This window comes from Hemicordylus capensis, chromosome 13 (genome assembly GCF_027244095.1).
Source record: "Hemicordylus capensis ecotype Gifberg chromosome 13, rHemCap1.1.pri, whole genome shotgun sequence".
Taxonomy (NCBI): Eukaryota; Metazoa; Chordata; class Lepidosauria; order Squamata; family Cordylidae; genus Hemicordylus; species Hemicordylus capensis.
In genome coordinates this window covers 21,690,187-21,973,187 of record NC_069669.1, presented here as the reverse complement: position 1 = coordinate 21,973,187, position 283,001 = coordinate 21,690,187, and the positions used below count along the sequence as shown (strand labels likewise).

Sequence of the window (283,001 nt, the reverse complement as noted above, 5' to 3'; positions counted from 1 at the left end):
TAGGAAGCTGCCTTATACTGAGTCAGACCCTTGGTCCATCTAGCTCAGTATTATCTACACAGACTGGCGGCGGCTTCTCCAAGGTTGCAGGCAGGAATCTCTCTCAGCCCTATCTTGGAGATGCTGTCAAGGAGGGAACTTGGAACCTTCTGCATGCAAGCAGGCAGGTGCTCTTCCCAGAGCAGCCCCATCCCCTAAGGGGAATATTTTATAGTGCTCACACATGTAGTCTCCCATTCATATGCAACCAGGGTGGACCCTGCTTAGCAAAGGGGACCACTCATGCTTGCGACCACAGGACCTGCTCTCCTCCCATGAGAGATGCCAGGCAGTGAACCTGGGGGACCTAGATGCTCTTCCACTGAGCTATGGCCCCAATATCTCGCAGTACTCACATGTAGTCTCCCATCCAAATGCAAACCAAGGCAGATCCTGATTAGCAAAGGAGATAATACATGTCAAGACCAGCTCTCCTCCCCAAACCAGCTCTCCTGTGAAAATCACTGCCAGCTTTATACCCTGGTTCATAGTTCAGTTTTTGTGCACAATTGCTGATGTATGTGGTGGAGGATGGATCAGACTGAGCACATGAAGAAGGTACTGTATTGTGTTTAACTCGTCCCTAAATGTTGTACTGTAAGCTTCGGTCTTGAAGAGATCTGTACCTGGGTTAATTGGGGCATGTCTGATCATAACTTGTGTGAAATCTGACTAAAATGAATGAGGTTATACACCGCACGCACTATTTTTATGCTTCTATCTAGTCAAGTCAGTCCTAGGCACATCTGCCTGGAGGAAGCTCATATAGGATTTACTTCTGAGTAAATTTGCATAGAATCAGACTGCATATATGTTTGGCAGAATTATAAAATACTGCACAGCTGCTGTAAAACAATGTAGATGTGCCTTTATTTAATGAATCAGATGTATGGCATTATTGGTTGGCCAGAATCAAATAAACCATGATTCATTTCATATTGTATTGCTATACATTTTTCACATTATTTATGCTGAGGCTTGACAAATCCCAGGTGCTAGGAAGCCCTAGCACCTAGAAATTTAACTGTGCTGCCTAGACTACGATATTCAGGGGCAGTTATTAAATAAAATCTTCATCCCAGGCAGCCCTTTTCCTGTTCTTAGCATGTTACTTCTAAAGAGGATAAAGAGAATCCAGTTTATCCTCACCCTTCACGATGTCCATCACTAAGTCTAATAATTTTGCCTAGTGTCCATTTTTGGCTCTAGTTTTTTGGGTTGGCTACTAGATCCAACTTTTTTTTGGACAAATATGGGAACTTAGTATTTAAATATAGGAAAGCATGATCTTTTTGAAGAGTTAGAACAAAATAACTCTGATAGATATGTACTGTAATGATTTTTTGTTTTGTAGCAATAATTGAAATAACTGAATACTGTAAACATTTTTACTCTTCTCCCAGTTTGTTTCTAGGTCTCCATGATGCCATGTTCTACATGATCTGCCTGGTTCCTCTTTGCATTGCAGTAATACAGATTCTGACATGGATACCCTTTTCCATCCAGAACAGCCACCTGACACCTGCATACTGAGGTGTAAATAAGTGCATCAGGAACCCAAAGGTTCAATTTTACACAACAGCAGATTTCAGCTGTAGACAGGACCACTGGACTTCCTTGATTTTTTGGACTAGCAAATCAACTGCATTCTGAGCCATCTAATGCATATATCTGCGATTCCTGTCACTGAGTGCCTTATCAGAAAGTGGGTGTATGTAGTTCATTTGCCATGTCAGGTAGTTGGACATGTGTTAACCTTGTCAAGATTTGCCGAGGAGACTAAAATGCCCCACATCAACACCTGAGAAAAAAAGGCAGGTATGATATATAAAGGTATGCTGGAATTATGTGAATTTAAAAAAAACAAAACTGATATTCCTTTTAGAAGCAGGAGCCCTTTTAGAGGCCCATAACAAACTCAAGTTCGTATGAACTCCTCCTCTCAAAAACGGTGGAATACTATTAACTCCACTTTGGCAATATGTAGAAATTAAGGGGAAGTGTAACTGGAGTGGGGAGGAGACATGTAGATGTGCTCTCTGGAGAAACACTGGAACTGATTTCTGTGTTTATGTACACAGGACAGCAATGGTTACATGTCCAGATCTGGGTTTGTAAGTAACTCTGGGGAAGGGGTGGAGACGACCATAGTGGGAGTATGAAACCCAGTAAATCTAGGTGTTGGAAAATGGCGAGACTGAGTTAAAGGTGGAAAGGTTGGTTATTGTCCAGAGCAGAACTTTGTCTCTGGTGAGGCAGCTTGGCAAAGAACTGTGGGCAGGATCCAGTCTCGGTTAGTTATGACTAAGTACCACTGAAATAAATGGGACACAACTAACTAAGTTGCATTAATTTCATTGGGACTCAGTCAGCTTGGTCTGAATTCTCCCACTGTTGGGCGCTTCCAAAGTATATGATTGTAAATGTGGAAAAATCAAAATGCTTTTCTGTGATTCCATGTGGGTTTAAGGGACTGTAGCAAATACATGCCAAGTAGCAGGCTGCTTGGCGTTGGATTTTCATGCTGCTTGAAGTCATACAAGTAGGGATTAGCATGTGTAAGATTTGCTTCAGCACTCCATTCTTGCAGACTATCGACTTGTCAAGTTGCCTTGATCTTCCTGCAACTCGCTGAACACAGTATTTTGGATTTGTCCCTGCTAAAGCCTTCTCAAGATTTAGTCTTTTGAATGGACGTTATGATTAATGAAAAATGAATGCTTTTGGATATGTCACAGAGTCTAACTTATACCATAATACATCCTATCCTTTATCCAGTAAATTATATACAGTATGGGTTTATTTCTTATCAAAAGTAGCACTTTATTTTTAAAAGACAATTCATTTTTCAGTGCTGTAAAGAAGAACTGACTTAGGCCGCGGGGATTTCAAGGTGACTTCTTTTCCAGAGCCTCTCCCCCCCTTTTTTTAATATGAAGAAAAGCTAATTGTGGTATCACTTCCCCCAGTAGCCTCAAGGGCATCCTATGCAAGGCACGTGAGGCACAACTCCTTACCTCTGCCTCTCTCCTCTTGCCACAACTTTCAAACCTCCTTGAATGCACCTTCACGCTTTGGAGTGAGCCCCAATAAACAAAGTGGGATTTGCTTCGGAGTGTACATAGGATTGGGTTGTATAGAGCACAAGTGAATCTCTCTTACATTTGAACACTAGTGCAGGATAGAAAGAGTACGAGAAACACCCTCTTGTACATTCTCACCAATACAAGGTTTGCCTTTTACTTTGTAGACCAGTTTAAGAACAAAGTGGTTAAAACCTCATAAGCAGAAACATCCTTAGAACTCGTTGCATGAATGAAATGTTAAACTAGGGATTCTCAAACTTGCATCCCCACATGTTGGACTACAATGCCTATCATCCCCAGCTATGAGGCCATTGTGGATGAGGATGATGGGAGCTGTAGTCCAACAATATCTGGGAATCCTAGTTTGGGAACCCCTTAACCAATTCATATGAATTGCTGTCATTTGTCAGTGGCCTTCCTTGAAGAGTTTAAGATTCCAGTCGGAAAATGGTGCTCCCACTGTTCAAGAAAGAAGAATCCTATTATAAAAGACTATTGAACAAACTTCTGGAAATCTGAGGAAATCAGAAATCAAAGGAAGCCATAATACTGTACTCCCTTATTTTTTCTACTTGCTTGATAAACTTGGAGAACTCTCTGGAGACTTCAGATGAGAGGTACCACAAGTTACCATAGAAAACTCCCACGTTTTATTGCCCAGCACATTTAAAAAACTCTCCCCCACCCCCTGTGGTCTCCAGATGATACATCATACACCAGAGACTGGTGTCTTTCAGCATAGAATTTGTATGTCCTGAACAAATTTGAACACAAAGCAAAAATGCAGTTCATCTGAACAAGGAAATTACAAGGCTCCCGTTTTCTTTCTGAAGTGAGCTAGACCTCCTCGTCCCTAGAAGATGTGCTTAATTGTGCATCCATTTTCTCCTGTTAACATTGTTGTTTCCTTTATATGTATGTATGTTACTTAACTATATTAATGGTATGTTTATGAGAGCAGATTCTTAAATCCTTTTCCCTCCCCAGAGATATATTATGGTGTACCTGGGCTTGGAGTTCCTGCTTTTTGACGAGAATAACCACTTATTGGCACAGTCTGCCTGCAGCCTCTCCTGCTGTTGCCCCACTGTAAGGTTTGGGAATTGTACAAATGTAACTGCATGTTAGAATTTTTTAAAATGCTTAACTCCTAAATTGTAGGAATCAGGTTGAGATTATTATATGGTGTGCACAATTATTGAAACAAGTATGGGAAAAGTTTGTTCTGTGGCTTTTGTAGATGTTCTTTATGTTGTTGATTCTGGTTTGGTAATAAATGGTTTTCTTAAGTATTCTTTGCAGCCTTTGATCATGTGTTTTCTCTCATGTTTGTCCTTTTAAGAATGAAAGCAATTTGGATAAAGACCCATTCTTGCCAAAGCTCTGTTATTGTTATATTGAAATTTTTAATTGATTTATTGTAGTATGGCATAAATCACTATCAGATACTTATGTTCAGTTATGTGCAGGGAGAGGTACCTATTTCCAGGACTGAGGAGAACAGCCTTAAAATGTGCAGTCATAAGAGGATGCCTTAGAGCATATGCAGAATGCTCCCCTCCTATCACAGCTACTCCCATATTAAGTTAGCGCTCAGCCCTGAAAGCTGGTTTCTGTACCTGGGCTCAGTTTGAGAAGATGCGAACAGCCTTCTGAGCAGGTACAGATTGCATTTTCATCTCCACTAAAATGTACCCACACTTTACCCCTAGTCATTTGAAATTAGGGGGCAGTGAATGTGGAGAAAGCAGATATGACAGAATTCTTTTCCCCTCCCTTCTTTAAGACTAGGACTGGGGTCACAAAGGACTTTTTGCCTTCATGAAGCAGGAGCAAACTCAAGGCAAACAAAATTAAGTACTTCTTCACAATCTATAAGTCTATTAGTGCCTTATGGCATTCACTGCCACAAAAGATGGTGAAGGGTTTGCTTTAAAAGAGGAGTAGTGATAGTAATTTTTATTTTGGTCACTGACCAGCAAATAAGTAAAAGGGAAAAAATTTAAAAACCCATAAAATTCCTAGAAACCTTTAAACATATTGCGGGGAAAACACCAACATAATTTCTAGGAAGGCAAGAAGAGAAAGACTGACTTAGTTTATAACAGCTATCCTTGGTAGATAGTGATACTTGGTTGTTCAGCTACATAGCCTGGTCTTACGAATTCTGCTGGCAATTAGGCAGAACCTGGCAATTGCATAAGAGATCCTTGTCATCATGATCTAATAAACGGTAGCATATGTAGAAATCATTGGAGTGGCCCCTAAAATTTAATAAATATGGAGTAATGTGCATTTAAGGATGTCCCTATAACAATTACAATATAGTAGAACATGAGCTGTTGATTCTATAGCTCCTGAATCGCAGGGACAATAGTGCTCCACAGATGTGAGCACTGTAAGAGATTCCCCTGAGGGGATAGAGCCGCTTTGGGAAGAGCATCTAGGTTCCAAGTTCCCTCCCTGGCAGCATCTCCAAGACAGGGCTGAGAGAGAGACTCCTGCCTGCAACCTTGGAGAAGCCGCTGCCAGTCTGTGCAGACAATACTGAGCTAGATAGACCAGTGGTCTGACTCTGTGTACGGCAGCTTCCTATGTTCCTATGTACTTATGGGACTTTGTTAAATCTGCCTTCAAGCACTGCAGTGCACAGAACATTGAATTGTTCTTGGGTAAATGTCCTGCGATACTTAGTCAATGTAATCTGGTTAAGATATCTAGCAGGGAGTATGTTCGGGACTTGATTTCCCAGCGCTACTCCCCTTGGGATGAAACTTTGGTCTGTCTGACGTTCAGCATCTAAGATTCTTTGGGTAACCACCAACCTGGCCCGGTCATAACCCAACATTGTTAGTACTTGCAGTGATAGGCCATAAGTACGCAGCTTCTGCTCAAATAAGCATTCACATTTGGAAGTGAATTTGTCCACCAGCATCAGTAGAGTCAGCCCCTGAGGACAGAGATTTAGCTTGAGCCAAAACATAAAGATAGAAAGCTAGATCTTGAATTCTACCTGGGAAGACCAGCCTCCAGCCGAAAAATAGCGCTGGGGACACCATAAGCTGTTTGAAATGACCTAAGGAATTTGGATTCTACTGCTTATATACTGCAAAATTGGAGTATGACAGTTGAGCCAGGGCTTTGGATTCAAACAGCCTTATTGCAGCAGGAATGAAGCAGACCACTCTTAGAGGGTTTTTTGGTTTTTTTTAAAGCCAAAATGGCTGATGTAGACTTACATGTGTTTTGTAGTGCATACTTGGAGTGAGCCTTATGGCTGCCAGAATATTGAAAAACTATACCTAAATACTTACAATAACTGCCTTGCTCAATCCTGGATCTGTTGATAGACCAAGCCAGTGTCCTTGGGTGTTTTGCGAACTTCATGATTTTAGTTTTGGTATAGTTAATCTGAAGGGCATGCTCATTGCAATAGAGAGCAAAAGAATTAAGTGCCCTTCTCAGGCCAATTGGTGTTTGGGATAGTATTACAGCATCGTCAGCACAAAGTAATAGCGGAACAGGTTTAGAGGCCAGTTTGGAGGGATGAAAATCAGAATTAGTTAAAAAGGCAACAATAGAATTTATATAAAAATTAAACAAGAGCGGTGCTAAAATACAGCCTTGTTTAACACCTCTGTATGTATTCTACCAAAGACAATCCCAGGGCTCAAAACCGACTCGATGGCACACTTTACCTTTACGTTGAGATTGCCTTAGACTGAGAAGGCCTGCTGCGGTGCACCTTACTTTGAGATGAGTCTTCTGGTACAAAGTATGTATGAGAAGAAGTCGACGGCGGTCAACTGAGGAGGCTTTCCATTTATGCCGTAGCTTTTCTCTCAATATAAGGTCGAAGACAAATTTGAAATCTATAAACGCTTTTAAAAGAGCCATCAACTTTAGAAGAGGAAATAGAACTCTTTTAATGTCTTTTAAAGGGAATTGGACAAATGCATGTGGGATAGATCTATCAGCAACTACTCGCCGTGATGGCTATATGAAATCTTCATGTTCAGAAGCAGAACCTTGCGGGCAGGGGGATGTGCACAGTAGTGGAGGCATGTTGCTCTTCCTTGCTGGCCGCTGCAGGAAGCAGGATTCTGGACTAGGCTTGCCAATCCTCCAGGCATTCGCAACAATCTCCAGGTGGCTATTGAAAGCAATCTTGGAAATTTTAATGGCTTAAGAATGTGAAAAATATTGGAGTAGGGGGGACGGGACTTGGAAGCGTTTCAGTCAGAGTTGCAAACCTACACTTGGGTAGAGGGTGGCATGATAGCGGGTGGCCATCCCTCCAGTCTTGACCTGGAGTTTCCAGGAATCAGTATCAATCTCCAGGCAACTCTTGAAAGTGATTCTGGAGACTTTAATGGCTTAATATTGTGAAGGTAGGAAGCTGCCATATATTACTGAGTCAGACCTTTGGTCTACCTAGTTCAGTATTGTCTACATGGACTGGAAGTTTCAGGCAGGAGTCTTCCTCCGCTCTACCTGGAGATGCCAGTGACTAAAACTGGACCCTTAAGCAGATGCTTTATCAGTGAGTCATGGCCCATCTCCTAATATTTGGGGTGGGAATTCCAGCTTCAGTCATAGTTGGTAACTCTAATTCTTGAGGTGATCCCACAGGTTTCCTCTATATTACTACTACTACAACAAATATCTAAATACCACTTTTCAACAAAAGAGTCAAAGCGATTTCACTAGGAAAAGAAATGAGACGTTTAAATCTGAGGTACCAACTCAGAAGTATGTGGAATTGAGGCCTGTGTCTGATTTCATTTTATATTAAGAAATGAATTAATGCCTGGGCTTAGGGTGAATTGACACTCCAGATCTCAACTGGTCTGTGAGGGAAGAGGCGATCCAGCATTGTATTGTAAAATGGGTACTCAAGGAAGCACAAAAGCCAGGCCAGAACAATCCAAATGCTAAAATGTGACTCACTATCAGATAATGTCTGTGGAAGAGGCCAGAGGCTGATCTCCCCTTTCCTGTTGCAAGAAGTCCATGTTAATCCTTGTCAATGATTGCTCTGCTATACTCAGTTGCTCTCTATAGAAATTCAACATAGGTAAATGCACACAAAGAAAACACCTATAGACTTTAATTCTGACTTTACTAACACCTTTACACCTCATGGAATCAGGCTAGCAAATCTGGGACAAGAGAAGATGCCCATTTGCAGCTCAGAGATGCAGATTTGCTTTGGGCAATGTCCCCCCCTCCCCTTCTAAGATAGCCGCTAACAGAAGATGGGATTAAGATCTCCCTGGACTGCCTGAATAATTAAAAAGACATTATCCAGAAGGTAACAGCATTGCCACCCTTTTGGGGACCCAGGAAAAGATGAGGAGATTTGAATAGACTCTATGAGAGATCAAAGGAAAATACAACTATTAAAGAGTGAGGCTTACTGGACAGAGAACTAGCAGTCTTGTGCCTGCAAGCAAGATCTGCTCACGAGCAATCCCAGAGTTTGCTGCTAATCCGTGGGGCAACAAGCAGGAGCTCTGTCCATGGACAGGAGCTGTCTGTGACTTCCACTGCGCAGTGAGAAGTCTAGACTTCCCCAGCCATGGGACCTTCACTCTCTGCCTTGCTCTGAGCAAACTGTCTGCTTGACCACCAGAAGCCAGACCACCGCTCCCAGGTTGCTGTTCCCAGCTAAAGCCTCTCTCCTTCAGCTGAAAGATCCACCGTTCTCAAGCCTCTGATCCTGGTAATATGCTGCCTCCACAAGCCTTGGATCCCTCCATCCTTTCCCCTTCTTCTCCTTTCCCCTCGTCCCTCTACTAATTCCTGATCTCCCCAAACCATGCCAGCCCTCAGCCTTCCTTACCTCCCCCCCCCTCTTTTTCCATCTATATCTGAATTATATTAGGCTCTAGGAAGATTTAATACACACACATATGTTAGTTAGGAACACTGGGTGAATACTAGTGCTGGCTAGGGTTGAAATACTGTTAGTAATACTGATAGAATGTTCTGCTTTCTGCTCAGTTAGATTGATGTTGTTATTCTTTTATACTCAATAAAGCCCACTGAATCATTTAGGATTGCTTTGATCTCCTTTCTTCCTTGTGCCCAGATCCTACATGGTCACTGTATAAAAGAACTTGTTCACTTGGTGACACTGATGAGACAGGCCTAATCTTGTATGCTAAATAATGAGCATATTTAGTATATAAATCAGGCCTGGACCACAACAAGCTCATGTTAATTTTTGATTTTTTAAAAAAACATTCATTTAAGATTTTTGTAAACCACTTTGGGAGGTTTACTTGACAAACAGCATATTAATGCAAAATAAATAAAATAATATTCATACTGCTTCATGTTTTATCTGTTTTAGTATCTTGTTTAATTCTATATCTTGCTTTATAGTGTTATTGTTGCAATCTGCCCTGAGCAGTATTTAACAGAAGAGGCATGATATAAATATTCTAAATACATAAATACCCTGACCCCAAAGGGCTCACAAACTGAAAAGAAGCATAAGGCAGACACTTCGTGCCAACACCAACAGCTACTGGACGGAGGGATGCTGTGCTGGGATTACGACGAATATTTATATACTGCTTTTCAACAAAAAGTTCCCAAAGCAGTTTACATAGATATAAATAAAAAAAAGTCTCCCTGTACCCCAAAGGCTCATCATCTTCTCTCGCTGCCTACCCTACCTCACAGGGCTGTTGTGAAGAGAAACATAACCACCTTCACCCCTCTGGGCTGCAGAGGAGGAGGCAGATATGCTGGCTTTGTGGTTTAAAAACCTTTGCACCAAAGTCCTTTCCACAGCAAAAGGCATTCCGTGTCCTCAGTGCGGGCCAGGGCAGGGCGTGGCTTCCAGGCAGGAGGTGGGCTGGGGGTGAGCCTGCAAGCACCTCTCAGTCAGGCCAGCTTGCCAAGCCAGCAGCAGCAGCCAGCCCTGATTGGCTGGGCCTCTCTCTCTCCGGAGGACCCGGCCGCCTGGAAAGGGAGGAGCCCTGCGCCCCGCCCCCTTCTGCGCGCGCAGCGGCGAGCGACGTCGCGGCGGCCATTGTGCCGCTGCCAGGTTTGAAAGCAGCGCCCCAGAGGGGGCCGCCCGGGCTGCGCTGTGGTTGGTGGAGCGGGCGGGCCCGAAGCAGGGCCGGGTGCGCGAGAGGCACGGCCCCCCTCCCCGCAGGCCCGCCGCCTCTCCCTCCCGCGCGTGTGTGTCCCCGGCATTGTCGTCCGGCCCGGCCCCGCTGCCCGGGGGCCTCGGGTTCCGGGGCTGGCCCGCCGCCGTCTCCCACCACCACGTAATGCATGTAATGTCTGGGTGTGCGCCGAGGTTGTGCGGGCACTGACGGGGAGAGCTCCGCGCCGGCGGCTGCCGCCATGGAGAAAGGAGGCGGTGGCTGCGGGAGGGGGTGATCGGGCGCCCCTCTCTTGCCTTGGCCGCCCCCCCCAACCACCACCCCCCCCCCGCCCCATGAGACTCTGCCTGGCCTGGCTGGGCTGCTACACCTTGTCGCTGTGGGTGCTGAGGAAGAGGATGTGGTCTGGGCCTGCCAGGTACCTGAGGAGCCCTTTATCCAGGTCTCTCTACATGAATATGATGGGCAGCCACAGCCAGCCGGTCCCGGGCATCAAGGAGAACCACCAGGTAGGTAGGGAGGGGGCGCAGCAGCAGCAGCAGCACTGCCCCTGCCTGGGGGGGAGGGGAGGGAGGGGGCTCCAGGGCCCCCTCCCTTCCCCCCCACCCACCCCAGGCCAGGATGGCAGGGCTGGGGGCTCCTCTCCCATCCCCCCTCGAGGAGGAGGCGGTGGGGGAGGGGCTCCAAATAAAGCTCCAAAATGTAACTCCAACCCCCCCTTCTCTCTCTCTCTCTCTCACACACACACACACACACACACACACACACTCTCTCTCTCTCTCTCTCTCTCTCTCTCTCTCCCCGTCAGCTCCCTAAAGGGAGAATCATTCTCTCCATAGGAGGCTTCAGGGGAAGTGGGCCCTTCAGGCTGAGGGAGGAAGGAAGGGGTGGGGGGTGGGTGCCTGTCTGGGGTGCATCAGAGAGGAGGAGGAGGGGGGAGAGAAATCCTCCTCCAGGAGGCATTCCCTGGGAAGGCTGGAGAGCAGCAATAAGGGCTGCTGTGGTGGGTGAGAAGGCTCCCCTGCCTACCTCTCCCTCCGGAGGAAGGCTTGGGAAGGGCTCCTACTACTGGTGTGGGCGGCAGGCAGAGAGCTCAAGAGGTGCAGGACCTAGAGAGGGTGGAAAGTTACAAGGAGTAGAGGAGGAGGTTGTGCTTGGGTTAAGATGGGATGGGGGAAGTTTAAAGGCAGCACCATTTTTCTTCTTCTACTATTTCTCTCCCTGCTGCTTCTTGCTCTCCACCACAATGTTGAGAAATATTTCTTTAAGGAAAAGGTTCTGTCCTGCTTTTCCACATTTGCACTGAACAGAGAGAGTATAAACCATACTTCTGTCTGTTTTTCAAATTTATATGCTGCCTGATGTATAAATCTCTGGGTGGTTTACATGGGCCAGGGGCAGTGTTCTCTCTAAAAAAATGGTCATCTGTGTACGGAATGAGTTTTGTTCTGGGCAGCAGTATCAAGGCAGTGGTGCGCACGTGCATTCAGAGTGGGGCCTTCCTGATTCAGCTTGAGCGGGATCTAAAATTAACTGAACTGGATATAATTTTAACTCAAATTAATGTCAAAAACCTTGTGAGCGCATGCACACGCGCACACCTTAGAGGGAGCACTGGTGTGGGAGCCTGATCTGTGCCCAAAAAGAGGACTTGCCCAAATCAGTGAGACATCTTTATGGCTTTTGTTATTTGAGCGTAGGAAGTTGCTAGGGCACATAAGAGGCCTTCCTGGTTTTCTCCATGTATGTTTGTACAGCACCCACATCTCTGAATGTGTAAAGTTGCTTCATGTGGAGAGTTCATGGTCCTGGTTATTGTGCTCATGGTTGCATCTCACCCTTGTCAGTTTTTGCATAATCCTATAAAACCCTGACCGGCTTGGGCCCAGGGTATTTAAGAGAGTGCCTCCTCCTTCACCTATTAACAGGGCTCAGGAAATCCACTAGTCTACTAGTCTGTGTCGAGTGAAAAATAATGCTTGATGAATGAGAAAAAATCCTGATAAGTAATGTGTCAACATAGCTCAAGGAACCATCTGATGAGTAAAGTGTTTCTGTCTGGCAGGTGAACTGAGTCAAGATTTATTGACCCCTGCCTATTAGGATTATTGGGTAAGGTCCAGTTGCCGTTACCACTGGCCTGTTTGGTGGTGACCCCAAACTGGGCGTTCTCTAGGGTTGTCCTGGGGCTCTGGAATGCACTCACAAATGAAATCAGACTCTCCCCATCTGTGGCTGTTTTTAAGCCACTTTGAAAACACACCTATTTTATCAGGCTTTTAGTTTATAATGTTTTAAAGTTTTATGATGGTTATTTTAACTTGTGTTATATGATTTAAGGTTTTAATTGTTGTTGCGTTTTAATTTGCTAACTGTAGGGATTTTATATGAGGCGATATATAAACACAATGAATGAGTGAATAAATAAGAAAACAATTGCTTTGGAAAACTGAGCACCTATCAGTATTTGAAATGGCAAAGTTTTGTTGCGTGGTGTACCATGGCAGTTGTCAATAATTCTGATTATACCAGATCCTTCCAGCTTATTGATAAGCAAGGGGAACTCCCAACAGTGGTTACTGGTGGGGTTTTATGGCTACTGAGCCTTTCCTTAAGATTTTCAAGTTTACTCTTGGAACTGTGAGGGGTGGCTCTAAACTATCAATTTCCAATTGATAAGGGTTGAGGTCCCACTTAAGGTGGGTCACTACCAGAGAAGTGGTGGTATAAATTTTTAATGCCTTATTTTTCTGCAGAAAACTTTCCATTTCTAACATTTCTACTTGGCTGCTTGAAAAATCTTTGAGATACAATGAGTGGAAATTAATACGGTGGATGTGGGTTCTTGTTTTTTGTTTTACTTAATACATAGGTCAAATAACACACCAAAACAGACCACAGTCTATTTAGGGCATCAGGAAAATTTGTATAGTAATTTTTTTGGAGGAAAAAACTAATTCAAATGATATGCAAATGAAGATGAAATTTGCATGGGACTTTTTCTGGAAAACTTTCTAGTTCAGAATTTTCCAAAACCCGCATATCTGGGTCACTACAGTGGTGAGCCAAAGAACAGGTGATGCAAAGCTATGTATTGTAGAAGAACAAGTCCCTACGCATTTCGATATTCTCCAAGCGATATTCTTTTTTCTGCAAAGTACAAAAACTATCTTTTCCCAATAAATTGCAAGGTGAATCATTTGTTGTATTTGCTGGATTATATTTCTTTCCTATTTTTTTGGAAATAGGTATGTACATAGGTGTGTACATATACTCTCATATATGGTACTACAGATTTAATTGACTGGAGTGTCCAGTCTTCCCAGATCCCATATGACTTTATGCAACTTCTTTGCCTCCCCTGTGAATCACAGGAACCTAGGAAGCTGCCTTATACTGAGTCAGGCCATTGGTCAGTCTAGCTCAGTGTTGTCTGCTCTGACTGGCAGCAGCAGTTGTCCAAGGCTTCAGTCAGGAGTCTCTCCCAGCCCTACCCAGAGATTGCTGCTGTGGATTGGACCTGGGGCCTTCTGCATGCAAAGCAGATGCTCTACCACTGAGCTACAGCCCCAAACCATAAGAGGAATATCTTCCAGCAGACACTCATGCAAATGCAAACCAGGGCACACTCTGCTTAGCAAAGGGGACAGTTTATGCTTACTACCGCAAGACCAGTCACAATGCTAGTCCTATCTCCCATGTATCCTCCAAGAGGTGGTGCGGTTTCATTTAAATTTGTTGTATTGAAAGTAAAATATTTAGATTCCACCTTCTTGTTACTCAGTCCCCCAAGCCAGTTCACAGCTGATCAGAACCAAACACCTTCACAAAAAATCAACAAATATAAAATCTTGTCTATCAGGTGCCCTGTGTTCCTTCTCGTTCCAGGCAGGTTTAAATATCTAGAGAGCAAACATCTGAAGACGTAGGCTCAGCAGTTCCAAGTGATCCAGGGGTTTTCAGTCAGTGGTATGAGTACCACGGGTGTGTGTGTGTGTGTGTGTGTGTGTGTGTGTGTGTGTGTGTGTACCTGTCCCTGTTGATTATTTTGCATGCCTGTGAAGCACTGTCCTTGCTGTGCCTGGCCCTGCCTTTTCAAGGAGGCACAAAGTAGTGAGAACAGGAAGGAGCAACAACTGGCCAAGCCTCTTCCTCAGGGCAGGGATGATTGCAGCGCAGTGTCCTGCATGTAGCAGTCCTCTCTGCAGGCAGTGGCGTCCCCAAAAGTGGCACTTGCAAAAACCAAAAAGTGGGAAAGCCCCAAACTAATCCAATAGTCCAGTACATTTTCATTTAATAATAATAATAATAATAATAATAATAATTATTATTATTATTATTATTATTATTATTAATTCAATTTCTATACCGCCCTTCCAAAAATGGCTCAGGGTGGTTTACAAAGAGAAATAACAAACAAATAAGACGGCTCCCTGTCCCCAAAGGGGTCACATTCTAAAAAGAAACATAAGACACACACCAGCAACAGTCACTGGAAGTCCTGTGCTGGGGGTGGATAGGGCCAATTACTCTCCCCCTGCTAAATAAAGAGAATCACCATGGTAAAAGGTGCCTCTTTGCCCAGTTAGCAGGGGACAGCAGAATATCCAGTCTCTAGCATGACCTAAGAGGAGAGCTGGTCTGGTGGGAGCAAGCATGACTTGTCCCCTTAGCTAAGCAGGGTCTGCCCTGGTTGCATATGAATGGGAGACTAGAAGTGTCAGCACTGGAAGAGATTCCCCCTCAGGAGGAGATGGAGCTGCTCTGGGAAGAGCAGAAGGTTCCATGTTCCCTCCCTGGCACCGACTCCAAGATAGGGCTGAGAGAGATTCCTACCTGCCACCTTGGAGAAGCTGCTGCCAGTCTGTGAAGACTATACTGAGCTAGATGGAGAAAGGGTCTGACTCAGTATAATGCAGGTTCCTATGATCTCCCCAGAGTGCTTCAGCACCAGGTACAGACTTTTATTTCCCCAGGTTTTTGAATGATGGTATGGGGTTGTAGCTCAGAGGCAGAGCATCTGTTTTGCATGCAGAAGGCCCCATGTTCAATCCATGGCAGCATCTCCTGGAAGGGCTTCGAAAGGAGAGTGCTGCCTGGAACCTTGGAGAGCTGCTGCCAGTCAGTGTAGACAGTCCTGAGCTAGATGGAACAGGGATCTGACTCGGTATACAGCAGTTTCCGATATGAATTTCTACCAGTTTCACTGTTGCTCTCTTGTTGATGCTGCTCGACTGTGTGTGTCTTTAAATATTTCATCTATTATTTTAATGTTTTTCTCTTAAATGTCTCAGTTATTGGCCCACAGTCAGCGCATATGGTAGAAAGGAAACTACTGGGAAGCATCCAAACTAGTTAGTCATGAGTAAGCATCAAGGAAACAAGCTAGTCACAACTAACCTAAGTCCCACCAATTTCAATGGGATTAGTCTGGCTGCTGCACATTTTAAATAAATAAAACTACCTTCTTTTCCTCCCTTCCCCCCCTCGCCCGCCACCATTTTGACAAAGTCCCAGGAAAGATTACTCTGTCACAAATAGACTGATACTGTACTTGAGAATTGGAGGCATTTTTTGAATGTCAAAGTTTGAAGTTGCAGAGAAGATTTTTAAAATATTGCTTAAATTAAGGTTCCCAACAACGGATACTTGTTGAACCCTAGGGGGTTCTTAAGGGTCTCCCAGGGGGGGTACACAGAACCTCCTGCATCCCCATGCTGCAGCCACGCTATTTGTTCCCCATCCCAGGATCCCTCGCTTGAAGCCAACGTGTCTTCAGCCTTGTAGTGGTTCTGTTCCTACCTCTTGGGCTGATTCCAGATGGTGTTGCTTGGAGACTGCTGCTCTTCAAATGAGATATTTCATATGGAGTCCTACAGGCCTCCATACTGTTTCCAGTGGTTTTAAATATCTACATGAAACTGCAGGGATAGGTTATCAGGAGCTTTGGTGCAGGGTGTTATCAGTATGCAGATGACATCCAAATCTATTTCTTCATGTCAACTTAATCAGGAAAAGGCATGACCTCCCTAACTGCTTGCCTGGAGTGGGCTGGATGAAGGATAACCAACTGGGATTGAATCCAGATAAGATGGAGGTGCTTATTGTGTGGGCTCGGAATACAAGAGACCATTTTGATCTACCTGTTCTGGAAGGGGTTACACTCTCCCAGAAGGAATAGATGCACAGTCTGAGAGTACTTCTGGATTCAAACCTCTCTCTGGTGTCTCAGGTTGAGGCAGGGGCTGGGCTTGCTTTCTATCTGCTTCGGCTGATACGCCAGCTGCGTCCATTGCTGGAGATAAGCAACCTTAATACAGTTGTATTTATGCTGCAGTCACTAGACTTGACTACTGCAATGCTCTCTGTAGAGAACATTCTGTAGAGAACATACAATGCAATCTGTCTTTGTACATAGTCTGGAAACTGCAGTTGGTGCAAAATGCAGCAGCCAGGTTGGTCTCTGGGTCTTCTAGAAGAGATCATATCACACCTATATTATAAGAACTACACTGGCTACCAATATGTTTCTGGGCAAAATACAAGGTGCTGGTTATAACCTATAAAGCCCTAAACAGCTTAGGCCCTGGGCATTTAAGAGAACATCTTCTCCATTACGAACCCCGCTGCTTATTGAGATATTTTGGAGAGGTCTGCCTGCAGTTTCCACTGGCTCGTCTGGTGGCCGCTTGGGGTCAGGCCTTCTCTATTGCTGTCCCAAGGTTTGGAATGTGCTCCCTGCTGAAGTAAGAGCCTTCCCTCTCTGACAGTTTTTAAGAAAATGCTTAAAACACATCTGTTCACATACACTTTTAACTGGATTTTAACATAAATGTGTTTTAAACTGTTTTGATGTTCTAACTGTTGTTTTTATTGTGTGTTGTAAACTGCAGAGATGCAAGTTTGGGGCAGAATTCAGATATACCAAAGAAATAGTGTCCACTGCGGAAAGGAGGAGGGTGAAGACCCTCCTTCTCTGCTCCTGATCGGCTGACTATGTGCTGAAGCTCGTACAACAATACTACGGCTCCCACAATCCCCGGCTGCAATGGCTTTTCCTTGGGGATGCTGGGAGTTGTAGTCAACAGCAGCTGGGAGTCCCTGCTAGAGGGAACGCTTGTGCTCCTCCCATCAGGCTGACTGACGAGCTTCAGAAAATTAGCACTGAGCACTCCCACTGAAATTAATGGGAGAAGTAAACGTGTCCCGTTGATTTCAGTAAAGACTGCTTATGAGCAACTTAATGTGGATGTGAGCCAGTGACTGGAGTAGCTGGTCCCCCTAACTGTAAGGCTTAAATTTGTGTTCTCAAGTGTGTGTGTGTGTGTGTGTGTACACAGACACATACACAGTACCTGAACTGAAGGTTCGTGACAGAAGGGGTGCACTTGTATAACAAAGGCTGGGAGCTCCTGGATTAGATTATTAAGGGCTGCCCTTATTTGGCTTTTCCTTGTGCGGCATTACTGGAAATGTCTGTAATATTTCTAATACTCTTTTTTTATCCCGCCCCGCTCCACAGTGGTACGTGTGCAATACAGAGCAGCTGTGCGAGTCTCTTCAGCCTGTCTTTGTCCAGAGTTACCTTGACCAAGGAACACAGATCTTCTTGAACAACAGCATTGAGAAATCGGGCTGGCTGTTCATTCAGCTTTATCACTCCTTCGTGTCCTCCGTTTTCAGCCTGTTCATGTCTAGGACGTCTATCAACGGGTACGTGGGAACGGCATCCTTGGCACCTGAGCCTCAGTCACGATCACGACATTTCTCGTTTTGTAAAAGATTCAGTTCCTTATCGTAGAACGAGGAAAGGTGTAGAAAAGGGCGCCCAAAATGACCAGGGGGTTGGAGCGACCCCCACCATGAGGAAAGACTGCAACATTTGGACTAGTTCAGGGAGGAGGTGGGAAATGGGGGGGGGAGGATGGGGCATAATAGAGACGTATAAAATGAATCGAGCTAGGTGTTTCTCCCGCTTGCACAATCAAATAAATGTGTGCCCAGCTCTACATCCCCTCCTCTCGTTATAGGTACACTTCTGCTTTCCTCCCACCTCCCATCTGCTGCCTTGCTGTATAATTTCACCTGAGCTACTGTCTCGCCAAGGAGAGAGAGAGAGAGAGAGAGACTCTTGTGAGGCAGAGTCTCCTTTCTCAGATGGACGCTTCCCGTGGAGTTGTGCGGTCCATCGTCGCACTTCTCCCCTTGTGCCTTCCTGGCCATTTTCCCTCTGCTCAAAAGGCTTTTTGACGCTTTGAACGCCTCCCCTCACTGCTTTAGGAATAATCGTCCTGAGCCAATTATACGATGGACACTTCAGCCTACTGCTGGGGAAGGCGGTGAGCTGTTAAGCGGAGTGGCGTTCAATAGTTAGCCTTTCCCTGTCGCACCCATTACCAAAACGGAACGGGTAGCATCCTCTGGAACATTCTGCCCGTGTACAGAGATGCTTTCTGACTTTTCATCGCACGTTGTTCTTTTTGCTGTGGTCTTCTTGTCTGCTCTCTCTTGATCAGGATTCCCCAGCTGCAGCTGGGATGCTCTGGTGTCAATAGCTATTTTTCATTTCAATTTGGTTTCACACCTGTGGTCAACCGGATTAACACCCCTCTTGTGCCTCTTGCTAAGCAATTCCTTCCTTCTCCCCTCCATTTCTTGCTGATTCTTTCACCCACCTGAACCTCCGTCCCGACGACTGTAATCTTACAATGTAGACTTCAAAGACAGGACGGCCAGCAGAGCAGCCGTTGGCGGGAGGCAGAGAGTCCCCGACTGTCACCTGCCGCTGATTCCCTAATGAATGGCTCATTTCCTATTCCGTGCTCTTTCCTGCCGTGTGAGGAAGCTTCTGCTGCTAAATCGCCAGATTCTACAGTTTTTCAAATATTAATTTCCTCTCCCCCGCTCTAACCATGCCACCTTCAGCTCTTTCAAGCTGGCATTTCCATTCCCATTTCAAGGGTTTCATTCTTTGACACCTTCCATGTTGTTTCTCCCCTCTCCATTTTTGACACTTTGCGGGAAAGGCTTTTCTCCTGCTCCTGAACGTGGTTGAATATAAAGTTAGCACCTCGACGGCAATTGGAAGTAAGGGCTGTGCTGGGACAGTTGCTCTCCTCCTACTAAATGTTGAAAAAGTGTCTCTTTGCTCAGGTAGTAGGTTCGTGATCCTGTGTTCCTTCAGGAGAGGCTGTAACTCAGTAGTACAGCGCATGTTTTACGTGTAGAAACCCCAAGGTTCAATCCCCAGCTTCTTGTTTTGAAAGGATCTCAGACAACCGGTATCTGAGGTTGCAGAAGGCCCTTGCCAGTCTATGCAGGCTGGACAGGGTCATAGCTCACTTTTCCCAGGTTCAATCCCTGGCATCTCCAGTTAGGGCTGAGAAAAAGTCCTGCTTGAAAACCTGGGGAGTTGCTGCCAGTCAGAGTAGACAGTACTGAGTTAGAGAGACCAATGGTCTGACTCAGTAGCCAGCAACTTCCTGTATTGTATAAAGCAGCTTCATACATTCCAGACTCTGATTAAACCATCCCCACCATTATGTTTGTTCCTGCTTCCTCTATGTTGCTCCTGTCCAAATAACTATATACCACTTTAAAATTTCAGGTTGCTGGGAAGAGGTTCAATGTTTGTGTTTTCACCAGAACAATTTCAGAGACTGCTCAAAATAAATCCAGACTGGAAATCCCGCCGGCTTCTCGATTTAGGGGCCGGAGATGGAGAAGTTACGAAAGTCATGAGCCCTCACTTTGAAGAAATTTATGCTACTGAGTTGTCTGAAACCATGATATGGCAGCTTCAGAAGAAGAAATACAGGTATTGTGCTCAGTCTGCGCTACGCTGATGTTGGGGCTTTCGTGTTTTTTGCCATAGCTTAACAAAGCAAACAGGCAAGGATTCTAGCACTTATTTCGAGGGAAGATTGAACACGTAGGGGGAATATCAAAGTACTCCTTGTGCTGTGTCCACTGCCAGTCAGTGTAGACAATCCTGAACCAGTTGGATCAGTGGTTTGGTTCTGTATGAAGTAGCTTCCTTTGTTCCTAGTCTACTAGGCTGAGACCATGCATTTGATCGTTTAGATTCTAGGGAATGTACTAAAATGAGTGGAAAGCCCACTGAAATGCAAAGGTTCCTTCCAAATGGCTTTTGGAATGCATGGGACTTCCGAATGGCATCGGTTCTTTGGAAGTTCCATGCAGCCCATGGCCATTTCGAAGGGGCAGTGCATTTCAGTGGGCATTCTCTGTCATTCATTGGAGGATGTTCTGACACTAGCCCACCATGGGACTTGCATGCTGACCGTCCCGGGTCCAGTCCCTGGCTGCATAGGAACACAGGAAGCTGCCATATACTGAGTCAGACTATTTGGTCCATCTAGCTCAGTATTGTCTCTACCCAGACTGGCAGCAGCTTATCCGAGGTTGCAGGCAGGAGTCTCTCTCAGCCCTCTCTTGGAGATGCTTCTGCCAGGGAGGGGACTTCGCTAAGTCCAAGAGCGGCCCCATCTCCAAAGGGAATCTCTTCCAGTGCTCACACATCAAGTCTCCCATTCATATGCAACCAGGGCTGAGCCTGGACAAGTCGTGCCTGCGACCACAAGACCAGCTCTTCTTTCCAAGTAAGGCTGGGAGAGATCCCTGCCAGTCAGTGTGGACAATACCAGGCCATGCGGGCCAATGGTGTGGCTCTGTGTGAGGCAGCTTCCTGTCTCCCGTTCTGTATTAAATGTTTGTGCCATGTCCATCTTGCTCATCGGGGTCCTGTTGTGTCCATGACTTGAGCAGCCACTCTCTCCTTGCTGCCATCGCCCAGTATTTTGCATTAATTGCTTTGACTCCACTGGTCCATCGGCTTTCGAGCTCTTCTCAGTCACAGGAAGACTCTGAGTCCCAAAGCTCTGTCCCTCGGGACGCCGCCACCAGCAACCATAAGTTCAGGCTCCTCTCTCTGCACCACACTGTTTCCCTCGTGCAACTTTGATAATCTCTCAGGTGTTAAGTAGCATTGGGAGGTATTCTCATTAGGACTGTGTGCATCGGTAAAAGTCAGAATTCCTCCGACTGGAAGGTGCTCGAGAGGAATGACATTCTCTAGGCATCAAGGAAGAGAGCTGGTCTTGTGGTCGCAAGCATGACTTGTCCCCTTAGCTGAGCAGGGTCTACCCTGGCTGCATATGAATGGGAAACGTGATGTGCAAGCACTGGAAGATATTCCCCTGAGGTTCCAGGTTCCCTCCCTGGCAGCATCTCCCGGATAGGGCTGAGAGAGATTCCTGCCTGCGACCTTGGAGAAGCCGCTGCCAGTCTGTGCAGACAAGACTGAGCAACATGGACGAAGGGTCTGACTCCATATATGGCAGCTTCCTATCTTCCTATCACTGGGTCTCCCAGCTGCTGCCTGGGGCAAGTTCCCAGCTTGCCCTTTGGCATTGCCCACACGCCTGCCCCCCGTGTGTTTCCCAGCAGCACCACAACCGCCCAGCTCTCCCCGTACCAGTTCTGGGAGACTTTTAAAGAGGCCCCCTCCCGCCGCCGCCACCCTCCTACTTTGGGGCCGTTGCCCCCTTGAGGCACTGGCTCCTTGTGGTGGGGGCAGGGAATTCCGAAGCAGGATTCCAATTCTTACTGTCCTCGCGTTTAGAGCGATTCTCCCTGACGAGCACAGCATCGTCTCTGTCTCAACATGCTCCCCAGTTGTGACTCTCTGTCTCTTCCACCTCTCCAGAGTCCTCGGCATCAATGAATGGCAGAACACAGGATTCCAGTACGATGTCATCAGCTGTTTGAATCTGCTCGATCGCTGTGATCAGCCATTGACTGTATTAAAAGATATTAGAAGCGTTCTGGAGCCGACGAGGGGCAGAGTCATCCTGGCGCTGGTTCTGCCTTTTCATCCATATGTAGAAAATGGTAAGTGCTTAATGGGCCCTTGTTGGAAAGGGGTGTGTGTGAGTTCTCTTCCTCCCACACGGCCACCACCTCCCGCGTGAACCTGCTTTCCTCAGAGGACTTGGCTAGGGTTATCCCATGGAGGATTACCTAAGCCAAAGTTTCCTCAACATTGGCATGGAGTCTCTGGAACTCCCAGCTACCCCTTCATTGTGGTCATTCTGGTTCCAGGCAAATACCTGGAGATGCCAGGAAATGGACCTGGGCCCTTGGGTATGCAGGTGCTCTTCCACTGAGCTACAGTCCCATTATCCCCTCAGGGGAATATCTTATCACATGTAGTCTCCCATCCAAATGCAAACCAGGGCAGACCCTGCTTAGCAAAGGGGACAGTTAATGCTTGCTGCCACAAGTCCAACTCTCCTCCCTTACTTCCCCGTGTGTGGTGACTCTGGCATTCTGCAAGCAATATCCGACCTTCCTGCTCTTTCAGCTTTTTTTTCACATATGTTGGGCAGCATCTAAACTACATCAGCCATGGTGAACTCCCGTTGAAATTAACGCGCTTCAGTTAATCGTGACTGATTTGTCACACTGATCTCTGTGCTGTATAGTCATGACTAACTTAGTCTGGATGCTGCCCAGTATGTGCATGCCTGTCTGTCTCTCTCTCTCCTTTTTTGTTGAAAGCAATGCTCCCATTTATCAAACGTTGCTCATGACGATTTTTTTTTAAAGGAATCTGTGAGACAGTCTTTAATTTATACAGTATTTTGAACCACATAGATGCAAAAATGGGATTTTTCTTTTTTACTCTCCGTAAACTTCAAAAAATTCCGAGTCCACAAAGGGTCTGCCTTTTGTCCTGCTTGGATAGCACTGGCGAGCGCCCACAGAGCAGGGCTGCCCAGTTCTGGCCCTCCCTTGGCTCTTGTTGGCCTGTGATGGCCATCAACCCCAGCCTCAGTGGCCAGCCGTCAGGGATGTGCACGGAGCCGGTCCGTGCACTCCCGGGAAGGCGGGGAGGGTCCCTTGAAGGGACAGGGAAGGGGCTGCCTCCCTGTCCGTCCCTGCCCTGACGCTTCCCCCCGCCGGTGCCCTCCAAACAAGGGGGGGGTGCTGGGCTGCAGCATTCCTGCTTGCAGCCCCGATCACGGCAGGGACCTGCGCACGGGCCATGAGGAAGGCGATGCTGACCGGGGCTGCGAGTGGGAACGCTGCTGCCGCCCAGTGCGTTTTTGGAGGGCGCTGGCGGGGGGAGAGCGGCGGGGCAGGGACTGACAGGGAGGCAGCCCCTTCCCTGTCTCTTAAAGCTACCCCCCCACACCCTTCAAACTGGTTCGGATGCCGGCAGACCGAACCAGTTTGGCGCTCCAGAAAGGGAGCGCCAAACTGGTTCCATGCACATCCCTCTGAGCGGAGTTGTAGGCCAACAACAGCTGGGAGGCCAAAAATGGCTTTAAACTGAAGATAAGGGGTTTGGGGGGGTATACCTGGAGAACAAGGTACTCTGCTCTTCTACCCTTATTTCTGCCCTCTCCCTGCTTTTTTTAGTGTGTCTTTTTTTTTTTTTTTTTTGAGCACAAGGAGCTTAACCCCCCTCAAATCCCAAAGACTCACAGTTTCATTATCTGCCGAAACTGACGGGAATTGAACCCCCGTGAAGAGCCAGGGCCACTTGTCTGTGCTTCGGTTTCTCTGCTGGAGTTTATTTCCACAATGTCGTCGTCTTCTCTTCCCCCAACTTCCCACTCCTTGGAGTCCACACACACACACCCTGCCGTGTGTAACCACACAGAAGAACAGTCAATGCAACTTCCTTGTGCCGCAAGTGATGAGGAACTAGCACCGATCCTGGTGGGTTTGTCTGACTTCCTCCTGGTTCAGAACTCGGGGTGGGGGCAGGGGATCAGAGCTTGAAGTCAGGGAAGGGCTGCCCTTCAAGGAGACTGCTTTGGCCTAACAGCAACGAGAAATCTTCTGCCTGCCCTTCTGCTCTTTTCCGAGACTGTATTGTGTCCATAGCGTCTCTCTGGGCGACTTTTCCCTGAGAATGTTTCTTAAGAAGCTTGCTCTTCTGGTTCAACCTGTCTTGGTTAGCTAACGGCCCTCCATGGCCTACAGGGCTTCTGGTTGCAATGGAAAGAGACACCTGCTGGAGCTTGAGTTGTAGGCAGCCGCCAAGTGGGAGCAGAGGAAGCTGCCCTTGGTCCATCGAGCTCAGTCTTGCCTGCACAGACCGGCAGCGTCTGTCTAGGGGTTCAGCCAGGAGTTTCTCCCAGCCGTACCTGGAGACCCTGCCAGGGAGTGAGCCGGGGACCTTCTGCCCGCAAGGCATCTGCCCTACCCCTGAGCAATGGCCCCATCCTCAGAGTCCAAGCCTCCGTCCTTGACTTGAACCGGGCTCCAAGCTGAGGGGTTCCAGCCAGGAGACCGGGGGCCAAGAGCAAGCCAAGTGTTGGAATAAGCCCGAGAGGCACGGGGAGCCGGCTTCCACTGAGTCGGGCCGTTGGTCGGTCTTGGGGCCCAGCCGGGGCTTGCCTTTGATTTCCGGGGGGTTTGCATGTCAGCTGTGGTCGCTCATCTCTTTGGGTTGAATTTAGCCAGGAACCCCTGCAGGCAAAGAAACGGCACGTTGAACAAGCTGCCAGTATGCAGAGGAGACCAAGCCCTTAGCATAATGCAAAGGGGCCACATGATCGGCAGTGGAGTGCCGTGTTGCTCACTCTCACTGTTCCCTGGGAGTTGCCGGGCTTGAGCCCAGATCCCGCCGGTCCTAGTCCAGCCTTTGAACCCCTGCCCCCTGGGCCTCCATCCTAGGGCTGGGATGCTTACTTTGCTGTAGCCGTACAGCGTGGCTGCAGCCTTTATCAGGCAACTGACTGCAGAAGGCTCTTCTAGATGCCATCCATGCGGGTGGCCCTTGCCAAGAAGTGGGAGGCGGGGCCCTGTCCGAAGCGGGCACACAATCTGAAGCAGCCCCCCAGTGTTAAGGGACTCTTGTTTCCTTACAACCCACTGCTGCATACACCGCCACCTAGAGAGGAGAGGCCGAGAGGACCTGGAAGGTTCTCCAGAATCTCCTCTGGTCTCTTCCGATGGTGCTAGCATCCGTCTGCAAAAACCTGGCCCATTGGCAAGCTCCGCTCAGCTTTCCTTGAAATGTTCTCCTCTCTGGAATATGTATGTTTGCATGATTTGGTTGGGTGGGGTTTTTATTTTCTAAGTGTAATATCTGGAGCTTATTTCACATTCTCACTTCCTAGATATAAAGGCACGTTCGTGTCAGTTGCCGAGTGCAGGAAGTCGTCTCAGCTTTCACAATGGCTACCTGGCCCCTTTGCAGTGGTGAAAGTGAGCAAGGAAGGCGCAGACTCGGAAGCTGCTTGATCCGGGGCGCCTGGCCCGTCTCGCTCCGTAGTGGCCCCACGGACTAGAAGCAGCCCTCCCAGGTTCCGGGCAGGAGTCTCGGTTCCCAGCCCTCCCTGGAGAGGCGGCCAGGGACTGAACCTGGGACCTTCTGTGTGCCAAGCAGGTGCCCTGCCACTGAGCTTGGGCCCCCTCTCCTTGGGGGAAGAGCTTCCACCAGTGCTCATGGAGTCACCCATCCAAATGCAAAGGGGATAATCCATGCACAGTACCACAAGACCAGCTCTCCTCCCATAACAGGGAAAGAGTCATGGTAAAAAATATCCCATTGTTCAGTTGCTCTACATGGCTAAATGTATTTATTGATTTTTACCTTTATATCCTGCTTTTCCTCCAAGGAGCTCAGAGTGGTGTACATAGGTTTTTTTAACCTCACAACAACCCTGTGAGGTAGGTTAGGCTGCAAGACACATGACTGGCCCAGAGTCACCCAGCGCGTTTCATGGTTAAATGGGGGATTCGAACTCAGGTCTTCCTGCTCCTAGTCCAGCACTCAGAGTACTAAGCGATGCCGGCTCTCTGTACCAGGATAACATGGAAGTAGCCACCAGTGTTCCCTTTAACAGGGATTCCCAAATGTTGTTGACTACAACTCCCATCATTCCCAGCTCCAGTGGCCTTTGGCTGGGGATTATGGGAGTTGTAGTTCACAACATCCGGGAATCCCTGTTACAGGGATTCCTGGCAGCAGCACAACCTGTCACCCAGTCTTCCATTAGCGTCGTCTGTTCTCAGTCAGTCATGTTTATTTACAGTCATAGACCAAAATTTAAAGCATACATAATAATACACATATGATATAATGGTAATATATACAGAGATCCAATATTATCGTATCCTGATCAGCAGTTTCCAGTTTGCATAATCTGGTTGACCATCTGTTGTCTAGCATTCTTAGCTGCCTCACAAAACTTAGCAACTTTAATTGTCACTTCCTCCTTCTGATCTGAGAGCAGATAGTTGATGTAGAATACATCTGTATGTCCCGGAAAGTCAGCCAGTAATGAGGAAATATAACAAGATCGAAAATCCCTATAGAAGAGGCAGCGGAGCGAAGTACGAAAGAGACTCCTGTTCTCCAGAGCCGCAAGGGCATAGCCTCTGCTCTTCTGGGATCCCTCTAAATTTACCTTCCAGTTCAGCTGAAGGTAGCACATCAAGTCTGGCCAGTGTGAACATCCTGCGCTACTTAGTCATCGGAATCTTGTCCAAGTAATGTTGTCTGTTCTCTTTCCCTCCCACTCTCAGTAAGCTAGGACTGGCCAGCTAAATCCCGCGCAAGCCCGTTGGGCATTGCTGGCTACTTACCTGCCGGCGTTTTGCAGCATCTTTCTTTTTACGAAGCTCCTCTGCAATTGCTCTGGAGATCTCTCGTCCTCTTCCTTGGCTCTGGAAATGTAAGAGAAGGTTTGTTTTCTTTTAAAAAAAATCAGTGGCTCAGTAGGCTACAGGGACTGGCTGACTGCATATTTTGAAAGAAAACAGGCGCTTACGCAAGGGTTGGGCGTTCCTTTTAGGTCGCTTGTCTCTGTGTGGTTGCATTTTGGCTGTAAAGCAAAGTCGATTGAGGCTGTTAACAGACATGACTTATCGTCTCTAATGATCTAGCATAGCAATAAGTGACTGTCTTAGAAAACTGGAGTTGTGATTGCTCAAGTCAGCTTGGATGGCTCTTAAAGGCTCTTAAAGACAAATTTGTCGAGGACACGTCTCTGGCAGTTACTAGTCTGGATGGCGATAGGTCAGCTCCAGGCTAAAGGGGCAAGAAGCCTCCGAATAGTACCAGTTGCAGGGGAGCAACAGTATGAGAGAGGGCCCGCCTTCATCCCTTGCTTGTGGGGGCGTCCCAGAGGCAGCTGGTGGGCCACTGTGGGAAACAGGAGGCTGGACGAGATGGGCCTTCTTGGGCCTGATCCAGCAGGGCGGCTGTACTGTTGTGTTTCTCACTGCCAGGAGGCAGCAGTAGTTACTGCAGAGCTTGGCTGCTTGGAGAAGGGGAGCTGAACTCATGGGCAGGAGGAGGGTTTGGTGTGCGTGCATGTCTGTGCTTGCTCTGAAAATCAGAGCCGGCCTCCCCTGCTTTATACACGATTCAGTAATTTCGGGTTTTAAAAAAATAAAACGGTTTGCTGTCATTTCTAGTGGGGTCCAGCGCAGAAGTCAGAATTTGCAAAAGTTTCTAGAGTGCAATTATCATATGCCATTTCTGTTAACATTCTTTTACACAACACACAGTCTTTGAAAAGCCTGAAACTGGCCTTGGGTCCCTTCCCTTCCCTGACAATATGCAAAGAAAGCTTTTGGGAACTCATTCCAGAGTGAATCTTATGGAAATATAGGTCGTGAACATACCTTGGAGAAGAACTTGGCAGTTACCAATATGGCCACGAGGTATAAGAACAGCACTGATGAGACAGCTGCCATGATCCAGTGAGCTTCTTGGCTGTATGTCTTGGTCGCTTGATTCATCATGGCAAGTGAGGAAGAAAGAAAATTTTATTTTTTTTATTTTATATTGTTACAATTTAAATGGGTGACTTTGGTGCCCTGTTGCAGCATTTAGCTCTTCAAAATATATAATAGGCATGTCCGTGAACAGCTAGTGACCCTGGGCAGCATGCAGACGGAGTTAGTCACGATGATGTCTCATTGAAATTGATAGGAAGTTAGTCATGATCAACTTGTCTCTCTGATTTCAGTTGTGCTTGATCAGGTCAGACTAGTCTGGATGCTGCCCCATGATAGCTAGATGGAACCGCCAGGTATAGAAACGGGATTCTAAAGAATAGCAGGTTCTGGGAACAAATGGGGGAGGATCATGGTCTTCATATTTTGCTTCTGAGCTTCCTGGAAGCATTGCTGCCAGCAGCAGCCTCCAAATAAGCTTGGACCTTTGGTCTAATGCAGCAAGGCCAGTCTTATGTCCTTACAGTAGTGTATGATTTTGAAAGAGGTGACGTGTGAGAAGGGAAAGCTAGAGGGGAAAGAGTTTCTGGTCAAGGCAGGAGCTGTGAGCCAGAGGTTTTAGCACAGGTGGGGGAGAGGGGAGAGGGCAGATGTTGAGTGTGGTCAAGGAAATGCTGCCTGACTTGACTGCATCGGGGAAATCGAAGTGAGGGAGGAAACCAAGTCCTTGTACCTTGTCCACAGGTTGGAAGGTGGTGCTATCCACAGATACAAAGAGGTCCAAGAGAGGAATGTTTAGGGGAAAGGACATGCAGCTCCGTCTTGAACACTTTTGTTGTTTGGTGGTGCAGTGGTTAGAGCAGGGCTGCACAACCTTGACCCTTCTGCAGATGTTGGCTTGCAACTCCCATAATCTGTGGCTATTGGCCACTGTGGCTGGGGATTAGGGGAGTCCAACAAACACATGTTCCAAAAATGAAATGGCAACTGACCTCTTATCACTAACACTGTTCCTTCCCCTGCTTGTTTGGAGGTGGGTGGTGTCGACTCAGGAAATGCTACCCCGCAAATGTAAATTGCACTGTCCTCTACGTTGGCCTTGTTGATTTGAAGTGAATGCTTGTTTCCCGGTGCTGAGGAAGTGAAGAATTTTGAGCTCTTTGTGCATATAGGGGTACATAGATTTTCGTGAGTGTTTGAAAGATATCGGAACCATAGGACCGTAGGAGAGGAGTTAGGACATCCATCAGTAGAAAAAATGCATGGAATAGAAATATTCTTTGCAACATAATCTTCCATGAATGACGGTTGAGTTACTGTAACTTTGCAATTCCCTGTGGCAGAACCTATTGAGAATGGGGAAACATACCTTGATATAGGAGGCAGAGAACAAAATCTAAAAGCGTATTAAGGAAAGAGAGGAGGAAACGCTGATACTCTGTACATTGTAATATTGATACTTTCTTCCTTTTATATTTTTTACTAGTATTTTTAAGCCCGTTTTAATAACGGGCGCTAGCTGTCTTTTCCCCCTTTAAGCTTTCTTCATATCTTTTGCCCTTTTTTTGTGTGTGTGTCCCTGTCTCTCTTCCTTTTTTCTTTCCTTCCTTTTCTTGCTTTCCTTTTCCTTTTTAAAAAAAATATGTTTTATTCTCTACGTTATCTTTTTCTCTCTTCTTTCTATTATGGGCATGTTTGTTGGGGGTTTGTGTGTGTGTTTTCCTTTTTCTCTTTTTCTATCTTTCCCCCCCCACCTTTTTTCTTCACTTTTACCTCTCTTCTTTTTCCTTCCTCTTTGTTTATTTTGTTCTTTTCTTTCCTATCTCTCTCTTCTCTCTTTTTCCTTCTTTATCTCTTTTCTTTTCTCTATTGTTCTGTCTCCCTCCCGCATTCCTTGTTTTGTCTTTTGCTGTCTGTTTTTCTTGTTGTCTCTCTCTCTCTCTGTCTTTCTCTCTTTTTCTCTCTGTCTTTGTTTTCCTCCACCCTGTTCTAATTTTCCCTTCCCTCTGTGGTTTTTTTCCCCTCTGGGGGATGTTGTTTGGGGGGGGTGCTTGTGTGCGACACAGAATGGCTCTGGGCTCTCCAGAATGGCGACCCCCCCCCCATGATTAAGGGCCAAATCGGCCCATGTAAATGCCGCTGCGGCCACCCCCGCCGCCCGCCCGCCCGCCCTCCCAACGAACACCCGCTCGCCCTCCTCACCCCCGTGTCCTCATCCCCGGCCCGAGTCAGTCGGGCGATGAAAGTCCTTAGTTTGATAGGGAGAGAGGAGCTCGCAAACAGAGCTCCTCTCTCTGCAAAGCCTCTTCCTGAACTGGCGCTTTGGACGCAAAGGACGCAATAGGCGTCCTTTGCGCCCAAAGCGCCAGTTCGGGCAGAGCCTTTGCACAGAGAGGAGCTCTGTTTGCGAGCTCCTCTCTCCCTATCAAACTAAGGACTTTCATTGCCCGACTGACTCGGGCTGGGGTATGGAGGACTCGGCAGTTGGGAGGGCGAGCGGGTGTTCGTCGTCGTCGGCGACCGCAGCAGCAATTTCGCCCATGGGGCTGGGAGAGGAGGACTCGGGCAGCTGGGAGGGTGGGCGGGTTAAGGGCAATTTCGCCCTGGTTTTCCATCTTTCTGATGTGCCGCCTCTTCACTCTCGGCGGCTGTCCTGGAGCCGCTGCCGCCTCTGTCTCTCTGCGTCCGCTGCAGCCGCTTGGCAGCTCCGCGGCACGGTAAGGCAATGCCGCCCGCGGGTGTTTTGGTGCCGCCGCCGCCTCTGCCTTCCAGTTTCCCCCGCCGGTGCTTCTCCGGCTTCTTCAGGGCGGCCGCTTGTGGCCGTCCAAGATGTCCGTCGGGTGCTGGCGGTTGTGTCTCCCTTGCCCTGTTCTGGGCCTGCGCTTCGCGCAGGCGCAGAACAGGGCAGGGAGGCACGAACACACGCTTGGTGGCCGTCCACGGACGGACACCAAGCGTTTTATTAGAGAGGATATTTATATCTCTCCCTTCCTCCAAGGAGCCCAGAGCGGTCTACATGTTTATCCTCACAACAATCCTCTGAGGCAGGTTAGGCTGAGAGAGAAGTGACTGGGCCCAGAATCACCTCCTGAGTTTCATGGCCAAGTTGGGATTTGAACTTGGTTCTTCCTGGTTCTAGTCCAACACTCTGATGCCACTACACTATGTAGGCTTGGAGTAACTTTTTAATTACAGAGTTCCTCCTGCAAATAGTTTGAAGGCCCTGTGTGTGACTTTCGACCCAATCCTATGCATGTTTACTGAGAAGTGGGTCCCACTGAGCTTAGTGAACTTAACTCAGTGGTAACTGTGTGCAGGACTGCAGCCTTAAATTACGATTCTTCAACTCTCATTTTTGAGCAAGCACAGAAAAAGCACGGAAAGCATTACTCAGGTCAGAATCGGGCTGCTTTAAAATCTCAGCTTCCCCCTCTGCCACCCCTCACTCTCATAAGAGAGAGTGTCTGTTTCCAAAATCAGAATTTCCCAGAATAAGGGGAGAGAACTGCTTGTGATATGCATAGGTCTTGGCTATCTGGCAGCAAAAGCAGAATAAATTATGCAGAAGGAACCAATGTAAACAGAGTTGTTTAATTTGTGTAACTTATACAGTGGACAAAATCCAATGTTTCATAGGGTAGAATTTTGATAACTCCCCCCCCCCCCCATTATGGCAATGTATCTCAAGGCAAAACAGCACACAGATAAAAAATATGTGAGCACGCTCTCCTGTCCTTCCCCATCCACGTTGTTCGCAATCTGTCAGTTCCTGATCATTTTCTATCAACACTTTATATTTGACCATTTTAAAAGCTTTTTTTGGCAGGGAGATAGGAACATAGGAAGCTGCCATATACTGTCTCAGACCATTGGTCTATCTAGCTCAGTATTGTCTTCACAGACTGACAGCGGCTTCTCCAAGGTAACAGGCAGGAATCTCTCTCGGCCCTCTCTTGGAGATGCTGCCAGGGAGGGAACCTGGAACCTTCATCTCTTCCCAGAACGGCTCCATCATCCCCTGAGAGGAATATCTTGCAGTGCTCACACTTCTAGTTTCCCTTTCATATGCAACCAGGGCAGACCCTGCTTAGCTAAGGAGACAAGTCATGCTTGCTGCCACAAGATCAGCTCTCCTACTGGGGGGAGTCGAAAAGGGCATCTGAAAGGATTAAGAAGTATAGTTCCTTACCAGCATAATAGGAAAACCAGGTAAATTTCAGCATCAGAGCTAGAATCTGTTGTATGAATGTTTCCATTTTGTCTGCCGATTTGCTCCGAAGGGTTTTTTTCTGCTCGGCAATGAGAAGTTTGCAGAACTTGAGGTGGAACTGAGCTTGGAAAGGAAGCCCTTGTTGGTTAAAATTCTCAGGGTTGGGTAATATCGGAACTTCCTAACTGTGTATTTGCAGGCTGTAAATATTTTATTTATTTTATTTTATTTATTTTTGCATTTATATACCGCCTTTCGTTAAAAAGATAACCCCAAGGCGGTTAAATATAACCTGGGGTGCCCTTTTGTGCATCATAAGACAGAGAAGCACCTTTGACAAAAGCTGTCAAGTACAATTTAAAAAGGAATTAACACAACACACTATTCTGAAAATAGTTCATCATTTTGTTACAGGGGCATCGGAATATTGAGTAAAGCAGCCCCAGATTCTGTTCAAGCAAACAGAGCACACACCCCTGACCTTCTCCCCTCCTATTTTATTCTCTCCATCTTATCCTTCCTCCAAGGAGTTTAGGGCAGTATAAAAGATTCTGATATTCATTCATTCTCTCTTTCTTTCTGAACTTCTCCCCTCCTATTTTATTCCCACAGCAACTCTGTGAGATAGTGGCCTTGTTCACACAATTGTTCGAATCTAGCTTTAGTGTTGCTTACCAACATTACATAGGAAGTTGCCTTATATCGAGTCAGACCATTGGTCCATCTAGCTCAGTATTGTCTACACAGACTGGCAGCAACTTCTCCAAGATTGCAAACTTTCTCAGCAATGTCGGAGATGCTGCCAGGGAGGGAACTTGGAACCTTCTGCTCTTCCCAGAGCGGCTCCATTCCCTGAGGGGAATCTCTTATGGTGCTCACACTTTTAGTCTCCCATTCAAATGCAAACCAGGGCAGACCCTGCTTAGCTAAAGGGGCAAGTCATGCTTGCTGCCACAAGACCAGCTCTCCTCCTCTAATCATAAGCATGATTGTGTGAACCTATCCAAGGTGGGAACCTCAGATTCGTCTCAGGATACCGATCAACATTGGTAATCTTGGCCTAAGTTCACACAATCACATTAATGTTGGCAACTCCCATTAAACCTAGATTCAAACCATTGTCTGAACCAGGGCAGTGACTGACACAAGCTCACCTAGTGAGGTTTGTGGCTCATTGGGGATTTGGACTCTGTTTTCCCCCTTTCTAGTCCATCATGGTGACCACCACACTAGCTCAGATAATCTGATCTGAAGGGAAATGTCTTCCTAATCAAATGTGCCAGGGCTTGTTCCGACTCGGAGAGCTCTTAACTGCCTGTGTCTCACAAACCTGAGCGTGCACTTCTACCTTCGTGCTGCATCGTGACTGCTAGTCAGCCAAGAGTGTCCTCCTACAAACTCCATCTTGGAGTGCCTTAGAAAGAACCATTCTTCGGGACTGCCCTACAGTGGTGAAGTCTTTGCCCTGGAGGTTTGCCTGAGCTCCAGCATACTCTGCAAACATAAATATGGCCCATCTTGATGTGAGTTGGCCTCTGTTGCCTGGTCAGACTGGGGCAGGGCTGCTTGATTGCTGGCTTCTCCTCCTTGCCCTCCAACCATTGGGATCAGGCCAGCTTCAAACGGAAGAGGGGCCTGCAGATTTGGTTGGCTGGTTCATACCAATAGGTTTCAGGTGCTTCCCCTGCCTCTCTGACTTGGCTGCCTCCTTGGCTCGTTGTTTCCCACTCTTCAGAGCTCTTTCGCCTGCCCACTTCCTGCTGGCAACGTGCAGCTCTTCCTGTCTTTAAACTCTCAGGCTTACCTGGCAGCCCGTATAGTCACAACTCTTCCTGTCGCCTGGCCATGTTTGGGTGTGGGCTTTCTATTCCCAGCCAAACTGATTGTTCACTTCCCTCACAGAAGCTGCACTGTCTGCTGACGGGGCAGTTTGTAGATTTGTGATGTCAGAGCAGCTCAGGCTGAAGGCAGACTCTGGTTTTTAAGGGAGTTTCATGTAGAGAAGTGTTGCTTCCTGTGGTGTATCCACCTACTCTTTTTCTCTCTCTCCCCCCACTGTAGTCTCCTGATTATACAGGCTTTTGGAACAATAATCTTCTTTCAGATCATTATGTCTCTCCAGCAGCCTCAGTCAGTCATTGGGAAGCAGGGAACTTGCAGGAAAGTGACGGGAACATTTTGATCTACTCTTAATGTACAAGACCAGCAATGGGAGAAGTCCTGCCTTCATGTCTCACATGCGTGCTGGGATAGTTGGCAACATCTGGGGGGAACGAACGCTCACTGTGATCTTGGACAACTCCTACATCCCTAGTGATGGAATAGGGGGCATTGCAAGACTTTTGGTCTGTTCTCATGCTTTTATTGTCCTGGTTTTCATCAGGCCTTGAGTGGCCAAACTCGCAATCAGCTTTTAAAAGCCTTAAAAACACAAACTCTGCTATGAAATTTAATCGATATTGTCAGCGTAAGGGACATGAAAATTGGCAGGAATGTCCTCCAAAGATTACACCATGGAGAGAGTGCAACCATTCATTCATTGTTACTTGAACTCTGACCCTGACTCTCTCCTCCGTGCAAAAATGGCTGCAATTTTACCTTAATTGTTGGGTGGCGGACAGGGATGGAGAAGGGGTGGTGACACACAGAAATGATGTAGCTGCAACAAGGCTATCACCTGTTTTCCATCTCTGGAGGGGTAGATAACCCCTGCTAACTTGGCAAAGAGGCACCTTTTAATGTGGTGATTCTCTTTATTGAGCAGGGGGAGAGTAAATGACCCTCTCCACCTCCAGCACAGGACCTCCAGTGACTGTTGCTGGTGTCTGTCTTGTGTTTCTTTTTAGATTGTGAGACCTTTGGGGACAGGGATCTCTTGGTGTAAACCGCCCTGAGCCATTTTTGGAAGGGTGGTATAGAAATTGAATGAATAATGATGATGATGATAATAGATGTTGCCAAAAATCACTATGAGCATTTGTCCCCCAAGATGGTAGCGATGGCCAAAATGTGTGGCCCTGGCTCGTGGGCCCAATTTCCCCCCTTCCTTCTCCCCCCCCCCGCCCCCGCCCATGCAGGTTCTCTGACGTACCTGGCTGGCCATTGTGTGAATAGGATGCTGGACTCAATGGGCTTCTGGCCTGATCCATCAGGGCTGTCCTTGTGTGTCCTTCTTATGTCCTTAATTGCAATGTCCGTGTGCTCTCTCAGTAGGTGGCAAGTGGGATAAACCTTCAGAAGTTTTGGAAATCAAAGGACAGACGTGGGAGGAGCAAGTGAACAGCTTGCCAGAGGTTTTCAGGAAGGCTGGCTTTGCCATAGAGGCTTTCACTAGACTGCCGTACTTGTGTGAAGGTGACATGTATAATGACTACTACGTCCTAGATGATGCTGTCTTCGTCCTCAGACCTGTGTAAATGTGTCTCCCGATTTGAACCCAAGAAGCAGCCTGTGAATGAAGCATTTTGGTTTTTTTTTATTTTTATTTTTTCTTGATTACCGAAAGGGAGGGGGGGGACTCTTTTTGTGGTTGTCCATTCTAAATCGACATCATGTATGAATTCTAAAGGTCAAAATACTAATTTCTTTGTAGTATGTAAAAAGAAAATGACTTTTTTAAAAAACAAAAAGTGAAAACCACGGAACTCTTCTTCTGAGGATTTCTTATCCCCTCACAATGCGCCTGCAACCCAACAATGAACTGAAGATATTTTTATACCTAACTATTGCAGGGCTCGTGATCCAGCAATAGCCAGGATGTTGCGCACGCCTGAATCTGGCGCAGCTGGTTTTTAAAGGACATCTGAAGATCACACTGGCAATAATACTGGGTTGATGATCAAGTGTTGGAATGGATTTCATCCATGTTTATGAAGTTATTTTACCTGTCAGTCTTCAGCACATGTTTTTAATCATGCTAATAAAACTTTTTTTGAGATGACTCTGGCTTCTCGCGTTCATTTATGTGCATTGAGTCCGGTTTCATCCTCGGCAATTTTGTATGCCCAGGAAGCTGCATATATCCTCTGCCAGACCATTAGTTCATCTACCCCAGTTCTGTCTGCTCTGATAGCTGCCCCCTGAGCCCTTCTCCTCTCTGCTGGAGCGGCCGGGGATTGAACCCGAGGCCTTCTGCATGCAAAGCAGATGTTTGGTCACTGACCTGCGGCTCTTCCCCAAACTGATGTTGCTTTGCAAAGCTGTGCAGATGCCTGTGTGACCTTCTGCTACAAAAGCTAGTCCAGTGAAATGTATTCTAGGCTGGCTTTCACAACAAGCAAGAGGGTAGAATGCAAGTTGTGGAGCTGTGTGTGTTCTTGTTCTGCAGTCGTGTGTGAGTAAAAAGCAAGGTAGGATGTGGGAAAGCAATTGTCTGCGAGGGTCTCAGTGGGCCAGAGGCTCCGTCTTCTCCAGCAGCAGTACCCAACTGTTGAATGAGAGAGGAGGGAAAAGCTCTCTGGCCCAACAGGAGCCTCACACACGGAGCCCAATACAATTGAGTTAGTACACCTGTGTTTGGAATGTACCTCTTCAGACTTGCAGGCGGAAGCCGACAAGTTTGAATGTTCCTCCATCCAAAAGAAGTTCCTTGCATTTTAGATAGCTAGCATGTCCTGGGGAAGGCTGGAATCTAGTGTTCTGTAGTGGTGGTCTAGAGCCCTGGAAATCTCGCTCTGTATATAGTGGTTGGTTTGTATTTTAACGAAAGAGCAGTCCATCATACGAACTCCCACCTGCAGTCTGAAATGGTGCTGTCCAAACAGGTGTACAAGGCTTCCAAGAGAGCTACCCTAACTATGTGCTCGGTGCAGTGGTGGCCCTGTGCACCATCTGGACCGAACTCCACTTTGAAGAGTCACCTGTCTGCAAAGAGGTGAGGAGTCGTGAATGCTGATCTCTTTGATCTGATTCAGTAGTTGCTAATGAGTAGCCATGCACCTTAAGTGGCGCAGCAGGGAAATGCTTGGCTAACAAGTAGAAGGTTGCCGGTTCGAATCCTCAATGGTACCTATATTAGGCAGCAGTGATCATGGAAGGTGCTGAAAGGCATCATCTCATACTGAATGGGAGATGGCCATGGTCAACCCCTCCTGTCTTCTACCAAAGACAACCACAGGGCTCTGTGGGCAGCAGGAGTCAAAATCAACTTGATGGCACACTTTAATACAGTAAGTAGCTGATAGAAACAGCCCATTTTCTTTAGGTTTTTCAGAGGTCTGTGTGAAATAATCTAGGAATTATTTGGAATCTGTGCTTCCTACAACCATTTCCCCTCTATATCTGTAAATAAGCAGATTTTTTGGGTAGAGCGAGATCATTTTCCAGTGTGCCCACCTCCAGCGAAAACTGAGTGAGCCAATGAAGTTTGCCTTTCATGGGAAAAGGAAAACGAACCTCCTTGTACAGTAATCTCTATAATTAATTTGGTTTCCTTTCTCTCTCTCTAGATGGCAGTGTAGCTTAAACTTTGGATATTTTACCTTGAGGAAAGCATTCAGGGGCATTCAAAACAGGTAATCTCTCTGTGGAGGAAGAGTTTCATTGTAACCAGCATAAGTAATGGCTGGAAAGTAGTTAAAAAGTCAGTCATGGAAAGTCAGTCATGATTTTTTCCGCTTTGTGTCTTACATATTGAAAGAAAAAAAGAAAAGTGAAGGATTTAAGGCTTCCAGTATTAATCTGTATTGTTGGTAGGTGTGAAGAACGTACTGCTCTGGGGTGCCAGGATGAAGGGTAGCATACAAATATACATAAGAAGCTGCCATATACTGAGTCAGACCATTGGTCTATCTAGCTCAGTATTGTCTTCACAGACTGGCAGCAGCTTCTCCAAGGTTGCAAGCAGGAGTCTCTCAGCCCTATCTTGGAGAAGCCAGGGAGGGAACTTGTAATACAACATGTATTATGATGTATTACAGAGGGATCTGTAATACAACAGATGCTTAACATACGGGTCCAGATCTGCAGTTGGTGGGTGGGTGTTCTCCAACTTCAGGGATATTCCATGTCCCTTTGCTGAATTTTCAGCTGTTGTTGAAAATAAAAATGGAGATGGAGGAGGTGCAAGGGAAAATGTAGAAGAAGTGTATAGTATGTACTCAGTTTATATGGTAGGGAATTATTCTCTCCCCCACCCCGCCCCTTCCAATGTTCTGGCCAATGAATTTAAAGGCATTGTGATAACTTACCTGACAAACACTAAGCACTTACTTTTCAGTGTGAATAGAACTACATATTTTATAAATCTTTTAATATGAAATACATTAGACTACCTGTATTAAGGTGCATACTTTCTATTATTATTAGTTAAACTATTTATATACTGCTTTTCAACAACAATAAAAAGTTCTTAAAGCTGTTTACATAGCAAAAGGAATAAGAAAATGCTTCTCTGTCCCCAAAGGGGCTCACACTCTAAAAAGCAATACAAAGTGGAGACCTAGGCAGGGCTGAGCAGGGACAGCATCCGACATGTGAGAGCCACCTTTACAGAAGGTGCCTCTTGGCCCAGTGAGCAAGGGTTCTTCCCCTTCCCCTTTTAGGCCCTCTTACTATAAAGCTGCAAAAAAAGACAAATTTCACCCTGTCTTGGAGCAAAATGCCATTGCTTTGTGTGGCTATATTTGTCTCCAGATATAGAAAACAATGAGGAAAAAAATGCTGAGGGCTTCAAGGCTGAATACCATATTTACTTGAATCCAAGACTAGTGTGTTTTTGTTTCTGGCAAGTTCTCTGATGTTAGAAATCAGGGCATTGTCTTAAATTCAGAGTCTACTTCCTTTCAGGTAAATACAGGTATCACCTGTATGTAATCTCTGTTCTTTAAGGGGGTCATCTGAAATTCAGAGACACCTTCTATTAGGGTAAATACGATAGATCATGTCTGCCTCAGTTTACCTCTCTTCCTTCTGTTGTCTTCCCCCATTTAAGCTCCTTACAATAGAGAACTTGCTATCCTCTTTGAAATAGACTCTGTCCATCAGTGGCATAAACTGTTTCAGAGAGCCATGTCAAAAACTGAAAAAAAGTTAATAGCACCGCCTTTTCAGCACTAATAAGCCTTTATCTGGTTATCTTATTCAGGTCTAGACATGACATTGACCAAAAGGGGTCCCGTGAAAAGAAAGCTATGAAGATGACAGAGAAGATAATTTATGTGAAGGGAATTTGGTATGTTTAGCTCAGAGGAATAAATTAGCAGGCTGAGTGAGAGAGACTGAGTTTCCAAATATCCACAAAGCCTCTAGAAAGAGGAAGGAGGAAGCATTATTTGTACAAGGTGAATCTTTGTGGGGTTATCTTCACAAGTATTGCTGAAAATGGTTCTGTTTAAATATCACAACAGACTGGATTGTGCTAAATATAGTTCAGAGCAGGGGTAGGCAACTCCTCCCGCACAGTAGGAGATGATGCCTTCAGCATCTTCCTATATTGCTGCTGTCCAATATAGGTGTTTCTCATAGTCTGGGAAACATGCCAGTGGGGATTCAAACTGGTAACCTCTGGCTTGCTAATCGAGTCCTCTATCTCTGCATGGCTGTGGAACAAAATTGGAAATGGAATTATAATACAGAACTCATGACACTGTTTGCACTTTTTCAACTTACTTCATATCTTGCATGGCATTTCTTTGGTTCTTCTGTTTACACATAGATATGTTTAATTTGTTGCAGTCATATTTGGCAGCTTGCAGTTTACCTTTGTGCATTATGTTCTGCTAAATGTGCAGGCTGTGTGGAGAAAACCGAACCAAAACCACAACCCTGAGAGATAAATCTCTGTAAATGTTAGAATGTCGGTTACGATTTTGTGCACAGTGTCAGTATGGTTAAAGGGTATACTGCTGAGGGACTTAATAACAATCCAGCCTTTAGCTGGGTCTCTGGTTTAGCACTTTACTAGGCCTTGGGAATCTCTCAGCGTATCCTACTCTAGGTTGTGGGGCGGTCCTACCTACCCCCTCTGTCTGTTTCAAGTGACTGCCTTGCTGGAAAGCTACGTGATCATTAAGCTGCAGAGTGCAAAGGAACGGCAAACAACAAAGTCAGGTAAGTGTGTGTGTGTGTGTGTGTGTGTGTGTGTGTGAGAGAGAGAGAGAGTCCCTCTTTCCTTCTTCCTTCCCTTCCCTACTTCTTATTCTCTCTGATCTGCCGTTCTGCAATAATAGATGTTCTTGAGTATTCCTGAGCTTCTTTCCCCTTCCTTTTTCAACCTGCCGCTTTGTCTTCATCTGCCAAGGAGAAAAATTTATGTCTCCGTCGCAGTCTCATCTTCCGGAAAGAAAACCTCTTTGATCTACAGCAGCCCTGATTAAAATCTGCTACAGTCTCCAGAATTTGACCAGCTTCACAGATCTTGCATGGGGGGAGTCAGAATTTGAGGTCCTCTTTCCCATCCACTACCTCTCCACTTCTAACTTTCACAGAGAATGCTTGTCCATTCATCTTTGAATATTTGGAGATTGTGGTTAGTTGGCAACTCAGTTCATTGTTTTAACATGCTCTGTTGCTTTGCTTTTAGTCTGAGTTTCTGAGGAAAAATCGGGATCCCTCCCCATGCTGAAGTGTTTAAAAGGGTCAGAATCAAGTTGTCAGTTCTCCCCATTTTAATTTTTATGTTGACGTTTGGCAATTTGGCTTTCAATGTCAAAAGGATCAAATCCTATGTCAGTTGTGACCTAAATGAAAATAATTCTGCATAGTCTTCCTCTGTCAAACACAGTAAAAACAAAAGCAAGAGAAAATGATGGGAGAACAGGTATCAAGAACACCCTCCCTCTTTCAAATGTGAGCCATTTTGGGACAGGGGGCCATTTATTACTTTTTCTGTGTAAACGGATGTGAGAAAATTTTTGTTGAAAAGCAGTATATACATATGCTTTATAGCAAAAATTGTAAATAATGATAAGGTGTCTTTTGCGAATTCTCATTGCCCACAAAAATGTCAGAAGTTAACATTTCAGGCAGATATTTCAGACAGTAAAACGGTGATTGTTGATACTACATATCAAGCAAAGTTAAAGAACATAAGAACAGCCCTGCTGGATCAGGCCCAAGGAAGCCCATCTAGTCCAGCACCCCTTTTCCCACAGGGGCCCACCAGATGCCTCTGGGAAGCCCACAGGCAGGAACTGCGGGCATGTTTCTTTATGTTTACGTCCTCATTTGGAAAGCACTGGTTTTGTCCTCTTTATCACAGATTCCACTATTTCCTTCATCACAGGCTTTCACTAAATGACTGACAAACAGAAAGTTAGAGGAGACCAAATTTATGATGAATGTCTTGGCTTACACCTTCATCAGCAACTGATGGACTTTTAAATATGTATATGCAGCTCACAAGGTGGCAGTTAAGGATACTTAAATTTGGTTTCCTCTTACTCTCTCTGTTGCTAGTCATCCTTTTTATATTGTGTGTGTGTGTGTATATTTCATGACTGAGTGTATCCTTCCAGGATCCAGAGACGACTCCTGACAAGCCTGTTGTTAAGTTGCTTCTCCATTTTATCCTGATACATAATGCCCCACTCCACACACTGTCTCCCCACCGTGGTTTCCCAATAGATCGTTTCTCTTTGGTGTGAGGACTGCTTTACATTACTCTGTGCTGTGCATTATCCTTCTGTCTGGGATATAGACATGCTGTTATCACACATATATTGTAACTGTTATCACTAATGTAAGTTGTAAACTATATATTTTTAAACAGAAGCTGGGCGGCTGTCTGTCAGGGAACTGCTACTACTATTACTACTAATACACTGCAATAAATAAGATGGTTTCCTGTCGGTAGCAGAGGGCATACCGTTGCGTGTCGGAGGTCAATCCCTGGCGACTCTGGTTCATTCCGGGCAACTCCGACCAAGTTTCAGAGCCCCGGGTAGAAGTCATTTTCTACCCAATGGCCCTAAGAAATGACCTGCCCCTCTCTGCCATCCTTCTTGAGCTGCTGGGAGAAAGCTCTGCAACTTCAAGGGTGTGCAGTTGCTCAGGGCGATGCCGAAGGGTACCGGCTGTCTGGGACATGTAGCCATGTTTGGGGATAGTGCTTTGGAGCCGAGAGGATAATGCTGTCGGTTCACCACCCGGGGCAACAGCACTCAGTCCTCCAGGTTCCAGGTGCTAGTCCCAGCAGCCCCTGATAGGGATGTGTGCGAGCCGGCTCAGTGCCTCCTCTGGGAGGCGCCAGCATTCGAACCGGCGTTCGATTCCCTGTTGCAGGGAGCACTGCTCATGAGAACAGCCCTTCTGTATAAACGCGGGTGTGGAAGGAAATGTTGCAATTCCTCACCTTTCCAAAGTGCAAAAAGCAACGAATAGCTGGAGCATAGGAAGCCGCCTTATACTGAGTCCGACCCTTGGTCCACCTAGCTCAGCATTGTCTACCCAGACTGGCAGCGGCTTCTCCAAGGTCGCAGGCAGGAATCTCTCTCTCAGCCCTATCTTGGAGGTGCTGCTGCCAGGGAGGGGACTTGAAATCTTCTGCTCTTCCATGGAGCTATGGCCTCATCCCCTGAGGGGAATATCTTGCAGTGCTCACACATCAAGTCTCCCATTCAGATGCAACCAGGACAGACCCTGCTTAGCAAAGGGGACCATTCATGCTTGCTGCCACAAGACCAGCTCTCCTCCCAACTAGCATGACAAGAGACCCGTCTGGAGGTGTACTGGCCTCTGCACTGCTGTTTCCTGGCCCTGCAAAATTTTCAAGAACTCCCTCGTTTAAAGCATTTGGCATTCACAGTAGACTAGAAAGATGCCTGGGAGGGGACGGGCTCTCTCTCCATGTCCTCCATTATCGTCAATCATGCCTCCTGGGTATTGAGCACAGCCCTGCAGTGCAATGCCAACTGGAGATCAGCACAAACGCTTCTGTTTCACGCAAACAACCTGGCGATAAGGTTGGGAATTTATTACCACTGCTGCCTGGAACCTGACAGTTGAATAAAACGCTTACAAGAAGGATCACCTTCTTGGCTCAGGATCTGGTATCAAAATCATCACTGGAGAGAAACTTTATAGGACTGAATACACGGCAGATTGCAAATGGTGTGCTGTTGCTCTTCGGTTTCTGTTTTAAGATATGATTCCTTGGTGAGTAAAAAATGTCTAAAGGGTTCTCTTGGGGCCCTTTGATTCAGCACAAGAGTGGCATTTGCTGTTGGGTGCAGAGTTCGGCATCTGGATTTTGAAGGAAAAAAAGACAAAGTTTCTGGTCCTGATGAAAATGGGGGGGGGAATAGTGTGCGCTCCTTTGCTAAGCAGGGTCCCCCTTGGTTTGCATTTGGATGGTCGACTACATGTGAGTACTGTCTGCTGTAAGATATTCCCCTTCAGGGATGGGGCCATAGCTCAGTGGCAGAGCATCTGCTTTACATGCAGAAGGTCCCCGGTTCAGTCTCTGGCAGCATCTCTCAGAAGCTTTTCACACGGGGCTTTTGAAGCCCTTTAACTCGCATCTCTTCCGGAATGGAGGGGGTGCATCCACATATCGGCTAGATTTATCCTGAAGTCCCTGTGAGTTATTGGGCAGCAGTTCACACACAATTTGGGTTTTTCACTGGGCATTGGAATGTAACCTGATGTATATCCGGGGTAAAAAAAACCCACTATTAGTGTCGAGGTGTTTTTTGGACAACTTTGAGTTTGCAGTAAAGCTTCCCTGGAAACCCACGGTAAAACCTGCTGTGCGTAAAAGCACCAGGTAGGGCTGGGAATAGCCTTGCCATGTCCCTCGGGATTTAGGGTAGCCCCCGGAATTTGTCCCCTGCACCTGGCTGCTAAATTCCACCTGGATTTACCCAGATGTCAGATGTGCCACCCGGTTTGCCCGAATTTTACTCTGGATCCGAACACGTGAGAGGGGGAAAGACTCCTGCCTGCAACCCGGGAGAGGCACTGCCGTTCAGCGTGGACCATACTGAGCCAGATGGACCAAGGGCCTGTCTCAGTAGAAGGCAGCTTCCTAGGTGCCTATGAGCCGGAATTAGCACTGATTGGTCGAGGCCTCACCAGTCACAGCCCACACTCACGGTGGTGAGTTGGAGCTGGATGCTGAAGAGGCAGGTTGGACCAGCACTCAGCCCTGAATCCTGCTGCCGCAGGACTGGGGCTTGAGAGAGGAGCCCAAGGACAGGCTCCCCCAGGAAACTCCCCCGTGTAGGGCTGTTGTCATATGGAAAAGAGGACAGGCATCCTGTGCCTTCAGTCGATGGAGAGAAGAGGAAGTTGCCCGCTGAAATGGCCTCCTCTTCCTTTTTTGGTATCTCTTAAAGGAGGCCCATTCTCTCTTCCATTTGGCAGTCCTACCGAAAGTAGTATTCTAAACCCTGTTTTTTCTCTGTGGCCATGATGCAGAAGGGTTTTTAAAAGGAAAGCGACTGCTTGTAGGAGATGTGTGGTTGAATAATTAAATCAGGGACTGCAGAGAGTGGAGGAGTCAGTGGATTTGTCAAGCCACGGAAGTGTAATCGCAAACCCTCCTGTAAAATTAATAGGGCCAAGGCAGAAACAAACACAACCAGCTCCATTGTTTGGGGAACCGGATACTTATGAATGACACAGAGGTACTGTAGAACTCCCCTGGAGCTGCTGAAAGAGGAGCGCTTTTCAGTGTGCGGGGGATAGATGGGTCTCATGAACCAGGCTGTTCTCAAGATCCGATGCTTAATCATCTTCAATCACACTATTGTGAATGTTGTTTTGTGCTCTGTGTTGCTCTTTTTGAATCAACTGCAGGTCTGTGCGCAAAGTTCAGGGAAAACTGCACAGTCAGCCCAGCCTTTGAATCTCTAAAAAATTATGCTGCAACTGTGTATCATCAGTGTATTGTTTCAATTAATCATGATGCTGATCAACAAAATGAGTTGGCAGTTAAATTTTTATTATTAATGCAAGCACTTATTAAAAACTGAAGGGGCAAGCTCCATCTTGGGAGAGAAATTCCCTCCTGTGTGTGAGAGAACCTCTTCCAAGGCAAGGAAGTGAGAATGCCTCTTTCAAGATGATACCAAGAAGAAGAAAATTCCTAACCAATAATCAACAAACATAAATTTATAGAGGACCAAGTGATTTTTTTTTTACTGCAAACATTTAAAATAACTTATAGTCAATGCACGAATATATATCACCCTTTGAAACAGCTAGAGTGCTCATAGTAGAACAGCTTAGGGCCTCACATCATGAGGGGCCTCTGAACAGAAAAACATGATTACATTTCAAGTTTTACATTTAAAGGTATTTCTAATGCAAATAGGCTTTCTGCAAGGTGACTGTTTCTGTTACATTATTAGCTTTTCATTGCATCTTTACCAGATAAAAACAAAGCTTTCTTATTTCTATTTGCATTGTCCTCTTTGTTAGAATAGCAATTTTGGGGGGGAAATGCTTGGGGCCTTTTAAATTCCGTGTATGCCTCAGCATGGCATAATCTGGCCTTGCATGGTACCCACAGGCATTAAAATCAAACAGCAGAAAATAAAACTTGCCAGTGGTCTCAGTGGGCACAGAGGCCTCTCTGCCAATCCAACGGAGGCTTCCAGGCAACAGCAACATTCTAGACAGTGGGTGCCTTTTGCCCAGAGTGCCTCATACAGTGCCATGTCCGTCACCACAGGCAAGGAAGGGGGCCCACCAGAGACCAGGTTGCTGAGGGGCCCCTTCAGACCTGGAGCAGGCCCTCCCTTGGGCTCACAGACACCGAGCTTCACCGTCCAACCATGTCTGTGAGCCCAAGGGGGGAGGTCTGCTCTGGTTTTCTGATCTCAGGGGGGGCTCCTTGCTTGCCTGTGGTGCCAGATACCATACTGAATGAGGGACGTGGGCAGGTGCAGGAAAGGGCGGTTGGCAACCGCCACTTGCTAGAATATGGTGGTTGTTGCTTCTAGATCACCGAGAATGAAAGGAACTCATGTCCACTGCCATGAAAAGGATGGAGGGCACTCTATAGTTGCTGGCTAGACCCAGTCGTCCCCAAGGGACCCAAGCAGGCCTCAGCAGTTGACCAAGGTGCCTTGTACTGATGTTGGCTCTGCCCAACTTCAGATCTGTATTTAAACGGCAGCCCCCTTTCCTGAATGGCAAACTGCTTCTGAAATCTAATTGGAAAAGCCAAGTTCATTATGGCACAGAAGAAGCCAGTGATTTAAAGTCAAAAATCCCACTAGGCTCGCATAAGTCCCTTGATTGAATTCATGTGCCCAGCGATGTCAATGCTGAAAGCCTGCAGGCATGCAATAGCTTTGAGAAAGGATGCCAGAACCAGAGGCACCCATTTCTAGCTTCCATCAAATTCAAAATGACTTTGAAATAGTCAATTTAACATAACGAGGCAATTGCTATTAAAGGCAATGCGTCCAAGTTCTGTAATTAACAATATTTTAATATCAAGCCGCAAATGGACTGTGTGTCCGTGTCCAGGGACTTTAGTTTGCTACAATTTTAGCATCGCATCAGACAAATTCTGTACAGCTGCAACCAAGCAGAGAAAATTATGCAAAGATTATTTATTTAGCTCGCAAAAGCCTTTTCTTCTTCACTTCCTATTAGAATCCAAGTGTCTGGACTCCAGTAAATCATTGGAGATATGCTCCAGGACCTGCGGATATTTTTCCTGCTGATGTTAATGAATCATGCGGAGATGGAGAGTCAGCAGAACTTTAGTCAAGGTAAAAGGAAATGTTTTTTAGAGTCACAGAAATAATGCTGTTTGTGTGTTCCGTGAGCTACAGATATTGCTCTTGATTGAAAGGGAGGTTTGGTTATCCCTTAGTGCGGTGATATTCACTCTATTTTTCTTTCTTTAAAAATTTGTGGTTTGACATTTTGTGAAACATACAATTCATAAACCATAACAAAAATAAAATGATATATACAGAACCCAGGGCTATCATACTGTAAGGGCATCTTTCCAACATGTCTAATGGCCTTTTGATGATGAACATATTGGTGATTATTAGCATAATTGATCAGCGGGAACCAGAGAATAGTGCAAGTGTCAGAATGAGAAATTACAGAAGAGACTTGTGGATCTTCACAATTTTTCAAGGGAGGGCCGCTTTGGCAAAAATGTGAGAGCCATTCATTTCCCAGCATAGGCCCCCTTCCAGGGTGATCTTCAGCCCTTAAGAAACATCAGATGGGCTCTGGGAATTATTAGCCAACAATCTGCCTGACAAAAAGGCTGGTCAGTTAGCATTAATGACTCCAAATCCACTATTGTATTGATGTAAGTGCCCACTTATACTTGAAGTGCAGTACGTGCTTTCAAAATTGAACATCTCCCTGTCGGAATTGTATATGTTTGTTCACAGAGTTGATTCTTCACAAGCAGAATCTTCTCTGTTGAGTGTTTGTCTCTGAAGAGGCTTCCGCAAAATGTTCTCATCATCTTCATAGGTCACTTTTGATCCCTTCCCAAAGCCTTTTTCACATTTGCAGTATCTGTCCTTCAAGGATACATGTAACCTAAAGGGCATTCATTTAAACTACTCATGATGGTGCTTTATTTTCTGCCTTTGGAAAGCAGTTCTGTTTACTTCTTTTCCTAGATTTGCCTCCACAACTCCAGAAGACTGTGGTTAGTATATATATATATATATTTTTTTTAAATTAACAAATCTTTTCAGCAACATTCCATAATCTCTATATTTGCATTACAAGAATCGTATTCTATGTATTTATTAGGAAGAAGCCATCGCTGGAAAGTATCTCAATGGTAATTGTGTTGTCACAGTTTTGTGTTTGTTTGCAAAATCCTTCTTACGTTATTCAGGAGTGTATATTAATCTTTTGGTCTGTCTCCCTTGTTTAGCTCTCCTTGATATACTTCATTTCCAAAGGTAATGTATGATTAGCAGTCTTTAGTCTGTATTGAAGTTTGAAGCTGGTTGGAGAACTAGCCTCATGGAAACAAGACTTACTGGAAAATATTGGATGACAAATATGAATCTAGGCTAGGAATACAATCCTAGTTCCCAAGATTCATGTGACAATTTACATAGCTGAACTGCCAATCCTGAGTTCCATTTTTGTGAATTTACATTTTGAAACAGGTTTTTAAATAATTCCCATTAGATAAACGTCCATAAAGTGACAAGTTTGGGATGTCACGGGTGCTATCCAATACAGACCTGTGATACTCATGTCTCGATTGTTCTTTACATTTTTATTGTAAAGATAAGTGCTAAGAATAATACTAATAATAAATATTGCTACTATTAATAATATTATCATGATTAATAACAAATCAATTAAAATGCATCTTTTAAAAATGTTTTATCTACTGCTTATGTCTGGTGGTTTGTTTTAGTTCTCAGTTTTTAGTTTTGCATTAATATCTTTAAATAAAATTTGTAATGTTAAATGTGGTTTTAGCCAGGTCTTTTAACTTGTTTAACTTCATTTATCTTTTACTTTACACTGTATTTCTTTTGTTGATGTTGTGAGATCAGTAGTGTACTGGAGGGGCAGGGTATAAATATTTTAGATAGATAGATAGATGCTAAGCATACAAGTAATGCTAATTGCAGTAATGCTAAGCATGCTACTGAATTAGTATGAACCCATATTCTCATCATATTCTTTTTCATTACAGTGTAAATTGTTGAATACACGTTTCCTCTGTTTTCTCTTACAGCACCAGTATGTGGACAACAGATACGTTTAACAAAATCATGGCATATTTCCATGCTCAGAATATTGTCATTACTTATAGCAATTTGCAGGTTTGTATACATACATATCTATATTGGATGGATAGATTTATAGGAAAACATTTACCTATATAAACATTTAAATTCATGACCCCAGCTAAGGCCTTGCATGGTGGGCGCTGCATTCTGAGAATGCCCTCCATGGGGCAGGCAAGTGCTCTGCGACCCACGCAGGTGATCTTTTGCAACTCCATGGGAGATTATGTGGTGCAATTCTCCGATTTACATCCCCAAAGTCCTCTTCAACATGGCAAGGGAAGACGGGGAGCATCTCTTCAAGCCTGTGGTGCACTTTCTTGGGGAGGCCAAATGACCTGCCTAGTTTGGGATCCGCCAGTTATTCCAACTGATCTTGCATGGGAAATCCTGTGAATCAAGTTCTATTTATTCCTTCAAGAAATGTGGATTTCTTGCCTCTCCTGGAACAAATGTCTTCAATGGGTATGTTAGTAAAAACAGCACTAATCCTGCATCGATCACAGGATGCTGCGTTCCCTTCTCCTCTCTGTTCCATCCTGTTCTTCAGGTCTCTGTCAAAAACTACCTGGAGAGTCTCTTGTACCGACCCAAAGTACTGCTGTCAGAGTTCCAGCAGATGAACCCTCAGCACTTCCAGACTGCAATGAAATACCTCTTTGAAAGCAAGCAGGACCACTTGGTAAGCTCATTTCAATGACAGCACACGAAAGACTGGTCTGTTGGTTTGTTTTTAAATGCCTCTGGTAACTGGGGAGAATGCTGGCCACAGTTCCTAGGAAGTTTTCCACCCGGGGCTTTTGAAGCCCTTTAACTCGCATCTCCTCCAGAATGGAGTGGGTGCGTTCACATATCAGCCAGATTTACCCCAAAGTCCCTGCAAGTTTTTGGGGAACAGTTCACACACAGTTCGAGGTTTTCACTGCGTGTTAAGAGTGTAGCCCGATTTATATCCAGGATTTAAAAATCCACTATTTGTGGGCAACTTTGAGTTCACAGTAAAACCTCCCCGTAAACTCACAGTAAAGCCCACTATGTATAAAAGTTCCAGGCAAACAGGTATTTAGAGGCTTCTTGCTTCTGAGGCTGGAGGTGGCCTATAGCCATCAGACTAGTAGCCACTGATAGATCTATCTTCCATGAATTTGTCCAGTACCCTTTTAATTCCATCCAGGCTAGTGCCCATCAACACATCCAGTGGCAGAGAATTCCATAGATTATGCACCGTCTGGAAAAGTCCTTACTTTTGTTGGTCCTAAATTTCCTGGCCATCGGTTTCATGGGATGGCCTCTGGTTAGGGTTGAAAAGATGTCAGTTTTCCTTTCCCCCCTTCCGCAACTTCCCCCGGGGGCCCCAAACAGTACAACGAGGCTTCTGTTTCAGGCTGGCAGTAGTTCCAAATGGGAGTATTCCCCTTAGGGCTCGAGATACACATTTTGCTGCAGGTCACCTCTTGTTTCTGCTGTTTACTGAGTCAGGCCCTTGGTCCAACTAGCTCAGTATTGTCTACACTGACTGGCAGCAGCTTTCCAATATTTCAGGCAGGAGGTCCTTCCCAGGCCTATTCTGGTCCTTGCTAAGGAGAAAACTGTAGGGGTTCTCAACCCTGGGTCCACAGATGTTGTTGGATTACAACGACCATCATCCCCAGCACAAATGGCCTTCAGCTGGAACTGGGGATGATAGGAGTTGTTGTCCAACAGTATCTGGGGACCCAGGGTTCCGAACCTCTGTGTTAATCGGTAGTAGATCTGGAAGCAAGACAATCTCTCATTTATCAACAGCTGGAGCAATAATGTAGTGTGACCCACAGATACCATCTCTATTGTCACCCACTAGTCAGCCGGAAGTTATGTAGGCCACTTGGCCACTGGCATGGCTTTCAAGTTAATGAAAGAAGATCCTTCTTCTATAGCCTGTAGGCTTCCAGCGGCATCTGGTGGGCTACTGTGTGAAACAGGATGCTGGTCTAGATGGGTGGCCTTGGGCCTGATCCAGCAGCAAGGCTGTTCTTATGTTCTTATTCCTTCATACTTAAAATAAATTTTTAAAAAACATCTCCCATTGAATATAAGGGCGGCCCTCCATGGATCAAAACAAAAGATGCATCTATACCAGCATCCATATTTTCACAATGGCTATCTAAGAAGCCCAGCAACAGGATATGAAGACCCCTCTGTTGCCTCTTATCAGCAACTGATATTATTTGGTGATCTACTGCCTCTGAAGCAGGAGGCTCTCTTTAGTTGGCATGCAGTTAGCTATTGATCTTCTTAACTCTGTCTCTGCAGGAGTTGGGAAACATTCTTCTTGATCTGGCCAGGATAAGAGAGAGAGTTTTCCAAAGCCCAGGGGGAAATCGGACACTCTTCCTGATTACGCTGGAGCGGTGCTTTCTCCTTTTGAACTCGGTGAAATGTGTGGATATATTAAGCCAGGTCCTGCGAACATCTTCAATGACATATCTCCAGCTCCATACGATAGCAAGCCTCCCGAAAGATCTTCAGGAAGATGCTTTTCGAAACCTGTAAGATTTCTCCTTGGCTGTAAAGAATTCAAAGTGACTGTTGAGTTTGTTTTATACACTTGGAACTATAAAATATTTTTGTTTTTCTGGCTGTTTCATTTTCATTTAGTTTTGGTTTTTTTGGAAGGCCTTGGGTTCCCAGATCTTGCTGGACGACAGTTCCCATCAATTGCAGCCATTGTGGCTGATGGGAGTTGTAGTCCAACAAAATCTGGGGGCCTTTTTAGTCATGGGACCTTTGCCTATTTTGACTCCATGGATGCAAAAAAAATTTTTCTTTTTTATTTCCCTTCAAATACAAAATTTAATCCACTTGTTCCTTCAAGATCAGAGTTAAAATGAGCAAAAATAAAAATTTCCCACCCATTTCTCTCCCCTTCCTTCCTGTGCTGCGTCAGGACAGAACATGACCTTCGTTTTGCTTCTCAGTCTGGATTTACAAACCTTCATGAAGATCATGGATGTTTCAAAAGCTAAATTTTGAGAAGCAGTGACTTCTCCCGAGAGACTCCATATATTTCTTCTCCCTTCCTCTTTTACCTAGTTGAAACTGTCATATTGGGGAGAGTCTTTTCTTTCTTTTTTTGGTTGCTTATTCTTTGTCTGTCTTTTTCTGATGTTATATTTCACTATTTTTAAGAAATCCAGAGTGAGGCATTTTGAGTAGAAGTAGGTGGACGTGTTTTATCATACATTTCGTGTGTGCCGAGTCTAAATAGTGTATATAAGAACAGCCCTGCTGGATCAGGCCCAAGGCGGCCTCTCTAATCCAGCCTCCTGTTTCCCACAGTGGCCCACCAGATGCCTCTGGGGAGCCCACAGGTAAAAGGTCTGTGCACGTCCTCTCTCCTCCTGCTGTGGCTCCCCTGCAACTGGGATTCAGAGGCATCGCGCCTCTGAGGCTGGAGGTGGCCCACAGCCACCAGACTAGTAGCCATTGCTAGACCTGTCCTCCATGAATCTGTCTATGCCCCTTTGAAAGCCGTCCAAGTTGGTGGCCACCACCACATATGCCATAGATTACTTATGCGCTGCTTAGCAAAGGGGGACAGTTCATGCTCACTCCCACAAGACCAGCTCTCCTCCGTATATCAGCTCAGTATAATGGAGAACTGGAAGAATTATGGCTGGGCCTCTGCTAGGGAAAGGCTAGTAATCCATCTGTCCTTTTGCCACTTCTGTGTCTTTCAGCTCCACAGTTTTCAAAGACCTCTATGACAGAATATCGGCAAGTGCACAAAAGGCTCTGTATGACTGGATGACTCGGGTCTTGCAGAAATCCTACCATGCGAATGGTAAGTGGAAGGTTGGCAGTGGATTGCCCACTGCCCAGGTGCTGAGAGAGACATGCCCAAGTAGAAGACGCTTCCTGGGGGGATCTCTGGGAGTGATGCAGCGACTCAGTGCAACAGTGAGTCACACGGTCCAGGAGAGGGCGCCAAAGTAGGAGCCATAGACGAGCAACGGGCCGCCATTGGCTCAGCTTCAGCAAGAAGCCTGAGAATGTTTTCACGGAAATTAGTCGGAGAAGTGCTGCAAGGCGAGATCTCGTTCTTTTTTCATTAAAACAAAAAAATGAATATTAAAAAAATGAAACATAAGGACAGCCCTGCTGCCGGATCAGACCCAAGACATCTGTCTAGTCCAGCCTCCTGTCTCCCACAGTGGCCCACCAGATGCCCCTGAGAAGCCCACAGGCAAGCGCTGGGAGGGGCAGGCCCTCTCTCCTGCGGTTGCTCCCCTGGTATTCAGAGGGGTCTTGCCTCTGTGGCTGGAGGTGGCCCACAGCCACCAGACTAGTAGCCCTTGATCGACCTGCCCTCCATCAATGCGTCCACTTTGGAAAAGATGCCTCTTTGTTCTCTCAGCAGGGTTAGAGTTCTGACCATAAAACAACTAGTACATGGTTCTAGATTTTCTGTCCCCCCCCACCCCCTTAGATTTTCCTGTTACAAAAGTGGGCTCCCTTACACTGGACAGAATATGTCAACTTGTCCCTAGAGTATTAAACTTTCTGAAGCCACTGAAGCTGTTCACACAGGCACCGGAAACCGGGCTAAGGAAGCCCAGCCCATTTTTTGGTGCACATGTGTGGCTCCCAGGAGACTCCCAGCGGCACGGCTCTCAGCGGTGGTGTGGCTGCAAGCCTGCTTCGGGAGCCCGCCGCTTAGCCTGAGGTTTGGGTGCGAGGGTTTTCAAGCAGTGGCCTTTATGTATGTATGTATGTATTTTTACATTTATATCCCGCTCTTCCTCTGATGAGCTCAGAGCAGTGGACATGCTTATTTCTATCCTCACAACAACCCTGTGAGGTAGGCTAGGTAGGTTATATGCTTGTGTGTCGGTGCTGCACGGCACTGACACACAAGTAGCCAAAGTGCACCACGTACCCATGCGGCACTCCAGGTGTGTAGGCTGTGAACTACCTGCCCAGTCACTACGCCTCCAAGAGCAGGGTTGCCGACATTTCATTGCCAGAATGAGGGACACAAGTTTGTGGGGGCTGGGAGGTGTATGCAGTGTTAATCAAGAGCCTATCATTGACGTAGATGTAATTGAATTAGATTCTATTGAATGAATGAGGGACACATGCTGCTGTCCCTATAGGGACCAACATGTCATCCCTGAAATGAGCGACATCCTGCACAATGAGGGGCAGTTGGCAACCCTATCCAGGAGCCTCCTGGCCCCGCTCTGTGCTCCCTTCCTGCCCCCGGCAGAAGCTGGCAATTGTCTGGGCAGCCAACGTGGCCACCCAGCAACATGGACGGGAGCGTCTGCGGGGGAGGGAAGCTTTTCACCGTTTCCGCCCCTTGCCCCGTCCCCAGTTGTGAGAATGGGCTCGCTAGTTTTTAAGTTGCGTATTTGTTTACAACAGTCGGTTAGATTGTACGTTATTGTCTTGTGCAAGAACAGTGATGTTTCCTTGCTTGGTGATGGGTGTTTTGGTTTTGTGACTCTCCCAGACTCAGAGGATTCTACTTCATGGGTCAGTGCAGAAAACCTGTGGATTTTGGGAAGATATATGGTTCATCTCCCGCTAGAAGAAATCAGGAAAATTAACCCTAGTGAAGTAAGTAGCCATAAATGGTTTTAATCGTTTTTGAATTGTTTTTAGCATTGTGTTTGAATTGTCCTTTTAAAAAGTTGTTGTACACTGCCCAGAGCCTCTGGATGGGGCGGTTTATAAATGTCATAAATAAATTAATAAACCCTGCATCTGCATCTTGGTTATGATAGGGGTTCCCAATCTCTGGTACTCCTGATGTTGCTGAACTGCAACTCCCATCATACTCAGCCACAATAAATTATGTACTGGGGATCAGTACATAACAAAATAGACTCATCTTGACTTTTTCACAACTTTCAAATGGTTCAGAACCTGAAAGGAAGACGCTTCACTTTGGTGTAGGACTGACAATGAATATTGAGTGCCCTTTGTTAATTTCAGTTCCTAATGACACTCCCCCTCTTGTCTGAACTGCTTAGATGAGGCTGTTCATCAGTTACGACAATGCAACCAAGCAGCTGGATACCGTGTATGATATCACCCCAGAACTGGCACAAGCTTTCTTGGAAAGAATCAATGCTTCAGGATTTGATATGAGAAACACGTCGACTCTGCATAGGCAAGTCACATTTTCTAGCCTGGTTCCGGTTGTTAGGAGAGGCGAGATGTTCCAAGGATGAAAAGCTGTTCCTTTTCAGACAGCAGGCTGCCACCCGACCCTTTTCGGTGTGATAAGATCACATTCTGAGGTGGTTTAGTCTGAGGAAGGCCACACCATGTGATATTTCTGAACATGTGGTTTGGCTCCAAATAATTTGTTATGAGCTGGCTGTCCCATATTAAACGTTATTGTTATTTATTTCCTTTTTTAAAAAGAGTTCTACGAGTTGTTTACATAGGAAAATAAATAAGATCGTGTCCTGTCCCAAAATCTAAATCTAGACATTTCCTGCCTCACAATCTAAACAGAAACGTAAGGTAAACACCAGCAACGGCCACTGGAGGGATGCTGTGCTGGGGTCGGATAGGAACAGTTTCTCTCCCACTGCTAAATATAAGAGAATCACTACTTTAAAAGATGCCTCTGCTCAGTTAGCAGGAGAAAATAGCATTTATGCAGCATGCTTAAAAGGGCAAAGCAATTCACATCTCTCATTGTGTTCTGCAACCCTGCAAAGCAGCTCTGAGGCTACCCAGTGAGCTAGCTAATAATAGCTTAAAGGCTTGGGAATGAATCAAGCAGTCCCTGGCCTGAAAGTGCCAGTTCCATAACTCAGTCTCTTGGCTACTGTGATTGCCACCAGCTGCTCTACCTAATTGGTATCCACAGGTCAAAGTTGAGGCAAATCACCTTGGCATTCTCTCACCCAGATTAGGTCTGCTGGTTTGTTTTTATGACGAGCTGGACCAGATGGACACCAGTGTCGCCCGGGCCTTGCTTCATCAAATGATTAAATGTAACCAGCTGATAGGCTTCCAGGCTGACGTTCAGAAGGTGGGTATCAAGCTTATTCTTGTGGACAGCGGCCAACATGTTGCACAGTGAGATGCAGGCGGTTCTCTCAGTGGTTCACCTGCACCACTGTGAGCATCTAAAAAATGTTGTCGGGAAGGGATTTCAAGGATCCCAATTCTAACAGAGCAAGCACGTCTGAGAAGAACCAAGCCCATTAAGACTCTCTTCAGACAGACATTTAAGATCTAAATACTTGTAAAGGTTTGTTAAGGAAGTTATGTACTTGGATGGAAAGCCTGGAGCTTTATGTCTTCATAATGCTAGAGCAGACAGGGAGGGGGTGGGGAATGCCACAAGCAGGTATGAAGAAAAGGGGGAGAGATGTGAGAGTCTCAGTCCACCAATCAGAGGAAGCCAGAGCAGAGAGAGAGAGAGGGCAAGAGTCCTGATCTAATCTTGCCCTGTAGGTTTCACTGTATAACATGTCAGCCCCTGTTATGTCCTTTGATTTTGCAGAAGGACAAGGCTGTCCAGGTTTCTCCTGGAAACTTCCTGAAAGGTGAACTTCTTGAAGCACTTACTCCTGCTGCAAATCTCTTTTCAGAAAACTTTGCGTTTCAACAAAGAAGCTTTGGAGACACGACTCTGGAAAATACAGTCTTGTTTTAGCATCTCCTTGTTCTTTAGTGCCCGACTCCATCTGCTTTTTCTGTGGTTTCAGCTCAAATCCCACCTTCTTGACGTTGCCCTGCAAAACCAGACTTTGAATGATACCCTAGGGTCCCTCTCGGACGCAGTCGTGGGTCTGACAACCAGTCAGCTGGAATCTCTTTCGCCTGAGGCCGTGCACCTAGCCATCCCGACATTAAATCAAGTGTCTGGATGGGCCAAAAGCCAAATCATGATTTTATCCAGCAAATACCTAATGTATGAAAAGGTATGTTTGGGGATGGTGTTATGAAGAGAACAAGGAAACAAGTCGCTGTGTTAGCCCACTTGGACAAAAAAGCCACGCAGAATACTGCTTGGTATTGAGCTCGACTAACTGGACTGCTGGCTTTGCCCACCCCCACCAGAAATCCCTGCAGATGCCCATGCCTCACAGTGGGCAGCACCAACAGTTGGGCGCTTCTTTAGCAGTGGCCGCCATTTTAAATTGTCTGTGCCCTCACCCAGTGCAGGAGGGTGGGATATGAAGCACTTAACACGGCACCACCGCTGAGAGAGACATCATCTGCTCCTGCCCACAATCACTTGGGAAGCCAGGGCCGGATGGGGTCGTTTCCTGGGTGGCAGTGGGTGCCCTCCCTTCCTTATCACTGCCCTTGTAGTGATGCTGAAGGAGAAGCGTCTCCCCACTCCCTTCCCCCCACCAGTGGTGTCCAACCACCTGGGAAAGCTGCAAGGAGAACGCACAGTGTGTGTCCCCCTATGTCCCCTTCTGACCTTTCCCGGGCAGGTGGACACCATTGGGAGAGCAGACAGACAGATGCATTGTGTTTAACGGGCTGACCTACAGTTATCTTGCTCTTTCTCTAGGCTTTATCATTCCATAACACCAGCCACATGGGTGCGCTGGCGACTGGGATTAGCACTGCTGCGTTCCACAGCATGCCCCCCAAAGAGCTTTCTCAGGTGGTACGAGGTGCCCTAGCTCAGCATGCCGCGGATTTGTCACCTGCGCAACAACATGGGATCCTCCGGAAGGTAACCTTGCATGCTTCTCAGCAGGGATGGGCCGACGTGGAGGTCTCTGGGACCGGTGAAGGCCGGTGTTCCCTCTCACAGGGATTCCCAGACGTTGTCTGGAATCAACTCCCAGAATCCCCAGCCAAAGGCCACTACAGCTGGGATGTTGGGAATTGTAGTCTGCAACATCTAGGAATCCCTGTTAGAGGGAACAGTAGCCAAGACCCACTCTGGTTTATAATTTGTCTTGGAATAAACAGAGCTATTTCTTGCTCATTCAGATAAGAGGTTCCGATTCTCCATAAGGTGGTATTTCACTGCATTTTAATGGAAAATGTTCTATGCCATGCATTGAATGGGTATGTCTGAGCCATGTTTGTTTGTTTGTTTGTTTGTTTGTTTGTTTATTTCTCAAGAAATTGAACATATGACATGACTGTATACTCAGTCAGGTTTCATTTAGCCTTTGGGGTGGGCATCTATCTTCTCATTCTATGCCTGGCTCAGAAATCATGGTCAAATCTTGGTTCCATGTGATGTCGCTAAACCTCAAGAGTGTCATGTGCCTCCCCTGATTCTCCTCTTTAGCTGCAATTAAAAACAGCAACAACCACCAAGATCAGTCTTGACGTCCAAACCAACCCATCTTGCTTGAGATAAACTGAGATTTGAAGTGGGTTTGTATCTTGGTTTATTTCAGGGGAGCTGGTTAGAATGGTTGGAGGGGAGAGTTTGATTCCGCAAAGGATGCATGTGTGAGGAGAGAGAGCAGCTCATTAAGAGTACCTGGAGGCTGACGCTTAAGGTCCAAAAGGTTTCTCGGGAAATTGCATGCTAGAATAGAAAACCTGTGTCCTGCATCTTGCTACCTCAAGGGGTTGGGAAAAGGGAGGAAGAAGGAAGTGGCCTGAGAATATCAGTCGACCTGCCAGGTGAGCTCAGAGTCGAGACAAAAGAGCTGGATCTAGAGGGGTGCCTTTACTCCCTCCCTCTACTCTTAAAGCCTCTAGTGGTCAGTAGGATGAGTCTTATCTCCAGCTAGAATAAGTAAGGTTGGTCTCTTCTAGCATCCTGACCAGTGTTCCCTCTAGACAGGGACTCCCAGATGTTGTTGACTACAACTCCCAGAATCTCCAACTGCAATGGCTTTTGCTTGGGGATTAAGGGAGCTGTGGTCAACAACTTATGGGAATCCCTGTTAGAGGGGACCCTGATCCTGACCAAACTTGATTTGGTTCTAACCTAAATTGGAAAGGCGCCCCTTGCAGCAACTGTTAGAACCAGTGGGGACTACAACCAGCCCGATGCTTCTGGCCACCTGTGGGCAGGTTTGCAGACTCTTATGTGAACTGGCCCAAAGGTTCAATGACTTCCAAATCCAAGTGTCTCTCCACTTCTTCTTTTCCCTTTTGCATTTCTGTGTCCTTCATCTTAAGGTCCAGGGAATGAGATCTACATTTTGTTGGCAGAAATGCAAACCAAGCAACCAACAAACCCCACACCCCATGCCCTTTGTTTCATGCCGTGACTCCTAAGTAGGTTCTGTACTGAGATGTTCTTCTCAGGAAATATCCTGAGGCCTGCTGCGTGTGCTGCCTTCCGAATTCAGCCGGCTCTTTTTTACACGTGAAAGTTGGGGGAGTGGCCCAGCAACAAGGCCCTGTGTTTTTCTCTCTTGCCTCTTCTGCAGATGATGGTGTCCACAGAGCTGTCATCGGTGCTTGCTGACATACAAGGCGCCTTGTTTAAAGAAGTGTCTCTTTTTGATTTATGGAAGGAAGAAGGCTTCAATGCTTCACTAGTGAAAGAAAAGGAATTAAGGCAAAGTCAGGTAGTTAACGTTTTTCATATGGTCTAAACCAGGGCTTCAAACTTCGGCTCTGGAGCATAGCTCTCATCATCCCCAGCCATGGCCAGTAGTCAGGGATGATTTAAAAAAACACACACACATATGCCACCCACTACTGAAGTCTCTAGGTGGTTTACGGCATAAAACAAACCAAGAATTTAACAGTTAAAACATAAAACCAGATTAAAATATCCATAAAAACACACCAACTAACTAAAAAGCTTGGCTGAAGAGATGTGTCTTCAGTTGTTTCCTAAAAGTCAACAGGGATGGAGCAGCTCTGATCTCAGCAGGAAGTGCCTTCCACAGTCCCAGGGCAGCCACAGAGAAGGCCCACCTTTGAGTTGTCACCAGATGAGCTGGTGGCACCTTCAGATGAACCTCCCCTGAAGATCTTAATAGGCAGCCAGATTCATAATAAAGAGGGTGTTCTCTTTAATACTGTGGGCCCAAGCCATTAAGGTCTTTATAGGTAATAACCAGCACTTTGTATTTTGCTTGATCAGAGTAATATGGTCTCTGCGGGACGTCCCAGAGACCAATCTGGCAGCAGCATTCTGCACCAATTGCAGGAGTCGCAAACTGAAACTGATCCAATATAACCGCATAAGAGGAGTTACTGGATACCCCTAGTGGAATCCAGGTCAGCTCGAATAGAGATCTTTTGTCCACAAATAACTCATTCAAAGTTACACAGCAGCTAACTGATGGTTCCAAAGCCGGAGCAGAAGGGGCCTGTATAAGTTCCCGCACCACCCTCGACAATTCCACTGGACATGAGCCTGCGGATGCAATACACATTTTTATTTATTTATTTATTTATTGTTGAATTTATATACCGCCTTTCATTAAAAACAATCTCAAGGCGGTTTACAAAAGTTTAAAAAAACACAATAAAATGACAATAAAAATATTAAGCTAAAAATATAAAATCAACCCAAATTTAAAATCTGTAAAATACAAGCATAAAAATTATACACAGGTAAAAACACACAGAAGCAGCATATGCAGAGGAAAGAATCTCTTCTTTGCCGCACGTATTGCCAGAGCATAGGTCTTCAATTGTGCTCTGTGCTGTAATCTGTCAGATTCGATCGGAGTCCTTCTCCACTTGCACTCTCATTGTCTAGTTGTCCTGCTGAAAATCCCCCCCTCGAAGCTTCTGTGCTCTGCCACAGAAGTTCCTGTTGTTTCACTGGCAGCTTCAGCGGGGAATTTCAGTGGGTTAAAAAACACCTACTGCCACATAGTGATCCCAAGCTTCTGTTTAGGTGCTGTTTTTATTTTAAAGTAAATCCCCAACTAGACTGATGCATTGAAAACTGCCCAGAACTTTTAAGATGGGATGGTAAAAAAAAAATGTATATAAAATTTAACATGATGTTGAGTTCCATCTATGTTTTAATTACATGCCTATACTTCTCTCTCTCTTTTAATTTCAGGCCCTGTTTCTGTATGAATTGCTGTCAAAGAAAACATCTCCTTCTGACCTCTTAAGGTACTGGTGCTACATTTTAACCCTTGCTTGGCCAATTACCACTATAGAAAAATTCTTTTCCTGTTTGTGCTGGTCCACATGCTTACTGTATATATTTCTCCTTTTTTCAAACCAGCATCAGCCAGTTAATGAAAGGAGTAACATGTCGACAAATTGAGAGCATGAGCACTGTTGAGTTTTTAAACGTTTTCAATGCTTTTGAGAATAATCTCCACTTATTGTCACCATATCAGGTAAAATCTAAAAATACTAGAGTTTCTGTTTTGTACAAATAGGCAGCTTATCCCCCTGACCTCCCAACCTTTGTCCATAACGCAGGAGGAACTTAGTACTGTAAGTAGAGTTAATTATACTTGATCAACGCTACCTAAAAGTACTTGAGACCCAGCATGGGGTAGTGATTAAAGTGCTGGGCTAGGATCGGAGAGACTTGAGTGTGTAGTGGTTAGAGTACTGGACTAGGACCAGGGAGACCTGAGTTCAAATCCCCACTCAGCCATGAGACTAGCTGGGTGACTCTGGGCCAGTCACTTCTTTCTCAGCCTAACCTACTTCGCAGGGTTGTTGTGAAAGAGAAACTCAAGTATGTAGTACACCGCTCTGGGCTCCTTGGAGGGAGAGCGGGATATAAATGTAATCAATCAATCAATCAATCAAACTGCTTAAGAGCTTTAAAATAAAAAAGTCTTCTTTGCAGATCAATTGTTTGGCTTGGAAATTCTGGACCATCTCCAATACATCGATGCCTCCCTATCTCTTCTCAGTGCTTCCGTAAGCTATTCCTTTTTGTTTCTTCTTACACTCAGTTTCTTCTAGCTCTGTTTATGGCAGGGAAGTGGGAAAACAAGTATGGAACAATCTTTTTTAAAATATGTTTATTTCAGCCAAGTTTCATTTATTCCATGAATTTCATATAATACGTTAATGAAGGCACATCTTCAAATAACCCCCAAGCCTTCAATTTGAATTTTAATAATACTTCACACATATGTAGCCAGCTGTTCAAAAGGCTGCACATTCTGTGGGTGGGATTCTAATCCGTGCATGCTCAACGGCTCTGGTAGTAGTATTCTCATCCTCTCTCCTGCAAAGTCTCTTGAGTTCCCTGAAAAGTCTCAGGAGAATAGAATGAGATGTACCCCAGGGAACTGCATCAGGAGGAAAAATAAGTGCAGGTACCTTACATGAGTGGAGACCTGTAGATTCACGACGGACTCACGCAAGGTGCATGTGCCCAGTTTTGGAGACCTCCCCCCGCCCTTTCCTATTGCAACTTCTGTGCGCATCCCACACTATTTCCAGGGATCCTCTGATCTGTTGACGTGAATCTTTTAAATTGTAATCATTGTAAATCTTTCCTCTAGTGCTGAGTACCTGGAATCCATTACAGGATCTCTTTGTCTCCCTTTTGTGATCAGCATGGGAAAAATTGATCTGGATCATCTTGTTTTAAATGTACACAAGAAAAATGTGATCCTCCAAAAAGTACAGGAGTGCCTGGTAAGAACAGTCAACTTCAGGAAATGAAACTGAGCAAGAGAAGTGGCTCTAAGACTTTGGAACTCACTGCCCCATGAGATCCAGCATATTACCTCTTTAAGCCTATTTAGGTGTCACCTTAAGGTGACTTTCCTTAAACCCCTTTAATTTGATCTGTGTGTCGTCAACTTTGGCTGATGTTTGTTCTGTGACTGTGGTTCTGTTGGTTATTTTATATTTTGATTGTTTGATTGTTCTTAAGGTATTGATTGTCATTATTATTAGAAAGAAATGTGTTATACTGCTTTTCAAGCAGAAAAAGTCCTTAAACTGGTGTACATAGCAAAAGAATGAGAAAGTATATGTTCCTGTATTCCTAGGTTATGTTTCTGTATATGTTCCTGTATTCCTAGGTTGTGCAGATGTAGGGGCCTGTGATGCATTTTGTCTTGATGTCACCCAATAAGTACCTGTGGCGATACTTACAGCTAACCTCTCCACACCAAAAGAGAGACAACTGTCACTTGCTGTTACTTAGCGAAACTCCAGCTAGTGGTTCAAGTACGGTGAATGGAACCCCATTTAAGTGCTTGCCAGGGCAAGGTGGTTTGCCTTGACGTAGTTCCAGTGGTGCAGTATCTATCCACAGGCCAACCACAGATTCTGGCAAGGCCCTGGTTCCTCTAGAGCTGACCCCAGCATGCAGCTTGATTGTAATAACATCTACATTAGCTTTGGCTTGGTTTCAGAATGGCTCAGTCGTTGATGAATATGACATTGACTTGCTTGGGAATCTCATCTGTCATCTACCCCTGACATTAATTTGTGATGGGATATCAGCAGACACACTGGCAACAGCCTTGCACCAATTCAGGCTCTGCTATCAGCTCAGCTCGGAACAGAAGATGGAAATTCAGCGCAGACTTACTGAGTTACATGGGCAAGTTACTAATCTGTGTGGCTTTTGCTTTGAATCTTGGTGCGGTGGCACAAAAGTTAGCCAACTCCTTCGGGAAACGTAGGCACCTAAAAGCTGCTTCATACTGAGTCAGACCTTTGGTCCATTTAGCTCAGTATTGTCTACATTGCCTGGCAGTGGCTTGCCATGGTTCCAGGCAGGGGTCTTTCCCAGCCCTGCTTGGAGATGCTGCTGCCAGGGAGTGAACCTGGCATCTTCTGCAGGCAAAGAGGAAGGCTGGTCTGGTGGTCGCAAGCATGACTTGTCCCCCTAGCTAAGCAGGGCCCACCCTGGTTGCATATGAAGTGTGAGCACTGTAAGATATTCCCCTTCTTAGGGGATGGAGCCGCTCTGGGAAGAGCATCTTGGTTCCAATTCCCTCCCTGGCAGCATCTCCAAGAGAGGGCTGAGAGAGACTCCTGCCTGCAACCTTGGAGAAGCCGCTGCCAGTCTGTGAAGACAATACTGAGCTAGATAGACCAGTGGTCTGACTCAGTATATGGCAGCTTATGTTCCAGATGTTGTACCACTGAGCAGGCCATTGATCCATCTAGCTCAGATTGCCTAGAAACATAGGAAGCTGCCTTATCCTGAGTCAGACCATTGGCCTATCGAGCTCTGACTGGCAGCAGCTTCTCCAAGGTTTCAGGCAGGAGGCTTTCTCTGCCCTCCATGGAGATGTTGCCCAGAATTGAACAAGGAGCTTTCTGCATGCAAAGCAGATGCTCTACCTATATTGTCTCATCCCCAAAACCTGTCATTAAATGATAAATTTAAACCCACAAGTAGGTTCAAACGCTGTATTTTCAAGTACAGTGTGCCACTGCCATTGTGTGATTTGGGCCCTGACGTAGCTTAAATTACTAATTTGGGCTTTGAGGCAAGTTGTGGGTGTTGTTGGTTTTTTTAAAAAGAGTGTTATTCATATATTCCAAAATTTGTTTTCAGTTCCCCTAAAAATTGGACAGCTGAAACAACACAGGATAGTGGACCATTTGTAGCCCTTTTGCCAAAAGCGGAATTAAACCTCCTTGTTGAAAAGGTACTCCTAACATTTTACTTTACTGAAGTCCACTTCAAACGGATGTGCTGGAACATGTATGCTGGCTTACTGAAATTAGAAACCAGAAATAAACACTACATTTTTTTCACATTTTGTTGTTGTTGAAAGTGCACATTTTCTGCCTGATTGCATTCTGTATTCTAAAAGCCCTGTTTCTGTGTCTGTCCAAGAGTGTCTTTGGAGTCTTCTGGTAAAGCTTGCTCTGATCTTCCTGGTTCGTGTTCCTAAATCTATATTTTAAGTGCCTTTTGTCAAAGCAATAATGATAGCAACATCTTTGTATCTGCTTATCCCTCCACCCCATCCCAGTTTCCTGATATCATCTTACAAATAGCATCAAAGAGGGACGGGCCAGTTCCTCCCACCGAGGAGCTCCTGATGGCTCAGTTTGAATCTATATGCAACTCCAGCCTCCTGGACAGAGCATCTGATTTAACTCCTGGTTAGTAATTCATTGCTACCTTTGTACAGTGGGCCAAACGGCCTCTTTGTTGATCTAAATGTGTTTTGAGATATGCAATGTGTCACTGATCAGAACTACAAATAGGAAAATCATCGGAAGACTTTAGGTATCTTATATCTATTTTTGAAAGAGCTGGATATGTTATGATTCTTATGGATGTATAACCAGAGCACCTCCAGGTGAGAAGGTGGTACCAATAGACTCAGGGTAACTCACAGATACATTGGTTTCACAAAAATCTGTAGAAACATAAGAGGGCAAAAACAAAAACAAAAAACCAAACCCACCCCACCACCCATACTGCCCCAATGTAAATCAATGGAGCAGAATGTTTGTGGACACAGAAGGCAGTTAACAGACAACCAGGTGGGCGAAGCAAACGTGACTCTGGTGGTGGTTGGGAAGGAGGGTGAGTACAAAAAGAGCATAAATTTTTTCAGCTTGGAGACTAGTCCCTCAAGACAGTCACAACGCTTTCTGCTTCTGGGGGGAAGGCGCCTAAAACTGTCACCATGGCTGAGCATTCACCATGCTCAGCCACAGGTAACGCGTGCACACCAGGGATATACTACAACAGTTTCTTGCAGGTCCATACTTGTTCTGCTCATGAATCTGCCAAGCATCTGCTGAACTATGTTAGGGGAAAGATGCTTAGAAATAACTCAAGTGAATGCAATTCATTTGATTTTTGCTCTCCTCACGGTATAGGCAAACCAGAAAATGAGTGTGAATGGAGCCGGAGGATTATTTCCATTTAATTCTCTCTCGCACATCAGAGTATGTTGACTCAGCCACTTTCTGTGTCAGAATATACCCTACATAAACTTCATTTGCTGCACTTTACAATTTGAGTATTATTGCACAATGGTTGACTATCATTTATTTCAATTAGTAACTAAAGAGTTCATGGTTTGAACTATTAGAAATTAAAAGCCGGCTTGGGATCAAACCAAATTATGTGAAAATGTATTTGTTCTGTTTTGCTTGGGTTTAAACATAAAAGTGGAATGTATTTTCTGGGACTTCCAAAATGTTATACTGTGCTGAAATGTTACATTCAGAGATGAATGGTGATAAGATGTTTTTCTGGAGTTCCATAATATATTCTGCTCCGTCTTGTCCATTCCTGCTCCCTTTCACTGCCACTTAGGCTAAGAACTACTGCACATGTGCATTGCTTGATGCCTGCAAAACCATCACAGGGACATTTGTATATGTAAATGTGCCATAATGAAACCAAAGAGGGCTCTTCCATGGCACTTTAGCTGCAGTGTTTTTCAGCATCCCACGAATCCATGAGACGAAGCGAGTCTGCAGGACCTTGGAGAGTTCCAAGGGAATAGGTTGTCCCACAGCTCCATCTGAGAGCCCCATTGTGTCTCCTGGCCCAGATGAGCTCCCTCAGGGTCCACCCCTCGATGACACAGTGTGGTTCCTTAAAGCGACAGCCCCAGGGTACTCCACTCATAGGAACATAGGAAGCTGCCATTTACTGAGTCAGACCATAGGTCCATCTCGCTCACTATTGTCTTCACAGACTGACAGCGGCTTCTCCAAGGTGGCAGGCAGGAGTCTCTCTCAGTCCTATCTTGGAGATGCTGCCAGGGAGGGAACTTGGAACCTTCTGCTCTTCCCAGAGCGGCTCCATCCCCTGAGGGGAATATCTTCCAGTGCTCACACTTCTAGTCTCCCATTCATATGCAACCAGGGTGGACCCTGCTTAGCTAAGGAGGCAAGTCATGCTTGCTACCACAAGACCAGCTCTCCTCAGACCACCACTCCATCCATCTATCTAACTTTCTGTCTTTCTTTCTTAGCAAATTCTGTCCCTCTGACTTCACCCCGTTACCTTATCAAGGTGTGCTTTTGAAACATCCAGTCTAAAGTGTCAGATTCTCCTTCTATATACATATATATGTACATCACTTTATAGTTTATCTTGCAGTGGCTTGTTTTCCCATGGGAAGCATAGTGCAGTTTGCTTGCTATTTCCCTGTGTGACTAGCCCATGATATAGCACAGATACCATGGTCTAGTCTGCAATCCTTAGTGTAGGGGTTTGACAAGAAGCCTTTAAGCCAGTTCCACTGTCCTCTGATTGTAGAATTGGGATCGAGCTCATGTCTGCCGCCCTCTACCATCTGTGAAATGCCATTGCCTTGGCGACCTGCCCCATTCTGGCCTGATCCTGGTAATCTCCTAGGATCAAGCTAGACATTACATTAAACTAGTCATTGGATCCCATGTTGGGGGTCCTGGCATCTTTCTGTATGTGTATGTGTGTAGACTCCTGCCTGTAACCTTGGAGAAGCTGCTGCCAGTCAGTGTAGACAACAGAGGAGAGCTGGTCTTGTGGTAGCAAGCATGACTTGTCCCCATAGCTAAGCAGGGTCTGCCCTGGTTGCATCTGAATGGGAGACTTGATGTGTGAGCACTGGAAGAGATTCCCCTTCTTAGGGGATGGAGCCGCTCTGGGAAGAGCATCTAGGTTCCCGGTTCCCTCCCTGGCAGCATCTCCAAGAGAGGGCTGAGAGAGATTCCTGCCTGCAACCTGGGAGAAGCCGCTGCCAGTCTGCGTAGACAATACTGAGCTAGAGGGACCAAGGGTCTGACTCGGTACAAGGCAGCTTCCTGTGTTCCTATATCTAGTTAAGCTGCTTCAGAGATCAGAAAACACCAACAGCAGGAGATGGAACTAAACCTGTAATAAATATTCCTTCCTCAAATTTGTCTGCCATGTCCATGTGCTCTCATTCCTTAGAGCACATTGGCTTGGCCGTCCCCCCCCCCCCCACCGCCCCATTCACAATAAAATTAGATTCCTAAAAGGTATAAGAATGCCACTGCATTGTTTTCCGTGTGAGTGCTGTTTACACGGTGGAAAGAAAAGCCCTCCATCTGTCATGTTGCTTTTAAAAATGTGAAGCTATTTGGTTTTGACTGGTGATGAATGGATTCTGGTGGTACCATGTAAAATTTGATGTGCCTCCCCCCCACCTGTGCCCCCCGCATTGGACCAACAGATACAACCATGTTAGAATCTTTTGCCAGCTTCTGCGGTGTTATTTGATTGAAGTAAATCCTTCCTTTGGCTTCCGTCCCAAGTACAAATCTGCGCGGTACATCCTCACTGTAATTCGTTTAGTGGAGGGAGCTCAGCTCCCCAGCAACATCTGTGATGTCCTGCTTTTATTACAAGGAATAGTCAGGTGGCTTTCATTTTTCGCTAAAGTCAGAGCTACCGACGGTTTCCAAAGGGCTTGGGCAGACCTGAATTATTTTAGAAGTGATGGCTGGGGCTTCCCATTTAGAGTATGTTTATGAGTTTGTAATTTAGTTTATTTGGGGCCTTCTCACATACCACTTCAGAGGCAAACCTCCAAAGCCAGGGCATAGCTGCAATGGAAGGGTGGGGCGGAGAGGTCCTCGGGCCCTTGCTCTCCCCCCACCCCGCCCCCCACTGCCAGCTTTGTGACAGCTTCCTCTGAGCTCTCCCCCTCACAACTGTCTGAAGAAGGTGGGGCCGCAACCCACATTTTGTCCTGGGCCACCTCCAGCCTTCCGAGCCCACTGAATGGAAGCGTGGCCTGGAGGGGATACCCTTGTATGCCCTCTAAGTAAAGGGCTGCCCGTGTACTCCGTCGCCGCGGCAAAACTCCGATCTCTTTGCAACCACCTCTACATCAGGGGCAGGTGGGTGTTAAAAGATCAGGTGAATGCCCATCAGTCTGAGGGGGAGAAGCAGGCTTTCTGTCGGAACCTGGATCTGTCTGCCGGTGAACAGGGGGCACGCTGTGTTCCAAGCGCGCATGGCTGCTCTGGGAATTCTCGGGGAGGTAAGCATCTCTGTAGGCATTCCTCTCATGCCTGTCACTGCGCTGGATGTGGGAAAAAAGAGCACTGCAGTATCATTCCATTTTCAGTGCTGGAGGGTAATGCAGTCCCCTTGCCTGGATGCTAGCCGGCTGTAAACAGCAAGGACAGGTGCAGCCCGTCTGCATTAGACTTCCCCTGAGTTCTGAATTTAAAGGAACAGCCCTGCAGGGTGGGGGGTGCGGGGGCGGTTGCTCTGGAAGATCTGAAGGAGAGCTGGTCTTGTGGTGGCAAGCATGACTGCTCCCCATAGCTAAGCAGGGTCTGCCCTGGTTGCATCTGAATGGGAGACTTGATGTGTGAGCACTGCAAGATATTCCTCTGAGGGGATGGAGCCGCTCTGGGAAGAGCAGAAGGTTCCAAGTTCCCTCCCTGGCAGCATCTCCAAGAGAGGGCTGAGAGAGATCCCTGCCTGCAGCCTTGGAGAAGCTGCTGCCAGTCTGGGTAGACAATACTGAGCTAGATGGACCGATGGTCTGACTCGGTGTATGGCAGCTTCTTATTTTTAGAAGAGGAGAGCGGGTCTTGTGGTAGCAAGCATGACTTGTTCCCCTAGCTCAGCAGGATCCACCCCAGTTGCATATGAAAGGGAGACCACATGTGAGCACTGTAAGCTATTCCCCTCAGGGGATGGAGCTGCCGCTCTGGGAAGAGCAGAAGGCTCCAAGTTCCCTCCCTGGCAGCATCTCCAAGGTAGGGCTGAGACTCAAGACTTCTGCCTGCAACCTTGGAGAAGCTGCTGCCAGTCTGTGAAGACAATAGTGAGCTAGATAGATCAGTGGTCTGACTCAGTATATGGCAGCTTCCTATGTTCCTGTGATCAAGTCCCTGCTCTGAACTGCCCAGAGGGTGTTGACCAATCTCTCTCTTTCTTGCTCAGATCTTCAACTCGCCCTGAGCCATTTTGGAAGGGCAGTATACAAATCAAATAATAATAATAATTAATAATGTTGTCTGTCTCACAGGGTGGTTATGAGGATCCATGAAACCGTGTCTTCTGCCTGCAGTGTGCTTGCTTGCTCTGTGGGACCACCAACCCATGCCTCTACGGGTTATCCTAATGCAGCAGTCCTCAGCTTTGGGTCCTCAGATGATGAGGAGAACTACAATGCCCATCATCCCCAGCCACAGTGGCTAAAGGCCTCATGTATCTGGGCACCCAGAGCTGAGAACTTCTGTCCTAACATGTAAAGATGCCAGTGTGGTGTAGTGGTTAGTGCTGGACTAGGTTTGGGGAAAGCCAGGTTAAAATAAACAAATTAATACTTAATAATATTCAGTTTGGTTTTAAAATTGGTTTTATGTTAATTTTAACTGTTTTCATTTTTCATTCATGTTGAAATTTTTAAATATTATATTATTTGTGTGTTAACTGCCCTGAGCCATTCTGGGATGGGTGGTATATATAAATGGAACAAATAAATAAATAAATACAATCCTTACTTGGCTATGAAGCCTACTGAATCACCTTGGGCCAGTCACACGCTCCCAGTGCAACCTACCTCACAGGGTGGTTGTGAGGTTAAAATGAGGCGAGAACAAAATCCTGCTCTGAGGTCCTTGGAGAAGAGAGGGGTAAAAATGGAAGACAGAGAAAGGAAACCTATCGTAGTAACAAGGTCAGATAATGGTGGCATTATAAATCCCATTAAAAACAACATCAAAACGCCCACTGGATCTGAAGTTACTGGGTTGTATCTGCTGAATCGGGGTTCGTATGTGCAAGCAAAACATTTGGTGTCCTTCCCCATGGGTGATATAAGGCCGATAAAAGGGAATAAGAACAACGGTAACAATATTCCCATTTATATGGCCACCCCATAACAAATGGTTCTCAGTCTGGATGGCTCGCAAAACAATAAAATAAAATTTAGTGTACAGTTGAGAACACACAAAAACAGACCCCCAAACCCCACAAATATGGCTAAGAAGATGAAAGCATTTCAAAAGCCCTTGAGCTCCAGGAGGCGGCGTGGGCAATGATGCTCTTTCCTTTTCATTCCAGATTGTGCGGAAGTTGTGGCTCCTTCCACCGACAAGATCATCAAGTTGTCGGAAGCAAACCTATTCTGGCCGCTCCAGGGGCTGGAGTGCCTGGATCCCGGCACTTTCGCCAAGACTGTGGAACTCCTTGGCTCTGTGAGCGGTTTCAGCCCATCCCAGCTCACGGTGCTGAAAGAGAAAGCAAAGCAGGTAGTGATGAAGGTTGGGAGGGGAAGCCAAACACCCCGAATGACCCAAAGAGCTCCCAGCCCATTAGACACACGCGGCTGTCGTGTGATCACTGGCCTCTGGTTATTGGGTCAGATCCATTCCACAGCTTTCAGTCACCCCTCACTTTCCACCGCGCCTCCTTTCTTGCCATCTCAGATGCCTCTCTAGCCTCATCCAGACGTTATAAAATTGCCTCGCTGTAGCTGGTGAAGACCCGCCTGGAGTTAAGGCCCGGGCGTGGCAAGCCAATGAGCTGCACTTTTGGCACCGTTTTCTGCCCCACCCATTCCAGCCACCCCTGCTGGGGTGGGGGGCGGTGTGGACAAGAGGGCCCCATCTTGCCTGACAGACTCCCAAGACTTGGAGCTGGCACCATGTATGCGTGTTTGGGGATCCGTGTGGGTCAGGGTCTGGGGCTGCATGCTAGGCATCATGTGCCTTTCAGCTTGATAGTTCCGGTCAGAGAACAGCGCCTGCAAAGGATCGATATGATGAGAGAGAAGCTTCCTCTTTATTCCCTTCCTGTGAAAAGCCTCCCCCCCCCCGACAACTGGGCAAAAATGCACTTTTTAGAGTGGTGCCTCCCTAAGCTTTAGCAAAGAGGAAGCCACGCTCACTCCAGCCCAGCGGCAGAGCATCCATTCTGGTGGCCGTTGCCGGCTTCTCCACTGTGCTTCTTTTTAGATTGTGAGCCCTTTTGCAGGGCAGAGAGGGGACCATTTCCAGGCTCCCTTGTGGCACACAGTTTGGGAATCACCCCTGCCAACTAGGCCAGGAGGCACCTTTTTAAAGTGGTGGTTCTCTTATATTTTGGAAAAAGGGAGAGCAACTGTCCCTCTCCAGCCCAGCATCGCATCATAGGAACATAGGAGGCTGCCTTATATTGAGTCAGGTCTGTCAAGCTCAGTATTCTCTACTCTGACTGGCAGTGGCTCTCCAAGGTTTTAGGCAGGGGTCCTTCCCAGCCCTACCTGGAGATGCTGCCAGCCAGGGATTGAACCTGGGCCCTTCTGCATGCAAGGCAGATGCTCTACCATGGAGCTAGGGCTGCATCCCTCCAGTGGTCTGTGCCGTTGTCTCCCTAGGGTTTCTTTTTAGATTGTGAACCCCTTTGGGACAGGGAGCCATCTTCTTTTGTTATGTGACCTGCTTTGAAAAGTGGCCTAGGAATATTTTCTTCTTAATAACTTCTTGCAACCAGCCTGGGGCCCTCTGGACCCTTCATAACCCACTCAGCAAAAAGCCCCTTCAAGACGGCAGCTGCCGCCGTTCATAGTGCAGACACACAAACCACCATCTCAGGACAAAATAAAGCAGATTCAGTCCTCACAGCCCCACGCCCCATCAGCTGATCTGCTGTCGTGAGTCAGAAAGCTGTTGTTTTTCCATTTTGTTGTATTCCTTAGAGGGTGACCTCCAGTCGAAATAAATTGCCATGAAGATTAACATGTGCCAGCTGTACTCAGCTGGGAGAGGCATACTTACTTCTGTAATGTGCTAAACCACTAGTAATCCTTTGGGCGGCAGGTATTTTTAGCACAAATACTCTTCTAAGCTCAAAATGCAAAATTTTGGCCATGATTCTGAAGTGACTTGTCTGGTGAGTAGCCAGTGCTTAATGTCCACAAGTGAGAAGTGGAAGAACCCAACTTCTTGTGGGGAGGCTATGCCTTCTGCCTTGCTAAACCTAATTTCTAATTCCAGAGCCCGATTCAGACATTCAAGGAGGGAACGATCTGGCAGAGGCAGGCTTCTTGCTCTCCCTCCTGCAGCTGGCAAGACGAACAGTTGCAATTCTCAATTCCCAGATGTGCATAGTTCTGTGAAAAGACAATGGTCAGATCATCAGGTTGTCTGCTTCTTTTTTGAAGGTCTGGGGCCCGTTGCCGATCTGGAAGAGCCATCACATCGTTTCCCTTGGGCACATTGCCACCGCTCTGAATGAGACGGAAATCAGAGCACTAGATTTGAGCTCCATTGATACTGTGGCTGTGCTTAGTCAGCAGTCTGGATGGAGCCCTGCACAGGTTTGTGTTCGCCTGCCTTTCCCAGATAGCAGGCTTGACTGGTTGCCTACGAGGCTTGACTGCGAGTTGGAAGTGGCAAAAAAACCAAAAAAACAACAACCACCCCCCAAACCCCGAGGCAAAAAGTGTTTTTTGTTTTTACCCCGGATATAAATCGGACGACACTCTAGCATGCAGTGAAAAACCTGAATTGTGTGTGAAGTGTTCCCTGATAGCTCTCAGGTAAATTGGGCTGATATGTGAATGCACATCTCCATTCTGGGGAGGAGATGCAAACTAAAAGCTGGGTGTGAAAAATTTCCTGTAAGCTTTACACACGGGGCTTCTACCCCGAATCTCCTCCGGGAGAGAGTGTGTCCGTTCACACCCCAGCCAAACTTGCCCCAAGGTCCCTTCGAGATCCTTGGACCCACTCCACACACCAGTCGGGCTTTGTCTTGTGAATTCTAGCTTATCTCGAGGTATTTCCAGGTTTTTAAGATGCTGGTTTTAAGCTACTTCTTCTGAAAACACCGGAACAAATAGGGAGAGACACTGAGGTAGAATCATTAGCATGATAAGAGGGGCGCTCTCTTTAGAAATGCAGATGTAGCTCTTTAGTAATCTCTCTCTGCCTCCGCCCCCATTGGCTAGAAGGGAAACACGATGTGAACTTGTATCGAAACAAAACCCAAGAACAGAAGGGAGGGGCTGCTTCCTTGAGTGCCGCGAGTGTGATTCGAAGTGGCTTTGCTCAACATTTACCCAGAAACCTGAAGCTATGTGCGAATAACTCTCTGGTGGCGAGTCCATTGTTTGTGGGCGGAAGGGGCCACATTGGGGTTCTCAAGCTCTTCATCGCGAGACTTTCTCCACCTGACATCCCACTTGTAAATATTTGTGTCGTCCAATCTGGCAGTAGAGCTGGAAGGTGCCATTTCAGACCAATTTACATTGGTGGTGTAGTTATGCCTATAATAGGAGAGGTTAGGATAGGAGATGTGCCGTTTTTTAGGAGTCTAGGAAGCCGCCTTATACCAAGTCAGAATATTGGTCCATCCAGCTCAGGGTCATCTACACTGACTGGCAGCATCTATTCCTCTCTTAATTACATAGGATACTGCCTTATACTTTAAATAAAATACATTAAAATAATACTGGAAATGTTTGTGGAAATCACCTGTGTGTTTATGGAAATTAACGTGGGAATGGGCCTCGTGACTCTCTTTAATTTAAGTGTTTCAGATGGAATGAGCTCTTACCTCTTCTTTCCCTCCCCCCCTGCAGGCGAAATCCATTTTACAGGGTTTTCTAGAAGACTCGGGTCAGACGACGGACACCCTAAAAAGCTTTGATTTGGCAGGACTAGGTGCTAACCTTTGCACTCTGAACTCCACAGAGGCTGCATCCATAAATGTAATCGAGTTCAGGTGCAACATCATCTTACTTCCATTCGCGATGGCCACCCCTGCGGTGGTCAGAGAAAAGCCTTTTTTTCTTTTCTCTGACAAACCCCACTCTGAATGATGTGATGTGGTCATGTTTCGGGAGGAGGAGACCCTGCGGAATGAGGTCATTCTGCCATGCCGATCTCTGCCAGCCTTCCTCTCCACCAGACAGCTAATCTTGTGGTGTAGAGGGAGAGAAATACTCAATGAGGTGGTTCATGCTATCAGAAATAAGGCAGGACAAACATCCCACCCACATTCACCCTGTTTTCTGATTGGGTGCGGGTGGAAAACGGGGTAGAAGGTGCCGTCCGTGGTCATCTGCTAAGTAGCCTCAGGGTAGGGGGGCTTTTCTTTCTCCCTCCTTCAGCTGCTGGGTGTCCTTCTACCTAGGTCTGCCACTTAGTAGACCATCAGCGCTGCTGCCTCCTATTTACTTATTTTGATTTTATGGATTTATGTACTGCCTCAACTTGCATCTCTAGGCGGTCTGCATCCTAAAGCAAAATAAATGTTTAAGTAATAGGTGTAAAAAAAGTTTACATTTGTTTTGTTTTTAAAATCAAATTGTTTCATTTACTTGCGGACAATCAGGAAACGGAGGGGCGTGCAGCTCCCGAACTTGGGTAGAATGCTTGTCCTGCCCTCTTTCTGGCTGTGTGAACTGCCTGTATCAATGACATCCTTGGAGGAAGAGCGGGATATACATGTGAAAATAAATAAATTGCGAGGGCGGGGGGCAAATCTCATGCACAAAGCAGCATTCATACTACTGTAATGTTAAGGCTTTTGAAACTGATGCTTTCCTTTTTTTGCCCTTTTCTCAGTGTGGTTGTTGCAAGAATTGGTTCTTTGCCATGTAGCATACACATTCTAAAGGAGTTTAAAAAGAAGGCAGAATCTGTGTTTGGGTCTGTGGCAGGGTGGGACTCTGCCATCCTACAGGAGATTGGTACCATTGCAGGTAAGAAGGGTTATATCCATAGCCACATCCCCTGCTAGCTGAGCAAAGAAGCACCTTTTGAGTCTCTTTATTTAGCAGGCGGAGAGCAACTGGCCCTATCCATCCCCAGCACAGCATCTCTCCAGTGGCTGTTGCTGGTGTCTCCCTTATGTTTCTTTTTTTAGACTGTGAGCCCTTTGGGGACAGGGAGCCCTTTTATTTATTTATATCTATGTAAACTGCTTTGGTAACTTTGGTTGAAAAGCAGTATATTAATATTTGCCGTATATTCGTATATCTTTCTTCATGATATGGTTAACCTCCCTCTGTTTCAGGATGCCCAAGGAATGGGGATTGTGGATGTGCCCAATATATTGGGCAGACTCCAGATTAAGTTAGCCATGACTAAATCCCACAGAAAATTAATGGGATTTAAATTAGTAATGACTACGTTGTCTCACTGATTTCAGTGGTGCTATGCCATGTCTAACTTAGTCTGGATTCTGGATATTGTCAGCATTTTGTATGCTGTTCAGTTTCAAAAATGGAAGTGCTACTTTGGCCACAACTCAGGACAAGAATTAACTGAACTTAAATCCATTGAAATCAATGGGTTTAAGCATGCTTCATTTTGTTCTGGATCATGTGATGTTAGTATATTTACAGTATATATACTGTGTGTGTGTGCGCGCACACACATACATTAAAAATATGGCATAGCTTATCAGTGTGTTTTGCTGCTTAGATAGAGATGTTTTGAAGTAAACAGGATGGAGATTATTTTGGAAACCAGTTGTTCTAGTAAGAACTAGTCCTCCTACTTTCCTTTCACTATCTCTGCAACTGGACTAAATTTGGTTCAAATCGAGGTCCATAGGCTAAATCTCTTGTGCCTCAAATGTTCACATGTCCACCATCTTCGAACGGGGTGGATGAGATAATCACAAACTACACCACTGAGGTGTCCTTGTGTGTCACTCACTTCAACTGTACCTCATTTGGTTCAAATTAGTTACAGTCTACAAGTTAGCCCACTTGCACCTCAAATGTTCACGTGTCTGCCATCTTGGATCGGGGTAGATGACATCATCACAATCTACGCCATTGAGGTTGCCCCATGTGCCCCTATAGCTGTAGCAAATTTGGTTCAAATTGGTTAGGCGGTTCACAAGTTAGCCCACTTGTGCTTCAAATGTTTACGTGCCCGCCATCTTGAATCGGGGTGGATGACATCACAAACTACGCCACTGAGGTGTCCCTGTGTGTCACTTACTACAACTTTATCTCATTTGGTTCAAATCGGTAATGCAGTTCACAAGTTAGCCCATTTGTGCCTCAAAAGTTTATGCATCCGCCATCTTGAATCGGTGTGGATGACATCATCATAAGCCATTGAGGTGTCCCTATGTGTCCTTACAACTGTACCCGATTTGGTTCATATTGGTCCAGGCATTGTGAAGTTGATCGGGGGAGACACATACATGGACAGCCGGGTGATCTCATAAGCCTACTGGAAAGTAGGCTAAAAATGGGACAGGAGGCTGGGAGCAGAAAGCTGGGAGAAACTGCACTTTTGCCTTTAAAACAGAAATAAAGTTTTAAAGAACTTGATTAGAAAATTGATTAGAGAAATGCTCTTTTGTAAAAGGGCACTTTACTAATCCAGTTTTTTTCACTGCAAGAGTCCCTTTGCATCAAGCATCCATTTAATTACAAAGAATCTCCTTGTTTTCTTAGAGGCCTGATTTCCCAGTGGTGTCTGGAAAACATTTTAGAATCGATTTCCTAAAACATAAGGAGGTTCTGAAACACACATTTGCCCCAAATTCAGCATAATCAAGATGGCGTGAAGTTGTGTTCTGATCTTTTCTCTCCAGCTGCTTTAAATGAGGAAGAATTAAAAACTCTTGATAAAGAATTGATGCCCTACTTCCAGCCAGCTGCAATAAAATCTATCCCTAATGACATCTTCAAAGTAAGTATTTGGCTTCTTCAGTGTGCTTTCAAAATTAGTTTTCTGCTGTTGTAAATGACGGTATAAATAAATGTCCCCATTAATTTAGAGGATCTGATGAAGGGCTATTTTTGGAGTGTGGTCACCAGAATGGACTGAAATAGCCATCAATGTCCTTTTGATCATCTGGCAGGTCATCATGGCACTTCTGTGAAATACTTTCCTGAAGGAGATATTCAGAATTATTTTAGCCTGGTGACGGGGTTGTGGTGGTCCCTCTGTTATATTCCAGGGTGATAACACACAGCGTAGTATTCAGCACAACAGAGCATAGACTGGAAGAAGCCTCTGTCCACTTCTTCCATGATAATGTGACAAGTCAGGAATCAACTTGGGAGTGGCTCTCTGGGGGAGGTGCTCCAGTGATATGGTACCACCACAGAAAAGGCTCTGTTTCCAGTCACCGTCTGCCTTGAGCCAGTATGGTGTAGTGGTTACAATGTTGAGCTAGGACTAACATAAGAATAGTCCTGCTGGATCAGGCCCAAGGAGGCCCATCTAGTCCAGCCTCCTGTTTCACACAGTGGCCCACCAGATGCCGCTGGAAGCCTACAGGCAGGAGCTGAGGGCATGCCCTCCCTCCTGCTGTTACTCCCCTGCAACTGGTAGAGGCATCCTGCCTCTGAGGCTGGAGGTAGCCTATAGCCCTCCGACTAGTAGCCGTTGATAGACCTGTCCCCTATGAAGTTCTCCAAGCCCCTCTTAAAGCCATCCAGATCGTTGGCTGTCACCACATCTTCTGACAGAGAATTTCCACAAGTTGATTATGCATTGTGTGAAAAAGTACTTCTGTTTGTTGGTCCTAGATTTCCTGGCCATCAATTTCATGGCATGACCCCTGGTTCTAGTGTTATGGGAGAGGGAGAAGAATCTCTCTCTCTCCACTTTCTCCACACCATGCATGATTTTATAGACCTCTATCATGTCTCCCCGCAGTCATATTTTTTTTTTCTAAATTAAAAAGCCCCAAATATTGTAGCCTTGCCTTATAAGGAAGGTGCTCCAGGCCCCTGATCATCTTGGTTGCCCTCTTCTGCACCTTTTCCAGTTCTGTAAAGTCCTTTTTTAAGATGTGGTGACCATAATTGTATGCAGTACAATATATAAGAGCAGTACAATATTAGCTGTTTTATTTTCAACCCCCTTCCTAATGATCGCTAGCATGGAATTGGCCTTTTCCACAACTGCCACACACTGAGTCGACACTTTCAACAAGCTGTCCACCACGACCCCAAGATCCCTCTCCTGGTCAGTCACCGACAGCTCAGATCCCATCAGCGTATACGTGAATTTGGGGCTTTTTATCCCAGTGTACATCACTTAACACTTGCCAGCATTGAACTACATCTGCCATTTTGTCGCCCATTCACCCAGTTTGGAAAGATCCTTTTGGAGCTCCTCACAATCTGTTTTGGATTTCACTACCCGGGGAGTACTGCTGGGGAGACCTGAGTTCAAATCCCTGTTCAGCCATGAAACTCACTAAGTTACTCTGGGCAAGTCACTTAACCTACCTCACAAGGCTCTTATGAGGAGAAACATAACCATGTGCATTGTTCTGGGCTCCTTGTATGCAAAATAAAAATAATGAAGGAGGGAGTGACTCTGAGCATGTGCAGAATGGTTCCCTTATCAGAAAAAAATTAGAACCAGTCCCACATAACTGGGATTGGAGGGTATGATTTCCACCCAGACTGGAATCCTGGAAACTCCAGTTAAGCCTTTGATAGTATAATTTTTAAAAATAAAATACCCAACAGCGCACCCTTTTGCAGGAGTTTCAGATATACAAAAACATGTAATTTCTTCTGTGAAAAGAGCTTGCTGCTTTGTGGAAGAGAATTTCTTCCGGAAGATTAACATTTCCAGCAAAACCGTTGTAGATGTCAGCTTTACAAATGGGTGTTAGCGTTCTGCACAGAAAGGTAATTACTGTGCAGTTATAATAACAGGGTTTGTATTGTTTTTAAAGCCGGCCTAATAATATGGCCGCACTTGACAGATTATTTTGCACTGGAGGGAAAGATCCAGCAGTGAGACTGGCCATGACATCCCTTCATTTTGTGGCGGGCATGGCCTGTGGTGTCCCTTGTCTCAGGCCACCCTTTGGAAGCGTGAGTGAAGACGGGCGGCTGTATTTGAAGCTGCTGATGCAAAGAGGAATGGGGCAGGAAGCACCAGGAGGTGAAAGGACCCCATCCTGGAGGTTGCCTGGTGCCAGCTTGTGTCTGTCTGTCTTCTGCACTCAGCCTGTGGTGGAAGCAAGCTGCCACCACCCAAGGAGAGCCTTGTCCGAGCAGCCCCAAGTTCCCACAGTGGCCCGCCAGATGCCTCTGGGCAGCTCCCAGGCAAGCGATGAAGGCGTGCCTTCTCTCTCTCCGGCTGTGGCTCCTCTGCCGCTGGGATTCAGAGGCCTCCTCTAGAACCTGGAGGGATCCTCGAGCAGTCAAGAGGACTTAGCCACTGAGAGACCTGTCCTCCACCAGGAAGAAAGCTGTTCATGTGGTAGTGAGCATGAATTGTCCCCTTTGCTTTCTACCGAGTCAGACCCTTGGTCCATCTAGCTCAGTCCTGTCTACACTGGCTGGCAGCGGCCCTCCGAGGTTCCAGGCAGGAGTCTTATTTCCCAGCCCTACCTGGAGAGGCTGCCAGGGAGTGAACCTGGGGCCCTCTGTATGCAGAGCAGATGCTCTACCATTGAGCGGTGGCCCCATTCTCTAAGCAGTGTGTCTTATGCAGCAAACAGCCCTTGCAGGTAGTCACCCATCCAATTGCAAACCAGAGCAGACCCTGCTTAGCAGAAGGGGACCATTCCTGCTCGCTACTGCAAGACCAGCTCTCCTCCCCAGGTGCTTGTATGTACACAGACACGTGTGTGCCTGTGTTTTTGTTGCTTTCCGCTCCCTCCAGTGGACCCTGGGCTCTTTTGCTGGGTGGAAGGGTGTCCTCAAGCAGCCCTTGGTCTTTCTTTGTCCAGGAGCTGTCCCCCGAGCAAATAGCAAGCTTGGGCCCTGAAAACGCCGCCATGGTTACAGAGTCCCAGCAGCAGCACCTGAATGAATTGCAGCTTCAGAGCCTTCACCTGGCGCTAGATGGGGCCAGAAGCAACATCCAAGACGCTCCGCTCAGTGAAAGTACAACCAGAGCCTCCTACACCTTTGCTCTTAGCTGTGAGTAGAATGCACTTGCCTTTCCGCAGACACGCCTCCAGGGCTCTTCCTCACTCTGTAAGGCCTGTGGGCCAATGGAGGCTCCCATCTCCCTCAGGGTGAATCTGTGTGAGGCTGCAGTCCTATGCACACATTTACTTGGGACTTGTCCCCTTTGCTAAGCAGAGTTCACCCTGGTTGCATTTGAATGGCAAACTATACATGTGTGAGCACTGTAAGAGATTCCCCTCGGGGATGGGGCCTCTCTGGGAAGAGTACCTGCATGCAGAAGGTCCCAAGTTCCCTCCCTGGGAGTCCATCACACATGGCTTTATGGTATCCGAAGAGCGAATCTACTTTGCAGTAGATTCAAGGCAGTTTAATTTGGGGGATTAGATGGACAATTCACATAGCTGTGGGCTCCTCCCCGCAATCTTTCTCCTATGTGTGTTCTCACCAACCAGAGTCTTGAACAGAAATGACCACTGCTGAGGACAAGGATGGGTCCCTCAGACCTTGGCACCTACTGTGGACCCCAGAGTGTGCCCTGTAGCAGGGATTCCCAGATGATGTTGACTACAACTCCCATAATTCCCAGCTGCAATGGCCTTTGGCTGGGGGTGATGGGAGTTGTAGTCCAAGCACATCTGGGGACCCAGGGATGGGAAGGTGTGTTCAATGCCACATCACAGCCATCCTCTTTCCTTTTTACATGCATCTCATTACGTGGGACATACATGGTAAGAACACCCTCAACACAGAACAGGACCACCTGCTATTTGCGGGTCTAGCACTCTGTTTTGTGTATCCATGGCCGGGTAATTAGCACCCTCCTCAGTATAAATCGGGGGGGGATGGGGATGGGTGTGTGTGTGTGTGTGTGTAAAGGTTAAACCTGCATATTTGCAGGTTGGGGGTGGCTGCCATTTTGTTTTTGGGAGCCATTTAATGGCTTCTTTGGGGGTCTAAAACAGCTATTTTTGGCCAATTTTCAGAACGGTGGACTACTTGGAAGCATGCGAAGGCACTTGGAGGCATTATTTGGGTGTTGTTTCGGGGGGGGGGCTATTTTTGGCTGATTTTCAGGGATTTGGGGCAGTCCGGGAACCTAACCACGGATTCCCATAGTCCTCATGACCCAGTCCTTGCGGAATCGCTATCCATGCCCCTCCGCCCCGCCCCCCACGGAACGAAACCCCCACGAATAACAGGGTTCTTCTGTAATCGTAATTGCTTCACAGCTAGAAAACATCCTCTAGAATGGAAGATCTAAAGAATCTAGCCCATGTCTATAAGCCTCCTAGGCCTGTGGTTTCTTAGTCCCCTTGTACTTCCTCTCTCTTTTTTGAAAGAACTGCTTTTTTAAAAAACCCCAAACAAACTGCAAAAGGGCTCTCTGACTTTAATTTCCTTTGATGGAACAAAAGCCAACCTGGGTTGAGCATGGGATCCTCAAGACCCGGTTTGTTCATCTCTCAAGGCTTTATGAAATGACAGCTTTGGCATCATCCTGGCTGTCTGCTATGGTGTTGCTATGGGCACCTCCCCAGGTGGCTGTCAATGGGATCTGCATCAGATTCCCTCGTCCTCCCTGGCCTGTGGGACGCCACCAGCATTCTCCCCCCCCCCACCCCCAGGGACTCCTGTTGAGCAAAAACAGCTGTCAGCTGACAGAAGGACTTTATTATCTCTCATTCAGGGAGGCACTGAATAAACGCCTATTCCCCAGCTGACCCGGCACGGTTCGCTTTCTGTTTACTGGATCTCCTCAGCCATTTTCTGCTCTGTCAGCCTCAGCGGCTTTCGCCTTTCTGCCTCCAAGGCTGGCAGTGAATCCTGTACGTATTGTACGCACCAACTCTCCAGGTTTTCAGCTGAGCAGGAATCAACTCCTAGGGAACACCAGGAACATATTCTGGAGCAGGGCGGCACAACCTTTGCTCTCCAGCGGCTTTTGAACTACAGCTCCCATCATCCCCAGCCACGGGCCAATAGTCAGGGGTGATGGGAGCTGTAGTCCAACATCTGCAGGCAGGCCACAGCTGTTGTTGTTAATTTTGATTTCTATACCACCCTTCCAAAAATAGCTCAAGGCGGTTTGCACAGAGAAATAATAAATAAGTAAGATGGCTCCCTGTCCCCAAGGGGCTCACAATCTAAAACGAAACATAAGAGAGACAGCAGCCACAGTCACTGGAGGTACCGTGCTGGGGGTGGAGAGGGCCAGTTGCGCCAGGCATTTTGCTCACCGGCCTCCCTGCGGTTGTTGAGCAGCACTTCTTAAAGTGGTGACTCAGTAAGTGGATGCCCATCTGGTGTGGCAACCCTGGTTGAACTTGACATGTTATATACTCCCCCTTCCTCTGCCTAGCCTTCACAGTATGTCTTTCGGAGCATGGCGTGATGCCTTACCATCAGCAGTTTTATTTGGGAGATTTTCGAAAATCCCCTTGGCCGGTCGGATCGGCCCTTGTGGTTCAGGTGAGGTTGAGTCTGTCCAGCATGAGCAAAGAATGTTCCTTTTATAACGATAGTCGGCATAATTTTTTATTTTATATGGCTTCACAGACTGGCAGCGGCTTCTCCCAGGTTGCAGGCAGGAGTCTCGCTCAGCCCTATCTTGGAGATGCTGCCAGGGAGGGAACTTGGGACCTAGATGCTCTTCCCAGAGCAGCTCCATCCCCTAAGAAGGGGAATATCTTCCAGTGCTCACACTTCTGGTCTCCCATTCATATGCAACCAGGGTGGAGCCTGCTTAGCTAAGGGGACCAGTCATGCTTGCTGCCACAAGACCAGCTCTCCTCTCTTCAAGCAAGGTGTGTTCCAGCTAAGCTAATGACCTCTCTTTCTCATGCACATTTGTCCCCTCAGAGCCTTCCCAGACTGCCCAGCTCACCAGTGGATATATGCATAAGATGGGATGCTAATTCACCATGTGTTGTGCTTTTCAGGTGCTCCCTTCTCCTGTGCCTTAAGCCTTTGGTCATGTGCTGTATTCATTCTGCTTCCTGAATTAGTGGCCCCGCCTAGATTTTACTGTAAGCATGGACTTTTTGTGTTTTGTTTTGTTACTTTAAAGATATTGTCTATTAGAGATGCTTTAGAAAGATGTATTATGTGAAGCCAAAACATTACAGTGTTCAGTTACGGGAAGGCGCTTACCAGTCACTCCAGAGACTAAAATCATGCAAGTCAGAAGATCCTGTCACTGCCTCTATTTATTTATTATTTTATTAACACATTTTTATACCGCCCAAAACTTTTGTCTCTGGGGCTACAACAAAACAAAATAAATGACAACAGAAAAAAATTAAAACGTTAGTTAAAATAAATGACAGCAAGAAAGTTATAAAGCATTACAATTTAAAATTTTAAAACAATGTTAAAAGCATTAAAACAGTATTTAATTAAAAGCCAGGGTGAACAGATTCATCTTTAAAGATTTCTTTTTAAATTGTCAAAGATGGGGTGGCTCTTATCTTAGCAGGGAGTGCATTCCAAAGCTTCGGGGCAGCAGCGGAGAAGGCCCATCCCTGAGTAGCCACCAGACGAACCGGAGGCAAATGCAGATGGACCTTCTCCGGATGATCTCAATGGGCAATGGGGTTCATGCCGAAGAATCTAACCTGTGAGTCAGGTGTGGGTGGGCCAAGAATCCTGGAAGTGACGAATTTCATCACTGGATGGGTTTGTGTGAGAGCAGGTGGTCCTATTGGAGACCTCTGTGCCCCAGAAAGAACTACAGTCCCCTGCAGGGAGGTCATATCTGTTAAACTAGTATGTATCTGTAGTGCATATATGTCAGGGGTGATCAGCTGGAGGCTCTCCAGCTGTTGTTGGACTACAACTCCCATCACCCTCTGCTGCAGGTTTTTTTTGCAATGGGGATGATGGGAGTTGTAATCCATCAACAGCTGGAGAGCTTTGGAGTGACCACCCCTGATATATGCCTCTGAAAACGCCAACTTGTCAAGATAGCTGCCCGATTCGCCGCATCGACTCTTCAGAAATTAAAACAGTGTCGGAGACTTGTTTGCTGTCTGTTTTCTTTCTTTTCCCCTCCCCACAATACTATCTTGGTTTATTTTCCAGAGATCTACAGCTCAAGTGGGAAGATACAGAATCAGCCTTTTGGAAAGCCCATCAAGCTATTGAAGTTGCAGTTCTCCAAGAAATCCAGTAGTTGTGAGTCCCAAAGGATACATTAAAGCAATCATTCCTAGTTTCCTGTAACTTCAGCTCCAATGTAGTGGAGGCAGTTGCTTGCTGATGGGGCATTGGAAAAGCAGACGAAAGATTCATAGATGAATACCTGTAGCCTTTTGAGAAAATCAACAAGAGAGAGGACCGGGGTGTCCTGAGGGTGCCAGATCCTCAAGGATTACCTAGGGATCCTCCCTCCATTTTATATATTTTCATAAGGGCTACAATATAGATTAGAATAAAAATAAGAGCCCGGGATAGTTATTTTAAATAACTCTTATTCTAGGAAGCAAATTAAATTCAGTGCGGCAAAGATTTTCCACAGCTTGCCTGGGAGTCCATGGACCCAGGTTAAGGACTTTGCTTAAGAGGGTGAGACGTCTTCAGCAAGGACTAGAATATGCTTTTAAGGTATTGTCCTGTTCAGGGCTGCCTCATTTTCATCGGAAGCAGTGAGGACTGGAAGCATGATGGTGAGTGCTTCCGTGACTTGGGCAATCCCCCACACAGATTTTCCACCCCCCAAAAGTATCTTTCCTTTCCCCAAAACACATTTAAGTGAGGAGGAGTTTCTCCTTCAAGCTTTCTTGCTGTCTGCATCCCTGGTCCGAGGCGAGCTGCTCAATCGGTCAATGTGATCTGTCTGCCCAGTGCAGCTGTCCATATCCTAATGCACTCTTAGAAAGTGAGCGCAGCCTGAAGTCCTGGATCTAGATACAGGAACAGTGCGTCCTTTTCTACACATTATGTTCAAACTCTGCACAGTGCGCACTTGCAGATCTGTGTGCACATAGTTATTCACACATTGTGTTCAGTGTACCTACAGCAGGAAACTTCCTATCTGTACCTTGCATTTAAGGGGGCCTGTTCCCAGATTCACTTTTCAAATGAACATACAGTTAAATTTGCAAAAGGTTGTTTTAAACATATAAGACAGAATATCCAATATGCAATGTCAGCATGAGGGCTTCCCAGAGGCATCTGGTGGGCCACTGTGCGAAACAGGATGCTGGACTAGAGGGGCCTCCTTGGGCCTGATCTAGCAGGGCTGTTCTTATGTTCATGTTTATGTTCATGAGACCTGGAGATTGACAATAAGCAGAGAGTAATAGGTTTCAGTCCAAGTCACAAGTAACTGCTTGCTAGTAGTAAACTTCTGGCCAAACGTGTTTCGACCTCTCCCGGTCTTCATCAGTCACACAATTAATACATTAAATAGGAGTGAGTCTACAGACTTGTGGACCTCCTGTCCTTTAGGGTTTCACACTGCCACCCCTTGCAATAAATTTCGGACTGGCAAATGAGATGTCAACAGATTCTCCCTGCTATAGCATCCATTTTTCTCAAAGTTTGTGGACTCATATTTGATGTCTGTATTGTGCCACTGATTAAGACTCAAAGAGGTTAGAAATGCTTGTGGTCAAAAGTTGTTACTGGAAAACAATCTGCTTGTGACTTTGATTGTGCTCTCTATGTTTATTGTCAACCTCTAGGTCTCATATTCACATTGCATATTGGATATTGTGGGTATTACATGTTTAAAACAAACTTTTGCAAATTTTAGGAGTTTATTTCATTGCTTTTTGACACTTTCAGATTTATTATTTGAATTCATATCATTGTCCATTTCTTATATAATTTTGTCCTGGTTTGAAGCATTTTGCTTATAGATCTTTAAAACTCCATAACTGTTTTAAACAGTTTTACTTACAAATTAGGTAAATCTTGGTGGTATATTGCTAGCCTTTGGTAATATTCTGTATTTATTTTTCAACGGCTACATACATGGCAATTAAAATCAAGAGAGTGAGTGGCACTGTACACTCTACCAAGCAAAAATGTCTTATTGAAATAGGAGTTACAGTATGTTCATTATGTTAAGTGATCACTTAAGTTTGCAAGAAATGTTTAGAACATTCTCTATTTGTTGCCTTCTGTTTGGATGAGTAATGTTAGAAATGTTGTTAAAATCCTACTCAGTTTTGTAACTGTAGTTTTGTAATTTCAAAAGCTTTTTCTTGTGGAACCAGCATGAGTTATCTTGTGTATGAAGGAATTGTTTCAAATGCATTTAAATAATTAGGGATGAAACTATGTTTTGTCTAGTATGTACTTTAATTTCTTTTTGGCTGTTCTAAAATCAAAGCCTGCAGACGTATGGGTAACACTCCCCCACATACCATATCTTTGTAGTGCTTAGTGACAAATAGCAGGAACAAAGTTATGAGTTGTGTGTGTGTCTTTGAACGAAGAAAGTTGTGTGTGTGTGTCTTTGAACGAAGAAAATAATCCAAATGGCTGTAGAATCTCACAGCTTCTTCTCTAACATTGAAGATAATACCTTTTCTGTTTCTGTTCCAGAAGATAATAATTTGGGCAGGATGTTGCTCTTATTTCTTTAATATCATTCCTGTTCGCCTTTTACTTTTGAAATTGGCTTCCTTTGATCCTAATATTACTCTTTAGAAGCGAATCCAAGAGCATGTCAAGCTGATTGCTAAGTTCTCGTTCTCTCTCGCTACCTACCACAAAATGGTCATTATTCGTGGTTTTTTCATATGCCTGTCTGCGTCTTGTCCCCCCTGACCCACAGCTTTGCTTTACTGACCTAAAGGCTAAGCGACACCATATTGAACATGCATACACTCTCTGCCGTGTTGTCATGGGGAACCAAAACGAAGGATGCACCTTCTCCACACCAACACAGAGATGCTATTAAAAGTGTGCTGTCAAGTCAATTTTGACTCCTGGCGCCCACAGAGCCCTGTGGTTTTCTTTTGGTAGAATACAGGAGGGGTTTCCCATTGCTGCCTCCCACGCAGTGTGAGATGGTGCCTTTCAGCACCTTCCTATATTGCTGCTGCCTGATATAGTACCAGTGGGGATTCGAACCGGCAACTTTCTGCTTGTTAGTCAAGCATTTCCCTGATGAGTGTTAAAGTTCAACCCTGGGCAACTTTCTGCTCCCACCCACTACACTGTCAGGCAGGGATGGCCCAGGGTATTATGCAGGGGTGTTGCTAGGTACTTAAAAGATCCAGGCCCCGGATCCACAGCCCCCTTCTGATAATTAAACTCAGCCATACCTTCCCCAAGCAGAATTGCATATGTTTTTTAAAGTCTCTAATATTCTAATAGAGCACCTAAGACGGTGAAAGCACCCCCTGCTCTGTTTAGTGTGTATCCCTGTTGCATTTCCCCTGATCTCATAGAGCAGGGGGTCCTCACCCGTGGATCCCCAGATGTTGGACTACAACTCCCATCATCACCAGCCACATTGTGGCTAAGAATGAAGGGAGCTGTAGTCAAACATCATATGGGGACCCACATTTGAGAACTCATGGAGTAGAGCAAACCTCCACTAACATCTTTATAGCAAAGGAAGCATCACCCAAAGGACCCTGGAAATACCGTTGCTTGATAGAGAGCCTGGAAATTCTCTGCAGAAAGATCCCCAGCCTAACCCTGCACAAAACTACAGTTCCCAGAATTCCTGGTGGTAAGGGAGAGCCTGTTAATTGGTTAAAAGTCTGATGTGTAGATATGCTCTCTGTCTTTACGTTGGGACATATAAGAGAAAGCAGTTCCATAGCCCACTAAGCCCATGCTCTGGGTGGTACAGATATAACCTAAGTTTGTTATACTACGTCTTTTTATAAAATGCTTTTCTGTCGTGGCATGCAAAGCATTGTATCTGAGCCAGAAATATCACTGAAGAGCCACGGAATGTTGAATGGGACCCTTGAGGGCATCTAGTCCACCCTTTGCTTAGGAAACATGCCTGCCACTTCCCTGACAGATGCTGCGCGGTCACCCCTAAATACGAAAGCCTGTGTTTTTGCTCAAAAGCAAAACAAAATGAAAAGCCTAGTTAAATCCAGTGGTGGTGATGGTCTTTCCTGGCGGGTCAGCAGCCCTAACACTGCCCTGCCCTGCTCTAGGACATTTACAGCAAGCTGGCCCAGGGACTGCTGGCCCAAGGATCCGATCCAATCCAATCCATCGGTAATCAATAAGCAAAAAGTGGATTGTGGGCCTGCGAAGAGAGGGAGGTTGCTGCCCTTTGCCCTTCTGTAGACATGTTGGCTGAACACAAGATACTGATTAGATTGCAGTGTTGCAAGCACAGACAAGGCGGGGAGGGAATGCAAAGATTCGTAAAAGGGTGTCTGGTGCAGGCAAAGGGGACAGCAGGAGGTTGTCCGCCCTCCCTGCTACTACTAGAGCTCAGGACTATACAGTGATTCTTAGTGGTGTGCTGCCTCTGGACATGGAGACCCGCCTGTAATAGCAAACAGGCATTGAGACCCCACTTCTCCATGAATTTGTCAAAAAACCCTTTAAAGCTCTCTCTGTGGTTGCCCGGGGTCGCAACGGCACACTCTACCTTTAAGCTGGGGGCCAGCACCTTATGGCAGTGAGTTCCATAGGCCAATTGTGGCTTAGGCAAAGAAATACTTGATTTTGAAATGGCTCATCAGATTATCAGTTGCGTGTATAAGGCTTTGGTCTGATCCAGCTGCAGGGCTCTCTTCTCAGAGATTTCCAGGGTAGGATCCGGCTGTACACCAAGAACAGCTCGACCAGCTCCAGTGTATGAAGCAAATCTTTATTCTTCAAGTGCTTTCTTCTTAAAGAATAAATCTTTGTTCTTAAAATATAGTCCCAGCACTGCATTGCAAATAGTGCTCAAATTACAAAGGGGTCAGAGCCCCCTTAGCTGCTGCTTTTAATGAGGGGCCTCATCTGGCTAAAATTGGGGGAAATTAAGGAGTCTTGTGGGTTTTATTATGGACCCGCCTCCCTTTCTCCCTGCAATTTGAGCATGGACTGCAAGTGACCATTTAAATAGGAGGACCCTTTCGACAGACAGCTTCCTGCAAGTTGTAGTCTGCCATGGAGACTTCCCTCCTGCCATTCAGTCCACTTCAGTCTTGCCACGAAACTGGATCCACTGATTTTGCAGCATGGGTTGCTTCGTCATCTTTCCTTGCTGTGGATTCCTGGAGGAAATTCCTGGGGCCGCTTTACTTCTGCCCCAGGAACACTGCCAGAATAGACTCTGTAAACCGGCTGTGTGCCATCACGGCAGCTTCTTTTGCTGCTCCTGAAACATCGTCTCCTGCCTGGCCGCCCCTCGCCCCTCGGCTTGTTGCTCGGAGCTGCAGCCTCTTCTTGACGGCAGGATCTGTGTCCGGCAGCAGAACGGGGTGACTAGCTGGGTGGGGGTGACACAAAATGTGCCATGTTGGCTTTTCCTAGGCTTGATAGTGTGAGAGAAATGGGAGGGCCCCCAAACCTCCAGGAATCGCTTCGGTCCGTCTCCAAGTGATGATTGGCAGCAGTTCTGGAGATCTTAATAGCTTGATGTTGGAGGGGAAAATTGACATCAAAAATCTCCAAGAGTTGCTTCAGTCAGAGTTGGTAACTCTACGGAGAACTGGGGAAGAGATTCAGTTTCGCAGCAGGGACCTGGGTGATCAGTCCAGCTCCAGGACTGGCCTGCAGTCTTCAGGGATCAGCACAAGTCTCCAAGTGACAACCAAAGAAAAACCTGGCGCTCGGGGTAGATAGACACCCTTGGCCCTCCGGTGATTGTTGAGCTCAAACTCTCCCATCATTTCCAGCCACAATTTATTGGCTTTTACCTATAAAGCCCTGAACGGCTGGGGCCCAGGAGCTTTCCCAGACAGCAGGCTTTGCCGCAGGTTTACTGCGAGGCTTGACTGCGAGTTCGAATCCCCCCCCCAAAAAAAACCCCAAGGCAAAATGTGGATTTTTTTACCCCGGATATAAACGGGGTAAAGGGCTTGGGTCTGAGGCATTTAAGAGAGCGCCTTCTTCATCAACCCCACTGCCTGTTAAGATCTTCTGGGGAGATGCGGTTGCCACCAGCTCGGTTGGTGGCGTCTCGAAACCGGGACTTTTCTAGCCCCAGGACTTTGGAACGTGTTTCCTAATGAAACTGGAGTTTCCCCTTCTCTGAACGTTTTTAAGAAGGACCTAAAAACATGCCTGTTTAATCAGGCTTCTTGTTTATAGTTTTAAAGCTTCGGTTTTAGAGTTTTTATTGCATTTTAAATTGTTTTGATTGTGTTTTAATTGGTTTTGTATTGTGAACCGCCCAGGCACTTTTTTGTATGGGGTGGTATATAAATGTACTTGAATGAATAAATAAACAAACCGGGTTGCACTCTAATGCATAATGAAAAACCTGAATGGTGTGTGAAGTGCTCCCTGACAGCTCGCATTGCGGGGTAAATTTGGCTAATATGTGAACACATCCCTCTCCATTCCGGAGGAGAAGCGAACTAAAAGCCGGGTGTGAAAAACTTCCAGGGTCTTTTCGGAGAGCGCCGCTGCCTTCATGGACCCCACGGCCCGTTAAAAGCAGCAGAGGAAGTCCAGTTGCTGTTCCTACTGGCCGGTTCAACCCAAATCTGGGCCTTATCTAGGGCTGCCGCCCCCCCCCCCCCCGCGCTCTGGAACGCGCTCCCGCGTGAAACCAGCCCCTCCCCGTCGCTGGCTGTGTTTAAGCGGCTCTTGAGAATGCACCGATATGATCAGTCTTTTAGTTTAATGAAATGTTTTAGAAGTTTTGCTGCTGGTAGTTTTAATCTGTCTGATACAATTTGAGGTGTTGAATTGTTCCTGGGTTTTAAGTTGCACATCTTGGCCCAGAGATTTCATAGGGGGTGGTATAGAAAGAGAGACCGATAGATAATTGGGAAGGGTAGTTGAACAACAGAAGCCACCTAATGGCACAGTGGGGAAATGACTTGACTAGCCAGCCAGAGGTAACCCGGTTCGAATCCCTGCTGGTCTGTTTCCCAGACTATGCAAGACACCTCTATCCGGCAGCAGTGATCTAAGATGCGGAAAGGCATCCTCATCTCATACTGCGCCGGGAGGAGGCAATGGCAAACCCCTCCTGTATTCTACCAAAGGCAATCACGTGGCAACTCCATGGCACAACACTACTTTAGTTCAACAGCTGGGGTGGGGGGGTTGGAGCCAAAAAAAAAAGTCCCTGGGCAGTTCACAACATAAAAACAATTGAAACAATTAACATAAATGTAAAATACAATAAAAGCCTCTAAAACTAAAGCTTTGGAAGCGACAAACTCAAAAGCCCGACCCCGACTAAGCGGTGTGTCCTAGGGGGTTGCCCCTCCCCGCTTCGAGGACTGGAGGAGGGCGGAGCAACCTCCGGCCGGAACAGCCAAGGAGCCCGCCCTTCTGCGAGGGCTGCGCGCGCGCATGCGCTCCCCTCCCGCCCACGAGCCGAGCAGGCCAGTGAGGGAGGCGTGGCTCCTCCTCCTCCCGTCTCCGCTCCTTTCCCGGCGTGCACCGCGGCGGCGCTGGCTGTCTCTGGCCACGTCCCCGGGCCACGTCGCTCGGTGCCCGCTGAGGAGGAGCGCTCGCCATCTTCGCTTCGCTCCCGGGCTCTGCTGCCGCCGCCATGAACGTCTTCCGCCTGACCGGGGACCTCTCCCACCTGGCGGCCATCATCATCCTGCTCCTCAAGATCTGGAAGACCCGCTCCTGCGCCGGTGCGGGTCGGGGGGGAGGGGCGGACCTGAGCGGGGGGTGGGGTGGCCGTTACTCCTTTCCCTTCCCCCCCCCGCCGTGCGCGCAGGGGGGGGGCTCTCCTTGGCTCTGGGCTGTGGCTAGGAGGTCCCCCCCTTGGAGCTGAGGGGTGTGGGGGGGCGAGCTGTGGGCTTGGGGGGTCCCCTCTCTCCCTCCCTTTCTCCCTCTCTCACACGCTGGGGAGGGGTCCCCTTGGGCAGGGGGGCAGGCAGAGGGGGAGCAGCAGCAGCAGCTCCTCCGTCTCTTCTTGTGGGGGGGAGGCAAGATGCTTCGGAGGGGTGATGGGGTGCTTAGGCTTTGGGGGGGGTTAGTAAAACGACTCCTCAGAGGCTTGGGAGGGGGCCGTGTCATGCAGTGGGGCTGTTCCTGCCCTTGGAAAAACCACCCACACAATCCCACCCAGCCCTGGGAGATGTTGCTGGAGGGAGTGATCTGCCCTTTGGGGTATTGGTGTTGGGGGTGTGTGTGCCCTAGGGGTGCCCTGTGCACCCACGCACCCCTGGGCACTGGTGTGGAGGGTGTTCTTAAGGGTGCCTCCCTGCTCTCCGAGGAGGGGTCGTGTGGGGTCTTCCTAGGGTTGCTCCCTCTTTCCTCCCTGTCTCCCTTCTTTTCCAGGGATGATTCATGGGGTGGGGGCAGTGTTCTTAGAGTGCCCCCCCAATAAACGATGGAGAAGTATCTCCTTTGGAGCTTGTGCAGTGTTAGGAGGCAGCAGAGTCCCTTGTTGGGGCGGTTTGGGGGCACTATGGTGGGACCTGCGTGTGTTTTAGGTCTCAAAGAGTGCTGATGAGTGTGGAGGCCTTCGTTCAAATCCCTGCTGCTCAGCCACGGAGCTCACTTGGTGACCTTGGACCAGCCACCTGCTCTCAGCCTAATCTCCCTCGCAGGGCTGTTGTGAGGATAATCTTCTCAAAGTTTCTTTGGAAGTGTGGGATAACAATAAATACTGATTTGGAAGGGAATATTCCTAGCTTTGTCCTGTGTTCCATTCGTGTCTATGTGTGACTTCTCCAGGAGTCCTTTTGGAAAGCATTCCTTTAAAGTGTAGAAACCCCAGAGTATTCTCTCTCCTTGGTGCTGCAACTTGCTGAGAAAGTCACATGTGAGCGAAATTGACACTGAGGGAGTTGAGAAACTTTAAAAGGGTCAAAATCTAGGCAACCTGAATTAGTAACTCTACCATAATTAGAAATGTGCAGCTCCAATAAAATAAGGAATGTATTCAGGTCAAATATGTTTGAAATTTTCTTCTTTTTTTAAAAGAGAGCCCAAGAGGTGTTTGGCAAAAGAGAAATAGTGGAGGGGGAATTCCTCATGCAGCCCCTATAAAAATGTGTTTCTGTCTTAAGGGAAATGCAGAAGGCATGAACATTTCTCTCTTCCTCTTGTTCATGTCTCTGCTTTTGGTTTTCAGCTTTGTTAAGCTGAATGAATTTATTATTTGATACTTAAGTAGAATGAATGGACTGGCTTTCCTACAAGGAGGAGTAGCCATAGGAGCATAGGAAACTGCCATATACTGAGTCAGACCATTGGTCTATCTAGCTCAGTATTGTCTTCACAGACTGGCAGCGGCTTCTCCAAGGTTGCAGGCAGGAATCTCTCTCAGCCCTCTCTTGGGGATGCTGCCAGGGAGGGAACTTGGAGTCTTCTGCTCTTCCCAGAGCGGCTTCAAGATATTCAGGGGAATATCTTGCAGTGCTCACACATCAAGTCTCCCATTCAGATGCAACCAGGGCAGACCCTGCTTAGCTATGGGGACAGGTCATGCCTGCTACCACAAGACCAGCTCTCCTCTCCTAGTTGCTTTGGTGAAGCTCAAGCTGTCCTCGGAGGTTCTGGAATTGTAAGGGGAAGAGTAGAATTACTCTAACCAAGTTCTACTTTGAGCAGTCATTCTCTGATACTACTTATATAACCTAAACTGTGTTGTGTGCTGCTTCCTCTTTTGAATCTGCTTTGCTGCTTTAATGAACATTGCACAAAAATCAGGTTTTCATGCAGTCTGCAAGCCCCGGAGTTAAGCTCTTGAGTTGCTTAGACACTTAGTCTGTCATGATTGATTGCATACCCGTAATTTCTCTCTCTTTGAAAGGGTTAAGTAGTGATTCTGCTTGATCTGAGCACTTGGCAGGCTCTCTTCCTTGAATTGCCAACTGCAGTTGAAAATTGGAAGCAAATGACTGAATCAGGGCTTAGAAGAATAGGCTCTCCATTGGGATTCCTGGCCTAGTCTGACGTGGCAGCTAACTGAAGGTGTGGTAAACTGAGCTGCTGGGAGAGAAATGTCATTTGTGTTCTTGCTGCTTCCTTGTGCTAGCTAGTTTATCAGTTAAAAACCATGTTTCTCATTGTTCAGCTGAAGAAAATCATACTAGTTATATATGCTGAAAGCCTAGCTTAACAATGTGAACAAGGCTGGCATGCAGATTTTGTTGTTGGAACATTACCTAAAACTGTTTCTAGTGCCTTTTAAACACTTTCTCAAGTGTGCTGCAGTGATTGCCGGATAGCTCTTAAAGGGTGAACTCTGGAAGAAGGAGAGAATGCTATCTGCTAGCAAAACAGATATGTTCCAGTTGATTGATTACTTGGTATTTTCTAGGAGCTGAAATTAAAGGCTTCAGTTACTGTAGATAAGTAAACAGCCCATGCAGAAGTGAGAGTTGGAATGATAGTTCAGTAGCATGGGGTGTGTGTGGATTCAGATGGGCTCTTTGTTTCTAAAGTGCTGCTGGCATCCTTACAGCATAATTCTACATATGCTTGCGCTGTTGCCTTTAACCGGGCTTACAAGTAAGTGTGCACAGGATTGCTGTTTAAATCAATGGGACTTGTGGGCAGTTCCAGGGGCAACAGAGTTGGGTATGCTACCTCTCTTTCAATAACTGTATCCATAAGCAGATTTTTCTGCTTGTTACCTTGCCAGTGGGTATATAAAATATCATCTCCTACTATAAGGCCACATTTTTACAAAGGAGAGCTGGTCTTGTAGTAGAGAGCATGGTGTGTTCCAAGGTTAAGCTTGGTTTGCATTTGGATGGAAGACTACATGTGAGCTCTGTCAGATATGGGGCTATAGTTCAGTGGAAGAGCATCTGCATGCTTGCATGTAGAAGGCCCCGGGTTCAGTCCCTGGCAGCATCTTCCAGGTAGGGCTGGGGGAGACACCTCTCTGCAACCTTGGAAAAGCCACTGCCAGTCAGTGTGGACAATACTGAGCTAGATGGACCAGTGGTCTGACTTGGTAGAAGGTAGCCCCCAATGTCCCTACAGAACCCTTAAAAATTATAGATTGTTTCTGAAATGTGCAAATATTTCAGTACCGGTAATTGAATCTGAAACAATGTCTAACATTGTGGTTCCATTACTGGTGTATTTTGCATGTTTCAAACACTATTTTTAATATATAAGAGTTGTGCAAATATGTGGCCTCATAGTGAGAGATGTTCTCTTGCTAGTGGGTACCAACTGGAAAACTGGCTTAACTGTTGTTGGAAAAAGTGGCAACTCCTGAATCTGTTACCCTTGGAATTGCCCTTGTCTGAATAAGCATGCACACAATCGTGTGCTCTGTAGTACAGCATGTGGGGCAAAGGCCCGTAGACATGCACAGCATTCATGTTATCCTGTTAGAGTTCCGTTATTGAATGCACTGGTCTTATGTCTGTGCATACAGCATTGCAGTATATACTAGGGATGAACAACTCAAATGCCCTAGTGGGCCGGAATGAACCATGACTTGGTGTGAGGGGGCCAAGGTCAATTTTCAACACATCAATTATTGCATTAAAAATAATTATTAAGAGTATTAAATCAAGGAGCGAGGGTTAGTCGGGCGGAAAGGTGAGGGGGATGAGGGATGGTGTCAGCAGGGGTGGGACCAGCAAGGCAGGTGGGGGGCATCTGGTCTCAAGCAGCCAACTGGGTCGCGCCACTGCTGCTTGTCAGCGGGACAGGCCAGGAGGCGCTCTTCCTGGTTCTTGCTGCCACTGCAGAACATTCCTTCCTGTGGCCCAGATCCGGCCCCTGGGCCTTCTGTTGTGCAGGCCTGGTATATACCCTAAATCAGTGTTTACACATCAGTGTTTACACATCCCATAAGGTGATGTGGCGTAAGGCAGCAGCCACTGGAGAGAGGATCTTTCTGGTGTTGAGGCCCTGTCAATTGAACTCTTTGGGACTTGTGTAGTGTGTGTCTTTGTGATGCCAGGTGAAGAGTTTTTCATTTACCCAGGCCTTCTAGTATTTTATCCTCACTTACTGGGAAGTGCTGTTGATGTTATGTAGTTTGCTGTTCTCAGTTTTATATAAGGCATTGTCTTTTCTTGCTCTGTGCCGATGGGAGCACGCTTAAAGGGTGGGGTATAGATTTTACAAATAAATATTTGCAGGCTGCCATTTTATCATGCAGAAAGATGCGCCCTTGGCTGCTTGGCTACTCTGTTCACATTGAGCTGTAACAGAGCAGAGCTGATGAAGGGGCTTGTGACACCCCATTATGATAATGTAATGAGGCGTGTCTTGTAATTGGCCCTCACTTTGCATGCAGTGAGGCAGGCTCTTTACAGAAATGTGGCCTGCAAGCTTTCTGGGTGAGGAAGGCAGTTCTTAATGGCTTGCCCATCACAGCTGCTGTTGTAAACACACTTCAGTGGGAGTCAGTTGCCTGTAATGGGCACTGAGCATCGAGGTCTTGTCATTCCCCCTTGTGTCCTGTTCGAGCGGGGTCCCCGTGTGAATGGCTCTCTAGGTCTTGGAAACTGTTTCTGTGGGAATAGCTTCCGGAGTGGGACGGAGGCTAGTGGACCCTGCCAAGACGAGATGACCCTGTTGTAGCGATAAGCGTGCAGTGGAAGAAGGGGAGCTGACACCCTGGGGGTGGACATGGGCCCCACGTCTGTTGAGCACATGGATGGTTTGATGACTAGAAGGCTAAGGCCTAGGTGTTTAGTACCCAGCCTGTGTCATCTGGGTAGTTAAATGGCGAAGAGTGACATGCATGAAGAGGCCACACAGACATACCTGCTGCCTTTCACCACCTCCCTGGGGGAAGAGATCTTGGCTCTTTCCCAGTCCCAGGACCCAAAGCCTCTACGAGTTCGTAAGGAGACTCTTCCTTCCTCTCCCACTCCTTGACACCCATGGGTGCCCTCTCTGTGCCTGACTTTTTTGTCTGGCATTAAAAAGTTCACTTGTGATAGCATCCGTATCCTCTGACCTAAGTCCCCAACTCCCCAGTATCAGTGTATGGGAGGCGAAAGACCCACTGTCAGACGGGGGTTGATATAACCATGTCTTTCCCCACTCTATCCAGTGACGGCCAGCCACAGTCCGCAGCCATTTCTGCTCAGCACAACCAAGTGGCTCTCGGGCAGGTGGGTGGAAAGGCCTCCTCTGGGCCCTTTGCCTTTTGAAGGCCTAGGGCCAGGCTGCAGGGATGCAGTTATCCCTTGGGTCTCTTCCTGCTGTGCCCTGCCTCTGGAAGACAGCACAGCATGATGCCTGCCCAGGTTTGGGTTGCAACTAGGAGTTCCAACCAACCGTGTTCAGCTAGCTAGCCCCTCTGCTTCTCTCTCTCCCCTGACACGAAGGGCCACAGTCACATCGGCATGGAGTCGTCTTTCCTTGACTTGATCAGCAGTCCTGATAGGGGACCCCATCTCTGGGGTCAAATCCCCAGGTGTGTTCATGGTTCCCCATATGCATACTGACGGATGATACACAGAGAGGTCAAGCTTTAATTCGGAAATCTTTCAAGTATCCTTCCCTGTGGGTAGCTGTTTGGAGTGGCCTCTGTACAACAAAGTGTAAGAAGCATTGGTCTGGATTTTTGGCCATGCCTGAAAAGGAGAGGTTCTCCATACCATTTTTGTCAAGGTGGAGCTCTGTTCAGAACTCCCCTCTCTCCCATTTCCACACGATGCACAAGCAGTTGTGATGGCTTTGTGGGGAGGCGAGCCCATCTTGTGGTAGTGAGCATGAATCACCCCCTTTGCTCAGCAGGGACCACCCTGGTTTGCATTTGGTTGGGTGACTACTTGGGAGCCCTGCCTGTGGGGAGCTCTGCCCCTGAGGGCAGGGGTGGGCAGCCTTGGCTCTCCAGCTGTGCTTGAGCGGCAACTCCCAGCACCTCCAGCTGCAATCCATTGTGGCTGGGGATGATGGGAGCTTAGTCCAAACGTGCTGGAGAGTAGCCCAGGTTGGCTCCTCCTGCCTCAGGGGATGGGGAGGTCGTGTCTGTGTTGCATGCAGAAGGCCCTGTCTTCAGTACCTGGCAGCCTCTCCAGGGAGAGCTGCGAATGCTTTGGCTCCCATCCCCTGAAGCAGAGCTGGGAAAGACCCCTGCCTGCAACCTTGGAGAGCCCCTGCCGGTCAGTGTCGGCAAGATGGAGCTTTGGGGAAAGGCGGCTTCCTGTCTTTCTCCCTCCTGGTCTATCTGCAGCCTCTGCCCTCCACCCCCCCACCCCCCGCAGTGGTTGTCTGCCACATGCAGCTTCTTCAGAGGCTCTGTGCCACCCACCAGGGCAGCAGAGGCCCTGCCTTGCTCTTCCGTGGCTGTCCTAGCCACTCTCTTCATTGGTGTCAGTCTTCCCTTGGCAGCTGTTCAGAGAATGTACGAGGCGTCCTCTTGGTTGGTTCCATGCGGCAACTGGCACACTGTTGCCGGACAACAGTTAAATAGTAAAAGCAGCAAGCGGCAGGAACTCACTAAGACCGCTGTACATATCTGCAGCTTCCGGGCTTTCAAAACGTTGGCTCAATGAGGTCAGACTCAATCCACAGTAGGATTCCTGGCTTGGCATGGGCGGGGGGGGGGGGGGTGCGGATACAATCAATCTGGTGGCTTGACTAAAGTGAGTAGGGACTGTTTGGATTGCTAAAGTCCCTTCCTCATTCTGATTTCTCTTATTGCTCTAGGTATATCTGGGAAAAGCCAGCTTCTCTTTGCAATGGTCTTCACTACGCGGTATCTGGATCTCTTCACGTCATTCATTTCATTTTATAACACATCTATGAAGGTACGGTATGTGGAATACGTGCAAGGGGCTGCTCCATTCTGGCCTCTGTGATACCTGGGGTGAAACCTCAAAAGAGCCCACCTCCGGTTTCCCTTAAAATTCACCTTGGGCTGAGAGAAACTGCAGAGAGGGCACTGTGGCTGTAGGGAAGAGATTGGCTGGGTGGCCCATGGTCCTTGGACGGCTCGGCACTTGGAGCCTTCTGCGTCGCAGTCCCAGAAGACAAGTTCTCCTCCTTTTCTGCTTGGCGAAACTGGTGGGCAGAGAGTTGAAGTCATTTGGGAGAAGTTGTTGGGGCAGCAGTCCTTGGCATTGCCCTGGGGACTGCTGCTCAGTTCAGGCTCTGCACTCGCTGGACTCTGACCCCAGAGCAGGCTTTTTTCTTTGCGCAGTGCGTATGTCCTTTAACATACGCCGCTTTTCTACACCTTTTACCCTTTCTGCCTGTGACGTGTAGGGTCCACTACTGCATCATAACCCACCCATTACACGGTGTCACTGAAATAGAGCTGACCCTTCTGAAAACTTGGCTTGAGGTTTTTCTTGGCACGGGTGGGTGGGTGGGTGGGTGAGTGCCTATTCTGCACTCTTGTTTAATTTGCTTGCATTCTGCTTTACAAAATTGGCTCTTTCCACATCTTGTGTAGCCTAATCTTGTCGGTGTTTTGTCAAGGACTGAAGGCAGTGTGGGAGAGAAGGCTGTAGAGATGAGCAGTAAGAGAACATTGGGGTGGAGGTGAAGAGACTGATTGCTGTAGGGAGAGGGATAGCGAACAGAGTGGCACTGCCAGAGCAGTGTTCTCCCTAACAGGGATTCCCAGATGGTGTTGACTACAATCCCCAGCATCCCCAGCTGCAGTGTCCTTTGCTTGGGGATTATGGGAGTTGTAGTCGACATCTGGCATTCCCTCTTAGAGGGAACACTGTTCCAGACTCCTGGAAATGCTGCTTTATGCCCCCCTCGCTGTCTCTCCTGTCCTTCAGCCTGCCTGCATGTGCATGCATACACTTCTGTCTGATTATGACCGTGCTTCTCTCTGCAGTCTCGTAAGGGCTATGAACCAACTTTATGAAATGAAAGCTGAGGTCCTTAAGGTGGATTTGTGCTTGGGGCAGTGTGAATGTCTGAAATGGAACTGTGGTCAAACGTATCATCAGAATCATGGGCTGTTGTGATGGCCAGCAGCTTGGATGGCTTTAGAAGGGGCTTAGACAAATTCATGGAGGCCTGGTCTCTCATGGCTACTAGTCATGATACCTCCAGGCTCAGAGGCGGGGTGCTTCCAGATACCATTTGCAGGAGAGGGGGCAGGCCTTCATTTGGTGATGGGCTTCCCATAGGCATCTGGTGGGCTGCTGTGGGAAACAGGGTGCTGGGCTAGACAGACTTTGGGTCTGATCCAGCAGGGCTGTTGTGAATGGACTTGCCGTAATTGACAGCTGAGGCTGGCTTCCTTCCATTCCATTCTTTGCAATCTGCTTGGCCACTGTTCCACGCGATGCCTTATTCCGCCCACATGGCATTCGACTGCCACACGTCCTGCATGCCTGACTTTAGAGCCTTGCCAGAGGAGCTTGGTGGGGGAAGCCAGCCTTGGGCTCCAGATGGATTTCTGTGTTGAGACTGAGGATCAAAAAGGCACTCGCAACCCATTGGTGTGCCTTGCTGTCTTATAACATGTTTAGAGAGACATAGACCATGAGCTGGGTAATGACTTGGTGCAGAGGCTCTATCTAGTGTTGTGCCAGTAACAAAAAGTGCTTAAAAATACAGGCCTAGTGAGTGGTCTGAGAACGCCAGATGCTGCAGAGCCTCTGCAGCGAAGCAGATCGCGTCCTGATTTACCCCTGAATGGGAAACCAGTGGGACAGAAGTATAATCGACTCTTGTGCATGTGGCTTTGCCATGGAGTGCTTATCAGTAGCTGTTGGTTCGTTTATTTCATAATGGCCAAAGTTTCCTGTCTAGCCAGGGAAATCCAGTGGTCATAGTTCAGAGGAAGTTCCGAATGGAAAACTCAAATGCCTCTTGTTTTGTTCATGCCTGCAAGTTATGGAGCTTGGGGGTGTTTCTGGACCCAACACTGTCCTTGGAGGCGCAGGTGGCGGCAGTGTGCAGAAGCGCCTTTTACCAACTACGGCTTGGAGAAGTTGGACCTGACCTCAGTCACTCATCCAGATTGAACTACTGCAGTGTGATCTATGTGGGGCTGCCTTTGAAGACTGTTCGGAAACTTCAGCTGGTTCAGAATGCTGCCGCAAGGATGCTCATGGGTGCAAGTCGCTTCACGAGTATTACACCCATCCTGCATCAGCTTCATTGGCAACCGGTCCACTTCCGGGCTAGATTCAAGGTGCTGGTATTGGGGCAGGGGTACCTATCGGACCCCATTTGCCCATATGAATCTGCCAAGGCCCTGCGCTCATCATCTCAGGCCCTGCTCATGACCTCGCCAATAACAGAGATCCAGCTGGCGGGGACTAGAGACAGGGCCTTTTCAGTTGTGGCCTCTCGGCTTTGGAACGCCCTCCCTGAAGAGCTTTGCCATGCTCCCTCCTCAGTGTTCTTAAAACACACCTTTTTAAGGAGGTTTTTTAATGTTCCATTATTATTTTTTGTTATATCTGGTTCAGTTTTAATTTGAACCTAATGATTGTGGTTTTTAATCTGACAGCTTTTTTCTTTTTTCTTTTTCTTGTTTAATTTAGTTAATTTTATTACTTTTATTGTATCTTGTGTCTATCTTGTTGTTGTGAGCCACCCCGAACAGTAGTGCACTGACATCCCAGGTCCTTGGGAAGGACTCTATGTCTGGATAAAACAAACCAGTCAATAACACCTGCTTGTGCAGACAAGAGATGATGATGATGATGATGATGATGATGATGATGATGATGATGATGATGCCTTCAGTAGAGGCTGATCTGCTTGAACCCAGTCCTAATTTTATCTACCCAAGACTTTGATAGTTTCCCTGTCTTTAGGGTTTTTTTGCAAATATTCTTCAAGCACCAGGTGATTTGATGTACATTCTGTTGGTTTCAGTGGAATTCTGTGGAGCTTGTTTACAGTCTCAGCCCAAGATTACATCAAGAGTTCAGTCAGATATCTTGGGGCACTCTATAGATATCCACTTAATAGCTTACTTAATTTTTTAGTATATGGTTAGGATTAGGAAAATATAGATGATAAGCCTATTGGTTCATAGTGAGGTTTTCTTACCCTGTCATTCAAGCATAATTCCATATGGTGACTTGCATATGTTTTAAAGTAAATAAAGTAAAATTATTACAATCAAATACAACAGAAAGCTAAAAAAAAAAGTGCACTCTCACTAAAAGGCAAACTGCTTGATAGAATAAATCTGTACAGGACCTGTACAGTTTATCTTTTACGAGAACCCTTTTGTGGATTCTCGTAGCTGCAGACTAAAACACGATCCACCAAAGGGCTCCCAGAAAAGAGAGATTTCCAGGGGCCTTTAAAATGTTGTCAGAGATGGAGGTTTGCAGATGTTCTGTAAAAGGGAAAGTGTGCCGTCGAGTCAGTGTCGACTCCTGTGGTTGTCTTGGGTAGAATACAGGAGGGGTTGACCATGGCCTCCTCCCACACAGTACGAGATGACGATGCCTTTCAGCATCTTCCTGTATCACTGCTGCCTGATGTAGGTATGCTTTCCTCACATACCAGTGGGGATTCGAACCGGCAACCTCATGTTTCCTAGGCAAGTCATTTCCTGCTGTGCCATCAGAGATAGAATTATTTAATTAAAAGCTTTTTGTCCCAGACAGCCCTGTTTCTGTTCTAAGTATCCTAAACGAGGTGAGGATAGGACCTCTTTGGTGGTTGCATTCTGTTTATGGAATAGCCTCCCCAGTGAGGTTCACCTGGTTTTGTCACTTTGTTTTTTTAGATGCCAGGTAAAGACCTTTTTGTTCACCTAGGCCTTTTAAATTTTGGTTTTCAGATTCAGTCTGATTTTTTAACTAAATTTTAAAATGAGTTTTTAAAGCTGTTTTATATTGTATTCTGTATTTTCTTCTTTTTTGTCTGTTATGATTTAATGTGTTATGTGTTTTTGTTGTATGTTTTAATCCTATGTTGTGAGCTGCCCAGAGAACAGTTTGTTATGAGATGGCTAACAAATAAAGTTTATCATTATTATTATAGAAACGTTACTTGTAAAGAGGATAAAGAGAACCCTATGTACCCTCCCCCTCCACAATGTCCATCACTAAGTCTGGTGATTTTGTCAAGTTTTCTTTGTTTGGCTTCTAGATCCCAAGAAAATATGTCAAGGCCAGGTTTACTCAGTAATCTCACTAAGTTCAGTGGAGTGTATATTTTAAGCAGGGTGGATTTGATTTAAATCAAACTGATTTAAATCACGATTTAAATCACTAGCAGGGTGGATAAAAATAAAAAAAATCCGATTTAAATCAAAAAAATCTGATTTTTTTGATTTTTTTTAAAAAAATCATTGATTTTTATCCACCCTGCTAGTGATTTAAATCGTGATTTAAATCAGTTTGATTTAAATCAAATCCACCCTGATTTTAAGCTTAGTGTATGCAGGATTGTCGCTCTGGAGGTGGTGCAGATGCTACATTTTAAAAGAGAATAGGTGAAGTGTGAGAGAATGAACTAGGAATTGGGGAAGGCCCTGGTCTGAATCGCATTGGTGATCTTAGATGAGCCTCAGCCTTCCATCTGCAGTGTGGGATCAGCAACACTTTACAGGGTGACTGTAAAAATTTCAACAAGATAAGGTCTATAAAATGCCTTTAAAGATCTTCCATTTGTTTGTCCACAAATGATAGGAGTTTCCATCTGACATGAAAACTCCTGGAAGAGTGTAGTTCCTGTGTCCTTTTGTGGCAGAAGAGTGTCTGTTTTGCATGCAGAAGATCCCAGGTTCCCTCCCTGGCAGCATCTCCAGATAGGGCTGAGAGAGACTCCTTCCTGAAACCTTGGAAGAACCGTTGCCAGTCAGTGCAGACAAGACGGAGCGAGATGGACCAAGGGTCTCATTTGGACCCCTGCTTCTGGGTACTTCTGTAACTGGAATCCTGGGAGTCACCAATGCCGTTCTTCAGGCACACTTGCGTATCCCTGCTGCTTACCTGAGCAGCCTATTCGCCTAATCAGTCGTTGGCAGGTACTGTCTGCATTGGTTCCGAGGTGGAGAAAAGGACTGAAGGCTTTGACTCCTGTGTTAATGTCTCTGAAGCTGGAGCAATAGAACTTGAAAGAGAGTCTCAGAATTCCATAGAAGGAAATCAAGCCAATGTCTCATTTTCTTTTAAACATCTGAAAGAACCCAAAGCAATCCATGGGGGGCAGATCGCGGGCGGGGCGGGGAGAGTCTGGTCTGCTTTCTATCCCAGATAACCTTTCCACAGAATATGAAAGAGCCAGTTTTAAGAAGCAAATGGGCAACATGCTGATGAATGTAACTGAGCAAATGGAGGGGGAACCCTCACTGGGACCGTCAACAAAGATCACTTTTGTTCTTGATTGTATCTATTAAATGCTTTTTTAATGGTGGAAGCACAGACTAAAAGCCTGATAACAAATGTGGGTCTCTTCCTTTCAGCTTATCTACATTGCGTGCTCGTATGCCACAATCTACCTGATTTACATGAAATTCAAGGCTACCTATGATGGAAACCATGATACCTTCAGAGTGGAGTTTCTTGTGGTTCCAGTCGGTGGGCTGTCTTTTCTTGTCAATCATGACTTCTCACCTCTAGAGGTTAGTCTCTTTGTGGGGCTTTGGGCTGTGAAACCATGTGAAGAGAACTTGGATAACTGAAATAAATTGATCATTTTGTGTGTGTCAAAGCAGAATGGAGTGTCTGATCTGGATTAAATTGTGCTTGGTGGGGTGGGCTGAAAGAAAGTACGTTACATGAAGTTCCTTCATGTAGCAGGAGGCTGGATTAGCATATTAAACACACTCCGAGATACCTTCCTTCTCAAAATTCTGTTATTTCTCATTTGTTGCCTGGGCTAGATTCTGCTTTAGTTTGGACTGGACTGAGAGATCTTACCAATGGGTTAAAAAAAAATTGTAGGACTGCCCTTCCTTTATTCTGTTTGTGTCCAAAATAATCCAGAACAGGTAACTACAAATATAATCAAAACATAAATTTTGGTATCTGAATTTTAGCAGGAGTTGTCATTGAGTACGTTTGGGCTCCAGAATTATTCCAGTTTAAAAGCATGTCTGTGTGTGAGGGTATTTCTATACCAGAGTTTCTCAGTGTGGCTTATAAGCAGTATTCCCTGTGACTGGGATTCTCTGATGTTGACTACAACTCCCATCATCTGCAGATGTTGATACTTTTGGGGATGATGGGAGTTGTAGTCAATGTCTGGGAATCCTTGATACAGGGACCACAGCTCATACACCTTGCCAGGGCTTACCAGCCTGTTTGCAAGATAGGCTTAGCAAACCACAGAGTGGGAATGGAGGATGATCAGAGGTCAGTGGAGAGAGCATGTTCTTTGCATGTAGAAGAAGGTCCCAGCTTCTGTTCCCCAGATCTAAAAAGATCCCAGCCTGAGACCCTGGAGAGTCAGCATAAAAATTGTGGGCTCGATCGATGGATCAATGGTCTGAGTGTATAAGCAGCTTCACGTGTTCAATGAGAACACAGAATGCATCTTTGACATTTAAGACTCCAATTCCATGCAGCAAAACACCCTATTCTGTAGCTTGCATGAAATTTGGATTGTGTTGTTTCTTGGATTTCAACATTTCCTGGAGAAAGAGCTTAAGCTCTTGTGACTGAAACTCATCAGGAGGAACCTCTATAATAAACAAGGAACACCAGTCTTGTAACTCTCTTTTGTGTGCATCTGATGTACCTCTACTACCTGTTTCAGCTGCTTTCCCCTGGATAAATGCAAGAGCCGTGGGCTCAACGTGTGTGTTGATGGGCCTACTTATCTGTGTCTTTGAAACAAAGCAGCAACCATGATAACTACTTTTAGCAGTGGTAGTTATTCAAATATTCACAGTGTGTTCAATTCATTTAAACAAATTCAGTGAGGAATCCCATTGTGTCTTTCATTCACTTAAATGTGCCTCAAATAGCAGTTGAGAAGTGTTTGGTGCCCTCTGGGGGACTTAAAAAGAATTACACTCCTTTTGAAAATTGTGTCAGTCTGAAAAATAGAGAGAAATGGTAAATGCATTTGGTAATCTGCATCTTTTATTTTACCTGATTGGTGCTATGTGTGTGGGCTGTCATACATGGGGGACACACCACTGTTAAGCAGGGTATACAGCAGCTTACAAAGCAGGAGACCACAGAGATAGGCCCTGCCTGGCTGATTCTCTGTTCTGGCTGAGAAGTCAGCCATGGGCGCCAGTCATAGGACACTCCAGCCTTTTCACCGGCAAAACCATCACTAGAGGGGATAGCTTTCTGTGTTGGGGGCGGGGGGGGGGCTTTCTTAATGGTTTTACATCCATTAAGGCAGATTTCAGGGTCAAAAGACTTTGCCTTCCGAGAATAGAACTGGGCAGAGTTTTTCTTTGTGTTCTGGTTAATGTAGATACCGCAGAGGTCACGAATAATTTTGGCTGCTGCAGCTTATCCAAAGATTCTGTTCCTGCAACTGAAGATCTTCCTCAGCTTGTCCCAGGAGCTGCTCACCCTGTCGCTTCTCAGCTTTCCCCCCTCACTTGTCCTGGGGTGTAGGAATGCAGCCATGTGGAGAACTGTGCCATGAGAACCCGTTGTCTCCCCTGACATTCAGCACTGACTTTTGGTTTGGGGAGCTTCCATGATGACATGGAAACCATTTGGGCGGTGGGTGGTGCTGTAGCTTTGCTTGGCACTCAGAAGATCCCAGATTCAATCCCTGGCAGCATCTCCGCACAGGGTTGGGGAAGACTCCGTGGAGAGCTGCTGCCAGTCAGTGTAGACAATACTGAGCTAGATGGACCGGTGGTCTGAGTCTGTACAAGGTAGCCTTCTATGTACAGAAATCTCTCTAATCAATGTGCTTCCGGTTCACATGGTATGTTGGAGTTTAAAATGCTTTCATAAGTTATTTATTTATTTATTTAGCATATTTTTATACCACCCAAAACTTATGTCTCTGGGCGGTTTACAACAAAATAAAAGCAACATTAAAACATTAGTTAAAAACAAAAACAAGAAATTTAAATAATGACAATTTAAAAATTTTAAAACAATGTTCTAAAACAACATTAAAAACAATCAAAACAGTATCAGTTAAAAGCCTAGGTGAACAGGTGCATCTTTAAAGACTTTTTAAAAATTGTCAGAGATGGGGGGGCTCTTATTTCACTAGGGAGCGCATTCCAAAGCCTCGGGGCAGCAACGGAGAAGGCCTGTGATACACGTGGGAGTCGTGTATCAACTGAACATATCTACTTTTGTTCCTCCAGATCTTGTGGACCTTCTCCATCTACCTGGAGTCAGTTGCTATCCTCCCCCAACTTTTTATGATCAGTAAAACGGGAGAAGCGGAGACCATCACTACTCACTACCTGTTCTTCTTGGGCCTGTACCGTGCCTTGTACCTTATCAACTGGATTTGGCGCTACTACTTTGAGGGGTTCTTTGACCTCATAGCTGTTGTTGCTGGCGTGGTCCAGACTATCCTGTACTGTGACTTCTTCTATTTGTATGTTACAAAAGGTAAGAAGACATGGAATGTGAACTTCTGCTTCTGTATATTTAAAAGCAGGGCTGTCACCAGATCCAAGGAATCTTGGGCTGCACACTTGCTAAGAAGCAAGACCCACATCACCCAAAGGGACTTATTTCTGAGTAAACATGCAAAGGATCAGCATCCTGTTTCCCCCATTGGCCAACTAGATACTTTGGGGAGCCCAGAGGAGATCAAGGCATTCCCCCTCTTCTGCCGTTATGGGTTCTGAACAGCAGGTGCCGGGGGATATTATTAAGAGGCTGCATTACTCTGTTTCCCCTGTGTGCAATTGTAGGTTGTAAGGTTTATGGGGCAGGGAACAGTTGTCTTATCCTTTGTAAAGCACTCTGCGTATTGATAGTGATCTTTCAACAAATACAGTTGCATTTATATACTTGTATCCAGAAGACTGGAGGGGGCAAGGCAAGAGGCTTGGACTCCGCCAGCTCCTCTCCCTGGCCTGGCCTGGCCTGGAGGATTGATTGCAGCCTCCCACCCCTCTTGCCCAGTCTGGACAGCCAGAAGGTCGCCTCTGCTCGGTTTTTGCTCTGCTGCCTTCGCTGGCGTTGTGGCCTTCCTTTCCTTTAAAATAAATAAACTATGTTTGTATGGAATAGACATAACACATAACAAACATTGGTTTGAAATAGAACAAGCAGCATCACACATAACAAATATAATCACATAGCCTAATTTCTACTAGATTGCAAAGCTTTTTTGCTTGCCTGGTGGTCTACATCTGTGGGCATTAACGACTCCAGCCCTGTTTTGGAGTCTCTCATGGGAGGAGAGACTCCGGGTTTCTGAGGCTCATGAGGAAGGAGGGGGCACCGGATGCGCAGCCGGCAGCGTGGCTGACCTGCAGGAGGCCGCCAGAGGACCAGCGGAGAGGCGATCCTCTTCTGACCATATTGCATCCGCAAGCTCACGCCCAGCGGAGTTGTTTAGGCTTGTGTGAGGGCTCGTGCATGTCCCTCCTCCCTTGCCTCAGGATTTGGAACCATCAGTTACCCATTGTGTTGTTCTAAATTAGTGTTTTGAGGATAAAATATCTCATATTTAGGCTGACTTCGACTCAGGCCCCACAATTCCTGCAGTGTCTGATGTGGAGGTGTCCAGCTCCTCTTATGTGGTTGTGCTGGATCCGTTTCAGTTGGCGACTCCCGGTGATGTGGATAAGCTGCTTGGAATGGTGCCGCCTACCACCTGTTCTCTTGATCCTTGTCTGACATGGCTTATACTATCTGACAGGGTTTTGTAGATATCACGAATGCTTCTCTGAAGGAGGGCAGGATGCCTTCCTGTCCTAAGGAAGCCGGTCCTCCCTCGACTGCACTGCACAGACCCTCCCTCCTTATCTTCTGCGCTCCTGTTTCATCCTAGTGCATTAAATGAGCGCAAAAATAAAAAGTGAGCATTCAGAACATAACATACACTTAAATCAGGGCTGCCCAACTTCCACACTCCAATGGCTGTTGGATTACAACTCACATCATCCCTGATCATTGGCCCTGTGGTGGAGGAAGAGGAGGAGGGCTCTAGTCTGACCACCACCGGAGGGCTGAAGTTTGCAGCCCTGTATTAAACGGTTGAACATAATCCAGTGTGGCATTGGGTTTTGCCATTGAGGATTTTTAGGTAGCTCCGGTCAGGATTCCAGACCCCCAGGCTCTAATCTCTGCTTTCGTGGTATTTGTCATGATGGATACCACTCATCTCTCATCATCATCATGAGAGATGGGTGGTGGCAAAAATAGTCTGCCATGCTGGGATTGGCAATTCTCGTGGGAACCTGAGAGTGGAATGCTGCTTCACACATGTGTCTTTCCTGTCCAAAGGAATGGTGTGGGAGCTGAGCACCAGGTTTTGCAACCAGTGTTCCCTCTAACAGGGATCCTCAGATGCCGTGGATTAAAATTCTCATCACCCCCAGCCAAAGGCCATTGAAGCTGGGGATGCTGGGAGTTGTAGTCCACAGCATCTGGGAATCCTTGCTAGAGGGAACAGAGCCTGCAGCCAGTGACGGGAGTCTCCTTAGAATGTCTTCCTGTTTAGTGGGACTGGTTTGCCCAGTTTGGCTGTTCCCTTGGATGTGACATTCTTCTTGCGCTCGGGGTGTGTGTGCGTGTGTGTGTGTGTGCGCGCGCGCGTGTGTGTGTTGTGGTGATAGCCACGTTGACATCAGGATATATGTCTTAAGCCAGGCATTCCCATCACAAAATATGGGCAAGTCTTGCTAACAATGGAGTCAGATTGGGATGCAAGCAGATCTCAAGCAACCAGGTGTTCTCTTGAACCTACTAAAGATTCACTCATTATTAGGCGTGGAGATTCTTCACATATAGTACAGCAGGGCTTGGCAAATCCTAGGCACCAGTGAGCCATGGTGCCCTGTTTCTGTTCTGAGTATTTGCTGGTAAAAGGGATTTACTCCCGTTAAGTCTTGGTCATTCAGTCAAATTTTGTAAACCACCCAGGCTTATAGATGGGGCAGTAGATAAATAGACAAATCTACAGTAGTGAAGTGTTCATGGTCTGGCTCCTAGATTGAAAAAATATGTGTCAAGGCCTGTAGTACAGGTTTAATACTAACCCAGAATCTGATGACTGAGCCTGTGGATTTTAGCATTCTCCTTAAGAGAGCTACCGATGTCTACATTTTGGAGGAAGACATGAAGTTAGTGGGCCGGCTCAGACATGGTGTGCCAAATCATATTTTTTTGATACACAGACTGACCTTGAAGGACCCTTGGCCTTATGTGTCCCCTCCACTTCTCACATTGCAGTTTCCCCTTTCATTCCCTTTCTGATTATTTTCAAATTATAGTTCATGGTTTCAGCCACATCGGCTAACTATGATTTCTGCTGCCCTGCAAATCAGAATGGGAAACTCTGGTTGAGCCTGGGTACCAATTCTGGTTTGACATAAAGCAGGCAGGTGAGGTGAGGAAGACTCCTTCAAACCTGACTCATGAGGTACCAAACTATGGTTTTTTGTTACATCTGAAGCATCAAAACTCCATGACCTTTTGTTACATCTGTCCACACAGATTCAGAAGCCAGCAGAAAATGCCACCCATCCCTTTTCATAGCCCGCATTGCCTTGTCCCTTGTTCATCCTCGTATCTCCATTCTCAAACGGACAGAATAAACTTGCTCCAAATGGCTCTGTTATCAAAATCAGAATAGCATTTTGGATGCGTGGATTTAATGTCTTTTCTTTCTTCCTTACTCTTAGTACTTAAAGGAAAGAAGCTCAGTTTGCCAGCATAAGTGCCAAAACCAATCGCCAGCATCTGCCATCTTGGATGCTTAGACAGAACAATCCTTACCACAAGCAAAAGGTGAAGATGCTTGAGACAGGCAGTCCATGACATTTTCTTGTAGAAGGTCATCGGCAGGCTCTGTAGGACCGGAGGACAACCAGCTGACTTCTGTTTGATGCATCTTGCCTTTATCTTTTTTATTACTATGTATAAAGATTTTTTTACATAAAGAAACTTAATACTGTGTGAATTAATTCAGTGTGTAGTTTCAATTGGAATAGTTTTAAAAGTGAGTTTTTTGTGGGATTGTTTATGACCAGGAATAAGTGCAAACACTGCTTATTTTCAAAGGGTTCTTTTTAGATCGTTCTGGGACACACAAGTGTGTGAGGGATGGTGACCGTTCTGTTGATTGCAAATTTCATTCCACTGTATTTATTTTTCCAAAAATTGAACATGTGTCGGCCGAAATCAAACTACAAACGCCAGAATTCTCATGGGTAGGATCTTGTAATTTCATGCATATTCATCAATTATTTTTCTTTCTATTTTAAAATAGAGATCCCTCATAGTCTCTGCTAACACATATTGTCCTCTGCCTCTGTTACCTTTTGAAGACATTAGCTTGCAAGTATTTGGTGCCAATGCAGATTTTTTGAGTAAAGTTCCTTGCTTTTGTGGTTTAGCAGCAAACATTTATATTTTTCATGCAGGACAAAATGTTTCCACACATTTAGGGTGCATCAAACTACTTCTGTTAACAGCAACCTGAATGTGGCAGTGATAAGGATGAACCTGTGATAGTTGTCCATCTAAAGTAATCTCTTGATGGATGTTTTTAACTATGTCTACAACTTTTTTTAAGAGACTACTTTTACAAGTAATGTCCATGTTTGGCTTCGAGCAGTTTTAGATGTGCCAGTTTTGGACAATTAATGTGATTTTATAAACTTATTCCTGAATCAGCAGCACCAAGTACTATTCTTTATCATCTTTACATGATTCCCTTTTTTACTGAGCTGTTGCATGACTTATCCTGTGTTACCATCCTAAATAAACATTTTATGAAGTGGTATATATTGTGGTGGTATTCTGGAACTGGCCTTCTACTACAACTTGTCTCGATAAATAGTTATGACATGTAATTATTTGAAAATTAGTGTGCTCGTACCTGCTGTTAAAAAAGCAAAGAGCATGTTTGCAAAATAGACATATTTCTAAATACACTAATGCTTAAAATCCTGGCAGTAATGTATCAAGGAGTTGCAAGGAAGAAGTTAGAATATAAGGCGGCCAGGAGAATAATGTACTTGTGTGGAAATTGGAAGGCAGGATAGATTTCCTGTGAAATCTACACCCTTAATTACCTGGCTGTTTGAACACATGAATCCCTAACTCAAGATGTAAATCGTTTAAAGCATAAAATTTCCTAATTAGAGAGATGTAATAATTACAAATCATTTACCAAACTATATTTCCTCCTCCTCCTTTCCTAACTGGAGAGGCTTGAAGGAAGCGCTTTCTTTGCCCAACACTCTTTGCTTATGAGGGTGAGGTGGGCTTGGGGAAATAGTGACAGAACTAGGAAAAGGCAGCAGTGATTTAATAGCATCCTTACTCAGAATCACAGAAAGTTCTATCACATCTTGCTGTACTGATTGCATTTAACTTGGATCTGGAGAAATGCAGTACTGTGCCTCAAACCTTGCTTATTTGCTCACTTGTATGTGTAATTTCTGTTACAAATATATTTTCTCACTATATTGCTGTGTCTTGTTCATTAAGTGTAAGAGCTGGAGAGAAGCTCCTGGGCACAAGAATGTAGCTTGGAGCTTTGTATAGAGTGAAGCATTATGTCCAGAATTGCAAAACTTTAGTGGTACTGCTCAGCACCTTTTGCTGTAGTCACTTTATAAATGAAAACACTCAGCAGCTGTATTAGAAGCCTGCTCTGTAAAAATAATCCAATTTTATTATCAGTTTGAGGACTTGACATGATTTTTGATGTGGCCATTGATGATCACTTCAGGTCCTAGGTGAAGACCATTTGTTATGTAAATATGTACATGTTTTTATGTGAATAACTGTACTTGTGCTTATTTAAAAAGTGAATTTGGAACAGGCCCCTCAAATGTGTGGTGTAGAAATCAAACGTACGACTATACCTGTATTCCATATGTGGGAATAACTATTTATGTGTGCAGATCTGCACCTGTGTACACAGTACACTCATTGGATGAATGTTGAACATAATGTGTGTGCATAGGGCTCATGTTTAATCAGAATCAGGTCCCACTCTAGCGTATTTGTCCCCATGAAAGTGCAATTAGGGTTGCAGCTGTCTGCTAAAAATGATCGAAGGTGCTAGTTCTGCAAACCATTTGGAGAGGGTTTCCATGAGGACTACACCAAAACCAAAAAAAAATTTATATACCGCTTCTCAACAAAAGCTGCCAAAGCGGTTTACATAGATAAATAAGATAGATCCCTCTTCCCAAATATAAGATAGACACTAGCAATGTTCCCTGGAGGTAGGAGAAGAGAGCTGGTCTTGTGGTAGCAAGCATGACACGTCTCCTTAGCTAAGCAGGGTCTGCCCTGGTTTGCATTTGAATGGGAGACGTGTGAACACTGTAAGATATTCCCTTCAGGGGATAGAGCTGCTCTGAGAAGAGCAGAAGGTTTCAAGTTCACTCTGGCTTCTTCAAGATAGGGCTGAACGAGATTCCTGCCTGCAACCTTGGAGAAGCTGCTGCCAGTCTGTATAGACAATACTGAGCTAGGTAGACCAGTGGCCGTACTCAGTATATGGCAGCTTCCTATGTTCCTGTGCCCTAATTAAATTGACACGTTCCCAAACAACTCTTCCGCTTAGCACTGCGCATGCGTCTAGAAGCCTGGCGTGGGAACAAAGAGCTACGCTTTTCCCAGCTCTCTAATGACACTTGTGGTTCCCAATTGCAGTGCGTGGCAGCTTCCATTTGCAGGGCACGAGTGGCGGAAATGCACGTGAACTCGGGTAAAAATCCCAGGCAGGCAAGAGACTAAAGGCTCCTTTTCGTGGCAATAATATGAAATCGTTTAAAAGCACAAGAGCTTGCTTAAAAAAACTGTGACCTCTGCCAGGGAAAAAAAAAGTCATTTCTAGCTTTTTGTGTGTTTGGATATACATAAGTCTATCCAATTGATTAGCAAAAAGCATTGCAGCGAAAGCGAACGCGAACGATCCCCTAATCCTGCCTAGCAGCTTCATTCCCAGTGACGAACTTTATCTTTAATTTAAAGATTTAAAATGTGATTCAAGTGACGAACCAGGCAGGGATGCCGACCGCGAACCGGAAGTGAGAGGCGAAGACACTCCCGCGCCCTCTTTGGGCGAGAAGCACCGAGCTCTTCACTGCGCATGCTCCTGCTGCTCCTCTTCCTGCTGCCCCCTCCCTCAGCACCAACGGTCGCCGGCGCGTGCAGGCTCAGCGCGCATGCGGTGGCGAAGGTGACGGGCAGGTGCCAGATCACGCCCCCGCGGGGCGGGCGTGATGGCGTCATGACGTTGGGTTCCCAGTCGGTGACCTGCTTGGAGCGAGCGAGGCGACGCGAGCAGCAGCAGGTGCGGGGAAGGGAAGGGAAGGGAAGGGGAGGGCTCGGCAGGGGGCGCTGTGGGGTGAGGGGGGCACCCGCAGTGACCGCCCCCCTGGCCGTGGGGGGGCTGCCCCCAGGTGTGAGGAAGGGGCTGCCTGGGGGCATTCGCTGCAAAGGGGGGCAGAGCAGGACACATGTGTGGGTGGCAAGCCCCCCCCACCCTGAGGGGACCCCAGCCCCCCTGGAGCTGCCTTGCTCCCCCACAGGCGAGGCGTCCAAGCACAGCCCCACTCGAGTGTGGGGGCACCACATAGCAGGGGGTCCCTCCCCCAGGGCCCTGCTCCTTCGAGAAAGCCCTCGCTTTATTTTATTATTGTTATTATATTTTGAAGGAGGTATTGCATTGTGGGAGGAGGAGAAGAGCCGGGCTCAACAGTGGTGGCACCAGAAAACATTGGGGGGAGGATAGCAGGGGCGAAGCGCATGTATGGCTGAGCCAGCAGTCACTCACACCTTAGAGCTCTGGAACAGGAAGGGGTGGGCGGTGGGGGGCAGCTTGCCACTCTCTGTGGGGAGCGCTTGCCCACCCACGCCCCCCTCGGGAGCTGCTCTTGAAGCCCTGCCCTGTGTGTGGGTGGAGTCCAGCCAGCTCGTGGACACTTTGGGCAGGGTGGTTACGGTTCTTTACATTCTGCTTTTTCCAGCAACTGCTAAGTCATACATAACCATGTTTATGGCAGCTGGCCAGTATACAAAATCCACCATGTAACAGGAAAACAAATCCTGTATGTTGAATTTTAAAAAGCATTGCAGATTATTACAAAAATCTTGATGCTGGGGAAGTACCAAAAGAGCAGCAACAGAAGGAGCCTGCCACAGCACACGCCATGGAGCCTTGTTGCCCCTTTAAAAATGGTTATTGATAATGTTGTTATGAATATTTACCTTTTGCTTTCTAAAAGCAGAAGGTTCTGAAAGCCGTTTACACAGCAAACAGAGAAGATGGCTTCCCAGTCCCAAATGCATACCTTTTGTTATGTAAACTGCTTTGAGAATTTTGTTGTTGAAAAGTGGTATATAAATATTACAGATGATGATGATGATGATAAACAGAGTTGCCAGCCCTCTCATGTTGGCCTAGCCCTGGAGTCTCCAGGAATGCACACACTTATCTTCAGGATAAATGGGAGCAATCCTGGAAATGTTCATGGCTTGAAGTTGTGAAAAACATTGGTGGGAGATTATCCGGGTTTCCAGGCAGAGCTGGCAATCCTAATCCTAAAGGGGGTTTACAGCATAATGGAGACACTATCAACAGCCACTGGGAGGCATGCCATGCTACACTGAAAAGGGATAGTGGTTCTCCCTTTGCTGAATATAACAGGGACATCACTTTAAAAGGTCTTTTTGTCCTGTTAGCAGAGGTTGAACTTGCTGCACAGTCCTAAGCATGTTTACCAGGGAGTAAGCCCCATTAAGCTCAGTGGGGCTGGATTTTAGTAAACGTGCACTGGAGCACGCTTATTGTGGTATTAGCTTTCATGGGCTTATGAAGTGGGCTTTCTGAATGCTTCCGTCACAACAATAAGGCTGTTAACCTTTAAGGTGGCACAAGACTCATCTGGCCTGATCCAGTGAGTGCTTACTCTAAAGTAAGTCCCTGAGTTCTAAGTTGGGGTGCATTGGATTGCAGCTTTTAGTCTGTTAACCACAATTATAGCCAAGAGTCTTGTGGCACCTTAAAGATGAACAGACTTATTGTGGTCGCAGCAGCTTTTGTGGACTAGAGCCCACTTCATCAGCCTGTGAAAGCTTCTGCCAGTATAAATCCCTTAATCTTTAAGATGCCACAAGGCTCTTTGTTGTTTTATGGTATGTGTAAGTGCAGAAGCTGACGCTGGGGGAGGTTCTCTTAAGGCAGTGAGACTTCTGTGGAGCTGTTTGAAACAGGTTGTAAAGCTGAGGCAGCAGCATGCGAATCTAGGTTGTTGGAGACTGCTTGGGAGGGCAAGGAGGAGAAAGCAGCAGGGAGGGGACTGATCCCAATGTGTGTGTAAGAGGAAGGGAGGCTTCGAGACGTTGGATAGGAGTGAAATTGGGTATATAGGTTGCGCTGTGTCCTTAGATCTAAATTGAGGGAGGAGCCATTGGTGGCGGCGCACAGACCTGAAGGGTTTTGCAGGAGATCTGCTCAGGCAGGAGAGGAGTGCTTGTGAGAATCAGCAGTGTTTGTACATTTTCCCACAGGAGGTGTCGCAGCAGCAGGGTCTCCACCATGCCTGGGATGGTGATGTTTGGGAGGCGCTGGGCCATAGGCAGTGATGATTTTGTCTTCCCGGGAGCCTTTGAACTCTTCATCAGGGTGATCTGGTAAGAACTTGGGATGTGTGGCCAGTAGTGGGTTAAATGCTACACAAAAGAAACGTCAGCAGTGCTTCATTTCTGAAAATGAAGGGGAAGATGCACCCTCTGAGCTGGAACCCCCCCCGCCCTTAACCTGTGTTGTGTGGAGCCTTGGTTGTGGCTGCTTAATGGTAAGGAGGAAACCCTTCTCTATGTGCACAGAAGCATGTCTCCCAATTCTTCATGTTTCACTGTAAATCCTGGCCAGGGATCCACAAATTCAGGCTTAGCTCACTAAAGTAAAGTAAAGTTGTGCCATTGAGTTGGTGTCAACTCCTGGCAACCACAGAGCCCTGTGGCTTTCCTTGGTAGAATGCAGGAGGGGTTTATCACTAGCCATCCATTATTTGCAGTTGCCAGCAATCCCCTCTCTTCCCCCAGATCCTTTTCTGGCAGACAGGGCTTAGGAGAGAAGTGGGTCTTCCATCATTTGCACAGGGATATGAAGGTGGTAAGCAACAGTGGGAGCCCTCTTCTGCTGCTCCAAAAGGATCCCTGCCGTTGCTTACCTTCTCAAAACTGGCCGTGGAAATGAGACCAAGCAGCGTATTTCTCCAGATTTCAGCCACTCTTGAAGATGGGTTACTAGAGCAGTGTTAGGCAGCAGGTAGTCCTATATCCAGGCACATTTGAGCTCATGTCTGCAGGTCTTCCGAGGCAAGCGCCTGTTAGTTCAAGCTGAGAACAAAGCTGCTTACACTATAGTGTTCTGGGGCAAGTTACTTTAACTTGCAACGAGTAGCTTTTGCTCCCCTGTAAAAAAACAATAATACAAATATCCATGATTACAGGCCTTCACAAACATTCTCAGGATCTAGGAACCAGCCCAACAGTTTAGGAAACAGTATGCTTGACAAAATTACTGCATTTAGGGGCCGACATTGGTCGGGGTGTGTGCAGAGGGTAAATGGGCTTCTCTTTGTCCCCTTTACTGGGAAAACATACTTGGAACAGAAGCAGGGCCACTTGGGACAAATACAGATTTAATAATAATAATAATAATGTTTGTTTGTTTGTTTGTTTACATTTTATATTCCGCTCTTCCTCCAAGGAGCCTAGAGTTCCACATACTTAGGTTTTTCCTCACAACAACCTTGTGAAGTAGGTTAGGCTGAGAGAGAAGTGACTGTCCCAGAGTCACCCAGCAAGTCTCATAGCTGAATGGGGATTTGAACTTGGGTCTCTCCAGTTCTGTTCCAGCACTCTAACCACTACACCTTGCTGGCTAATTCTACCTCAGAATATCTTAGTCTAGGCTGCAGGGTTGAATTTCTAGGTGCCATGACTCCCTGGAACCTGGGATTTGTCAAGCCTTGGGTTAGAGTATAGCTTTAATTATATTAGAGCAGTTAGTGTGGTTTTTGGATTTATTTCCAAAGTAGTTGATGTGGAAGGTGGTGGGGAGTATAATTGAAAAATACTCTTCAAGAGAGAGCCAATACAATATTAGGGAATATTGTTATTACTGGCAGGGGGAAGTATTAAAGAATAATTGTTTGTCATTTGAAATTAATACTAAGTTAACTTCATAAATTAATACCAAAAAAAGGAAAAATAATTCAATGCAGGCCGGAAGCAATATTTCAACAGCATTGTTTAGAATACAGCTTATGTATTTTATTACATGGGAAAATGCATTCTACAGGGTGGCAATCCCTGTCTCTCCAGTCTGAGTTAAGTGGTTGTGTAATGTTAATTAGTTGTTGCTACTCAGCAGATGGTTTCAGTGAAACTGTCAAGGAGGAAGGATTCATTTAAATGGCTGGGGACATTTTGAATGATGGGTGCTGCTGAGGAAGGCCTGTTCTGCTTTATTTTGTCGGTTTTGTTGTAGTTAACAATGTTGTCGTCCAGTGAGAGCCATCTTCCAGTTCAATTAGTCTAGAGCTGGAGAACTTCTCTTCCTGTTTTCATTATGAATTTCTAAGTGAGACTCTGGGATGAATCTCAGGCAAGCCAAGTGTTTCTTCCTTGTTGACACTTTGTTTGTTTGTTTGTTTGTTTAATGCGTGTGTGTTTTTGCCTTCCCACAGGTGGATTGGAATTCTGGTCTTGTATTCTGTGCACAAAGGACAGTTTAACTGTGCCGGAGGAGGGCTGTTGCATAGCTACCTCCTCGTCCTCCTCATTCTCCTCGCAGCCATCATATGTGCTTTATCTTCCATATTGTACATCAGCATGCAGGGTCAGTGGCATTCTCCGCTCAGTTATGATTACAATAAAAATTGGTTGCTTATTTAGCCGAGGTACCCAAAGAAAAAGGCATGCTCCTCCAGACTGCTCTGTGGACATGGCCAGTAACTACACTCGATGCCTAGCAGTGTAAACATGTTGCTGGCAGAGAACTATCTTGTCTTAAATGCATTGCATGTTGTCTAGTGCAATATTTAGAAATGTAGCTGCTTGCTTGTTATTGGTAACTAGCTGATCCCGCACAGAGCATCTGCGTGGTAGTACACTCCCTCCACTTTCAGCCCACTCCATCACCCACCCAGCCTTCTTCCCCACTCCCCTCCCCCCCAGCCTTCTACCCCAGTCCCCAGAGCATTTGTGCTGCAGTACTCTCTCCCCACCCTCTGCCCCAGTCTCCCCTCCCTCACAGCCTTCTGTCCCACTCTCCTCCCCCACCAGCCTCCCACTCCCACTCCCCACCAGCCTCCTTTTCCTGGCGGTCCAGCCGCCTCCTCACTCTGCTGCCTCCCCACCGCGGCCGGGCCTTGGTTCTCCCCCCAGCCCCAGTCTTCTCTCTCCCTGCTTTCCTTTCCGCTTTCCGCCAATTGCCACCAAACTCCTTGCCGCTTTCCTACTTTCCTCTCCACTTTGCCAGTCAGGGTAGACCAGGCCTGCTCAACTTTAGCCCTCCTGTAGATGTTGGCCTACAGCTGCCAGAATCCATGACTATTGGCCACTATAGCTGGGTATTATGGGAACTGTAGTCCAAAACCAGCTAGGGGGGCAAAGTTGAGTAGGCCTGACCGGTAGACAATCCTGAACGAGATGAACCAAAGGTCTGACTCAATGTAAGGCAACTTCCTATTTTCTTATGACTAAGAGGAAGCTCACCATGGGGTTCTCAAACTTGGATCCCCAGATGTTATTGGCCCACTATACTCCCATCATGCCCAGCCACTCCCATCATTCCCAGCCACAGTATCTGTGGCTTGATGTACTAGGCCAATTGTAGTTGGCCAACAACATCTGGGGAGGGATCCAAGTTTGAGAACTTTGGAGCTAACCTATTTATTTCTACTCAGCATTTGCCCAAATAACACCTCCCTGCTTGCAATCAAATGCTTCCCAACAATCCAAACTTTCGTTTTTGCCTCAGCTGAATGTTTAAAATGACAACACACTGTTTAATGTTCCACACAGTGTAAATTATGGTGTCTGATTGAGTGTTGCATGACATCAGCACAGTCAGTACCTGAGGGTTCTTCGAGAGAGAGCTTCCCATAATAAGCCACGTAGAGATAGTTGTTGTGCAAGGGTGACAAGGAACTCACGTGCCCATCTTGTGTCTTCCAATCTGCACCGACTATATAATTTAACATCCGTATGATGCAGCTTTCAGAGCTGAACTACGCCTAGAAGGTGACATTTGCGTCTGCTTTTTTTGCGGGGGAGGTGGGGGGCTTGGGTTGTAGTATTCAGTGTAGTTGTGCATGCAGAGCAGCTGTACTTGTGCTTTCATTATATTTATGTCCTGCTCTTCAGCCAAGATTGACTCCCAGAGCAGCTTCTAGTTGGACGCCACACAAAGAGGCAAGATATTAAGGGGCTTGTTTTGTATGGCTGATTCTTTTGGCCCCTGGTGGTTGATGACACAGGCCATGCTCTTCCCTTCAAGGAGAAGAGGGGGGTAAAGGTGCTGCCGGTTGGCTTACTTTAAAGAGTGGCGGTTGGAATAGCAGCAGACGTGCGGAATAGACTTTTACAGCATCTCACCCTCCCCAGTTGCAGAACAGCCGTCACATGTGTTATTTTTCCTGAGGTTTTATTAGATTGGCTTGTTGTTCATTTAATCATGTCTGGGGTGACTTGTTTTTGGACTACAACATCCATCATTCCCAGCCACAGTGGCTGAAGGCTGGAGACGATGGAAGCTGTAGTCCCAATGTGCTGTAATGCCCCTCAGAAATCATAAAACCCTCCAGGAATCCTTCCTTGCAACCTGCGCTCTGACTGCAACCCTAACCCTTTTCAGGAACCATTTCTAACCCTGGGCCAAGGAAATCTCTTCCTAAATTGCTGTACCTGCGTCTGGCCCTCTACTTGCCGGAACTGGTCTGGGCTGTTGTGGGAGTGATATGGGTGTCCGATAGCAGCGTATCTTGTGAAAGGACTATGATAAATGCCGTATTTGGAACAGTCATTGCCAGGTAAGAATATTCAGCCCTCTTTGCCAGTGGGGCAATAAATAAATAAATCTTCTAAAGCGTTCAGTGGTGCAGCATCTGCTTTGTCCTCAGAAGGGCCCCGATTCACTCCCTGGCAGCATCTCCAGGTAGGGCTGGGAAACAGTCCTGCCTGAAACCTTGGAGAGCTGCTGCCAGTCAGTCTAGAGATGGTCCGGGGCTAGAGAGACCAAGGGTCTGGTCCTGACTTAAGGCAGCTTCCTATGTTCCTAACCTGGGAATTTGGGGGTAGTGGGGTTCTTGAACACGATGTGGAAAGTCGGAGGTTGTGTTTCTGCTGCCCAACACTGAGCCGTGGGCCCTCTGTTCTGCTCGGCAGCTGGGTGATCATTGTCTTCACTGTTGCGGCCGTTGTCATTGTGTTTGATCCACTTGGCGGGAAAAAGACGCTGTATGTTGCCAGTTGTGGCAACCGCAACATGGAGAGCAGCCAGTCCGGCCAGCTGTTCTACAATGTCAGGAAGACGGCGACTCGCGTGTGGGAGAAAAGGATCCGCTTGCTGTGTTGTTGCATCGTCCAAGACGACGACCACCGAGTGGCTTTTACAAGCATCGCTGAGCTTTTCCGTGCCTACTTCTCAGTAAGAAAGAAATGCTTGGGGGCTGGTGGTGGTGGTGTCATTTTTCATTTAATGTATTTTTGCTTGTGTTTAATCTGAATTCCAGCTAAAGCCAACACTCCTCCCAAGCAGGATATGCCCTGGGCAGCCCAACTCCAGCCCTCCTGCTGTTTTGGGATTACAGCTCCCATCATCCCGAGTCAAAATGGCCAAGAGTCAGGGATTAGGGTCGTAGTCAACATCTGCAGGAGGGCCACAGTTGTGCAGCCTGCCCTTATAGAGATATTCTGTAATTTATGAAAAATCTCAACAAAAAGGGGGTCTATTTTCACTTGGGACTTAGATGGATCCTGTTGTAATGAGTTTTCTTAAAAATAAAAACATCTCATATGCAAAAGAAATCTCCCATTAGGATAATTTTTGATGTATTTTCTACTGTTATAGGAGCATTTGACAATTACCTGAGAATATGAAGAACTTAGAGTTGATGCCTGTTGCAGAGTCAACCTTTTTCAAAGCAATTTATCCTGCCTTTGGGATGCACATGCTTTCTGAAAAAGGACAATTACTGTACAGGAGAACCTCATTATTCGTGGGGGTTCCGTTCCTCAGCTACTGCTGTGAGTAACGAGTCATTATTGCTATGGGGAAAGGTTCCTAGGTGGAGGGAAAATGGGGGAAAACATTTTTTAAAATGGCAAAATAACCCCCCCAAAACCTACTGTGGCATGCTCTGTGGGGACTATACGTGCTCAGGAATGCCTCCAAATGCCTTGCAAAACCACAAAAAATTGCAGACGTGAGGAGTAAAAAAAGGTCTGTTTTTGCAAGGAAAGGAAGCAACCCTAAGACAAAATGGTGGGCAGAAATGACCTCCATGGTCACTTTTGGCCCTCTAGGACCTGCAGATATGTGGGTTTTAACCCCTTGGTATCTGCGGATACTGAAAAAGGGTGTCAATGAGACACTCTGCAGATACGTTGAACCACGAATAACAAGGTTCTCCTGTATGTTCTTTTTGTAGAACATGAGAGATTGGGCTTATGCAACTTCAATTCCATAAAATGCAGATGCTTCCCAAAGTATTACTCTTCAGTAAATTCTAGATGTTGGTGCTAAAGGTTTCTGAGTCCTAATGATTTTTTCTTATGTTTGGAAATGTTTTCTTGTTTAACGGTTATTTTTATACTACACATTTCAGCCAAGATTGGCTGCCAAAACAACGTTCAGAAATTGAAATCCGATGCAGAAGTGCAGTACATGCGTGGGGTAGTCCCTCTGTTCTGTGGCAGCTGGTGGTACAGTCCAAGTCCCCCTATCTTTCCTCCAGAGGAAGGAAGCGGAAGAAGCTACTGGTGGCAGAGACTCTGCCTCTCTTTTCGTTCACAACACCATGCAGAAGTACTGAAATGAGTCCCTGAGTTTACTTAGGAAAGGATCCATTGCTTTCTTTGCAGGACACTGACCTGGTGCCTAGTGATGTAGCAGCAGGTCTGACTCTGCTCCACCAAGAGCAAGACAAGGTTGAGAATTGCCCAAAGGAGCCAGAGGAAGTTCTGATTCAGTCCCCGACTTCTCCCATGGTAAGCCATGTTGGTTGCAAACCAAGCCAATGGACTGGCCACGGCACAGTGCTGCTAGTATGTTACAGGATTCACCATGGAGTGATCTAAGAAGTTTGCTTATTGGGTGCAATATGTAGAGGCCCTAGCGTCAGGGTCAGGGTTAGGTGGTGCTTTTCAGATGCGTAATGGGCTGGTAGAAACAAACCAGAATTCATGTGTGGGGGATATTTGGCCAGGTCATTGAGCTTCTTATCCATGAGTCTAATAAACCATTTTCGCCTAATCTGAATTCAGCCCAATCCATTCACTACCTCATTTAGAACTGAGCGTTTGCTTCAGCACGTTGAAAGAGAACAAGGCAGCACCGTGACCTTGTGGTTGTCTGCAGCATCCCCAGTGACATTGCATCATGGACTGGGGCTCTTCCATAGGCCTTTGCTCAGTGACTAGCTGGACAGGAGAGACAGGCTGAACCTGCCTCGGGAAGGGATTTCACAAACTAGGCAGAAGGCCCTGACTCTCAGGATTACCCACCAGACCTCAGATGGTGGAGAAACTCAGTGGTCCCTCTAACAGGGATCCCCAGCTGTTGTGGACTACAACTCCCATCATCTCCAGCTGCAATGCCCTTTGGCTGGGGATGATGGGAGCAGTGCTCAACAGCATCCTGTCACAGGGAACACTAGTGGAGATAGATCTGTAAAATGTTCCCCCACCTAGAAATGAAGTTTACACGTATTTGGTGATGTGAAAGGCCAAGGAATAAGGGTTCTAGTAAAAAAGGAAGAAATTCAGATAAGTAACGGTCAAGGGTAACCTGTTTGAAGGATTTTGTTGTGGGGAAATGGGTGTTGGAGTGGTAGAGAGAGGGTGGGAGGGGTGGCTAGTTCTCCAAGGCCTGGGCACCTCAGCTAGCTGAAAACGATTGTATTCCTCTTTACCAGTGGTAAGCACTATAAATTACTTTTATATTGTTAACTGAATAATAGTGCCTAGACATTTTTCCGTGGGTTACTAAGACAAATAGTTCTGGAGGGCCTAGATATAAGTTAACTATGCTTCTGCTGGGGATACTAACTGTACTCCAATAGAGAAAAATGAATGACCGAAGGTGGTAGTAATTTCTGACACAACACCCATGTGATAAGACGACATGTTCTGCACTGAGGGGATTTTTAAGAGTAGCAGACGGCACTCAGAGGCATTCTTTTGTAAGCACACATGATTAAGAACACTGCCATGATGCCATCGATTATAATGGGTGCTATAAAGTGTGAATGGTCCCTTCCTCTTTCCTCAGGCTGATGATCTGGATACAGAACTGGAAAATGCTGCCCACTACATGAAATTTGCTGCGGCTGCTTATGGGTGGCCCTACTACATAATGGCGAACCCGTTTACAGCACTCTGTAAGCTTAAAGGTGACTGGTAGGTTGGCACACTGTCTAAAAAGTACCGCACCTTGGTCTTTGAACGTGCCTGTTGGCATCAACATCCGGAAAGGAATAGCCTTTGAGAAAGGAGCGTCACTGGCCCAGCCCATTAGAAACCATATTTAAGCAACATAAATCAAGCTTCAAATATGAACCTTGCCTTTTAAATGACTAACTAGTGGTTTTATACCTTAAAAGTCTAAAAAACAATATAGAGAAGAAACGCCTCTATTTGGCTAGGGTTGCAGGCTTGTAAATACTGATCCCTAGCTAGGAAGAATGCCTCCAAAATGTCCGTTGATTGCTTTCCATGCCAAGAACCAAGGTTGTAACTCACTATGTTTTGCTATATTGGAATGATTCTGCCAAGTAATTATCCCTTCCTTAGAAGTGCTTTTCCTTCCCTGTTGCAGTTCAACCATGGGAAGCAGTCCCATAAGTCACCTTCGTGTCAGAAAAAGATAACGGGGGAGGAGCAGTACCCAACTACTTCATGGGCCCTGCTGAGCTGCTCCCAGATCTTCTCAGCACACGTCTCTGTGGCATGATGTGTGATGTCTGTATTAAGTACGTTTCCAGACACAAGTGACCCTAAACCATCATGTGTAATTGAAATGTGGGAAGCAGCTCTTTACGAAAGAGAAAGACAAATCTTGTGGCCTGTGTAGATGTGCGCCAAGTAAAACAAACTCACACAACCTTTGTCCATTCCACACATGCAGTGAAGATAAGACCTCCCCTCCTCCAGCTCCCCCACTCGCATCCATCTGAAGGTTCCCCTCCTCCTCCCCCTCCTTCTCCAGATGATTCTGCCCTTTCTCTGTTGCTGCCCCTGACTCCCGCAACTGCCTCACAGTACTCCATGATGCACGCTTGCTTGCTTGCTTGCTTGCTTGCTTCCTTCAAATCCTTCCTTGAAACTGTCTGGTTTGTCAAGTCTTGCTACTCTGCAACCAAGCCTGTATATGTCAGCCCGAAACAAATGCTCTGTTCTCTGTTTATCCCTGCCTCTGTCTCTCTCTCCTCCTCTTGTGTCTCCCCTGTGTCGAATTCTAGATTATAAACTCTTCAGGGTCCCCTTTTACTGATGGTGCTGTCTAAATTGGACCTCTTCCCTCCTTGCTTCTTTGCCACAGCAAACTTCACTCTGTGTTCCTTATGTATGTTCATGAGAGGCTTCTGTACTCAAAGGGTATCTAACCAGTTTGAATTTGCAAGTGATGTTTTCTTCCCCTCCCCTCACCCCTTCTGACTTTCAAGTTGTAGAAACAGCCCAACAGAGACCGATATCATTGGGGCAGACCGTCTTAACATGCACTTCGGGTCCATCTTGAAAATAACGGGGCTGCAGTACAGAGACTTCATTCACATCAGTTTCCACAATAAAGTAAGCAGTTGGAAGAAAAACTTAGCTTGATTCTAAATGATTTTCCGAGATGGTTCTGGAAACAATGTTTTGTGGGGTTTTGTGTGTGACAATGAATAGTTTGGCCTATCCAAACTACCAAATGTCTACCAAATATTGCAACACAGAAACCTTGGTGTTTTGTAGGCAACAGGGTTGAATCAGTGTTGCTTTTGGCTGTGCTTAAACTTTGTAACATAATGGATGTGAAATACAATTATATTTTCAAAATACAAAATTTCAAGGATCGCTCACCTGAATTGGTGACACAACAGGTTTAAATGTCCCACTCCACAGAAAGTGTGATTGACCTGTGGAACACCCTGCCACAGGATGGTATAATGGTCACCAGCATAAACTGCTTTTAAAAAGGATTAGATAGATCCTTTCATGGTTACTAACTTGGAAGCCAAAAGGGCAGCCTCCATATTCAGAAATGCTCCCTTGCATCTGCCAGTCAGAGAGGAACTTGTGTGTGTTGCTTACAAACCTCCTTTGAAGCATCTGACTAGAACAGAAGACCTGGATGACTGGCTTGATCTGGCGTGGCAAATCTCATGCTTTGTTCTCCTTGTCTGCTCAGATCTTTGAGATCCCCTTCTTTGTTGCATTGGATCACAAAAAAGAGGCTATCGTGGTAGCTGTGAGAGGAACTTTGTCGTTTGAGGTAACAGCACTACTGCTATTAATGTCTTGTTAATCTAAGGTCATTCACATACATGACACTTTATAAGTAATGAGAAAACCAGTCTCTGTCTCAGTGGGCTCACACTCTAAAAAGGTAGACCTCCTTTGGCCTTCAGGTTTGGCAGCGAAGGATCAGAGAGTGTTCATTCTGACATCCTGAGTCAGTCACATGATTGAGGGATCTTGATGGGACTCTAACGATTTCGGCTGTAGAATGAATGAAAAGCTTGTCGAAGAAAGCTCTAGCTTTGATACATGCATCTGTCCATCTGTGCCACCAGGCAGGAGGCTTCTGACTCCCAGTGGCAGCAGGGGAGCAGCAGCAGGAGAGGGGGCCTGCCTTCACCTCTTGCCGGGGGGCTTCTCAGAGGGATCTGGTGGGCCACGGTGGGAAACAAGATGCTGGACTTGTGTACATAGACATATACAGTGTGCCCATACCCACACTCCTTGTGTCTGACTTCTGTTCCAATGGACTTGAAAGTACTGTCATATAGTTTGGGAAATTGTGTGTGTCACACATGCCATATGAGAAGCTGCGCCCCCCCCCCCCCTGCTTGCATGCACTTTGGATCAGTTTAATGCATCGAAAGACTTGTGAGTTGTGTCTCGCCCCTAGGTGCAATTCCACAGTAAAAGAGAGAAGTCTGCTGTGGCTTAATGATGTACCCACCGGAAGTGGTCGTGTTGGTGTGTGGCCGAGAGCGTGCCTGATCTATCCTCCCTTTGTTTGCCTTCAGGATATCCTCACGGATCTCTCCGCAGACACCGAGAACTTAACACTCGAAGATGTTCTGGAAAATGGTCTTGTGCACAAGGTCAGCAAGTAGGTGGTCGTGACCCAGTCATTAAAAGTGTCTGTTCTGACTGCCACAGGGCTGGCAGGCAGGTGGGCGGGCTCCAGGACCAGTAGCTTGAAGGGTACCCAAGGATGGGAGAGAGTCCTCGCCACAGCCCCTCACAAGCACTGCCTTATTTAACGTTGCATCCACATTATTATGTATTCTAAAATACTAATGGCTCACCTTGCCATCCCAAAATAGGACCCTCAAAATGACTACCCACCATTACAAAAGCAGTAAATAAAACTATACGAGCAAGGAGGCCCCCTCCACCCACAGATGTATAATTGTTCTTTGTGTACTTGATATTGAAGGTTTATGTAATGGTTGTGGGATTATTCTTCTTGGGCTTTCACTTGCTTTTTGTGCATACTTTACTTGAGTTTTAATAGTATGTTTAAAAAGACCCAATTAAGCAAATCAGAGAGCAACAGTACGTAAAATACTGCAGGCATTGCATTCTCCTCAAGCTAATGGAGAAATGATGCTCACCACAATTATATTAGCAGCCGTGGTAATTGAGCTGGATCACTGCCATGAGTGTGCTTCGTTCTTAATGTGTATCGTTTAAGCTTGCTTGAGGAAGAGGTTCTGAGGTATCCCCTCCCTTTTCTTTAAGTTACCCCATGTGTAGCTTGCTGTATCGCCTCGGGGAAGTTATTTAGGATCTTCCATAGTCTCTGGCCTTTTCCAAAATGGCACTATTGCACACACTACTCAGGCAGACAAAAGGGAGGATGTTTTTTTTAAACAGAGAACCACAGAGTACTAAAGTCCTAGATAGTCTCTACAGGGTTAGCCACTCTGGCAGTCCCACCTGACTTGAATGCAATTGATCACAACAAACCTCAGATCATCACTGAATTCATGACATGAATATCTGAGGTGGAAAATGGGAAGCTCAGCGTGCCACCTTCATGTGGTATAATTTAGAAGTGAATACAAATGTTGTGTGAAAATACCATATGCTCTGAGCTAAATGTAATGTCTGCAGTTAGCTCCAAAACTGCTCTGCTGAAAAGCATGTCTAAGCAAGCCTGTGCTTGTGGTGTCCACGGAAAACAAAGAAAGGGAGCCAGCCTGACCTCCCATAGCAAGGAGGTCCTGTGTGACCTCCAACTGCACCTCGGATGGGGTGGAACACAGAGCGGGACCCCCTCTGAAAATGGGAGTGTCCTCCTCCTCCCCTCCCCCTTATATAATGTTCTCAAAGCAGTTTACATACAAAAATAAATAGTAAGGAAGAAGGTTCTCAGTTGCAAAAGGGCTCACAATCTAAAAATAAGCATAAGAGTTCCTAGCAACAGCCACTGGAGGGATGCTGTGCTGGGGTTGGGTAGGGACATTTGCTTTCCCCCTGCTCAATAGAAGAGATTCACCAGCTTGAAAGGGGCCTCTTTGCAGGGCTGAGAAGTTTATATGGGTGAAGGCAGTCCTTTTTAGATACCCAGGGCCCTGCCTCAGTGTGTTTAAAAACAACTAAAAAAAATCTTTTTAAAGAGGCATTTTAATGTTCCACCTGTTGCTTACAGCTGGTAGGTTCTTTAGTTTTTATAATTTTAAGTAAGTTTTTAGCATTTTAAGTAACTTTTAATTTGAAACTTAAACTGTAATTCTGATTGTGGTTTTAGCTTGGATTTTTAACTCCTCTAACTGTAATTTGCTTAATTTTATTAGTCTGATTTTACATTGTAACTATTTTATAAATGTTGTGAGCTGCCCCAAGCAGTAGTATACTGGAGGGGCAAGGTATAAATATTTTAACGAACTAAAAAGACAAAACCCTGTTCAGGTCTTGAAAGGTCAAACCCAGCACTTTAAGTTGGGTATGGGAGTGATTTATTTTTACTCTACTGTTGATATTGGAATGGCTTTAATGGTTACCGTGCATGCTTTGGGGGGGATTGTTAGGAGTAGACAATACAAATAATAGGAGGACTGCACTGTGGAACTGTCGGTGGTGTGTGTCTGCCTTTTTCTCCAACGGGCACCTAGAATGACCCCTCACTGGCAGGGGAGGTTAACGGTTGTAGACAGCTTTGGAGAATGAAGCAAGTGGGGATAACCATCCTTAATTGGCCATTTACAATTGTACATGTATACATTCCACAAACACAAATGGTTTTCAAAGGGAGATGCTATTTTTGTCAACGTAAATTCCTGTCTCCTAGGGGATAATCCAGGCTGCCAACTATATTTATGGAAAGCTCATGAACGATGGGATTTTAGACCAAGCCTTCACCACTGCCCCTGTAAGTTGTCACTTCCAAACTCTTGATACGTTTCTAGCATGTGGCAATGCAGTCAGCTGCTCTCACTCCAGTGTGAAGGTGACTGGAGTTCGAGTGCCTCTAAATCTTCTCTCTTCTCACCTCTAGGAATATAAGCTAGTTGTCGTTGGCCACAGCTTAGGGGCGGGAACAGCCTCCATATTGGCAGTCATGCTGAAAAACTCTTTCCCAGCACTAAGGTGTTATGCCTTTTCTCCACCAGGGGGTTTGTTAAGGTAAGTTGCTTGTTACCTTGTTTTGCCACTTCAGGATAAACATTCATGTCCTATTTCTCAAAGTCCCAACCTAGCTTAATTCAGTGTGTTGTACTGACTTGGGGTGAGCAGTTGGCCTGATAAACGGCATTGGGGGTCTAAATTGGGGTCAGTAAGCAGAGTCCACCCTGGTTGCATATGAATGGGAGACTTGATGCGTGAGCACTGTTAAGATAGTCCCCTCAGGGGATGGAGCTGCCACTCTGGGAAGAGCAGAAGTTTCGAAGTTCCCTCCCTGGCAGCATCTCCAAGAAAGGGCTGAGAGAAATTCCTGCCTGCAACCTTGGAGAAGCTGCTGCCAGTCTGGGAAGACAATACTGAGCTAGATAGACCAAGGGTCTGACTCAGTATATGGCAGCTTCCTGTGTTCCAGTGGTAAGGACAACTGCCTTGGTTCTGGCTGCAGGTTTTTCCCTGTAGACTTCATGGACTTTTTTGGTGGGATTGCTGTCAAAACAAGCATGGCAGATTGTGATTTCCCTAGTTTATACTGTGCTCCTTTTTCTGAAACGCAGGGTCTGCTCCCCCTTCTAGCCTGGGGATGAGGCTGCAGCTCAGTGGCAGAGCACCCAGAAGGCCCTCAGTTCAATCCCTGGCAACTCTAGATAGGGAAACCCTGGAGAGCCGCTGCCAGTCTGTGTAGGCAACCCTGGGATGGATGGATTAGTGGTCTGACTCGGTATAAAGCAGCTTCTGGGGGGTGGGAAGGAGCTGTAGCTCAGTGGCAGAGCATCTGCCTTGCATGCAGAAGGTCCCCGGTTCCCTCTCTGGCAGCAGCATCTCCAGGTAGGGCTGGGGAGGAAGACTCCTGCCTGAACCCTTGGAGAGCTGTTTGCCAGCCAGCAGCACTAGTCTTGAGCTCGATGGGCCAGTGGTCTGACAGCAGCTGGTTCGGATGCAGCTAGTGGGTGTGAACACATCCCGAGTGAGCTGAAGGCAGCCCGGCACTCCCTCCGACCTGCTCCTGCTACTTTCTTCCTTGCCTCGTGCACTCAGAAAGTCTTGTTAAGCCATAGCTCTGGGCTATTCGGGTTTAGAAACCCAAATATGAAAGGAGATCAGTATTCCTTTAGCGTACTTCTAGAAAGGACTAGATCACTGCATGTCTTATGAATGCACAGTCAATTGTAAACATATTATGCAAACTGTAATGACTGGTCAATGGCCGTAATAAACTTCTACTACAGTCAATTTATTTGTGTGTTCCTTTTGTTTCTCCCTTTAAGTAAATCACTTGCAGACTACACTAAACAGTTTATTGTGTCAGTTATTCTTGGAAAGGATCTTGTTCCACGGTAAGAATACTCAACATGTGGCATTTTTGGAAGCTAATGTTTTGAGGTGGGTGGCTTAAGTAGCATTCCTCTCCTCCTCCTAATTTTGTGTTGTATATCAAACAGATTAAGTATGCCCAACATGGAAGACTTGAAGAGAAGGATCGTTAGGATAGTTGCCAACTGTAACAGACCCAAGGTAAAAACACGAAGGGATGTAAGTGTTGGGGTTGTTCAGCAGGACTCTGCCCTCCAAGTCAGTGTTTCACAAATCGTTTGAATGTGGGCTTCCCTTCGGCACGACTCCTGCCTTGCTCTTCTCCCACACCAGTAATCAGTGACACAGGTGGACTTGTGGAGATGGTTCTTACATCCAGCCTTCTGTGTCAGGATTGGTGCACTCCTCGTCCCACAGTGGTGGCATGTATTTTATTTCTTGACTAAATACCGCTCTTTACCAGAAGAGGCCAACCTGCTGGGAGGGAGTCATCCTTACTGGGGCATTATCGGGGGAGTTGGCTTCCAAGGTGGGGTGTTTCAGCTCACTGCTTTTGGAGAGGCACAGAGTGAGTCAGTGTTCCGTGGCAGCCTGGTGGAGAAATGCTGTCCTAGAGGAGACCAGTACTGGCCAGAATCCAAAGACCATCTCTTGGGAGCCCCAGGGGGCTTTGGTCATTTTTCTCAAGCAGCAGCACTAAGTCATAGCCCACTGAGTTCGTGCTGGCCCTTTGAGCTGGAGCGGCTCTGAGTCCAGACCATGGACTTCCTGGTGGGACTTGGTAGGAACCAAAGATGACTCGTGAGAGGTTAAGACAGGCTTCTTTTGATCTGGCTTTCATTGTGGGGTGGAGGCAGGAGGCAGAGTTGGTGGAGCTGAAAGAGACTTGAGTATTGCAAGTGCACCACAATTTGGGACTAGCACAAAATTCATTTGGGTGTCTATGTTCTGTTTATAACTTGCTGCAAGTGCAGGGTTCAAAAAGCAAACCCACAACAGCATCTTAAATTCTCACCGATTTCTCTCTTCCACCCTCCAGTACCAGATCCTCCTGCACGGATGCTGGTATGAAGTGTTTGGTGGAGAACCTGACAACTTCCCAACTGAACTGGATGGCAGAAACCAAGAGGCTTTGACCCAGCCTCTTCTAGCTGAAGAGAGCTTAATGGTCCACCGGTCCCCTTCTTACACTACACTAGATGATGACACGCCCTTAAATTCACCACCCCAGTATCCTCACCTGTTCTTGCCTGGGAGGATCATCCATATTGTAGAAGAAAATAGCACAAGGAGGTAAGGGATTCTTTCCTATCAGTACACTGCACATGTGCTCCTTGTCTCTCTTTGCCCCATTTAACATTCAGATGACATTGCAGCGTCAGACGGGTCATGTCAGCACACACAGGTGAGTTCCCTCATCCCACTGCAGGAGTTGGCGGTACTCCGTCCAGTTTCCTTGCCTGCTATTAAACTTGATCATGCATCCATAAAGATCGGGACATTCACATCTTGGCTTGCTATGAAAGCTGAACCGTGACGTGTGCGCTCTCAACTGTCCTACTGACATGTTGTCTTCTTTCAGGTGGTGCTCTTCGGATGTCAAATATACTGCCAGCTGGTCAAAAGAAACGGCCTTTGGCACTATTTTAATAAGCCCCAAGATGATAACTGACCATATGCCAGAAATCCTCCTCAAAGCTCTGAATAGCTTGGCTCAGGAAAGCGTCTCTTGCCTTTCCTGTCGAGCACAAGGAGACTTCTCCACGAACATTGTATAAGCAGAGACCGAGGCAGACAGCAGCATGTCGACCGTTTTCAAGTGTTCAGGAGAGCAGCCTTTTCGTACTTCAGTATCTTACATTATGCCCAAAATATAAGCCAGGGGTGTGGCTTAGTGATTATCGGGAGGAATGAAGAGACCCTTCATTGTGCAGAGGTTCCTCTCGGTGACTCCGCTTTACCGGGTAATGAACTGCTTCACCTTAATAGGAGCCAGTTATGCGTTTCAACCAGTTCTGTCAAGGGGGCAGCTGGAACAGAGAACCAGTGTAATGGGAAGGAAGGCATCAGGGCGCCACGCTTTATGTCCAGCTCTGCCACTGATGTCTCGTAGGCCCTCTTGGAAGAAGGCATGTCACTTCATGAGGTCTCCGTTTCCTATAGCAGAGCTGGCTAGAACTCCAGGCTTAGAAAATACTTGTAAATTCACAAGTAGTAACAGCTTTGACAAAGGAAGGTATTAGAACTGAAGACAACTGTACCCCCTATTGGGTATGTGAAGACCCCAGAGAGGTAAGGTGGACCTTCACTGCCAACTGTGTTGCACTACTCTTAACTTAGATCTATCTGTGGTTTTCTTTCCTGTTGAAGGAAGCTTGCATTTTAGACACCTTTTGTAGGCTTAAATGCTGCTTGGATACATGTGCAATACTTGTCTTTTTGTTTACATTTCTTCAACCCTGCTGAATGTGCATTTAACTCTAGATGGGTTAACATCCCGATTTGGTTTTTAATGATTATGACTCCATGTTGCTCTTTCTTCAGTAGTAGAGTCTTGAACAATCCAATCATTTGGACTGGCTCCATCAATGCTTTGTGTATGTGGTTTTTTTAAAAAGACCTATCTGTAATTATGTATAGTTAAATTGATTGTGTAGCACAGTGTCGGCAAGATGAAGTTTGTTTATTCAATCCACCTTTGCAATGCCATTTTTCAATGACAGCATTTGTTCATATTCCTAGTTTTTAATCTTAAATGGAGACCACCACTCAATTTATTGGCTTTCTGTTATGCTTAGGGAAAGTTGCAGGCTGTGGAGAACCTGTGTATTATCAACATTGCTGTACTTGCCTTTGTGCTGGAGGTGAATCAGGTTTCCTGTAGCTGGCCACTTGTGTCTACTCATTTGCCCCCTGAGCAGCAGACGACTGCTTTTACACAAAAGGAGAGATGGCAGGTGGTTTGGTCATGTCAGCAACAAGCCTTCTAAGGGGGGAAAGTTTACAGGACTGACTAACAAAGAATTGGGGGAGTGGAAGGGTAGAATGGTTTCCTAGAAGAACACACACACACACGCTAATAAATTGCAGGAGTTATTTCTTAATTGCTGCAAAATGCCTGTGAGCCAGCCAGATACACAGCAAAAAAGGTTGAAACTAATCTGTTGTTCACAGCCTCAGAGGCAAAGTTATTCAAGATCATGCCCCCATCTCAAAATGTTAGAAGAGCATAGATTAATAACCCCAACCCATGTTAAGAGAACATCTCAGAAAAACAGGTAGCAACGCAAATCATGCTCTAGAAAAGGGTTAGGGTGAGTAGTATCAAGCGGCTCTTTGTGGGGGTTGGTAGCTAACTCTAACTCCCAGTGACCAATACGAATCACTTTCCAATATGTCACTGCTAAAGGAGTTGTGCCACACAGTCTTGGAGTCCATGTCCCATAGTCAGTGTGCAACTTCTGCTCACAAATTCAAGCTTTGCCACCACCTGTGCGGTTCAAGAATTTATTAAGTCATACATGCAAAACATACTGCTAAATCGCATTACCAAAAAGATCAATGTAAAAACTTCACAATCTTGCAAACTCCATTTAGATTTTTGTTCTAGTAGTTGAAAGGTTGCAGTTCAATGTTGTGTTCTTGCCAGCATGTGGGATGTACAGAACATTGTTAGAACTAGGTTACGAAGCCTCACAGTAACCAATGACCATTACTAGATCAATTGACAGGAGGTATGTGTTTACAGTGAGGTTGGAGGGATGTCAGCATTAGTAAAGTTACAGCGTCAGGATACCTGGCAGATGGCGATCTTTGAGAAAGGTCATTAAGGTGGTGCAAAATAGGAGGAGTCACTAGAATCGGCAAAGCTGCTGCACAGGATTCTTACGCCAAGTCACTTGAAAACGATAAGAGCGCTTCAAAAGCGTGGATATTATTGAAGCAGAAGTAACGGGGTGGGGGCGAAAGCTATGCTTGAATATTCTAGGCTACAAAAAACGCAAATATATCAGAAAGGTTTTAAAATACAAGTTATATTGCTCAGGAGGAAGAAATTCTACAAGAAAAAAAAGCATCTAGTGAGAACATGTGGGAATGACCAGTTCAAAATTGTAGTAAATGAATGCCCTACTGGGAAATGCAAACAAGTGATCTATAAAAACACCAACCTCCCTTTCAGCTACTGTTCAGGTATACCCGAGGGATTTATTTTATTGGTTTTATACACAACAGAAAATCTATTCAGTGTAACTAGTTTGTTGACAATGTCGTGTAAATTGATCTGTACAGTGTCAAAATACTGCAGGGCCACTTTCCTTGACCAACCAGATCTCTTTCACCAGTTAACACCGGATCCTGCTGTCAAGGAAGACAATACATTTCAAGGAAAACAGTTTCATCACAGTCCTTAATATGCAGGAGATTTTTTTTTTCTTTTAAAAGAGAGAATCTGGAATTGTCAATTATTGCATCTGTTTGGACATGATAGAGGATGCTCTGCAATGATGAATGCATTAAACAGCGATGTTTTCCTAGTGATACAAGAACTGTTATCTGAGGAAAAAACCCTATAAAGTTTTGCAGTTCCTAACAAACATTAGTATCTTTAAAGACACCTGTTTGACTTTTAAAAAAACAGGTTTCGTGCTTCAGTATTACAAAGCACAACAATGCAACAGAGATGAGCAGAATAATTTGGCAACACTCAATCTGAGCAAGAGGACTTGGAAAAAATAAGGCCTTTACATAGGTTTACGTCTCTTTTTAGGAAGGATCTCTTTAGTAGAAGAAAAGCAAATCTAACATTTTAAACAAAGGGGAAAGTGAAATTGATTGGTTCAAAAATTTGATGGAAGAGAACTAATTATTGTTTTAAACAGAAGAACTTGGCATTGATGCAAATGCTCCACTGTGTTGAGCAAAGCACAAAAGGTTCAGAGGGAGGGATGAGGGTGGGGGTGTTACAGCAGGAGACATTTTCTCTTTCTCTTCTTTACAGGAGGGGGGCAGAGAACTGCTCGAATAGCTTCATCAAAGACTGTCTTGAGGCCTCGCTGTGTAAGTGCTGAGCATTCTAGGTATTTTACTGCACCTGCAGAACACAAACAAGCCTCAAATAGTAAGAAAGCCCAGACCCAAGGAATAAGCAGTGCTTTTAACATCCGCCCGGCCCCGGCATCCCCCAGAAGAACCAGCCCTGCCAATGACTTAACGTTTGCACAAACAGGTCAAGAGTCCTACCAATCTCTTTTGCCATGGCCAAGCCTTGTGGGTAGGTGATGGGAGTCAGCTTCTTTTCCTTCAGTTTTTCGATAGTGTCTTTGTCATCTCTGAGATCAAGTTTGGTTCCCACGAGTATGATGGGAGTGTTGGGGCAATGGTGTCGCACCTCAGGATACCACTGGAAAGAGAAAAAGACGTCGTTTGTCTTTGCATGTATGAACAAAGTCTAAACTCAAAGCCTTATTTAACATGCAAAAATATCAATTCAGATGTGTTCAGTGAGATGAGATTCCTCCCACATCATTCATTTGCACGCATATTGCAGGTGTGGCCAACCGACTGGCCTCCAACACATGAAAAACTGGACCAGAGAACTGGCTCTCCTCTGCTTCTAGCAGAGCCCAGAAGGCTTGCCAGAGTCCAGCCATGCAGCCAACTTCTCTCATCCTGGAGCTACTGCTCGACCGGGGGGAGGCTCTGGCCTGCTAGGCTGGGTGCTAGGACTACTGTAGCAGGCAGACACCACTGTGATTTCCCCCCCTCCATCCAAATTACTTAGGGAGGCAGGGGGAGCAGCAGTTAAACTAAGGAAGGATCTACTACTATCAACAGCACTGATATTCTGCTTCTCAACAAAAGTTCTCAAAGCAGTTTACAGAGTAAAATATTGCAGGTGGTCCCCTGGCCCAAAAAGGCTCACAATCTAAAAAGAAACCCAAGGTAGACTCCAGCAACAGCCACGGAAGGGATACTGTGCTAGGGCTGGACAGGGGCAGTTGCTCTCCCCTGGCTGAATACAAGAGAACCCCACCCTTTGAAAGGGGCCTTTGGGCTCAGTTAGCAGGGGTCACAAGTTCTCCCTTCCCCCACACAGCAGAGGAAGGGATCAGACCACTGCAGTACCAAGAATCCAAGCCCAGCTGAGGAGTAAGCGGGCCTCAGGGGGAGCCCTTCCCAAGACCTTCTCTCGCTGAGGGGCTGGCTGTCCAACGCCAGGGGGCACTTTGAGGAAGAAGCTGCCAATTACAGCCCACCTAGCATGAAGTTTGCCATTTGCCTTCACAGCTTGTTCGTGTTAAAGCAAGAGTTTGATATCAATTGTGTGTGCAAAAAGGAAAAGGAATTACTGGCATGATGGTTACAGAGGAACCAACTGCTGCAGCATACATGCCAGCTATGTTTTGGATGTCGAGAGCAGCCTAAATGGTCAAAATCTGGTGTTCTGAGCTCTGTTAGGAGGAAAAACACTGAGCTTTTCCAGAGAACATTTCTCAAGGGACAAAGAACTTGTAACAAGCCAAATCAAAACCACTTCTGTTGTGACTATTTCAAGTACAATTTTTTTCATTTAGAGCAAGTAAGGTTCTATTGTTTTCACATGAGGATGTTAAAATGTAGCTTATTCTGCTACTTTAAATAGCATTTGTGAAGCACCCAAGGGGAAAAAGGCAACTAGTTTCCACTCACCTTTGCACGGACATTTTCAAAGGATGCAGGACTCACAAGGGAAAAGCAAATTAAGAACACATCCTGCAAAACAATATTTTAAGAATCTCAGTCTCTATTATATTCCTGGTTTCATTATTTCCCTATATAATCAGACTTCCCCCTCCACTTGCGGAGATTCCCAGGTACCGGTGGATAGTAGGTGGGGTTGGGAGCACAGGAACACCTTGAAATCTTGTTTCTTTGCAGTTCAAGATGCGGCATAATAAGTACACACAAGGAAGCTCAATCTGGAGGACCCGGCCGGGGTGTGCATGTGTGCAGGATCTGCCCACCTGAGTTCTAGCCCTGTGATCTAATCAACTCTTTGTCTGATAATTGCATCACAACGCTTTGAGCCAGGCGTTCTCAAACTTGGGTCACCAGATGTCGGACTACAACTCCCACCACCCTGCCCTTCAGCCTCTGTGGTTGAGGAGGAGGCGCGTGGTAATCCTGACAACCTCTGGGGACCCAAGTCTGGGGACCCAAGCCTGAGAACCTATTTTGAGCAATGCCAAACTGGGCTGAAGAGGCGGGAGGAGGTGCTGGTGGCTTTGCCCTCTCTCGCCTGAGGTTCTTCAAATTCCAGTAAGGTGGTGAATTTGACAGCATTCCAGCTCTTCTGTAATCTGAGCCCAATCCTGGACACATTTACCTGGAAATAACCCCACATAGATCCACGGGACTTTAACTTACTAGTCAGTACATTGGTGATTGCAACACAGTCTCAAGGTATGGCCAATAACCAGTTTTCCAATCTTCACTACTATGCAAAGATTAAGTGAATTTAGTTTTGGGGCTGACAAAAGGAAGTAGTGTTTCACACAGTGCACAATTCATCTGTAGAATTCTCTGCCATGGGGATTAGATAAATTTATGGAAGTCTATCAATAGCTACTAGTCCTCAGTGCTAACAGCTACCTCCAGTTTTCAGAGGCAGGAGGACTCTGAATACCATGTAAACATGTAGGAAGCTGTAGTGATTTTTCCACCCCATGAGAGAAGAACTTAAAAAACCTCCCAGAATTATCTGCAGTCTGAAGTGATACACACTTCATCGACTGTTTGCATAGACCAGGGCCAATCAATGACTTAAAATTCCCTGAAGGCACTTCGGTTTTGCTAACCAAACTGTTTCTGGGACCCCAATCCAGCATATTTAAATATCTTCTCTGCTTGCAATGCCAGCATCAGGTTATCCCTTGGGATGTCGCAGTTTGTCCACCTTCTTTCCAAGTAGCTACCTGTTGGTGTGGCGAGCCGAGGGGTAGCTTGCCACAAGCCAGAGTGGTGGCCGGCTGCCCTCCCAAGGGCCATCTGAGGGGTCAGTTGTTTGGAAGAGCCACCTTTGCTGCTCTAGACCCTGCCATCCCACCTCCCAGTTACAGGACATGCAGACCAGCGCCAGCGCCATCACAGAATCAGAGGTCCACTGGAGTGTTAGTTGATTGTGCTGCCATTCTTGGCCTGCTGTTAGGTCACCATCTCGACACCTCTGCAGACAAGCCCTTGCAACAAGAATTCTCCATGCAGCAGGACATTGGGGGAGGGCAGCACTACACTCTCCTGTGCTCCCACAGCCCCTCCAGCTATGGAAGAGCCTCTCAGCCACTTTCTCACCTCCTTTTGCCAATTCCAGATGCTTCAGTTTTGCCATCCAGGAAAATGGAGTGTTGGTTACTTACCACGAAGGACATCCGTGTGGGTTATCCTTCCCACGGGCTCCAGAGGCAGGGACAGGTGAGCTGTGTCTGGAGCTGGTGCAGGACTAAAGGAACTGGGTGAGGCCATCCTCCCCAGGCTCTTAAGGACCTCCATCTAACTGACACACTCCTGCCTCTGGAGCCCGTGGGAAGGATAACCCACACAAGATGTCCTCGAGCCCAGCAGCAGAGAATAAAGGATTATCTGAAGCATTTCCAAATGGCCTCTACCCACGAGAAGTCTGGTCTGACATGACAACTGTGGTTTGTTAAAGAATACATTTCCTTTTCAAAGAAAAGCAGAGACTCAGAGGTGGACCAGGTCCATAAGTTGATAACAGGGCACCCGAAGATGGGGAGCTAGCTGACAGCTGCAGGAGCAGAAGCCAAAAAAGAGGAAAGAGCTTGGAGCTTAATGGCTGAAAGTTTTACATACGCAGAGAGGTTGACGTTTCACCCTTGGAGTTAAATCCTTACCATTCGTTCCTTCAACCTAGTAACAGCATGAAACAACTTCAGTTAAGGTTAGGAGTGACTTGAAGAGAAGCTAGCCTGTATCTTCCGCTGAATTATGCGGGATGGCCTTCCTAGGCTCATATACCATTTCAGAACTGCAGTTGGGGATCAAATGCCTCCACACACAAAAACCAAAGACCTCGATTGCAACAGTAGATGGGTTTAGGACTACAGAAAGCAGGCTGGTCAGAAGAATTATTTTAGCCTAACCTTGGTGGGGTGGTTTCCTGCATTCAGGGAGGCAGGGCACTTTTACACAAAAGAATCTTCAGACATGTACCACACACCATATACATGCGGACTATATACTGAAGGATGCAATCTTAGGAATATCTGACTGTGATTCATTTGAACATGTAGCTCAGCTCTAAGATAACGATTCGAAGAACAACCATTTGAAAGAGAGTTCCACTGAAACGACAGGAGTTTTTCCAAATAAAGCTGCTTTGAATTTCTTCATGGAGCAGCAAGTCCCAGGTTCAATCCCTGGCAGCATCTCTAGGTTAGGCTGAGAAGACTCCTGCCTGAGATGCCACTGCCGCCGCCAGTCAGTGTAGGCAATACTGAGTGAGATGGACCAAGGGTCCAACTCTTGTATAAGCCAGCTTCCCATGCTGTGCAGCAACCAGGCGAAACCTCACCAGACGCCCAAGGTGTATCATGTACTTGCTCTGTCCCTTTTGGCCCAATTCACTGCAATACCCTGCCCTGAAGTTGCCGGTGAGGCAGGGTGCAGTTTAGGCACTTTTAGGTTTGTAATATCCCAACGTCTTTTGGCAGCCCAATCCTTGGAGAGATTTCTCCTCTATCGTGCTTTGCTCATCCTTAACTTGGAGCCTATTAACAGGAGGACATGCCAGCATTCAGAGGTCTGACGAAGATGGATGCATCAAAACAGCCACGGATCTCTTTTCACTGCGGCTTCACTTGGCAAATCCGTCACTTTTGAGGTGTGTTTTTCCCTCCTCATTTGGCGGCTGCACCAAATGAGTCACTCTTCCCTCTGAGTCTCCTTCTGAACAAAGAGCCCTTTTTGGTTTTCCTTTCTGGCGTTTCCGGCAGTTCTCTTAGAAACAGCAATGTAGCCAAGGACAGGTCACTGTCAGACAGGTCTCAGGCCCGAGATGGGGAAAAGGCCCTATTTGGTGGTCTCGTGGGAACCAGAACCGATTCCCTCAGGATTTGGGCAAGAATTAAGGCAGATGAACCGTCACCCATTAGTTAGCAGAGTGGAGAGCAGACCTGGGAGATCTTGGTTCAGAACAGCCACAGGCCCCCAAGGGTGACCATACATCAGTCAACCACTCTCACCCTCTGTCTGTTGGTTTGTAACACAGAGAAGAAGAGTGGCCTAGAGGTCCCACAGGATTGTTTTGAACATGAATGAGATGAGGAATGCCTCCCCCCGCTCTGAACCCCAAGGACAGGGCAAAAACTATCCCTCAAACAATCTTAGTGAGATTTCCTAAATCTAGCTTAGAGACAGACACTCAGCTAGTTCACGTGATGCTCAAGAGGGCAGGATGCCAGTCCAGGAGCTGCGGGTGCTCCCATTTTGCAACTCTGTACAAGTAAAGAGCAAAGCAGGAGGCAGGGAAGGGATCATGGGCCAGAGGGCTTCCCTTCCTGTCTCATTAAAGAGCTGGGCCCAGCTGCCAGGAAGGGGACGGAGCCCCCCTGCCCAGCAAGAGTCCCACAATCACAACCTCCACCTCCAACCTGGCTTTGTACTCGCACACAACTGCAAGACGGGAGCGCTCACCACTCCTGAACTTGGGTTGGATGCTTGTCCTGCCCTCTCACTGGCCCCGAGAAACCGCCTATTCTACCAGTCGGCTATCTTGTCATTTGGGAAGTTTCGGTTCTGAAAAGAGGAGCTGCAGCAGCCACTGAATTCAGGAGTTGACTACTTCATTCGCCATCTCCCTGTAAAGAACGGGCCACGACAACTCAACGGGCAGAGTGCAAAGAGGCCGCCCATCGATTTTGCCCCCGCTGCTCCCCTTCAGAGTCACAGCCCTCCACACACTGCCGTTCCAATGAGGCCCCCTCTGCCACCAGGCATCCCTCGCACCCCAGTGAAAAGCTGAGCATCGTCAAGAGCTTAGCCATGACCGTGTCAGACTGTGCCTGAGCAGCAGCAGTGAACAAAGGCTGCTTTTGAGCAGGGCTGCTGACCTCCCCCGAGGGCCCTGCTGACGGAACAATTCTGCTCCCGAGATTTGCTATTTAACTGTGATGCTCTGGCAAATTCTGGGTTTCTGCTGGTATTCCTCAGCACTGATGAGAGAGGAGGAAATCTGAAACTATTTGGGCCAAGCAGCCTGGGGCTTACAGGACAGTGCTGATTTGGGACCTTCAAAAAGCATCCCGCCCCGCAGCCAGAAGCCGATGGGCAGCCCAGGGAAAGCAGTCTCAGCCTCCCCTCTGAATAATGGGAGCAGCAGCTGAACAATTCCACAGGGCCAGCGATGGTGAGCAGGCTAAAAATGTAGAGCGTGTGTGTGCGTGCAAACACGATGTAAGCAACAGTGATTAGTGGCAGCAAGGAGGCAGAAGCTGGTGCGTTGGGAAGCCGTTAAGAGAGTCTGTACGGGCCACTGGGAACTCTGCTTGCACCAATGCCACAAAACAAAACAGAACTCCTACACAAGCACAGGGCTGTTTGCGCGCCCTATTTACTGATGTCAGGATGGCTTCAGCCATGACAATCCTCGGCAGCCAGACAAAAATGCAGTTATTGACAGAGACAGATGGCAGTGCAGAACCACCATGTCCACAGGGAAACTCATGAAGGAAAGTTGTGCTGGCCACACGCTGCTATCTATGGAACTCTCTCAGATGGAGTGGAGTGGTCCAGCCAATCACAGGAGAGGCCACTGGTTGCACGGGAAAAGCACACCTGAAATTGTTCTTGTGCAAGAAATGTTCCCAGCAGATCATGCCACTTTGGCTTCCACAGATGGCAGCTGGTGACACCTCTGGCTTCCTGCTGTAGCACTAAACCCAAACTGGTGAGAAAGGCTCCGGAAGAGAGAGGTGCCAGTTACTATGGAGTTGCTCTTGTGGACTCTGCCATCCGCACCATCCTGCTGGCCCCTCGTCTGCCGGCTGGACTAGCAAGGATGAACACTAGGGATGCCAGAGTCCCCGTGTAAACTGCAGGGTTCGCCAGCACATTTCCCGCAGATCTGGAAGCCCTCTCCGTCTTCTGCCAACTTGTGATCAGAAGCCACACCCACACCCTTCTCCCACTGTAAACAAACTTACTGTTTGTGGATAGGATAACGGGCGCAGTCTGTCATAGTCCTCTTGTCCAGCGGTATCCCACAAGCCAAGGTTGACTGGTTTCCCATCAACCATCACATTGGCAGAATAGTTGTCGAAACTACAGAATGGGAAGGAATGTTAGTAGTGTATTCCTTGAGGAAAACTAGTTGACTCCTGCACAGGATGCTGTTAAGCATTTGAAGCTGTTAAAGGGCTTCAATCTCACCTGAGAGCAAGATTCTCACCTGCGGATATAAGGGTGCCTGGCTTCAGCTGTGGAACACCCCCTCAGAGGTGCACTCTGGCCACCTTCTCGGTTGAATTTAGGTACCAAGTTTGTGCTGGTCTTAGACCGTAATAAAGATTGACTGATTGATTGGCACCAAGTCACAACAGTTTTCTTCATGAGATTATTGTTGCTACCATTATTGTGTTAATGCGATTTCAATTATTTTTATCGTGTTTCATTGTTTATGATGTGTGTTATAAACCGCCTTGAGGCCACTGGGCGAAAGACAGCATGCAAATGTAACTATGAACAAATACATCCACTAACACCACTTTCTGCACACGCCCAACCACATCATGTACCTGGACAACTAAGCATTACTGTCTATTGAGGATAGCCGTTATATACTGAATCGGTTTGTTATATACTGAATTGGAGACCTGTATTTATCTCTTCCTGTTATATACTAAATCGGGTTTTTTCCTTTTTCCTGCTTCCCCTTAAACTATGTTGGTGTTTCCCCCAGTATGTTTAAATGTTTTTAGGAATTTTTACTTTTCTGTATTTGCTGCTCAGCGACTGAAATAAAAGTTACTACTACTACTACTACACAAGCCCCAATAAAGCATATGAAAGCTATGTAAGACGGGGGCTTTACTCCTGTACCACTCTCATTCATTTCAGTGATGTTTCAGCTAAATCCCAGGAGACTTGAGCTTATGCCTACACAGCACATAATACTATGTAGCGCTGCACCCAGAACACACAGAAGGGCTGCATGTCAATGGCCCAGGTCAGACAATCCAATCAACTGCTGTTGGCTGGATTAGGACTGAGATGTATGCATTCCCCCCCGCCAGCCCCTGTGCACACTCTCAGCTGAATTCAAAGTTTCTTGGTTTGCTAAACCCATGACACCCAATCAGGGAGCACTGGAACTAAGAGCCAGGATTGTCTCAACCCAGCCAATGAGTCAGGCAAACATCTTATTCCCTCCGCTTTTAGATACTGGGACTGAAAGATTATTTAAGGTTCCGCAGGTGACAGAGGGGCCCGACACTGACAGGTTTCCCATTGCATCTATGTGTGGCAGAAAGCAGTGTCGACCTTCAGCTCCTAGCACATGTACCACTATCACGCAAGCAACCAGAGAATAAGAAGGTGTGACACATACATGTTTCAAGCATGCACACCTCGCCTGACAGCTGGGTTCCAAAGCAACACAGCCCTAGCTCTGCATGTTCAAGAGAGATCTGGGTTGGTGCTACTCCCACAGCAGGAACAATAGCCCTGCAATATACTTAGCAAGGCATCGGGGGGGGGGGCACTGGGCATGTCCTTGGGGTACATAAGGAGCTCTGTGTGAAAAAGCCCGAAGAGGAAAATGAACGGTACAATTCAGTGCCACCCACTTCTGCATTTAGCTTGAGGCAGAAGCTGGACTTGCCGATAAAAACCTCTGGCTGGCAACAGTATGATGGAGCTGTCAGAGTGCTGGATGGGCGCAAGAGAGAGTCATGGACCCCTGCTAGGCCATGAAGCCTATTCAGGCCTCCCTCCGCTAAATCTGCTTGGCAGGGTCATTGCAATGACAGACAAACCAACAGCTGCACAGCCCTTTGGATGCAAGTGAAAAACAAAAGAGAAAATACTTACACAGTGGGGATATATTCTCCAGGAAATGCATTGGTTGTATAACTGATGAGCAGGCATGTTTTACCTACAGCACTGTTGAGAGAGAGAGAGAGAAAATCCAGATAAGCACTCATTTGTATGAAGAGGCATCATAATTAAGTCAAAGAATGTGATGAGTAGCACTTGATATGCTTTAAAGACAACTTTCCTCCAGTCAAGACACACTTAATACTCCGAGCCCCTGAACTAAACTGAAAGAAGGGTCCAAACAGTGAGGCATGGACATTCATGCCTGTATGGGCTCCCTGCCCATGGAAAGTAAACAGGTCAGGAGAAAGTATTTGAGTCTAGCCTTCACCCTGACATGGTGCTTTCCATGGACAGAGAGGTTTTGGTTTTTTAGGTATGGTAATGCCCACTTACAGTCTGATGCAGAACGATCCAGAAAGGGTTATAACACATTAACTTATTCATTCAATGGCACTGGACTAGTCTCAATCAAAGCTACCTTGCAGAGTTGTGGTGAAACTATACAAATTTTGCTTAGCAGTTTGCACACTGTTAAAGAACTAGACAGCAAAGCACTGAATACTCCAGAAGCATGGATACGGCTATTCCTTGTTGGCGCCTAACTGGCCAGACACACTATCATTCTCCGGTCCAGATAACAAACATTTGGTTTGCTTTTCTTTCCATCTCCGGGCTCAGTGCAGTTCACCTCCGCCTCCCCTGCCCATTGCCATTTTGTACATTCAAGAGTTCCATTTCAGTCCCTACACTTTGGGTGTCATAAGAACCTAGAGGAAAAGTCATGCTGGATCAGACCCATCTACTCAAACAGCCAGAAAGATTGCTCCGTGAAACCTACGAGCAAGACAGCAGACCTCCCTAGCAACTAGTATTCAGAGGCGTATTCCTCCTCCATACATGTCTCCAGTTCCTTTGGGAACTTTTGTTGAAGAGCAGCATATAAATCCCCTCTGAGGTTCGTCAAGCTCCGACATTGTGCACATTCAGGAGAAGGGTGAAGGGTGACCAGCCTTTATCTTGGCTTTTGACTAGAGATGTCGTGGTTCTTTCCCCTCTCAGGCACTGTATTTTTCTTCTTCTGTATTTTTGATTTTATGATGCTGAATTTTAATTATGTTCTATACTGGTTTTATTGTAACCCACTCTGAGACTTTTGGGTATAGGGCAGGCTAGAAATGTAAATAAATAAATAATATTTGTTGTATCCGTATTTTGGCTGCCCTTGCCCCTTTCCACACCGTTTGGCACTTCACAATATCCTTTGGGAGACGGGGCACCTTCAACTATCATCCACTGTCTCCACTGCTTTCCAGATGCTTCTTGAACAGGTTGTATGGGGAATGGGGGGGGGGGGATTCTTACAGCAGAGTATCGCTGATTGACAGATGCCAGGGGAAGGGGTCTGGTCCTCCTGCAGCTGTTAGCCTACAACTCCCATGATCCTCGACTACTGGCCACTAGGGCTAGGGATGATGGAGCTGTAGCACAACAGCAGCTGAAGCTGGTGGCACTGACTAGATGGCAGACTAGGGTACCAGACTAGATGGATCTCTGGTCTGGTCCGGCAGGACTCTTCTTCTGCTCCCTCCCCCTTCTGAGGAGCTCTGGGCATTTGTTTAGCAGTGCCAGCATGCACAGAAAGGAAGCCTGCAACGGAGAGCTGCTCAGCCACTTACATTCAGGAACCTCCTCTTTGTAATCCCAGCTGCAGGCCACACACTCGCTAGTTTTCCTAACTCGAGCAACAAGGCAATTGCCTTGCAGGAGTGCTGACTGTCAGTGTTTGCCAAGTGCTTCGAAGATGAAAGCCGCTGGGCAAGCTAGAAGCCTAACAGACATCTGTCCAGAAATCAGATATTGCCGGGGTGTCTATGTCACTCGGCATGTCTGAGCAAACAGGAGTCTGTTCCAGGCATTTAAAGTAGGCTTGCAGCACAACAGACCTGCTCAGATCAACACTTGATCTTAGCCAAAAGGCCGAGAAGCGCCCCACCGCCCCAGAGCTGTACCAAGGAAGAGACTGCACAAATGCAATCGGGAGATCGTCTCCTCTCCCCACCACTCCCAGATTTCTCTTGGGTTTTATCCTTCAGGCCCAGGAAGACGCCACATTCTAATGGCCCCTAGTTTATTGTTCCCTTCTCCTCACAGTGAAGGGAGCCAGAGAACACACCCCGATGTCCAAGACCTCCCCTTCCAGATAGGCTCCTGGGAGTGAGTCATCATCTCCACAAGCCCAGAGTGGAGACTACCAGCTTCTAAAATAGCAAATATTTGTTCACAGAGGAGTCCGCAAGTGTAATTTTAGCTGAAAGCCCCACACAGAAATTATAACAGGCATACTCTGGGTTGGGCACAGCGTCTCAGAGAAGTGCAAATTCCGTGTTGAGAAAACTCAAGGAGCTACACCCAGCATTACACAACTCTGCATGTAGTTTAAATTACATCATCATCCTAATTGTTCTCCGGGATTGACAGAAGCTGCATTTCTCTTTCTACAGCCAAGGCAGCAGAACATGTAGCTGTAGGTTCTGACTTTTAATCTCTGTCACAGAGGGTGCAGCAAAGCTAAAAGAAAGTGGGTTTCATGAACTCAACAACCCTAACCCTACCCGACCCATGAACATTTCAGTCAGCCTTGGGAGGAGGCTACAAGAAGGCCATGCGCTCCTTCCAGATGTGTAGGAAGTCTTCATTCAGGCTGGGAGCAGAGGCAGCAATTCCAGTTTCCAAACTGGACCCCAAATTAAGCCACCTTGGAAGATGCTTCAAGACTTGACAGACTATTGACAAACTACTGCCTCTTAATGCTAAACAGACATGCAAAGGAACAGGTTGCAGATCACAATACTAGGTATGTTGCTTGGATGCATTTCAGGGAACATCCAGCCCTACAAATCATGCCTAGAATAACTACCAACCCCTAGCTCTATAATCATAGTTACAAATGTGGATTAGAACCCCTCTGCACCCAAGTGAGCAATAAAACAGTAGAAAAACCCAATATTTGACCAATCATTACAACATCTAATTGCAAGAAGGTGGTTACTAGTAAAAATATATTGTGGCAGGAGTTCTCAAACTTGGGTCCCCAACTGGGTTTGGACTACAACTCCCATCCTTCCCAGCTGCAATGGCCTTTGGGTATTGTGGCTGGGGATGATGGGAGTTGTGATCCAACAAAATCTGAGGACCCAAGTCTGAAAACCCCACTACGACAGGTTAACCAAACAGGATCCAAGCTCGCCTGCCTTTTAAAATCCCTACAGGAAACTCTGTTTCAGGGTCCCATCTATAGAATCTGTGAAAGAATCTCAGATTCCAGGCAGGGTCTTCTTTACAGCTGCACCTGTATTTTGGAACTTCCTCCCTGACTGGGGAGTCCATGCATCAGAGTGCACAGTTATGTTTTTAGATGGCACAATGAAAACTTTTTGGAGCAGCTTCTAGTGACTCATACCTTCTTTTAAATGAGTGTACTGTTCAGCAAATGGTTTTGCTTTCGTTTTACTAACTCAGATCGCAAATCCCCAGGAGGATCAGTTTGGCAGAAAGAATTCTGTTGTGTTCTGATATGGAAGGGGATATGAAGTTTAGTGTGTGGCCTCAGGACAGTCCATCTCTCAGCCTAACCTACCTCACAAGGTTTTTGCAGAAAGAATAAGATGTATGGACCACTCTGCCTCACCCCAAAAGGAGCTTGCTCATGATCACACACTATAAATCCTGGAGCATCAAGCCTTCTGCCATCTACAGATCTCCTGTTTCTTCCTACTCCTTGTATAACAGGAAAGGCTATCCAAGCCACTCTAGCTTGTCCTGGAAACAAGCAGTGAAAGGCTCAGAATCAAGCACAAAAGGATCAAGCGAACTACCTCCACAGTGGCCACGTAACACAAGTCAGGCAGGTCCACTAAAACTAACAAGGAAATGCCAACAAGAATAAACAAGTCCCACAAGACTCCATTGTGAAGTTCCTCCATTCTAGGCTTCCTGCCTTCTCAGCTTGCTGGCTCTCTGCCCTATGAATCAGTTCTGTACAATTACTCAACTCCAAAATGAAGGTTTCATCTGCCCAGACTTCCCAACGATTTGTTCCCTTCAAGTTTAAGATAAACCTTTAAAAAATCTCAGTGAGGCCAAATCCTTTCTAGGGAAACACTAAGCCAAAGACGCTCAGTTGGTAACCCTTTGTGATTTAGAAGAATTATTGCAAACCAGAAAGTTGTGAAGAGAGTTTACAACTGCTTTAGCCCATGCCCTGATTTTTCCATCCTGTTTTAACAAGATTGATTACTCTAAAAGGATAATTGGAAATACATCTTAAACAGTGGAGTGGGTTTGGTGGAAATTTTTGAATTGGACGATTTTCCGGGGGGGGGGTTCCCATGCAAAATTCCCCTCATTTGCATGAATTCTGCAGATATACCCTGCAAATTTCCCCCAGTACTCTAGGACAGATTGAGATCTGACCCAATATGTTATTTACAATGAAGCAGGTGGGAATGTTTCCGCAGAAAATTTTGATAGTGGAAGTTCTTCTAAAACAATTCTGCCCCACATCACCAGTTTAAGTCAAATACATGTAAGCAAGTTCCAAAAGCTCAGCAAATGGAAAGAAGCATAACTACTGCAAAAGGAGCCCCAAAAAGATACATGGCAGTGTGTACTAGATCTAGAGGCAGATACAATAACCTGGATACTTCAGAGAACAGTTCATAAAAATATGGGGGAGTTTGTTCAGAGGCCCTGTTCCTGGTTTTTGAACTCTTAACAGACACTCCCATATTTTTATATTTTATGTCAGTAATCAAGATGTCTGCATCCCTCTCTCTAGCCTCTCTGCCTCTTTACCAAATTTGCTTTTCCACCCTCTCCCAATCCATGCCAGAAGATGCAACCTGCCTAGAGTATGTGCATTAAGAAAACAAGAGGATCTGGATGTAAATCTAGCTAATGGATCTCAACTGCCATGCTTGGCCCTCCAAGACTGAAAAACTTTCCAAGCAACAAGTCTCCATACATTCATTCCTACAGAGTCCACTACAGAGCAGTTTACACAACAGACAGAAAACAACTATTTAAATTCAGTATTAACATTGTGGGCCCTATAAACAACATGCAAGGGTGTTTTTTTAAATGAGTTTCATATTCAAAGCCGTATCTTCACTTTGTTCAACTTGTATAGCCTTAAACAAAAAGTGTTAAATATTAGCAAATCATAAGTTTATTGTTACTGTTTACTAGAAAGAATTCAAACAATTCAGTTTACCCAAAATTGCATATCATAAAGCTACAAATTAAACTTGAAGATTTGGTCATCCCATCCCTAAAATGTATACCACAAAACCATGAACTTGAAGGAACAAAATTACTGTAGAATTTTCATACCTTCATTTTAATTATAAAATCTCTTATTCCAAACTGAAATAAATTTCTCCCGCTGTTTTTCAAGCATTAATAAAGCAGGCCTTTGTCAATTTCAGGGTTTCTGAACTGCTGCTTTAACATAATCATTATGTTCCAAGTTTTCCTAAACCACTTCTCAATCTATGAGTTATATTATTTCTAAAGTATTTTGAGAACAATGCACAAGATTCAAAGAGTCTCACGCAGGGTTCTGCTCATGCAACCGAGCTTTCTTGCCTTCTCCTTCATAAGAACAGCCCTGCTGGATCAGGCCCAAGAAGGCCCGTCTAGTCCAGCGGCCTGATTCACACAGTGAACCAGACATCACAGTGACACCGGGAAGCCCCCCCCCCCCCCGGCAGGAGCTGAAAGGGGCAGGCCCTCCCTCCTGCTGTTACAGCCCAGCAACTGGCATTCAGAGGCATCTTGCCTCTCAGGCTGGAGGTCCAGGCAGCCCTTGAATTCCCCTCCCAATGTTCTGGGGACTTTCCAGACTGATATGGGATGCTATGAAGGGAGCTGATATTGGATCAGAAGTGAGGAGGGATCCAAAATCCTTCCTCTAGCTGTGAGGAGCCCCAGGTAGGCTGCCACCATCCACTTTGTAATAGGAGCAGATTCACCCTTCCAAGGGATTATTCGGGGTGAGTACAGTGGGAAACCCCTCCCTACAAGGAAGTCTTAGGCCTTCAAGAGCATGTGATTAGGGCAGGACCCAAAAAGGAGTGACACACTGGAACAAGGATGTATTGATAATTTGGATACGGAGAACTACAGAGGAATCAGCAATCACTGCTTCCATTAAAGTAAAACCTTTCCCCAGGAACTACAAGAACCATGCAGTCAGATCCATGCACTTAAAACAAAAACAAATTCCCCGACACATCTAGCTGAACTGGACCCTATCATCATTTATTTATTTCCTTCCATTTCTAGCCCGCCCTATACCCAAAAGGTCTCAGAGTGGGTTACAATAAAACTCATATAAAACATAAGTAAAATACAACATCATAAAATCAAATACACCGTTAAAAAAAACCAAAAACCCCGCAGTGCCTGAGAGGGGAAGAACCACGACATCTCTAGCCAAAGGCCACGGTAAAGAGGTGTGTCTTCACCATTCTCCTGAATGTCCCCAATGTTGGAGCTTGGCGCACCTCAGAGAGGAGGGCCTTCCACAGCCTAGGGGCCACCACAAAGAAAGCCCTCTCACGTGCTCCTACCCCTTTAAATGCTGACAATGGCGGCACTACAAACCAAGAGGGCCTCTCCTACAGATCTTAACTGGACTATATGGGAGAAGGCGTTCCTTCAGGTGTCTGGGGCCCAGGTTATTCAGGGCTTTAGAAGTCAGTGTTAAAACCATGAACCAGGCTCGGTGGCAAACTGGCAACCAGTGCAGTTCCTTTAAGACCAGGGTGACGTGCATCCGGCCAGAAGTGCCATCAGCAGTCTTGCTGCTGCATTCTGCACTAGTTGCAGCCTCAGAACTGTCTTAAGGTTACCACTTACTTCCAGGTAAGGAACTTCCAGCTGATTCCCAGACCAAGACTGTTGGTCTCCCCTTTCCCTAGAGTAGCTGCTGATCAGACCTCACTCCGAGGCCTCCTCTATAGGCCAGGGTTTCTTAACCTTGGGTCCCCAGATGATGTTGGACTACAGCTCCCATCAGCCATAGGCCATGTCTGGGGATGATGGGAGTTGTAGTCCAACAACATCTGGGGGCCCAAGGTTAAGAAACCCTGCTATAGGCTGTTGTCCAATAAACCCTGCCCTTCACTCTGGATTGGGCCACAGGTATTTGATTCTCCCGGGGTTTCTTCCTTATCTGGAGAGGTCCACCCTCCAATCAGTGTCTCTAACGGAGGCCTAGTCCTCTCTCAAGCCTGACTGTCACTACAGTCGTGTACGTGGATTACTGAAGCTCTGAATCCAAATGGACTCTTGATGATCTTATAAATGGGGCAAGTGACACAACAGCTGACTTGTCAATCTTTTGTAATTAGGAACAAAGGAAGCTGCCATATACCGAGTCAGACCATTGGTCCACCTTAGCTCACTGTTGTCTACAGGGACTGGCAGCGGCTCTGAGGTTCCAGGCAGGAGTCTCTATCTGGAGATGCTAGGGAATGAACCGGGGGCCTTCTGCGGGCAACTGCTCTTCCACGGAGCAACAGGGAATATCTTACTGCGCTCACATGGAGTCTCCTGTCCAAATGCAAAACAAGGTGGAGCCTGCTCAGGAAAGGCCACACTTTATACGTGCTACCACAAGACCAGCTCTCCTTCCCTTTTTCTATGACATGGTCAACAGAATTCTTGGACTTTCATTAAACCTTAGACTTTGAGCTCTCATCCCTGAACTCTGAATTATATTCCATGTAGATATTTGAAATGCATACACTGTATACATGTAATATTAAAAACCACGATTTGTTCATAATAGTTCTTGCTTCCTCTGTTCCTTGGTTTGTTTGGGACAATCTCCTTCATGTTTGTGCAAGTTGTTCAGCTGTTCAAACTACATTTTACAGTTTAAGCCTCTGTTTCCTCAAACATCTCTCTATGTTTCAGTAATGTGAAGGCTAAATCACATCCCCCATTACACAGAAAGAGTGGTGGCAATAGTGGTCTTTAGAGCAGGATTTGTGGTTCTCAGAGAAGCAACACAATTTGTTATGATGCCCAGTTATTCTCAATCAACACAGAGATTCTTGTTTCCATTTCCCTTTTTTAAAAAAACCGAGCTGCACAGAACCCGTCTTGTTTTCCAGCTGGCCTGCGATGCTCCTCTGAGCTCTGACATCCAGTAGAAGGAAAAAAGAGACACTCCGATACTGGCAACAGTCCCTCTTCAAAAACAAGTGTTTATCCAGCATTGAAAAGTGTCAGGGGAGGATGAAGGAACACATCCACCTCTCAGCATAGTCTTTATAACAGAAGCCAGCAGGAACAAGGAAGTCAGTTTGGAGTTAAAAAAAGTGCACCTGAAACTATATAACTGAGTTGTACCTTTATGGGGTATTGAGTAAGAAGACTAAGTTACAGAATTATTACAGGATAAGAAGATGTCACCATTTGGTGGTATCACAAAAATATACAAGTCAGTTCCCCAGAACTCCTTCACACTTTATAGCAGGGCTTACTTTTTTTTTTGCACAAGTATTACACTTGTGCCACCTAATGGCGCAGCTGGGAAGCAACCTGCCTAGAGAGCAGGAGGCTGTTGGTTCGAATCCCCGCTGGTCTGTTTCCCAGACTATGGGAAACACCTCTATCGGGCAGCAGCAATCTAGGAAGGTGCTGAAAGGCATCATCTCATACTGTGCGGGAGGAGCCCATGGTCAACCCCTCCTGTATTCTACCAAAGACAACCACAGGGCTCTGTGGTCGCCTGGAGTCGACACCGACCCGACGGCACAGCTATACGTTTATTATACTTGTACGTTCTGCTGCCACCAGAAATGGCTGCTGTGCACAGAACTGAGAAGCTTACCCCACAGTTGTGCCTGCAGAGGAGGGCAGGGGCTCTCTGCTCTTGTTCCTGCCCCTTGCTGCCAGGGCACCGCAACTTCAGCCATCTCCACTTCTGGCAGGGTTGGGCTAGACAGAGCCGGGTCACACAGCTCCATGGCAGCAGAACTAGGTACCATCTGCCAAAATGTGAAGTGTCACCAGTGGTACTCTGTGTCTTGTGTGTCTATGTATATTACACATTGCCAGACTCTGGATCCAAATGGGCTCTGTACGGCTATATATTTTTAAGTATAGTGTTTGTACCACTGGTTGAGAAGCACTCCTGTGTTATGGCCACCAGAAGCCAGAAGAGGGCTACACAGAGAGGAGGCGGCAGGCACTAGTTGCAAGGAAGCCACTCATCCCACCACTTCAAGGGTGGCTCCAAGTGGCCTCCCCCTTGGAAGGAGGAAAAAAAGCTATGCTCTTTCACTTCTGCCACAGGAGTGTGTGGTTGACATTCTGCACATGAGATCAAAATCAGACCTCCATGCCTGACGACGGGTGGCAGCCCCTCACTGACAGGGACTTTTCAGTGGGGTGCAACAAACATGCAACATCTTTGCAACATGCAAGGCCTTTTGCCAGACACACTCCTCATTAGCCAGACTATATCAGAGCAGTGGCTCCCAGATAAGTTTCCAGCTGATCCATTTGCTGGATATTGCTTAAAACCTGTGCGCGCATGCACAAGCGTATGCCTTAAGAGGGAACATTGCTCAGGTGTGCTTTAACAAACCAAAATTGGAGACTTCAGAGGCAGAAAGCAAACTACTGGAGAGTTGCAAGTCATAACTGCATAAGCACTGAAGTAATAAAATGACTAATTTTGAAGAGGGTTTAGTGGTGGAGATCAACAGTTCAACATAGCAAGGAATTAAAAAGCACATCTTACTATGACCTCTGTTTTGATGTCCAACCCAACTCATCCCCAGGGCTCCATGTAGGAAATCCCACTTACTTCTGAGCAAACGGATTTAGGATTGGGACTGCAAGTCTCAACGAGTTCAATGGGACTGACGTGCTTTCTAGTAAATATGCTTAGTATCACCACCTAAAGCAACCTCAACATGATTTCAGGAAGTGGATTTCCTTTGTTAACCTCAAAGTGGAGCAGAGGTTTTACACCAATACCACAGGAAGCCCACTATTTTTCTAAAGAGCAACAATAAATACGAAGGCTCCCCTGCCAACACCAGCTAACTTTTTTTGCAAGCACCATCTCAGCTACTGATAGAAATAACTCCAGACCTCAGCACAATTTATATGGACAGAGCTCTTTACTCACTTCAGCACTTGACAGAGGAACATTAAAAGTACGGTCATCCACATGTATCTTTTCAGAGCTTCCCCTCCAGTGGACAGGACACAGGCTCTCTGTGCCTCCCATGAAAGGAAACACCTCCCTCTGCATCAGAACTTCCACTGCTGAGTTCATGCAGCCGTCTCCCCCACAACTACCCCAGCCCATGTCCTTAATGCTGGAGTCAGAAAGAAAAACGGGGGTTCCCCTTAACAGCAGACTTTGTGGTGTAAGTTTTCAGAGCCGGGATTGCTCTTATAACAGTGATCAACCCAACATTAGAAACTGCTCTATATTCTGTCCTGGTAGGATCAGCCAGGAGCAGGGATGGCCAGGCCTTCCCACATGCTTTATTTTGAAGGAATCAACCAAATTATTAGGAACGAGAGACTAGAACAAACCAACCAGCAATGGCTAACTTTGAAGTTCGACTTGGACTGGGGAGACCAGAGTTCAAATTCCCATTCAGCCATGAAACTGGGTGACTCTGGGCCAGTCATTTCTTTCTCAGTCTAACCTACCTCATAGGGTTATTGTGAGGATGAACATAACTATGTACACTGCTCTGGGCTCTTTGGTAGAACAGCGGGATATAAATATATACAGGAATGAACTGAGAGCGTGGCAAGATTTATGGCATGTTTACTCTGAACTCCGTACATTTACATCCTATGTAAACATCCCATGCACTTTTACTCAGAACAAAGCTCAACTGCAGTCAATAGGACTTACTCTTAAGCAAGCAAGGATAAGATAGCAGATTTATGAAGTAACCCATGCACAGGACCAGGCTAGCACAATCGAACTGCAAAACACTTAGCTCTACACCACAGAGACAGTAAGGAATGACGGATCTTGTTTAATTATGTTGCAGGGGGAGGAGAGTGGGGGATGGGTCTGGGGTTTTTATTAAGGAAAATTTGACATCTGGTGTGTGCAATGTTCGTTATGTATTGTGTCTTACTTACTGTCAGTCTCCTTGGATACCTGTTGTCAGGCAGCGTATAAATATATTAACCCACAAACCACCAACGTGAAGAGTATGATTAGTATTAAACCCACTCACTCTCCCCACCCAGTGACATGATGCTGATGAATCTGGTTTAAGCCCATCTTTACACCCAGGTACAGGTCAGGAAGGGGTCCAAACTCCACACAGTGGTGGGAGGGGAAAACAGATAGATTTACTCCTGCTAACAGGAGACCGTTTCAAAGTGGTGCCTTACTTTTAGCAGGGGGAGACCAACTATCCCTATTCAGCTCAGCATAATCTCCCTCCACAGCCTGCTGCTTGTGTGGTTGTAAGATCAAAACAGAAAACCCTGTTTAGGAGCACTAGCGATTTTCTGCACTGAACAGGCAGCGGAACTTCAAGACCTCCCAAGTCCTTTTCCAACTCTAATATTCTAAGGTCATGCTTTCTTTTGCTCCATAAAAGAGAACCATTGGTTGGAAAGCAATATATAAGCATTTGATAGTCAGGGCAACTGGAAGGGAGGGCTTGGCATGAGAAAGCTCCTTCTGATCTCCACTCCTAGGAAGGACTCCTTACGCCATCTACCAAGCCCTTCCCCAGAATTATCTTATCCTATTTACTTGAATTATAATTATAATTTCGATTTCTATACCACCCTTCCAAAAATGGCTCAGGAATTCCAAGACTAGCTTTCCACCTAAATTCTAATTAGACATTACAGGTCATCGTACATTCAGAGTCCTCTTTCTTTTGGGTAAACTTAGGTATAGCCTGTATTTCACCTGTATTTTTAAGAGGCTCATTTTAAATTCAAGAGCCCCTTCCTTCTGGGTAAACAGGGATACAACCTCAAGTTTCAAAGGGGCTGCCTTAAATTCAGAACCCTCTTCCTTTCAGGCAAGTGACAGGCATAACTAGTATATGGAGGGTCGTCTTAAATTCAGAGTCCTCTTCCTTTCAGTCAAGTGATAAGCATAACCGGTATTTTTAAGGGAGGGTCATCCTGAATTCAGAATCCTTTTCCTTTCGGGGGAATGTTAGCATAACCAGCACTTAAATTAACCTTTTTTTAAAAAACAAACAAACACGGGGTCCTCTTAAATTCGAGGTCCTTTCCTAATCGGGTAAATACGGTATCTGGGGCGGAGGGAGGGAAGAGGCTGGGGGTCGTCCACTCCGCGCCGGCGCTCTGGCCTTACCCGTCTCCCACCACCACACACTTGATGGCCTGCATGGCGGCGGCGGCGGCTGCTGCTTCGGGCCGGGACTCGGGGCCGCTTCTCGCTGCTCAGGGGGCCGCCCAGAAGCCCACCAGACTCCGAGGCCTGCGAAGAGCTGCGCGGGGGCGGGCGGGCGCGCACAGCCCCGGCTTCCCCTGCGAGGCGCGGCGGAGGCGGCGAGGGCGCAGAGGCAACGGCCACCACCCAGAACGCGGGGCGAGCTGCAAGGAAACAGGAAGCGGCCGCTCCGCTCACATCCGGCCTCGCGCTCCTTCCCGGACCCGCCTTCCCGCTCCCTCGGCCTGGAGGCGCGGGGCGGGGGCGGGGGGACTGGAGAGCGTCGGGCTTCGGAAGCCTTCGGCGCCTCTTCGCTAGCCCCGCCCCCGAGGAGGCGCCGTCCGCTACCCGCCTTCGGGAACGCTCGGCTTTCGCCGCTCCTCGGCCCGCATTCGGAAACCCGGGAGGGGCGGCAGTGGAGCGGCGCCCGAACGTTCGGAAATTCGCGGCTCTTCGTCTCTCTTCGTCAGGCCTCGAGCCTCGGCCTTCGGCAGCCTCCTCGGCTGTTTCCGCCGCCCTGCTCCTGAGGGCCTCGGCGGAAGCGGGGCCGCCATCTTTGTGCCACTAACCTAGAGAGAAGCGGGGGAGGGGCGGCTTCCTCGCCCGCCCTTCATTTCCTGTCGGCCCTTCACTTGCTTACTGGGCCTGAGTCATGTCACACTCTTCCCAATGGAATAAATATAAATATTATTACCTCCTTTGCCACAATAAAGGAAAACGACCCCACATCATCATCCACCCATATTATTACCTTTTACACAAAGAAACATGTTTTAACGGTTAAATCTGGTTTTTATATGTTTTAACTGCTTTACTCTTGGTTTGTTTTATGCTGGAAACCGCCTAGAGACTTCGGTACTGGTATTTATTTTAGATAAACAAATTCTTGGCATCCACCGTCTTTTCATGTAGATTTGTGCATTGCTACCCTGGTACAAGGCTGCAGCCTGAGCAAAACAAAACAACCCAAGCCATTGCTGTGTCTTTTATTATGATGATTTCATTATTTACATTTACATCCCAGCTGCTCTACCTCCAAGGCAGTCAAGGCAATGCACAGCTATTTAATTTATTTATTTACATTTATATCCTGGTCTTCCTCCAAGAGCCCAGAGTGGTGTCCATGGTTATGTTTACCCTTACAACAACCCTGCGAGGTAGGTTAGGCTGGCCCAGAGAAGTGGCCTAGCCCAGAGTCACCCAGTGAGCCACATGGCTGAACAGGGACTTGAACTCGGGTCTTCCCGGTCCTAGTCCACCACTCTAACCACTATGCCATGCTGGCTCACAACAACCCCATGAGGTAGGCTAGGCTGAGAGAGCAGAAACTGGCCCCATGTGGCTGAGTGGGGATTGGAACCTGGTTACAAACAGGATGGCTGTTTAATTGTGTAGTGGCAGAAAGTAAATAGGAGAGAGGATGCTGGTTCCTAGTGTGTGTGCCCCCCAGTGCAAACTGGTGCTTCCTCCCCCATTTCCAAATAATCTGAACCCAGAAATATCAGGTTGCCAGTGCTGGTTCCCTTCACCACCCAACTTCAAATCTAGGTTACAAATGTCAGGTGGCCATAGGAATCTGACATGGGCAACCTGGTATTTCTAGGCTCAGACAGCACGGAAAGGTGTGGCAAGTTCAGCTTGTGCCGGGAGCAGGTGCTTGCCAGAAACTTGCTTACCGCCGTTATGTGTGATGCTGCCTGTTACGTCCAAGTTCCTCCCCCAATCCGCAAAAATAAGGTTCACAGCAAGAGTGCTGCTATTAGGTAGCTCAACATCATCATTACACATTGGGTTGGCACCTTCTAATCTCCTGATGGCGGCTTTGGGCCTTTAGCAGCTGTATGATGGGCAAAAATCCAACAGGTGCAGTGAAGGGGGAACTGCACCTGTTGAATCAGAAAAATCCTGATTTGATATTTTCCACATTTCATATTTTGCATGTTCAAACACCATTCATAATATTGAAGGGTTTTGTTAAAATATGGCCATATAACAGATGTTCTCTTGCCAGAGGATATATATAATGTCATCTTGAAAATATGCTTATAGTTGCTGTCATTGAAAGTGTGGTAACACGTCTGATTCTGTTACCCTTGGAACTGCCCGGTTTACTCATACAGGGAAGAGCACTTTGCAGTGAGAGCAAATCCTGGGTCATCACCACTCGGGCATCCCAGGACTTACGACAGAGACCCACAGGAGGACGCACAGTGTCCTGGCAGCACATTACCCGCCAGCCCCACGGCAGAATCTTTACCCTATACAAGCCGTTCTGCTATAGACACCACACCCCTCATCATGATGGGCATTACGCCAAGAGAGTCATCAATGAGGTGGGAATGGAAAATCTGTCACCAACTACCACGTCAGCACACCTGTAGGCCAGGATTGAAAGATGCAGCTAGTTTCACATCCCCTCCCCAGGGTGTGTGTTAGACTTCTGGTTTTCAAGCAGCAGTCTTTGGGGTGGTGCCACAAACCACTTCTGAAATCAAGCCAGAGTTTCAAAACAAAGCCGTGATACAGAGGGGGGCTGTCTGCTGTTTCAGAGGAAAACCTGGAGATGCTGCCCGGGATTGAATCTGGGACCTTCTGCATGCCAAGCAGATGCTTTACCTCTGAGCGAGGGCCCCACTCCCAAGGCAGGCATAAATGGGTCTCCCATCCAGGCACTGACCACACCAAGACCTGCTTAACTTCAGCAAGATGGCTGTATCGTGTGCCCTTAGACCAGGCCTGCTCAACTTAGGCCCCCCCCCCCAGCTGTTTTTGAACTACAACTCCCTTAATCCCCAACCACAGTGGCCAATAGCCAGGGATTATGGGAATTGTAGGCCAACATCTGCAGGAGGGTTGAAGTTGAGCAGTCCTGCCTTAGACTAGGGATGTGCACGAACCTGTTTGTAGGCCTTTTATGGGCCTCCAAACAGGTTCGAAAGACCGGTGGCTTGAGCGGTTCGGAGGTGTGTGGGGGGGGGATACCTTTAAGGACTGGGGAGGCTGCACTCACCCTCAACCCCCCCCCCGCGTTTCCCCTGCTGGTGCTGCAGTTTAAAAGAGTCTGGGGCGGGGAACATACCTCCCTGCCGCCCCGTGGCCTCCTTGGACCGCAAGTACCCAGTGCGCATGCACATGTCAGGTGCATACATGCACTTGAAGGCACGCACGCCGGGTACTTCCAGTCACTTCCGGCCCGAGGAGGCAACGGGGAGGCAGGGAGGTACACAGGTACACCTCTTAAACTGCAGCGCCGGCAGAGGAAATGCAGTGGGGGTCAGTGTAGCCTCCCCAGTCCTTAAAAGGTGTCCTGCCCGCCTTCAAACCGCTCCCCCACCCGCCGGTTCTGTGCACATCCCTGCCTTAGACCATGCTCTGGGACCCAGCGGAAGGGGAAATGGTGAAATGGCCCCTCCCCACACACTGTGACCCCAATCTTCATCCCTCCCCTGCAATTGCTATTTTGATTCAGAAAAAAATCCCACAAAAGACACAAGTCCAAATTTCCACTTTGTAATTTTTCACTTGGTAATTTTTCTGTCGTTTGACGTTTAGATGGTTTTAGAAGGGGATTAGAGATACGGAGGATAGATTTATCACCGGCTACTGGCCATCACCACTACCAGGGGAGGCCTAAAGTATTGGTGAGGTGCAAAATGCTGCCTTACCCCAGCCCCCCCTGGTGGGGGCCAGTCCCCTTTACATAAGGAACATAAGAAGCTGCCATCTACTGAGTCAGACCATTGATCTATCTAGCTCAGTATTGTCTTCACAGACTGGCAGCGGCTTCTCCCAGCCAACCCTTGCAAGCTTTGTGAGTGCATAGGGGGCACAAAAGAGGAAAGGTTGCTAGCGGTCTCCTCTTCTCTCCTTGTGCTCGGGTTCCATAGAGTTGCTCCAATGGTGATGGTGAGGAGCATCTTGCTGGCATCCCAACAATCTGCTGCTTGAGACGACTTCCTCACCTTGCTTCATGAAAGGGCCGCTCCTGAGGGGTACACAGAACCTCCATGTTCAGAGACCGTATCTATTACGATATTGCTGACTGTGGACGTGGATGGGCACAGAGGTGCCCCAAGCTCCTGTTAAGGGAGGGGGAGCATTTGGTGGTATTGAGCGTGACCACATACTAAAAAAAGGTTAGTTCTCTGGGAGGCACTTGGACCTCCCCAGGACAGACCGAGAGCCCATGCACTTGGCAGCTGCAGGGTGCTCCCGTGAGGGTTCTGAAGGGAGGTTCTTCTCCTACTGTCAGTCCACAGGGCACAGCCAACAACTCTGGAAGTTTGCAGAAAGGAAGAACTGAGAGAAGAGGGTGAGGAAGGGGAGGGAGGAAAACTGACAGTGGCGATGGTGTTAGCAGTTAAACAAGACACAGACTTTATACAGGGGGGGAAAGGGGAAGAAAAAGGAAGCCACAAAAACCAAGAGAGGACAACCTAAAAATAAAAAGAAACACACCTCAGCAAAAAGAAATGAAGGGAACAAATGCAGTGAAAGCAACAAAAATATACGATCCAAAAAAACAACAGGAAGTAGGTCAACCATTCCGACAAGACCCCCCCAACCTATATTTCCATCTCCCTGCTGCTCATCAGTGTTCTGTTCTGTCCCTTCCCCATTTCAGATCGGCTGCCACATTTGTGTTACGGGCTCCCCTTGTACTGGGAATAGCAGTTGCCAGGAGTCCGCAGGGGGCTGGGTTGGTATACTGCCTTCCTGATCTGCTTGTGGACTTTCCGGAGGTATCTGGCTGGCCATTGTGAGAAACAGAAGGAAGGACCTTTGGCCTGATCCAGTAAAGAGTCTGTTTACCTGCCCATTGTTCAGGCTCCTGAGCACCTTATCCAAGGATCAGAGGTAACACAGCAGGTAGGCATAGCCCAAATCACAACAAAGGGTTCCAGTGTAGCCTCCGGACACATTAACTTTCTCTCAGTTGTTTCCTGATTATTGTTCTCCTGGGGAGTGGATACACCCTTTGCCCATGGAAAAAAAAATCCACTTTGTTGCTCAACTACCTCTTAAGAGAGATGAGGAGAGATTAATCCCTGCCATTAGGCAGTTTCCAGGAGCTGCACTGCCACAAAAACAACAAATCTCATGGCACCTTATTGTGGCTTATTATTACCTTATTGTGGCTTCTGGCCACCTAAGCCTGTCACCTGTTTACCCACTCACTGCTTCGTTTCCTGCACTAAGCTGGAGGGTGGACTACTCTAAGGTCTCTCCATCTCTAACGTTCTATGATTCTATGTTCCAGGGGTCCCCCAGTACCCCAATCATGCTTGTCAGGTTTCTTTATGTTACACCACAAGAATGCTAGCGATAGGAGAGAGAGGGCTGAAATAGGGCTTGAGTTGGTAGGCAGAATGCCCTGGGGAGGAATGGGGTGCACTCCTGGGAGAGAAGGTTGGATCAAAACCATTCGGGATGGGAGACCTGCTCTAGAACAATGGTAACTTAGACTATTATACATTTCTAAAGTTGTATTTCTAGCAAATTGAACAGTGTTTTAGTTAAAATAAGAACATACTAGCTGGGCACCTGTGAGCTAGTTCTCCCTGCCTCTAACCCATACGGGGTATGGGTATCTGGCCCCCTGCCACAGCTTCTTTTAATCTGCTGATAATCGTTCTTCGCTTTGTCTTTATTTTAGAAAAGTGATTAATCAATTCGCGCAGCTCACGGAAAGGTGGCATATAACCGCACCACACGAAAACAACACTGTCCTCTCTCTCCTGCTCAAGAAATGTTTCAGCTGTAGCAGTATAAAGCGGGATGTGAATGTAAATAATTTATACACATTATATAGATTTGTGCAAAGAAATCATGGCTGCAATAAGAACAGCCCTGCTGCTGGATCAGGCCCAAGAAGGCCCATCTAGTCCAGCATCCCGTTTCACACAGTGGCCCACCAGATGCCTCTGGGGAGCCCACAGGCAAGAGGTCTGGGCATGCCCTCTCTCCGACAGCTCTTGCTCCCCTGCAACTGGTATGAAGAGGCACCGTGCCTCTGAGGCTGGAGATGGCCCACAGCCTAGTAGCCATTGCTAGACCTGTCATCCATGAATCTGTCTAAGCCTCTTTTAAAGCCATCCATGCTGGTGGCCATCACCACGTCCTGTGGCAGAGAATTCCATGGATTATCTGCAGCATCCCTTTCTATTTGGGCTTCTGGAACCTGGATCTTCATTAGGAACATTGGGAGCTGCCTTATATTGAGTCAGACCACTGGTCTATCTAGCTCAGTACTGTCTACCCAGACTGGCAGCGGCTTCTCCAAGGTTGCAGGCAGGAGTCTCTCCCAGCCCTACCTGGAGATGCTGCCAGGGAGTGAACCTGGGACCTCCTGCATGCCAAGAACATGCTCTTCCACTGAGATAGGGCCTCATCCTTTGCCAGACAACACTCCACTACCATTACTATCTACCCCTGCATTTTTGTGGCTTTTTGTAAAGTTTCCCACTTCTCTGTTAGTGACACATTCGTCTACTGTATTTCTGTCACTTCCTCGTCTGCCCTTCTGTGGCATATATGTAACAACTCAAATAGCTTCGGGAAGTCTGTTTTCAATTAATTTTCGACTTCAGAAGTTAGGGTGGAAACGAAAGCACAGCCAGGAGTAACGTAAACGATAATCAGTGGTTATTCTCTGGGTGATTAAGATGCCCAAATAATGAAAGCTAAATATCAGTACACACTTGCCTGAGAGTCTAACTTTCCTCAATAGTACCCTTTCTGAAATGCAAACACTCCTTTCTTAGACCTGAAGAGGACGTTTTACAACAAACAACAAAGTCTGAGAGTCTGTGCAGAAGTATTTGTTGGCAGGGGGACAGGATGGGTGTGGACTGCCAGACGAAGCACACGGAGGCAATCCTGGAACATCTGACGGACACATGACACAGAATATAACCGTTACGGGAATAATGCCCTGGTGAACATTTATAGCACCTTTTTAAAAAATAACTAGTTTCTATATTTCTTTAAACATGTGACTAACGTTTTGAATATGAAACCCACAATGCCGGGAGTTCACTAGCCAGACCTGCCTGCCCCCCGCCCCCCCCCCCACATCTGTTGGGACAATTGTCACCTAGCCTCCACCTTTTGTTTCAACTGCTGTCTATGCTTTCCTGCCAGATGCTGAAGCCAACATGCATCTCAGTTAAGGCTGTTACCCTACTGTGTGGATTAATCCTTAACCAATATATCTGGGGATAGCTCAGTGGCAGAGCATCTGCTTGGCATGCAGAAGGTCCCAGGTTCAATCCCTGGCAGCATCTCCAGGTAGGGCTGGGAGGGACTCCTTCCTGAAACCTTGGAGAGCCGCTGCCAGTCAGTGTAGAGTCTGTAGACAGTTCTGAGCTAGATGGACCAATTATTATTATTATTACATTTGTATCCTGCTCAGGAGCCCAGAGCAGTGTACTACATGAGTTTCTCTTTCACAACAACCCTGTGAAGCAGGTTAGACTGAGAGAGAAGTGAGCGGCCCAGAGTCACCCAGCTAGTTTCATGGCTGAATGGGGATTTGAACTCAGATCTCCTCGGTCCTAGTCTGGCACTCTAACCACTACACCACGCTGGCTCCTATACTGGTCTGACTCAGTATATGGCAGCTTCCCACATTCCTATATCTCCATATATTTGCAAGTTAATAAGACAATACTTCTGAAGGGGGCGGAAAGCAGTTTGTTTACAGATAATGCAAATTCATGTCACAAAATATATTATTTTAGAAATGGCAGATTCTCCTCTCTCTCTCTCGTGCAGGAGGGGATTTAAGTTGCTGTTGACTGCCTTAAAAAAAAAATAATTCTATTGAAATAAATTTTGAAAAATGGTGCTCAATTAACCAGGCAGACTTTAATAAATAAAAAGATCTGCAATCAATGAACATGTTTGGTATGTGGTACAAGCATGATTACTCAGAAGTTAGTCCCACTTAATGCAATGGGACTTACTCTCAAGTAAGCATGCCAAAGAGTACAGTTCTTTAGGCCACATAGTAATTAGGTGTTAAGATGGAAAATGCAAACAAAAGGGGTTTTAGGACATTGTATTGCTTAAAAGAACTGACTTCCCTCAGTTGGGTGTGCAGTTACATGAGAGTAAGCCCCACTAACCTCAGTGGCTGTCATGCCAAGCAGGCGATGCCGATCCACTTGCACTGCCTCAATGTCCTTGTATTTTTGTGCAAGAGCAAAACTACATGGGTTGTGTGCACTCCAGAAGCACTAGTTAGATCACCAGGGCTTCATTGTGTTAGGCTGCTCATCACGTCAGCTAGCAGACCTTACTTTTGAGTAAACAGGCATAGCCTCTGGCTGTTACTGGTTGCAAAAGTGGATAGAATTGCAGCCTTCCAGACCAGTGGTAACCACCACTCCTCAGAAGTGCTGTTACACAGGAAGCTGCCATATACTGAGTCAGACATAGGTCCATCTAGCTCAATTGTCTTCACAGACTGGCAGCGGCTTCTCCAAGGTTGCAGACGGGAATCTTTCTCAGCCCTATTTTGGAGTTGCTGCCAGGGAGGGAACTTGGAACCTTCTGCTCTTCCCAGAGCGGCTCCACCCCCTGAGGGGAATATCTCACAGTGCTCACACTTCTAGTCTCCCATTCAAATGCAAACCAGGGCAGACCCTGCTTAGCTAAGGGGGCAAGTCATGCTTGCTACCACAAGACCAGCACTACTCTGTGGATTTACATGGAACTCCACTTGCTTCCAGGTAAATACCCATAGGACTGCAGCCTTAGTGTGGATCTGCAAGCCTATCAGCTCTTACTTGGAAGTCAGTCCTATTTAAATCACTGAGAAATCCCGAATAAAACATGCCTAGAACAGGGCTTGCAAACAACCTTAGCAGGATTACCAGGATTGTTCAGGATAGTCTCCAGGCATCTGCATCCCTCTCCAGGTGATTATTAAAAGCAAACTTGGAGAGGTTAACAGCTTGATACTGTGAAAAGGGCTGGAAAAAATATCGTGGGGGTGGTGGTATCTCCAAGAATAGCTTCATTCAGACTGGGCAACCATTGGGAGAACTGGGAGGAACAATGCTAATTTCACAACAGGAGCCTGTGTGGTCAATTTTGGGATGGGGTGTAGCTCAGTCATAGAGCATCTACCTTGTGTGCAGAAGGTTGCAGACTCCATCCGTGGTATCTCCTGCCATGGAGGAGAGCTGGTCTGGTGGTGGCAAGCATGACTTGTCCCCTTAGCTAAACAGGGTCCACCCTGGTTGCATTTGAACGGGAGACTTGATGTGTGAGCACTGTAAGATCTTCCCCTCAGGGGATGGAGCCATTCTGGGAAAAGCCTCTGTTCCAAGTTCCCTCTCTGGTAGCATCTCCAAGATAGGGCTGAGAGAGACTCCTGCCTGCAACCTTGGAGAAGCCGCTGCCAGTCTGTGAAGACAATACTGAGCTAGATGGGCCAGTGGTCTGGCTCAGTAGAAGGCAGCTTTCTATGTTCCTGCTGGTAGGGCTGGGAAAGACTCCCGCCTGACACTTTGAAGAGCTGCTGCCGGCCAGTGTAGACAACACTGAACTAGATGGAGCAAGTGTCTGACTCAGTAGAAGGCAGCTTCTTATGTCCCCCTAGGAATGAACATCAGTCTCCAGGTAGTTTTTGAAAGCAGCCACCCTGGAGATCTTTATTGCTTGACATTGGGGGAATCTCCAGGAATACCTTCAGTCAGACAGACAAGGAACATAGTCCTTGGTTAGTACCAGCCTATTAACACTCTTTGAAGAGAAGGTCTAATACAGACAGTGAATTTCTGCCCACTTTTGTTGCAAAGGTGAGAGAGAAGCTGGAAAGTGAAGCCTCTCTGGGTCCATCAAGCACGTGACAGGCTCTGCTCTCATGAGCAACTTACTTGGCGCCAGAAGGATCTTCACATGATGGAATCGAACCCCACGTTCCAACCAGGAGGAAATAGTACACATGCATGGGGTTCTTAGCCTCTGACTGATTGATGAAGTGCCGTCAATTTGGTACCGATTCTTAGCGACCACCTAGATAGATTCTCTCCGGGATGATCTGTCTTCAACTTGGCCTTGAAGGTCCCTCCAGGGGTGTAACTATAATAGGGCAAGGGGAGACAGTTGTCTGGGGGCCCACTGCCTTGTGGGGGGCCCCAGAGGCAAGTCACATGACTGACTCCCCCAGCTGCGCATCCACAAAAGGCTTCCTTCAGTTGTATTCATCCTCCAGAATTGATGGGAGTGTTAAGCCCTGGAGCTAACAGAACAGCATGTCTTTCTCTAGTACCATTAAATGACTTGCATCGTCCACAATTTACAAAACCATTTACAAAATAATTTAGGATGATGTTCTATTGTGGCACATAGGGAATATATGCTTTTTGTTACAACTATTCATCCTCATTTAAGATTTCTTTACTTCATGAGCTGAGCTTCAGTGGGGGGGGGCATTTTAAAATCTTGTCTTTGGGCCCACTCCAACCTTGCTACGCCCCTGGGTCCCTCAGTGGTGCAATTGTTGCCGTCATAACTGAGCCCATCCACCTTGCTGCTGATCATCCTCTTCTTCTCTTTCCTTCCACTTTCCCCAGCATTATGGACTTCTCAAGGGAGCTGGGTTTTCACCTCATGTGTCCAGAATATGATAATTTGAGCCTGGTCATTTGTGCCTCGAGTGAAAATTCTGGACGGATTTGTTCTAGGATCCATTTCTTTGTTTTCCTGGCTGTCCATAGAATCCTCAAAAGTCTTCTCCAGCACCAAAGTTCAAAAGCGGCAGTGCTTTTTCTATCTTGCTTCTTCAAAGTCCAGCTTTCACATCCATAGTGTGTCATGGGAAAACCATGGTCCGAATGATTCTAATCTTTGTAGGTGCAGACACACCTCACAAGGCCTTCATTGCAACCCTACCAAGTGCTAGCAGCGGAGAATTAGATAGATATAAAAAGAACTGGAAGCGACCCACACAGTAAACTTCTGTTAAAAAATAAAATGGACAAGCCATTTTGTGATATTCTCTGAATTAAGACAATCCAACCCGGCGCTTCACTTCCTTCTCCTCCTCTAAACGACACCTCCCCGTCGATGCTTCAAATACATGTTTTACATCGGCCCTCGGGCAGATGTTGGCCTACAAGTCCCATAAACCCTGGCTATTGGCCACTGTGGCTGGGGATTGTGGGAGTTGTCGTTCAAAAACAGCTGGGGGGGGCCTAATTGAGCAGGCCTGCTGTTACATAGTTCGTTAACATCTGGGGACCCAAGGCTAGGATTGTTTGCTAATCGATTGTAAAACCCGTTTTTTGGCATGTGAAGTGGAGCGTGGCTGGGCAAGTTGGGCTACCAGTTCCAACGTTGGCCCCCGGAAGGGTGGTAGGCGTCTGTAACTCTCTCCTGAGGAGGCTCGGACCGTTCTAGCTGGGGAGAAGGCGGCCGCGGCGCCCTCCTGAGGGAGGCGACGCGACGTCGGTGTGGTGGTACTAGTGGAGAGCGGTGACGTCACCGGGATGCCCGGATGCGAGCCTGGCCTGCGTCAGCCTGGGCGTCCTGCCTCGGCGTCGCCGACATCCGGGGCCTTCGGCGGGCGGGCGCGGCGGCCTGGGCTGCCCCGAAGGCGGAGCCCGCGAGGCGGCCCGGCGAGGCGGGGGCGTCCATGGCGGCGGCGGCCCTGCTGTGCGCCCTGGCAGCCGGGCTCTCCCAGTCGGCGGCCGCCCGGTCGTACGGCGTCTTCTGCAAGGGCCTCACCCGGACCCTCCTCATCTTCTTCGACCTGGCCTGGAAGCTCCGCATCAACTTCCCCTATTTGTACATCGTGGCCTCCATGATGCTCAACGTCCGGCTGCAGGTGACCTGAGGGGGAGGGGCTTGTCGGGGAGGGGAGGGGCTGGGGAGGGGGAGGGGGCGCAGGCGCGCCCCCCCCCCGACTCCCTGGGGTGGCTCGGCCTTGCCCCTCGCACCTCCTAGGGGGAGATGCCTCCTATGCACAGAATAAAAATCCCAGGCTGTTTGGACTAAATTTTTTTTTTAAAAAAAATCCAAGGGATTTTGAATTTAAAAAAAAATATATTCAAGGCTTTGGGGTGTTTTTTGTTTTGGTAGTGTTGGGATATTCGTAGAAATAGCAGTATAATAATAGAGTTGTGCCTGCAACCTTGGGGAAGCCGCTGCCAGTCCGTGTAGTAGGCAAGACTGAGCTGGATGGACCAAGGGCCTGACTCGGACAGCAGCTCCCCATGGGATGGGGCTGTCGCTCAGTGGTGGAGCATCTGCTTCCTTGCAGAAGGTCCCTGGGTCAGTCTCTGGCAGAAGCTGCCTTGGTCCACCCAGCTCAGGGACTCCTGCACTGACTGGCAGCAGCTCTCCAAGGTTACAGACAGGACTCTTTCCCAGCCCTACCCGGAGATGCCGCAAGTTGACCTGGCACCTCCTGCATGCAGAACAAGTATTCGTCTCCAGAGCTATGCCCCCACCCCCACGCCCTGTCCCTGTAGCAAACAGCCTGAATTACAATATTATGCACAGTATACTGTTAAAATCAGTTTGTGGCAGGAGGAGTACACTTGTTTTGAAACGGCTGGGAACCGCTGCTGTACGATAATGAGAGAAGCTATAAAAGAGCTGTCAAGCCACTGATCCCCATATCCTCTGCCCAGACTGGCAGCGGCTTCTCCGAGGTTCCAGGCAGGAGTCTCTCGCAGCCCTACCTGGAGATGCTGCTGCCGCCAGGGAGTGAACCGGGGACCTTCTGCATGCAGAGCGACAGATGCTCCGCCACTGAGCTATGACTCCATCCCCAAAATTGGGAGAGAAAGATTACCTAGGTGCAGAAGAAGCTGCCTTATACTGAGCCAGACCCTTGCTTGCCTACACTGACTGGCAGTGGCAAGAGTCCTTCCCAGCCCTAAGTGGAGATGCTGCCAGGGAGGGAGTGAACCGGAGACCTTTGCTCAGGAGATGCTCTTCCACTGAGCTTTGCCCCCATCCCCAAATGGTGACCCATTTGTATCTGGGCTGTGCTAATCCACAGCATGAGGGAGGGGAGGGAGGTTTGCTAATAATACCACATAAGAATCCAGATCCCTGCATGAAGAAAATTAATATGGCAGAGAGAAGACTAGCTTAGAACCTTTTTCTTTACCGTGCTGGCTTTCCAGCTGCAGGGGATTCCGTTTATTTTGTATTGTGAGTAGGAAACACCCCCGTCTCTTTGTGGCTCGCCCAATTAAAGCAGTAGGCCAGAAAACTAACCATTCACTACATTTTTTTCCAGATAGCATGATTTTCTATATGAAGGAATCTCTTTTTGTATGAAACCGGTTTTTTATTACACTTTAATCCACCTCTTCTTCCAAGGTGTTCAGTGCAGTGTGTCTCTTTCTCCCACTCTCTTTATTTTATCTTCACAGCAACCTTGCAAGGTGGGCTAGGCTCGAGAGGGCTTCATGTCCAGAGGCTGGTTGTGATTACACAGTGATACAGCTGCCACCACCTACTTGTTCTCCTAGCAGAGTCACCATGTTAACTGTAGCTGCCTCATCTGCAAATTTAACAGTACTGAACCTCCATGCTTGGGAAAGCTGTATCTGTTGAGCTTCTGCCTGTCATCCAGCCATTAAAGGCACAGGAGCCCTGCCAGGAAAAAGTTGACAACCTTGTTGAAGTTCTGCACTTGCTCAGAGGCCTTCATTTTGACTTGTGCATGTGCCGGCTCTGGCATAAAGGGATGGCGTACAGAGAAAATGGGCAGGTGCTTGAAATGTTTCAGGCGTGTGTGTAGGAGCTGAGGTTTGCATTTTAGGTAGCAGGATGGTGCTGTGGGATGGAAAGTGTTCCACGGAAACATTTCTGACCCTCATCACTGCAAACAACGTGCCAAATCAGATCCTAGTCTGTTTAGGGCAGGGCTGTAGAACTTCAGTCCACCAGATGTTGTTGGACTACAACTCCCATAACTCCCAGCCACAGTGGTCAGTAGCCAGGGATGATGGGAGTTGTAGGCCAACAGCCGCTGGAGGACCAAAGTTGTGCAGCCCTGATTTAGGTCGCTGGCAAGGTTTGGGCGAGGGAGGGGAGATAGGAGAAGGGATTGCAGCTGAGCTGTGGCTGAGAGAGCATTCTGCTTGCCCTCCGCTGGAGAAACTTGCGAAGCAGAATGTTATGAGGGGAGAAATGCACAACCCGGGCCGAGGAAGGTCCCCACGTTGAGCGCTGCTGGGAGCTGCTGCTGGCTGCCCAGCCTTGCCGTCGCAAGTAATGGCTGGCTGGCGAGCTGAGCCTAAATGGGTGGAGGAGGAGGAGAGATGGCCGGGACTCTGGCTTGTCCACTCAGGCGTCCCATCCAAATCAGAGCTGAGCTTCCTGACTACTTTGGCACAATGTCTGGATTGAGCCCCACTTTCCTAAGCAATGGGACACCCAGGGGCAGTCCTGAAGGCTTCCGTTTCCTTTGGATGAGGAAGCGCTGAAGATTGATAGGACTCTTTAGGTCACAAACAAGGGGCAGGATCCAGACTGAGTGAGTCATGGCTATATACCATTGAAACGAATGGGGCAAGTTAATCTTGGCTAATTTAAGTTCTGTTCATTTCAATGGGAGTTAGAGCTGACTGTGTGAATCCTGTCCAGTGGATTAAGCCGTGGTTCCCAACCTTGGGTCCCCAGATGCTGCTGGACTACAACTCCCATCATTCCCAGGCACGATGAGAGTGGCTGGGAGTGATGGGAGTTGTAGTCCAACAACATCTGGGGACCCAAGGTTGAGGACCCCTGGGTTAAATGGTTTTAGACAAACCTTTAGCCCCCTGCTTCTAAAAGATGTCTAGATCAATATGGGTAGTTTTGACATTTGTGCACAAAAGGTGGTTTTCCACTTTTAGAGATAGAGCTCCTGCTTAGGAGATTCGAGTGTTCTGTAGAGAAGAATTTCAAGTAGTAGGTTCTACATGGTCTCTTTGAGGAGCCAGACTTTAAAAAGCACCACCACAACAACTTGGGAGCATCAATATTCACATTTTAATATAAGACAAATAACTTGCAAGGATGAGTCTGAATTATGACATCATAATTCACACGCTGAGCTCTTATTGGTTGCAGTCAACTATTGTTACGTAATAAGTGTCCTTGCATCCGATTTGTTGGCTGAGGATGGGTGCTTCATATCACTGACCAGAGGGCACACCTGAGTCTCGGCAATTCCCTTGTAAAGGGCGAGCAGGTAACGTGCACGAGACAGAAGGATCCTTGCTAGTGAAGTAAGCTGTGGAGCTGCTTTAACTCCAAACTGGGAACAGTAGTGAAGGACTTCATGAGGGGATTGTGAGGATGGAGAAGCTCACACAGCACTTGGCAGACTAAAAGTGGGCATCTTCACAGAATTGTGAAGATGGAAAGAGCTCTATGAACACTTTTGAGGGTGGCATTTCTATTATCTCTTTCAACAAATTAAAGGTTTCAGCCCCAATGGCATCTCTCATCCAAGCCATTAGATCAGAGATGCAATCAGTAGACATTCAACTAAGATGTTATGGGGGTGAGGGAGGCAAATGTTGATCATGGTTGTGTGACTTGAGGTTTCACATTTGATTCGGAGGCATTTTTGGCTCTGAGGAAATGGCCTTTCCTTCTAGCAATCAATAGCTAGATTGAATTACATAACCCTGCATTTCCTTCTGTATCTCAGGCTCCGATACAGAGTTCTCTCTAATTTTTTTCATCTGTGTGCGGAATGAGTTTTGTTCTGGGCGGCAGGATCCAGGCCGTGTGTGGGCACATATATTCAGAGTGGGACTTCCTTGATTCAACCCGAGCAGGATCTAAAATGGACTGAGCAGACATCCAGAAACTTGTGAGCACGCTTTAGGGAGAAAACGACTCCTAACTGAGCAACCTACCTTTTAACAGATGAATTGATTACTTCTGTATTTGTTAGCTGTTTAGGGATGTATTTATTTTTAGCATTGAAAAGCAGGGTACAATGTTCCAATAATAAACACTCTTTGCTCTCTTTTATAGCCATAGTGAGGTTGACAGTAACCTTCTGTGTCTTGGCTTGTTCTAGGTTCATATTGAGATCCACTGAATGCTGCAACGAACAGGGATTCCAGCGTCTACTGTGATTCGGCACCATGCAGAGCCTGCAGGACAGGAGAGTCATGCATATCTCTTGTATTAATATGGAACAGGACGATGATTTAGGATGTCGGCAGCTATGTAAAAATGCCCTAAATCAGCAGAATGAGATGCTCAGTCTTCCAAATATCCATCCATTTGTGAGCAGTTCGCACGTAGATAATAACTTTCAGAAAGAGTTCTTTTCTCTCAAGATCAGAAACTGTACATTGTTTAAAGCTGTGCCACTGCCTCACATTGGCAAAAAGAAGCCGCCCCATCTGAGTGACGTGCTGAGCGGGGCCGCGCCATCCAAGGACTGTCTTGGCCTCCTTTTTTCCCCAGAAAAAGACCTCTTTGATAAGAGTTTCGGCTGCTTTGATAGCACGGTGGTGACGGGCTGGCTGGAGAAGGCTCATGGCTTCGTGAGCGACTTGGGCGCCTGGAGTTGCTGCGGAGAGAACTTTGTCCGCTTTGCACACTTCTGGCTCTCAGAGCTGCAGCACAATCAGAAGCAACAACTGCTGGAGCTGGAACTGGGGGTCATCGAGGACGAGGTGCGCCTTGCCTTTCCGGAAGGCCCGGAGACCCAGGAGGCACAGCCCCTGGATCTGACTGGCATCCTCGCGGCTGCTCTGAGTGAATATCCAATGGCGCTTGTCAACAACCAGAATCCGTATGTTTTCCTTGACTATTTAAACCTCATGTCTTTGGAGATCACGACTGGATACAAGAAAATGCTTTCAGATATACAATACCCGACCAAGAACCCTCAGATTGCTCAGTGGTTGCTAGCCATACGGGCGTTTGCACTTGCCAGTCTCTGGCATGCGATAGTGAAGGTAAAAAGACCACCGTGGCGAAATGCGAGCCCTGCTTGGTAGGAATGTTCCCTGCCAAGGCTCTTGAGACACAGCAGGTTGCTAAGAGAGGCTATTTTAATAATATTGTTTGGGCAATGTTAAGAGTTAACTTTCGAGTGAATTGTCGTAAAGGCTTTTAAAACTGTGTGTGTGTATATACATATACATATATATATAGATGGATAAGATTTTAATATTTTGAGGCCTAATAATAAAAAGTGGGTTATGATGTTGGCTGAGAACACCACGAGGGATCCTATCCTGCTAACACTTCTGAGTCCGTCCAGTGGCAATGTTTACAGGACTTTGAATTGGAGGGTATGGTATAGTGGGCAACTTCACATGCATGGTGACTGAGGAACGTTTTCCCCTGCACATGCCAGTAGCAAGGAAATGCAACCAGTTCCAGCTTTCTGGCGTGTGATTTGAGCATTTGCTACATTTTTAGGTAGACATTTAAAGCACCTCACCTTGAACGTAACATGTGAAATTGACTTTGACTCTTGATTATTAATGTTGTACCACTTTTGACTAATCTTGTATGGCAATTGGAAGACCGCCTTTGTTCAGGGTATAAAATGATCACCTGCCGTCACAGATGTTAACAGGGCATTTTTATGCTGAGTGTGTCTGAATATCCTCACATGTGTGCTGCTTTGAAAAGAGCTTGTATGCAACCCTCTCCAGAATAGATGTGCTGGGAAGGCTGATTAGGCTCCAGAGCTGTTCTAGTTGGGACTCTAGGCAGAAAGGATCTTTGCACCTCAGAATGGCCTTGCCGGGGTGCTGCTGCAGGATTGGTTCTGTGGCCCAGATTTAGAGCTTGAAGGCTGCAGTCCGGAGAGTGCTCGCTTGGGAGGACGTTCAGCTGAAATCTGTAAGGCATGTTCCGAGGGAAAGGTTGATGCTGGTGTCATCTGCTGGTGGGCATCTTGGGGAATGAACTTGATCGTCATCGTTGCATGTTTGCATCCTGGACCTGCTATTAATGCCAGGGGAAAGGGCGGGAAAAGGAAAAGGGGAAAGTCCAGCACTGACTTTCTTGTATTCTGTGTTAGGATGCATAAGAAACCAGAGTTGTTATCACGATTATTATTATTAGTTCGGGAGCTGGGAGTGCTCCAGATATTTGATTGTTTGTTAGATTAAAAACAGGGTTGGAGGTGGGGAGCTTGATCTTCCGTCCAGCCCCGGCTGTGTAGGATGAATGTGTCTTACCAGATTCTGTCCTCAACTTGGGAACAAGGTAGGAGAAAGAACTGCCCTACAGAAGGTCAAGCTCCCTGCCTCCAACTTTGCTTTTATCTCACACACGATCAAATATCAAGAGCACGCCCAGCTCCCAAACTAGGGTAGGAGGAGCCTTCTCCCCTAATAATAACCGTGAGAACAACCCTAGATGTCTTGGCTCCTTGTGGGAAGCTTAGGAACATAGGAAGCTGCCTTCTATCAAGTCAGACCCTTGGTCTGTCTAGCTCAGTATTATCTACACCAGGCCTGCTCAACGTAGGCCCCCCAGCTGTTTTTGGACTACAACTCCCATATTCCCCAGCCACAGTGGCCAATAGCCAGGGATTATGGGAGTTTTAGGCCAGCATCTGCAGAAGGGCCAAAGTTGGGCAGCCCTAGACTACACTGACTGGCAGCAGCTCTCCAAGGAGTCAGGCAGGAGTCTTCTTTCCCAGCCCTACCTGGAGATGCTGCCAGGGAGTGAACCTGGGACCTTCTGTATGCAAGCCTCCCCAAAGGGGAATATCTTACAAAGCTCACATGGAGTCACTCATCCCACTGCAATCTCAGGTGGACCCTGCTTAGCAAAGGGGACAGTTCATGCTCGGTAACTTGATTGATTCCTGGGTAAAAGCTTGGAACCCCTTACTTGAGTGCTTAGACCCAGAACGCTTTTCCTATGCAGCATTATGCTGCTAAGGGGTGAGGTGCTGGCCAAGCGTTTGGTTTAAGGTTGCTCTTGTGCTGCTTTTGTGGACGCAAAAGGGATGCTCGGTAGGAGGGGAGCAGCAGCTGTGGACCATTAGGATTTCTTATACTCCCTATGGGGAAAGTGGCTCCTATCCAAACTAGCAGGAGACGGCTGCACAACTTTGGCCCTCCTGCAGATAAAGACCCCGTGGTCCAAAGACCCATGAGCCAGAAGGAAAAGAGCCCTCAGCACTTATCTGGCAAATGTTTATGCATGGGCTTGCAGGAGAATTCCTGCAGTGCTACAGTCGGAAGGTTCTGTAGCCCCTTTTGTGGCTTAGCTGGTGCAGGGTGTGGCATGAGCTTATGTGCCAGTGGAAGCAGACCTCTGGGTGTCAGACCCGGGTGTGCTTTCCAGGACTGGTTGTTTGTCGGCAAAGATCGAGGTAGGTAGGTGGGAAAGTGAGTGTGTGCGAGCCGCCTTCTAGGTAGGATAGCGGTGGCCAGCCAATACAGCTTACCCAGCTTACTCTTATTGTATCGAGGGTGGAGGAAAAGCACCTTCCGGCCCAGATTGTAGCTAGCACACCGCCACTTCTGCCAACACATGATCAGTTCTCTGCAGCGCGCACAGGTCTGAAGTCCTGGCTGGGCACTCCTCCTGTGAATGGGCTCACTGTCTTGCCATTTGCACTTGAATATCCATGTGATGTTGATGCTTCTGTGTGTGATGTCTGAACTTTCTGTGTGCTGATCATGCTCATCTGTGAGAATGAGCCAGAGGAGCACTGAGGTTTTTAGGAAGCTGCCTTACACAGAGTCAGACGCTTGGTCCATCTAGCTCAGGACTGTCTCCACTGACTGGCAGCGGCTCTCCAAGGATGCTGCCAGGGATTGAACCTGGACCTGCATGCAGCTGCTCTGCCACTGACCTACAGCCCCATCCCTGTAGACGGTTCTAGGTTCAATCCCTGGCAGCATCTCCATCAGGGCTGGGAAACACCTGTCTGAAATGCTGGAGTCAGTGTCGATAGCACATCAGGAACAATGGGGGTAGTTGTTGTAGTCCGACATGTGCAGGAGGGCTGAAGCTGTGCAGGCCTGTGAATCTGGCAGGAATGGAGAGGAAGATTGGCTGAGTGCAATTATTAACCGCACCGTGGGGCAACCTTGACGTCCCATCCCATCTCGTGCCACTTTCCTTTGGGATCCCAGTTGGGCTGACTCCCCAGGTAAGTAGTGCACATGGGGTTGTGTCTTTACCAGGGGCATAGCTAGCATTGGGCAAGGGTGGGGGGACACAGATGTCCCTGGGCTGCTGGGGTTGGGGGCCCTGCCATGGTACTCCCATCCTGTGACACCCCCTTCCCACCTCCAGCCAGTGGATGAAACATTTGCCAGCTGGGAGCATGAGGCACGGCCCCCCTCTTTCACAGCCAGCACTTCGTTCATGCGCTGGCTGGGTGCTCTGTCTGCCTGTCTTGCTCTGAGTGAAGCAGAGAAAGAAGCACCCAGCTGGTCTTAAACAAGCACTGACTGGGAAGGAGCAGGAGAGGGCCTAGGTGGCCCCTTTCTCCAGATTCAGGCCATGTCCCCTGTGTCGGACACCAACATGGAGCTCAGCTGGTGCTGGCACACACCCCATAGCGAACAGGCCACTGGTGAGCTCCCTGGACCTCCCTCTGATGTCAGTGGGGCTAGCACCCCTGTCCTTATCAAGGTTGAGTCAGAAGCTCAGTAGCATCTCAAAGGTTTACACCCAGCTTTTGGACGGAAGTTCATATTGGCAGAGGATGTTTAGAACAGAAGCCTTTATTGGTGTAGAACCAATCAAGCTGCAGCTTCATTGGGTTGTGGGTTGGATGGTGACATCTGTTCGGCTTCTGAAGTCTGCACTTTATATTGTTGGGGGTGGGAGGAGACGTGTATTTTAAAGAGAACTTTCTTGCACTACTAGAATTACTTAACTGGCAAAGTTACCCTCTGTATCTGATATCTTTCTACGGGGGGAGCAAGGGATATATGTAAATCGAGGGAGGGAGAGATTGATTGTTTAATATAAAATGGTGTATCTGTCTACTGGTGATACTGTGATGCCAGGGTGCTCAACGTTGGCCCTTCAGCTGCTGTGGGACTCCAACTCCCATCATCTCCAGCCAGGGTGGATAAAAATCAATGATTTTTTAAAAATAAAATAAAATTGCATTTTTTAATTTAAATTGGATTTTTTAAAATTTAAATTAGATATTTTTGAGGGAAAAATCTATCTAAAGATAGTTTTCTATTTAAGATACATTATATTCCAAAGGTTATTCATCATGAAATAAGGATTAGTTTTTAATTATGTAGCATGAGGCTGTATATATGCAATGTTTATATTTTTTGGTAAATGAATTCCATTAATCCATTCACAATGTCATGCTCTTCCAGAGGTTTCTCTAAGATTATTTTGGGCAATTTTTCTATCTAGAAGAGGACCAAAAATGAAACCTTCATCTGGTTGTAAATATTAAGATTATACCAGCAAGAATGAGTCTTTATGTTAAAAACCGTGACTTAAATCTAGTCTTACTCACTAGTGATTTAAATCGTGGTTTAAATCGATTTGATTTAAATCAAATCCACCCTGTCTCCAGCCATGGTGGCCAATCGTCAAGGATGATGGGGGTTGGGCTGAAACAGTAGAAGGGTCAGAGCTGGGCATCCCACTGCTGCAACTGGTACGTCTTTTAGAAAGGCGGCTTCACAATCTGAAGACAACGTTGGACTCCTGTGGGGCCGAGGAAGATGTAGCAGTGTCCATTTTTGGTAAATGTCCTGAAGCCTGAGACTGCAAGCCAGTTAAAACGGCTTGCTCACCCTTTTGGAAATGGGCTGAGACAGCGTGAGTGGTCTGCAAATTTTTCTGTCCTTGGGGATTTACTACAGAACGGCAAAACATCTGTAGAGGTCTGGGGACCAGGAGAACTGATGGCCTAATAGGGACATTTGTGGACTTTCCTCCCATTCATTTTCTAGAAGGGTTGGTGTTTCCAGAGTTTGAGACTAAGTTGGAATCAAGTTATAAGTTTGCTCACTAAATGTCATGCTTTTAAAATTCAGTTCTATAAGGCATTGGTCAGTACCCAGCTCCCTTCTGAACAGCACCTCAAGAGTTGTGTTTCTGCTGCTAGAAAGCAATCCGGTGAAGTGGTTAAAGAAAGGTAAGAAGATTAAGAGAGAGAAACTCTGTCTTGGTGTATTTCCCAACTTGTGTGTTGTGTTAAAACTAGCGCAGATGCCAACACTGCACTGCTTTTATGAAGCCGTTGGACACGATCCACCAGGATACATCCGTTTCAGTGGAGCTTGCACAGGAGAAACGTTCCTGCTGGATCATGGCTTTTGTCTTAAAGTTCAGTAATGCTTTTATATAACCTTGAACGGAATATGTGCCTGTACTATTTGTAATGCCAAAAACCATAGCGCACTAATAATGCATTAATGTTCGTCGATAGTTTCAGCTTGCTAGTGTTTTTTAAAACCGCACAAGGATGTAGAAAGGCCTCTTTGATTTTTAAAATGTAGCAATTAGATGGTAATGTTTATGGAGGCCACATATCTAAACTGCAGTGAAGCCTGGTGAGAAGAAAATACCCTCCATACGCAACTGAGAAACGCCTACTTGCTTCGCTTGAGTATAGATAGATGCTTCTAACATAGCATTGCTGATTCATAGTGCAAAACTGTACATAAACTTTAAAAAAAAAATCCTGTTGGGTGCAATTCCTCAACCAGCTTTCTTTCCACAGCCTGAATTCTCATTGATGGGATTTTGGCAAAGCCCCTTTGATCTTGGATTGAAGGTGCTGCTGCATCAGTGCTTGGCTGCTTGCATTCCTGGCTCTCTAGGAGCCACACAATTTCATCTCTCCCGCTGTTGCTGGCTGACAATTCCCATCCACTCCAGCCACAGTGGCTAATAGTGGAGATGAGGGGAGTTGTCATCCGACATCTGTAGTTGGGTTGAAGTTGTGCAGCTCTGCACTAGGTGTCGTGGGTTGCGGGCTGATTTTCTAGTGACAAGGGGCTCGATCCAGTTGGGTGCAAGCACAGCATCCAGCACTGTGTCCTCCAAATCCTCCTCCCTGATCTCTTGACCCCCGTGGAGTGCGAGGGGCCACTGCAGTGAGCGGAAGGTTTGTGTGTGTCTTCAGCTTTCCCTTTGTGCACCAGCTCAGTGGTGACATGGGAGAGCCCTGAGTGCACACTCGTCTTGGGCAAGCCCACTGGCTTTCTATGGCGAAGCATTAACAATGAATTTTGTTGCTCATACTTCTACTTGTGGGCTACTGGATTTTATTTATTTTTCGTTTGGATGCCTATTTGAAAAGGACTTTACAGCAACTTTGTTAACACTCTATTAGAACATTATTTTAGTGAGGAAGACTGCTCGAGTACATTGGAACTTTCTAATGTAAAAAAGTGTATTAAGGTCAGAGGGGCAGTTCCAAGGGTAATGGAATCTGGCATGTTACTACTTCTTAAATGACTAGCCATGCTGCTCATTTGCGATGTTTACGTTTTTATTTATATAAATGTTTACTCTGTGTGTATATGCATGCTCATGCGCATGCAAGAGAACATTCCCTACTATAAATAATTAACTAATTATTAATATTTAGATGTTTAATATTATAATGAATATTATAGCATCTAAAATATTATAGTGTCAAACATGCAAAATACATCTGTAACGGAATCAGAAATGATGTCCAACAATTCTGATTCCGTTGCCAGTGTATTTTGCACATTTCAGATTCAGACACTATCGGTAACATTTAAGGGTTTTGTAAAAAGATGTTCTTACAGTAGGAGAAGTTCTCTTGCCCATGGATATCTATACAGTAATATGAACTTGAACTTGTGCTTATGGCTACAGTTATTGAAAAAGTGGCAACATGCCTGATTCCATTCACCTTGGAATTGCCCAAAATATGTTCATCATGTCATTGACCCTTACGTACGTGTGTGTGTGTGTGTGTGTGTGTGTGTGTGTGTGTGTTTTCAAATGGAAATAAGGGTTGGGCAGGATCAAATAACTGTTGATCTCAACAATGGTGAGAGGGGAAGGCCAGTTAACCCTTTGCTGTTCTGCCTCAATCCTCACAAATTCCTCCCCGTTTCCCCTTTCCATGGTTTCCATGAGTCACATCCCCCCTTCCCATGGTTTCTGTTTCACTTGGAAAAACCCATGCAAGAGCCAAGGATGTGGTTCTGATGTAACCCTTAGCGCGCGCGCGCGTGTGTGTGTGTGTGTGTGTGTGTATGTGTATGTGTATTCTGGTGCATGCATCTGTTGAAGCTGCTGGTGAAATTGCCCCCTGAGACCACAGGAGGGCACTGGAGGTCAAATACCAGAAGCCAGTTTGGGCGCACTATGTTCCATATCTACATGCACATCTACAAACATGTTTCGCTTGTTCTTGTCACTGTTATAGCAACTAGCATAACGTATGCAAGCTGAAAACAAAACTATCTGTTGTAATGGTTTAAACTCAACTGTGAAATGCCACTGGATGGTTTTTAATCAAGCTGCATTTAAAAGGAGAAATAAACTTTTTTTTGTTGGAAAACCCGCTTGCTTTTTTCTACCCTCTATTTCTAGCTTTGTCATTCGCCACTCAACTCTCTTGTCTCTGGACACATTTCCTCTTCTGACCCCCTCCTCCTGCTTTCCTGTAAAATATGATGTGCAGATACTGATGCTGTCCAGAATCCAAAGAATTATGGATGCAGTTCTGTGAGCACAGATGGCCTTTAGACTCATTCTCCCTCAAACAGCAGCGGCTCCCTTTAAAAAATATATTTAAAATATGCATGGATTGAAAGCCTGCTCACCAAGGGTTATAAGAATTTGCCCCAAGTGTTACACTCAAGTACATGTGTACACACATCCCATGGTAACAACTTGCTTTTTAGTGCATGAGCCAGCTGGGGTGGTTGGTCACATCTGGACAGGGCTGCACAACTCTGGCTTTCCAGCTGTTGTTGGACTATAACTCCCATAATTCCTGGCTATTGGCCATTTTAGCTGGGGGTGATGGGAGCTGTAGACTAACCCGACAGTCCAGAGTTGTGTAGCCCTAATCGGAGGGGGGATGCATGCTCATATGGTTTTTGACAAGGTCTACACCCATGAAGATGCTAAATAGGCAATGGCACTGTAGTCCTTCCAGCTTTCAGGGTGTTCTCGTGCTATTATTGTCCTGACCATGGGGCCTGCAGCAGCCAAACTTGCAATGGTGTCCTAAAAAGCGTTGGAAAGTTCTTAAAATGCAAAACCAAAACGAAACCCTATTATAAAACTTTCTCAGTGTTGTCAGTGGAATGGAAATGGAAACTGGCAGGAATGTCCTCCAAAGATTGCTCCGTGGAGAGAATATAATTTAGATTTAATTTGAACCTAATAATTGTGGCTTCTAATCTGACTTTAAAAAAAAGAGTTAATTTTATTACTTTTATTGTATCTGTGTCTATCTTATTGTGAGCCGCCCCGAGCAGTAGTGCACTGGAGGGCCGGGGTATAAATATTCTAAACAAATAGATTAATAATATGGCAATTTGTTAATGGTGACCCTGACCCGCAAAGAAGAATGCAATTTTGTTTGTTTGTTTGTTTATTTAACAAATTTATACACTGCCCAAAATTCACGTCTCTGGGCAGGTCAGCGTTAGGCTTAAAATAAAAATACAATTAAAACAAAACAAAACATTAAAACAATCTGAAATTTAAGACATATTAAAAGTGTTAAACTATTAAAACTGTAAATCTGATTAAAAGCCAGGTTGAACAAATGCATCTTGACCGACCTTTTAAAGGTTTTCCGAGATAGAGAGGCTCTTATTTGAACAAGGAGTGCATTCCAAAACCGCCTCATTTGGAGGCAGGGAGGGGCGATCACACCCAAAGCTTTTAAGTGCAACAATGCCATCGCCTCTCCCTCCCCCCACCGTCCCTAGGGGGATAGATGTTGCCAAAAATCACTATGAGCATTTGTCCCAAGATGGTGCCGATTGCCAGCATCTGTGGGCCTGGCTCATGGTCTCTTTGGTCTGAGGTTGAACATATGAATAGATGGAGGAGACAATAGCGGTAGCTTCCCTCTTTTACAAGAGCGGGACCAGAGGAAGTAAAAGCCACGGATACACCTCGAGATGAGAGAGAGAGACAGACTGTGGGAATGGCTGTACCATTCATTCCCTTAAAGCCGCTTACACGTAGGGTGCAGATGGGAAGTAAACTAGGCCCTGAATATAATGAGTGAATGACGGCGTGCATACAGATCTGAGTGTGTATGTGTGTGTAGATTGTACACGTAGCAAACAGAGGTGGGGAAATTAGATCAACCCATTCTACGTGGCTCAAGGCAACTCACAATACAGTGGTTAAGGCCATTTCTAAAGGGTTTCTCGAAGATCATGAAATAGCTTGTGCTTTTAAAGTTTTGTTTTTTAAAGAAAGTACCTGTAAGGTCATGTACCGATGAAAGCACAGTACACCACATGGTGTCTCCTCTGGGTCAAAGATTAGTTTGAGAAAAATGCACTAGCGGGAGCCAGCTGGTGCGCGCAATGCTGGCCTTGGTCTCCCAAGTGACCCTCCAGCATGATTGTTTCCAGCCAACCGTTTCCAGGGCTGTCCTGCTGCGCATGTCCCAGGAGGCCCTTCCTGCGCACTTTGCACGGGGTGGCAAGCAGCTGTGCTTCCCCCACACGCTTGTGTCCCCTTGCTCTTGGTTCTGCTAAAAAGGTTATATCCTGCCAGCCAGCCTGTCTGTGTCTATCCCAGTGACACGGATTGAAAGCCGGTTACTGCCAACAGGCATGGATTATGGGGATTTACGGTCCCCAGAGCCACTTCAGTGCCCAGTGAATCTTCTGCCTTTGAACAACACACACACTGATCACATTTAGATCCCGCTCTTCCCCCAAGAAGCCCAGAGCTATGTGCGTGGCTATGTTTATCCTCACAACAACCCTGTGAAGGAGGTTAGGCTGAGAGAGAAGGGACACAGGCCCAGAGGCACCCAGTGAGATTCATGGCTGAATGGGGATTTGGATTCCGGCTTCTCCAGTCCTAGGTAAAGTTTACTGTGGTCGCAGCCGAGTCAGTGTTGACTCTTGGCGACCACAGAGCCCTGTGGTTGTCTTTGGTAGAATACAGGAGTGGTTGACCATTGCCGCCTCCTGCGCAGTATGAGATGATACCTTTCAGCATCTTCCTGTATCACTGCTGCCTAATATAGGCATTTCCCATAGTCTGGGACAAATACCAGCGGGGATTTGAACCAACAACCTCTTGCTTGTTAGGCAAGTTATTTCCCCACTGCGCCATTAGGTGGCTGCTCTAACCTCTAGTCCAGCTCTGACCATGACCCCATGCTGGCTTGTAGATCTAGATTAAGCTGCTTTTCTATTTGAAAGTATATGCAAAGAACATAGGAAGCTGCCATATACTGAGTCAGGCCATTGGTCTGTCTAGCTCAGTATTGTCTTCACAGACTGGCAGCGGCTTCTCCAAGGTTGCAGGCAGGAATCTCTCTCAGCCCTATCTTGCAGAAACCAGGGAGGGAACCTGAAACCTTCTGCTCTTCCCAGAGCAGCTCCATCCCCTGAGGGGAATATCTTGCAGTGCTCACACATCAAGTCATCACACATCAAGAAAAACGAGACATCCTGTCTGGAGCGATATGTGATGTATTCACAGAAAACAGCCCCGTTACCTTTTCATCCGCAGTCATATTGGAGGGGTTTTTAAAAGTTTCCGAGCTGATGATTATTCATAAAACACTTAGCGATGGCACCAGAAAAGAAAAGACGGAGGTGGACAAAGTGTGCCTTGGTAGCGGGAGGCTTTGTAAGTTTCTGAAAGAGAAATAAAAGTATCGTCACATTAGCACTGCCATGCTAAGAACGGAACGTCAGTCTTACTGGTTTTGCTGGCGTTAAAGTTCTGTTCTTCGCCCCGGTCTTGCCCCCAGATGCAAAGGAGCCAGTGGGGAACTGCTATTGCATCCGTCCCACCAGGATCTGGAAAGCGCTACCAAAATGCACATTTGCTCAAGTTGTAGAACTAGGTTGTGAAGTCGTCGTTCAAAGCCCTTAGAAACAGCAACACTTCAAAACACTGTCATGATTTCTGCTGGGCAAGAGGCTGTAAAATATGATGCACAGATACTGGTCCTGGCCAGAACCCGAAGAATTGTGGAAGCAATGATGTAAGCCCAAAGGGCCTTTAGACGGTCAAGGAGAAGAGCTCCTCGGAGGTCTGCCCCACCCTCCCTGCAGACAATCTGGGCTCACCCGCCCAGATGAGCAGCAGCTCTCTGGGGGTCAGGTGCAGGGAAAGTGCTGCTATGTGGGGCGTTGCCCCACCAGAGCCCCAATAATGCATTACTGGGGACCCCCCCCGAGTGTGCCTGCCACGGCAACACACGATCAGAAAAATGAAGTCAAGGGAGCACTCACTCCCTTAACCTTATTTAAGCAGGAGACTTCACAGGTGGGTTTGCCGCCATATAGCCACCAGGATCAGACGCAATCCCAGTGGTTCACATGAGCGTGCAAAACTGGGCTGGGCTCCCTTAGCCCGGTTTTGCACGCTCATGTGAATAGCTTTAGCAATAGCGGCCCAAAAAGTCTGTCTCGACTGAAAGCCTACACAGTCATCAACACATACTAGTCCAGGAGGCAGGCCCACCAATTTTGACCATTGCACCATCTCGGGGGAGGAATGCTCAGAGTGGTCTTTGGCAACATCCCCCACCCCAAGATGGAAAAAGAAGTGACAGCCTGGTTGCACTTCCAGCTTTCAGTGTGTTCTCACCCCTTCTTTATCCCTACCCCCAAAGGATTAAGGTAAAATTCCAGCCATCTTTGCACAGAAGATAGGCTTAGGGTCAGGGTAACGATGAAGAAATGGTTGTGCTTTCTCCATGGAGTAATATTTTGAGGACGTTCCTGCCCATTTTCATTTCCATTCCTCTGACAATATCGATAACATTGTATAGTAGTTTTTATGTTCTAAAAACTTTTAAAAGCTTTTAACACACCATTGAAATTTGGTTTCTGCAGGCCCGATGGTCAGGACAATAAAAGCACAATAACACACTAAAAGGTAGAGATGTGCGTGAACCGGTTCAGAGGCCCTTTTCTGGACCTCCGAACCAGTCCAGTGGTCTGGTAAAACCCGAGTTTACCTTTAAACAGGAACGAGGGTGCTCTTACCCCGCCCCCCTGCCGTGTTTCCCCCGCTGGTGCTGGGCCGAAAATCGCTGGTGCAGGGCAGCAGCATATCCTCTTTCTGCCCAGTCTGCGTCAGACCAGAAGAGGCCGGTGCGCGTGTGTGGTTTTCGGCACAGCGCCAGTGGGGGAAACGTGTGTGTGTGGGGGGAAAAGCACCTTCTCTCCTGCTTAAACACGCCCGCCCCCCGCCCCGCCAAACCAGCCATTTGCCAGCTCATGCACATCCCTACTAAAAGGGTCTGGGTCTGGACCCTTGCAGACCCACTTGCAATGCTGTTGCCTCTTTTCCATCTCTAGGGGTGTAGACCTTGAACTCAGTGCAGCAGATTATACTGACCACGCCAACTGGTTCAAGTACCAAGAATACTGTCAGCATTTGTCTTTGATTTATGCTCTACCATATCTTAAAGAGAAGTGGTGAAGATGGCCTCTTCCTGTAACCTACTTCCCTCTCTCTCTCCTTGATTTGGTAGCTTCAGGCTGTTTAGTCTGGAACAGTTCACTATGATGACTCTGTTTTTTAAAGTTCTTGCATCCACCTACTGATTTGATTTAATTCTAGGATATTAGCTAGCAAGCGAGCGTTTTCTTAAAGGCTTTTCATTTATGCCTTGTATTCTACAATACTTGGGATGACCATAAAAATAGCTTCCTTCGCACTGTACGCCTGCCCTGTATATGCACAGTTCACACCGCCCCCAAAGGTTGCTCAATTTTCACACAAGATTGCATCATATCCCAGGGGAAGGAAGGATATTCCATGGAGGAAATGAGGCAGTGCTAGATGAATGGGAACAAGTTGAACGCCTACTCATGCTGACATTTGTGCTCTCTCTTCTCTGATGAGAAATGCTCCATGTATGCAGAGGGTTGCTCCATTGTGAGTGTGCAGTGTGTACCCTTTCAGGCTCTAAATGTGTGCTCACTTTCTTGGGAGTAAGCCTCACTGAACACAATGGGACTCACTCCTGAGTGAACTTGCCTCAGTTCGCATCGCACACCAAGGAAGCTTCCTGTGCCACCCTCAGAACGGCCACATCATGGCCAAAAGGCGGAATTGTCCTGGGAATTCCTGTTACAGGGAAGACTGTCTGCAATCCCAACTTCAAGTGACCCTGTGCCACCAGGACCCCCACTCCCGCTCTGGGAGTACCAGAGCCCAGCACCCCCATCCCAATCCAAAGGCCCTGCCTTCATCCTCTGACTCAGAGGAGTCCCTTGAAGATCTGCTGGCCCAGATCCAGTGCTTATAAAATCGGGCAAGACCCTTTAAACTACAGACTTCCTCAGGGATGGGATGTGGGACCTTTTGGAATTGTGACACTAATTGCTGATTGCCAACTGAAGTCAAGCCATCAAAAATATGGGTTCAGTTCCTGTTTAGATTCATCAGTGTTTTTAAACTCTCTGGTCCAAACATCAGTGTTTTAGAAGTGGGTTGCTCACTAGTTCAGAGACTTGGAACTGCTTTAGTTCTATGGAGAATGTCAGACTCTTTCACTCCCAGTTTAAGTTTATCAAGTGAATACGGTGATACGTATTTTAACTTGAGTAGACTCTTGCTTTTGAATTTTTTAAGTTGGCTGCAAACAAAAATACTTCAAGCATAAAAAGCAGGCAAAGAAAACAGAACTTGATTACTGGACCACAGGTTTTAAATTGGCTGCCGTGTGATGTGGTTAGGGGTTCAGTACTTGTTCAGGTTCAAATGTACCATGAGGTTTTAGGTTTGGATTCATTTCTGGTTCCTGGGGGGTGGGTGGGAAATCCACACTAAAGTGAACTGTATTTGGGGATTCAAGTGTAACTTGACTCCCTGCTAATTGGCTATTGATGGGAAATCACCACTACCAGTTTATTTTAAATACATACTTTTGTAGTCTTCTTTGAGCAGCATCAGCATCTTTGCTTCTCCCTTTTCTTTCCCTTTTCAGAGCCCTCCAGTGTGTGCAGTTGGGATATGCAGATGTCCTGGATTATCTTGTTAGAAACCAGAAGCTTGATCTTGGTGTCACTGATGAAAAGAACAGGAATCTCTTATTTTTAGCCACTATCTATGATCAGTCTAAGATTTTGGATTATTTTCTTGAAATGGTCAGTTGAATAGAAGATCCACATTTATTTTATAGATTTCTGAATAAGTCAGCTGTAAGATGGGAAGGTATTACATTGTATCAGATAAATATGCAAAAAATAATATGTGAATCACTTTGGACACTTGAAAGTACTATATAAAATTATTATTTATTTATTATTCCCATGTCCAGTGCTTTCTCTCCTAAGAGCTGTGCCATTGTAGCCACAATCCCTTCTCTCTCCCACAACTTAAACTATGTTTAGTTCTATGTTCTATGATCTGCCCCCCACATTCTGCTCTTGAAAAATGTCCACCTCTTTCCCCTCCCTTCTAGCTGGCTTCTGAGCCTGGTGTAGAGTTGCTAGTCCTCCTAAATTGGCCTAGAATCTCCATGAATTGGCACCAACCTCCAGATGACTATTGAAAACAATCCTGGAGGTGTAAATCCCTTGATATTGCCAAAAACCCAAAGAGAATCTCCAGGAATAGCTTCAGTCAGAACTGGCAACCCTGTGCTGAACTATGTTGACCCTTGGCATGGTTGCCAACTCTCTAGGATTGGCCAGGAGCCTCCAGCAATTGGTATCAATCTCCAGATGACTATTGAAAGCAAACCTGGAGGTTGATATTGTGGAAAATTATGTGGCAGGGCCGGGGGAATCCAGGAATAGCTTCAGTCAGATGACGCCCATAACCTGGTACCTGGGAAAACGCACCGCCTGTCAGAAGGGTGGAGTGGCTTTGTGTGATACCTGTATTTACACATGTGGCATGCTCATCATGCCATATATTTTTCAGTGTACATCTAAAATTTCCCAGATTATGCATCAAAACATCAGTGATTGGGGGTGAATTGAGAGAACCCCCCTTGAAAAGTGGCACAGCTGTTGACTGTTAGTCCATAAGTATTCTGTGTGTCTGAGCTGTGGCCATGTGGAGTTATAATTGCCCTTCACAGAAGTGGGTTCAGTTTCAAGTTTATTAGTTCAGGGTCACAGCTGAACCTATTGATCAAACTTCGGCTGATCAAACCCAGTGGTATCACAAAGAAATGGATGATTTCCTTGGAAGTGGCTTCCAGTGGCTGCCTGTGGCTTGCAGCGGCATCTGGTGGGCCACTGTGCAAAACAGGATGCTGGACTAGTTGGGCCTTGGGTGGGGGAGGCCTGATGGGATAGAAAAAGCCTCCAGCTTTTGTAAAATTAAACTGGGAGGGGGAAAGCCAAAAATCAAGGGGCAGGAGGTTCCAGAGAGTTGGGGCCACAACTGGAAAGGCTTGCCTATACATTGCCAACCATCATAGGAATATAGGAAGCTGCCTGAGTCAGACCCTTGGTCTATCTAGTTCAGTCTTGCCTACACTGACCGACAGTGGCTCTCCGAGGTTTCACGCACGGGTCTCTCCCAGCCCTACCTGGAGATGCTGCTAGGGATTGAACCCGGGAGCTTCTAATGCAAGCAGGCAGATGCTCTTTCACTGAACTATGGCCCCACCCCCTAAGGGGAATTATCTTCTAGCACTCATGTGTAGTCTCCCATCCAAGGTGAACCCTGCTTAGCAAAGGGAACAATTTGTGATCACTATCACAAGACCAGCTCTCCTCCCCAATTGTGCTTCAGAAGGTGCTGGGATGTGCACGAGAGTCTCTCTGCATGATCTCATGGGTCAGGCAGAACTGTATGGGAGTAGGCTTATATGCTTATGAAGCCTATAAGATGGAACAAGTTCACAAGAGTACAGGAGGAGAGCTGGTCTTGTGGTAGCAAGCATGAATTGTCCCCTTTGCAAGATCTGCCCTGGTTTGCATTTGGATGGGAGGCTACATTTGTGAGCATTGTAAGATATTCCCTTTAGGGTCCAGGGCCACTCTGGGAAGAGCATCTGCACGTGGAGGAGAGCTGGTCTTGTGGCAGCAAGCATGACGTGTCCCCTTAGCTAAGCAGGGTCCACCCTGGTTGCATATGAATGGGAGACTTGATGTGTGAGCACTGGAAGAGATTCCCCTTAGGGGATGGAGCTGCTCTGGGAAGAGCTGGAGGTTCCCAGTTCCCTCCCTGGCAGCATCTCCAAGAAAGGGCTGAGAGAGATTCCTGCCTGCAACCTTGGAGAAGCCGCTGCCAGTCTGTGAAGACAATACTGAGCTAGATGGACAAAGGGTCTGACTCAGTATATGGCAGCTTCCTATGTCCCTATGTGTGCATGCAGAAAGTCCCAGGTTCACTTCCTGGCAGCATCTCCAGGTGACTGTAACCTTGGAGAAGCCACAGAGAGACTGTAACCTTGGAGAAGCCACTGCTAGGCTGTGTAGTCAAGATGGAGCTAGATGAAGCAATGGTCTGACTCAGTAGAAGGCAGCTTCCTCTTTTTTCCTATTCTACAAGGAGTACAGGGGGTCTACCTGTAGAAGGCAAATCTGTGCTGAGCTTGAACTTGCCACCGTGTGCAGTGCAGGCTTCTCGCTTTCGTTTGAGGAACTGCCCAATCGTTGTAAGGCTGGAGGGCTTTTCTTCCTCCCATTGTCCGAAAGGGGAAATTCTTTGTAGTCCAAAGAGTGGTGGGAAAGAAGAACTTCGGGAATGGGCGTGTTCTTCCTTTCCTGCTCCTGTCAGTGGGGACAAGAACAGTTGCTTTCTACCTAGGCAGGCATTTCTTCCAGGCACCTAGACAAGCAGCATTTCCCCAACTCCAGGACTGTCATATAGTCCTATTTTCACTTGCCTTATACAGAGTCAGGCCATCGATCTATCAGAGATTGCACTGAGCCAGAGAAGGGAAGTTCTTCCGTTTGTTATAATGGTACACTGAGTGCTGATTTTCTGATTGAATTCTGGCTGGTTCTTAGGAGAAGGCTGCTTTGGGCCCGACCAGTATTTCTTATGTTTCTCATAAGAAACATCCTGACCAGTATTTCTTATATTTCTCTTCTAGGCACTTCCCGTACCAGATGTCAACCAAGCAGCAGAGAATGGAAGCACCCCACTCCATGCTGCAGTCAACATGGGAAAGATGCACCTTGTCTCTCTGCTGCTGCATTATCCTGGAATTAACGTCAGTGTCCCCAATCCCCAGTGCGATGGAGCCACTGCACTGCACCTTGCCATTGCTTTCGGTAATGCTCCTCCTTCTGTCTCTGGGCATTTCTGACGGGGGTGATGCGAGCTGTCGGCCAACATCTGGGAACCCCAGTTTGAGAGCCCCAGCCTTAACGGGTAATCATGTCTTCTGGGCGCTTTCCAGTCTAGCTGCTCAACAGCAGCAAAATGCCTCTGTTCAGGCAAGTTGCATTTGACACGTAACCAGCAGGGGGAGCAGCCGTCTCGCGGAAACTAACAACCCGAAAAAACAGCAACTTTTTAACGCCGGATATACGACATCCTGGCTCTATGTCACAGCGACTAAAATTGAAACAAGGCATTGGAAATATGAACGGCACCCTGCTGTCCGCAGAGGGACTGCGGTGTCACAATGCAGGAAGTGTGGAAGCACGCTTCAGAGATCCGATGTGACCCCGTTGCAGGGTCTAATCTGGGAAGCACCCTGGAGCAGGCAGCATCTTCTCTTTCAGAACCATGGGAGCATCATCTTGGTCCAGACCCATCATTATCTTGACAGTGGTTGTGATGAGGAGTAGTGTGTGCAGAGGTTACACAAGTGCTCTCCTTGCCTCTGGCCTACATCTTTGGTTCCCTCTTGGGAGTCTTCAGTCTTGATGCCAGGTCTCCTCTGGGACTACTTTTGTGAAACCAAGCACTCAGGAACATAAGAGCCGCCCTGGTGAATCAGGCCAAGTTCTATCTCGTCCCAGCATCCTGTTTCTCAGCATCCTCTGGCCAACAGGGCATGGGGCTGTTGCTCATTGGGAGAGCATCTGCTTTGTGTGCAGAAGATCCCAGGTTCAGCCCCTGGTGGCATCTCCAGGTAGGGCTGGGAGAGACTCCTGCCAGTCAGTGGAGACAAGACTGAGCTAGATGGACCAATGGTCCGACTCAGTAGAAGACCTCTGTCTGTATCCATACACATAGGAAGGAGCTATAGCTTAGTGGTAGAGCATCAGCTTGAATGCAGAAGGACTCCAGTTCAATCCCTGGCAGCATCTCCAGGCAAGGCTGGGGAAGCTTGGAGAGCCGCTATGTTGAACATTCATCTCTTGCCAATGCAGTTGTCCCAATTGCGGTTCTGAATATTCACGATGGGGAAATTGTGACTGGTCTTGACAACCACGAGTATCCGCAGTTTAGCAAGATTTTTTGGTAATTTTGTGTGTCTGTGTGTATGTGTCGGGGGGGGGGTGTTTCCACAATTCCTGTTGATTTCTGGGGGTTCTCCCCTCACTCTTACTGCTGTCCATTGGGGATCTAAAGGGATTCTGGGTGATTTTGGGGGTCTTTTTTCCTTTATTTTTAGGTCTGTTTGCTACCATGATCCCCCTAACCCCCTTTTTCACAATGCTTTTCAATTGCTTGTCAACTGTGAATTCGTCAACCGCCAGGTTTTCTCAGAAAGGAACCCTCGCAGTTGGCAAGGGGGATGACTATACTAGCAAAGACCCGACGGTCAGGACAAGACAAGCATGCTAACCCACTGAGAGCTGAGAGTCTTGAGAGTCTTGAGTCTTAGAATGCTCTAATCTCTTTTCCATCTCTAGGAGTGCAGGCCTTGCCAAAAATCACAGCGCGCATTCTCCCCCCACCCGACGTGCTGACCCCTCAGCTGGCTCTTGGACTAAGGGGCTTCCGAGATCAGCTGGGTGGCCCCTCAGTGGCTGTTGTAGCCCCTTGGGCCTATGGCCAACCTTGCTGGCCTCTGGAACTATACGTGCAGCGCTGCATGAGGCAGATTAGTGTTCTGAGTTCATGTAAGCAGTTTCATATGACTGCACAACAAGCTTTCTCACACCCGAACCCATCTTGACCCCTCTTTTCTGTCTGTTTAGGGCATCTGGGAATTTGTTACTTATTGCTGAATGCTGCAGCCGACGTAGAAAGCACCGTTGGGGAGTGGACACCTTTGCGGCTTGCTGAACTGTTTGGTAACGAAGCTATAATTGGTCTTATAAAAATGCATGTAAAGAAATTTAAGCTTGAAAATAAAATGTTTGCCTGATCAGCTTGTAGTAGTAAGTTCCATATAAAATACAACTATTCTGTTTTTAAAAAAAAAATATTCAAGCCTTTAAAAACACACACACACACACACACACACACACACACACACACACACACACACGTATATTAAAGTGCTTTTCCCCTCAGAAGTGTGGAATTATTTACCAGCACTGCTCCTTTAGATTTAAATTCCATTGTAAGGGCTTGAAGTTTTGAAAACCGGAGGCTGCTTCCTGGCTTCTTCACAAGCCACAGCTGTCTTTTCATAAGACTAAGGTAAAGGTGTGCCGTCGAGTCGGTGTCGACTCCTGGGACCCACAGAGCCCTGTGGTTTTCTTTTGGTAGAATACAGGAGGGGTTGGCCATTGCCTCCTCCTGCACAGTAGGAGATGAGGACTTTCAGCATCTTTCGATATCGCTGCTGCCCGATATAGGTGTTTCCCATAGTCTGGGGAACATACCAGCGGGGATTCGAACTGGCAAACTCTTGCTCCCTAGACAACCTCCTTCACCGCTGCGCCACTTAAGTTGTTTTTTAAGGAGTGGGTTTTTGAGGTGGTTTTAAGGAGTGGGACTACCCACTCCTATATCCAGGACAGTGCCCTGTGCAGTCTTCCACTGCATGGAGCAATAAAATGAGCCCTGTCTCCCCTCAGTGGTAATGGAAGCTGGATCCAGAAGGTAAGATAGGGTAGAAAAGAGGGAAAGACCACTGGTCCTTCTAGCTCAAGACTGAGGAGATTCCCACGATCCACCAAAAGCGGGCTTGAAATGACTTGATTATCAAGCCAGAGGTTGCCGGTTCGAATGGTCCCTGCTGGTATGTTTCCCAGACAACATGGGAAACACCTCTATCGGACAGCAGTGATATAGGAAGATGCTGAAAGGCATTATCTCATACTGGCAATGGGAAACCCCTCCTGTATTCTACCAAAGACAACTACAGGGCTCTGTGGGCGCCAGGAGTCGATATTGACTTGCACACTTTACCTTTAATGAGCCACACTTAAATTTGTGGATCCCTGACCACAGGGATTACATGGCTGCATTGTAAGTGGGTTGTATCACCCACGAGGGATATTGTTTTGTCACGCTAGAGACAATATATTGTATGCACCCACATGCACAGTGTCTGCTTCACAGGATACTCTGCACACATGTCGTCAGGCTGGATGGTTTGTTGCAGGAAGGAAACAATTGTTTGTCCAAAGTGGGGCCATTTTCACTTCCAAAGTGAGGCCATTATTTTATAAATTGGCAGAGCAGGCAACACAGAGCAGATGCGCATTAAACTAGATATCCGCAGCACTGAAACAGTTTAAAAAGCTAAACAAAAAAAACCTTGCATAGACAGTGCCAAAATTCCGAACAGTGCATTCCCATTCTACTCTGCAAGTAAATGTCACTGAGAAATTTGCTTAACAGCTTTGCCATGTAAATGCTGTGAGTAACATAGTTCTTAAAATATTTGTGGGAATCCTTCTATTTTCTCACGGTTAGGTTGACAACAGATAAGCCATGGAGCAGTTAAGTTAAGGTCCCTCATGCTAACACTGAGATTCTGCTGCTGGGCCGTTGTTTTCCTCTACTGACTATGGTATACATCCTGGTCTGGCCACAAAGGAATTGTAAAGTGCCAAATCCATCTCAGTTCTAGCACCATAACCCTCAGTGGGATTTCATCAGGTATTTATTTGACTCCTGAATATCCTCTGCTCCCTGGGAAAAATTCCTCTTTTTAGTGTTCTCTCCATTCCAAAGTTGGTTCTTTGTCTTCAGAAATGCTTGATAGCCAGGTGAGACTTTCTCTTCTAAAACTACTGCCTGCCTTCTACTGATGCAGAGGACATATTTTAGGGTGGTGCAAGCAGCTGCAGAAGGAAAGGGAGATTATTTTTCCTTAGTCTGGATCCTTGTCTGGAATGTTACAACTGCACTGGCACTTTGATAGTCAGAAGAAAGTATGATAATTAATACGGATAAACAGAGACCTCACACAACACTGACAAAATGTTAAGCAGACCTATCAGCAAAACCAACAATACAGGCCAAATTCCTCTTGCAGGGGCTGCTATTAAGACTGACATTTTAAAAAGAAGAGGGAGGGAATGGGAACCAAAGCCGAGAAAGTCTCCCTCTCTAGAATAACTCTTGACAGAACGATTTCAAAGCCACTTTTCCATTGAGAATAAATGCGACGCAGGTTTATGGGATGAGACGCCGATAAACCACTTACTATTAAAACTCATCTGCTAGACAGAGGAAACGACCCATTTTGCCTGGAAGGATTCATAAATTCCACACAAGTTGAGTGCTGATGAAAAAAACAGATTAGAACTTACTTCAAAAGTACGATGCTTAATGATTCCCATTTTAAAGCAACTATTTTTATACTTTCAACATGATGTTTGTATGATACATCAGAAGGGATGAATAATAATGTTACATGAAAACCCAGTGTCACAAACAACAACAACAGTACCGCTGGCGTCGTCTGAGCACAGAAATGTCAGCTAATCCTGCAGTACTTCCCACTGGCAACCTAACATTTGTAACCAACTTCAAATCCAAGTTACAGATGTCGGGTTGCCAGAGGGAACTGGTGCAGGATATGGCGGCATTTGGGGGTTCACACAATATGATTGGCATGGAGTAGTGGCTTGTGTGAGGAATGTGCACTTGTAGGGAACCGGTGGGTTGCGGTAACTTAAACCTACATAGGAAACATAGGAAGCTGCTGTATACTGAGTCAGACCATTGGTCTATCTAGCTCAGTATTGTCTATACAGACTGGCAGCAGCTTCTCCAAGGTTGCAGGTAGGAATCTCTCTCAGCCCTATCTTGAAGAAGCCAGAGAGGGAACTTGGAACCTTCTGCTCTTCCCAGAGTGGCTCCATCCCCTGAGAGGAATAGCTTACAGTTCTCACATGTGGTCTTCCTTTCATATGCAACCAAGGCGGACCCTGCTTAGCTAGGGGGACAAGTCATGCTTGCTACAAGACCAGCTCTCCTCTTCTAAAAGTGGGAAGCTGCCATATACTGAGTCAGACCATAGGTCCATCTAGCTCAGTATTGTCTACACACAGACTGGCAGCGGCTTCTCCAAGGTTACCCTAACTCTCTTACCCTAACCCCGTTACGTGTGAACCCACCCAGAGAGAGTGAGAGAGCACTGTTCAGTTAAAAATAACCCCACAACATGAGAATACAGGTTTCTGCTCTAAGAGGCTCACAGTCTCAAACCAATCTCACCACTCACCAAACCTCTGTGGGCCCAGCCTGAAATCTGACTGGAACTCAAGTCACGACGAGCAAAACCAGGAGATTTATTCTCTGTAGGGAATCTGATCTGGTTGGGGGGGAAATGAAGCCCAGGATTAACAAAGGCACAGGAAATCTCTGATCCCTCAGAAGTAAAACCTGACCTGTGATATTTGAGGAACACTTTGAACTTAAACAGAATGTTTACATGGAGCTCATGCTGGTGAAAGAGCAAGATAAAGTCTACTGAGTTCTGCTCTCCAGGGAAGAACAACATGACCATAGAGAAGAACTGCAGCATTTGATGGCAGAATTCTGAGGACGACCAGAAAAGAATTGTCTGCAACCAACAGCTGCTCTCCCAGTTTCAGGCAGGAAGCCTACCTGGAGCTGTGCCAGGGATTGCCTTCAGGCCCTGCTTGTGGGATTCTCAGAGGCATCTGGCTGGCTGTTGTGCCAACAGGATACTGGGCCCTTCATCTGAAGCAGTCCAACAAGGATGACAGTGTGGGGGTTAAAGTGTTGGATTAGGACTGGGGAGACCCGAGTTCAAATCCCCATTCTGCCATGAAACTCACTGGGGGATTGTGGGCCAGCCACTCATCTCTCAGCGCTGTTGTTATCCTCACAACAGGGTTGTTGTGAGGATAAACGTAATCATGTACACCATTCTGGACTCCTTAGAAGAAGTGCAGAATATAAATGTAGTAAATAAAATAAAATCTGTTCTTAAGCAGCTTAGTCTCAAATGTAGTACTTTAAAGGTTCAAATCAGCACTTTTAATTGTTCTCCAAAATTGACCGCAGCCAGTGCAGAGCTCTTTGAAAGCTGGCAAACAGTTTTCCACATGCCTGGTCCCAGTCAACAAACTGTTTTTGCAGTAACGGCAGCTTCTGGATAGTCTTCAAGGGCAGCCCAACACAGGACACATTGCAGTAGTCTAGACAGGATGGGCTACCAGGACATGGATAACTGTACCCCAGGGACCACATTTATTGCTTGTATGTGTATTTCTGTCCAGCTCAAGTCCCTGTGCAGTTGACAAATGGTTTTGTGATGCTTTTACAGAGAACACAGTGCTTCCATTCTAGAAGGGAGGGCAGTTGAGGGGGCCTGGTCCCCTTACCTTTTGTGCTGGCCCCTCCACCCCCCCCCCCAATTTTTAGAAGGCAGTGCTTAAGTATCAGTGAGGTTGAAGTGGGCCCCTGCCCCTGCCCCATCCCTTTTGCACTGTCCCTCTTAGCAACTGTTTTTAGAGGGCTTATAGCAATGCTCAAACTCAGAGAGCAGGGACAGAGGGAGACTGGTCCCCTTCCCTTTTGCTCCAGCCTGCTTCGGACGTGTTCTTAGAAATGCTACGGAGGGGCCTCGATTGGGTGGGGGTGCAGGGATGGGACCCCAGCTTGGTGACGGAGGAGCACCTGCTTTGCACGCAGAAGATGCACAGTATCTTCTGCTTGCAAAGCACCTCCAAGTAGGGCTGGGAAAGGCTTCTGCCTGGAACCTGGGAGAGCTGCTGCCAGTCAGTGTGGACAATAGTGAGGCGGGACGGCCAGTGACAGTGGTCTGTGGCCACTTGGCAGGGTGAGGCGGTCGCCTCTGGCAGCAGGCTTCTGGGGGCACCCAGAAGGCAGCAAGACGCCCCTCTGGCTTTGCAGGGAGTGCTGCTCCTCAGGCCCCAGGAGGGAAGAGGAGCCTACTGGCCACCTCCCCGCCCGCCCCCACTGACCGTGCCCCTTTAAAAGCTTGAAAAGGTCCGCTCTGAAAGGGAGCCAGCCCCCACCAGGAGTGTGGGGCAAGGCAGCATTGGGGGCCGGGGGGCCGCTACAATTGAGCGGATGGGTTCAAATAACCCGGACCCCCAGCTCCACCCGTCCCTATTTCCTTCCTTGTCTCCCTCACTCTGAGGGGCTGTGAGAGGGGCCAACATGGGCCCCCTCTCCCCTAACGAGAGGCGGAGGGGGGGGGTCAGTGGAGTGGGAGGGGGGAGGGGAGGCAGGGAGATGGGGAGTGGTGGGGGTCAGCGGAGAGAGGGGAGGGGGAAGGGGTCTGGGGCGGGGGGAGAAGAGTGGGTGAGGGGAGATGCGGGGTCAAGGGGGAGGGGGCGAGGGGAGGCGGGGGGAGGGGGAGCGCCCCCCAAAGTTGTCTGGCGCGCCCCTAAGTGCGCGTCGCCCCCCCGCCCCCCGTGCCGCCGCTGAGGAGAGCGGCTGTCGTGTGGCGGCGAGCCGGCCCAAGCAACAACCCACCCCGTCCTCGTGAGGCGGCGGCAGCCCCGGCCTCTCCTCCCCCTCCGCCTCCCTCCTCCTGGTGAGGGTGGCGGCTGCTGCTGCTGCTGCTGCTGCTGAGGAGGAGCAACCGGGGGCGGGCGGACGGGCGGGCCGCCGAGGCCAGCAGCAGCAGCAGCAGCAGCAGGCTGAGCAGAGACGCGGCGTCGAGGGCAGCAGCAGCCGCAGCAGCCGCCGCCTCCGCGCGAGGCTCACCGAGTGGCGGGGAGCGCAGCCGCCGCCTCAGCCGGCCTCTTCTTGCCCGAGTGCCGGGCGGCGCCCCCGCGGGAGGAGGGCAGCTGCCGGAGTCCGCGGCGTCGCCTCCTCCGCGACCCGCCCGGAGGAGCAGCATCGCCCAGCCAGGGGGGTCGTCGTCGTCGTCGTCCTCCTCCTGCCCGCCGCTGCCCCAACATGGACGAGGAAGGCGGCGGCGGCGGCGGCGGAAGTGGTGAGTCGTCTTCTTCTTCGGGGTTGGCGGGGTGGGCAGCATGGGGGCGCTGCTGCTGCTGGGGCCACCCCCTGAGCGGAGACGGAGGTCTGAGCATATGCAGAGTGCCTTGCTCTCCCCCCCCTTCCCCTCGAGTGGCGGCATCGGGGGGGGAGGGCGAAGTGGGCACAGAAGAAGGGGCGAAGTGCACTTGGGGGGCGGGTGAGCTGCGGCGTCCCACATACTCGATTTAACTCGAATCAGATATTGGGGTGGGGGGTGGGAGGACACTTCTGGGGGGGGGGCACTTGCCCCTCATGCCGCCCCCCGCCGGGCTGCCCTGTGGCGCCAGTCAGTGGCGCTCAGTTGCCTTTTTACCCCCTCTGTGTAGCTCCTTTGCACACAGGAGGAGACCTGTAATAGGAAGCTGCTTTAGACTGAGTCAGACCCTTGCTTGGTCTTGTTTGCTCTCCCTGGCTGGCAGCGGCTCTCCAAGGTTCCTGGCAGGAACCAACTTTCCAACTCTGGTAGGTGGAGAGATGCTGCCAGGGATTGAACCTAGGAGGACCTTCTGCATGCCCAGCAGATGCCCTCCTGGGCTGCCAACCTTTCTGGGATAAATGAGAGTGCAGAGTGGCTATTCAGTCGAGAGGGAAGGCACTCTGTACATGCTTAGAGGATGCTTAGAGGAGCAGTCTTATGCATACTTGCAGTCCTGAGTAGGGTTGCCTCAGAAATAGGCATCAGTCTCTGGGAGGCTCTTGGAAAATATTCTGGAAATTTGAATGGGCTTGATATCATGACAAATATTGGAAATATTCTTCAGAAATAGCTTCAGTCTCAGTTGGCAGCCTTCTCAGGGACACACACACACATCATCATCATCATCATCATCATCCCTTCCTCTGAAGAGCTGGGGGGGGCAGCATATGTAGAGCTACCCCCTTTCGCCCCTGTAATTCTTGTTGCAACGACCCTGCAAGGCAGATTCAGCGAAGGGATCGGGCCACGACTCCCAAATTGGAGGGCTTGGAGGTTTGTGCCTCTTTGTTCTTGCTGTTGTTTTAAGTGGTGTGCGCGACTCCAATGTGGAGTGAAACTACCCTTTATTCTCCCTTCCCTGGTTAGACAGCTGATGGAACTTTAAATCTTTTCCATCAACATGTTTTATTACTTTCTCATGCCAATGAAGAAGAGGCTTGAACTGAAGTTGGCAGGGCTGGGCACGGAGGCACGTTTCTCTCTGCTGCCTTGCGAGGCTGGGCACTGTTTGGAGGAGGAAAGGGTTTCATCTGCTCTTCCGTGGACTCCTAATCCTGCTGGTGACATGTACTGCACGCACAAGATCGTATCACTGTGCTTGACTACCAGCTTGTTTCTGGACTTGCGGTCACGAACGTGGATTAGAGTCCTTGCTATGCCTACCGTGTTTCCCCGAAAATAAGACAGTGTCTTATATTAATTTTAGCCCCCCCAAATGCACTAGGGCATATTAGCGGTACATCAGAAATTACTGCTAGGTCTTACTTTCGGGGAAACAGGGTAGAAACATGCACTGAAGAAGAAAACAGCCCATTCTTCTACCAGGCGTTCAGTCACCCCAGTTGTAATTACAGGCTACTGGGGGCAATTGACTTGACAGTAAAGGAACCATTAGTAATTTTAATTGATTTTGCTGCTCCTTCTCTGAAATGGTCTTCTTTCTTGCCTCTTTTCCTGCTGCACGTCCGCTCAGTTTCCACACATAGTTTTGCTAGATGTCAGCATTTGAGCTGGGTGGGTTTCTCTGGACAGCTCAAGATTGTGCTGTTTCTCTTGTGTGTCAAGTTTGTGAACTGCTGTCCATACTTGAGGCTAGTAGCGACCTGTGGCACGTGATACATCACAGTGACACGTCCCCACTATAATGCCCCCTATAAAATTTCCCTTTATCATCACAAGCCTGACTACTTGCCCTGCCGTCCATGGATCAGATTTGTTTTTAAATTGGTTTAGCTGGTTTTAATTGTTGTTTTGAGTGGCTGCTGATTGTTCTTTTAATTGATTGTTGCTTTTATTTATTGTGAGCCACCCAGAGCTATTTAGATGGGGCGGTATAAAAACATAATATAATACTAATAATACGTTTTAAGACTAAATTTTAATTTGAAGCGACGCTCTCTATTTCAAAGACCTTTGACTCACAGAATAAAGAGATGTCCCTTAGTACAACTATGGATAGCTTACCCCATAGTTCCATGCTGTTTCTCTGGCATGTGAATTTGGCAACATGGCCCTATTGGTTCACCTTGTTGCAGTGATTGCCTCATTACCCTCACTGAATTCAGCTGCCCCCCACACCGCTCCCAATAATCCTTTTATCCTCTGTAGCCCCCTAACCTCCTTGACCGTGAATCTCTCATGACACGTTTTGCTGCTAACTGTGCACAAAACCCCATTTTAATGTGTGCTTCTCTCATTCCCCACACCTTCGCCCACGGATTGCCTTTTTACTTATTTATCACTGCCTTTCGGGATGGGGTGGGGGGCTGAGAGACGTGAATATAATAAGGAACAGTGAGTAGTTTTCAGGCTGCTGCCTGCCATATAAAGAGGAGTGTTGTTGGAGGAGGAGCAGGGTTGATCTTACTGGCAAAGCAAGGCTGCTTTTGGCAATTCAGATGTAGGGAGGCTGTTCTTATTAGGACTGTGCCATTCAGTATTGAGGACAATGGAGAACTCTGTGCCTTGGCATACCCTAACTTATGAACCCCCTCCTCAGTTGCTCCTGAAATGTCAACTCTTTCTGAAGGAGGAAAATGAATGCATAATGTTTGGGGGTTGTGTCAATGCTTGGAAAAGGCCTTTTATTGGTGCGGGATGAGGCCTGGGGATAAAGATCCTATAGACAGAGGGAACGGCAGTCTGTCTTGGGGACACAAGAAGCTACTGGAGCTGCAGTGGAGGTTTTAAATGGTTGATTCATGCCAGTGGCGTGGCTTTAATGTTGACTGCAAATTGTTCTTCGTTCCTGACTCTGTGAAATCGTTCATGTTCTTTGTGCTGCTGATGCAGCATGATGCTACTAGCATCTGTTTGCCTGAAATGCTGTCTGTACTTTGCAGGAAACAGGTGATGAAGAAGGGAGTAATTTTCTCTACAGTTTGGTCTAGGAACTTTTGCCATCTTGCTCTCAGTGCAGCACTAATTGCTCTGTCGTTCGTCCAGTTTAAACTGGCAGAGCGCTTCCATAGATGGTTGCTTAAATGTCTGTAAACACACCTCTTTCCAAACCAGGACATGCCGGTCACAGTGTCCTTCAGTACAGTACATGTGACTCTTCATGCTCTTGAGTTGTCTGTCCCCATAACTTGAAACTTCAGCTGTGATTTTTCACGAAAGCATTTGGCTCTGTTTCAGTTCAGATGCGTGCTCTGTGTGGGATAAATATTTGTCTGAGGAGAGCTGGTCTTGCAGTAGTGAGCATGAATGTTCTTTGCTAAGCAGGACCTGCCCTGGTTTGCATTTGGGTGGGTGACTACATGTGCGTGCTGTCTGCTGTAAGAGATTCCCTGATGGGGCCATCGCTCAGTGGTAGAGCATCTGCTTACATGCAGAAGCTCCCAGGTTCACTCTCTGGCAGCATCTCCAGGTAGGGCTGGGAGAGACTCCTGTCTGCTGAAACCCTGGAGAACCGCTGCCAGTCAGTGTAGACAAAATTGAGCTAGATGGACCAAGGGTCTGACTTTGGTAATACAGTCACACACACTTACTTATAACTTACGCCGTGGTGCCTAGACTAGGATATGCAGAGGGAAAGTTGTTTAATTTAAAAAAAAAAGTTTGTCACGGGCAGGCCTGTTTCTGTTCCGAGTATGTTAGTCGTAAAGAGGGTAAAGAGAAGGCCCCTACCTACCTACCCACCCACCATTGTCCATCCTTAAATCTGGTAAATTTTGTCAAGTGTCCATTGTCTGGCTCCATTTGGGCTGGCTCCTAGATTAAAATTTTTAAATTAAATTAATTAATTAACTTAAATTTTAAAAATGTTAAATTAAAATTTAACGTTTGGGCTGGCTCCTAGATTAATTTTTTTTTTTTTTTTTGCCAAGATCTGGCTTAAGCAATTTCAATGCAGCTTGTAATCAAGAAGTATGTTCTGTGTCAATAAATATATTTGTTGCCATATCACTAGGTGAGGTACTAGCTGAAAGTGGTATGAGTAATAGTGGCATGAAGATTGCTAGTAGTACTAGGACTAAGAAGCCAGAACTGCGAAACCAAATGGGTGTGGTGTATTTATCTTGACAAAAGGCAAAAAATGCTGCTTGGATGAATCAGTGATCTGTTGCAGGAATGCATCCTATAAACAAGCAATGCTCCTTCCATTAACAAATCTCAGCAATTGTTTCCTGAGTGTTTAGTCAGCCCTTGGCAGTAGGCATGAGGCTGTTAGTTAAAAAGCAAAGACATGCACACAGTTGCTTTTGGGCTGTTCTGTTTTAATATCAAGTGGGGGAAAATACTGAATAAACAGCCAAAATGAGCAAGCCGGACTTCTCATATTTAAAAATTTTGTATACAGCAGGGCTTGACAAATCGCTGGCGCCAGGGAGCCATGGTGCTTTGAAATTTAACGGTGGTGCATAGACTAGGATATGCATGGATGCATTTATTTTTACAATTCTACCCCCCCCCCCCGCGCCCACTCTTCCTCCAAGGAGCCCAGAGTGGTGTACATAGATATATTTATCCCCCCAACCTCCCTGTGAGGTAGGTTAGGCTGAGAGATAAGTGACTGGCCCAGAGTAATCCAGTGAGTTTCATGCTGAGCAAGGATTTGAACTCTGGTTTCACCAGTCCTAGTCCAGCATGCTAATCACTACAACATGCACAGGTAGAGTTATTAAATAAAATCTTGATTTGTCTCAGGCAAGCCTGTTTCTGTTCTAAGTATGTTACTTGTAAAGGGAATAAAGAAGAGCCCATTGACACCCCCCCCCCCCACAATGTCTATCAATAAGTCTGGTAATTTTGTCCAGCTGGCTTCGAGATACAATTTTTCTTTTGTCAAGGCCTGGTATACAGTATAGTGTATGCTTACAAATAATGATTGGCTCCCTGTAAAATCCATTTATTTCATTTAAACAAAAAAACTTGGTGCCTTAGAGACTGTCTCCTCTGTCTCTTTTCACCTTTTGATATTGCCCTTGTGTGGTTTATGATAAGGGAACAAAGAACTATGGCTAGCTGTTTTCCACCATCTCTCAAGTGCTTTCCTCTGGAGGTTCACCTGTCTTGGACTCCTATCCATTTTGTTGTTGTTGAGCTTTTGCAGATCTAGATTTATTACAATGAACTTAAACTGTTGCTGAAATATCTCCAGCAAATAAACTGTAATCAAGGATACAGTTCACCAGCCACTGATTGTGAACTCAGAGTTGACAATCCAGCTGGTGTTGGTTCTTTTGAAACGTCCACATGGGTACATACCTCAGATGCAGTGACATTTGGTGTGTGATGATGACCCTGAACAGGTTTCATCTGCACATTGCAAACAAGCTCTATCAGCTGAATCTTTGTGCATCTCATCGCTTGTGAATCTGGTTCTAATCAGATCCTGAAATGTTCAAAGACGGTCCTTGGATAAAATGCTTAATTTTGGTTTATGGAATTTAAAGACTATGTAAGGATAAAGGAATTCTAAAGAACATTGGCGGGGGGGGGGGAGGGGGAGACAGCAATATTTCATCTATTTTAGGTATTCCTTAAAATACTTGATTGTGGTTTCCTTTACTTTCTCAGTCTGTTAGAATTAGAGACTGCACATGTTTAAGCTTGTATCATAAAGCACTTGAGAGTAATGATTGTTTCACTTTTATTCTTGTAAGTGCATTGTGTGTTCCATTCTGTAGAATAATGATCTCTCAGCCTTTTCTTGCAATGATCTTTTTTTATGTAAAGCAAAAATTGAACTGCAGGTAGTTTTGTGCCTAGAGGTGGGTTAGATGTTTTCTTCCACATCCTTCCTCTTAAAAGGAAATGGAAATCTAAAACCATTCCTTTTGATCTTCCTTTACAGTATGAAGACAGGGGATATGTTAATGCAACTGTGTTACTCTTATTGTTGGCTGTCAAATAGACTCTGTACTGGTGACATGCACGAAGTTAACCCCAATTAATCAGTGCTGATGACGCCGGAAGTATATGTGTACTTCTTACTGTTCATAGTCCTCCTGACACCTCCAGCCTCAAAGGCAGGATGCCTCTGAGTACCAGTTGCAGGGGAGTAATGGCAGGAGAGAAGGCACGCCCTCAACTCCTGTCTGTGGCTTCCAGCGGCATCTGGTGGGACACTGCGCGAAACAGGAAGCTGGACTAGATGGTCCTTGGGCCTTATCCAATAGGGCTGTTCTTATGTTCTTATGACATGAAGAGCTGATAACTTTAGGGACTACTATCTAAAACCTTTCTGGTAGGTGAAACTGAATGTAGCTCCAGTGGGGGGGGGGAGTATATTATATGGTAAAATATACTATACCAAAGAAAGGAGACTTAACAGACTGTGCAAACCATTGCACAATATCCTTAATTTCACATGCTAGCCGGTTAGGGTTAGCCTAGGATCGTCCAACGCAGATTAGAGCCCTACGTGGAAAAGGAAAAGCCGCATGTTCAAGCTGGTTTCAGAAAAGGCTGAGGAACAAGAGACATCATTGCTGATGCACGCTGGATAATGGAGAAAGCCAAAGAATATCAAAAAGAAGTCAATATGTGCTTTATTGACTACAGAAAAGCCTTTGATTGTGTTGACCATGTCAAGTTGTGGAATATCCTTAGGAAAATGGGTGTCCCAGAACATCTCCTTTTTCTCATGAGAAACCTATACACAGGACAGGAAGCCACAGTCCAGAGGTGAAACAGACTGGTTCCAGATCGTCAAAGGAGTAAGACAAGGCTGTATTCTTTCTCCTTCTTTATTCAATTTATATGCTGGACATATACTGAGAGAAGCTGGATTAGAAGAAGATGAGCCAAGTTGAAGACAGATTATCCTGGAGAGACTCTTATCTATGTGGTCGCTAAGAGTCGACACCGACTTGGCGGCACTTAATCAATCAGTTTGGTCAAATACTCCAGCATTAGCTCCTTGGGGCTGAATGATTAGTGCTCCAGCACTGGACAGGAATAACAGCCGTAGATGTTGAAGTTTGGTCAAGGAGAAATTGACTCTTGGAAAAAAGAAGTCAGGAGGCCAAATTCACAAGTATATGGTCTGAATTTCTGGATTTGTTGCAAGCTAATGTTGGTTAGTAAGAGTAATCTGAATGCTGTTACTCTGCCTGTGCTGAAGCTCTCCATATAAACATTTATTTTTATATTTGGGAGGATGTGGGATAGATTCTTGTGGATAGAACGTGTGTTCTGGAAAATGTCTATTTGTGTTGGTAATGTTCTGATTTTTGCTCTTGTACATCGAAATCAACCAATCTTAATAATACTCCTACGTAACAAAATGTCAGACATCGGCGTAAGATATTGAATAACTTACATTGATGTTTATGGACAAAATATGACAGGCTCAGAGCTATATATCGCCTTTTGCCTGGTTTCTTGTGATGAGTAGATATCTCTCCCAAATGACCAGGCAAGAACTTAATAGATAGATAGATAGATAAATCTATCTTCCTTTGAGGCCAGGAACATGCACTCACACAGATGTGCTTGGGCTAGTGAAAAATGCTTATAGGCTAGTAACTTCAGTGGAAACTTCCAAAACCTTATGAGCTCATTTTTATGCAATCCATTTTTTTGCACAGAACTTTGTATTATTCCAGTCTTAGGAACATAGGAAGATGCCTTATACTGAGTCAGACCATTGATCCATCTAACTCTGCATAGTCTATACCGGGGCTCAACTTTGGTCCTCCTGCAGATGTTGGCCTACAATTCCCATAATCTTTGCCTATAGGCCACTGAGGCTGGGTATTATCGGAGCAGTAGTCCAAAAACAGCTGGAGGGCCAAAGTTGAGCAGCCCTGGTCTACACTGACATACAGTGAGCCCTTTCTCATGACCAGTGAATAAGGGCTACCACGGTTTGTGGGAAGAAAGCCCAAAAGCTCTTACCTCCCCACCCACGAGCAGTCATCCTTCCTTGGGTGGGTGGATCACCCACCCAGACAAGCACCGGCTCCTGCCGGTAGCTCCGAGAGTCGGAATGCCGGGACGTGCTGTGCCGCCCGGCCCCCCTGGAGCTCCAGTAATGCACTGTGAGAGTGTGCAGTGCATTGTGGGGATCCACTCTCACCTCCCCAAGTCTGCGATCAAAATGAATGGCGTTAGGAGAGCACTCACCCTCCTAACCCCATTTAGAAGGGAAGCTCCGTAGGCGGGTTTGCCTTTATGGTGCCGCCGGAATTGTGTCTGATCCCGGTGGTTCACACGTGCATGCAAAACCGGCCTGGGCTCCCTCAGCCCAGTTTTGCACACACAGGTGAATAGCCTCAGTGGATCTCCAAGGTTTTGGGCAGAGTTCTTTCTTAGGTGTACCTGGAGATGTCCGGGATAGAGTCTGGGACCTTCAGCATGTAAAGCAGATGCTGTGCCTCTGAGCTATGGCTCAGATCGTAAAACAACGTTAGGATAAGACGCAAAATGACTTTCATTCTGGAATTCTGTTCACATAATAGTCCTATAGTTGAGATGCTAATGTGTGTTTAATCCCCTATTATGTTCTAATTACAAGGATCTTTGCGCTGTACTGAATTTTGGAGATGATGCTGGTTTCTCTATTGATTGGCTTGAATTCTCATCTTTTTCTGTCGCTTGAGTTGACTGAGGCTTCTCATTAATCATAGTTGTTTGGAGCTGGTGCCTCTGGGTAACTGAGATTCTGGCATCCAGTGTATCTTTTGATAGTAGGCTTTATGTTCTGTTAAAATTGCAAGAGTTTGTTTTGAGAACAGAACACCATCCTGAAATTAAGTAGGGACTCTTCTTGAATACAAATTCATGGCTTCAGTTATCTCATATACAGATCATGCTTGATTTATTGCTTCCCCCTCCTTGAAATAAGAGTCCAGACTGCAGCTGCCCTATAATCTCTCTCTCTTTTCCCAAATCAATAAGAATTCTGCTTATGAATGGGCTTGTTATCAGGAACTTTGGGGGGTTTTTTTTGCTGTTGAGAATTATTATCCTTGATTTAAAAATAAATAAGTAAAGATCAATATTTTAAATGCAGTGATGGAGAAATACAAAGTGCAGAAAAAGTGGCAATGCTAACTACAAAATGTGTACATCAGATTTTGGATTTTGGGTGTGCCTCCTTGGATTGGGAAAAATAGTCTCTGGCTCTTCCAGTTCTTGGTCTCTCTGTAGCAATTGCCTTTAAGAGTGCCAAGATTGATTTCTGTGGCCCAGGCATTTGTTGTCTGAGAACTGGATTGAAACCACTAACTTATTCCATAGCAGGTTCAGGGGGAAATAATGCAAAATGAACAAATTGTTTTCTTTTCTAGAGAAGGGAGTCGGGTTAACAATATTTAGGCCCAAAATAAGAACATAAGAATAGCCCTGCTGGATCAGGCCCAAGGCCCATCTAGTCCAGCATCCTGTTGCGCAGTGGCCCACCAGATGCCGCTGGAAGCCTACAGGCTGGAGTTGCTTATGAAGGAAGCACATTTTAATGTTTGAAAATGGTTTGTCCGTGCCCTTGAAATTTTGTTCATGTCCCATCTTTTTCTTTTTCTTCCTGAGGAGAGATGAATGTGTCCTGGGAAGTGACATGTGTCCTTCTACATGAGATGAATGTGTCCTTCTACAATATTAACTGTAGAAGGCATAGTATTACATAAATTTTTCAATTTTGTTTCTTGAACCAAAATGGAATAGGATTAGGTGGATAATTGCTCCCTAGCTCTTAAGCTAAAATGATGGGTAACGTTAAAGCAGGCAGAACCCCCACCCCCCTCAAGCACACAAGTGTGTGAATTTGAGGCCATTTGATCCCTTTAAAGTTGAGTCGGTGTCAACTCCTGGCGACCACAGAGCCCTGTAGTTGTCTTGGGTAGAATACAGGAGGGGTTTAACATTGCCTTCTCCCACGCGGTATGAGATGATGCCTTTCAGCATCTTCCTATATCACTGCTGGCCTATATAGGTGTTTCCCATAGTCTGGGAAACATATCAGCAGGGATTCGAACCGGCTACTTTTGGCATGCTAGTCAAGTCATTTCCCGCAGCGCCATTAGGCTGGATAGACGATGTCCTAGCTCTGTATCGCAGCTCCAGCAGCACGTGTGAGCCCTGCTTCCAGTCTCAGTAACGATATATCGAGATTAGTCGTGTAGTACAAGCCCATCATTGGTCTGTCTAGCTCAGTATTGTTTTAACAGACTGGCAGTGGCTGCTCCTCCAAGGTTGCAGGCAGGAATCTCTCAGCCCTATCTTGGAGATGCCAGGTGGGGATGGGGACTTGGAACCTTCTGCTTATCCCACCATGTGAGGATGGTGGGGAATGCCATCCCAGGGCGGCAGCAATCTGAGGTGCTGCCATTGTGTCTGAATCCTCTTTAAGTGAAACATTCAAAAGTTAAAAAAAAATAATAGTTGAAGTTGTGTGGGCAATTTTGTAAACTAAATTGCAACAGTTTTGATTTTTGAGGCATTTTTCCCCCTTTTTCCTGTGATTCTCTATGTCAGTAACACAGTTGATGGGCGGATTAGTGAAATAATTAAGGAAATGTGTACAGCCCTTGTTTCAGCCACTGTAAAAATATGTAAAGAGCGAGGCGGTCCATAAATCACACAGTTCTGAGCTGTACTGTAGACTTCCGCTATATAAATGTGTTGTGGATATTCAGCTAGAAACAACTTTTTGCACTACTTATTCTTACTGATTTTTTAAAATAGTTGCACGGTCTTCAGTTGGAGAATGACAAAATCCTAGAGCTGTGAGGGACACTGTGTATTTCGGTGGAAGTATTGATGTCAACAACTAAGCCTGTGGCCAAGTATCTTGCTGAATAGTGTGCCCTAGGCTTGGCTGTATGGTGCAGTACAGGAGGCATATAGGCCGGCAGGTTGGGGCTGAAGGATATTTAACAGCTGCATCATTCACCGACAACTATAAGTGCTTCCCTTGAATGAGGCAGGACTTCTCCAAGAATAGTCTGTGATTGTGTAACCGGAGCCTGATGTAAAACACACACATGCACATCAGATCAAGAAAAAATGTACACTGGCAGCTTTAATGTTGGCATGCCCTTTTTCCGGGTGATTCACCTTGCAGCTTAGACACCCTTCTGATTTATGTATTTTTCTGGTGGCAGTCCTTTATTAATCTACACGCTGTTATTTGAATATCTTGGCTTCTTGTTACCTCACTTGGATTTTGACTGTGTGCTTAAATCCAACAGATGCTTTGGTGTTTGTTTGTTTTTTAAAAAACCGGCCATGCAAATGTTGTTTTGGACAGCAGCGTTTCCTTTTTGGGAGGGCTTAGACACATAAAATTGACTAGCAAGCCATGTGTTTTTGTGGTCCCCTGTGATTTGTCCGAAGGCGGAAATGGCTCGATCTGCTTGGTTGCTATGAAGGAAAAACATTCCCATTTGTATTTTTGGTGAACATCTGTGTTGCGTTTGTTTAATTCCCTGATGGAGGTTCTTAAAACCCAGGGTATGATGTTATAAGACTGCATTAAAAAACATTGCTGCAGTTATATTCAGCTCTGATATTTACTTGTAGACAGATTTTAGTTGATTGATGAAGTGCCGTCAAGTCGGTGTCGACTCTTAGCGATCATATAGATAGATTCTCTCCAGGATGATCTGTCTTCAACTTGGCCTTTAAGGTCTCTCAGTGGTGCATTCATTGCTGTTGTGATCGAGTCCATCCACCTTGCTGCTGGTCGTCCTCTTCTTCTCTTTCCTTCCACTTTTCTCAGCATGATGGACTTCTCAAGGGAGCTGGGTCTTCACATAATGTGTCCAAAATAGGATAGTTTGAGCCTGGTCATTTGTGTCTTGAGTGAAAATTCTGGACTGATTTGTTCAATGCTCCATTTGTTTGTTTTCCTGGCTGTCCATGGTCTCCTCAGAAGTCTTCTCCAGCACCAAAGTTCAAAAGCGTCAGTGCTTTTTCTGTCTTGCTTCTTCAAAGTCCAGCTTTCGCATCCATAGAGAGTCGTGGGAAAAACCATTGTCCGAACGATTCTAATATTTGTAAGTGTAGACACGTTACCAATAGTAACGTGTCTACACTTTCCAAGGCCTTCATTGCAACCCTAACAAGTGCTAGTCTGCAGTGTATTTCTTGACTTCTGGATCCTTTACTGTTGATGGTCGATACTAAAAGGCAGAAGCTATCCACCACACCCACACCCCACACATACAAACAGGAGTGAACCTCAAAAAACGTGTGCCACATAGAAGACAACTCTGAATTTAAGACAACCCTCTTTAAAACCAAGATTAAATAAAGGTTATATCTGTATTTACCCCAAAGGAAGAGGACTCTGAATGTAAGATGACCCTCCCTCATATTTCTAAAAGCAAAGAACTTGGGAAAAACCTAGCCTTGGATTCAGGTAAATACAGGTGGTTTGAATTGTGTGAAGTTTGGCATGAATATGTGTCCTTTGCCATGTGTTCACGGATAGGGCAGCTGATGCAAGCATTGGCTTTTTGATCAGCATTGTGTAAAGGTAAAGTGTGCTGTTGAGTCGGTGTTGACTCCTGGTGATCACAGAGCCCTGTGGTTGTCTTTGGTGGCAAAAAGCAAAATACCCTTTGGTCAACACAGAGCACAGCTTTCTTCCTACGTGGAGTTGGTTGCTTGTAGGAAAAAGTTGTGTGTCGCTCTTTTAACTTGGTTGGATTTAGTCATGATTAACTTAGTCTGGATGCTGCCCTAAGTATTTGAAACATTTTAGAATGGTAAACCACAAAGAGAACAGGTTCTTTTCTGCTTGTCTGCTTGTTTTTGTTTTTCTAATCTTTCCGCTACCCTTTTCAGCATCTTTAGCCCATCAAATTAGAAAGAACTTCCTGTGTTTCACATTTCTAACAAAAATGTCTCAGTAGTTTGCTGCAGGCTATGTGTTGTGTTGTGTACTATGTACTGTTCTTAGTTAAGTTAAGTTTTGTGTTTAATGTTCTTGATTCGTGAATCGAGAATGGACTTGGATAGTTTTGGGAGTGCAGGCTGGAAAGTGTAGCTGAGGAGGATCATTTTTGTAGACCTGGATCTGAATATAAATGGGCAAGTTACTTTTCAGGGTTTGAGGGAAATATCAGGGCTTTGGAAGCATTAGGAATGTGCAGTTGCAGACAGTTTCAAAAATTCCAACTCTTTTTATTGATTAAAATTTCAAAATACAGTAAATAGAAAATCAAGAGGGGAAAAGCAAGAAAGAAGTGAAATTCTGTTAACCTCACGATTAGAAAGCTCCCATTTCCTACTCCCCATGCCTGAGATTAATATTTCTTGTGTCCTCTTTGGAATAACCCTAATTTATAGACTTGATTCATTGCACAGCACATTACTAATTTTTTGCATAAGTCATAGCATGAAGCTGAGTACTCCCTGCCAACTTATTCATGCTCTGTTGTACCCTCCAGGTACTCTCTTTCAAATATTTTAGTGACTAGATAATGGATCATAAGTCTAGGAAACAATTATGATCTCTCTCTCTCTCTCTCTTTGCTTTTGCTTTTTAAAACTCCCTGAACTCCAGTTTTACAAAATAAATCTTGGAGAATTAAAAAAAAACTTCATAGAAAACAGTGTTAAACATTTCAGTCACGTCCCTGTGTCCACTCTAGAAATTCAACTTAGTGCTAGGTAGAGACCGGTACTGTAGGCTTGTGTGAAGCGTTGACAACTCAGTCTATTTTAGCCTCAGTTCCTCAACTGTGAAATGGGTCACTACAAGTATTGATGGCAAAAAATGTTGCAGTTTATCTCTGGTGTGCATGTGTTACCTGAGCCACTGCATAGTGACAATTTTAGGCAGCTTTCTCCCTCAGAAGCAGAAAGGGTTGTGACTGTCTTGAGGGAGTATTTTTCAAGCTGAGAAATTTTCTGTCTTTTCCCCCCGGCCCTCCTTCCCTCTGCCTTTACCTCTCCTCTCACAGGGGAGAGCTGGTTTTGTGGTAGCAAGCATGACTTGTCCCCTTAGCTAAGCAGGGTCCACCCTGGTTGCCTTTGAATGGGAGCCCAGAAGTGTGAGCACTGTAAGAGGTTCCCCTTGGGATGCAGCCGCTCTGGGAAGAGCATATGAGATTCCAATTCCCTCCCTGGCAGCATTTCCAAGATAGGGCTGAGAGAGACTCCTGTCTGCAACCTTGGAGAAGCCGCTGCCAGTCTGGGTAGACAATACTGAGCTAGATAGACCATATGGCAGCTTCCTATGTTGTTCCAATGAGTTCTGTTAGCTCTGCCCACCTGGTTGTCTAATTGGCTTCTGAGTCTGAACATTCTGCTCCATTGAGTTACATTGGGACAGTTTGGAGTGGTGTGTTTTTTGGGATTCCCCCCCGCCTTTAGTTTCCCCAGATTTTTGTGAAATAGACATCTCTGTGGGTTACCGCAAGTCTCCTGGAACCTCCCTCTCACATGCCGCGCTGCGGTTATATGTCCATAAGAATCATAACATTTCCACTTCTTCCAGAAATAAACAATAGACTAGTCCCATGATTACAAAGGGTTCTGCTAATTAAAAGTGCTGTGTAAACTACTGGTGTTGGAATACCTTCCAAGCAATGTGTTGATATTGGGTGGTGAGCGTGTGCAGCCACAGCGGAGTGGGGGGGAGTCTCACGGTGGGGGCCCCCAAAAAAATTTCACCGGGGCTTGAACCTGCTCTCGGCAGCCCTGGTGGTACATCTCGAAATACTTCATAAAGTCAGTTTATAGACTTGTCATTGCAGTATAGATTGGAAGTCTGATTCTTAAGAAATTTGCAGTGTCTTTGGAATATTAGGTCTTGTGTGTCCTGCGGTCTATCTTTGAATGCATCTCCACCCTCGCCAACTCACCAGTCTGTTTCATCACTCCCAACAGAAACTTGCTAGCAGCATTTCATTTCAAGATTGTGTGCTATGTCCCAAGACTCCAAGTACAATCTCATAATGTATTTGTACAAAAAGTTCTGTAATATTTTAGCACAGAAAAATTGCTATGTTGATCTCTTTTTGAAATTCTTAAGAGGCTAGCCAGGGCATCTGGAAGAGAGAAAGATCTTGGAAGCTGCTAGGGGAACGGAAAATATGCAGGAGACATTTGGGGGAGAGAGAGACAGACACACAGACAGAGACCTTAGTCCCGACTCCGTGGAGAACAGACTTTGTTCTGGCGGACAGAGTGGTCCTGCTAAGTGCCCAGCTGTGATATTTTAGAAGTGGACAGGAAAAGGACTTGCTTCTGCATGACCGTGCCTAGAGAGGAAATGGGGCGTGATGTTTGGGAGCTCTGCCGATATATGCCTGCACTAAACAGCCTCCTTAATTCTGCAGGTAGCCGCCTCCTGTAATGGAATGTGTAAAGTAAAGTGTGCCGTCAAGTTGGTGTTGACTCTTGGCGACCACAGAGCCTTGTGGTTGTCTTTGGTAGAATACAGGAGGGGTTTGCCATTGCCTCCTCCTGCACAATATGAGATGATGCCTTTCAGCACCTTCCTGTATTGCTGCTCCCCAATATACATACCAGCGTGGGTTCAAACCGGGAACCTCTGGCTTGATAATCAAGTCATTTCCCCACTGTGCCATTAGGTGGCTTGTTTAGAAATTGATTTTCTTGTTATCTTTGCAAGATAGGTCCTGTTTTTTAGGTTCATTCTGGTGCTTGGAGGGCTTTTATAGGTGCTCTGTCAAGCCAATTTATGTTAAGGGGAAAATGCACTCCCAGGATGAGAAGGAATGTTCAGGGCTTGAGGTACTTATTCCTGCTTTTCAACACTTATTGGCCTGCTTCAGACAATCATTTGACTCTGATTTAATGTGGATTACTGATATTAGCATGACTGTATGAATCCACATCAAAGTGCTCAATAGCCCAAGAGAAATCTGAGATTTCTGCCTTGGTGTCCATTCACACAATCACGCTAATGTTGGTAACCAGACGGTGATGAACATTGTTGAAGAGGGGAGGTAAATGTGCTTTTCTTCATCTCCTTACCCCTCTACAGGTAACAGAACAGAAACAGGGTTGCCGGGGAGAAAGAGAGGTTTTAATACAGCAAATGTGTCCCTCTGAATATTCTTGTCTGTTGGCACTGTGGTGCTTTCCAGACTAGCTGCTCAACAGCAGCAAAATGCCTCCATTCAGGCAAGTCACATTTGGGACGTAAACAGCAGGAGGAGCAGTCTTGCAGCAACTAATGACCCGAAAAAATAGCAACTTTTTTATGCCGGACATACGACGTCCTAGCTCTATATCGCAGCGATTAAATTCGAGACAAGGCATTGGCAATGTGAACGGCACCCTGCTGTCCGTGTAGGAATTGTGGTGTCACAACGCAGGAAGTGTGGAAGCACGCTTCTGAGATCCGAGGTGACCCTCTTGCAGGGTCTAATCTGGAACGAGCCCATGATTCCCTAGGATCTGGGATTTGTCGAGCCCTGCCTTACGCCTAGCGGAGGAGCCTGGCCACAGTCAGGACTTTGCTCTCACTTTAAGATCAAGTGGCCCTCGCCCTGAGCTCCCGAGGTGGAGCCGGAAACCGATCATGAGAATCCTGCTGGGAGGATTGTGTATGCATGCAGCATAATATGGCGCATATGCTTGAGCTTCCCTTAGAGGAAGTTCTTGCTGCTGCTTGACTGTTCCATGGCAACACTCACGGAGGGGAAGGCGTTGCTTGGCAGTGAGGCAACGGTGGGTTGCAAAGGTGGGTTGCTGTGCTTCCATGCCCTCAGCAGAAGTGTGTGCGGAGATCATTTGTGAATTACAAATGTCAGTTCTCTTTCAGATGCTTTGTCCAGCTGGTCTCTTTCTAATGGTGATCGATAAAAGAGGTGCTTTGCGGGGTGTGCAACTCCATTATATACTATTTGGATGACACTAAGCAACTGTTTTGAGCTGGCTTAATCTAGAGGCCCAGGAAGGGTCTCTGGTGTTAACTCTGAACCCTCTTGCTTGTTGACTCGGTTGGGATGCCAGGCGGCTGGAGCGATCTTGGGAAGGGCAGAGAAAAGGACCACATCAGGCTGTGTGAAGCCGTCTTTTTCTGTGTATGCATTTTTTAAAAATGCTTTGCTTATGTTTAATTATGTGTGGAAGTGGAACTGCAATTGGAATGCTTGTGATACTAGGTGTATGAGGGAGGTGTGAATAATTGGCAGGAGAGGCTCAGGTTCCTCCCTAAGGCACCTCTGCTTTGCATGCAGAAGGTCCCAGGTTCAATCCTTGGCATTTCCAGGTAGGACCAGGAAACACTCCTGCCTGAAACCTTGGCAAGCTGCTGCCGGTCAGTGTAGACATTACTGAGTGAGATGGACCAAGGGTCTGACTGAGTCTAAGGCAGCTTTCTATGTTCATATCTTGATTGGGCCAAAAATCAGAGGGTTAGGGTGGTGGGGGACATCATTTGTTGTCTCACCTCCAGGCCACCCTCCCCCCCCCACAGGTTTGCACAACTTTGACCCTCCAGCTGCTTTTGGACTACAACTCCCATCATCCTCTGCCACAGTGGCCCAAAGTCAGCAGTGATGGGAGTTGTAGTCCAATATCTGCAGGAGGGCAGAAGTTGTGCAGCCCTGCTTTAAAGTATATTGTCTGCTGTCCTCTTATAACCCAATTTCTTTTAAGCTGCCTGTCTACAGGCCCAGAGTGAATCCTCTTTATATTTGACAAAGAGGCATGACCAACTATTTTCTTGGCTTTGGAAGAGCGAACATGATGGCATGTGAGAATCTCTGTTGTACAGTGGTGAAATTAGAGCAATTGTAAAGGTCCATTGTCCGGCTCCTAAATTTTTCGGCTGGCTCCTACATCTAAAGAAAATTTGTCAAGGCCTGCGGTGAACTCCAGGGAGGTTCTCAAAACTGCAAATTAGAGAGTGATTGCTTTCCAAGACAGGTAGTATTGTCAAAAGAAAGATTTGCCAAAAGCTCTATATGCAATTCTTCACTGTCCCCTCTGGTTCTTGGGAAAGGCCTATATATATTTTTAATGTTACTGTTTTACCTGTGGTAAGAGAGGTGAGAGATCAAATTGCTTTCATTCTTGTGGGAGCCTGGATGATGCTGGTAATCAAAATTAATTGCACATAGTTCTGAAGTCCCTAGAGCTGGCGGGTGGGTGGACTTGGCACATGTGTTCATTCATAGTGTTATATTTAAAAGTCCATATGGAGCTGATGGTTTCCTCTAGCTTTCTGTAGTAATTCTGATTTGCTTCCTTAAAACCTGGGTTTCTAGTATTTTAAAGCCCAGACCTCGGAAAACACACAGTTGAGTTTTATGTGGGGCAAAATAGAGAACTGTTGGGTTACACAATGGAGAAATAAATTGGTAAAGATGTAGGAAGAGTTCTCCCACTGCTTGTTGGCTCATGTGCATTTTAAATGGAGTTCAGGATCATTGTGCATCTGGGAATAATACAGGATCCAGCTGTAAGGGTACGTTTTGTGTGTATGGTTCAGTGGTGGTCAAGTCTAAGTCATTGTGTAAAAATTCACTAAAGGAAAAGGGTAGGGTGGGGAAAAAATGACGCTGAGTAAAAATATTCAGGGGAAAGCAACAGGAAATCAGTGCCTCCATTCCAGGCCTGTTCTGCAAACCCCATGCTGAAATAATTAAACACGAAAGCTTTTAAGTTTGGTTGAGATTTGGAGTAGGCTGTTGTGAACATTCATTTTTCCTCTTTAAAACAAAATCGTGTTTAGATAATAAAAATGAGGCTTCCTGGCGCAGCCTATTTATTCCGTTTCTCAGTCTGAAGTTTTTTGTGATCGCTTGAGTCTTGTGCCATCAAAGAAGTTACAAGGCAATGACAATTTGCTGATGCAAACCTGTTGATGAAAACGTAAGCCAGCCTCCAAGAAAACCTTTGAAGCAAAGATGGAAAGGAGGAGGGGGGAAATGGGGGGTGAGTGGGTAGCATTTAAGGTACAGAATTGTTTCCGTTGGGCTCCAACTCACATCTTTTGCCATTCTGGTTGGGAATGATGGGAGTTGTAGTCTAACAACATCTGAAGACCTCAGGTTGGGAACCTCTGTGCTGTGGTACTGGTGTGCCTTCTGATTTCAAGGACCAGATACATAGGATAGTTAGAGGAAACATTGATATAACATAGGGGACAAAGGTTTGTTTTCAGTAGTAGTATTATAATGTTAAATCTCAAGTGCGTCATTCCTACCCTATAGTGTTACCGTTTTTACTACTGAATATCTGAAGTATACCATAATGGTAGATGATATTGTTTTAAATAGATTTGAAATAGTTGGTGGTTTCCCTGTTGTAGAAGAGAACAGCTTGGCCAGATGTGGAGGGAGAGGGAAGCTGTCCCTACATCCTGAAAATTATTTGGTTGGGATCTCCAAATTCGGGGGGGCAATGGAAAGGCAAAGTTGTCTCCTCTGTTCCCCTGCAGGACAGCAGTCCCTCTTCTGTCATTAGGGGATGACAGAACTGTTTCTATTCATGTTCATCTTTTCATAAGTTCTTACTGCCACACAACATATCTATGGAATTCTCTGCCATAGGATGTGGTGGTGGTCACCAGCTTGGATGACTTTTGATGGGGCTTAGACGGATTCATGGAGGGCAGGTCTATCATGGCTACTAGTCTTAGTGGCTGGAGACTGCCTCCAGTCTCAGAGGCAGAATGCAGGGGAGCGACAGCAGGAGAGGGGGCCTGCCTTCACCTCTTGCCTGTGGGCTCCCCAGAGGCATCTGGTGGGCCACTGTGTGAAACAGGATGTTGGACTAGATGGACCTTGGGCCTCATCCAGCAAGACTCTTTCTTATGTTAATGGTGGGGATGGACAATGTTGTCTGTGCCTATTCCAGACTAGAGGGTTTGCAGGGGTCGTGTGCAAGAAGCCTTGGATTCTCTAGTACCATGGACAGCAGGTAGGACAACGCTCTCCGTAGCCTTGCACCTCAGTCAATTTTCCTCGCCTTTCCATCTCCTCAAGAGAGGAGTGGCAGGTCCACATTGTTCTCTGATGGAGATGAGGTGCTAAGAATGGAGTTCTTCTATGTATCGTTCAGATCCTAAGCTCTCGAGGACTTTGAGCAAGGGGAAGCTGCATCAGACGATTTCTCATCGAGCCAGTCCATATCCATTCCTCATTGATCAGATCCGTAAGACCAGAATCTGCATGAATAAGGAAGGAGTATCTCGGGGCCTAAAGAATCCTAGTGCGGGGACAGGGATAGTCTTCTCTTTCTGCCCATAATTTCTTCCTATCCAAGATTATGGGAATTTTATGTACTTTTATTGATCTCTTAAATTGGGACTTGACAAATCCCAGGTGCCAGGGAGCCATGGTGCCTAGAAACTTTAACTGTGGCACCTAGCCAAGGGAATTCAGAGGTAGAATTATCAACATTTTGTTCCAGGTAGCCCCATTTCTGTTCAAAGTATGTCACTTGTAAAGGGGATGGGAACATGGTAGGCCACTTTCGGGAGTTCTTTGGGTGGGGACATCAATTTTTGGCTGATTTTCAGTAATATTGGGCAGTCCGGGAACCGAACCCCTAGATTCCCGTAGCCTTCATGATCCATCATTCATGGATTCACTGTCTGCCAGCCTTCCACGGAACGGAACCGCCACGAATAATGGGGTTCTCCTGTATTACTTAAAAGTTTCATGAGTAATAGTAGCAATATGATTGCTAGCAATGTCTGACACTCCCAAGTTTTGATCTGGCTCCTAGATCCAAGAAACGTCTTCAAGGCCGATCTTAATTATTCCAAACTGGTCTTCCTGTATTCAGGTCCACCACATCACCCTGTTTCCCAGGGAGAGGGGAGGAATATGGCCTTCCTTTGACATAACACTAGTGCTGGTGGGAAATGGCATCCCTCCCATCACTCTTTTCCAGACTGGGAGATCCCCTCCACGTAGCTGTGGGGATATGTTTCCTCTCCTCATCCCTCTTTGGAGTTTTAACTGTGGGGTTGGGAATGGGGTGGCCTTTCTCAGCTGCCCATAGGATTCCCTTGGGCAGCTGAGAAAGGGAGGTTCCCTTGGAAACTCCCTGGACTGTGATTCAGGGCAGCTGAATGATAAACTGCAAGGATGGAATAGCTGGTGAAGTTCTGCTTCTTCTCCCCTGCTCGCACCGCTCACTGGTTTTCTTACAATTTCTGGCTGCAACTTGAGATCCTGCGGATTAGAGAAGACGCAGAGATAACATGCATTAATGGGGAGTGAAATGATTGTGTTGTGTGGCTCTCTGTAAACTGTTGCTTTGAATTTCCATTAATTGCTATGGAAACAGTGCTCCATCTGTTTTATCTGGACCTTTTCAGAGAAGCATGGGAAATCATATGGAATTGTCATAGCGCTATGTCAGAGTATTTATACTGTTTCTGTTTTTCTAAGTGTCTTGCCAGTGAATTTATTAAAACTCAGAAGCATTGGAGCTTTAATGTTCGCTTCTTACTAACCCTTTCCACCAGAAATAAGAATGAGCTTCGGTTTTATTTTTCCCTTGTGTTTATCAAAAGAACTTCCTGTTTGGATTCTAAAGCTTTGGCTATCAAAATAGTTTTAAGTTGTCAATATCTTTCTTAACTACTAGACATAACAACTCCTCCTTCAGAAGTAGCATGGCCAGACAGCGGGCCCAGTCCTGGAATATCTTCTGAAACTTCAGTGTAATCAAATTGCCAATACTATTTTTCGCCCTGATGGTTGCCAACAGCTGCTTAGGACTAGTGAAGGAGTTCACGTGTGCCACACGTGCCCATGTGCCACTTTCACCTGTCTCTCTCTCCCACCCCCAGCTCCTAAGAGATGGAGTGATCACCCCTCCCCAAGTCTGACACACCGAGACAGCCCTAGATTTGTTGGTGCCCTAGACAAAGTTTAGCTACCTTAAGTGGTGCAGTGGGGAAATGCTTGACTAATGAGCAGAAGGTTGCCGGTTTGAATCCCCGCTGGTATGTTTTCTCTGAATATGGGAAACACCTCTATCAGGCAGCAGCGATCTAGGAAGATGCTGAAAGGCATCATCTCGTACTGCGCAGGAGGAGGCCATGGTAAACCCCTCCTGTGTTCTACCAAAGACAACCCCAGGGCTCTGTGAGCGCCAGGAGTCGAAATCGACTTGACGGCACAAATGACCTTTACCTAGACAAAGTTTGGTTTGGGTGCCCTGCCCCCCCCCCCCAATCAGGGAGGTGCAGAGTCCTGGCTTCAGCTTGAGCCACAGAGGCTGCTCTTTCGTGAGGTTCAGTGACCAACACATGTGGATGACCCGCAAATGACTAGCCCACACTGGTATGAGGGTCCAGTGGGAGAGAGTTCCCAGTCCATTTAGGGGGGCAAAACTCTTAAAACTTCAGCTGTTCATTTGGAAATCTAGTCCAAGACCATTTTTTCTTGGAAATGAATGCTGAGGTAGACAATTCATACTCAAGGGAGGGAGTGCAGCTTATGAGACTAGCTGTTTATTAGAGCAAAAGAAGCTCAGTGTGCAAAGAAGACTGCCTTTGGGGGTGCAGAATGTATAGGTCCTTTGCGGAGCAAAGTGCAGGATGACATCTTACTGTGCAGTACTTTGGGGTGCAATACAAGAGGGAAAGAGAGAATAATTGGTGGTGCTATATTCTGGCACTCTTTATGCTAAAGCTAAAGTGTGCCGTTGAGTCGCTGTCGAATCCTCCTGGCGACCAGAGAGCCCTGTGGTTGTCTTTGGCAGAATACAGGAGGGGTTTCCCATGGCCATCTCCCGCACAGTATGAGATGATGCCTTTCAACATCTTCCTATATTGCTGCTGCCTGATATCAGTGCTTCCCATAGTCTGGGGAACATACCCGCAAGGATTTGAACCGGCAACCTCTGGCCTGCCAGTCAAGTCATTTCCCTGCTGCACCATTAGGTGGCTTCTACTCTAGCCCTGCAATGATTAGTGCTCTAGGCGACTGCCTGGGTCTGCCTGGTGGTCAGGCCAGATCTGCGAATATATCCCGATACTTAACGATTGCACTATTATATCTGTTTTTGAATTTCTGTTGTCATTATTCTTACGTAATGCCGTGTTTATGTGCAGCTGTGCTTGCCCAGCATTTCATACACCTCATTCTAAACTGTAATTAGATGGGGCAGCATGTTTTAGGTTTGGTACATTGCATCAGTCATTGTACCATCCCAGTTGTGAACCACAAATAATATCACCAGGAGAGTTATACGTTTCTGTTGTCCTGTTATCACTGGCTGTTGTTTTTTTTAAACCTCAAAGCAAAGTTTTAAAAATAAACATCATCATCCTCAATAGTATGGCTGCTCCATCCCACTTAAAAATATAGCTTTGAAAATACCAGCATGAGCATTTATTTAATTAGAACCAGTATCAATAAAATAAGAACCAGTTAAATAAAAGAATAAACAAACAAAAAAAGGATCTGGATTTTCTGATTCTGAGCTGTCCTTTTGAGGTCCGTGGACCTCAGAAAATGGAATTTGCAGGAACTGAAACAAATTTCTCAACTGGAACTTACGTTCACATGTTGGCTGGCTTTTTGAGTGTGTAAACATCAGTTTATTTCACTCAGAGCAGAAGATGGGGACCTCTGAAGATTCATTAACAACAGCACTTGGAGACTCTGTTATACAAAAGCGTTGTCACCAGACTGCAGGAGTGATAGGTTTAGTGGACTTCCACTGTATATTCCTGCATCAATAGCTGAAGATATTTCTGTTAATATAAATATTCTGCAACATTTGAAATAGCTTTTCTGACATGAAGTTCTTAAGCATATTTCTTGTTTAGAATTCCAATCATGCAGTGCTCTAGTCTGTAGCATGATTACTTTTGAATATTGGATCCAATAAATGTGAATTGCCATTTTAAAATACTGCTTTATTGTTTCCTCATTTTTCTCGGGCTTTCATAGATTTAGTGTGAAGATAATGTATTTTGCCCACTGGATAGTGATGATATGAACAGAGCTCAGTGTTACCTCTGAGAGTAAGGGAGGTATTTAACCCTTTATATAGGAGACGTTTCCAGGGATGCTGAAGATGCTACCACTTATCTCCTCCTGGAAAAGCCTGTTTTCATCGCTTAGACTCCTGAGCGACCTTAGTGTGAAGCTCAGAAAAGCCATTGACTTGTCTTGGGGCTTTTGGAAACGTGTTGATTAAAATGGTATTCCCAAACTTTTAATTCTGTGGGCGAGACTCTCCGTGGTGTGAGTGGAAGTTGGGAAACAGCAAGGCGGATGGTTGGGTGGAGATGCAACTGGTATTAATAGCATGCGGTAGAAACTGCAAACCAGCGATGCATTAGTTCTTGTAGGAGTTGTGCATCTGTAAATCAAGCGGTTACAGAATGCTCTCTTTGGCAGTCGGTAAAATCCATGCTTGAAGTGCATGGATCAGACTGGGACCCTGTTGCCCCTTGCAGATTGTCCCCAAGATCCAAAGAACAGGAAACAGGTGTGTGAGACCTTTAGGCATGGTTTTTGGAACACCCAGCCATGTGACAAGTTGGAGTTTCAAAAGCAGTTTGTGATAGAAGGCGGTCATCTGTCCAGCCCTCTAAAAAGGGGTTCCCAACAGGGGGTACTAAGCCACCGAATGGCACTGTAGGAAAGCAACTTGCCTAGGCAGCAAGAGGCTGTCAGTTCGAATCCCCGCTGGTCTGTTCCCCAGACTATGGGAAACACCCATATCAGGCAGCAGCAATATAGGAAGATGTTGAAAGACACCATCTTATACTATGTGGGAGGAGGCAATGGTCAACCCCTCCTGTATTCTACCAAGAAAACCACATGGCTCTGTGGTTGCCAGGAGTCAACACCAACTTGGCGGCACAATCTTTCCTTTCTTTCAAGAGGGGTACTAGTGCCTCAAGAGGTATGCGAAGGGCTTCCATGGGGTACTCAGAACCCTCTTGCCTCTCCCCATTGCAGCTGCGCTATTTGTTCCCCTCGGAGGATTGCCGGCTTGAAGCCGACACATCCTCAGCAATGTGTCTGCTTCAGGAGGAGGCTGAAGATGCTTTTCCTTGGGATTTCCTTGGGAAGTCTCTCTCTCTTGGGAAGGTTTGTGGGGGGGGGGGGAAGGGGAACACGAGTTGTGTTTTTTTAGAAAGGTTGGAAACCCCTGCTCTTAAAGAGTTTTCTTCATTGCAAGGCTTGTGAGCCTGTGGTGGCTCCCACACAAGTGTGGCCCTGATTATTTATTGGCCTGTGTGAAGCTTCGGCCGAAGCGGAATCCTCTGCTCCGCTCCCTTGGCATTGTGCAGAAGTGGCGGTTCCATCCCTGCAGTGCTGTGCTTTGCCCAGCATCAGTGGGGCTCCGTTTCAAACCCAGGCACTGTCCTGGAAAGCACATTTGGAGGACTTTCTCCATAGAGGGGTCTGGGGAAAGCTCTTCCCACCTCTCTGTGCATGCCTTCCAAGAGGGCGCTGGGACTCTTCAAGGGTTGCTCCTTGGCTCTGAGAAAAGTGCAGCACTGCATGGGAATGGCTCTTAACTTGAAGGGGTTTGTTTTTGCCAAAGTGGCCCCCGCTTGAAAACAACACAGATAATTCCTCTAAAATGTAATCTCTGGGTTAGCTCTGGACGTGTAACCTGACTAGGCAATTCAAGATATATTTGTTGACAAGGATTTTGCCTGGCAACATTTAGTTGTGAAAAAAGAGCTGTCTACTCATTGGAACCTGATCCACATCAATGTGTCTCAAGGCTTTTTTCTTTCTCTTCTACATTAAAGGGTATTGCAAAGATTGGTTATGAATTTTGTGTAATGCTGGCGTATTGACTTTTCTCTGTTATACAATAGTCTTTACTCTTATAGCACCAGTTAGAACACAGCAGATAAACCCTTGGGAAGGCAGAGACTAAATGGGCAGCAAATCAGGATTTTGTAGACGGAAAAATCATTACTTCTGTTCTCTTGGAAAAGAAAGCTACTGCTATAAGTGCCACATTCAGCTTGAATAGATTGGCAACGTTTGCTAAATGCCTATTCAGAGGTGACGGGTGGCCGAGGCCTCCCTGTTAGGTTCCCCTTGCACTTGCTCATTGTTGCTGTTGCACACCACAGTGAGGTGTGATGAATGTATACACAAGATTGTTTTGTGCTAGGAACATAGGAAGCTGCCTTATACCATTGATCAAACCCATGGAGTCAGACCATTTATTATTATTATTATTATTATTATTATTATTTACATTTTATATCCCGCTCTTCCTCCAAGGAGCCCAGAGCGCTGCACTACATACGTAAGTTTCTCCTCACAACAACCCTGTGAAGTAGGTTAGGCTGAGAGAGAAGTGACTGGTCCAGAGCCACCCAGCTAGTATCATGGCTGAATGGGGATTTGAACTCGGGTCTCCCCGGTCCTAATCTAGCACTCTAACCACTACACCACGCTGGCTCCACTATGGATCCGTTGATCCATCTAACTCAGTATTGTCTCTACACTGACTGGCAGCAGCTCTCCAAGATTTCAGACAGGAGTCTCTCCCAACCCTACTGAGAGATGCTGCCAGGGCTTGAATTTGGGACCTTATGCATGCAAGCGGATCCTCTACCATTCATTTAGGGCCCCATCCCATTTCAGTTGCACACCTCTGATCTTCAGATTAATTTTGGCAGCTATAGTTCTAGCAGCTGTAATATGTTCCTGAGTCACCTTAAGTGGAACAGTGGGGAAATGCTTGACTAACAAGCAGAAGGTTGCCGGTTCGAATCCCTGTATCGGGCAGCAGCGATATAGGAAGATGCCGAAAGGCATCACCTGCACGGGAGGAGACAATAGTAAACCCCTCCTGTATTCTACCAAAGACAACCACAGGGCTCTGTGGGCGTCAGGAGTCGAAATTGACTTGATGGCACACTTTACACTTTAGTATTTTCCCATCTCACAAGGCATCTAAGATCATTTATCTATTGTTTCTTCTGATGACTGATGATACATTTCACACAAAAATACATGCAGTGTGAAAAGTCCATTTCATTCCTTGCTGTGTGAACTGCCTTGGGAATGTTTGTTCAAAAATGGTGTATACATATTTTTAATAATTTCTAATGCTCAGGAAGGGAAGCTGCTTTGTTTATCTGCTTCCAGATGTCTATAGAAAAAGCAAAATAGATCCACATGCTGCTATTCTCACATTGTTGTGCCATTTTTCCTGCTTTATATTTTTGCCTAGGTATAGATTTGTTATTTCACGGTGGATCTTTGCAGAATATTTATCTGCAGATTTTTGTCGAGTTGGCCATTTGCAGGAATATGAATATGACAAATATTTATATACTGCTTTTCAGCAAAAGTTCCCATAGCGATTTACATAGATGTATAAATGAATAAACAAAATGGCTCTCTGTCCCCAAAGGGCTCACAATCTAAAAAAGAAGCATAAGATAGACACCAGCAACAGCCACTGGAGGGATGCTGTGCTGGGGACACAGTATTCTCGTCTCCCATGTGACTGTTATGAAAGGGCTACACTAAAAATGAAAAAGGAGTCCTGGGAGAGGACTGAGATAAAAAATCATGGGTGCCAAGAACAGAGTGCAGTTCTTTTGATTTTGTTGCAAAGCAGCACCCCCACCCGGGCCGGGCACTGTTCTCTGCCACTGAGATCCATTGTGAAATATCAGTCCATGTTGAGAAATTCAATCCTGCTTGTGGCCCATCACGACTTCTGTCTGCTCCAGTGCTTTTTTTATCACATCAAAAGCCAAGGGTGGGCTTGAGGGGTGTGTGTGTTTGTAAGAAGTGGGCCCTACCCCAGTCTCACATGTGGTGCCAATATCTGACTGGCCTGCGCTTGCATTATTGGAAGAATTCCCCCCCCCCTTCTTAAAGCTTTTCTTATGGCTGAGATGTTTTCCCTTATTTTTTTAAAAAGCACAACTCCTACTCTTTGCTTATCAGATAAAGGAAGCTCAGCTGGGATATCCTCAAAGGCACTTTCTGTTGGAACTGGATGAAAAAGAAGGTTTCCTTGCTCATTTCCCTCTTTCCTCTTCAATATGAAATCCACATTTGGGGTGGTGATCATATCTGCCATATTCAAATACAAGAAAATTTGAGTTTCCTATGCTCAAGAGGATAAACTTGGCACAGGACCAAAGAGTCACCACCTTCTTTTCATTTCTCATTTTCTTTTCTCCATGGACTGTGCTGTCATAGCAATAGAACTGGTGTTTCACTTTGGAAAGGTGTTGAGTGCTTTTTGATACACCAATGGTGAATCTGATGATTGTCCAAACAGTTCAGTCTTGGGCAGCCCTTTGGTGCCTAGGAGCACAAATGCTTCTTAACATTCAACATGACCCTCTGCTGCTAACTTAGCAAAGAGGCACTTTATAAAGTGGTGACATTCTTATATTTAGCTGGGCGGGTGGCGGGGGTGGGGGGAGCATCTGTCTCTGACCAACCCCAGCACAGCATCCCTTCAGTGGTTGTTGCTAGTGTCCCTCTTATTTGATTTATTTATTGTTTAAAAATGTGAGCCCCATTGGAACAGGAAATCTTTATTTATTTATCTTTGTAAATCACTTTGGGAACATTTGTTGAAAAGCAGGATATAAATATTCGTATTAGTTTTCTTTTTTCTTTTTAACCACTTGCAAAGCTCTCGCTAAAAGTAATTTGACCTTCCGAAGCAGACTTGGAGCGAAGCAAAAAGTTTGGAATCCGCCAGGGGGAATGAATGAATTATTTCAGCAAAGTGTACCCTTGATATCCCTTGAGGTGGATTGCTGAACTTTGCAAGGCAAAGTTTGTGATTTGTTTGCTAGTGTGCCTCTTCTCTTCAGGTTTTGCTGTTCTCTGGTTAGTAAAATGTAAGAGGAGGGCTTGTCTGAGTAATCATTAAAGAAATCCAGATGTTTGTTTTCTATTGCATTCCTGTTGTTACCACCATGATACCTCCTGTTACCTCCATGACTTGACAAAAATATATTTTACAACTCCATAGAAGCAACTCAGATAATCTTAATTTCATATTTAGGGAGCAAAATCTGCGTTCTGCTCTTAAAGTAACTGCCTCTCACACCTTCAGTATGTGAATTTATGTCCATGAATCCTTTATTTTATGTTGAAAAAAAGCATTGCATTTTCAAAATGCATTGACTTCTCGAAGCTTTTGTCCCATAGTTTGTGTAGCAAAATCATTATTACTTTGATCTGGCAGACATATTTTGGTAGTTCAATACTATGTGAATAGCTGCAGGGCATTATAAAAACATATGCGCACTGGAATGTTGTCTTGATGCCGAACCATTATAAATAATATTTAATGGCATATTTTCTGCATGTATTCCATTATGTAAGAATATGTTGCTATTTTGTTTTGAAACGAAAGAGGAGAAAAGTTGAGGGAGGAGAAATGTATCTTGAATGATTGCTTGCTTTATATGAGTTGGTGAGAGATTTCTTCCATAGACCCTGATGGAGCCTGGATTTATCCAGTTGTGCCTAGTAAAGCAGAGATGTGTAGCACATTCATACTCTTGAGACTAGGCTTGTGTTTGTTCATGTTAACTTGATTACCACAGAGGCACTTTTTCTGGTCTGCCCCCGCCTCTCGCTCCAGCTGAGAAATGGAATGTTTAAGCCAAACCAAGGATAACAAAGAAAGCAAATTTGAATCCTTTTTCCAAAGGAGTGAATCAGTTCTCTGTGAGAAGCAATGCATCCTCTATGTAAAGTCTATGCATGTGAGAACGTCTGTCTGTCTGTCTGTCTGTCAATAAAATTTGTAGACCACCTCAGAGTTTAGTCTCTGGGAGGTTTACAACATCATAAAGCAAATGAACACAAAAATTGAAAACCTTAAAACAATTTAAAACCACAGTCAGGTTAAAAAGCTTGGGTGAAAAAATAAGTCTTTAGGGACTTTACAGAAGTTGTCAGAGATGGGGAGGCTCTTATTTCAGCAGGGAGCGCATTCCAAAGTTTCAGGGTGGCAACTAAGAAGGCCCATTCCTGTGTAGGCACCAGCAACTGCAGACAAACCTCTGGGTGATCTCAGTTGGGTGATGGCTCTTAGCAAAGAAGACATTCTCTTAAATACCCTGGGCCTAAGCTGTTTACCAGCCTGGCAACCTTCTGCTTGTTAATCAAGCATTTTCCCGCTGCGCCACTTAAGGTGGTCGCACAAAGAGTACCTCCATCTTGTTTGGATTCAGTCCATTTGGATTTATTTATCCCTCATCCAGCCCATCACTACCTCTGGGTAGGCATTCAGGGAGGTTATGCCTTCACTGATGATGTTGACATGGAGACATAGATTTGGGTGTCATCATCATACTGATTGCATATAAATTCCTGGGCGAGGGCTCTCTTTATCTCCTGAAGTGGTTCCCCCAAAGGGGAGACCCCACCAGTGGTGGGGCCACCACCACAGACAGTGTTCCTATATATGCCTAGAGTTGGCTAGTGTGGGCAGGTGGTCCTCAGGAACTTCTGACTCGCCCTGGGCCTCGATCCTGCACAAACTGATCAAAGAGCAGTAGCATTCACAGATCACCCCCCAGGCAGGCAGGCAGCAGCAACAGCAGCAGACAGATGGCAATGCAGGCTCTCACCCTGAGCCTGTCCTTTCTTACAGGGCTTCTGTTATGTTCTCCCAGAACACAACATAAGAGCAACCCTGCCGGATTGTGGCCATCCAGTCCAGCATCCTGCCTCGTGCAATGGCCAGCCAGGTGCATCTGGGAGACCCACAAGCGGAGCAAAGAGGGCAGCTGCCCCCTCTCTTTGGTATTCCCTAGTGTTCAGGGGCATAGCCACACCCCCATGCAATGCCTAGTAGCCATTGGTTGCCCTATCCTCCATGAATTTGTCTCATCCCCTTTTAAAGATTGGTGGCCATCACCATACTCAGTGGCAGCCTACATGTTGTGTAACGAAGTACTTCGTTTTGTCTGTCTTGAATGAATCTCCCAGCATTTAGCTTCAATGGATGATCCTGGGTTCTAACTGTATATGAGAGAGAGGGTACATAGGCAGCTGCCATATAGTGAGTCAGACCACTGGTCCATTTAGCTCAGTATTGTCTACCTAGACCGGCAGTGGCTTCTCCAAGGTTGCAGGCAGGAGTCTCTCTCAGCCCTATCTTGGAGATGCTGCCAGGGAGGGAACTGGGAACCTAGATGCTCTTCCCAGAGCAGCTCCATCCCCTAAAGGGAATATCTTCCAGTCCTCACACATCAGGTTTCCCTTTCATATGCAACCAGGGTGGGCCCTGCTTAGCAAAGGGGACAAGTCATGCTGGCTGCCACAAGATAATTGAATGAATATGCACACTTTGGGGGTGGAGCTGCCACTGCCCTACATCTTTAATATTTGTGGATGTGGAACTCTTGCGAGGGAAAGTCCAAAGTTGTACCTCCAGACAGCACCACCTGATTAATTGCCATCTGCTTGAACACAGAGAAAATTGACATCTTCCGTCTATGAAATGCAGTCATCTAAAATATACAGAAATGGAAGCTTATGAGAAGAAATGTGTCTACAGAATTAAAGTTGGAATTGCCTTGCTTTTCAGAGCTGAATTTGTAACTGAATTTTAAAGGAAAATTTAAGGTGTTAAATTGTCTTCACACCATAAAATGCAGCAAAGCCACGCTAATTACTGACTTGGCTGCTTGCAGGTGGTGGGACGTGATGGAAAAAGCGTGGACAGGAACAGAAAGCACACTTTGCCTTAGCTTAAATACACATTTTTCAGGACTTGAGCACTTGTGTCACTATGGTAATTAAGGAGAAGTAAGGAACATCTAAGTAGACGTTCATTTGTCTCTTTGCTAAAGAGCTAAACAAACATTTGTCAGGTAACACAAAAGTCCATAATGGGGTCCGTGGGAGAACTGCGCTGTCAGTGAAGGCGGCCCTCCTTCCTGCCGTCCTGGCCTGCTCTTTTGACAAGCCATCCGCTCTCTTTTCCATTCCCCTTTTGCCCCATCAGTCTTGCCTGTGTGGCAGAAACCAGGTATGTTGTTCTCTGTTCATTGCAGTACATTACAATCTTGTGTTTGTGTTCAATAGTTGCATATACTTTGGTCAAGTAAAGGATGTTCTGGGTGATATCTAAAAATAAAAGTATGAATAAAAATTGTGGCAGGTAGCTCAGGATCTACTAGTAGTTCTACCTGTTAATCAAGCATTTCCCTGCTGCGCCACTTAAGGTGGTCGCACAATGAGTACCTCCGTCTTGTTTGGATTCAGTCCATTTGGATTTATTTATCCCTCATCCAGCCCATCACTGCCTCTGGGTAGGCATTCAGGGAGGTTAGTATGAAATTTTCTGACAGTTTATCAATTGCAACTAACAAAAAGGTTCCTTCCTTTTAAATCAGGCTGCTGAAATGAAGAAAGCCTTTTTTCCCCCTAGGAGGGGGAGGCAGGGGTGTGTGTATATTGGGGTGTGTGTGTATATTGGGGGGCGGGGAGGCCATTTCTAATCCTGGAAGCATGTCATCAGATCTTAAGCACCCTATTTCTTCCTTCCCCATCCTCCACTATTTTGCACTTGTCTTGAGTTGATAGACCTTGGGGTTCCAGTAAAAAAAATGAAATAGGTCCTGCAAACCTGAAGCCTGCCCATTCCTGATCTAAATATGGGCCAGAAATACACCTTTTTCAAGTGGTAGGTCTCATATTTAGCAGGGGGAGGGCAACTAAAGACAGATTTATTCACCCAAGCTTTTTAGCTAGAGTGGTGGTTTTAAATTGTTTTAAGGTTTTTAATTTCTGTTTATGGTGCTGTAAGCTGTCCAGAGACTGAAGTTTGAGGCGGTGTACAATATAATAGATAGATAGATATTTAAATAATTTGCTACAGCAGCAAATATTCTAAATGATAAATGTGAGATGGCAGCTATGGTGTGAGTTTGTTTGCTGTATACAGTTTAAAACAAAAACAGAGACGCAGCATGTCATTGCAGGAATTCCTTCTGTATGCACGAAAACCAGAAATCTGGGAAGTGATCAAACAGCCTTCAAAAGGCGTTTGCTCTCGCTTGCGCTATTGTGCCACCACTCCAGCTTTTGTGGTCAGTGTATCCTGTGTTGCTCCTGTGCTCCTTGTCGCCTATTGTCTGGAAGCGCAGGTGTGGGACCAGGGGGGAGGATGGCAATGTCATTGTGTGGGAACTGTGGGGAACAGATGTGCTCTGGAGATGTATTTCTCCCTGTGCAGAACCACCTGAGGAATTTCTGCAACCCTCCCGAACCACCTTGGATTCCAGCTCTTGTAATAAGTGCGGAACGGTTTGCTTGTATGGTCAGTTTGTTATGCTGTGTGTACCTAGCTGTTTCCAGTTATGGGCATTGCTCCAGATGCATTCCATGTCTGGAAAATATTTCTTTTAAATTGATGCAGAGTAAGTTTAGAGGCAGCTTGGTGATTTTTTTATGCAAGATAAGCAGAAAATTTTCAATTATGAGTAGACTAATTTAATATAATATCACTGTAGGTTTCTGGGCTATTGTGCTTTATTGGGGAAGCAAACAGCTCTGTCATATATGGAATTAATGGTACTATTAGCCTAAATGATCATTTGAAAACTTAGCACTGAAATACTCATTTTATTAGTAATTCCCTATTCTGTCCTCCTCCTTTAGCTTGAACTGCTAATCCCCTTCATCCAATTGTAAACATTACTTGTGTCCAATAAGTTCTCAAGAGAAAAAAAATCTCAATTCTGAGACACTCTCCTCCCTGGCATGTGAACACCCTTCATATCGGTGTGATGCACACGTATTTTGTACTTGGGAATTGGCATGCAAGGTCATCATCTGAGTCCTCTGATGCGGGAATGTCAGAAAGGAGTAATAATGTGGATTATGAGGCAAGATTTCGCATATTGCACTGAAATGCAGACTGGACTTGGACTCTGCGGGTGACGGCGCAGGTGCTGCTTTGCCGAGCACTAGTTTGACTCTTGTGTTTAGATGCCATAAGAGCTTTCGGGTGAACTAGCTGAACCTGCACAGAGCATCTGTGGGTGAGTAGTTGTTTCCCCCCGCCCTGCTCACTTGGCCTCCCCCCGCCCTTCGCTTGCTCACTCAGGGAGAGCGGCATCATGGTGGCGGCGGCCTAGGTCGGTTCAAACCTCCGGCCTCAACCGCATCGCCGAGTCTCCTCGCGAGGAGGACGGCTGCACAGACGGGCCTTGGTGTGCTCTCCTGCCCTGGCTCAGCCGTCGTCCTCACGAGGAGACTTGGTGGGGCGGTGGAGCCGACCCAGGTTGCTGCCACCGTGATGTTGCTGCTCGGAGGCAGGCGTTTTAATTGGCTGCAGCTGGGTTGCGGCTGGGGCGGGGGCAGTTTCCATTGGTTGTGGCTGGATTGCGGCTGCTGTGGGGGCGGGGCTTGCCACGTACCATTTGCCCCGGACCACCTTAGGCTTTTATAGAGAGACAGAGACATGTTAAACTGAAAGGAAGTCTGGAGAATCAGACCTCTTCAGGAGTTGATTCAAAGCCAGTGTCGCCAGGCAATCCTGCACTCTAGTTAGGCCAGAGACCCAGCTGCTGCACAAGCACAAGATGGAAAGGAGAAGAGAGCTGAGCTGAAAGAAACCCCCCAGGAAGGGCAACTCCGCCAGTCTTCCCCCATTCCCTATGGCAAGACTAGGAATGGAGAGCCAGCCCTGCGGTAGCAAGCATGAACGGTCCCCTCTGCTAAGCAGGGTCTGCCTTGGTCTCCATTTGGATGGGAGACTGCGTGTGACCTCAGTAACATATTCCCCTGAGGGGGTGGGGCTGTAGCGCAGGGGACGAGAGGATAGCTGGTCTTGTGGTAGCAAGCATGACTTGCTCGCTAAGCAGGGTTCACCTTGGTTTGCATTTGGATGGGAGACTACATTTCAACACTGTAAGATATTCCCCTCAGGGGATAATGGGTTGCTCTGGGAAGAGCAGAAGGTTCCAAGTTCCATCCCTGGCAGCATCTGCAAGATAGGGCTGAGAGAGACTCCCGCCTGCATCCTTGGAGAAGCTGCTGCCAGTCTGGGTAGACAATACTGAGCTAGATGGACCAAAGGTCATGGCAGCTTCCTATGTTCCCTAAGAGCATCTGCTTAGCATGCGGGAGGTCCCGGGTTCAATCCCTGGCAGCATCTCCAGGTAGGGCTGGGAGAGACTTCTTCCCGAAACCTTGGAGAGCTGCTGCCAGTCGGTGTAGACAGTGTTGAGCTAGCTGGACCAAGGGTCTGAGGATAAGGCAGCCTCCTAATGCCAACAGCATGCAGCAGTCCCAGGATGGCATGCTGATAATGCCTCCATGTCAGTCGGGCATGGAAGAAGCCAATCCGTGCGTGGCAATGGGGCATGTTCCCGTGACATCAGAACACTACATTTAAAAAAAATTTGAAGAGGATTTCAGACAGCTTCAGGAGAAACAGATGGATAATCTTTGGTCCTCTTGGAAATAGCAGCATCTGTCTGCTGTGGCCGCAATCCAGCGGCTACGTTGAGGCTTTCCCCACATGCCTTCCTGTTTTCTTCTTGGGAAGGGAAATTGTACAGCGGGTTGCTGATTGTCCCGAGGATTGGTTTTCTCATAACTCTGTAATGGTTAGGACAGTTTCCCTGTAGTAAACCTGGATACCGAGGTCAGATCTTTTCCTCCGATGTTTGAAGCAGGACTGCTGTCCTGGGCTACAACTCGCATCACCCCCCAGCAACAGTGGCCCATGGGGATGATGGGAGTTGTAGTCCATCATCTGCAAGAGGATCAAAATTGTGCAGCCGTGGTTTAAAGTGTGCTTTTCACATGTGCATCATGGCTTACCACATCCTGCATCAGATGAGGCCTCTGAACAGTCATCAAGGACAACACTATGGAAAGCTTGTTTTCATCTTCAGTTGGGTGGGGCTACTGATGATTGTCCCTGCAGATCAGGGCTGCCCCACTTTGGTCTTCCAGCTCTTGCTGGACGACAACTCCCATAATCCCTGGTCATGCTTTTGTTTTGTTTATAAACGACCTGATATGAAGCATCTCCAGCTAGTTTACATAACATTTGGAACTTTGAGAATGCCCAACAATTAAAACAATATCAAAAGCAACTAGTAAAGTAAAGTTGTGCCGTCGGGTCAGTGTCGACTCCTGGCGCCCACAGAGCCCTGTGGTTGTCTTGGGTAGAATATAGGAAGGGTTCACCATGGCCTCCTCCCGTGCAGTATGAGATGATGATGCCTTTCAGCATCTTCCGATATTGCTGCTGCCCGATAGAGGTGTTTCCCATAGTCTGGGAAACACACCAGTAGGGATTCGAACCAGCAACCTCTTGCTCCCTAGGCAAGTTACATTACCCACTGCGCCATTAGGTGGCTCTCAAAAGCAACTAAAACAGCTAAAAATAATTTTTGCAAATGTAACTAAAAGCCTGAAGAAACAGGTGTGTCTTAAGAGCTGGCTTGAACGCAGTCAGAGCTGGGAAGCTCTTATTCTGACTAGGAGCTCATCCCCAAGTCCTGGGACGGCCCCACAGAAAGCCCAGTTCAGAGTTGCTTTCAACTAGCCCTCTCCTGATCATCTTAGTACATGGCAGGGTTCCTGATGAAGGAGGCGCTTTCTTAAATACCATGGGCCCAAGCCGTTCAGGGTTGTTGCTGTGGATAATGGGAGTTGTAGTCCAGCAGAGGGCCAAAGTTATGCAGCCCTTCTGGAGACAGAGCAATGGGGCAGTTTCCCCCTTCAGTGCTTCTGTGGCACAAGCTTTTAGCGAGCACCCCGGAGCTTGATCGCTGCGCAGACATAATGGGAAGTGTCAGTGGCATATTTGCACAGGTTTCTCATTTCCTCGTAGCAGCTGTCTTTCCTAGCTGTGTGAAATTGACTAGGACAGTTTGCAAGCTGCCTCTGGTATATTAAATGTCACTCTTTGAACACACTTGGGGGGGAAATATATTGAATAGCAGAGCCTTGCAAGAGTCGTCTTCTCTTCCTTCAGCATCCCCTTTCTTTTTAAAGGACTCTGTTGGTGCTTTGAGAGCCAGCGTGGTGTAGTGGTTAGAGTGTTGGACCAGGTCTAGGGAGACCCGAGTTCAAATCCCCGTTCAGCCATGGGCCTCACTGGGTGACTCTGGGCCACTTGCTTCTCTCGCGGCCTCACCTATCTCTTCGAGTGGCAGTGAGGATAAACATAGCCATGTGGCTTGCTCTGGGCTGCTTGGAGGAAGAGCAGGAGACAGATGGAATGAATGAATGAATGAATAAGTAAATCTCTTTGAGGATTCTGTTGGTGAAAAGCAGAATATACATTGCTTAGTGTATATTAAGCACCAAGATGTCTTTGTCGCTTGCTAGCTATTTCTGCTCAGGTGAAAATTCACTTCAGGAAATGGGAGAAGTGAGGTAACTGTCACTGGGTCAGAGACAGTGGTTGGGAACTCCAAAAACGCGTTTCGAGGAATTATCAATCTTTCTCTTTTGTTCTAAATGAGCTTACTGCGTTTAGTCCTTCCTCTTCCCTCCTGTATTGTTCACTGCTCTCAGAAAGCAAGGTAAAAATAGCCCTTTCCGTGAACAGTTGTGTTTGCCATGAGCAACATGTTAGTTGCTTAATATATTTCACATTTTCTTGCTTGGAACAAAATGGAAACAAATTTACCCCACTTGCCCTAGAAAATTGTGTGTGTGTCCTGGCATTAAAAGAAATGGAAACTTTGCTCTTATGTAACTGTTCCGATGACATCAAGGTATGCTTCAGCTCCTTGCTCATTTAGGCTGAAAATGCCGATTTTCAAGCGCAGGAAATCTCTTGTTTTCAAAGCAGCATCCTTGACCTTTCCATCTATGTACTTCCTGCTCAAAGTAGTGGACCACAAAAACGTTGAAAGGATTTTGACAGCTTGAAAATATTTGAGTTGGGTTTTTTTAAAGCTTAATGTTCTGAAGATACTCTCCTGTGTAGAAATCTCTGTTGATTTTTAAGAACAGCCTTGCTCAGCCAGGCCCAAGGCCCATCGAGGCCAGCATCCTGTTCCCCACACTGGCCCACCAGCTCAATCACGTGTTGCAACAAGCCTTTGGATTATGGAGAAAGGACTGAATGGCAGCAAAAATGGATGTTGGAGCCATAACGTTTATGTGGATCCTCTGTTAATTTGTCCTCCCGTTGAGCTCTGTAACAATTTAGCAAGTCTAGATATTGTAGGGAGGCCTTTAGTTTGGAACATTGTTGATTAAATGCCGTCAAGTCGGTGTCGGCTCTTAGCGACCACATAGATAGATCCTCTCCAGGATGATCTGTCTTCAGCTTGGCCTTTAAGGTCTCTCGGTGGTGCATTCGTTGCTGTCGTCATTGAGTCCATCCACCTTGCTGCTGGCCGTCCTCTTCTTCTCTTTCCTTCCACTTTCCCCAGCATGATGGACTTCTCAAGGGAGCTGGGTTTTCACCTCATGTGTCCGAAGTAGGATAATTTGAACCTGGTCATTTGTGCCTTGAGTGAAAACTCTGGATGGATTTGTCCTAGGATCCATTTGTTTGTTTTCCTGGCTGTCCATGGTCTCCTCAAAAGTCTTCTCTGGCACCAAAGTTCAAAAGCGTCAATGCTTTTTCTCTCCTGCTTCTTCAAAGTCCAGTTTTCGCATCCATAGAGTGTCATGAGGGAAACCATTGTTTAGGAATGCTGCCTTATGCTGAGTCAGCCCATTGGCCCATCTAGCTCAGCATTATCTACACTGACTGGCAGCAGCTCTCCAGGGTATCAGGCAGGAGACTTCCCCAGCCTTACTTGGAGATGCTGCCAGGGATTGAACCTGGAACCTCCATGCAAGCAGATGCTCTACCATTGAACTATGGTGCTGTTCCCTAAGGGGAATATTTTACAGCAGACAGTTCTAGTATGTGGCTGGTCACCCATCCAAATGCAAACCAAAGCAAACCCTGCTTAGCAAAGGGAATAATTAATGCTTGCTACTGCAAGACTGGCTCTCCATCCCCACAAAAAACTCTTTTTCAAAAAAAAAAAAATCTATAAGACTCACATGTGGAAAAACTGGCTCTTGTGTGCTTTTATTCTTTTCAGGCTTCATGATTACATAAATTGTGCAACAAAGAGCTGTACATTCCATGTAATGTATTTAAGATTAGAGTTCTAATTCTTTAAGGGGCTTAATCGCAAGCCCTTGCATTCTGTGCAGGGTTCCCTGATGTCTGTTTTTCTTGGGACGAGAGATGAAAGCCTTGCCCCAATCACTACCCGAGATCAGTGGAGCACATCGACACAGGCTTTCAAAACGTCATCTTTTTCCTTCCTTCAGTGCTGAGCCAGTGTTCATGTAGTTAAGCTTACATTTAGTGCTGAAAGGCATCATCTCAACCTGCACGGGAGATGGCCATGGTCAACCCCTCCTGAATTCTACCAAAGACAACCACCGGGTTCTGTGGGTGCCAGGAGTCGACACCGACCTGACGGCACAACTTTACCTTTACCTTTAGTTAAAGCAGGGCAGGGATAGAACTCCTGAGGAAGCTTTTCCTCCTTCATCCCTAAGATCTGGGCCAGGCTGTTGATATCTTTCTAAGTTTAGATTCTGTATATTTTGTACATGGTTCGGGATGTTGGTGTTTGTGTTTTTTTAAACTAATAGTGGATGTGAATATTTGGTGAGTCATAATTAGACAGCAGACCTTGGGAAGGGAATGTGGGAATCCCCTTCCTTATTTTGGAGGGCGATGTGGCTATGCTAGCATAAAGGCAAGGGAATGTTGTGCCCTCGAGTCGGTGTCGACTCCCAGCGACCACAGTCGGTGTTGACTCCTGGTGACCACAGAGCCATGTGGTTTTCTTGGTAGAATACAGGGGAGGGTTACCATTGCCTTCTCCCACGGGGAATTCCTATGTTGGACAGCAGTTATATAGGAAGGTGCTGAAAGGCATCATCTCATACTGCATGAGAGAAGGCAGTGGTAACATACCTCTTCTCAAATCTCCTCCATTTTAGAACAACACTCTCCCAAACACTTATTTGTAGAGGAGTCCACCAATAGGATTTTGCTTCCTGTTCATTGCACTTTCCTTCTATGACAGTCTGTCTTCCTGCTAGCCCGATGCCTTGGTCCAGGCCACCCCCTACACCCTTGTTATGTGTGGCTGGCAGAACAAGGGTGTAGAGCCTTCATGGCCCGCCATTTGGATCCCCCCGGTGGATCGTAGTGCCTGCCCTTCCTTTCTGATTTTTTGGCTGGCTGTGTGTGTTGTCTTTGACAGTGCAGGATGCTGAACTAGATGGGCCTTTGGCCTGATCCTGCGGGACATTTCTCATGTTCTCAGGCAACTAAAGCTTCAGCTCCCACATCACATCAGTAATCTTCTGCCTTTTATGGATCCTTGCCACTTCTGGGTCAGTGGCCTCAACAGAGAGGTGATACTGAGTGGAGATGTTCTTGTGTGATATGGGCACCTCATGGGAGATATAACTTTTTTTACACATTTTGACATGGAAGCTGAGCACACCACTGCCAATTTAACAAAATATGATGCACAATACTACTTCCAAATTTCATCACTTGTGGAGGACACATCCATTTGTGTGCCTCTTATTTAAAATGAAGGGCCTCTGCATCCAGATGTTTCAGTTCTTTCAGTGAACATATTTTGTATTAGAGTGTGTTTTGTGTGCAAATAAACTTTCCTTGATGCAAAACAAACAAACACAGTTTGCTAAATGTGTGTGTTTTTAGATAGCAAAAACAATTGCTGTTTTCATTTGTAACTGTTTTCACTGGATGTGGGACTTGATGTCGCTAATTACTCCAGTATTTGCCTTTCACCAAGTCTGAGGTGCAGACTCCTCTATCGGTTTCCAGCTTCAGGGAATAGGTTCCAGATTATTCACTACAGCACGTGCTCATTGAAGAGAAGTGTCCAGTTGTTTGCCAAGTGTTGGCCGTGTTTCTTTCCGTAGAGAAGAATGAAATACCTGAAGGTGTTGCCCATCCACCTGCAAACCAAGGCAGACCCTGCTTAGCAAAGGGGGCAGTTAGGAACATAGGAAGCTGCCATATACCGAGTCAGACACTTGGTCTATCTAGCTCAGTATTGTCTTCACGGACCGGCAGCGGCTTTTCCAAGGTTGCAGGCAGGAGTCTCTCTCAGCCCTCTCTTGGAGATGCTGCCAGGGAGGGAACCGGGAACCTAGATGCTCTTCCCAGAGCGGCTCCATCCCCTAAGAAGGGGAATATCTTCCAGTGGTCACACTTCTGGTCTCCCATTCATATGCAGCCAGGGTGGAGCCTGCTTAGCTAAGGGGACAAGTCATGCTTGCTACCACAAGACCAGCTCTCCTCTTAGCTGGTGTTTGCTTCCATAAGACCAGCTCTCTTCCCTTCCTATATTAAGTACTATATTGATATTAAGTGCTAGAATGGGATAACTGAAAAGGCTGGACACTACTGAATACTCGGGGCTATGGCAAACTGGGTCCCAGCGTGGGATTCAACAAAATTGACTGTCACGGAAGGACAATTTGCAGCTGTTTTTTCAGAGATGGAAACCTTTTGCTTAACTCTGTCATGGTGACCATTCAGCAGCTTCAGCTAATCATGGGTTTCATACACAGCGCTTTGTAAAAATGGGCCTCTTGGCTGTCTGATTCCCTGTAATGAACACTGCTTGACAGACTGAGGAAAATTACTCAGAGTAGTCCTACTGAAATTAAAAGTTAGCCAATGCCTAAAATAACTTTGCTAAATAAAACAAAGTTGTAATGTGAATCGTGCCATGGCTCTCTGCCATGGTATAAATATCATCCGTTTGGAACTCTAATTCCACCTTTCTCATTCCTTTATGATAAAGTCATTGCAATAAACTCTCTTCTCCACCACCCCCTGCCCTCGCCCCCAAACAATGCATCCTCTCCTCTCTCTATGTATATGTGTGTGTGTGTGTGTGTCCCCGTGCACGCGCGCGCGCGCGCACACACACACACACACACACACACACACACACTCTTACACTTGCAGACTCCTAGCCTGGAATCTCTCTCCGCCCATGTCTTGATCTGTCTGTTTCCACAAAGCTTGAATTCACCAGACTTGGCACAAGAGTCTCTAATCCATGGTGTCTGCTCTCTCCACAGCCAGCATAATTTTATAAACCTCTATCATGTCGCCTTTTTCAATAAGAAAGTGAGGTACTTCTGAGTTGAGGTACAATTTGAAGACAAATTGGATTAACAAAAAGCCGAATAAGAGGGAATCCTTTACCCTCTCTGATTCCCAGAGCAGTACATAATCAAATAGAAGGCAATTTTTATCTGGAGCTGCCTGTTGGGAACATATCACCCCCATTTTGAAAGAGCTGCACTGGCTACCGGTTCATTTCCGGGTCCAATTCAAGGTGCTGGTTTTGACCTTTAAAGCCCTTAATGGTTTGGGCCCGGGGTATTTGAGGGACCACCTGCTCCCAAGGGCTGCTGCCTGCTTGACGAGGACATCTGGGGGGGCCCTGCTCCAGGTGCCGACAATGAGGGAGGCCCGGCTGTCGTGCACTCGGGACAGGGCCTTCTCTGTTGCTGCCCCCAGACTCTGGAATGCTCTCCCAGTGGCCATTCGTTCCTCGGACTCCATCACAGCTTTTAGAAAGCTTGTAAAGACTTGGCTTTTTACCCAGGCTTTTACATAATAGTTTTTACTGTGGCTTCTGTGTGTTTTTACCTGTTGTATTGTTTTTATGCCTGTTTATATATATTTTTAGCTTGATTTTTAATTGCCTTTTTATTGTATGTTTTAACTTTTGTAAACTGCCTTGGGGTTGTCTTTTAATGAAAGGCGGTATATAAATGTAAAAATAAAATAAAAATAAATAAATAAAATAAATTTACTTTCCATACTGTGAGAACTACCCCCCTCATCCTTATTCAAGCCCTAAGAGACAATTCTGCTCGTTAATTCTGGTTCTGAAAGCCTTACGTGGTGGTACTTCCTAAGGTTGGTCATTGAGAACACAGCCTCTCCTTCCTTGGCGCAAGCCACGTTGATGTGAATTAAGCTTTTACTGGTAGAACACAGAGTACCAGAGTCTCGATCAGTTATATGTAATTTTGTGTGTTTTCCCCCAGTGCCTGATGACCTTTCCGTAGTGGAGAGAGAAGAGCTTTTAAACATTCGTCGTAGGAAAAAAGAGCTGATTGATGACATTGAGGTAATAATTTTTCCTATATCAAGAAGTGTGTTACTGTGATATCAGTGATACAGCATGTCACTGTGTATTGAGCTGTTCAACACCACAACAAGATATTGCTTTCACTAATTGCTATAAGGATAAGGGGTACTAACTGCTGCAGCATAGTAATGTCACAAAACATGATATCGGTGTGATGCTGTTGCAGCTAGCAGTGGTCCTTCTAATTTTTTTCATTTCTGTGTGGAATGAGTTTTGTTCTGGGCAGCAGTATCAAGGCAACGTGTGTGTACTTGCAGTCAGGGTGGGGCCTTCCTGATTCAACCTGAGCGGGATCTAAATTGAACTGAGCAGACATCCAAAAACTTATGAGCGCACGCATGTGCGCACGCCTTAGAGAGAACAGTGGCGGGTAGATACCTCAGAGTGTGCCTTTCTGATGGGGGTGCTCAGTTTCTGAATCCCCCCAAAAGCTCATATCCGTCCAATGAAATGGAAGCCTTTTTGGAAAAGCTGTTTATCTTCTTCTTTTCTTTTGGCAGAGGTTAAAATTTGAAATAGCAGAGGTCATGACAGAAATTGACAACTTGACAAGTGTAGAGGAAAGGTAAGTTGACTTTGCACACTGTGTGTGCCGTGGAAAGCACACAGCTTCCTGTTCCTTCTGCTTTTTGAATAGCATGCAAAAATTGCCTAGCTAACAGTTGCAGCAGAGACCTCGATTTGCTTGTGAGAGTTACCGTTTGATAGCTGACGCATTGTCTGCCTTGCCTGTTGAAGGAAACAAATGTACATAGCCTCATCTGCAGTTCAGTTAAACTAGAATACTTGTATTCCTACTACAACAAATATTTATATACTGCTTTTCAACAAATGTCCCCAAAGCGGTTTACATAGCTATCACTAACTAAATCAATAAAATGGCTCCCTGTCCCCAAAGGGCTCACAATCTAAAAAGAAACATAAGTCAGAAACCAGCAACAGCCACTGGAGGGATGCTGTGCTGGGGACGGATAGGGCCAGGTGCTCTCCCCCTGGCTATATAAAGAGAATTTATGTAATGCTATGTACATTAGTGCAGTTCACACAATTATATACTGCTTAGAAGATATATACTGGTCCTACTCAGTTTTGGTAGCTAGGTGTTTTGTGACAGTGTTTTTAAAAAGTTCCTGTTTTGTGATCATGTGTTAAATAAAAACAAGGAGGGAGACAGGGAGCTAGATTGTCTGTCAAGCCCCTACTGGGTAGGACGAGTGCACCCTACCCAGATTCTGTCCCCAGCTTCTGAATGAGGTAGGAGGAAAAACCGTCCTTAAGGTTTTCAGTTTGGTAATGTTATGATAAGAAACATAGAAGCTTCCCGCGGTACCTGGATGATCTTACCCGCGTATCACTGAGGAAGTTTTTCACAACCTTTTCAAACAGTGCCCACGGCATATCTCGAAGGGAGATTTCATAAACCTCCAGCAGAACAGCGCCTTCCCCTGTGGTGCTGGCTACGTGGAGGATATCATACACTATGTCTTGTGCTGTCCCTTCTATGATGTGATGAGGAGAGGAAAAGATTGAGACAAATCATAGATAAATTCAAGGGCTCAGATGTGGGATGTCTGATTTACCATATGTTAGCTACCAAGTTGCCACTTTTGCCTTGTTTTCCTTTAAATGTAGAAAGAAATTTACACTTCTTATGCTCTGTTCCAGACTGTGGTGCTGGTCTCAGCTTAACTAATTCTGTATAGTTATTTGCTGAATGTTATTTTATGCTCTTTCATTTTTCACACACCCCACACCCCCATTTCTTTTTTAGTGTTGTGTTATGACCAGTGGTCACAACAGCAAGCTTATTACTTTACAGACGGATGCGGAGCAAGGGAGTTGCTTCTCAGGAGCAAGCGAGATCCTCTAATTTGGCTGCTTGTGAAATTTGGCATGTAGATGGTTTTCTGAAGTGGTTGCTCTTGCAGTTGGCCTGGGAGGTCGTGACAGGAAAAGTGGAAGGGCTAGTCTAGTAGGGCCCATGCTGGTGGCGCAGGCAGGCAACAGGTAAAAGTAAAGTGTGCTGTTGAGTCGTTGTCGACTCCTGGCGCCCACAGAGCCCTGTGGTTGTCTCTGGTAGAATGCAGGAGGGGTTGACCATGGCCTCCTCCCGCACAGTATGAGATGATGCCTTTCAGCATCTTCCTATATTGCTGCTGCCCGATATAGTCTGGGAAACGCACCGGCAACCTCTGGCTTGGTAGTCAAGCCATTTCCCCGCTGCGCCATTAGGTGGCTCAGGCAACAGGTACTGCCAGCACATGCAGTGTCACAAAGCAGCTGCACCACAAGGAATTGGTGGGTGCGGTGGCTGAAAGGGGCCCCAGCTCTGGAGCTAGCTATGCTGGTGCGCACACATCCATGCGTTTGAGGTATGGTAACTTGAGTGCCCTGTTCTTTGCATTCTTGTCAGATGAACCTCTCCCAGCATGCCTGTGTGACTCATAGGTTGCCCCGCAGATCACATTGTCTTCAGTTGGATGAAATCGGAGGACTTGGGCCTCATGAGATCAAGCAGTGCTCTCTTTGTTTGTTTGCTTGTTTTGCTGAAATTAGGGGGTTCTGTGTCCTGATCCTACAGGATACAATACATCACGAAATGTCATAGGGGAGGAAGGCTGGTCTTGTGGCAGCCATGGGCATGCATTGTCCCCTTTGCAAGCAGGCTCTGCCTTGGTTTGCATTTGGGTGGGAGACTACGTGTGAATGCTGCAAGATATTCCCTTTAAGGGATGGGGCTGTAGCTCAGTGGTAGAGCATCATCTGCTTTGCATGCAGAAGGTGCCAAATTCAGTCCCTAGCAGCCTCTCCAGGTGGGGCTGGAAGAGATTCCCGCCTGAAACCTTGGAGAGCTGCTGCCAGCCAGTGCAGACAGACCTGAGCTAGGTGAACCCACTCAGGAAGCTGCCTTATCCTGCCCTCCTATGTCGTACACCAAAGTAGTTGAAGTACCTTCTTGGCAAACAGGGGATTACATCTCTCTTGCTGTGGTGTCTGTCATCTGCAGTCCCTCAACAGAAGTATTCTGTTGAATACTGGGCATTGCTCCACTGATGCAGCTGGGTTTGTAGTGGCTGAAATTTCTATTTAGTTATTTATTTTATTTTATTTAAAATATTTATACCCCGCCCCTCCAGTACACTACTGCTTGGGGCGGCTCAAAACAATAAAATAGATATACAATAGACAATGAAAGCAATAGAATTAACCAAATTGAGTAAACAAGTTAAAAGTCAGGTTAAAAACCACAATCGGTATTGAGTACAAATGAAAAGTTATTTTAAAAGCTAAAAACTGGAAATCATATAAACTAAAAACTAAAGAACCTACCAGATATATCCAAAGATATGGAGTGTTAAAAAGCCTCCTTAAAAAGGTGTGTCTTTAGTTCTTTAAAAAAAAAAACATGGAGGGAGGGAACATGGCGGAAGGGTGTCTTGCAGGTCCTTCCGTTGGCCCTGGGCTCTCCTCTCTTGAAGTCTGAGCTGGGAAGGACCTGTGTGTGGGACTGCTGGCCTCCTCCCAGAGTCCTGGGTTGTCTCTTTCCCACAGCCACCCCATAGGCTGTGGCGTGGTGCTGGCATCGCAGCATCCGCCCGGAATGCCAGCACGGTGGCTCAAAGGATTACTCCATCGGCTGGCTTGGATTGAAGCCATCCCGTTGAACTAGTTTGTGGGCTGAAACCATAAACCTCAGTCTTCTTTAATGTCCATGTTCCAATGTGTGTGTTGAATGTAATTCATAAACACCGAAAACAGTTCTCTCAGCTGAAAGATGCTCCTTTCACTTTGGGAGCAAATACAGAGTCCTTCCATACTTTGCACGGTGGCTACATAGAATGACCATGTAAAGAGAAAGTGTGCCATCGAGTCAGTGTCGACTCCTGGCGCCCACAGAGCCCTGTGGTTGTCTTTGGTAGAGAACAGGAGGGGTTTCCCATGGCCATCTCCCACGCAATAGGAGATGATGCCTTTCAGCATCTTCCTGTATCGCTGCTGCCTGATATAGTACCAGCAGGCATTCGAACCGGCAACCTTCTGTAAAAACTGTTTAAAATGGAAAATGAAATCCTGAAGCCCGGCTGCCAGTCAGACTGGACGGGACTGGCCTAGAAGGACCAAGGGTCAGGCTCGCTATAAGACACCTTCCTATGTTCAATTCTTCATCATAATATTTCGCTTTCTTTTTTTCTGCCTAAATAAATAGCAAAACTACCCAGAGGAATAAGCAAATTGCAATGGGAAGAAAAAAATTCAACATGGACCCCAAGAAGGTAAGATATTCGCTGTGCTTAAGATTCCTGCTTCTTACTGAATTATTGTTTTCTGGGCACACATGTCAAGCACATCTAGTAACATTTCTAGGTGGCAATCCAGGGTAGCTGTGGTTTGCATGGAAATGAAGCTGCAGCTCTTGATCTAATGCTCTGCATAGGAATACATTTGCTACCAATAGACCAGAGCCCTGAGTATTCTGCAACCTCATGCAAAGTTGCATTGCTAGAGTCCCTTCTCTCTGTGCAATGGCTATATGCTCTGGAAACCTAGTTGTGCTAGGCAGGACTAAATTCGGCATCCTGTTACTTACAGTGGCCACTCGGGTGGAAGCTCGTGGTATGGCATTACCGTGGAAGTCCTATCTGGAAGATCCATCACACCAGATGATGTTTTTCATTGGTCCAGCTGTGGCTTGGCACGATGTGAATGGGCTCAGGGGACCCCTATGTTTCCACACTCTCTGCCCTCCCCTCCTCCTCTCTTATGCTTGAGAGGAGAAGGAAAGCTTTTGCTTTCAATGTAAAGCAAACCACAGTTCCCCAAGTTCATATATAATGCAGCACTGCAGTTTGTTGAAAGTGAACGCAAAACTTTGAACTTTTTTAATGCACGGGAGTGGAGAATCCATGGCACCCACAAGCTTGTACATGTCATACTTAAGTTGTATCTTAACTGGGCCATTGTTTACATGCAGCATCATTAGGAATATAAAGCACTCTACTATAACCTTCATCATCTCATTAGTCCTTATATAATTGCTGAGAGACAGCTTCACCAGTACGTAGTACCATTTGCCTTCCCAGGGGAAAATCTCCCCCCCCCCCGCCCCCCATAACTAGTTGCGTTTAGTTCTTTGCTATTATATTTCTGCCTTACAAGCTACTGTGTCTGGGTTCTTGTTTTTCAGAGTGGCTTGTTTACTTAGTTTCAGTGGAAAGTAACTTCGTTTCTGGGGACATCTGGATTTCCAAAAAGCAGATTTTATGAAAACAAAGACATTGCAAAAGCATTTTTACAAAATGGAATTGGATGAAATTTGGGATTATAATGCATTCCTTAGTTTCCCATGTGGGTGGAAATATGGCTAGCAGGCATGCTTGCTCCCTTGTGCAGTGAAATGTGCATCTCCCTTTGAAATTTAGAAAGAGAATCTGGTTGCTGGCATTTGCACTTCAAGTGGAGTGGAGCTTTTTGGATGGTAAAGCGATTCCAATTGAGAGGGAGGGAGAACTCTGCTTCCTAGGCTGCAAATAGCTTCCCAAACTTGTTTATCCCAATGAAATACTGCTTGTATCTTCAGCCTGTCTGTTTGCTGGTGCAGTTGCTTCCATTTGTCGGAAATGGTTTGTTTCTCCCTCTCTTCAGTTGATCCAAAATCTTCATTTGTTTGTTCTGGAGAAGGAGCTGCGGAGAGGGATGCACCCCAGCGTGGGCTGGCTCAGATGTAATGCCCAGACATGACTGATGCTGGGTCAGCCTTGGGCTTGCACGCCCCCTTCTAATGTAGCACGGTTCTCTCCATCCTTTCCGTCTGTTTCCAATTCATCCCAAGCATCCAGCTATGCTTTATGGTTGCTCTTGCAAACCACTTTGCTTGTGCAGGTGAAATGGTGGACACTGAATAATGCAATTGGGTTGGGGCTGTAACTCACTCATAGAGCATCTGCTTTGCACGCAAGAAGTCCCCTCCCTGGCAGCATCTCCACGTAGGGCTGGGAGAGACTCCTGTCTGCTGAAACCCTGGAGAACTGCTGCCAGTCAGTGCAGGCCGTACTGAGCTAGATGGATCAGTGGTCTGCCTTGGAGTAAGGCAGCTCCCTGTGTTCCCATGGGAATGAAGTTGTGATGCGTGCAAGGAGGCCATACGCTTGCCGCTTGAAGGTTTCTTTGTGTGGTGTCAAGCCAGGGTTTGAGATTCAGTTTGAACCGGCCCACATATCTCAGTATTTCCTTTTCCAAAGTCTTTGGCGAACTAGAGAGAATCTTACTGGTTTCAGATCTTTCCCTTATGTATGGCTCGTTTAAAAAGTTTACACTACAATCCTCAGTATGGTTTTTGTTTTTTTTAAATGCAAGACCCACAGTTCAGTGGGGCTTATTCCCTACACTGGAGCCTCGGTCTAAGGGAAAACACAGCTTTTGCTCATTGCATCATATTTCAGAAACTTTTCTGGTTTTCCAGATATTAGAATACACTGAGCTACTAGTGTAGTTAGTGGCCATGTTTCAAATTATATAGCTCTTGTCTTTTATCTGATGACGCAGTTGTGATTACACCATCTTATCTTTGTTATTCTGTCTGTCCGTTATGAAGTTTCCCAGATCATGCCCTTGGTCAAGTCACTAGCATGGTGGCGTGAACAGACACAAACTCTCTCATAAGCAGATGATCTCTGTAATTTGTCTCCTGAGGGCTAACATGGAATAGACAATAAAGCATATCTTCTACTTGGACTTTTTTTGTTAGGACTTTTTCTTTATAGAGAATGATACAAATCTAGCAGACCACAAGCACTAAATGCTTATCAGCAGTATATCTACATTTCACGGATCTGCACGCATGCCCACAGGAAGCCACCTTGTGCTAAGTCAGATAATTGGTCTGTCTACTAGGCCATTATCCTGTACTATGACTGGAAGCAGATTTCCAGGGTCTCAGGCAAAAGGTGTTTCCCATCAAAGGAGTGGAGAGCTGGTCGTGCGGTAGTGAACATGGCCTGTCCCCTCTCCTAAGCAGGGTTTGCCTTAGTTTGCATTTGGGTGGGCAACTACATATGAGCATTGTGTGCTGTAAGATAGAGAGGGTGTGTGTGGCCTGCTTGTAGAGCATCTGCTTTGCATGCAGAAGGTCCCAAGTTCTGTCCTTGGCAGCATCTCCAGACAGGGCTGGGAGAGCCGGAAACCTTGGAGACCTGGAGATTTTTTACACCTGGCTTTTAGTTTGCATCTCCTCCAGAATGGAGGTGTGTGTTCCCATAATGACCAAATTTACTTTGAAGTGTCTGCAAGCTATCAGGGAGCAGTTCACACACAATTCGGGTTTTTCTGTCGTGTGTTAGAATGTAGCTCAATTGCGTTGGAATGTAGCCCAATTTATATCCAGGGTCAAAGAAAAATCCACTTTTTGTATCAGTTTTTTGGGGGGGCAACTTCAAACTTGCAGTAAATCCCTCTGTCTGGGAAAGCTCCAGCTGCCAATCAGTGTAGACAGTACTGAGCTAGCTGGATCAATGGTCTGAGTATAAGGCAGCTTCCTAACAGTGACAGCACGCAGCGGGCTCAGGATGGCACGTGATCAATATCGAGCAAGATGGAGGACCAGGGGGTTGACTCTGTATAAGGCAGCTTCCTCTGGGGACTGATGCTAGGACGTACGTGTGTGTGTGTGTGTGTGTGTGTGTGTGTGTGTGTGTGTGTGTAGGGCAGACACCATAGAGCCCATGCCTTGCATGCAGAAGGCCTCAGGTTCAGTCCCTGGTGTCTCCAGGTAGGTCTGGGAAAGGCCCCTGACTGAAATTCTAGATGGCTGCAGCCCATCCATTGGTCTATCTAGCACTGATTGGCAGCATTCGACATTTGCATGTATATGTGTAATTTAAAATATTTGTTGGCCACCATTCCAGTGCTCATGGAAACTTACAATAATAGATTTTTTTCAAAAACCCAATGCCAAAAGTAATGGAGTAGCAGCATTGGCAAATAATAACTAAAGCTGCTAGGTGGCCAATCCAAATTCTCAGTTTTAAAAAACAGATTAGTACCTACTTGAGGGCTTTTACTTGTTTCTCGTCCTTCTTGCTCTTAACAATTCTGTCTGTGACAATTGTAATTAATTTCTTCTTTTTAAATGGTGCTATCAGAATACTGATAATCTGTGGAGCATTGCTTGTTGGAAAGGAGCAGGAGAGAGGATTTTGTAGTGGACTAACATAGACTCCTGCTTCTCTTCCCCTATTTCTCTCCATGTTCAGGATGCTACTACCATAAGATCACAAGATTCCCAAATATCCCCGGAAATAGGATGTAAAAGGAGATTGCCATGAAGTATAATAGATATTTTTGCTGAGTGTTGTTTTAACCATTCTAGAACCTGTGTTTTTGTGAAAAGGAAAAACTACTAAATCCCTTTCTTCTTCTTCCTCCTCTTCCAGGGAATCCAGTTCCTCATAGAAAACGACCTCTTGCAGAATACACCAGAGGACATAGCACAGTTCCTCTATAAAGGGGAAGGGCTAAATAAAACGGTCATTGGAGATTATCTCGGTGAAAGGTAAGCAGAGACCAGTCCAGGTGTGTTTCTGTTGGTTGGGAAGCTGGGAGCCTTGCGTGGATTCTCTGTGTTTTTCTCCACATCTGCTCTACTGCGAGGCTATCCATGCTGTTTGGAAAAATAGGAATACTTGAAGAGTTTTTCAAAACGAATATGCTACCACCCGGTTCCCTAATAAAACAAAGTGCACTTGGTTGGAGGGGAGAGTCTGTCTTAATGCGGTTAAATATTGATGTTGAAAGCAACCTAATGGCCTCAGTCCAGCAAACTGTGCAGGCAGCTACAACCCAATAGGCCGTGGGAAGCTTAAGCCTCCCTTATCGCTGGCAACTCCAGCTGTGGTCACAACCCTGAGCCATTATTAGACGCTAGCTGGCCATTCTGGTCCAACTAGACTCCACCTTGATGAACTTAAGTTCATTTACTTTGAGCGTTTTACCCTGCCTCTCCCATAACTTGAGGTAGATGATGTGAACTTGGGAGTACCAAGGAGAACACAGGAAGCAGCCTTATACCGAGTCAGCCCCTTGGTCCACCTGGCTCAGTATTGTCTACACTGACTGGCAGCAGCTCTCCAAGGTTGTAGGCAGGAGTCTCTCCCAGCTCTCTCTGGGGATGCTGCCAGGGAGGGAACCTGGGGCCTTCTGCATGCCAAGCAGATGCTCTTCCACTGAGCTACAGCCCCATCCCCTAAGGCAGGGGTGGGGAACCTTGGCCCTCCAGCTGTTTTTGAACTACAACTCCCACCATCCCCAGTGGATAATGGGAGTTGTAGTTCAACAACAGCTGGAGGGCCAAGGTCTCCCACCCCTGCCCTCAGGGGAATATCATACTGTGGTCATATGTAGGCTCCCATCCAAATTCAAACCAAGGGGGTCCTGCTTAGCAAAGGGAACAATTCATGCTAGCTTTGCTTCTCCCCTGAACTGTAACCCCCCCCCTCAAAAAAATACTAGCTCTTCCTACTCTCTTTTACCCCCACCCCACACATCTGCATTTCCTTTCTTTTGAAACTCAGGGGATCGCTTTAAAAAACAAAGGGTGTGCAGAACAAAGAAGTTGTACAGGTTGGGGAAGGGCAGGGGCTGCTTTCCAGAAATTTGAAGTAAAAAAAGGCACGTGTGCAATTATTTGCACCTGCTTTCCCAGGTTGAGGAATTGTTTTAGAAATAATGTGTGTGGGGTGGTGATTAATGTTTTGGGTTTAATCACATAAATCATGGGAGGTTTTGGAACGAGATCCTCCAAGTCATGCGTGTCATTAGTGTTGAGCCCAGAAAAAAGAGCTTCCTGATCCTATTACGCAGCTGGTTATGTAATTATTAGCTTTTAGCTAGGGTCCAGCCTGTCTTAATAATGGACATTTATGTCGTCCTCTCTGAAAATCCCCTTAAAGGTAATGGATGGCTTAGGCAGGCACTTCAGCTGGAGCGGGAGCTGCCGCCCTTAACTTCTAACATGGACAAATAATACATATAAAGGCTGTATATAATAAATATAAAGGCTTGTCCGCTTGACTTTTTAAAATATAGAATAAAAGTAGCTGCAATATGAATGCATAACACAAGTCATAAAGCTTCTTGAGAGCTTGTTTATCCAATTTCATCTGGACTTCCCAGTCTGCGAACCTTCAGGCTCATCCCCTCTTCCCTTTATACGTGCCTGAAAATAGTACAGACACTGGCAAACCTTGAGAGTATGTTAATGGAGACCAGATGTCTTATTGTGACATAATGCTCCTTGCAGGAAAGAATACGGAGCATCTTCCAGAAAATCTGTTGCAGGCATGAAATTACAGGCGTCGGAGTAGTATATCATACTGGATGGGTAGCTGTTGTTCAACCTCTTTGCTCATCGTCAAGAATTAAAATCCAGTGTGGAGTTGCAGGATCCTTCAGAAGTCAGAGCTTCTTCTGTTGTAATGTAGGCAGTTAGAGGTTATACAGATATTCAATTGTCGTGTTCTTTCTATGCGTACAGTTAGTCCAAGTAGTAGCCAACTACAATTCAGAGCCATGCATGCTCCCGAAAACTCTGTGTGTGGCAGTGGAAATCCCAGTTTGAGGATTGGGAAGTGATGGTGTGCAAGGCACTAATGTGGTTGGGTCCTGTGCCACCATGCATTAGACCTGGGATTATTGATGTCTGCTCAGTGTGGTGTCCAACTACGTCCTCATTCACACACTATCACTTCCTGGTCCTCCGTCTGGGATTTCTGCCACCACACACATGGTTTTGGGGAGCATTTGGTGCTCTGAATCATAGCTGGCCGCTTCTCGGACTAACTATACCATAAGAACATGAACAATGCAACTCACTCTTTCTTTCCCCCTTCTTTTCCTTTCTTCTTCTATTCTACTCTATTCTTTTTCTTTTTCTTATTTTCTTTCTTGAGCTGTTCCTAATTGACCACAAGGTACTGGAGCTAACTGATGCTCAGCACCCGATTCCAAGCACTTGAGAATAGGCCAGTCGGGATTTAACCCCCAGGTTTTTGTAGCATTGGCTGAAGGGAGGGAGAAGCCAGCCCAGATGTCTGGAGAGCGACTTCAGGCAAGCTGGGAGCTCCCTTCAGCTCCTGAGCGACCCAGAGCCCATCCCAGCACTGAGCGACCCGTTTCAGGGAAGAGTAATGTGGATCTTAGTTGCACCACAGAGTAAGAAAGGCTTCCATTGAGCTCTATCCACCTCTGCCCTGGAAGATTATTATCCTAACTAAATCCTAACTGCCTTGTTAGTCCTTGTTTGTGTTTGTATTTTTCGTCACTTCTGTTGCTTGGCAGGCTGTCTTTAAGGCCGCAGTGGCCCTAGCCGTACTTACTTGCAAGTAAACCACACTGAGCAAGCTGGAACTTGCTTCAGCTACTCACAAAAGGCCAAGTCAGCACAGGCGAGAGAAGCTGTAGTCAAGTGTGTGCATTATCTTTAGCAAGGTATTTAGTGTCTGAGAATTCTCCAAACACTTTCTCAGCATTTCTCCCATTGATGAAATGTCTACGTGCATTTTAAAAATAGACATTTCCATGTGCCCATCTGTCTTTGGTGAGTATCGGTTTACAGTGCAAAAGGGTAAAATAGTCCATATGCGATAACATAATTGGGGACAGGGCAATTCAAATGAAAAAATTAAACTGAATTAGATTTCATTTGGTTTCTTTTAAGGTTCTTGGTGGGCATCATTCTTTTCCTTCTCAATCATTCTCCCAACAGCTGTGTGTTTGCTATTTCTTCTTATGTTTGAAATGAACCAGACTCAAGCTCTGTGTATCATTAAGTCCATTGCTAGCCCATGCATGCTTGGTTTTTGTTTCCTAAATAGTCTCGAGAGGGGATGGCAGTCAGGATCAGGATTTGGCCATGGGTAGAGGATTTAGCCCCTTGCCCTTTCCAAGGCCTGGACCTCATAAGAACAGCCCTGCTGGATCAGGTCCAAGGAGGCCCATCTAGTCCAGCATCCTGTTTCCCACAGTGGCCCACCAGATGCCTCTGGGGAACCCACAGACAAGAGGTGAGGGCAGGCCCTCTCTCCTGCCATTGCTCCCCTGCAACTGATATTGAGAGGCATCGTGCCTCTGAGGCTGGAGGTGGCCCACAGACTAGGAGCGATTGATAGACCTGTCTTCCATGAATCTGTCTAAACCCCCTTTAAAGCCATCTAAGCTGGTGGCCATCACCACAACCCATGGCAAGGAATTCAATAGATTATGCGTTATGTGGAAAAGTATTTCTGCTTGTCAGTCCTAAATTTCCCATCCTTCAGTTTCATGGGGTGATCTCCATCCTGGTCTCCTGGCCAAGGTTTCCCAGCGGGGTAAATACCCCTAGGGGTTCTTGAAAGCCTTCCTATCTCCCTACGCTGGAGTCGCACTATGTGTTCCCCATTGGAGGATTGCCAGGTTGAAGCTGACATCCTCAGTGATGTGTCTGCTGCAGAAGGGGAAGGTGGAGGGTGCTCTTCGGATTTGCAACCCACTAGAAGGGTTAACATAAGTAGCGTACTGGATAAACCAAGAGCAAACCCTGGAGGTATTTCTCCAAGGGTCCTTCCTGGTTGTATTCACTAAAGAACATTAATTATTTTCTTTGTATCATTCTATTGAGAGTAAAAAGCACTCCTTTGATGCATTTATCTCCTTATCTGCCCATGGCAAGAGCTCCCACAGTGTGGATACAAAAACAACCTGCTCGCATTCCATTTAATAAGTAGACTTTTCTATGTATTAATTAAAACCCTTGAAAAGGTTTGTTATGATCACTTAGGAAGCGGTACAGGCAACTCTTCACTGTGTAGAAATCCGCCTACCTATTCCCGGGGTGGAAGCTGATCTGTAACGTGTTCACATAATGCTGTGTTTGAAACACGCCCTGAGGATTGCAGGCCTGCAGACTTCCATGTGGCTCATGGTGCTGAAGTTCAGATTGTAGCTGAGTCAGAGTAATTATTTTAGTTATATGGTCATTTACACGCTTCTCTTTAAAACATCAAGCATGCATATGACAGCATCGTTCATATTTCATCACCTCATAGTTTTACATTTCGTTAGAGACTATATGGAAGAATAAAAGTAAGATGCTTAACGAAAATGTGAAATTGATCAGTGGACTTTTGCACAGCATCCAGTATCTCAACCTATTTCTAAAAGATCTAGAAATTTTATTATCCTTATAGATGCATAACTGGAGCACCTGTGAGTGGGAGAGGATACCAGCAGACTCAGGGTAGCCTGCAAATATGTTGGATTCATTAAAACCTGGAGGAAAAAACCCTAAGGGAGCAAAAACAAACAATCCAAGCTGCCCTAGGGAAACTCAGTGGAGCAGAATGTTTGTGAACTCAGAGGGTGTTAACAGACAATCAGATGGGCATAGCTAATGTGATTCAGTGGCAAGGAGTGGGGGATGGAGGGCTTGAACAAAAAGAGTGAGAAATTTCCCAGCTTGAAGAATACTCCCTCAAGACTGTCACAATCTCTTCTGCTTCTGAGTGGGATGGTGCCTAAAACTTTCACTATCTTCAGACACATGCATAGGTAGCACACACCAGTTAACTTCAACATTTTGTTGCGTGCCCACACTTGTATAGTTATAAGAACATGGCTTTTGTTTGAGTTTTGAGATCCCAGCTTAGATGTCAAGAATAGCAAGTGCCTAATCTTCATGATTGTAGTGCTAAGTTTGAAAATATGAGGACAGGCCTTTTCAGCTCTCGTTTTTGAAGTCCTGATGATTACATGAGTGTTTGAGGTACAAGTGTTAAGCTATGAGACAACAGGACGTTTTTCACACCCGGGTTTTAGCTCACATCTCCTCCAGAATGAAGGGGGTGCGTTCACATATCGGCCAAATTTACCCCGAAGTCCCTGTGAGCTATTGGGGAGCAGTTCACACACAATTTGGATTATTTATTGTGCGTTAGAGTATGGTGTAGTGGCTAGAGTGCTGGACTAGGACCGGGGAGACCTGAGTTCAAATCCCCATTCAGCCATAAAACTAGCTGGGTGACTCTGGGCCGGTCACTTCACTCTCAGCCTAACCTGTTTCACAGGGTTGTTGTGCGGAGAAACCTAAGTATGGAGTACACCGCTCTGGGCTCCTTGGAGGAAGAGCGGGATATAACATGTTAAATAAATAAATAATAAATGAATGAATGAAATATCCAGGGTTAAAAAATCCACTTTTTGCATCGTTTTTGGGGGGCAACTTTGAACTCGCAGTAAAGCCTCACAGAAAACCCGCAGTGAAAGCCGGCTGTCTGGGAAAGCTCCAAGACTTTGCCTGGCCCTTCAGCCCGCTTGGTTGAGCCGAACTAATTGATCCTGGAGAATCCAGGTTGTAGGAGTGAGAGGCCAAACAGTGGGGACACTCCTTAGTTATGAGGCCCAGCCCTCCCCTTGGTCATTGAGAAAGAGGCAGGCTCCAAGAATCTAAATAATAAAAAATAATTGCTGCTGTTTGTGTTCTGTGTTCTTTCACAGGGATGATTTTAATATTAAAGTCCTACAGGCTTTTGTTGAACTCCATGAGTTTGCTGATCTCAATCTTGTACAAGCCTTAAGGTGAGCACATTTTAAATGAAATTGTTAAAACATCTCCTCTGTATGTTTTGTATATTTTAAATAGAGGCAACAAAAGCCTTCCGTGTACTCTTGTGCCCTGTTTAGTTGCCTAGTCTGACCGTAGTGTTTGGGCTTTAGCTTGCCTGTCTAGGGGCAGGATGGCAGCATAAAGTTTCTCCTCCCTACAAACAGAGAGAAAGAACTTGGCAGTTTAGTAAGCAACCCAGTGAGGTATAGGTGTGTGTGTGTGTGTGTGTGTTGTGTGTGTGTGTGTGTGTGTGTGTGTGTGTGTGTGGGTGTGTGTGTGTGATGACTGAAATGAAAGATTACAAATGATGTAGATCCGAGATGCCTCATTTAGCCCTCCTGTTGTTTTTGGACTTAAACTCCCATCATTCCCAACCACATTAGCCAGTAATAAGGCATAGGAACATAGGAAACATAGGAAGCTGCCTTCTACTGAGTCAGACCCTTGGTCCGTCTAGCTCAGTGTTGTCTACACAGACTGGCAGCGGCTTCTCCAAGATTGCAGACAGGAATCTCTCTCAGCCCTATCTTGGAGAAGCCAGAGAGGGAACTGGGAACCTTCTGCTCTTCCCAGAGCGGCTTCATCCCCTGAGGGGAATCTCTTGCAGTGCTCACACATCAAGTCACACATTCAGATGCAACCAGGGCAGACCCTGCTTAGCTATGGGGACAAGTCATGCTTGCTACTACAAGACCAGCTCTCCTCTCATGGCATGATGGCAGTTGTTGTCCAAAATCTGCAGGAGGGCTGGAGTTTTGCAGTGCTGGTGTGGGTAAAGCCGAGAAAACGTGAGGACCAGAAAAGTAGCCATCTTGGTCAACAGCAGCCACAGGTGCTGTGGCATCTTGGAAACACGCTGGTTTGTGACAGCTTAAACTGTAGGCAGCAGATCTGTCATCAGCTACATACAAGAAGAGCCTTGCTGTTGGGTCTGGCTGGTGGCCTCTCTAGTCCATTGTCCTGTGGCCCACCAGATGCCTCCTGGGGAGCCCCCAAGCAGGAGATGAAAGCCCCCCCCCTTGTTTCCCCTGCAACTGGTACTCCTTCCAGAAGCCTCTCCCTGCCAAGCCTTCCCCTGCAACTGGCACTTTGAGTCCTCCTGCCTTGGAACCCGGAGGCAGCCTATAGCCATCAAGGCTCGTAGCCATTGATAGAGCAGTCCTCCGTGAATTGGTCTAAGCCCCTTGTAAGGACATACAAGGCTGGTTCTCATGATCCTTTTTGAGTGTCAGGAGGAGTGGAATCTAAGGGTTCCAAAGCTGCGTGCGCTCTAGTTCCGTGGTTGTGAGAACCGGGGTGGGGGAGATGCTGGGTTGAGCACACATGTTACTAAAACGCCAGCCTGTGCTCCCCTTGCTGATCTAAGGTTACCTACGGCGGAAGGAGCGCAGGCTGGTGCGTTGCCAACCCAACATCACCAACATTTTCCATGGTTATCGTGATGGCAAAATGAAAGCGCTTGCAGCTCCGAAAGCCCTAGATCCAACTTCTTCCAGCATTCAAAGCATTGTGAGAACCAGCCCAATGTCTTCTGAGAGAGAAGAAACAAACTATGCATTTTCACAACTGAGAAGACCTCATTTTGTGGTTTTGGCATTATGTAAAGACAGATTTGGTTATCTGTCTCCTACATACAGTTTTCTTCATAGGGAATCTTTTCAGGATGTATTTATTCTTCTTGAGAGTTGTCAAGGTTTTGTAAACAGAATAGCATTCCAGGCAAAAAGGCAGGCATTAGTGACCTGGGATCACCTTAAGTGGCGCAGCAGGGAAACGCTTGACTAACAAGCAGAAGGTGCTGTTTGAATCCCTGCTGGTACTATATTGGGCAGCTGCGATATAGGAAAGATGCTGAAAGGCATCATCATCTCACACTGCGCAGGAGATGGCAATGGTCAACCCCTCCTGTATTCTACCAGGGCTCTGTGGGCGCCAGGAGTCGACACCAACTTGTCGGCAGACTTTACCTTTAATGACCTGGAAATTCATATTTACCTTTCTAGAAAGAATTGGCCGGCACAGTTGGTGATGGTCTAGTAAAGAATTTGCTTCTTTCAAATGTGGCAAATCCCAGGTGCTGCGGAATATATAGTCTTTTATAAGCTGTTGGGAACTTGTTGTCTGAGCCTTTTCATTTTTACTTAGAAGCAAGTTCAGTGAGATTTATTTCCAAGTAAGTGTGGATAGAATTGCAGCTGCAGTTTTATCTGGGAGCATTGTATCTGGCTAAGACTGAAAGAAAGAGCTGACTGTTTCCTTCCTTTCTTCTAGCATGTGCTCTGCAGAAATGGAAATGGGCTGATATTTTATTGCTCTGTTTTGTAATTTCTCCCAAAACAAAAAGAGCTCAGGAACACCCAATGAAGTCAGGTTTAAATTAACAAGAGGAAGCATCATCCGTGCAAATCTCTCATATACTGCGAACTTCATTACCGTTTGACTGTGTGAAGTCTAAAAGGAAAATATGAGGACAATCAAATAAAATTTGTGTATTTTTATATTTATTTTGGAAGTATTCGTCCTGCCTTGACATTAAAGTCAAGGGGACTTGAAAGTGCTTAACTTTGCCTGGATTAAAAAATCCTCTTCTAAAAATATGTTCTTATGTCCACGACACAGTGTTTAATTGCTGCTGTATAAATGTATTGGAACAGTTTGACTTGACTGTCCTTGAAATTGAACATAGGAGCTGTCTTATAGCAAGTCAGACCATTGGTCCATCTGGTTCAGAATTGTCTATGCTGACAGGCAGCGGTTTGCGCCAAGGTTCCAGGCAGGATCCTTTCCTAGTCCAGCCTGGAGATTGAATCTGGGACCTCCTGCATGCAAAGCAGATGTTCTATCACTGTGATAGGGTCCTGACCCCAATTCAACACATTAGGCCCTTGGTTCATCTAGCTCAGTATTGTGTACACTGACTGGCAGTGATTTCCCAAGGTTTCAGGCGAGAGTCTTCCCTCGCCTGCCTGGAGATGCTGCCAGGAAGTGAACCTGGGACCTTTTGTATGCAAAGCAGACGCTCTGCCACTGAACTATGGCTCTTCCTCCTGATAGTTCACATCTGCTATGGAGGAAAGAGGAAAGGATCTCCTTTAAACAGTGTTTTGGGTAAGCTGGTAGGCTACAAAATTTGTGTTCGGAAACATTTTAAATAAACTCTGATATACAGACATTACATTTCTGGTTAGAGTAGTAATCAGACAATGTTGGATGAGTAATGCTGCAGTGGATCTTATCTGACGGCAATGTTTGTGCCCCCCCCCCGCCTTTTGCAGACAGTTCCTGTGGAGTTTCAGGCTTCCAGGAGAGGCTCAAAAGATTGATCGTATGATGGAAGCATTTGCTTCACGTTATTGCCTTTGTAACCCTGGAGTCTTTCAGTCTACAGGTGAGTGTTGACGGCTTTCCTCTTCAGCTTGTCTCCCATTATGTCACAGGTGCTGCTGGGGATGAAATATTGAGGACAGGAAGCAAGCTGGAAATCTTGTAGACATCTTCTGGGTTCTTATTGCATGAACCAAAGGCACCTGTGGGAAATAAAAAGATCTGGTTCTGCGCTGAATTTTGTTTATGCATGGCCTGCAAAGATTCTAAAAGCTGTTGGAAGGGGCGGTAAAGGAGGTTTGGGATAAAAGCTCCACATTCAGTTAAGCTGTAATGCCCAACTACGGTTTAGTGGTCCCGTAATTTGTGTTTGTGTTCCCTCCTGTGCACCCCTTGTGTCACAAACCTTTAGCTGAGGCACCCCGCAGAAGTGTGCGTGTATCGGTATGTGTATGCTGGCTTCTTCCTCTCTCTTTCTGCTGGGGCTTGTAGGGGAAGAGAAAGTGTTTCTCGTGAGCTCGCTTACTTATTCAGAACTAGCTGGGGGCTGGTTTTACAAAGTGCTTTGCAGAGAACTCATTCGGCTTTGATGTCCCATTTCAGATACATGCTACGTGCTGTCTTTTGCAATCATTATGTTAAACACTAGTCTACACAACCACAACGTAAAAGACAAACCAACGGTTGAGCGGTTTATATCTATGAATCGAGGTATCAATGAGGGCGGGGACCTCCCAGAAGAACTGCTACGGGTAAGTGGCTTTTTAAAATGGCAGGGTTGCTGACTTGGTGCTTTTGAGGTGGGGCCAAGGAACACGTGCCCCCACGCTGGCACAGATATCTGTGGGATCTTGCTCTGTGTGTGGCATTTGATCGTTGTACAGGGAGGCGGGGGGGTCGGTATGATTGTTTTATTTTTAGCCTGCCCTCTCTAAGGGTGGCATGCCTGGACCCCCTTCCTTTTATCTTCTCAACACTCCTGCCAGGTAGGCTAGGCTGAGAGAGAATGACGTGGCCCAAGAATGCCCATTGGTCTTCGTCACTGAGTGGGGATTTGAATCCGGCCTTCGCAGTCTGAACTCCAACCTTGGAGTTAACATCCCCACTGGGGATGGGGCTGTAGCTCAGTAGTGGAACATCTGCTTTGTGTGCAGAAGGTCCCAGGTTCAGTCCCTGGCAGCATCTCCAGGTAGGGTTGGGAGCGAATCCTGTGAACTTAGAGAGAAGATAGCACTGAGCTAGCTGGACCAGGGATCTGACTCATTATAAGACAGCTCCCTACAATATAGCACATGGGCTGTCACTCAGTAATATCACGTCTTTCCAGATGTAACCCAGCTGGGTGCCATCATTCCTGCAAAACGTTTCCCCCCTAGTGGCCCCCCACCTGTCCATACCATGGACGGTGGTAACAGAAGACCCAACTTTGAAGACCCAACATCCACATCCCCTAGCTCTGTGTTCTCATTCCAGCTAGACATTTGCGCTTCTTTCAGATATGAGTGCGCCTCGTATGGGCAGCTGCAGATGTTCTGAAGGGGAGATTTGAAGGAGGTCTGTGACTTGCCTTTCTGACGCATTGGCACTCCTCAGAAAGAGAGATTGGCACAGTCCTCTGATTAACATGTGGACTGGATGCATTTGGAAAGGTTCTGTGTGGGTCGCTGGTTGTGGGCCCTAAGCCGTGTTCTCCTTTCAGAGAGCTTTACCATGATCTGTCTGCTTGTTGAGCAGTTCACAAGTCTGGGCTAACATGTGAACATCTAGCCCCAAACAAGTAAAAACTTTAATAAAAAATCTCTGTAAATACAGCCATGCAAATTGTTCCTTGGGAAAGAATTGTTCCTCTGGCTTATGACAGAGATCTTTGTTCTTTCTGTAGATTTTTGGCTGTGCCTTCCAGGTCCAACAGTGTAGCTGAACTTCTCTTCTCCATTTCCTTCCAGAATTTATATGAAAGCATTAAAAACGAGCCCTTTAAAATTCCAGAGGATGACGGAAATGATTTAACCCATACATTTTTTAACCCGGATCGAGAAGGCTGGCTGTTGAAATTAGGTCAGTAGGTGGATGCTCTCTTTCGTGTATTAGCATGTGTTGCTTTGTGGGGGGGTTTCATTGCTGTGGCATACATCAGATGCAATGGAATTAGTATTAACTCCTGCTCAAAGTATGCACCCTGAAAATATTGCCAACCCCTTTAGATGTCTTCTGTATTTTTGCCACTCTGCATTCTTCACTCTCAAATGAGCAGCGTTGAGGGATTTCCATCATTTTGGGGTTGAAACCTAATAGCTCTATTTACTTTACACCATTTCTGAGAATGCAGTAGTAGTAACAGGACTAGGTTTTCTGTGCAAAACAATTAGTCTCGTTTCCCAGAGGTTATTCCAGTGTGTCTTCAGTTTTCTTCCATTCTTGTATTTCTGTTGGTTTGGTTTTGGGCTATGATTTTTTAAATGAGTGGTTTAAATGTGCCTTCTTGTTTTCCTTATGGCCTATGACCTATCACCTTTCTGTTCTGTGACTGGCTGTCTGCTTATTCTGCATTAGGAGGTACGTACCTGACGGCTTTCTAGCCCCTCTCTTCTTCTGTTGCTCATTCTCCCCTTGCCTTTTACGTTTTCTTTCTGTTTGCTCAGTTTCCCTTTTATTGCAGCGCTTGTGGGCCTATCATGCTTTTCACTTACTATCACTAACTTTGGTCCAGCGAAGCCGACGGAAGTGTTAACCATCTGTTCAGCCATTTGAAACGCTTTACAGTTTGTAACTGTCCCCCTTGAGATTCAGTCCCAAAGGACCAGTTCTCTGCAGCTTGATTGATCCCTGTGCGACTGGGTGAGCTCAATGCGACAACGGCACTTCCTGGATATTTGTGTGATGTGATGCACCTAACGTACTCCATTCAGGTTCCTGCCAAGCTCTTGCAGTGTTCCCTTCCTACTCCCGATAACCTCCGAGGCAGACTTTGACTGGTCCCGAGAAGTTTTGCCTGCTTTGTTTCACTCTGTTCTTGGCAAGCTGTCCCAGTGCTGTGAGATACCATGGAGGTAGCACAAGATTTATCTCAGCTGATGCTTGTTAGTTTGGCAGTCAGGATAATTCATGGGTGATCATTCAGACGCACAAGGCTTGTTCTCACAACCTGAAATGGGGTCGGAGGAGGTGCCCAACCAGGGTAGCAGAGCTGGGCAGGCATGCTGCCGAACGGCGGCCATGTGTTTGCAGAGATCAAGGTAGAATGAGGGCAGAGTGATCATGTCGGAGGCGGGAGCTGGGTAGGACGGGTACTCCCCACCCAGATTCTGTCCCCAGAATTTTACTGAGGGTGGAGGAAAACCTGTCCTCCCGAGCTCCTGCCTCCCGGGCCATCCCGCTCCCTTCCTCCTCCTCCTTGGATCTTTGAACTTACATGCCTGCTGATTGAGAGCCCCTGGCTCTGCTACCTGGGCTGGGCATTGCTCTGACCCCAATATTGGTTGTGAGAACACACCTGCTGAGGGTTACGCTAATGGTAAAAGCACAGCATTTACAAAGAGAGGCAGTCTGCCTGTGTCTTCCGAAGGGGCTGTGTATCAAGATGTTAGCTCCTTTTTCAAGTCGGTGTTTCCATCCCAGCTCTGTAATATGCCAAGAGGCTGGCTGTCCTGTGCTTGTTTTCACATGTCATTTCTTAAAAACAAAGAAAGGAGACCGTCTAGGTCGAGGGGGCTCTGGAGCTGTTGGCAGCTTGCTGGCTGTTTTGGGCCCCGACTCTGCTGACTCCATGCAGGCTGGTTTGAAATGGATGTGGCTTGTTACAAATGTGGGCTTCATGAGAAAGTTGCATCAAAGAGCAGCCTTTTGTCTTATTATTACTGGTACACTTGACCGTACAGTGGTGATTGACACAGCCCACTTTTACAGTGGCTTTTAAGATCAGTCTGCTGTTGTATGTAAGGTGGGGAAGAAGGGCTTTGCAGTGACTCTCTCATTGGGGAGGAGAGCTGGTCTGGTGGTAATGAGCATGAGTTGGTGCCTTTGCTAAGCAAGGTCTGCCTTGGTTTGCATTTGGACGGGAGACTACATGTGAGCACTGTAAGGTATTCCCCTTAAGCAGGCCTGCTCAACTTCAGCCCTCCTGCAGATGTTGGCCACTGTGGCTGGGGATTATGGGAGTTGTAGTCCAAAAACAGCTGAGGGGCCTAAGTTGAGCAGGCCTGCCCTTAGGGGATGGGGGCATAGCTCAGGGGAAGAGCATCTGCATGCTTGCATAAAGGAGATCCCAGGTTCGGTTCTTGGCATCTCCGGGGATTCAACCTTCAACCCCTCACATCTCCAAGTAGAATTGGGAGAAACTCCTGCCTGAAACCTTGGAGGGCCGCTGCCCGTCACACAACTTTGGCCCGCCAGCTGTTTCTGGACTACAGCTCCTTTCAGCCCCGCCATAGTGGCCAGTAGTCGGGGGTTATGGGAGCTGTAGTCCAACCTCTGCAGGAGGGCCGAAGTTGAGCAGCCGTGGTGTAGTAGACAGTAGTGAGCGAGATGGACCAGTGGTATTGGGCAGCTTCCTATGTTCTCTTGGGCGTCAGTGGCAGTGTGAACCAGAAATCTGGTATTTTTTTGCTCCAAGAGCTAAGCTGTCTTGCAAATGGTTATTGAGAGGGTGGTCGCCCATTCACTCCTGCCTGTCTGCTGCCCTGGCCAGTGCTTGCCTTCTGAGCTGGTAAGCCCAAGAGAAGCAGGGAGGTAGAGATGGATTCCTGTCGTCCTCTGCTCCTACAGAGATGAGCACAAGGCCGTTTTCCTGCCCCTGCCCGTCCTGGACCCCAGGAAAGAGTAGACTCTGGTGGCACCATCCTGTTATCTGGTTCCTTTCATGTTATCTGAAAAGGTCAATACCCTTGAAGGAAGGAGATGGTAGCTCCAAACTTTCTCTCGCTAGCCAGGCATGCAGCTGCTCAGTATTGTCCTGTCAAAAAACTGCCTGACTGAGATTAGCATCCAGCAGGGCAATTGCTGCCTGGCAAATTTCGAGGCTGCTGTAAACTGAGGAAGAATGAAAGTGTCCCTTTCTCCTGATGCCAGGCAGGCAGCCCTTGTGCTTGGTCTGAATTGGGCCACTTTCTGAAATCTAGGAGTCGGTCACTTTCAGTTGATTAACAGAGGGTTAATTTTATATGCCCCTAAATGGCTAAATGGCTCTTCCAAGATCCAAGACCTGCAGAGAATTTTGGAATTGCTAGTTTCAGAAGCTGCACAAGTTCAGGTGCCTCCTGATATGTGATGTAATTGAAAGTGGGTGTTTGCAAGAGGATTGCAGCCTGCTGCAGCCTGGCCAAAGATCTTGCTAAGAGCTTCAGACAGGAGTTTATTTTGGGTTGGATAGCAGGCATTGCATAAGGATTAGTGTTGGGCCAACTGAAGGGCGGTGGTTGGAGGGAAACTTCTGCTTCATGTCCTCCCTTAGACATTTCGGCTGAACAAGGATCTCGCAGGCGACAAATTCTGGGATGTAATTCTTGAGCATTAGGGTGGCTTTTTTCTTTCCCAACAGTTGTCTGCTGGCAATAACTCAGCTAAACTGTCTGGTACTAAAGTATTTGTTGTAAATAACGGAGGTCTGGCTTTAATTATTTTCTTTTCTGCTCAAGAGATAAATATGTTCGCTTTCTGACTATCTATTTTTGCCCTTTCCGTGGGGTATTAACTGATTTGCAGTGGGCCATGTGAATTAGACTGCAAGGAGCAGGAATATCAGTCTTCTAAGTATCTGGCTATCTAAATATGTAAATAGTAGTTTCCTAAAATATTTTAATTTTCTTGTAAAGAATGAGTCAACTACTTTCTACTACATGGATGTTCTTTATCAAGCAAGTTCTTATCAGCATCATTTAGCTGTTCTGTCTGGATTCATGCTTTTTCTCTTCAGACTCAAAATTATGTTTATGTTTATGATTTTTTTATGCTTCTTCCTCCTTGCGAACCATCCTAAAAGTTTCTCAGTTGATCTAGAGGCTCCTATGGAAAGAGAGAGTGCTTTTTAAAGCTTTTGTTATTTAAAAAAATGCTCTCTTAAAAAGGAACAAGCATTTTAAAGTTACATTAGATATTTTGGAACAAAAAATTGAGGATTCTCAGGTGTTGATTACTAAGAGCAACACCTGAGAATCCTCAATTTTTTGTTGAGGATAGATGATTACTATCTATCAACTATACTCGGTTAATATACACACGAAAGAAACAAGAATAGCAATAAGGCTCTAATAAGAGAGACAGAGCTGCAAGAATGGGTGGTCTTCAACTTTCAAGGAAATGCCCTCTACGTTGAGTCCATGGGACTTTGAGAGATAGGGTTTTGAACATTTCATTGCCAGAATGAGGGACACATGTTTGTGGGAACTGGCTTGGGGGCTGGGAGGTGTCTGCCGTGGTAATCAAGAGCCTGAGTATCATTGACATATTTGTAATTGAATTACATGCTATTGAATCAAGGAGGGACAAATGCTGTCCCTATAGGGACCGACATTTCGTCCCTGAAATAAGGGACATCCTGCATCATGAGGGACAGTTGACAACCCTATTGAGAGAGCACTTTAAAAAGTGTTTGGATTACAAACAAAAAGCTTGTTTTGGCAATCAAGACCTTTAAATCTTGACATAACACTTAATGTACCTCATTTACTGTTTTTCACGAGTTGCTTAGGTCATCTTGACACCTAATCTCTTGCTTTTTTAATGAGATGACCCATAAATGAAGAATGCTGCTCTGTAGCTTTTCTTCTGTGCTCTAAAGTTTCACTTCGCTTAGCTGCTTCCAGTTATTTCCTGGTAACATGGCTTCTGTTGTCATTTGCCGGGTTTTGGAGAGTGCACTTACGTACCCTTTGTAGGGAATGCTCTTCTTTTCTGCCTTTGCTTTTAGCATCGTCCACAGATTATATAATGCCTTCTCTACTGTGGAGTAATCAACAGTTTACTTTGGGAAATGCTTCTCTGCTTTAGCTCCCAGGTAGGGCCAAAACAAGCTTGACAGGAAAGGGAGTCACAGCCCTAAGGCCAGGAGAGTTCTTGCCTGTCGAAAGTCGTCTTGGTCTTGGGCTCCAGCATCAGCACTTGGGCCCACTGCATTTAGCACTTGAATGCATGACGTGTTGCTGGCTTTGTGTCTTCCTACCCACACTGGAGTCGACATCGACTTGATGGCACAACTTCTTTACTTTACCCACTCCCCCAATCGTTGGCTGGAGAGGGAGGAGCTCTACTGCAGAGCCTGGTATTTGGGTTCCAGTGGCATGCCATGGTGACAGTGGCACTTGAGGTGGAGAACCAGTCTTGCCTTGGTTTGCATTTGGATGGGTGACTACATCTGCCTGCTGTAAGATATTCCCCTTAGGGGACAGGGCTATAACTCAGTGGTGGAGCATCTTCTTGCATGCAGAAGGCTCCGGGCTCAATCCTTGGCATCTCCAGGTATGGCTAGGAAAGACTCCTGCATGAAGCCATAGTGATCTGCTGCCAGTCAGTGTAAGGTAAAGGTAAAGTGTGCTGTGAAGTTGATTTCGACTCCTGGTGCCCACAGAGCCCTGTGGTTTTCTTTGGTAGAATACAGGAGGGGTTTACTATTGCCTCCTCCCATGCAGTATGAGATGATGCCTTTCAGCATCTTCCTGTCTCGCTGCTGCCCAACCTGGAGAGAATGGCAAGCTATGATAAGTATATGCAGATGTTGGCTTTCTTCTCCTGCTTCTCATTACCACCTCTTGGGTCTGGTCTGAGTTCAGCATCCTTGCCAATGATTTTGAGTGGGAGTTTGATCAGGCTGCTGACACCTTACTGAATTAAGATGGGGAGGAGGAGAATCACCTTCTCTGTGGTTGACTCCTAGGGCCACCCATGTTGGGTCAACAGCTAGCCATCATTTTATCTGCTCCGCCTTCCAGATCCAGCCCATCCTCTCTTTCTGCCACTTGACCACTCCCAACTGGAAGGGTTTTCTCTTAAGGACTGCAGTCCCATGTGTGGCAGAAAGCAAGAGATACACATGAGTGTTACCTAAGAGTAGCATTGGGTTGTTCCTGAGAGCTCTGTAATCCTTTGCTTCTAGCATTTAGAGATGATTCAGTGCAATTCTAACTTGGCAAGTTTACATTGCAGTCCAATAGAGAAAATAGCATCTTTACCTGAATCCAAGACTAGGTTCCGTCCCCACCGCCCCACCTCAAGTTCTTTGATGTTAGAAATTGGGAGGTTGTCTTTAAATTCAGAGTCTTCTTACTTGTGGGTAAATGCAGGTGTATTTACCCAGTAAATGTTGTTGTATTAACAGGATAACTAGTATTCCTGCAATTGTTCTGTAGTTTAGGGTACCTTTCTTTTAATGTATTTCCAATAAGCAAGCCCACAGATGCGAATCTTTCTTGACTGAGGAAGAGTTGCAGAGGATTTTATGTCTCTCTGCCCTGGATTTGGCAGCGTAATCCATTTAAGATGATTAATCCTTGGGCAAACTGTACTGTTTAATGAGAGCCTCATGTTCACGGTGTGTGGTGTGCGGTAACAAGATTGGCAATGCTGAGAGTGAAGCCTAATGAGATTAAAGAACCGGTAAATGAAGGAGGCAGAGGGGGTGATGCAACCCTAAAGTCTCTTAACGCTGGAGACACCCGGCCTGCATAGTGACAGCATCAAGAGCCATAGCTTGCATTGATTCCTCCCCCCGGGCCCACAGTGGTTTGGGACAGCAAAGAATACCGTTTGAACACAAAGGAGACAGTTTGCCGGGCTTTGAGGCCCATCCTATGGACCATAGGAATGGCCTGCTCAAAGATTGCCAGAAATATGGGAGGAGGGTGTGGTCTCCGTCTCCCTACCCTTTCGTTGCATGTGTGTGTATGGAGTGTGTTTTCTCATCTTTTAGTGCATGGGTTTTCAGACTTTTTTAGTGTGTGTGTGTGTGTGTGTGCGCGCGCGCACTCACTCTCTCTCACACATTTAAGTGCTGTAGTTTTGAGACAGGCTGTTGCAATCGCTGGTTTACATCCAGACTAAGTTACTCATGAGTCCTAATTTCAATAGCAAGGGGATGGGGAGAGAGGGAGGGGGAGGTTGCCTGACACTGCTCCCCTCTCTGCCTTCCCTCCTGGAGTGGGCTTGAAGTCAGAGGCGCTCTTACCCCTGGACTTGGGGGCTGAAGTCCAGGGCATCCACAGCCCCCGGGGGCCCCCAAATCCTCTTCAGTCTGTCCTAGGTGGCGTGGTCTCCCGGCGGAGCATAATGATGCTTAATTTTCAAGGGAGGAGCGGCCTCCAAAGGCCTTTCAGTCCAGGCTCCAAAATGAGCCAAGTGCACCTCTGCTGCTTGAAGCTGAGACGAGTCCTCAGATCAGGAGCCAACCCAGCTGCGTCCTAATCCCTACTCAGTGGGTCAGGGAGGCGGGAGGTCTCTGAATACCCCTTGCAAGCCTTAAAAATACGCCCAGGGGTTCATGTTCTCCTGGTTGCAGACCACAGTCAAAGTGAATGTGGAGTAGGAGCCCAAGGTGTAACCCTGCTGGAACTTTAGCTAACCCGGAATTGAGGGGTAAATGCGTCCCAAGGCCTTTTGGCTAGGATGAGAAGACTCTGTTATAAGTAGCCTGTGACTCTCCTCTCCAAGTAGCAGAATTTCCGCCTAACAGCAATCAGGGCAGCTCCGTCATCTGAAGGATCCCTGGTAGTTCTCGGGCAGTTGTTTGCCGCTTGCTAGTCCTGAATCCCTCGCTCAGTGCCTACCGGAACTGCCACCAAGGGGATCAGGGAGAGGGTACCTTGAACTCTTTAATTTCAAGTTGCCTGGCAGCTCAGTGGGAAAGAGGAGCGCTGGAGAAGCTAGAGAGACGTATGCACATCCCCTGTGGGGAGAGGCAAATACCTCGGGCTCTGAATATCCTCGTCTAGGTGCCATGGGTAAATTTCTGGGTGCCATGGCTCCCTGGCGCCTGGGATTTGTCAAGCCCTGCCAGTATTTTTGGACAAATGGGCAATTGTATAGAGAGGTTGTCCACAGTGGGAAGATAAAGACCATGCCTGTAAAACAGATGTAGCCGTAGTGCAGAGTATGCAGCTAACCCATCTAAGCTGGGAAGTGCACATGTGAGCTGAGCAGCTGAGGGCGCAAACCAGCTTTCTGGCTTGCTGGGCCATCCTCTGTGTCTCGGAAGCATTTGTAATGCAGTTCTTGAAGCCTCTGCAAAGTTCTTTTACAAAATAGCCTTATGAGGTTTAGTGTCGGCACCTCAAGTCCTGACGACCGACGTGGCTGGCTTGCAGATGAAAGCTCTGCCATGTGAAATATGCTCCCAAAGCGGAAGTTGGGGTCTTGGTGGTTGACCACATCGTGCTGAGTAAAATGCCTCTTGCAGTCTGAGAGCTGCTTTATTTCCTTCTACAAAGTCCCACTCAGGTTGTATGACTGACTGAAGGCACATGGGGAAAGTGATGGGAAATACAGTTTGCACTTTGATCGCTGGTTTCCATTTGGTGCAGGACCTGATCCTGTGTGTGTGTACTCAGAAGTTAGTCGTGCTTTGGCCGATGGGGCATGCTCCCAAGCAAGTGTATGTGGAATTGTCGTTGTCACGTGGTAACTTTCAGGTTCACTTTGAAGGGTTTATTAGATAGTAGCTTTGAGTATTTTGAGAAGGAGTGTCAACATTAATACGTAGAGGAGAAGTGTGTAAACAAAAACGTTTGAGCTCCTTAAGAGAGTAGCTTGTCAGACTGTGAATCATCTGGTGGAGAAAGATGTGTACTGTTAAATATTTAGATTGTGTTTTATATTGTAGACTGCTCTGAAAGTCTCCAGACTGGGTATGAATACATAAATAAATATATATAAAATCATGCCTGGTTCATACATCATCAGAAGTCAATATGACTGAGTATTTCTGTTCCTTTAAAAAAGAATGTGAGAAGCCGTGTTCCCTGTAACAAGGATTTCCAAATGTTGACTACAACTCCCATCATCCCCAGCCAAAGGCCATTGCATCTGGCGATGATGGGAGTTGTAGTCAACAACATCTAGGAAACCCTGTTGAGAAGCTGTCAGTTCAGCCAATGTTCATGAACCTTCTCTCTCCCAAAAGGAATGGGAGAACATGAGATCAGGCACCCTCGGCTGAGGTTGACAGGTGCAAAGATGCAGCTCTCCCAGGACACCATTTTCATGGTGCTGGGTGTCGCCATTCACAAGGTCAGGAGCACTCCATTCCTGCCCTACATAAACACCGGTGGCTCCAGGTACGTTCCTCAAAACATGAAGGTCGTTGCCACTAGATGGAATGGTGGTGCCCAGCGCCCTGCAGAGGTCCCATCCTTTGTGGTGCTCACTCTTCCCTTCCTAAGTAGGAGCAGTTCTCGTGAGGGCTCTGAGGCTGGATTGACACTGGGTGTGGAATGTGGAGAATGCATCCTGAGTGCTTTGATGAAGAAGACACAGTTCTGGAGACTGGAGGGAGGGGAAGACAGAAGGCTGCGTTTTCGGGTGCGGTGAAGGTGACAGTCCAGCAACATAATCCCACAATGCAATCTTAGGAACAGGAGAAAATCCCCAGTAACCCTTAAATTCACTTAACCGTGGCTCATCTGTCCATTTCCAACTAAGCACTGAGGCTCTCTTTGGATAAAGCTGACCCTTTAATGCAGTAACAAGGTAACAACATTACCACTGTTGTCTGTAGCACACAAGTTTGGTGATAAGGCTGGTGTCACTCAGGGGTGCCTGATCTCTTGCAGGGGGAAGAGTGAAAACGTGGAAGAGGAGATGGTTTATACTGACCGATAATTGCTTGTATTACTTTGAATTCACAACGGTGAGTGCGTCACTGCAAATCGTGATATCCCTCCTAAGCCAAGAAATTGATGCTGTTTGTTGTTTGGGTAGTCATTGTGTTTCATTGTGGGCTGCCTGGTGAACAGAAGATGTATATGTGCTAAATAAAACGTACTGACCGCTGTCTCTCCTTGACCTCACAGGACAAAGAACCCCGAGGTATTATCCCTTTGGAGAATCTCAGCATAAGAGAAGTTGAGGATCCGAGAAAGCCAGTAAGACTCCCCCTTATCCCATTCTCCCAAGAACTTCTCCTTTTTTAAAATCAGCTGAATTGAATAGGAGAAGCCCAGCTTTTACCTTTCATTTGAGTGGCAATTGCACTGGAGGCATCCTTGGTGGGTTGTGTCTCCGTGCACTCTGAAGAGCCATCCACGCTGTCGGTAAGAACACAGGGAAAGCCCTGCTGGGTCAGGCCAAGGACCCAGCTTCATGCAGTGGCCGATCGGGTGCATCTGGGAAGCCCACCAGAGGGGGAAGGGCCGCAATGGCCCCTCCTGTTGGTGCTCCCGGCAGCTGGTGTTCAAGGGCGTCATGTCCCCTCTGAGCCTGATGGAGATACACAGCCATCAAGGCTGGTAGCCATTGGTAGCCCTGATGTTGTACCGCGATCCAGTCTTGTAGGTGAATGGCTTGCTCACTCGCTTGTTTAAATGGTTTTTACATTAACAGAAGAATAAATAAAAAGATAAACTCTGACCAGAATAGTCTATGGAGAGGACAAGAAAATGTACATAAAGATAACAGAAAACCAGAGCTGGCCTTGCACACGTTGATTGATTGATCGATCGATTAAGTGCCATGAAGTCAGTGTCGACTCTTAGCGACCACAGAGAGAGATTCTCTCCAGGATGATCCGTCTTCCACTTGGCCTTGAAGGCCTCTCAGTGGTGCATTCATTGCTGCTGTAATCGAGTCCATCCACCTTGCTGCTGGTACACATTAATTATACCATATTTGCTCGGGACATACCATACCTTGTTTGGTGGCTCAGCAGAATTAAGACATAGCGTTGGGATTAGCAAAAGCCATCACTGGCTAGCCTGATAGATGCCTCCCTTCAATTGCCAAATGTCTCTCCTTCATGACTAGCAAGTGTCAGACTGCCAGCGGCTACTTTTAATAAGCCGGGGCTCTATTTCCCAAGGACTTGCTGGAGTGAGTTTTCCTTGTGGGAAGCACAGGGGACTTCAGGATCCGCCATACCTAGAAGGGACGAGAGTAGGCGAAGGAGCACTGTGGACCTTCTGCTCTTCTGAGGTTTGCTGCCCAGAAACTTGGCGTAATGGCCTAACCCCAGCCTCTTCCACTTGCTTGAAAGTCCCTTCTGGGGGAGCAGCATGCCCAGCTGTTTGGTTCTCCACGGACAGGTGTGCGTGGTGGGCTTGTAAATGCTATGCCTCGCAACGCCTTTGCTGTATGCCGCCGCCTTCATCAACCCTGCCTCCTGTTAAGATCATCCAAGGAGGTCCGGTCTTGGTTGGTGGCGACTCGAAACTGGGCCTTTTCTACAGCTGTCCCGGGACTCTAGAATGGGCTTCCTAATGAAATTAGAGTTTCCCCTTATCTTAGTGTTTTTAAGAACAACCTGAAAACATACCTATTTAGTCAGGCTTTTAGTTTAGTTTTGAAGCTTTGGGTTTTAGAGCTTATATTTGTATTTTTAAAATTAGTTTTAATGTTTTAGATTGTGAACCACCCAGGGACTCTTTTGAATGGGGCAATATAAAACTGTAAGAAATGCAATCAAATAGGAAGCTGCCTTATACTGAGTCAGACCCTTGGTTCTTCTACTCAGTATTGTCTACACTGACTGGCAGTGGCTCTCCAAGGTTCCAGGCAAGAGTTTTCCCCAGCCTTAGCTGGAGATGCTGCCAGGGAGTGAACCTGGATCCTGCTGCATGTCAAAAACAAGCTCTTCCACTGAGCTACGGCCCCAACCCCTCAGGGGAAGATCTTTCAGCAGATAGTGCTCACATGTAGTCACCCATCCAAATGCAAACTAGGGCAGACCCTGCTTAGCAAAGGGGACGATTCCTGCTTGCTACCACAAGACCAGCTCTTCTCCCTTCATCTTCAAGGTGGATGGCTTCACTGGTTTTGGTATAGCTCATGCAGGACAGCCTCAACCCTGGATTGCTTTGTGTCTCCTTAGAACTGTTTTGAGCTGTATAACCCCAGCCACAAAGGGCAAGTCATAAAAGCCTGCAAAACGGAAGCGGATGGACGAGTGGTGGAAGGCAACCACGTGGTTTACAGGATATCGGCTCCCACCCCTGAGGAAAAAGAGGAGTGGATCAAATCAATCAAGTGAGTAGTGACTGAGCCAGCTTGGCTTCCGGGCTCCCTGTGCTGGCCCATGTGGAAATGCAGAGGACTGTCCGCCACCAGGTTCTCCTGGTGTCCCGTGCACTTTGGAACCAAACCAGCCTTAGTAACGTGGGCAGTCTCAGGGGCTGGCATGCAGGGAGTCCGTAGACAAAGAGCTGGAGTTTCTTTCCCCCTCAGTAATCAAAAAGGAGGGCAGTGGAGTTCAGAGATGGCAAATTCCAAGGCAAAGACCCATTTAACACGCACAAGCATTTGGACTGGGAAGGATGGAGTCTGGTGGAGTTACTTTTGGCAACACAAAAAATCTGCAGGTCTCCTTGAATGCCTGCACTAACATTTTCCAGGCAGGGGCGTAGCCACCGTTGTGCGAACGGGTTCAAAGAACCCTGGGCCGCCAATGGTAGGGGCCGCTGAAGCCCCCAGGGGGGCGTGGCTCGGGCTCTGGAAGAGCCACAAACGAACTCCCCACACCTACAGCCAGGCTATTAAGAGCCCCGAGCGAGCACTTCCCTTCCCTGTCCTTTTCAGGCAGCTTTTGCTTTTGTTGCCTGAAAGCATCTATTTCCCTTTCTCTTCCTCCAGAGAGGGAAAGGAAGAGAAATAGATGCTTTCAGGCAGCAAACGCTGCCTGAAAAAGACGGGGAAACCGTAATGCTCGCTCGTCGATGGGGATGGGATTCTCTCAGGGCTCAGCCACGCCCCGCGCACGGGATGTCACGCGCACGGGATGTCGTTAGACGGGCTGTCGCGTGGGGCCGGACCCAGACCACTGTTTGGCTGGCTCCGTGCCTGTTTCCAGGCCTTTTCATCATGGTTAAAAGTGCTCAGAACTGAGTTTCTTTGTCATCCCCCAGGTCATTGTGCGTTATGTGGAAGTGTCAAGTTGACTGTGGGGAGGTTTCCTGCTGGAAGTAGGAGTTTACCTCTCCTGATCGGTGGCTGAATTCAGCCCCTTGTCTAAGCCATGACCTGGAGGCTCATGAGCAGAATGACCACAGCAAGTTTCAGGCCTGCACAAGCTGCCAGAGCTAACCGGTTTCCTGTTTTGTCCAGATAAGAGTGTGTTAGTGCAGCAGGGAGAGTTCAGTCTCAGTGCAGTGCAGTTCAGTGTGTTCTTCACAATCCTCTAAAATGATGGTTTGGAAGATTGTCTTAGCCATGGTTCAGCCTGCTTGGTAAATCAGCATATCAGGCTGAACCATGGTTAAGGACGCTTGACTGCAGTTTGGCTTGATGTCTGAACTGACAAGCCGTGGCTTGTGACCAAAGGCAAAATAAGAAACTGTGGTATGAAGGTAGTTGCTAAATGGTGGCTTGTGTTAATTGTGGTTTGGTTTGATTCTTGTGTACCTTGAGAAAAGAGGCAGTGTGTGACTAACAACAAATCGACATGTGGTAAAACTAATGGGATGTCTCTTCTTCTGCTAGGGCGAGTATCAGCAGGGACCCCTTTTATGATATGCTGGCAACCAGGAAGAGAAGAATCGCAAATAAAAAATAGCAAATAAAAAATAAAAAAATAGGACTCTTGTGGAGCGTAGCCAGACTGCAGAGAGACCGTGAATTCCCAAGGCCCTTACTGGAAGCATAGCTGCTCACCTCCAGCACCACCTGCCTTTTCTATGCCCCTCTATTCTTGGAAGCTCCTGGAAGAAGCTTTCAGGCCCACGGACCTTTTTTGTGGACTGAAGACGTAGAAGCCTTACCTGCCGCTTTCTGTATTGTTGAACCAGGAGTCAAAACCAGACTTGATACGATGGTAGGTAATCAAGCCAATCTCCTGTTCTGTGGGCCCTTTGCCCAAGCTCTTAATGCCTTGCTGAGCTGAGGCAGAGGGCTTGCCACTTCTGTTCCCGTATGCAAAACCGCTCTCCAGACCCCGCTTCTCCTTTGCAAGACAGAGGCCTTGGCGCCGTGATGGCTTGGTATGCCACGAGCCCCCAGCCTGCTGCGCTGTTCTTGGGAATCTCTGCCCTCCAACCTAATGATGCATAGTTTGGTTACATTTTTTAAAAAAACTCTAGTCTGGCAGCTATATAGAGACCACCTCCTCACAAGCAGCTGGAGACACACTGAAAATCGGAGGCTCCCCAAAGATGAAAAGGTGACGTTCGTGTCCGTGGGCAGGATCTCTGTAGCTTGTCTTCAGGTTCTAGATGCCTTTGAAGTGTGCTGTTTCTCTTCTCCAGATGTTAGCCGGAAACAATGGCATTGCCTTTCTCAGATATGAATTCTGTCTACCATCTTCTGCCATATTCCTACACTTCTGTAAATACATCCTGCTCTCTAAAAATGGCTGTCAGATCATGAAGTAAGGTGCTTAGTAGCATCCCTCACCCTGACTGGTGTAAAAGTTACTCAAAAAACTTTAGCTTTAACTGCTCTCGTAATTTATTGCCATGCAGGAAGGTAAAGATTTAATTTTTTTTTTCTGGGAACAAGCCAAAAAGTGTGTGTGTCTGTGTGTGTGAGAGAGAGAGATTGAGAGAGAGAGAGAGGTATTTTCATTATTTTGCTAACGGAGAGAGACCAATCTGTCAGGAATCAGAAATGTAATTTGTTTTTGTGTTAACTCCCTTTTGCAGAAGGGGCCTGATTCAGCACTGGGTTTCGATTCTGTCTTAATGAAGATGTGTGGGTACAGTTGGTTGCGGTAACTAGCTGAGGGCTGTAGGTATAGAAATTTTTAAAAGGGGTGGGGGGGAAGGAAACTTAAGCAGTGTGGAACTGTGGGCTCTCCGGGTTATGTTTCCATGTGACTTTTTAGACCGTAGGGCTGTTCTCACGATTCTAATTAGCCGAGGAGGCCCATCCTACCCTAGCTCAGGAGCTGTGCACGCGTCCGTTTTCCGTGACAGAAGAAGAGATTGTCTGTGAGTAAAAAGCAAAGGAGGAAGGGGAGGAAGTGATTGTCTACTCAGCAGCAGCTGGCCTGGAGGACATTTGCTGCTACCTTGTTAAAAGAGCTGGGTACAGCTGGTGGGGCTTAGACAAATTCATGGAGGACACGTCTGCCAGTGGTTACGAGTCTGAATGGCTGGAGGCTGCCTCCAGGCTCAGAGGCAGGATGCAGGGGATCGACTGCAGCAGGAGAGGGGGCCTGCCTTCACCTCTTGCCTGGGGGCTTTCCAGCAGCATCTGGTGGGCCACTGTGGGAAACAGGATGCGGGACTCGATGGCTTCCTTGGGCCTGATCCAGCAAGACTTTTCTGCGGATAGCACTGCTGGTGTATGCTTTGAGACCAAGGTCCTAGGTTTAATTCCTGGCACTTACAGTTAATAGCCCTTAGGACTGGGCAAGAGATCTGTCTGAGCCTTCAAGGAACTAGGTTTGAATGAACCAGCTGCCAGCGAGGGAGGGAGGGAGGGAATTTTGGTCTGACTTGAAATAAATCAGGTCTTTTATCTTTCTGCTTCGTCCATAGCTAAAGCCTCCCCTTAGAAATCTCTTCAGTTTCTCTATATCAGTAAACCAAGAGAAGCCTTAAAATCCTTTATTTTTTATGCAAAACCTGACATAGTCTTGGACCATTAATATCTGCAGCGACATCTCTATACAACATCCCAACAGGAAAGCGTTGGACTTTATAAAATGGAAGGGGCTCCCTCTCAAGGCCATTGTGGTTCGGACTGCAGATGGTAGTGAGGGGAGCCCCTTTTGATGGCTTTCAAAGCTCTGATTTGGGGGAAGCTGTTTCTGGGCTCAGGGATTGCAACCTCCCAGCAAGGGGCGGATTCTGAATACAAATAGCATCACAAACGAGGACAATCCTGTTGACAGCCCACTTATGGTGAGTAACACTGATCCCCCCCCCCACCTTTCTTAAGGGAGTCTGCTAAATTCTGAAAAAAATTGAGATTTGGTAGTCATTTAGTTTCTGGGGGAAGCAGCTGTGGAAGTCAATTCACCGCACTTTTACAAGGGGCACCTAGCTTGGGTTCCCCCTAAGGCTTCTCGGGCAAGGCTGCTCAACTTCGGCCCTCCTACAGATGTTGGCCCACAACTCCCATCATTTCTGGTTATTGGCCACTGTGCCTGTGGATTATGGGAGTTGTAGTCCAAAACCAGCTGTGGGGACAAAGTGGAGCAGGCCTGTTCTAGGGTCTGGAGCTTGCCAATGTCGTCCATGCCCTGCAGGCTGTGCAGGTGTGGACGCTCCTGCACACAGACCATCCTGTGGGCTGCTTCTAGGCATGCACAGGAGCCTCTGTGGCTCTTGGCAGTCTGCCTATTGCAAGCCAGGCCTTGGATTTTGCAGGAGGAAGGCCCCCCAAGGCCTTGTGCAGTCCTCAGCTGACTTGAGAGTACTAGTGCGTCTCAGAGATTGCAAGTGTCCTGCTGCAGTTCCAAGAGTCACTGGGCTCCAGTGAGCCTCTTGGGCCTCTAGGAGGGTGACCTGGGTTCCATTCCTGGGTAGTGCAGAAAGATATTGGGGGGCTCTTTCTAGCTCAGTGATAGTACATCTGACTCTGCAGGCCGGAGATCCCAAGTGCAATCCCTGACATCTCGAGGGAGGGCGAGGAAAGACTGCGACCTTGGGCAGCTGCTGCCGATCAGTGTAGACCAGACGACGCTAGATGGGCCAAGGGTCTGTCTTGGTGCAAGGCAGCTTCTGATGCTCCTGTCTGCTACACACCACCTCTAACGTTGCACCACACTTTACTCCCAAATCCTGACAATTTGAAATGTATGCTGCAGAATTTTTCTTAGTGGTGTTTACCAGTCGTGCTTTTTGACATATGCACAGGAAGGAACATAGGAAGTTGCTGGATACTGAGTCAGACCCTTGGTCTATCTAGCTCAGTATTGTCTCTACACAGGCTGGCAGCGGCTTCTCCAAGGTTGCAGGCAGGAGTCTCTCTCAGCCCTCTTGTGGAGATGCTGCCAGGGAGGGAACTGGGAACCTTCTGCTCTTCCCAGAGTGGCGGCTCCATCCCCTAAGAAGGGGAAGATCTTGCAGGGCTCACACTTCTAGTCTCCCATTCAAATGCAACCAGGGTGGACCCTGCTGAGCTAAGGGGGCCAGTCCTGCTTGCTGCCACAAGACCAGATGGGGCTAAATCAGGGAGGAATTACAGACGTTTCTAACCCATCAGACTGGAAATCCCTTATCAAAGAATGTACACCTGGAATGGGGTTCCCCTAGCTTTCTCTAAAGCAGAAAATAGCGTCCTTCCTATGGATTTAACGTTGTGTATGATTGTGGACGTTGATTCATATGAAACAGTATTAGCAGGGATTAAAAGTGGGCCAAAACTTCCACTGGTCATAAGGCCAGTTAAAAAAAAAAAAAATCTCCAGGAATGACTTGTGAAAGTTTTTGGCTACCCCAGGTACTGCCTTATGAAGACACAGAAAGTTCCCTCCTGCCTCCCCTTTAAGCTCCAGACCTCATGAAAGCAGATTTGGCGTATTAATTTAGCCAGAGGAGGAAACAGCAGTGGGATTTTGTGGCGGGCGTTATTTATGCAAAGGCATGTGGCATTAGGCACTGCTTCAGGGGAGCCTTTGCTGCCTTGCTACTCATTCCTGGGTGGAGGAGTGTATACGCATTCCCTATGAGGAGGATCTCGTTCAGTGAAAGAGTGGAAGGACATCCCTGTTCTTGCGCTTCTTGTGAGACAGGAGGTTGCCTTGGCTCTGGGGAGCAGAGGCATGCTGGGAAGGGACAGACCACCCTCGTGAACACCTGGATTGTTTCAGGAGAAAGAGGTACTTAGCAGTGTTCCCTGCAGCAGGGATTCCCAGATGTTGTTGATCTTTGGCAGGGGGTGATGGGAATTGTAGTCAACATCTAGGAATCCCTTACAAGGAACACTGGTGCTTAGGAATCAGTGCTCCTGCTCCATCTGTCTTTGCTGTTGACGCCTCTTCTCATGAGAACAGTGCAGAAATTAAGCTTTATTAAGTTCTCACCACTGTATCTGCTTCCTCGTAGCCTTTTATCCTGTGTTGGTTTCCAGGCCTTGGAGGGGTGGAGGAGAGATTTAATGGCACTTTAAGCTCAGCCGGCCTGACGGGTGCCAAACCGAACGCTAGCTGAGAGGTTTGCTTGCTTTAGATGGCTTGAAGTGTGTGGTACATAACTAAATCTTTATAAACTAAGCAGCATTTATAATGCTCTATATACAAATGCTTATTTTTAAAATGTAATACATATCTTTCTAGATATACTTGCCCAAAGAAAGATACAACCCTGGCTCCCTGCAAACCATGGTTTAAAAAACCAGGAAGCCTCCCCACTTTCTAGTCTGCTTTAACCATGGTCCAGCCGTAGCCAAAAGGCGGTTGTGGCATGGCAGAAGCCTTGAAGGGGAGACGCATTCCTGTGGCAGGCACCTGGTTTGCAGGGAATCAGCACCACACCTGTGGTGGATCCTACAGGCCAGATGCTACAAGCCAACGTGTAGCTCTGAGTTTCTTTCTGTTTTTTCTTGAAGAATGTTTCTATGACAGTTAAATGTAAGGTAAATGTATATACTGTACAGTTGTGCATTGTTGATTTGGAAGGTGTGTTACGCTTGAGTTGCATGGCGCATTCTGTACACTATTCTGTGGTAATCGTGTATGGCTTTTAAAACCCATTGCAAGTATTAGTTAACAAAATACATGGCAGAGATTACATGCTCAAAATAAAATATGAATTTACAAAAAGCGTAGCTTATTC

At 46.5% G+C, this 283,001-nt stretch overlaps 9 protein-coding genes, 1 long non-coding RNA gene and 1 other non-coding gene across 63 annotated transcripts in view; 8 read left to right on the top strand and 3 right to left on the bottom strand.

Annotated features, from left to right (window-relative positions):
- LOC128336379 (transmembrane protein 180-like) overlaps window positions 1–4,417 on the top strand; it is an 18,453-nt gene extending 14,036 nt beyond the window's left edge. For 29 of the 33 annotated variants that reach the window (XM_053275884.1, XM_053275879.1, XM_053275893.1 and 26 more), the window contains one exon: window positions 1,443–4,417. In XM_053275884.1, coding sequence (XP_053131859.1) covers window positions 1,443–1,572 — 130 coding nt within the window. In that variant the 3' untranslated portion in view covers window positions 1,573–4,417. The remainder of the gene's footprint in view (window positions 1–1,442) is intronic. The other 4 variants (XR_008311943.1, XR_008311940.1, XR_008311942.1 and 1 more) reach the window with 4 other exon arrangements.
- A 5,732-nt stretch (window positions 4,418–10,149) lies between these two features.
- On the top strand, window positions 10,150–36,126 carry METTL9 (methyltransferase like 9). Of its 2 annotated transcripts, none has more exons than XM_053276546.1 (5): window positions 10,150–10,758; window positions 17,772–17,962; window positions 19,857–20,066; window positions 21,978–22,162; window positions 35,400–36,126. In XM_053276546.1, exons 1-5 carry the CDS (start codon window positions 10,585–10,587, stop codon window positions 35,600–35,602), a joined length of 963 nt encoding a protein of 320 aa, XP_053132521.1. In that variant the 5' UTR covers window positions 10,150–10,584; the 3' UTR covers window positions 35,603–36,126. The 2 variants fall into 2 exon arrangements, with proteins under 2 accessions (XP_053132521.1, XP_053132520.1); XM_053276545.1 differs by having other exon boundaries at window positions 10,153–10,758; window positions 35,397–36,126.
- On the top strand, window positions 22,117–86,935 carry OTOA (otoancorin). 8 transcript variants are annotated; one of them, XM_053276542.1, is made up of 31 exons: window positions 22,117–22,162; window positions 37,634–37,699; window positions 46,734–46,852; window positions 47,735–47,763; window positions 47,871–47,901; window positions 47,998–48,025; window positions 48,823–48,910; window positions 49,425–49,556; window positions 51,167–51,402; window positions 52,594–52,697; window positions 54,369–54,475; window positions 54,892–55,031; window positions 55,784–55,907; window positions 56,590–56,805; window positions 57,408–57,575; window positions 59,248–59,388; window positions 60,849–60,904; window positions 61,020–61,137; window positions 61,602–61,675; window positions 62,269–62,404; window positions 63,133–63,323; window positions 64,290–64,383; window positions 64,714–64,846; window positions 70,746–70,933; window positions 72,826–72,981; window positions 74,248–74,390; window positions 75,236–75,372; window positions 77,229–77,326; window positions 80,343–80,535; window positions 83,466–83,552; window positions 84,607–86,935. In XM_053276542.1, coding segments are annotated over exons 3-31 (3,432 nt in total). In that variant the 5' UTR covers window positions 22,117–22,162; window positions 37,634–37,699; window positions 46,734–46,770; the 3' UTR covers window positions 84,609–86,935. The 8 variants fall into 8 exon arrangements, 7 of the variants coding, with proteins under 7 accessions (XP_053132517.1, XP_053132513.1, XP_053132516.1 ...); XM_053276538.1 differs by lacking the exon at window positions 22,117–22,162 and adding an exon at window positions 39,271–39,466 and having other exon boundaries at window positions 37,646–37,699; XM_053276541.1 differs by lacking the exons at window positions 22,117–22,162; window positions 37,634–37,699 and adding exons at window positions 37,848–37,876; window positions 39,271–39,466.
- Window positions 23,550–31,303, bottom strand: IGSF6 (immunoglobulin superfamily member 6). Of its 2 annotated transcripts, none has more exons than XM_053276548.1 (6): window positions 31,062–31,303; window positions 28,969–29,322; window positions 27,923–28,029; window positions 27,064–27,117; window positions 26,879–26,959; window positions 23,550–24,754 (listed from the first exon to the last, which is right to left on the bottom strand). In XM_053276548.1, exons 2-6 carry the CDS (start codon window positions 29,273–29,275, stop codon window positions 24,722–24,724), a joined length of 582 nt encoding a protein of 193 aa, XP_053132523.1. In that variant the 5' UTR covers window positions 29,276–29,322; window positions 31,062–31,303; the 3' UTR covers window positions 23,550–24,721. The 2 variants fall into 2 exon arrangements, with proteins under 2 accessions (XP_053132523.1, XP_053132522.1); XM_053276547.1 differs by lacking the exon at window positions 31,062–31,303 and adding an exon at window positions 29,750–30,113.
- Window positions 86,936–92,001: 5,066 nt separating the features above from the next.
- KDELR2 (KDEL endoplasmic reticulum protein retention receptor 2) lies at window positions 92,002–113,053 on the top strand. Its single transcript, XM_053276572.1, has 5 exons — window positions 92,002–92,270; window positions 99,229–99,329; window positions 104,927–105,085; window positions 107,759–108,011; window positions 111,263–113,053. The coding sequence occupies exons 1-5, from the start codon at window positions 92,180–92,182 to the stop codon at window positions 111,295–111,297; spliced, it is 639 nt and encodes a 212-aa protein (XP_053132547.1). The 5' UTR covers window positions 92,002–92,179; the 3' UTR covers window positions 111,298–113,053.
- Window positions 113,054–114,732: 1,679 nt separating this feature from the next.
- DAGLB (diacylglycerol lipase beta) lies at window positions 114,733–134,769 on the top strand. 4 transcript variants are annotated; one of them, XM_053275931.1, is made up of 16 exons: window positions 114,737–114,897; window positions 117,117–117,239; window positions 119,306–119,457; window positions 121,477–121,651; window positions 122,007–122,268; window positions 123,705–123,830; window positions 125,113–125,240; window positions 126,506–126,632; window positions 127,234–127,317; window positions 128,078–128,155; window positions 130,351–130,431; window positions 130,558–130,685; window positions 131,951–132,019; window positions 132,125–132,197; window positions 133,036–133,289; window positions 133,579–134,769. In XM_053275931.1, exons 2-16 carry the CDS (start codon window positions 117,145–117,147, stop codon window positions 133,772–133,774), a joined length of 2,028 nt encoding a protein of 675 aa, XP_053131906.1. In that variant the 5' UTR covers window positions 114,737–114,897; window positions 117,117–117,144; the 3' UTR covers window positions 133,775–134,769. The 4 variants fall into 4 exon arrangements, with proteins under 4 accessions (XP_053131909.1, XP_053131906.1, XP_053131907.1 ...); XM_053275932.1 differs by lacking the exon at window positions 114,737–114,897 and having other exon boundaries at window positions 115,950–117,239; XM_053275933.1 differs by lacking the exons at window positions 114,737–114,897; window positions 119,306–119,457 and having other exon boundaries at window positions 115,952–117,239.
- A 720-nt stretch (window positions 134,770–135,489) lies between these two features.
- On the bottom strand, window positions 135,490–158,829 carry RAC1 (Rac family small GTPase 1). Its single transcript, XM_053275936.1, has 6 exons — window positions 158,494–158,829; window positions 146,082–146,153; window positions 144,197–144,314; window positions 138,687–138,749; window positions 137,238–137,397; window positions 135,490–137,088 (listed from the first exon to the last, which is right to left on the bottom strand). Exons 1-6 carry the CDS (start codon window positions 158,526–158,528, stop codon window positions 136,958–136,960), a joined length of 579 nt encoding a protein of 192 aa, XP_053131911.1. The 5' UTR covers window positions 158,529–158,829; the 3' UTR covers window positions 135,490–136,957.
- Window positions 158,830–165,785: 6,956 nt separating this feature from the next.
- On the top strand, window positions 165,786–165,862 carry TRNAA-GGC (transfer RNA alanine (anticodon GGC)). The gene has a single exon. It is a non-coding gene; the product is annotated as a tRNA-Ala (tRNA).
- Window positions 165,863–169,824: 3,962 nt separating this feature from the next.
- Window positions 169,825–194,926, top strand: LOC128336403 (small integral membrane protein 10-like protein 2A). 6 transcript variants are annotated; one of them, XM_053275962.1, is made up of 6 exons: window positions 170,273–170,410; window positions 174,623–175,514; window positions 180,558–180,658; window positions 189,677–189,836; window positions 192,749–192,929; window positions 194,754–194,926. In XM_053275962.1, the coding sequence occupies exons 2-6, from the start codon at window positions 174,690–174,692 to the stop codon at window positions 194,921–194,923; spliced, it is 1,437 nt and encodes a 478-aa protein (XP_053131937.1). In that variant the 5' UTR covers window positions 170,273–170,410; window positions 174,623–174,689; the 3' UTR covers window positions 194,924–194,926. The 6 variants fall into 6 exon arrangements, with proteins under 6 accessions (XP_053131941.1, XP_053131937.1, XP_053131939.1 ...); XM_053275963.1 differs by lacking the exon at window positions 170,273–170,410 and adding an exon at window positions 173,544–173,779; XM_053275961.1 differs by lacking the exon at window positions 170,273–170,410 and adding an exon at window positions 173,545–173,816.
- LOC128336407 (uncharacterized) lies at window positions 183,005–200,807 on the bottom strand. 4 transcript variants are annotated; one of them, XR_008311952.1, is made up of 6 exons: window positions 200,668–200,807; window positions 198,185–198,274; window positions 197,162–197,239; window positions 189,615–189,756; window positions 186,221–186,362; window positions 183,005–183,288 (listed from the first exon to the last, which is right to left on the bottom strand). It is a non-coding gene; the product is annotated as an uncharacterized LOC128336407 (long non-coding RNA). The 4 variants fall into 4 exon arrangements; XR_008311953.1 differs by lacking the exon at window positions 183,005–183,288 and adding an exon at window positions 192,219–192,422 and having other exon boundaries at window positions 186,177–186,362; XR_008311950.1 differs by lacking the exon at window positions 183,005–183,288 and having other exon boundaries at window positions 186,177–186,362.
- On the top strand, window positions 200,768–279,686 carry CYTH3 (cytohesin 3). Its single transcript, XM_053275967.1, has 13 exons — window positions 200,768–200,899; window positions 244,093–244,175; window positions 244,697–244,761; window positions 248,404–248,470; window positions 252,626–252,744; window positions 258,720–258,800; window positions 262,104–262,216; window positions 262,756–262,904; window positions 264,099–264,210; window positions 273,906–273,982; window positions 274,146–274,217; window positions 276,158–276,312; window positions 277,762–279,686. Exons 1-13 carry the CDS (start codon window positions 200,863–200,865, stop codon window positions 277,832–277,834), a joined length of 1,203 nt encoding a protein of 400 aa, XP_053131942.1. The 5' UTR covers window positions 200,768–200,862; the 3' UTR covers window positions 277,835–279,686.
- The last annotated feature ends 3,315 nt before the right edge of the window (window positions 279,687–283,001 follow it).

Coding starts and splice junctions, on each gene's coding strand:
- METTL9 (XM_053276545.1), top strand. CDS start 10,585: ATGAGACTCTGCCTGGCCTGGCTGGGCTGCTACACCTTGTCGCTGTGG. Junction 10,759..17,771: donor GCATCAAGGAGAACCACCAG/GTAGGTAGGGAG, acceptor CCCGCTCCACAG/TGGTACGTGTGCAATACAGA. Junction 22,163..35,396: donor TCATCCATATGTAGAAAATG/GTAAGTGCTTAA, acceptor GTGCTCTCTCAG/TAGGTGGCAAGTGGGATAAA.
- IGSF6 (XM_053276548.1), bottom strand. CDS start 29,275: ATGGAAGATTATGTTGCAAAGAATATTTCTATTCCATGCATTTTTTCT. Junction 28,030..28,968: donor AACAGTGTTAGTGATAAGAG/GTCAGTTGCCAT, acceptor TGATGAATCAAG/CGACCAAGACATACAGCCAA. Junction 27,118..27,922: donor CTGCCAAGTTCTTCTCCAAG/GTATGTTCACGA, acceptor TTTGCTTTACAG/CCAAAATGCAACCACACAGA.
- OTOA (XM_053276542.1), top strand. CDS start 46,771: ATGCTCCAGGACCTGCGGATATTTTTCCTGCTGATGTTAATGAATCAT. Junction 63,324..64,289: donor AGACTTACTGAGTTACATGG/GCAAGTTACTAA, acceptor ATTTGTTTTCAG/TTCCCCTAAAAATTGGACAG. Junction 70,934..72,825: donor TGAAAGAGAAAGCAAAGCAG/GTAGTGATGAAG, acceptor TCTTTTTTGAAG/GTCTGGGGCCCGTTGCCGAT.
- KDELR2 (XM_053276572.1), top strand. CDS start 92,180: ATGAACGTCTTCCGCCTGACCGGGGACCTCTCCCACCTGGCGGCCATC. Junction 92,271..99,228: donor GAAGACCCGCTCCTGCGCCG/GTGCGGGTCGGG, acceptor TTATTGCTCTAG/GTATATCTGGGAAAAGCCAG. Junction 105,086..107,758: donor ATGACTTCTCACCTCTAGAG/GTTAGTCTCTTT, acceptor TTGTTCCTCCAG/ATCTTGTGGACCTTCTCCAT.
- DAGLB (XM_053275931.1), top strand. CDS start 117,145: ATGCCTGGGATGGTGATGTTTGGGAGGCGCTGGGCCATAGGCAGTGAT. Junction 121,652..122,006: donor TTTGGAACAGTCATTGCCAG/GTAAGAATATTC, acceptor TCTGCTCGGCAG/CTGGGTGATCATTGTCTTCA. Junction 126,633..127,233: donor ACATCAGTTTCCACAATAAA/GTAAGCAGTTGG, acceptor TTGTCTGCTCAG/ATCTTTGAGATCCCCTTCTT.
- RAC1 (XM_053275936.1), bottom strand. CDS start 158,528: ATGCAGGCCATCAAGTGTGTGGTGGTGGGAGACGG. Junction 137,398..138,686: donor TTGAAAATGTCCGTGCAAAG/GTGAGTGGAAAC, acceptor TTCTCTTTCCAG/TGGTATCCTGAGGTGCGACA. Junction 137,089..137,237: donor GGCCATGGCAAAAGAGATTG/GTAGGACTCTTG, acceptor TGTGTTCTGCAG/GTGCAGTAAAATACCTAGAA.
- LOC128336403 (XM_053275962.1), top strand. CDS start 174,690: ATGCAGAGCCTGCAGGACAGGAGAGTCATGCATATCTCTTGTATTAAT. Junction 175,515..180,557: donor TCTGGCATGCGATAGTGAAG/GTAAAAAGACCA, acceptor TTTAAAATTCAG/TTCTATAAGGCATTGGTCAG. Junction 192,930..194,753: donor GCACCTTGCCATTGCTTTCG/GTAATGCTCCTC, acceptor CTGTCTGTTTAG/GGCATCTGGGAATTTGTTAC.
- CYTH3 (XM_053275967.1), top strand. CDS start 200,863: ATGGACGAGGAAGGCGGCGGCGGCGGCGGCGGAAGTG. Junction 258,801..262,103: donor AATCTTGTACAAGCCTTAAG/GTGAGCACATTT, acceptor CGCCTTTTGCAG/ACAGTTCCTGTGGAGTTTCA. Junction 264,211..273,905: donor AGGCTGGCTGTTGAAATTAG/GTCAGTAGGTGG, acceptor GATCTCTTGCAG/GGGGAAGAGTGAAAACGTGG.